The 288,358-nt window shown below is 41.8% G+C and overlaps 3 protein-coding genes across 4 annotated transcripts; 2 read left to right on the top strand and 1 right to left on the bottom strand.

The window, feature by feature from the left end:
- Positions 1-53,992: 53,992 nt before the first annotated feature.
- rnpc3 (RNA-binding region (RNP1, RRM) containing 3) lies at positions 53,993-70,997 on the bottom strand. Of its 2 annotated transcripts, none has more exons than XM_075452496.1 (16): positions 70,954-70,997; positions 70,143-70,299; positions 70,001-70,048; positions 69,761-69,870; positions 69,546-69,635; positions 68,057-68,168; positions 67,365-67,433; positions 66,337-66,479; positions 66,029-66,154; positions 65,475-65,617; positions 62,936-63,118; positions 61,171-61,265; positions 60,983-61,041; positions 58,211-58,343; positions 56,146-56,223; positions 53,993-55,701 (listed from the first exon to the last, which is right to left on the bottom strand). In XM_075452496.1, the coding sequence occupies exons 2-15, from the start codon at positions 70,293-70,295 to the stop codon at positions 56,155-56,157; spliced, it is 1,533 nt and encodes a 510-aa protein (XP_075308611.1). In that variant the 5' UTR covers positions 70,296-70,299; positions 70,954-70,997; the 3' UTR covers positions 53,993-55,701; positions 56,146-56,154. The 2 variants fall into 2 exon arrangements, with proteins under 2 accessions (XP_075308611.1, XP_075308610.1); XM_075452495.1 differs by lacking the exon at positions 53,993-55,701 and adding an exon at positions 55,708-55,977.
- Positions 70,998-96,492: 25,495 nt separating this feature from the next.
- On the top strand, positions 96,493-168,573 carry col11a1a (collagen, type XI, alpha 1a). Its single transcript, XM_075452139.1, has 67 exons — positions 96,493-96,800; positions 101,131-101,295; positions 101,633-101,846; positions 104,986-105,148; positions 113,251-113,373; positions 115,978-116,067; positions 117,149-117,247; positions 118,814-119,098; positions 120,401-120,466; positions 120,668-120,709; positions 120,820-120,882; positions 122,369-122,443; positions 122,568-122,651; positions 123,463-123,519; positions 124,340-124,393; positions 124,509-124,562; positions 125,705-125,758; positions 125,904-125,957; positions 126,884-126,937; positions 127,349-127,393; positions 127,579-127,632; positions 127,727-127,771; positions 128,632-128,685; positions 129,458-129,502; positions 130,009-130,062; positions 131,640-131,684; positions 132,365-132,418; positions 132,528-132,572; positions 133,821-133,874; positions 133,994-134,101; positions 134,186-134,239; positions 135,070-135,123; positions 136,670-136,714; positions 136,868-136,921; positions 137,109-137,153; positions 139,286-139,339; positions 140,265-140,318; positions 143,353-143,406; positions 143,845-143,952; positions 145,793-145,882; positions 146,996-147,049; positions 148,760-148,867; positions 148,976-149,083; positions 149,487-149,540; positions 149,743-149,796; positions 150,049-150,156; positions 152,748-152,801; positions 152,881-152,934; positions 153,102-153,155; positions 154,024-154,077; positions 155,468-155,575; positions 155,957-156,010; positions 156,128-156,181; positions 156,969-157,022; positions 159,387-159,440; positions 160,384-160,491; positions 160,756-160,809; positions 161,082-161,135; positions 161,856-161,963; positions 162,674-162,727; positions 162,821-162,856; positions 162,963-163,016; positions 163,101-163,347; positions 164,105-164,217; positions 164,579-164,647; positions 166,307-166,540; positions 166,867-168,573. The coding sequence occupies exons 1-67, from the start codon at positions 96,686-96,688 to the stop codon at positions 167,011-167,013; spliced, it is 5,430 nt and encodes a 1,809-aa protein (XP_075308254.1). The 5' UTR covers positions 96,493-96,685; the 3' UTR covers positions 167,014-168,573.
- A 25,793-nt stretch (positions 168,574-194,366) lies between these two features.
- olfm3a (olfactomedin 3a) lies at positions 194,367-225,338 on the top strand. Its single transcript, XM_075452196.1, has 6 exons — positions 194,367-194,617; positions 218,629-218,772; positions 221,188-221,343; positions 222,127-222,346; positions 223,771-223,877; positions 224,117-225,338. The coding sequence occupies exons 1-6, from the start codon at positions 194,549-194,551 to the stop codon at positions 224,792-224,794; spliced, it is 1,374 nt and encodes a 457-aa protein (XP_075308311.1). The 5' UTR covers positions 194,367-194,548; the 3' UTR covers positions 224,795-225,338.
- Positions 225,339-288,358: the final 63,020 nt, after the last annotated feature.

Genomic DNA, 288,358 nt, shown 5'->3' with positions numbered 1-288,358 from the left:
TGGAAATCAGGGCAGGCAGGGCTTGCTGCAAACGAGTGGCTAGGACCTTGGCGAGAATCTTTTGGTCCACATTTAAAAGTGAGATGGGCCTATAGTGGCTACATTCAAGGGGGTCCTTGTCTTTTTTTAATAAAAGAGAAATGTTAGCTTCAGATAGGGTTGGAGGCAATCTGTCACTAGTAAAGGAATCATTGTAGACATTGACCAAATGTGGGGTTATTAGGTTCGAATTTGCTTTGTAAAATTCTACTACAAACCCGTCTGGGCCAGGGGACTTGCCATTTTGTAGCTGTCCAACTGCCTCCTGCACCTCTACCAATGAGATAGGAGTACCTAGTTTGTCAGCCAGATTACTGTTGACTTTGGGATATATAAGCAACTCTAGGGGGTTGTAGGTCTTCCAGATTTCAGGCGAGTACTCTGAAGTATACAGGTCAGAATAAAACTTTAAAAACGCGTCATTTACTAATTTGGGGTCTGCGACTACTGCTCCCGAAGGCAATTTTATCCTGGGGATCAGTCTCGAGAGAGCAGCAGTTCTAGCCTGATGAGCGAGAAGTTTGCCCGCCTTATCTCCCATTTCAAAATAGCGTTGCCTTGTTTTTAACAATTTAGTTTCAACCTTGGACGTTGACAAAAGGTCAAAGTCAGCTTGAAATTTAAGATTGTTGGTCATAAAGAGAGGGAGTGGGGGATACGGCATATTGTGTGTCAATTTTCAATAGTTGATCCGAGAGCCAGACCAACCTTTCTGTGTCCGGCTTTTTCTGCCGGGAGGCAAACGAGATCGCTTGTCCTCTCAGATATGCTTTACACGCCTCCCATAGAGTGCTTCTCGTGATGTCTGGGGTGTCATTTGTCTGAAAGAAGTTGGCTATTTCCACCTGGAAGAATTTTTGAAAACGTGGATTATTAAGTAAAAAGTGGGAAAGTTTCCATTGTATATGTGGAGGGCTGCGGTTAGGGAAAGTTATGACAACTGATGTAGGAGCGTGGTCTGAGATCACTATACTGTGATATTCACTTGAATTGACCCAATGCAATAGCCTATTATCGGCAAGAAAAAAGTCAATTCTTGAGTATGTACGATGAACGTGGGAGAAAAACGAAAAGGCTTTGGTGGATTGATGAAGAGATCTCCATGGATCATTTAGGCCAAGCTGGTTTATAAAAGACTTCAATGTAGTAGCAGAGTTGGACAGAGTGAAGGGTCTAGAGGAGGACCTATCTAGAGGGTCCTGAATAAGGTTGAAATCGCCACCTATAATCGGGAAATGACTGTCTATGTCAGGAAGGGAAGAGAAAAGATGGGTGATGAATTTGTCATCATCCCATACAGGGGCATAGGCACTCACTAAAATAACTGGGATGTCAAACAGCCTGCCTGATACAGCCACAAAACGGCCATTAGGGTCCTCAATACATTTTGTTGGTTCAAATGTTATATTTTTGCTAATAATAATTGCCGCCCCTCTCGCCCTCGCGGAAAGCTTAGAGTGGAATACATGACTCATCCAAGGTCTCTTAATACGTGAAACCTCAGAGGTCTTGAGGTGAGTTTCCTGAAGGAAATAAATATCCCCTCCGAGTTGTCTCAAGTGTGAAATCACTTTGTCCCTCTTAATTGTTCCATTGACTCCCCTAACATTCCACGATACAAACCTGCAACCCTGGTTTTGAGGTGTAATTGTGTTATACATTAATCACCCTTTGTTAAGTGAAGATGTACAGTGACGATGCCTTTTTTTATGGGGCGGGGGGGCAAGGAAAGAGGGAAAGAACAGAAAAAGAGACAAAAGAAGAAACGAAACACCAAAAAAAAAAAAAAAAAAAAAAAAAAACTATTAACATATTTAAAACCCCTATATAGCTTCCAGTTTTTTTTTTTATACTCACAAATCCCCATAACTTCACCACTCCCGCAGGACAAAAAGTAACCCTTAAGCACTTAAACCAATCTTGGTTACATGCTTAAGTGCCTCCCACATTGCAAGGTATAGAACCAAACTGCTCACATGTGAGCATCAACAAATGCAACAGTCATTATTGAAAATTCTCCCAGAGTATTTTTAGAAAAGGAGATAGTGCAAGCCTTCCCGCTATGCCATCCCTTTAGAGCAGTAGGGGGCGATATGCCCCAGGAACAGAAATCAAAGGCATAAATAGAGGCTGCATCTTCTTGTTCCATAAAAAGAATAAAATCAAAACATTCATCAGAACTCCAGACATCTTTGTATTAAACGTTTAACCAATATTACCCCTAATAAATAAAATTAAAAATAAAAGATAAAACGTAACACCAAGGGTTAACCAATGTAAACAGGGGCAGACTCTGTATATAGCATCAGTTCAACAAGCCCAGACTGAGTGTTATAAAAACTAAAAGAGTTCCAGTGTTCAAAAAGCATCGTACGATGCTGGTAGGAGTTCACATTCATTGTGTGATAAATGTTATTGTGTCAAGACATTCTTACCGGGTGGGCGAGTCATCCCGAAGCCCGTACCGGTAACGGTGTTAGCGTTAGCCGCTAGTGAATTAGCCCGAACGCTGACTGCAAAGTCGAAGCAGAGAAGCAACATCATGGGGCGGGTGCAGACCTCACGAAGGCAGTGGCTTCTTCAACTGAGGAGAAACGTTTCTTATTGCCATCTTTCTTGGTGATTTGAAGCTTTGCAGGATAAAGGAGAGCTGGTCGGAGGCCTAGGTTGTACAGTTTAGCCATGACATCGCGGTAAACCATGCGTTGCTCCAAGACGTCGGGGCAGTAATCCTCTTAGATGCGTACCGGTGAGTCACGGTACTTCAGGTCATTCCTCCATTTGCGGGCCTTGCGGATTATCAGCTCTTTGGTCTGGTGTCGGTGAAAACAGACGATCACAGGCCTGGGTCTGTCTCCCTGTCGCGGCTTAGCAGCTAGGGAGCGGTGGGCCCGGTCTAGCTCTGGTGGGGTTTGTAGCACTTGGTCCCCGAATATCTCCATCAGGACTTCAGAGAAAAGGGTCGTGGGTCGTGGACCCTCTATGGACTCTGGCAGGCCTACGATCCTGACGTTGTTACGCCGGTTTCGTCCCTCTAGATCGATGTTCTTAGTTTTGAGCTTAGCACAAGCCTCTGTTAAGGTGGAGCATGATGCTTCGAGGGCCTGGATACGTCCATCAGTTAAATTGGCGTTGGTCTCCAAACTCGCGATTCGTTCACCAAAGTCAGTCACTGTGGCCTGTACTGTGTCTAGTTTAGCTTCAAGAGAGGCAAACGCTGACCTGAGCTCAGCAGACAGCGCTGTCGATATGGACTGGCGGTGCTCCTCCAGCAAGCTAGTTAGGGCAGGCATGGTGATCTGGCCAGCCACGACGGACAGGTCGTCTCTTTTGGCGTCTTTTTCCTTATTCTGCTTGTTTTTGGAGGCCATGAATCATGTAGGAGATAATGCTCACTACTACTTGAGAGTCGTATCGGATTTGGGCTGTAAAAAGTTATTTTTTTTCAGGTCAGTGCGGGAGAGCGTGATGCGTGCGTCTACTCCATTCCTCTCTCCACCGGAAGTCCGGTAACCTGCTTTTGAGGGTCTAGGGAAATCTTCAGTTAAGTTACACTTTTATTTCTCAGTCCATCAGCCCTGTTGCTGAGTATTCATATCTCAGTGCTTGACATGCAGCTGTTGAGGTTTGATTTTTTTTTTGTGTGTGTTTGTTTTTAGGGAATTCCTCTGAGTAAAAATGTTGACAATACTACCAAAAACCAGGACCTTCTTTAGCCCTCTGTTAGGACTTGGTTTTAATTTGGAAATAAGAACTTACTATAGTGATTCTCTCAGCTTTCCAAATATCACCTGTCAGTCGCTGCATATATATCCTTTTCCTCGAATATACAGTGAAAATGATAGATGCAGCATATTTCCGGCATTTATAAAAGTTTAATTCAATTTGTGCTCCTAAGCTGTTTGTAATTGGGTTGGATTTACAATGACAGCAGCTGATTACATAGTTAGTGGGGAAGATTTGTGTGAGACCTTCAAGCTCAGGGGGAATTAGACATTTTAAGGGGGCATATGGGAAAAAACATTTGTGTGCTTGAGATAAAAATGTATGGATGTCGGAAGTTACAACCCACTTAAAGGGGTTTTGGGCCCTCTATAACTGAAAATGGGAAATTTATTGAGTAGTTCAAATTTGCAGCCTCTATCCACTGTACCTCAGACTAACTTCAACTTCAGATGGTGATGCTACAGTCACTGTACCTCAGTAGCCTACCATCTGTCCATGGGCCAACTGCAGACAAGGGAAATGTAACTGTTTGAGAACAGAAGTATGACTCAAGTATTTTTGGGGTGCGGTCACAGCACTCAGCCTATGTACTGTATGCACCTTCACACCCTAATAACATGCTCCAAGGAGTATTAATGTTAGGGTTTCTTCAATGGCAGGACTCTAATTAGAGACTGACCCAATTGACTTGTGATTAATGTTTATTGACAAAAATAGATGTGTTGGTGCCGGTCCAAGGTCTGCAGAGAGGAAGAGAACAAATCTCCAGGTTTGCATCCAAGTTGAAAATCAAAAATGTTTACTGATCACGTTGGGTCTCCCTTGTAACTGTGAGTTAATAATCCCTCAGAGAAGTTGTCATTGCAGAGTGGCTTGAAAAAAGGTAAGTGATGAGTGATTTGAAGAAGAAAAACTGACAAATGCTCCTCATCCAGGCTCTGGGTTGTTTGACTTCAGTCTTGAAGAGAAAAGACCTCAGGGAAAGCAGATCCAAAGTTGACTGAGTCAACAACCGCTTCCTGATGCAAAAACAACAACAACAACAACAACAACAACAACAACAACAACAACAACAACAAAACCATGTGAGCAGACAAACTGGCACCAACAGACCCCGGCTTAAGAGCAGGAGACAATCAGACCGTCACAGGTGAGTTGCATCAATAATCAGCCTCTCCAGGAGGAAAACCAGGAGAAAACCAAGAGAAAACCAACAAATACTAACAATTAAGTACAAAAGATCTCAAAAGAAGAGCGAGAGGAGCGTGTTGAGCCCAAAAGAGCTGGGGTCCGTTTCACAAAGCAGGTTCAACATACTGTGAGTCTATTCCTGACCTCTGAGTTGATCTACTCTGAGATAGAAAACCCTGAGTTTTCGGTTCCAGAAACGCTGATTTCAGTGAGTTTAATCAACTCTGAGTAGGTTCACCTTGAGTTTTGCGTGTGCACCACAACTTTAAAAAGCCAGCATCAATGGAGCCCCGATTCGACGAGTCACCATGGCAACGGGGAAGAGGAGGGGCTACGTTTTTCACCAACCTCGAATTGGAAATCTTAATGCGCTCATACGGCGAGTTTCAACACGTTTTTAGAAATAAGTGCAACACCGCTGCAGCTGCAAAAGTGTAAGTTTAAATGTAGTCCTTTGCAATCACAATAATATTACAGGGGAAACTGCTTGAATGGTAGCCCATTCATTTATTTCATTTGGGTGCAATCCCGCAGGGGAGAAGCGCAGTTGGCAGCAGTTTAAGATGAAATATAAAAACATTTTATCCCCAACATAATGCTGTTTTCACACACATAAACTATGTCTTCTCATCTATATCATGTTCTGTTAAATAATTAAGCCTATTTAAACTAACACAGACTTCTACTGAGCTAACAGAAAGAAGGCAGATGCCCGTAAAACGGGTGGTGCCCAGCACCACCACCTCTAACGGAAAGCCAGTGGCTGAGGGAATCCCTGGAGGGAGTCCACCAAGACACAATGTGCCTTTATAAAATATAATAGGCCTATATATATCTTTTTTAAGCCTAAAATATTTATTTGTCTTTTATGTCTTATTTTTCTTTTGTCCCAACACATTCTGATGGTCCCGCTCAAAAAGATAATTGTCTGTAAATGCAAAAATCTATGCGCGGTCTGATAACCATCTCCGGCGACGAATATTTATTTCTCTGCGCAATGATGCTGCACCTTCATCCACGGGATCGTTGTCAAAAGGACATGCCATGTTCGTGAAAAAAGTCATCTCCTACTGTACCTAATGCACTTCTAGAAGTAGAAGAACTCGCTCTGCTGACTGAATGAATGAGGAAATCAAATGTTGTGTGTGGCTGAAAGAGGGTAGCCTGGGTGCCAGCCGAACTTAGCCCCGCCCATTAAAGTTTTGGTCGGGAAGTTCGGTCTGGCTCTGCTCAGTTGGGAAATCATTATGCCCGACCAAGAATCAGTCGACCCAATCAGATTGCCAGGGCGGGCTTTATACGATGATGGACAGATGATCAACAGGGACATTATCGACTACGTCACTAAAGAGCGCTTGGTTTGAATTCGTTTGAAACAAACATGGCTGCCGCTGGAGAGCTAGGGTGTGTAGATTCTGCCATCGAGTCTGTTCTACAGGATCTCCACATTGCATTAATTTTGAAAGACGAACAGAGGAACGCGATAAAGGCTTTTATCGATAGAAAATATGTTTTTGCCGTCCTTCCTACAACAAGTGTGTGTTGCTTAATCTACGTCACATACTACGTTGCTCTGATTGGTTGTAGGTCTATCCAATTGAGCGAAGAGGCATTTTTTCTCCTGGTTCGGTTGAAACACGCCCCATACTCAAAACTCTATTGAGCGGTATCAGACTCACATTCTGACTAGAATCGTGAGTATGACGTAGTCAGGCTAGAAGGAGGGCGGAGACAGAGAGAAACTCAAGGTTTCTTGAATAAAACCTGGTCCCGACCAGGTTAGGTTCAGAGAGAGGTTAAGTTACCTCTCTTTGTGAAACAGGCTAGAGTTACCCCTCTTTCTCGGGGTTGAGTTACCTCCCTTTGTGAAACGGAAAACTCAGGGTTTCACTCATTTCATGGTTAATCAACTCAGAGTTTTCACTAAACATGCTTCGTGAAACGGACCTCTGCTGTACTCTCTCTGTGTGTGTTATTTAGACCAAAGCATAGCGACATTTCATTATTACCTGAGTAAATGATGTCGGCTTGTGAAAACAAGGATATTATGGCATCTTTAAAAAAGAAACGACACGGTGAATTGACATGCACAACGTAGTCTAGAAGCTCAGAATGGAGCAGGTTACTGGCAGTGACACCTAATGTGTAAATTATGAAAGTAATGTAATCCAGAAGCATACCTGAAAGGTTTCATGAAATTAGAAGACAAATTTACCAAATCGCATCTTAGTGAAGGTTACGTTTGTCTTGAGTGGACACAACACCACAGCTGCCTTCAACTCATATAGTTTAAGGCACTCGGTTTCTTTCCTTATATATATAGACTGTGTCTGTGCAGCACGCACTTATCATTTTGGGGCCCCAGGAAAACACAGTCATGGGACCCTCTATTGCCCTTTGGTTTTTAACCATTTTTCGACCCTTATTTTTCCAACGTTCACTAAACCAGAATCGTACAAACCGCCTGAGCAGTCATGTAATGTAACGTTAAACTCTGCCAGGTGGTTCACAGTTATAATGTTTCAAATCTCCCTATGATTCCAAATGGACCCAAATGAAGTGAGAGTGAGTGTGTATGGTTGCTTGTCTCTGTGTTGGCCCTGTGATGGACTGTTGATCTGTCTGTGTACCCTCCCCCTACTCTGATGGCAGCTGGGATGGGCTCCATCTCTGAACCTGAATGGTGTGAAGTGGGAATGGAAAATGAAAAAATTATTGAGCGTAAATCTCTTTACAGCTGTGTTTAGTTATTGAGCCCATCCCCACTTAGCCGAGTTCTCTTTCTCTGATTCCAAACAGGTGGCAGGAAAGACACGCACTTCTTTGTTTTCCCCCACTGTAGATGAGCCGGAATCATGATTCTGATTTTTTCTTTTCATTCTTCATTTGCATGCTGATAAATCTGCACTCCGTGTAATTTTCGGGCTAATTTCAGTGTCCTTGACTTGAACATGTCCAATAACATTTCTCTGCATACTGTATGTTTTTCCACAACCTCAATTCCAAAAAAGTCGGCTCAGTGAGTGAAATTAGATATGACCTGAATGCAATGATTTGCAAATCAAATAAATCGACATTTTCTTCTGAACAGAACATAAGAGTGGGTTCCCGACATCTTCAGGCCCGCAGGCAGCACTGCATTAAAAACAGACATGATTCTGTCATGGAAATCCCTGCATGTGCTCAGGAATGCTTCCATAAATCATTGCATGTGATCACAGTTTGATGTGCCATCCACAAATGCAGGTTAAACCTCCAGCATGCAAAGAAAAAGCTACATGTGAACATGATTCAGAAACACAGCCATGTTCTCTTGACCAAAGCTATTCTAAAATGGACTGAGGCAAAGTGGAAAATTGCTCTGTTGTCAGACGAATAAAAATAAAATTGTCAGACAAATAAGAAATTGAACTAATTTGCTCCGAATGCTACATCCTCTGGACTAAAGAGCAGAGGAACCATCCAGCATGTTATCAGGGCTCAGTTCAAAAGGCTGTATAGAGGTTTTAAAGCAACATTTGCTCCCATCCAGATGATGTCTTTTTCAGGGAAGGTCTTGTGTATTTCAGAAAGGCAATGCTAAACTGCATCTATTACAACAGCATGGCTTCATCGTGGAGGAGTCAAGGCTCTAAACCAGCCTGCCTGCAGTTCACACCATCTATGGACTGAAAACATTCGGAGCATGAAACATAACAAAGAAGACCAAGGACTGTTTAGCAGCTAGGGTCCTATATCAGACCAGAATGGGACAATTCCTGTCACAAAGGTTCAGCGGGGATGCTACGCAGTGGTAAACATGGCTCCCCTGTCCCAACTTTTTTAGATAAGTTGCTGCCAATAAATCCAAGATGAACAGATACTTTTCATTGAACTTGTAACTAAATGTCCTATTTTCAACATTCAATATTTTTCTGTGTTGCACATGAAATACTGGTTTATGAGATTTGCCAATCATTGCGATCTGTTATTTCCATTTTACTCAGTGTCCCAACCTTTGTGGAATTGTGGTTATACAGAAAGCAAAAAATGAAAAGTAGGTTCAATGGGTGTTTTATAGGGGCCCTTGATAGCTTGGGGCCCAAGGTAATTGATGACCTTTGCCTACTGGTAAAGTCTACCTCTGCATGTTCCAGCACATCTTAAGCACTCTTAAAACTCATCCTCAAGGCCATCCAGTTTATATCTGAGATTTTTTGTGTAGCCGCTGAATATTACTGAATATCTTTTTTCTCCAAAAACATCATTAGTTACCATTGCTGAGGGAAACAGCTGCTTTGTTATTTGAAATTTCTTTAGATCCCACCACAAGATTATCTGAAAAATGCATCGTCAGTCAGCATGACCGGGCTTAGTTTGAGAAAACTGCATGGACCCATCGGATCAAAGTGAGCCGCTCCAATATTTTCATTCATTGTCTGACGTGCTCAGTATATGAATCAGGAATCATGACAGCAGTTCAGTGGGTAAAGAACATGAATTAATAATTTGAGAAATGATAGAATCAAAATATAAGGCAGCCTCACTCTCCTAATGTCAGTTCATTTGCTCTGAGCCTACCTGCCTACCTGGGGCAATACATAAAATGTAAACAAAAACATAAAAGAACGCATTGATTTCCAAATAACTTAAACCCTATATTCAATGGATAATAATACAATGACAATACATTGAGGAAGTTAGTTTTTGGGGGGGTTCAAATTTTTTGCATTGCATGTCTACAGTGTCTATATTCCTGAGGTCCTATTTTACATTTCTTCTTTTGACATAAGCATGAACGGCAGCTGGCAGAGTTGGAGGGCTGGGAAAACAAATAGGTCGGAAGGAGTCATGACAGATGGTATTGAAATGCGTTCACCTGCCAAAACTCCAATTCAACTCCCGCAAGAAACTAAACCCGTCCTGTTGTTTTACCACTGATATCACTGTTTCACCCTGTGGTGAGTCATGTTGCTGGATTTTTTCCATCTTTCCTTTGCTGTTGAGTTAGCGGTCCTAAATGAAATACCTGGATTTGGCCAGGACATAAAATACCTGGTTAGGGCTTGGGGACAATACATGGCTTGGAATCAAATAGAATCCTGTTCACAAGGAAAGAAGGCAAGTACACACTGAAAACATACTCATTCTGCAAGTCTGGGAAAGAATTGTGATTATTTCTCATTTACCCTTTTCCCAAAGCCACCACATGAACCAACAAATACACTGGAAATGTCACTTCCCGAATTGGTTATTTTTGTAAAGATTTTGTTGATTTAGAATCATAAATCCGGTAGTTGTATTACGTGCTATTTTCTTGCCCTGGCTGTTGCTGACTTTGTGTGTGCAGGAAAACACGAGATGAGATCCATTTCTGCTCGTATACTGACTTCTCTTACACAAATCTCTTTGTTCAGTGAAACATTTTAGCTACCCATGAAATACGGCATGTGTTAAGGAGGCTGTGGCAGCATATTCAAATCAACATAATGAGAGCTTTTCTTTGACTTCCTGCATCGATGGAAAGTTGTTACAAACTTTAAGACATTACAATAGCTTTTAATCTACACTCCATTAGAGGTGCAGCTCCCCTGAAACAAGCCCTATTTTTTGACTGAAAAAAACAGAGTCTAATGACTTGCAATACTGATAGAAAAAAAGGGAAAAGCACACAAAGCAATTGATCTGTTGCTCCTTATCAAATACCTTCCTAAACACCAATTATAAATATCACTGTAAAAAGAAAACGCATAACAACCCCCTTTTGGTCTCTTAAAACACATTCCAAGAATTGACTTCCTGTCTGTCCTCGTTGCTGTACAAGTGTTGTGTAGTAGGTTGAATTCTCTTTCACAACATTCCACCACAACTTTAGTGAACTCTAAAGTAATAGATGTCCAGAAAAAGAATGAGAAATGGGATTTTTTTCTCCATATTTCCTTGGCTTTTACTTGTAATTATCAAAAAGGAAACGTGCAAAGAAAGACACAACAGCAAGCACAGTCAGCTAATTTTGCAAAGGAATTAAATTAAGGAAATGTGAAGATGATCACCTGTCTTTTATCCACAGTCATTTTTTCATGGCCTGTCTCATCAGGGCTCAAGTGCCACTGCTAATGCTTAGGTCACAGTGACACGGACAAGCTCTGGATCATGTTGGCAACTTCAGAAACGGGTATGTACTGTTTTTTTTACCTCCTGGGTAGTTGATGAACAGCTTCACAGAGAAAAATGTGGCAGCCAAACGAAAAGTCAAGAATCTGAGAGCTAGGTTTAAAGAAGACAAGGACATTGACAAAGTGGTAGCAGCTGGATCACCTGCCGATTTTAGGGGATAACCCTGTCGTCAGCTCTTTGAGCTGCTGCTGAGCAGCTTTGATTTCAAAAGCAAGATGGATAAATTAGCTTGCTGCTGCTAAATTATTTTTCTTATTTACCTTACGGGTCACTGTTCCCACCACACACCTCAGACTCCACATCCATACACTCCTCTATACCAAAGTATCTGTGACAGCTCTACAAAAGGTCTTGATTAAAAGAAATCTTATATTCCCTCAACATCGTTATGATCTTCTTTCACCAACGTCCACCACGTAAATTTACAAATGAAAACATTAGCACTACATGCTGTGGCCTCCATGTTTACCCCCATGCTGCAATAAGCTCAACATGACATCTTTATTATTGTTCTTCTGCACATGCAGGTCAGTTTAAGGCCGGGATTTGTTCACACAGGAGTCGCATAAAATACCCCATTTAAAAGATAATGCTAATAGCCCAACCAAAGCATGACCTTAGACAGGCTATTCATCCATTCATCCATTGTCTTCCGCTTATTTGCGGTTGGGTTGCGGAGGCAGAAGGTCCAGGAGGGAAACCCAGACATCTTTCTCATCTCTCTTCTGAGCTCCCCTCCCGATGGTTGAGTACCTCACCCTATCTCTAATGCTGAGCCAAGCAACTCATCTCCTGACTATAGGTGAGGGTTGGAATGAATAGATCGGCTAATGGAAAGTTAATGTAAATTTGAAAAACGGCTAAAACTGGAAAATGTTCTAGAGCAAACCATCTCAGGTTTTCCTGTCCTCAGTAGGTTGATCAAGTTGGCCAATAAACGTGTCAATGACTCAGGGCCCTCTGTGTCAGTCATGTCAGTGGTTGGATTTGATTGGCAAGCAACAATTAAATCAGTCATGAATCAGCTGTACCATTGTGACATTTCTAAAAACAAGACAGGGATAGGTATTCAGGATTCATGTGTGTGTCATGGAGTCATATACTGCAAAGTGATGTAGATATTCTCCGTTTCTTCCCTGGTGAATGCTTATCAGTTCTGTACTTGAGAAATTTAAATGCTGCTGATAGGTGGTGAAAATCAAGTTATCTAAATGTAACTTGCCTCTAGCATTCAAGACTGTCAAGACTGTTCTCCCATGCAGGCCAAAAATGACCTTTAAATCTACTGGTCATGAGAGCAACTGAATGTGAACTGTACAAATGGCATCCATGAAAACAAAAGTGGTGTGAAAAAAATGAGTGTATTATTAACTATGATTGTATGTTGATAAAGATTCTCAGTGATCATAGTCACGGTAATCATAAGAGCTTAAAGGGATAGTTAAATTTTTTTAAACCTGGACCTGCAGCGGCGCGTAGATGAAGTCATCCGATGCGTGTGTAGAGAGCCCCCATAATCCCCCGATAGCCCCGGATAACAACAACACGGCAGCTATGAGCTAACGGTGCAATAGTACGCGTTCATTCATTTATTCGTCTTAAAGTATTGGTGAAATAAAGACAGATAATGCCTTATTTAGAGGCTGTATTGTCAATGCCCTGTTCTCTTCCGTTATATGGATATAAGCAGATCTAGATAAACGTATTTTATGCCAGAAAAGGTTTTTTTTTTTTAAAAGATCTTCCCCTTTAAATATGGGCAACTAGACTTCTTGGATCTTGTCCATTATTAAAGCTCATATGATTACTATGACCTGTTTTCTAACCCTAACAAAGTGGATTTGATTTCTAACTCCAACCAAGTAATGTCACTGCTTTAACTCAACCAGGAAGCAATGAGTATATTAGTTAAAAACAACTAAGAAAAAGCGTTTTAGTGGTTTTTTTTTCTTTCATGTGTGTCTCCCTGGAAGACACCAAGACATCCCTGCTGTATTAGTTTATATCTCATGTATAAACTAATACATGAGACTGGAAATGATCAGCTCAGTGTTAGGGAGAGGTGTTATAAAAAGAGGGAAAGCAAAGATAATAAATAATTTTTCCTTGCTTTCACCATCTCTTTTTATTATTTTCTTAATAAGTTTCGAATAATGTTTGCATTTCATTCTGTCGTACTTCTGACATAAGGCATCAGACAGTCGCTGTGATGCAAATATTTGTTTAGCGCATGTTCTTGACATTTGCTGAACTGAAAGCACTGTAGAAAATCCACGATGAAAATGGAATTCGTTTTTATTGTTTGTCACATTTCATATCATATTTTTCCTAAAAGTGCATTGGAAACCTTGTTCTTTATATGTAGTTTGTTAAATTTAATTTAACTCATCTAATTTCATAGTTATTGGTCCAGGAAGGGTAAGGAAGGCCCCTCAAGACCTCCTTTTATGCCATGCACATATTCCATTTTCAATAACTGGGACATTACCAGAAATATTCCATTACAAATCGGAATTGTGTCATTCGAGAGAGGTCTGGGGCACGTCTCTGACTTCACAGTAATGACAAACAAAGAGAAAAATTTCAAATGTTTAATTTTTAAAAATCGATAGAGCTGTTGAAGGCGTAATGCCTTTGCCAGAATCAAACACAACTGGGCATGTAAATTAGCTGGTCCAGAATGATTAACCTCATACTAATATGTCATTTCTTCCAATTAAGTTTTAAGAACAGCAATATTCCGAAGGCTCAGAAGGATTAATATAAATTGCACAGGCATCCAGCTTAATGAAAGATAATACCACTGTCTTATTTTCACAGAGACCCAGGTGTTTTTTATTCCTTGAGTCCAAGTCCTTCACTTAGCTGAATATATCCTCCAGGAGGTGATTAGTTGTTCAATGAAGGACTTTGCCTTCCTTGGAGAAAGTAAAGGCCACAGCGCAGCTGATCCACACAGAACAGGAAACGGACTCATCAAAGTCTTCCCAGTCCTTTGAAGACACCTCGTTACACCCATCCCAATCCCTCGCTGAAGACCAGATGAAAGAAACCCAACAATCATCTACCTTAGTACACACATTATGTTATCGAAGTATCGTCGAAGTATCACATCGAAGTATAACAATTAATGTCGAGCGGAAAATGTACAGCGTGTAGTTTATGAGTAGAATAATCAGAACCTGTTTCATGCATCTCTGCATGGTGCTGGTTGGTTTGACGTAAAGCTGCAAATTCTTTCCGGGATTACTTGATAGAAAATGTGAGAGTATCAGCTTGGAGGCACCCCCCTTGTGTTGAGGTGTTGATTACCTTAGCACACGTCTTGCGTTAGTATGTAATTTATTATTGTGTGGCCTGAAGGTATTAACAAGACTGTCTAATATTTCCATCTCTAGTGCTTCAACCTCTTGCAGCTATAATCACTTCAGGCATGACTTGCCTTCTACATCCACCCACATGTTAAAGTGACTCCTAAATCACAGTTTGACTTTGCCTCAGTCAGAGCTAGGTCTGGCTATAGTGCAGTGGTTATTTCCATCTACTTACATGACACCCCCTCAAACACTCTCAGACACTGAATGAGTTGGGCTGGTGAATATATATTTTTTTCCATCTTCAATTCTTCCTCTCATACAAGTCCAGAAGTAAAAAACTGCACCGGAATCAGGAATCATCCGTGATCCAGGAAGAGTGATAAAAAGGAGGCTATATTTAGATGATAAATTACTATCCCAGGGAAAAACAGCCTTTTGAATATTTCATGGGCCAGAGCTTCATTTCTCTGATGGAGAAAAAGAAGAATTCCTCTCCCTCTTCAAGAAAAGTTCCAATATAGACGAGTTAATTACTTTATCATCCTTTTTTGTGTGCCCCCTATGGGTCCATTAATTGAGTATAGACAGTCTGTACATGCATGCTCCAAGTCTGAGACCCATGCATACAATTCCTTTAACAGCGTTACTTGTTGAGTATCTGTACATGTCCCACAAGTACTTTTTTTTTTGTTTAGCAGATTGAAATGATTGTCAATTTCAGACAAAACATTCAAAGTAAACAGGTGTTTATAAATCTGCCGTCTCTTGCCTCAGTGGCTAATTTCCATATTATGATGCATTAACATTTTCACTGAATATTCAGGGGTTTCCACGAGCACCCACTTACTTGGTCGCACTTGTTAGTCATTCAAATTGGAATGTAAAAAATGCAGAACAGTTGTTGGTCCACAAGACAGAGCAGTGTCCTACACACAGGCAGCATATGGTATTAGGAATACTACTCATTCATGTGGTTGATTGATTGGAGCAACATTCAGTCACCCTGCTGTCAGTCAAACTTTAAAAAAAAAAGACGCTACCAGACTCAGTACATTTGTACAGATAAATATTCATGATTTTTCATGCTTTTCTACACAGTTGTACTTGTTTTGTCTTTGTTTCGTACTCCACTGCCTGCTGTGTTTCATGTGAATGTCAGTTTGACTCGTTTAAACTGCAATCTGCGTCTAAGACTTCGGGGTTAATGTTTCTCTAAATTTATCCCCAAAAACTGTTTTTTTTTGGATACAAGATTGGAGAAAAGGCTGCTTGAATGTCACCCCTCGTGTAACACACGCCTGATCGGCCTAGCATGGTGGCCTGCAGTGCATGAGCCATGATATGACGCAGCCCATTAAAAAAAAGCCCGTTATTTCAGCTCCTTTGATAACCCAGCAACATTAGTGCAGCATTACGCAAGGAGTCTTTTCTGCTTAATTTATGTGTTGTGTTGGTAGAAGACACTTTGCAGCTCACCTGGTGGGCAACAGCTGGAGGTAGTGTTTGATTAAAAACAGCTCCCTTCTTTCACACCGCACTCCCGGCCCTTTGTGTATCTCCCCCGCCCACACCCTATGCATGTGGTGGGCATATGGCCACAGACTAGATTTTATAATACAGCTTGATGTAACCTGGTAAAGCCCATTCCAGGAAAATGACAGAGACTCACACTTGTTCTAAATTCCCTGTGTACAAATAAGGCAATAATAGAATAAAAATCTGTCACTTTACAAATTATATCAAGACCCACAAACGGCTGCATTTCCTGCCAGCCGGTGATAACGTCGCTCAAGAGGCATTTATTGTTGTCCATTCAAAAGAGCATAAAAGCGTAAGAGCCTGCAGACTTCAGACTTAACTGAAAAAGAAGAAAACTCTTAAATGGGAATTGTTGTTGGAACTAAATATAGCTCCAATCAACTAAGATCCAAGAGTCCAACATATTTAAACACCAATCAAAATATATGATATGGAATGTCCATAGAGTAGCTTTTGAATAAAGACTTTTGGAAATGCAGAAGTTAAGTGGTTTCACAAAATTTGAAAACATAAAAGTTATGGATTCCTGAAATGCTAAAGGTTGCAATAAGGGAGACAGCTTTCACCAATCAGTGGATATCCTTAAAATAAAATAAAATTAAAAAAGGTCAGCTCTCGAAAGCATAGAGCATTTTCTTTTTCTTTTTTTTACCAACATATCAAAGGGGAAATGTCTAGAAATTTTGTGTAATTAACAACACTCACTTTATCCAATCATCCAATGGATCGACAGAAGCTTGATTGTCCAGTATGAACCAAATTTTATGAGTCAGTTCACCTGTTGAGAAGACTTTTTTTCACAAACAGTACCAGTCAAAAGTTTGGACATGCCTTCTGATTTAAAAGAAACGGTATAAAATACTAAAGCTGACATGCTTTGCACGTACATGAACACTCCCTTATTAATCCCAGAGGTAATTTACATCGATAGATAGATAGTCCAGGGTGTACCCCACTTTTCGCCTAATGACAGCGGGGATAGGCTCCGGCCCCCCTGTGACTCTGAATTGGATCAAGCAGGTATAGAAAATGGATGGATGGATCGAAAATGAACTGACAAAAAAAAGTGAATTGTATATGAAGCCCTTTCTCGCACTGCTGCATCAGAAAAGTAACTTTTGAAACAATGGCAAAATCAAAATTACTTTTAGGGTTCAGGGAAATTTGTTGAAAATAATTAATCAAGTTTAGGGGGGGGGGGGGGGGGGAATCTGCCTCTCGTTAACTGAAACAAGCCTGCTTCAAGCATCAAAGTCTTGGCTGTCTGCTCTGTGGCTGTGAATGAAAGCTGGTGGTGACAAATACTGATTTTAAAAGAAAAATAACATGTAAGTTCTTAAACTGACACAATGAGGCACCACACTGGCATTATTTCCCATTTCTATTCAAAAGCAAGCCTTTGAAATGTCTCAGTGCATTTGTGTTGTGTTCCGCTGTTTTGCCCCCTAGTCATGGCAGTGGCTCCACTTCTTCCTCTGCCTTTGGGTTCCACTTTACCTTATCAATTGCCAGCCGAAAGAAACCCAGAACATTTGGAAGGAAAAGCACTGTCGCCTTGAATGGTTAACATGGGAATTGCCGCAAGAGCTGAAAAGACAAATGTTATGTCCATCACATTGATTAAACTCCTCTCTGCTGGTGTCCTTGGCCAAGTAAGTTTGTGAGAGCGGCTGTGATGCAGTAGTCACACGGACAGTTAGCGGATTAATTAGAGTTGTACCAAGTGGCCAGTCTTATGAAGTCAATCAACTTCCTGCTACATCAAATAACCATTTTCTCTGTGTCTAATATGACCAGTGTTTCTATCCATAAAACATCTAAGTGTATATTTACATACTGCAATGTGTGCAAGTTTCCTTCTGATGGAAAGCTCGTGTTTGAAGCAGCGTCCTGGAACTACAGTGGACCCGTGCACAAGGCCTGTGGTGATACTCAGCCAGCATTTGTTAATTAATCAAACTCGTATTCTGCAAAAGGGTTCAAAGAAAAGAATTCTACTGCAGGATTAGTCTTTACGGAGTGCTTCACTTCTGTGCAAGTTTTCCAGAGCCACAGCTTAGCACGACCATAGTCTCCATCGTAAGTGCCCTCAGGTTACATTCATATTGAATTAATTCACATCAAAGAGATTCCACTTGACAGGGCTTTCAAATGAAATGCTATTAATTCCCTGATGAACTGTTTACTTCACAGGGACATTGTTACCTAGATCAAACATGATAAAGATCCTACTTGTTACACATGAAAATGTTAAAATGTGGTAAAAATGTCTTTCCTGTTATTTAAAATAAATCTTATCAGAGCATTAAGCGCCAAGTATGTCATAGATGTCAGGCACATTGTACTATACGAACCCGTCTTAATTCCTGATTGCAAAACAGCAAGGATTTTTAGAAAACCCTGAGCTAATAGGCTCTCTCAAAAGGCTAATGCTATTTATTACATGACTACAAGCAACGAATGCAGATGGATGCTTTTCGCTTCACGAGCATCCATGTTGTTCGCAGTTGATGGATCACTTAGCTGTCTAATCGGTACTTTGAAAATTTGTCAGAGATGATTATACTGCGAGTCACATAGACAGTCAGTGTCGGTTGTTGCAGGCATTCAGTGAGATTGATTCATTTTTAGGGAGGATTGGGCTCCACCAGTCACATAATCTTGATAGATGTGACAGGTTTGGGAAAGCTGAAGAAAGGAGCCCAGACAGATTAAAATGGATGATTATTTTCTTTTTACTGTTGTCGTTCTTGCAGATCAACAATTTGGGGCACTTGCATACATACATTTTGTGAAAACTTACTTTGGATTAGCAACAAACTGTTTTGTCTCCTTTAGCTATCCTTTCCCCCTTTGTCATTAAGCTGCCAATCAGAGTTAGGGAGGGGCTTGAGATCCAATCAATCAAGCTGATTGGGAGTGTCAGGAAGTAGCTGCTTTAAGCAGTCAGAGGTTGCGCCTGTTGCAAACTTCATTTCACCAACACAGCATGTTTAGCCAGCATAATAATTAGGTCAGAGTCCTTGTTCTGTTCATCTTCCCGCTTAAGCTTCAGACTGGGTGTACCTTAAACTGCAAATGGCACAGATAAATTCCAACAGAGACACAATAAGCTGATTATTTTCACTTAAGTTCATGCTAAAGTCATTTTGTACCTGACAACAACAACATTTTGTACATCGCATGTTGTCAAAGAAGATCTACGCATACCAAAATGTTTCATCTGATAGAGTTGAATGTGATTTTCTATTCCTTATTGCAAAAGTTCTGTCGACATGCCAACAAACAAAGCTGTTTAAATTCTGGTAAGCATTGTTGCATGTCCCTACAAAGAACTACAGCCAGTGCAGGCAAAAGCGAGTGTCGTAGTGTAATCTTCGAGAAACCATTATTTCTTAACACAGATAAAGCTGATATTTAGCAAGATGGCTCCAATTTGAAATGGTAGCTTTACATAAGGCTTTATAAATATACTCCTCAACCCAATGAGCACAATTTACAGAGGATATGGGTTGCAACACTGAGTACACAAAAGGCTTGGATAAGGTTTTACAAGTGAGGCTGTAAACCATTGTTGCAATGCACTGCAAGTGTGCACTGTGGATTAAGCCCAATAAAAAAATACTTTGCTTTTGATATTATTAATTTCAAATTAAATGTTCAAAATAGGGCTGGGCAACGATTAAAATTTTTAATCTAATTAATCACATGATTTCCCTGATAAATTGCACTTGTACGCAAAATCCAAAAATGAATTCAAAAGTAGTGTATAGCTTTTAGTATTTAGTTTTATTTTAAATGTGCTGCCATATGAATGAAAGTGCCATAACATTTGTTGTGCAAACACACTTTTAACATCAGCATCTTTATGTAGTTTTTATGTAGAAGCCTCGCTCCACTGTCTGTTTCCTTGAATGACTTGCTGCTATCAGTTGTGTGTTTTGCCTTTTAGTGATATTTTAGACTGGAACTACTACGGTGATAAGACAATTCAACTTGGCAGTGTTTACAGATGACTTTGGTTCTGTCGACTCCGCCGTCTGGAAGAACTTTAAAATGAAAATGGCCGAGTAAAAGTTCCGTACCCTTCTCCATGTTTGGTGGATCCGCCGATTACTTTCTTTTCCGGTTCTGCAGTAGACAGCAACAGACTTTTACAAAATAAAAGCCTGTGAGCAACAGACTTTTACAATAATAAAATAAATAATAAAACAGGGGTGGTCTGTGGCGCAGTGGGTTGAGCAGGCGCCCCATGTACAAGAGGCTATAGTCCTTGCTGCAGCTGGCCCCGTTAAAGCGTTAAAGCGCAATAAAATATTTATCGGTGTTAAATAATTAACGAGTTAACGCGATAATAATGGGTTAACTTTAAGAAACATAACATTAAGAGACACAAAATTCGTTGGGGTCAAAATATTTCCTGAATCCACTACAAGTCAGGATGCATCTTTCGGTTTCTCAGCGGTGCAAAGGAATTACTGATTGCATTACAAATCTACAGTTTAAAAATTTAGAAATAAGGTTGAGTTCCTATCTTATCCAGGTAAAAGTCCTGATAGTTTCAAAACCGAGAGAGACCGCTTTTTGCGCTGATTACCACAGTACAGCTTCAGTTGAGAATATGACCTGAGCCCTGAAGCCAGCTCTCCATCACTACTCCCTCCCATCTCAGCCAAAACAGTGCTGTCTGTCTCCCTGGGCTGTCAATAGAGCCTGATGGGCCTTTTAGACACTTATCAATATTTAACCAGCCTCCCCCATTGACTCAGCAATTACTGCCTAATTGATCTTAGATTGATTATCATTAGCACCATAATGGTAGTGCCGGTCAGAGGCAAGAGCTGATAAAAATCCTCATTGTAAAATCACATAACCTTTTATGCAACCACAGTGTGAAGTGAAGGGTGTGTGGAATGAAATGTGACTGTACCAAGTCAGAATGCTTGGAGAAGGTGAAGGTTGTAGCTCAGCTTGTTGAGCACACTTCCCTCTCCTCTTTTACAACACTGAACACAGTGCTACCAGTTAGCTCTGCAAGTGTAAGATAGTTCAGGCATATTTTTTTTTTCCTGCATTCTGCACTAAGCGGGGCTGTGTAAAGTACATCTGTCTGACTGCAGTAAAAAGCAGTCAGACTGCTCTAAGATGGAGAATGGGGGGGGGGGGGGGGGGATCTGACAGGGGAGCTGAGCTAACAGCTACTCAGAAGTGGACACTGTTGAACACATTTTAGTCTTTTCAAACAACTCAAACCTCAAAGCTTTAATAGCAGTACAAGCAAACACTTCGAATCAGCTTCGAATCAGGCAATTGTTCATTTTGTCACTCATTTCTTATTCGAAGAACGTTACTGTTACAGAATGTTACTATGCTGCCCAATGCATCCTGCTGTTAATCAGCTGAGTCCTTCAGGAGTTGTTGGTAGACATCACAACAACATTACCCTTCAGTATCTTCACATAGAAAATTTGTGGCAAACGTTTGTGGTTTTAGTTCAAATGTTTAAAATGAGCAGTTTTTGAAGAATTCAAATGCATTAATATTATTTGCTTCCCATCACCTCAGTCTTGTGAACACATCGTGTGCTAAATTACCCACCTACCATCTCGTATTAATGCTACATATTTATGCCGGTAAGGTATGAGTTGACCTTCGATGGGGCAGTCATACAGAATTAAATAATTCAATGCTTGAACAAGCCCAATCCCTACACAGGTATCCTTAACTATCCTACACCTCGCGAAACACAAGGACAACAGTAACATTCCTATGTATTAATAAATGAAGGTGAGGATGAATTATGTGCTTGATATTCAGGTTGGGATACCTTTTCCCAAATCTGTCAGTGATAGTGATCCCATGGTGTGGGGTGATCCCAACAGAACACAGAACCTGAAGGGACTGGGCTATATCTATGGAAAAAAAAAAACATTGTCTAAGCTGTATAATTTTACGTGTGAGGGCTGTGGAAAAGCTCTGTCCTTTTAGGCCAAAAGACTGTGTAGTGGCTGCCAGTAACAGGACTGAACCACAATCCAACGTCTGACTAATCAAAGCTTTCGACTCTGTGGCTGGGAGCGTGTCTTGTGTATGATGGAACAGCAAAAGGAAGGTAGGAGGAGGCTTTCCAGGAAGTGGAGCCTTCAAAGTCCTTCAGCTCTGGCCAAAGATTTAGATGGATCACTGACTCCCTCTGAAATCTTTGCGGACGTCACGACTGCTTACAGAAATCATTTCAGGCTTTCACTTCCCCACGTCTTTAGGCACAACGATTGTAGAAACCAAAGCTTGACACCTAATAAATCTTATTCATTTATTTTTTTCATTTTTGCTTTCATTGTGCCAAAAAAGATAAAGAGTTAGGCTTGTGTGAATCTGGCTGTTCTCTAGAACTGGATGATATGCCATTACTACAAGCCTTGCGAATCAGTTGAACACGTCGGAATGCGCACACTGGTGGAGTTTAGTTCTTTGATACGCGCACATGATAAAGTATTTTCTTCACCTGCCGAGCCTCGAGAGCTCTAAGAGGTTTGGAACAAAGTAAGTGCTGTTCATTTACCTCTTTGAACATGATAGCTTCACTGAAGTGTGGCTGCAAGGACCAGTGCAGGTCATTAGCCTGCTGAAATCCCTCCAGCTTAATTTATTTCTGAAGTGATTATGACTGCATGATAAGCCAATTAGGAACTACGCTTAACATTCTAGAGAGACTGTTTGTAAGACATTAACTTTCACTGATTAAATACAGGATCCTTGACGAACACTCAGTCTTGTTTTTGACGGCAGAACTTGCCAGAAGCTGCGTGGAAGTTCAAACGCTGCATTTTCGGTGTGTTAATTGAAGGAGGAGCAGTGATCTGCACGCATCCTCTGTTGCTGTGAAAAGATCTTTCTCTTCCAAGGGACTGATGGTTGTATGCAATCAGGCAAAAGCAAAGCCAAAACAAAAGTCCTCCACGGCAGCATCAATAAGGAAAGATTTTGCATCTTGTTATTTCTTCTCAGTCTTGTAACCTTTTCTGCGTTACTTATTTGCTCTCACTGATTTGATTTTGTCCATTTCGCCGTCCTCCATTTTTTTATCCTTCCATCCCCCAGCTGTCCTTCACTTATCCATCCTTTTAAAAGTCATCTTAGGTTAGCCGGAATGTCACATCGCTCAAGTTTGCCCTCTGGGCCAGCTCCTGTTATTTTAAGGGGTCGTGTACATTTATCCAAGCAATGAGTAAAGAAGCACCCGGAGGCTGGGGTTCTGAGGAGGGCCGTGAGTGAAAGGATGTAAAAAATGCACTTGGAGCGATGCGTGCTTCAAAAAAGGAGACATTCTTTTAAAGGGGAAAGTTCGAGGATAGTTCACCACCTGTCATTAGCTGGATTACGGCTTGGTTCAATGCACCTTGGGCATTTGCATCCACCCAAGAGACCATAGTGACTTAAGATCTTCAATGAGGAGACGAGAATGCTTCCAGTACCAGCAGGTAGGCAGTAAAAGCATGGCAAAACCTGGGATCAGCAGTTCAAGGTGAACTCTTCAAATCATATTAATTTAAGCCTACAAAATGCTGTCTTAAAGTATGAAAACATGTTAATGAACTCCAGAGGTATTAACACAAACACACACACACACACACACACACACACACACACACACACACACACACACACACACACACACAGAAAAAAAGCAAGTGAAAGAAAGTGTAGCTTTTTTTAACCATTAGCTGCTGTCTGGAATGCTTGCAGCGGGAGCAGTGCTCATTAAGCAGTGATATAAAGCACAATCTCATAATGACTAAAGATCTGTTGTTTGGTAAGCACTAACAACACGATTGATTCGTAAGCAGAGAAAGAGAGGAGGCCAACAGGAGAAGGAGAAAATTCTAATGAGAGCATGTGAGAGGGGGGAAAGGAGGGAGGATGCGAGAGGCATTTAGTTGGCAGACAGTTTCCTGATTCAGCCGGGCCTGGAGAGCAGGGGTAGCTGTCTTCTTCCATGTACCTCATCTATCACTGCCTATTTCTGGGAGACTCACCCGTTTCCCCCCACCTCACACACAGATGGAAGGGAGTGAGAATTCAATCTTTCCTTGCCTCGCAGTCATCTGCAGAAATGCATTCGTTCACCCTTCGCGGCAGGGCCCCAAAACCTGCCAATAATCGTCCACCGGGGCAGGAGAGAATGACTGCAGGTAACCCAGCTTTCCTCATGCGATCTTTTTCCAATCTGTGAAGTCACACAGGTAGATTAGGGGCAAGTGGAAACGGGCTTTAAGAAGTCGAGGTGGTCTTTGACAGCGGGGATCTTGTGGCACCTGTGGAAAATATACATTTCGTAAAGCATTCAGAAACTCTGAGCCGTATTTATCACATGGGGGAATTACTTTTTTTATTTGATCAAAATAGTAAAAGATACAACTTAGTTCGACTCTTAACATGATTCAATGCCAAATGAAAAGATGAGAACATTCTTCGGTTAAAAAAAAAAATAGAATCAAGAGCAAATAAAATGATAATAACAATCAAAATCATTTGAAGTAATTAAGTGAGTATTTACAGGAGGTGCTGCTATCTACCAGTCTATCTGTGAAATGGCAAGATTGTAAGCAATAACAGTTTCTTTTTTCCATGTTGATACGGAACCATGTAAGTATTCCTTTGGATTTATGCTGCTTGTGTGTGTGTGAGTGTGTGTGTGTGTGTGTGTGTGTGTGTGTGTGTTTGTGTGTGTGTGTGTTAGCTGCTGTTCCATAGAGTACAGTGCATTTCTAACGGGCTCTGTCACAGCTCAGGAATGCAGTATATGGATTCTGAGAGTGTTAATGGGGAATTTTCACAACTGTCATGCTTCAATCTCATGGTGTTAAAAACAGTTTGTTCTGCAAAACAAAATGAAAAAAAACATGGAACATTTTTAAAGAGAAACAATTATGTTCAAGATATATTTCTCAGAATTGATACCCATGTCTCCAGTGCCTTTTTAAGCTGCCATGTCCACGTACATACATACATGTCATTAGTTATTCATCCGGGAATTATATTCGAATTTTGCAGTCTGGCTTTCCGTTTCAAAACAACAGGCTCATCATCACTCTGACAGACCTAAACTCCTTCCCTGCAGAGAATCTCCCAATATTAAGATGACCTTTTCACCAGAACTGTGCCAGTGAGGTCAGAACAAGGAGACCATGATCACAGGCGGGATGCAAACCTTTCAAACAAAACTATCTTCCTCTGCTGAATGCCAACACAAGTTTGCCGACGTCCAGGCTCTTCTTTTTACTCTCCGTCTCTCCTCGCTCTTTCTTAGTCATTTGCATAATCCCTATGACACTCTGATTAATAACTCCGGTGTGATTTGCATATCTGTGCCTGAAACTGAGGACAGATATTCTCATAGTAAATACAGTCCAGCAAGAAAACAAATTTCCCATATGCGGTGGGTTGGGCAGATAGATTTACAGAGAAATGTGGACTATTCTTACAGTAAATTGGCTACTAACAGCTACATACATACACTTTCTAAAGCTCCTTCTCCAATCCTTTTCTACAGCTCTTGCACCTGCCAAACATGGAGGGGCTGGGGAAAAAGGAGACCTGGCTACTCCGGCAGCTCCTGGTACCAAGAAGGCAGGCTCTGATTAAACAGTGAAGGTGGACTGGCCCTCCGAAGCCCGTATTTGCTTCAACAGTGCCCCCAAGTGGGAGCACAAGTTAGTTTATTGAGATTTCTATCTGACTTCCAGTCAGATCTTTGCACTCTGCAGATAACATCAACAAGTTAAATGTCTGTTGACATTGTAGTTATTGAACCACGACGGCAGAGAGCAATGTTAATTCAGTGTTTTTTGTTGTTTTTTTTACGATTATTGCATTTTCAATCTAAAAAGGCTTCTGTGTTATTGATTAGGTCGCTGGAAATGGGCAAAAACAAACATTTCAAGATCATAAATATGTTGCAGGTACATTTTTAAAAAATCAAGTCCTCTTGACTTGTGACATTTTGGAAAGTAGTGCAACTCATTTATGTCTTTTCCACAATTATTCATGCCTGCACTCTTTCTATAGGAAGATGCTAAGCAGATGAGGCCATTCAGTTTCAGTTTTAGCTTCAGAACTTACAAACAGGAGAAACTTCTGAGGTAAATTTCATGACCCAAAGAGTGAATCTGCCGTGACCACGTCAGCCACGTGCATTCGTGGTTGCACACACACACACACACACACACACACAAACCCTCGCTGTCCCTGGGAGACCAAAGACTGGAAATGACAAGCCTGCAATGAGGTAATGACATTTCCTCCTGCGTAATGTGGCCAAAGGCATCTCTGTCTCTCGGACGACAAGGAAGGAGATATCTGGCCAGCTCCGGTGACAAGCCCCGCTCTAATCGACAGGTACAGCTTTCACTGCAGCTCAGGACCCAACCACAGAGTAGCAGCTAAATAATTGAACAGGTGCAATATGTTGAGGCAGTGTGGGGGTTAGAGGGTTCAACCAAAATGTCTGCAGTGTCCTCTGCTTGGGGTAAAAGTCATCAAAAGCTGGTTTGGGGAAAAATGTCAAAGTACTTGCCTGATATTTTGTGCTCCAGAAACATGCTTCTCTCCACCTGAATCCCCCAAAGGCATCGGCTGTCAGCGGCTGCTCGTCTTTTCTTTTTCGCTCCATCACATTCTCTTTTTTTAATCCACAGTTTGGATGAGCTGATGATTTACTGTTGTGCTTTCTCTTTTCTTTGCTTATCGGTTTCTCATCAGGTTGCCATGACGACAAATTGGGATGTCATGCTGGCATTTCACCCTCATGTTTCCTGAGCCTCGTGTGAACAACAACTTCATGGTCATACCGATTCCCGATTTCACAGTAAAGGCTGTCAGTGGTGGGGAGTGACGGAGCATAGGTGCGTGTGTGTATGTGTGTGTGTGTGGCAGGTTGACTGACCTTGGGAGACTGTCCCTGTGCAGAGAATAAATAGGGGGAGGGATGGACTCAGCCCAAGCAGGGTAGCAGTCTCTCAGCCACACATGGCGAGTGCCACAACAGCAGTCAGCTGAAACCGACGAGGCTTCTTTGTGAAGGCAAGGCGCTGCCCTCTGACACAAACAACAACACTGCAGTGTACGGCTGCAGGTACGTGTTTGGACGGGATCTTAGTCAAAAGGTTAAAAAAAGAGGGACCCAGGAAACTTGAGAAAGAAGCACGGAGACTGAAGAAGATAATGAGAATGTTTTAAAAGAAAATATGATTATAATAAAAGCGCAGTAAAAGAGCCTTCGGAGCTGCCGAATTTCACAACTTTGCATCAAATTAACAGCTCTGGGGGGATTTACACCTCGAAGTCTTAAAATGATGAACAACCCCAGATGATATATTAGACTGTCATTACCAAGTTAACAAAATCTGAGCGAAATTGCAGAAACAGTGAGTGAAAAACTAAGTACATCCTCACTGCTTACATAGAAATTAAGAGGGTAAGTAGCAGCCAGATGCTGCTAATCAAATACATTTGATTCATTGATCGTCTGAAATTGTGAGCACCTCTATGAAAGCAGACATTTTGTCAGTTTGCAGGTCTGGAGCATTCAGGTGTGTTCACAAAATGCCAAAGGAAAAGAGATCAGCAGTGATCTTAGAGAAGCAGTTGTACCTGCCCGTCAATCTGGGAAGGGTACAAAAGCCATTTCCAAACTATTAGGAGTCCATTATTCTACAGTTAGAAAGTTTATTCACAAATCGAAGACAATCAATCAAGAAAGTTGGAAATCTTCCCAGGAGTGGACATCTCAGCCCAAAGTCAGAAACTGCAAAAATACAAAATCCCAGGCCTCAGTCAGCATGTTAAATGTTAAAGACCAATGATGGTTAAGGTGAAATAAGTGAAAGTTTAGTCTGTTTGCTTCCCAGAAAGCTGTCTGAAGCTGTCTATGTACACTCGAATTCGCACAGGAACGTGAGGAGTGAGGTCGCGTGGGGGGGCCTCATAGGTGAAGTCTCCAGTTGGACTCTACTTGACCCTACAGACCTCAGTTAGCGAGTTCATGACAACAGAAGTAGAAAAGGACTTAACAACTATGACTTTCTTTGAAGGGTTGCCAGGAGACAGCCTCGTCTCTCTATAAGAACATGGCAGCACAGTTCAGCTTTGGAAAGTCACATCTGACTCCTTTGGAACCAGCTTACCGTCTGACCCGTATGATGATTGAAAAGGGCTTAACCTTTCCCTCACTGTTACCACAGGAGATCAGAGCTTTATCTGCCATTAAAATGTTAGCTATGCTTTAAATGCTTGTGCTCAGTGCACCTATAGACCACAGTGTCAGATTTGCAGTTAGCTGGCCTATGAGTAGTTTGAGAGTTTGAAAATGTTTTCTTGTTAAACTGAAAAAAAATTAAAATGGAAGCTGCAGATGGGTGTGAATGAAATTATGAGGAGATAGCGCTGACAAATGCACTGATTTCTTTTATCTGCTTCCATGCGCATAGTATACATGTCCTTTTGATTATGCCATGGAGTGTGATGTTTAACTTGTCTTAAAGACTAACGCTTAGTTAGAGGAATGAAAAGTTTTTTGGGAGTAGTTCGGGCTGATATTCCTACATTTTCCACAGGATTCCTTTAAAAAAAAACAACTAAATATGTGTCAAAGTCTTCAATGTCTTTCTTCAAAGCTATAAGTCTGACTGTGCCAATCAATCAAATTGGCTGTTATGGCAGAATAATGTGTGTTTTCGCTCAAGAATGCCCATCAGAGGAGGCATTGTAGATGAAACCTCCTCTGGACCCACAAAGGTGTCACAGTGAGCAGGGGTTGTCAGAGGCTTGTCACCGCTGGGTGGTTTGAAAGCATGGAAAATACCCACTCTGGGGGCAGGAAGAGCACGAGTCCTGAGAGGAGGGGGACTTTGTTGCCGTTGGTGTGTGTGTGAGGGCTTTAGCTCACTTTAGCCTGTTGCATCAACTCTTGTCAATCCTCCAGACAATAGTTCTCCATCCTGGCAGTCGAGCCCTTTCACCTTCTCGGCTGATGGCTATATTTTTCAGCCTGACATGCACCCTCACAGGGGCATCAAAATCTTCTAATTGAATGCTGACAGTTTGGGTTCTTTCACACAGCGCACAGCGATATGGAGACCGATGATGTCTCTGAATGCATTATCATTGGGGGGATTCTATAAAAAAGCCATTATGGCAGACTGGGATTTTAATCGCACTGTCACTTACTTGTGACAGGAAATCACCCTCGACACCTGTGACAGCTACGCCTTAAAGGCAGGATCCACCTCAGAGGATATTTAGCATGGGGCCCCCCTCCTTCATTTCTGAGACTTTGTGGAACTCTTTTATCCACAAAATAACGATGGCTGTTCACATTTACATGTTTCTGAACCTGTAAAAGCTATAATCCACAAACAGGAGGAAAGCAAAAATCCATAAGCAATCTATCTAAAGTAGATAGTTTTATCTTAACTGAAGTCTGTGTGGATATAATTGTTCCTTCTGTTTGTTGTAACTTTTTGCTGTAGCAGCTAAATCGCATATATCCACTTAGCAATTCCAGGATTCCTTTTATTATGATGATATGATAGAATACAGCAGCACCTGGCAGTAGATCCCTTTCTAAAACACTTCAAAATAACAAATCATAGCAGAACTCACTACAATTTGATAAAGGCATGCATCAGTGACTTTAGTGCATCGTAGCACTAGCAGCAAGCTGAGTGGGTATTACCAGAGCTGTAACAGCGGTTTTGTATGTCAAAACTATTTTGTACGTAAGTTAAAGTGATTACAGGAAATTTAGAGAACAATTAGACAACAAAAAAGTTCATTAACGGGAAGAATAAAGATGACAAGTCACCATAAGTGGCATGGTTCAGACCTGACACTTTAATGTAACTAATTATAGTGATGTAATATTGGTGCAATAGCGTCCTTACCGGAAAACAAAGTCACTGTAATCTGAGCTTTGTTGTTCTTTGCTGTGGCAGCCGGATTGACATGTTGGTGCATTTTTCGGCAAAGTTTCTGCTCGCCGTTCTCAAACTTGCGAACGGTGGCCCTCGCCAACCTTTTAAATTGTAACATCTGGTGCGTTTGTAAAAAAGGGGGGAGCAGGCAAGGAAAGTGTGCAAGTCACTCGCAGCAGGAAATACGCACAACCCACAAGAAGCAAAAATGATTGTAAATCTTACAAAAATTTTTAAAAAACACCTACAAGTAAAACCTCCGAGCTGAAACTGTGTAGTTACATTCGTGAATACATAATGTTCTTCCTGTACAACAACTTTTAGCGTTTGCCCTGTAGTCTGGTGGCGTTAATTGTTCAGTGATTTAGGTATAAATGATTTTGTTGCCGTGTTGTCATCGCATGACATCATGAGCATAATTGTAGCTCCAGTCACTACCTACAGTAGCAGTCGCAGTGTTTGGCTGAAGGCAAAACCTTACATTTTTGCCCCACAAAAATCTCCCGTAGAAATAGAGAGCAGTACAGGCATTATGTCATGAATGTCACATCTAAATACACAGTACGGTTTTCACAGTGCACTGTTGTATTTGACACTATTCGTCACCAAAATCACACCTTTTTCTTCTTTTTTTTTTTTGTTGCTGCTAAGTAAGTAAAAGGTGTCTGTTTAACCATTACTTAGAGTGTGGGGCTCCTCCCTGTCGCAGCCCTACTTTGTCATATACAATCTGTGTTTTGATATAATTTTTGCCTTCTGTGGCTTTTACAGAAGGCAAAGTGATTTACATGAGAAGTTTTACATCATCTCAGCCTCTCAAAACTTGCTACCATGACAGAGAGTAAGGTGCTGCCTTTTTTTGAGTCTATACAAAATGTTAAAAACCACTCAGAGCCTTGTCACACTGTGCGTAAATTCGACTCATTACCAAGAAGCTAATCACAAAATCTGATGTCTAACAGCTTGTTTACAGCACTGCAAATAACTGCATTTCATCTTCATTTCATCACTCAAAATCTTGTAAAAATTGCAGAAAATATTGCGTTTAAGAGATTATCGTAGAGGTACAATAGATTAGCTCTGCATTCATTATGATATAAGTAATGGGATAAGTATGCTGTACCAGACAGCATCTAGGAAAGAATCATCCTCATGGATTAAAGCTTGTGCTATTTTAGTGTGCTTCTCTTTGTTGTCACATTTGATAAGAGACCACTAGAATAGATTATTCTTTTCAAGGGTCCTGAGGGGTTGGCCTGGCTCCAGTTAGAATTCATTTAGTCAGATAGCCTCTGTGGATTGTTCCTGTTTTCAGAGGCTTGCATTTCTGACAGGCCATTACTGTACATCATATTGGGACCCACTGCAGAGAGCACCACATAGCGAGCTCCTACGTGCATCCACAACTCCCTACACACACATTATCAAAAACACGCCAAACCGGTAAATAAATAAATAAAAATGCCCGCTGGTCTGATGTACCAGTAGTTCAATAGTGGAGTTGACTGATCTCGTGCCCTGGCTCTCCATGATCATTACCGCTGCTTTCCAGACGTGGGGCCAAGGAGAGCACTCACAGTACAAGCTGCAGGCCATGAGCGGAATGCTTGATGGATAAACCCGACTCATGCATTTAACTAATAGGAATCCAGTGTCTGTATCAAAGGAAGAAGAGGTCGAGCGAGCTGGGGTTGACATCTGCGTGCATATATTCTCATTCACTCACCGTCAGCACGAGTCAGGCTAACCGGATGACCAGTGATGTACCGCTAACTACTATTTCCTCTGCATCAGAAATAGCCTGAGTTTTGGGAAGGATTGTTGGAACATGTTGGAACATGACCTGACTGAAACCCAGAGGACTTAAGTATGACCTTTGAATGTGACAAAAACTTGCAGTTATATTGCATCTCTCCCCTTAAAATACTAAATAAAGAGCAGGTGAACTGATACAAGCCCATATCACAGAGCCTTAGCATTGGTCTGACCACCATACACGTTTCCACAGGGTGACGGACCATCCCAGATGCCTCCGAGCCCAAAGAAGGCACCAGCACATCAGGGCAATGTCAACAGAAGGCTTCTTTTTTTGCAGAGTAAAGTTTTAAGTGCTATTTGTGAACGAAACTCTGTTTTATAGTGCTTGATTAAGCTTCCCTACACTCATCCCTAACCCATGTGGCTATATCAGCACCCGACCAATGACAGTTCTCGATGCAGTGCCATCAGAGGAATCGAAGATCACAGGTGTTCAACTTGGAATCGTGGCCTTCCCCTTTAAGTCCCATTCCCCTTGAGTCATGAATAATATGATGTATTTAGAGAGAGAAATGTCTACAAATATCTTCCTCTGAGCAACATTGTCTTCAGACGGTTTAATGAGTACCTCATTCCATTGACAAATGAAATGAAATTGATGAGAAAAAACATGAAACTTTTTGGTTCCATACTATCTTCACAGGTACAAAATGAACAAAATCCACAATATTACTGAGTTTAACACACAGGGTGTCAGGTTTGGGTGGGGTGGTAGGACACGGATGCGGACTCAGAGATGTAAAAAGCAAAACTGGGTTTATTATTAACTTAAGACAAAACAAAAGGCGCGGCTGAGCCGGATAACGTGACTAAACTGTGGAATAAATACATGAACAGGACTATGACTGAGAAAAAAACAAAGAACTCGACTTGACATAATATACTTAACTTGGCGTGGCATGAATGATATTGACGGTTAGGATCTGGTAAACACAATGTGGAAACCTGGAAACTAAATAGGGAACTGGGAGTGATAGGTCACTGAGTGCAACTGGTGACAATAACAAACAGGTGATGTGAGTGACAACTAATGAGCTAACAGAAACTGTGGGGAAGACAATGGGAAACTAAATACAAGACATGGCTAAAACATGAACTCAAAAACCAAAACATAAACAACCTAAAACATGATAAAACATAAAACTAAAAACATGGGGAAAATCCCATGGGCGTGACACAGGGGGCTTAAGAGTTTCATGACATCGTGCATCTGAGACTGGCAAATGGGGGCAGGTTTCCTTTCCGCATTGCAAAATAAATCGCAATTACCCTCGGATAGGCAGGCGGGATTGGCTCGCAATTCAGCTAAACATGACTCCACTTGACCTCTCATAAACTCAAATGATTAAGGCTCTGACAAAACCCAGCTGTCCGACAGTCAACTGCCTCCGACTTAACTGAAGAGTCCGCTTTATCTCCCGCAATCGAAATCGGATCAAGAACAACAGCAAACGGTTCATTGTGTCCCTGAAGTCACCTTCAACCGGTCCCACTCGCAAATTACCTAGGTTTATTGACTCAAGCTCCTAAATAATGAAACAGCGAGGAACTCAGATTTATGTCAAAGGGAGTGCATACTTATGAGGCCTTTCAAATCTACCATTAAAGAGTGACCTGACTCCCATTAATGAGCATTAGATGAGAATTTCCAGATCCACACACACAGCTAATTAGTGAGTGTTGGCTGCCTGCCTGTCAAAACCGTGACAACAGAGCAGATTTACAAAGAGCTGTCATGGTAGTGAGGAAGTATGCAGATGGGATCAAAAAAAAAAAAATAGTGAGACATTGTTGATGATTAGGTTTCTGTGTGAGATCCTTCTCTTTCACTGAAATGCAAAGAATTAAGCAGAGAGAATTTACAAGGTCTTGCTGCGAACTGTGTTACTGAACCAAGGCACCTGTTGAATGCTGAAATGAGTATCCGTAGACTCTCTCTGCAAGGTCACCATTCTGAACCTTCTTGGTAATTATTCTTGATACAAGGATTAATATCTAATTCAACGACTGGGCCTCGGGTGACTCTTTTGCTATTAATTTTGCTACAGAGAGGAAACCTTCAAGGATTATTTCAATTCAGTGATTACTTAGAGCCTAGCAGCTGATTGCAGACTGTACTGGTAGGTTTACTCCCCACATTGATTTCCTTGCCAATATTGAGGGTAGTACTCCCAAAGACGTATCACCCTAGTCTCGCCGCTATTCTCTCTGCAAAGCTTATTCGAGATGGAAGCTGACGGAGACTTCTCCTTCACCACACGACACTGAGAGGAGCACAAGGTTAAAGGAAAACAAAAAGGCTCGAAAGAGGCTGAAAACATGACGTCTCCAACTCAATTCTGCTATTAAATGCATTAAAACCTTTACAAACTGACTGGAAACATACGTAAATGTGATACAAAGCAGCTGCCAAAAGACAAAGAAAAGACAACGGTTTGTCACAACCATGTTTTCGTATAACTTGCTGATTTAAGTGGTTTGAATGCTTCAGACAGTGGACCCTATTACACAATGTTACTATCCATAGCAATGAATAGTTATTAATGGTGCTTTTTGTCTTCTTTGAGGCAAGGATCCTTTTGTTGTATCATTTTCTGCCATTTCTAAATAACACAAAAGGGAAAAGGCTCGACTTATGTGGTGGTATGAATCCACGTTGGGCTCCAAGTGTCAAAGGTAGGAAAAAACAATCCAGACTGTTTAAACAGTGAAAGGTGCAATAATCAGCTTCGGCACGAGTGACTTGCATACAGTATTTGGGATGCAGACACATCAATGGTATCACACAAAACTTCTAAGGAGACATCAAGGCACATCATGACATCGTCTTTTCCCCAGAAGTCTGTGTGTTGTTTCAGCAGGACAATGCAAGACCTCATTTTGCACGATTTTACAAGAGAAACAGAGTGGGTTTGTCGAACCCCGGATCTGTCTCGTAAAATGTAGGGCCAGCATGAGGAGGAGGATCAGAGGTTGACAACCGAGAACTGTTGAGCAGCTGAAATCTTGGTTTCACCAAGAATGGCCACAGATTCCGCTGGTAAGACTCCCAACAATTAGTATCGTCCGTTCTAAAACTATCAGACGGTGGAATTAAAAGAAAGAATGATGTGTCATGTCTGTGGGTTTTTGCCACGTTTTTAGTTTCTGTTTAAGTTCTTAGTTTTTCATGTCTTAGTTTTGTTAAGTTTTAGGTTCAGGTCTTGTTATTAGTTTTTGCCATGATATGCCACCTCAGTCTTTCCACGGATACAGGTCGTTTAGGCCGCAGTCGTTTAGGCCCCCCTGCAGTTGTTTAGGCCAGGCTACCTGAGCAGCTGAAATCTTTATTACTGTACATTCGTTATTATAAGATATAAGTCAGCTCTACTGGTCTGTCTGGGTAGCCTACATATCTATGGTAAATTATTTAATAACCAACATGTGGAAACGTTTTTTTAATTTAATAAATGGTGATTTATGAATTCATAAAATTGTGGAAATAATCATCCGCATTGCCACATTCATTGGACAATAATGCTGTAATTATTTAGAAGCCCGTTAGATTCGCGCGGCTTGTGAGAATTAAAATAGTGATTTATAAGATAAGCATCGAATTGTCATCGTAATCATCCGCATTGCCACATTCATTAGACAATAATGCTGTAATTATTTAGAAGCCCGTTAGATTCTACTGGTCTGTCTGCGGATGCTTATCTTATAGCCTAAATCACTATTTTAATTCTCACAAACCGCCAAACGGGCTTCTAAATGATTAGGCTACAGCATTATTGTCCAACGAATGTGTGCATGTGGTTTATTTTCACACAACGTTTGTTGGCAGTTTTGCATCTCCTCTTCCAATTTCCAAGCAACTCGCAGTTCTCTTAAGCGTCTTTCGTGCGCTTGTGTGTGTTTTAATGTTTATATCCTATGAATAACTGCAAAATAAACATGGCCAATATTTAGTGAACATGTGTTCATATATAGTCTAGCCATCCAAGCCATCGAAACCACTCTCACCTGACTAGAGGTAGGTGTTGGTATGCCGGGCGATTAGTGCTGGCGTAGACCAATTAAATGTGCCAGCCGTGAACGAGGCGAGGGTATGGAATGTTAACCCATCAAAGCCACTTGCAGCTCTGAATGCAGAGCGATTACTATCCGCGCAGATCAATGACACACATGCCAACCAGCCATCTGTACATTTTCGCGCGCTCTAAAAATAGATAAACCAGGGAAGCAATTGTACACGCCCCAGCTACTGCGGAAATTATGTGATCGGGATTCCAAAAATATTCTCACAAACCACGAATCAAACTGGCTTCTGAATAACAAATTATTAGGTATTAATAATTATTGTCCAACAAATGTGGTGTTTCAGATCAGTCACCCTTTCGATGACAATGCATGCTTATCTTATAAATCACTATTTTAATTCTCACAAACCGCGCGAATCTAACGGGCTTCTAAATAATTACAGCATTATTGTCCAATGAATGTGGCAATGCGGATGATTTTTTCCACAATTTTTTGAATTTATAAATCACCATTTATTAAATAATACAAAACGTTTCCACACGTTGGTTATTAAATAATTTACCATAGATATGTAGGCTACACAGACAGACCAGTAGAGCTGACTTATATCTTATAATAACGAATGTACAAAGTACATAAAGTAATAAAGATTTCAGCTGCTCAGGTAGCCTGGCCTAAACGACTGCAGGGGGGCCTAAACGACTGCGGCCTAAACGCTAATGGCCTAAACGACCTGCTCCCCTTTCTACTGCCCTGCCATCAGCTTCACTTCCCTCACCTGTGTTTTCCCCACCAGCTGCACTCACTCACCAATCACCATCCTCAGTATTTAGTTTCCAGGTTTCCCCATGCACTTTGCCAGATCCTCAGTTTGCTTTTACCTCTGAAGTCCGCATCCGTGTCTTTCTACGCCTCGCACCCACCCATCGTGACATGATGGATGCTCTGAACGCAGCGGTCAACGTGCTTCTGTCCGAGATTTTTTTCTTTTTCAAATTGTTGATTACATCAAATTCTAGATTCGCAACGGAGTCAGTTGGTGACGACCCAGTTCCTGGATACTGTCTCTGTTATTCACCAGTATTTACTCAAATCCATTTGTCTTTCTATCAGTGACGTTTTCTCTTCGCCACTACTTGCAACAAAGCCAAAGGAATGACTATTCTGACCCCAATCCCAACAGTTGCAGAGGTGCATTTTTCATGAAATGATCCATCTTGTTTCTTCTGTATTCTTTTCCACAGTTTTATTACTCAGTGTGGCCAAAGAGTTATTTTTGACCATCACTCTACAGGAGAGTTTTAATTTACATTTGTTAACCTATTTCTGACACTGACTTTTGTGGCGAGGACAAATGAAAGGTTGTCTTATGATTACTTTGACAATGAAGACAGAAATGTGCAGGTGCTGATGCACAGCCGAACATTGCACTGCCACTCTGCTGAATGAGGGTTTTTCGAATGAAACTGTACTTTTAAATTGGCTTCCGAACAAGCCTACGGGCAGTTTTCTCAAAAATGTCTTGGTCTTGTAGAAACTCAACTTTATGTACGCTGGTCATGTTACAAGCATTTCACAGTTACATAACAAAGTAAGGAAATGGTTTGGTTCGAGGAGCCAGTGGTTGCTGTCGGTGGGAATCACAGCTAAGAACAGTGTTCATGTCCATGTTGCTGTGTGAGCTCGATGTGTGGTTGAGTAACTGCCAAAGAAACCGCATAAGCCACTAATAAGCAGTGGGCTGTGCATGTCAGCTTATTTTGATGGGGTTTTTTCTCCCCACAATAAAATAAGAAACACGGTGTATGTTTGTACTCATTCAACTTTTCATGAGAGCAAATCCAAGCATGAACTTAAATCCTAGAAACGAGCCAAGAACAACACACACAAATACACACACCATTTGCCGTGTCAGGTCCCTGTTGGGCGCTGGCTAATGATATCAGCCCATGGTAGATGGATTACCAGGCGGTGCCTCACTTCGGAGGCGAAGGCCAGCTTAGCCGTATTAAAAACGCAGCAGTGTCGCCACCGCACTGCTTGGCATGCTGCTCAGCCCCTGTGCGTTAGTCACATAGAGTCACCCGGGGAATACTTCCTACCTCTACTGATCACAGGCCTGCACCTCCTGGCCCTGAGAAATCAGCAGCCAGGATTTATAGATTTACCTTAGATTGGCTGTCCCGCATTTGTACCGCCATAAATACTTTTACAGCTTTGCTAATGCCACTGTTGGGAATAAACAAGGTTACGGCGGACAAGATGAGGCCGAGATTTAGTTGGCATCTCGGACAGCACGGGGCAGAGTGGTGAAAAAGGAGTCGTAATGCCAAAAAAAAGTAGAAAGGGTCTTGCACTGGGGATGAGCACTTTGTAGCACTGCAGGGCGTATTTCTACATTTTAAAACGGGCTTTGCAATTTTATGCAGGAGCTGATATAGATCTTGGGCTCTCACCATATATACGGCATAAGTTGGGAAGAGAGAACATTCAAAATGTTGAACTGTTATGAGCTCAAGTGTGAGAGCAAGATGAATTTTTCTGTCACTCTGCGTGTGCCCAAATAATTCCACCGATAAAGCCTGCAACATTAACAAGTTAAATATGCAATTAGGATGAATAAATAAACACCTTGGCTTAAATAAAACTGATGACCTTGGGCATACTTCTTATCAAAGACATTACAGATGAATTATTCAAGCGCATTACTTCACTTCAGTTTCAAATGCGACTCATTCAGACAACTTCATGAAACTTGCAAGATTTAAAAGCTTGAAATATGCATGGTCAAGCCATCACTCTCCTCATAATGAATACGCATACATTAGAATTGACACATTTGCGCTAGGTAAGACTTGTAAGGCTGTTGAAACATGTAGAGTATGGAGTTGACTAAGCAGTGCGAGTCATCCCACTATTTGCACATTCGAAGTCAGCAGAAGGCACATGGTTAGGTTGGTCCCGGCAGGAAGGAAACTCAATGAGGGGCATCAATTGTTTATAATGGGTTCAGAGAGAGGTCAACAAGCGGAGGAAGTGTTTGTCTGAGAGAGGGCTCGTATATGTTGCCACGGCCTAATTTGTCCCAAAGACAGCTTGTTCTGCATTTTTTACTTCACATCACGTTGCCAAATACGCTTGCAAAACTGAAAAGATAAGCATGAATGCATGACTCAACATGCCACCTTAACAGCTGTGATACAGATGAAATTACAATCATTTCAATGTTCAGTCAGCGGGTTTCTGTTCTGACTTTAATGTATAGAAGCTTAGCTGTAGGTATTGAAGATAAACGAAGGCAGGTAAACTTAGGAGGGTCTAAGGTGAAGAGAGTAGCAATTCAGTTTGTTCAAGAGGTGGAGAAAGTTAATAAGTTACTAAAAAGGCAAAGCAGCTTGGAGGATGCTTGTGATTGGGAGATGCAGGTAGATTTAGGAAATAAGCTTGTTGTTCCCCAGGAGATAGCCTCTACAAATCTAAGGCCTGATATTGTCTTGTGATCTAGGAGTAGAATGAGAGTCTATTTCATAGAGCTGACTGTTCCTTGGGAGGAATTAGTAGCAGAAGCATATGAAAGGAAAACGCTTAGATATGTTGGGGGCAGAAGCAGAGCAGCGAGGATGGAAAGTTAGGATATGTCCAGTGGAAGTAGGATGTAGAGGATTTGTTGCAAAGTCTGTTGTCTCATTGTTGAGGGAGCTGGGTGTAAATGGACAGAGTGTGAGGAAAATAGTGATGGAAGTGTCAGAGGAGTTAGTAAAGTCCAGTCAGTGGATTTGGATTAGAAGAAGCAATAGCAGCTGGGGGCCCAGCAGGGGGAGCACTTAGGGTAAACAGACTCTTGGAAGAAGCAAAGAAGAAATTCAGGATATTTAAGTGGAGGGTGTGGTCCATGTGAGCCTTTTGAAACCAGGCCGCCATTTTAGGTGACTTGGCCTGTATGGCTTTGTTTTTGCTGTCATTTTTAGTGATTGTAGGACTGTTTAGGTGAGTTTGTCTGCTGAATCTGCTAGTGTGTCTTGTCATGCCTCCACCTCTGGCACCCTCTATACTTTCATTAACCCCTACCCGAACCAGGGTTTGAATCCCATTCGTACTTATCTTTACCTCTTCTATTTCTACCCCCTACCCAAACCAGGGTTTGTATCCCCACCCCGCTGTGACTGGTGTGCAGTTGGTGAGAGGCTGGGGTAGCTTGTGGTTGTGGGGAAAAAAGAAAAAAGATGGTTGTTGTGGGGTGAGGAGCAGTGTTGGCTGGCACTAGGGGAGTGACTCTGGGACGCCAGTGATCATTGTCTAGCCTCCTGGAGGTGTCGTGGGCCCAACTAGATGAAACACTGATGAAAGGAGGTTACAAATTCTATAACGGGTAGCACATTAATGACATGAGATGAGTACAGTCCTGCTCCTCAGTGGTTTAAATGGGCTTGACTGATAACAACGTGGGAGAAAAGCAGCCAATTTTTCATTTGCGTCATCTGACGAAATTCCTATAAAAACCATTAAAGGCAACATCTGTCCAGTGATCTGGGCTACATTTACATGTACGATGATCTCTGATCCACACACTCTTAATGCACAAGGACAACCATGTGCATGGGCAACTAAACTCAAAGGATCTGCTGCCTTTGAAGCAGAATAAAAGAGGAAGGGAGAGCTGGAGTTGGGGAGAGATGTCGCTCTTTTGTCCAAAGGTAAAAATTATTATTTTTTTTTTTTTTAAATCGCTGAATAAGCTAAATTAGCATGAGACTGTGTGAACACTGATATTTAGACCTTGATGGACAAGTTGGACTCAGAGTTGGGTTCAGCTTTGGGATGCACTGATTTTGAAATATTTAGCCGATATTTATGTAAAAATAGGTTGTGAGTAGAATTGCGTGCGAGGTGTAAAAACCGTGTCAATAAGGGTGACGGTGCAAAAAGAATGTATTTTAGTTCTAACCGTGATCGTTTTCTATCCCTATCCAAGTAGTTTTGATTTGTAATCCTAACAAAGGGGTGTTGCTTCCTAAAGCCAACCAGGAAGGGACAAGGTTTCACACTGTTTTTATGTAACCAGCAAAATCGCGTCCATGAAGGCGACTGCCACATTGAAGAATTTATTTTAGCCCTTAAAATTGTTGTTTTCTTAATCCAAACCAAGTATTATTGTCTAACCCAATCGGTAAGTGACAAAAGTGTTTTGGTAAAGTGTAGTCATAAATTGGTCTTGATGTTGCGTCACACAAAGGCAAAGTTCAAAGTGCTTCCGGAGGATTTGTAGCATCTTAAACAAAAGACTTGAGAATGCCATGTGCTCAGACGTGGATATTCTTGAATGAGTCGCATTTCTCCCTGCATCTATAACATCTATCACTCGGTGGACTTGACAAATCTAAAACAAGGTAGCAAGGGGATGTAATTTACACCCGACAGAAGTTTAGGGTTATTTGTGCTAAACTCCTTCCAACTTTAAAATCAAACGATGCAGAATAATTTTTTTGCCACAGTTCCTTAGACGTAAATGCAAAGGAGGCTGTGGCCCATAAGAGACCCAGGCCAACCTCAGATAATGTAGGTTCAGTTTCAATGTAATCCAGCTGCACATTTCCTAGCACTAACACTCAGTGAATACATGCATCAGTTCATATTATGTGTGGTTGATGTTGATGGTAAAACATTGAAAATAAAAATAAAAAAATGCATCAATTTGGTAGCCTGGCTGACGCGTCCACAATCTCGATGAGATGGTGGTCTGGGAACTAGGTGTGCATTTTCTCGTATTTGAGGCGTGGTTTACGAATGCCTAGAGCCGTTTATTGGGCGCTATGAATGTCTATCAAATGACGTCAGGTATTTCCCATGCTGCTTTGCGCGCGATTCATAGCCAATTGTATCACTTATACCAGATGACGACAGAAATTCGACGAGGAAGAAGAAAAAAATGGAAAATAAAAGTAAACTTGTGCTCTAAGCTACTTAAATTGACAACAAAGTAGGCCTATATGCTATATTCTACATGAATTTTTATGTTGTAGAGTTGTGAATTTATTTTAATAATGGAGAAATTGAGCAGCCTTGCTTTGTTGTCTACAGTAGTAGCTCAACCCTCATCTTACTTTGAAGCTCCCAGCTCCCAGAAGTGACGTTGACGTAGCTTTAGCAGCAGAAAAGCTATCAGGCTTGTGTTGATGATAATAATAAACTCCTGGACTATGTACAAACTTCCAAATGCATTGTTTTGTGAGTACAGACCATATTTGTACTACTGTAGAAGTTTGGTTTCATGACATGTGATTTTAGTGTGGTAATTTTGGAGATACTGCCAGGGTCCGTTAGCGCTTGTACTAAGCTATTCGGGATAACTCAGTAACTCAGCTGATGTTCAGCCAATATCGGAAAAACTTCGGGTGGGCTACTTGGCTGGATGTCACGGTTCAAATGACCCCAGGGTGAATCTACTCCGAAACACTTTCTAAGGCTGCATTGAACGGTAACGTTGTGTCCGCTGTCATGTTGAATTAACACTCTACAAGCTTCGGTGTAGCGCATAGACGTCGTCATCATCTTGCTGCCGCCCCCCCCCCGTTCTGTGATTGGTTCCCAAACTCTGGCAAAAATAAGGGCGGTGGTTTCCAGGCTGACTTTGCAGTGAGAATGAAATCGAGCGCAAAGCAGCATGGGAATTCCCAGGCTATCAATTTGGCTACTTGGTTGCAAACATCAAGTAGCTGAAATCATATTTGATAGTAAATGTGAAGATTTCAGAGTTAATCTGTTTAAAAACTAAGAAAGGTTTGTTGAAATATGGATTCGTACATTTTTTTTAAAGACTTGCTAAACGTAACATCAGAATCCTACATAAAGCTGAAACTTTCAGGACTCTCTAGTTTGAGCAGATTCCTGACATGACAGCACAAAACAACTGAATGTTAAAGTTTTAAGGACATGTAATTTAAGACCATTGTTTTTGCACGTATATAGGGAAAAAATGCCTGCTATGAGCAGGCCTATAGTCAATTAGCACAACTCAAAAAATTGTTTGTGTTGGAGCACTTCCTGGATTCATCCTGAAATCCATTTGAGGTGTTCTTTGAATGGGGTGGTATGAACTTGAATGTCAAAACTCCAAGGCGCTCTCTTTTTAAAAATGATTCACAAATGCCTTTAGTTTCACGGCACAGTCATATTACACGTCCATAGACTTCCAAAAAACCGAATCAAACAGATTGATTGGAGTGCAAAGTCATTTTCTAGTGGAATCCCACCAATAGGAATTGTCAAATTCAAACAAATGCATTCATGAAAGAGGAGATGTTGGCATTTGGCCCATTGACATTAGTTTAAAAGAAAAAATAACATCTAATTACAAGAAATATATAAATTCATAAACAAACCAAAAGGAAAACAACAATCAACCAAACCACAGTGGTAACTGTTTCCTAAAGACAGTAAAATCTAACTCCTCATTCAGGCATGGATATGTTCTGGCCTGTAAATTTCAAAATCCAAAAAGCCTCTCTTTGGTCCAATTTCCTTTGCCGATCACCTTTTTGAATGGAAAGGGCGATATGATCAATTCCAAAGGTTTGTAATATAGATGGATCCCTATTATGGTGATCCAAGAAGTGCTTCAAACACAGCCTTTTATGTAAAAGTTCAGTTTCCTGGTATGTATTCGGACTAAAGCTTGGATCCTCGATGAGACAAACCAGCGCCTCGTAAACTCAAAGCAACACCTCTAACAGGCTTGTGGAAACTCTGCAGTGTTGTGGGAATGGGCTCACTGCCACACTTATGGAAGCATTCAAATTCAGGTGGAATAAGCTGCACTGCTGGAAAAAAACTCTGACAGCACCACAAGAATCCCAATGGAACTAAGTGGCACAGATATTTTTTAGTTGGTGGTAGCTTATTGCCCGAGGCAAGTCGATATGATCCTGACTTCTACCAGTATTTTTTTTTTTTTTTTTAAGAGTTTTAGCAAGATTTTTGGGGAAATATGCCACTCTGTTCTCGTAAGGATCGTGCTCTGGCCTTGAGAGTTTCCTGCTGCTTCAAATGTTCGTGTGTGATCACACTTTCTTTCCTTGTGTCTTCCAGGGGCAAGTTATGGTTGTACTGTAATAATTATTAGTTTTCTTTAGGTAATGTGCTAATTGCAGAGTTGTTATCAGTCGAGTAATGAGGGTTTTGCGATTCCTAAGGAAGAGGTTCTGTCCGTAGGCCATTGAGTCATCACGTCGTTCGACGTGAATGTGACATTCCTGATAAAGAAAGTTTCTTGCTTATGCATTGTTTCTGTATCTTTTGATTTGTAGTTTCCCTGTCCACAGCGTGTTAAATTGTATTTCTTTCTCTTCCCTAACAAACGCCATTTTGAGGTGGAAGAATAGTGCAACTGTTATTTCTGTGTTAAATTATATTTCTTCTCTGTCCAGCTGAAAGTTTGTATTTCCTCCTTTTTCTCAACTTGTAATATAAGTGTGACAAACGCCATTTTGAGTTGGGGTGTGGTTCAATTGTTATGTCTGGTTCAATTGTTATGCTTGGGAGGAGCTAATAACAGTCTAGGAAGTAGAGGTAATCGTGTGTTCATATTTGATTTGTTAGAAATTCACGTGGTGCGTTGGAGGCAGGCTTAGAGGTGGGTTCATATTTTATTGGTTAGAAGTTACTGTCGTAGCCGTGTTTCACTGGAGTTAGATTTAGAGGTGTGTTCAGATTTCATTGGTCAAAAAATATTTTTATTTCATTGGTCAGAATTGACGTAGCTGTGACGTACATTGGATCATCTGGATTGGTGGAGGACATTGTGTGTGGATTGGATCGGAAGCATCCGGAGGTGAGCAAAAGTTGGGGCAACGCCTTTAGCCTGAGTCACTTCATACAGAGTAAGCATTAACTGAGCTTTTGATTAGTAATAAATTAACATTGGGTAGTATTAGCAATACAGCAAGTATTGATTAACAATAATTAGTATTGATTAGCAATCACTAGCGTTGAATAGCATAATTAGCATTCAATTAGCATTGGTCAACAAGGAAGCTAGTATTGATTAGCAATAAGTAGCATTGATTAGCAATAGTTAGCATTGGTTAGCATTAGTAGCATTTGTTAGCATTTCATTAGCCATAATTAGCATTGATCAGAAATACAATTAGCATTGATTAGCAATAGTTAGCATTGGTTAGCATTAGTAGCATTTGTTAGCATTTCATTAGCCATAATTAGCATTGATCAGAAAGACAATTAGCATTGATTAGCAATAGCAATAAGGCAAATATTGGTTTAAATCTTAATTAGCAATAGGTTAGCATTTATTAGCAACAGCTAGGAAGCTAACATCAATTGGCATTGGTTGGCAAACATTAACATTAGCAATAATAGTAACCGAACTCCAAACCGGAAGTCAAAAAGCTAAATTAGCCTAACATTGAATTAACATTGGTTTAAAAAAAAAAAAAAAAAAAAAAAAAAAAAACAACCTAGAGCATAAGCTTTTAAAGCTAACGTAGGCTAACCTTAACATTAGCATTGACAACATCCAATCCAATAATTAGCTGCATCTAAGCTAAATTTAGCCGAGCATTAAATTAGCATTGATCAGAGTTAAATAATTAGTTTTATTTAAATTGACTTTCAAAAAAAAAAAAAAAAAAAAAAAAAAAAGGGGTGAATACGAATAATAAATAAGGGAAATTTAGAAAATAGATAAGTAAATAAAAAGAAAAAGTCAAAAGACAATAGAAGGGAACTAACAAGTTGAAACAATGGATGTAACACCAACAATAATCATCAGCGCCAAACATCCTGAACATTCCAAAGATATTAAAAAGATATCTCTAAAATGGGAAAAACGAACAAAAATTAACGTCTCACCCTGGCCAAAAGGTGGCACTTTCAATGTAACTACCTGTAAGATTATGGAACAAAGGATTAAAGCTTACAAACCAAAGGACAAAAGCAAAAAGAGACAGGAAAAAAGAGAGCTTGAATTAAAAGTTTTACATTTCTTTGAAAATGCAGAGCTATATCCAACACTGCCAGGAGCAGCAAACATACAAGGAGATTCTGAAATAAAAGATCACAAAATATCTCATGAACGTCCAGAACCACAAATAGCTACATCAAGCAGTCATGGAGCTCCTGAGCTAGACGCCGTCTGTAATTCAGATCAGGCAAGGGGACAGCTCCCACAATACCAAAAATCACCCGAACTGGCATCTCCAGTTCAAAAGGAATCTTCTGAAGGACATAAGAGTCCAACAGCGTCAGCACCGAGTTTGATAGAAATGACGCAGGGACAGTATGTGCCGTGGCAGACGCTCGACCTAGGGGGGCTGGTTGCTCGATTGCCGGACATTCACAGAGGTGCAAGTAGATGGATAAGAGCGTTTGAACAAGAGACTGTGCATAAACTGTTGTCTGTTGGACACATTAAGGCAGTGTGGGCACTGTGTTTTGGAACTTCTACCATGGAGGGCATTTTGAGACACAGTGAGGATGACTGGATGTTAAGCCACCGAGCTGATGGAACTGACTTTAATGCATATCGAGCTGCACTCTGGAGAGCGTTACGAGCTGAGTTTCCTGCGGGAGTGGACCTCGAAGCATTAAAGGGGGAGCCACTGTCAGGAACAGAGAGTCCGGCTGTGTACATTGCACAACAATTGAAGAAATGGAGACAAGAGTCTGAGGGAGAAATCGAGAAGAGCCCAGCTTGGGTGACATTGTTCAGAGTTTCCATCAAAGAGGCTCTGCCTGCCCCAGTTCAGGGGAGGCTGGAGGATGTGGTGGGGTTGAATTCAGTGTCACATGGACAATTCCGAGACCACGTGGTGCATGCAGTAAACAAATACAGAAAAGAACTGAAACGGAAGGAGCAGGAGAAGGATATGCAAAGGGAACTTGCACGGTTGCAGTTAGAAGAACTGCAAGCGAAGCAAGAGGTACGAAATGAGGCCATGACAGCGGGGGCCGCTGAACAGCCATCACAGGGGCAAGTCCATCGTCGACCCTGTCAAAGGTCAAGAAGAGGTGCACCTGGAGGACGAAGGTCCTCGGGGGCATGTTGGGCCTGTGGCGAGAGGGGACACTTTGTTTACAGCTGTCCGAGAGCACCGAGAAACCCGAGTGTTCGGCAGGACCGTGGCCAGTCCCTGGGGGGCGGAGCAAGTGGCCCGGCAGGTCCAAGGCGTTCCTCTGGCAGAGGAATCCCAGTATTGGTTTACATTGACAAATAGAGGTAAGAAGTACACTTACACCGGACGTACTCAAAAGGGTTTAAAAACCGCCCTCAGGTGTGTCACTATTACGAAACAAAACAAAGTTTTTAAGTTAAATGTATCACGACTACTAAGTTTCTAAAACTTGAATTTAAATAGGTCACTGTTACTAGGACAGAACAAAACAAAGTTTCTGAATTTAAAATTTAAATGTGCCACTATTACGAAGTTCTAAAATTTGAACGGAACAAAGTTTCTAATTTAAATTTTAGCATTGATAGTCTGAATTAGAGTATCTATTTAGCCCATAGGGAATTACTGATATCTCTCCATCCCACTTGGAGGGAGTAAGAAAAGCGCCATGTCCAAAATAAATAAATAAATAACTAATGAACAAATAAGTAAAATTAAAATACAACAAGTATGATCTTCTTTTGGGAAGATGATGCAATAAAATGCGCTTCCTCTGGAAGGAATCATGAAAGATCCAAAGATCAAAGGTTGAAAGCACAACTGGAGAGGACAACCGAGGCTAAGTTAGCCTTTGAAAATTTGAAACGAAATTAGCAAAAGTCATCCAACGGCCAACACTAGTCTATGAGAAGCCATTTTTCTTATATGTCTCCAATAAAAACCATAAGATTTCAGAACTAATAAATCAGAGTAGGTATGTTGGGACTCGGACAGGATGTTTGCAGGTTGTGCATCTTTTGACACGTCCAGATGTGATTACAGAAGTGTACTACATCGGGATCAGCGGATGTCATTCCACGTGAGTTGAAGGAGAACCACATGAGCGTGTGTCAGAAGCTGTGAGATACATTAAACTGAGACCTGACTTAGAAACAACTCCACTTGTGCAGGCTGACGTCACTTATGTTGTGTATGGATCATGTTGTGAGATCATTTGGGTGATCATGAGGTTTTGCAGTTGTGAAACAGGAAGGTGGAAACTTTGTGACGGTGAAAGCTGAGAAGTGTGAACGGCCATGTTCGGCACAGTTGGCTGAACTGAAGGCACTAACGGAAGCATGTTGACTGGTGAAAGGTAAGGTTACGAATGTATACACAGATTCTGCATATGCTCATGATATTTTCTCTTCGTTTGGAGCAGTTGTGAAGCAGAGAGGGTTCAGGAGGTCAGACGGAAGTCCAGCGCGACAGGAGGTCCAAATGAAGGAGCGGATTGCGGTCATGAAAATTGAAAATTGGCAGTGATACAATGTCAAATAATCATAGAGGTCACAAAATGGTTGATAAAGGTAATATCGCGGCTGATGAAGCAGCGAAAGTAGCATCAAAGTGCCAGCTTGCTGTTTTGGCACCAATGGTGTCACTGGAGCCAGAGGTCGCGCCATAACAAGGATATTGGTCATACATATTGGATAAATAGTCGTAAATTTTTTTTTTGGTAAGAGAATTGATTCATCTGTTTGTCATTCCATCAGAGATTAGCTCAAATAATGGTTAAGTGTTTGGTTATAAAAGTGCAAGAGGCATTCTGCAGCAGCTGCGAATCAAGCAGCGCTGTGGGGCCGTTTATCATCCACAAAGTCAAGGGATGCATGAGAGGATCAATGGAACCTGGAAAGTGAAATTGAATTGAATCTGTGCTTCAACTAAACTAACTAGATGCTTTGCCGCTTGCACTAATGAGCTTTCGTATGCAGACTCATAGAGTCATGCACTAACACCGCATAAAACGCTAACGGGTCGACCCATGCCAGCACCTCAGTTCCCACTTGAGCAGGTGCAAACAGAGTGGACAGCTTACATGAAGCAACTAACTGCAGTCCACAGAACAATCTATCTACAGGAGGAGTTCAGAGACTTGAGTCTCAAACAGCTGGTTGAGAGGCCAGTGGTGCCGGGCGACCAGGTGCACATCGAAGTGTTCCGGAGGAAGTGGCTTGAGCCAAGACGGAAAGGACCGTACACAATGGTGCGAGCAACATCAACAGCAGTTCAAGTGGAAGGTAGCAACACATGGTACCATTTGAATCACTGCACCAAGGTTCGGACTAAAGACACAGACGGAGTCGGGTCCGAGGGAAAGGATGAACAAAAGGAAGAGGTTAAGATTTCTGACACTGTGAGCATCCAGGTGTGGGTGTTGGCCGACAGCATGGGCTCAGGAGAACGAAGCCTGGAGATGTTGGACGGGATCCCGCGGACAGGAGAGGCTGGAAGGGTCCCGTGATGAAGCCACCCCGCAGGGAAGTAGCCAGCCTGGGTCAGATGAGTATGATGCAACAATACACACCCACTCAGACCATGCCACGCCACAAACTTTGCCAGCAATACACACTAGAGCTAGTCGTGAAAAGGCAGATGTTAAGCTTGAAGTTAAGTACGTGGGAATAAAGGTTGGTGGAAGGATGAGTAAGTATGAGTAAGTAGGGGTAAGTGTGAGGAAGTGTGGATCATGGGTCCGGTGGAGGAGACGACCAAATCACCGCCTCTGGACGCCACGACAAAGGGGCAATCTGGTAAGATCATGTCAGATTGGGTCAGAAGGAGTTGTTCACTATGGTGGTAAGAACAAAAAGATTTCACGGGAAAATCTAGGGGGACTTGATACCATTAGCACCACAGGACAGAATAATCATGTTAATCCAAGAACAGATGGAGTGTACATGCACAGGTGGAGTCGGGAAAACGGTGTAACTGTGGAAGATGGGTTAAGGCAGCACAGGATATGTGGTATAGTTGGGCATGGTACACTACGAGGGAACTGACAGCGACGGAGGGTCTCATATGTGCAGACGCTCCAGGAGCATTGCCTGTTGTTGTTCCAGAGCCACACACCTTCAGGGACTGTGCAGTGGTCCAGCAACGGGAATGCAGAGAAGGTAGGTTCACATCGGAAGAGGATAAACGGTTATTGTTTCCTATGTGTGGTATTAAGTGCAGATTGATGTTCGGGCCAAATAAATTACATAGTTATTTTCAAAATAAGGGAGGGCCACAAATTTGAGTCTTCTTGTGCGGAATTTAATCTGAGTACATCACAGGAGGGGCCTCCCACTGATTATAGAGTAGATTACAATGGTGAGTTTGAATGCTTTTGGAACTCGCGTAGGTAGTACTAATGTTAAATGAAAACAAGATTTATTGGGATTTATTTATTTGGATCAAAATGTGAAAATATAGAAATGATCATTTTAACTCTATATCTTTTTGGGGATCAGACACACCCAGTAGCTGAGAGTTACTGGATGTGTGGAGATCATGTTTTGTTAAATGTGCTACCCAACAGGGAGATAGGTTTTTGGGCACTGGTGAGGAGGAACACATCAGTTGTGGTAGTGTATGACAAGGTAAACGAGATGCTAGGATTGGATGTGGAAGAAGGGAGAGTTAAAAGATCGAGTGATGGCTACATCAGGGATAAGCACGTTTACTTGGATGCAATAGGGCAGCCGAGAGGGATTCCTTTGAGCTCAAAGCACGCAGGGAGATTGCAGCTGGATTTGAGGCTGGTTTGCAGGGAATCGTATTTAACAAAATGGGGAGTGGACTAATTACATATAATACAACCAACAGGGAATTCTTAGCTACACGAGTGAAGGGTTTGCAGGCTTTGGAGAACAACTACATGAGACGAATATGATGGCTTGGTAGAACAGACAAGTTTTAGAAGGTATATTAGAAGGGAAAATGGTGTGTGCCAGATGGTTGGGGAAAATGTTGTACATTTATAACCGGGAACACTGCAGCTGATAGAACGTTCACAACGGCCGTGAAGGAGTTCAGAGAACGGAGAGAGGAGCTGACGTGTGATGCTGGTGGAGGTGAACGGTGGTGGACTGGTCTGTTTGGGATTTTGGGAGAAGGGGGAGCGATGACAGTTAAGGCGGGAATAGCAATATTGTTGATAGTGAGAATGGTTCCCCTATTGGTGTGTTGCATTATACCCATTCTGAGAAGGTGTTTGCTGCAAGTGATGTTCAAACAAACAGCGGAAGGAATCTGGAGGCAGATGACCATGCGAGACCAGGCCTGAGGACCAACGCATGGGGAGAGCGGGTCAACGAATGAAGGTTATCAACGGACGGTTCACAAGTTTCTTTCCTCGAGGGTGGAACCAAGTTTAGTCTGACAGGGAGAAGAGATGCTGAAGATCTCTTTGATTGGGAGTGACGTACTGGCGACCTCTCCTCCCAGAGTTAGCTTAGCAGTTCCAGACCCAGCCGGACGGATGGTCGGCCAGAAGCAGACGACACCAGAACACAGGAGATGGGACGGGACTGGAGGAGCTGCATTACATTGCATTTTATTACTATTGTTGTGTGATAATCCATAATTTTATGTATTGTACTTGATACAAAACGGTGATTAACTGATTTGAAGGTGGTGTATTCAGTCTATGTGTATTATCAATCAAAACTGATCACTGATATGTCCATTGCCAATTGTGTCAGTCAACTGTTCGGAGTGCGACCTTGGTAAAGTGGTCGGTCGCCAGTGGGGGGGGCCGTAGGTGAATTTTCCCAAGATAAGAACATGAGTTACGAAAGTAACAGCCGGTGGGTTTTTCGCACCTATGCACTGCGAACAGTGGACAAGTGTGATGGCAATGTAAAACTTGTAGTGTTGTTGAAATCAATATCGTGTAATTTAAGTTAATCATTGAATATGATTCGAGTAGACACATATATATATTCCTTTTCATGTATTCAAAATGGTCCCGTTGATTGATATTGTAGAATTATTAGAATAATTTAGTGTTTATTATGGTAATTAATTCTTAATTAACTATGTGGGATGATTTTCTTTTATTTTAGATTATTTCTTTATTAAATCACTGATAAGTGATTTCAGGGGGGACTATGTGGGAGAAGGATGTCATGACATGTTCATGACTTCTGGCCTAGTTACATCCTGGGCCTTGTTGACTGGTTCAGAATATTGTTGATAGTTAGAAGGAGCGTGTTTATGATAAACTGCGAAAGCTAGGCGCCTCCGGAGAGGGCCACGTACACTTGTTATGATAAAACGGTATAAAAGGGTGTCACTAGATGAGCTCGTCGGACATTTTGTACATTCTGTATGCACGTTTAGCTGTGACGGTTTGTTCAATAAACTCCCCAATGGACGGCTGACCAACGCGGGATTCGACTCTAATTTCTCCACAACAGGAACATGCGGTGCAAAGCCAGGGTTGAAAGTGGATTCATTCAAGGTTTAGGTGCTTGTATAGGCGTCCGACCCGAAGACCTGCAAAACCTCATGTCAAAAAGCAGGCCACATGTATCCAGCGGTCCGAAGGCCCAGGGGTGGAGCAGTGATTTTAAATGTGGCGGTGTTACAGGGGGGGCACATGAGCGCCACATCAAGCCCATAGACACGACGCTGAAGTTGGCATCCGATTCGCCAGCCGATTCACGAATTAAGGCCTGTTTATGGTCGGAAACCAGGTCGTCTGCGTGTGTCGCAGTTAACGCAGATATGCCCCCCCCCCTTCCGCAGACACTCTGGTGCACCTCCCCAAAATTGTAACTGACCGCAGACAGTGCCGCAGATATCGTCGCAGGGAGGAGAGAAAGGAGGCCTCTGATTGGTCAACTCTACATCCGCTCTACACTATGCGTATTTCCGGTTGTTTGCTAACCGGCTAATGGTGACGCTAACCGTGCTAACCGTGACGATTCTTTCGCATCTCCGCCAGCTCCAATAGTAGCAATATTTCTTCTATTTCTAGATCGATCAGCTGCATCTCAATCAAAGTGCATATTCGTCCAGTCGCCATTGTTGTTGAATGACCTCCGTTACCGGAAGAGAAACACGCCACCCACCACAACCACAAGTTTTGCATTTGTGAAAATGCAGAACAGGGCCATTTTACTGCATTTTTTGCATTTTGATCACACCGAACTAGATCCTGTATGGAAACTACAATAGTTACACTGCTCAAATCTGGATAGAATTATTCTGAAGAGGGTACATAGTCTTTAAAACACATTTTATGATTTGTTAAGACTTTACTTGGTCATTGAAAATTCAAAAAGGTGAAATCATCTTGCTGTAAAAGTGGGGGTGTCGAAACATCCCCATCCCCTACGGGTGCGATGGGCCTAAGGCCTAAGTCCATCAAGCAAACAGACTGCACACCTGGCTGAGCCCAAAACATCAAACATATTATCGTGATATTACTCCTGGATAGTTGCAGTATTAACCTGAAATGAAGCCTGTGAGGAGCAAAGGCAGAACATACATCTTTATCTGTGTCCACTTACAAAAGGTTATCTTTCATACTGCTCAAATGTTACCTGATAAATGTCCTGGTAAGTCTTAATATTTCCACTGCGGGTGGCACATTTGTCATCGTTGAGATGGCGGACAGAGTGGGGCACAGATGGGAACCCCTCCCCCGTGCTGGCGTTGACGTACGAGCTGCAGGTCGGACCAGACGAGCACGTGTGATTGATAGCGCCTTGTGCCTGGGTCTTAACCACAGAGAGGCAGAACTCACAGGCGGGGCTGGGACCTAATGATCTACAACGGACGATGCAGGCCAAGTTACACAAAAGCGTGCATTACAGATATTTGTCTGTAAAAAAAAAAAAAGCTAAAAGCCTGTTTTGGAAGAGAGTACACAGTGGCACGCTCTTGGCTCTTGAATAGCAGTTAAAGGAAAGCAGTCGGAACTGTTGAATTCTGGTGTTTTTCCTCTCTGGAGGACACTGAAATCAACTGTAAACATTAAAGTGCCATTGCTGAATCTGTGGCGGAGTACTATGTGGCACCTAACAACAAACAGGTTCATGGTGGGAAGCTGCCGGTCAAGGTTTTCTCCAACAACACACAGTTCATTTCTAATTGCTGGAAACAGCAGGATGACATGAAGGTTGTTCAAAGCCGTTTTCTTTTGCTTTATCTATGCCAAACAACAAGAAGAAAGATGCAGTCAAGGTGACCGAAAGAGAATACAACAGAAAATAAAGTCTGGGACACAAAATATATTACCCATCGCTGGTGTACAGACAGAACAGTGCAAAGGTCTTGAGCCAGCCTTCATTTATTCATGCATAATGTGCAAACATAAATAGGAATACAGTGTATAAGGTAAACAGAAAGAAAAGATTTGGTCTTATCAACTTTGTTTCAATCTTTCTTGTAATTTCTTAAAGTAGTTCTCCAGGCTTCTCCAAGGACATCCCAAAGCTCTTCTTTGGATGTCGGCTGCCTTTTGTGCCTTTCTCTGTAAGGATGATCCCACACTGCCTGAATATTGTTCAGCTCCGCGGGGAAGATTCAGCTCTCCATCGGGTCTACTGCAAATCATTTTCGCTCCACTTCTTTTGTTATCCGATATACCTCCGTCTTTTCAGCTCGTTTCCCTACCTTAATAATGGCTTCTTGACAGCCACCCTTCCATGGAGACCATGTCTGATGAGGCTTCAGTGAACAGTAGTTGGATCAACTGAAGGTCTGGATGCATCTCTCAGACCTTCGCAGATTTTTTTTTTCTATTTCTTAAGAACATCACATTAAGATACTGTTCATCTGCTTAGATATTTAGACCGAACACTTCTTCTTTTGTCCTCCCAATCTTTTTTTATTTTTAATGGACACACTGCAAAACTGTGCCAACAGTTTTTGGTAATCACCATTTTGGTGCAAAGCACCACCTAATGCCCGTTTTGTAGATGTAACAAAGTGCCTAAAGATACCATTTAAAATTGGCTCTTTGCTAAATTTTCTGTTTTGTGTAGGCACAACACTGGTTCATACCTTGAGTTAATAGGGTTTTTTTTGGTTCATACCTGAGTGGAAAAAGCAGCCAATGTCCAAAGAAAAACTTTGAGGTCCAACTCCTTGGAAGCAAAAAAAATATAAAGGATCGAGAGGATCATGGATCCGGATTGTATCCATCGCTTACATTTAGGCTGCAGCCTCATGTTCCTGCGGTCCAGCTCAATAAAAACAAAACCTTCAGAGTTTCGTGCAGAGCAGCAAACTTAACGCCTCGAGTCCACAGATTTTAGAAAGACTTCACACCACCGGCTCCATGTGTTACTTTGTGTGGGCGCACTGAGAACAGGCTCCCTTTTTTCTTTCTCTTTTCAGCTATTGCTAAAATGTCAACAGACACATCGTATTGTTAGCACCGTAAAGACCCGATGCCATGTGAAATCATAGGGGTGCTCAAAAAAAAACAAAAACTAACACATAGACAGTCTCTCATCACATGAAACAAATGTTTTTGGTTTTTTTCTCTTAAAACACCAGACACACCGAAAAGTTTCCCTCCTAATTTTCACACGCTGTACGTTTCCAGTATTGCCTTAAACCACAAACAAGACAAAACCCTTATTTCCAAAGGTTTACTCGATAAGCACATGGATGTAGCCAGCAAGGGGATTGCAAAGGTAAAGCATACAAAGTCCCAGCCATTTTCCACAGCCTGCAGTCTGTTGTGTTTGTTTGCCGTCTTCTCAGCACCGTCTTTTTTTTGCTGTTGTTTTGACAGCCGACCATCTGCTGCAGAGCCAACCTAAATCTCACACCCCTTCCCCAGCCTGTATTTACCCTGCTCACAATACTTTAAGTTTGAGATAATCGGTCTGCCATACGTTGGCTGAGCTGTACTCACAACCCGAGCAAAAATGACGACGACGGATACTTTTAACGAAAAATATTTTTTTTTATTCGACACAATATTAACAGAAGGCGGGGGAGGGGGAGACTGCCTCCGATGACCACCACCTGAAATTCAGTCGAAAGAGGGAAGAAGTCAGTGTGAGGAGAAGTCAAAAGGAAGCCAAAATGGCACGAGAGACAGGAGAACACCGAAAGAAATAAGCAAGAAGCTACACAAACGCGGCTCCGACAAGAGGGGCCGAAGAGTTTCCAGCCGTGTGTGTGCACAACAGTCAGTACAATGCGCATCTATCTGCTTTAAGGCTTTCTTTTCTTCCCAAAGGATATGTCAGAGCAAGGATACAAATGGTTCTGCTGGGCCACAATATCAAGTCTTGGCATCTTGAATAGATAAAGTGCAAACACAGTGGTGAAAAGAAAACACCATTACAATGACAATAGGGTTTGGTGCTGCACAGACAGATAAAGCACGGCATAATGAAGAGTTCAGCGGCCAGTTCAATGGCCTTCCTTCTGAAGGAGCTCCAACGTTTTATTGGTCCGACTCACCTGTTGAGTTTACCGGTGCTTTGGTCGTTTCTTGGGGTCTGTGTTCTCTTGCTTTGGTCTCGCAGATCGAGCGAATTGCTGTGAAATTTCAGTTAAGGTCTGTGTCTGCATGAATCACCCTAATCTGGACTCCTGATTAAATTTCTAAAACCATTATTTAAAAATGGAACACAACATGACCGAAAGGCTCATTTGACTTTTAAGCTGAGTGGGGTCCAGCTGCAGAGACACAATCACAGCTTGGATATTCATACAGGACACGCATCTATTTCGTGCCCAAACCTGCACAAAGCAGCTTCAAACCACAGTACCGCCTCCATTCTTTGGAGATCCTCGGCCTTGTCTGAATTTCCTCAAAGAAAAAAAGTTTGCGAGGCCGTTTCACTGCTGCCAATAACTGACCTTACACCTCATCCTGACAGAACGCGCGGGAGCGATTGATAAAAAGTGATTACAATGTGTACTTTTCAATCAGCCTGTCCTGACATGCAATGTCGCTCCATCCAGCGATCACGCCGACCCCTTATAAAATCGCCCGCGCTGTCTCTGTTTGGGCGACATTTCGCAGCGGCGTCCCGCCCCTAAACACTTCTTATTGTTTGAAATGAACATGCTGCTTCCTGTTGACAAGCTAGTTAGCAAGAGGTCAGCATCACTCAGGGAATAATGGACGAGGAGAAACTGATTTTTACTGTGGAACAGCACCCAATGGTTTACACCCGTACCACAAAGATCTGAACCGAAGGAAACCAGAGAACTCGGTGTTCCAAGTGAGTACTTTCTGAACCAATAGAAGCACTCCCGACAAAATCGTCACGCTGCATATCGAACACGCATATGCGAACTCAGGCCTCGCTGAATCTTTGTCCCGGTGTTATGCCGAAAGAAAAATGCATCCCCTGCTTTAAAGAGACTCTGGAATGGAATGCCATCACTACATTATCATTTGTTTACCTGATTGAATTAACAGATGCGAATGTAGCCAGTGACACATAACGTATGCTTATTTCTTTTTACTGTTAAACACTGAAGGAGACACTTTGGAAAATGTGTCATGTAGACATGCACACAGCCTAATCGTAGTAATATGTCCTACTGGACATTTTTCATGGCATCTGGTGACGCACACTCAATTCAATTCGGTTTATTAATATAGCGCCAAATCACAACAAATGTCATCTCAAGGCACTTCAATGATCTCACTCTTGCTCTACAACGCATGCTCAAGGCTCCCAACCTGCCAGATCCCCTTCGTGTGAGCGACGTCACTTGTTTTTTGGTTTGTTTTCGTAGACTGGGCTGCTGGATTCTGTCACAGATCTGGCAAAACCAGCTGTGTTGAGTCGAGTACGGAACGGGAAGACTGGATTTTGGAGGGGTGCAAACGTTGCAGTTATGTAGGATATGTCGTCCTGATATGTAGCCCTATATGCGACTCATGCATACGTTATAAAATCAAACCACTTCTTCTGGCCTTTTCCCGATTTAACTCCAAAGTTCATAGGGTAGGAACACGGTTCCCTCTTTGAGCTCAACGACGGCTGTGCCGTCTCCAAGCTGCACATTAAAACACCATCAAAAGTCAACGGGCCCTGTTATGTTAGACAAGTTCAAAAGTTGGCGCACAATTATCTGTGTGGAGGAGGACGAGGAGCAGGTGGTGGTGCAGAGCTGCCAGAAATTAGTCCCCATCCACCTGAAGACACCGAAGGCTGAAGCCAACGACACATCTGTGAGGGGGAGGTCTGAAGCAGAATATACATTATGTTTAATCTGCCCAGCAAAACCCTGCCTTGCAGACACACACCCCGACCCGTCACTTGTGTGATATTTTCTTTTACACTTTCATTTAAGCTTCTCAAAAAAAGCCTGAACATAAAATAGCGTTACTGTGTCTAAACCCTATAAAGTGTTATACCCTTATATAGCACTTTGTGCTACATTTTGATGTATGAAAAGTGCTTTATAAATAAAGTTTGATTTGATTTGATATAAACACAGCCTGGATTTACACTCTTGCCCTTGTTTGTTCCTGCAAGAGTGGGTGGGGAAAAAAAAAGGATACGACAACGAGGGGTTTGTCATAAAGAACGAAGCCGTTGGTATCCCGCAGGGCTTTCTCTGCACTCTGCTCATTGGGTAGTCCCACGAAGGCCTGTCCTTTCATCCGCCCCTCCTTCATCAACATAATGTCAAACCTGAGGAGCAAAGCAAAGCAGGGGCACATCATTACGAGCTGGTGGCCTGGCCCAGTCAACAATACACAGTGCCTACTCAGTGCTACAAGAGGAAGACGTTATCTGCCTCTGTAAGGACATAAGACAGACTGAACGAACGAGACGCAACAACCTGCAGGTTTGAATCCCAAGCAACTGATTTTACTGGGCAGCAATTTAAGCCAAAGACAAGCAAAGAGGCTCGGGGGGCTTCTAGTTGATTTATCATTCACAGCACAGGACAGGACAGGCAGGTGACGGACGTGTGGCTTTCCTCTCTGAACGGAAAGCGCTGGCAGCGAGCTGCGGAGCGGTTCATAGAGGAAAGAAGAGAAGAAAAATAAGGGGGCTCCCGCTCGTGTAAATCGATGCTCCGCATCGATGTTAAATGTCCGGCTGATGCGATCTAATAAACACACTCATCTGTCTTTGCTGTGATCGTTTCTGTAGATTATTATCATACATACTGGATAAAACTCAGGTCTTTTGTATGGAAGCCCGAGCTTTCAGAGTCCCTTATATCACGACATGATTATCAATTAAAAATAGCTTTCGCCTCTAGGATTACCATCATGTACCCAAAAACTTTACTCACAGCAAGATGTATGGGCTAAATGGATGGTTCCACATCTAATTAGCACCCAACTAAACTAAAGAGATTACACGTTCAAATATTATGGTAGAAATAGCGACATACGCTAATAAATGTCACAAAAATGAAAACTTTACATGAACAAAGAACATTTAAAGATTTAAATAAGGGAGATGTAAAAGTGTCTCAGCCGTCCATGAGCCGAATTCTGCCCACAGTGTTGGATGCGATTAATTATTTAGCACCGACTTACATTCGATTCCCTTATGGGGGTCCACGCCAGGCAGACATTAAGCGAGGGTTTTATGGTATCGCGCAGTTCCCCAACGTCGTAGGAGCAATAGACTGCACTCACGTCGCACTAAAAGCACCATCACAGCACGAATACAACTTCGTGAATAGGAAGGGGAAGCACTCCATTAATGTACAGCTTATATACGACAGTGATATGCTGCTTCTCAATGTCGTTGCCCGATGGCCAGGGGGGACGCACGATTCCTTTATTTTGCAGAACAGCTCTGTGGGAACTTCGTTTACAAGAAGGAGCTGTTGAAGATGGATGGCTTATTGGTGAGTGTTGCGCAGCATGTTTGCAACATTGGTTATATGTATGGTCAGTGTTCGAAATACGGGGGGGACTCGGGGGATCCGAGACCCCCTGAAACTGACACGAGACCCCCCGAAAACATGATTTGGGAAATGTTGGGGGTCTCTAAAATATTGGCAATTAGTGATTTCCCCTAATGAGTTATGATTGCAGACGCGATGCGTGTGTGGAGGTGTGGAGCCTGTGTGCGTAATTGGCATAAAGCTGTGCTGTCCGCCGCGTATGATTCTGTATTGCTTCTCATGTGTTTTCGAGATCCGCGCTCTGAGTCAAGCGCAAGCAAGCAAGCAAGTTCCGGTGGCTTTTAAAGGGAATATTGGTGCCATATATGGTTAATTGGGGGCGTTCTATGATGCAAATTAGTCTGCTCGTGCCCGTTTGATGAATGCCGATTTTTTTTGTACTTGGGCACATTCTAAATTTCACTCATACGACAGGATTTAGAAGGGATACGACGCACTAATGATAAATGAGGGTCCTGGACCTGGAAGTCATTGAGTCCACCGTGAATACTCTGTATACCAGAGTATTCAGGAGTGAAATGTGAGGCCATCTGTCTGACAGCTAAAGCTTGGCTGAAACTGGCTCATCAGCAGGACAATGATCCCAAACACAGCCGCAAATCTACAACAGAATGTCTGAAAAAACAGTCCAAAGCTGATTGAAGGGCTGCGGCAGAACCTCAAGACAATTGCCCATGAATGAATGCCCACAAACCTCAATAAACTGAAGTAGAGCTGGACAGAAGAGTGGTTCAAACCATAACATCATGCAGAATGCACCAAGTTATTGCTGCTAAAGGTGGTTCTAAAGCAAGTGAATTACGGGGCGCTCTTAGTTTTTCACACACTGATCTGCCCTATGGTGTCATTTCTGTTAAATGAATAATGACCCAGTGTATTATGTCACGTGCTGTTCATCTGAAGTTGTATTTGCGCAATGCTAAGACCAGGTAAGGACCTGTGAAACCTAAACAAAAGAGGGTATGCGTTGTCTGTCACATGACTGCTGCTGTTCAGTAAAGTCCACATTTGTGTTTGGAGTAAAACGAAAAGCCTTCGGAATATTTGTCGGATCATGAAAGGACACTTCAGGTGTGTTGATATACGGGCTAGAATGTCTGTGAATATTTTCTTTAAGGCAACTCTGGAGCAGCCCGATAAAAAGCCGGAATATAGCTTGAAGGTTAGCGAAGACTAAACTGACCACCTGCTTATGTTTCTGTTCCTCAGTTTCACGGACAAGGTGGAACGTTCCTCTGAAGTGCCGCTGATACTCAAGCATGAAAATATCCCTCATGATCTCAACATCAGGTCGGATTCTTCTCAATAACACAAAGCGCAGTCAGCATGAATCGCTCAGTGGGAAGAAGACGGGGCACACAAGTGGTGTTCAGAAGAAATAAGTCTTCCATTTACGTACATGTTTCTCTCGGCTTCTGACGAAGGGTCAATGTATCTCCCATAGATGTACTTCAGGTCCTGGAAGACACATTTTAAAATTCAACATCGACATTTCTTCACGCAAAATACTGAGACGCGTTTAGTCTGAGGCAACAAATCCTGCTGATCAGATAAACTCTGGGAGCCGAATAAATAGAAATGACCCACCTTCTCCTCCACCTGCTTTGCGATGTTCTTCACGTACAGTCTGCAGGTCGGCTCGCCCGCTTCGTATTTTTTAAATATGGACATTCTTTTTATCTCTGTTTTTAGACAAAAAAAAAAAAAAAAGGGCAGACAGAAGAAAAAAATGGATACAAGGTGAATCACAAAAACGACTACAAAGGATCACACAGTTTCAAAGCCATTGAAACTCGATACCCCCGATCGATGTTTTATTCGATGCAGAATGGAGGAAAAAACGAGGCTAAGAGACGCGCCAATAAAAAAATGGCTGCATGTCTGATTCCAGCTCCCACCGTGCTGTGCGCTTTAGAGCTAATCGGAAAGGGCCGTGTCTCAGCTGGTTTGGTTTGTTGTTTCTGGCCGCAGGATGATCCAATATTCACACGTAGCTCCTAAATGCTCCTCTGTGCTCTCCTTCCAGTGGCTGCTGTCACGCTGAGTCGGGCAATCGGTGCTTTTATCCAGACTTTTGCTTGCTAATAACCGCATTATAGCAGTAGCAGCTGCTGCCTTTCAGGGGCCTAAACTAAAATGCCACGAAGGGACGGCGTCACACTATAACCTGCAGGATGCGTTGGGGCCACAGCTTCCGATGAGCACGGGCCTGACTTAATTTAGCTTGTGGTTTTTGAATGGTCCGCAGACATCAGCCCCACTGAGAGCGAGCTTTTATGGTTGGCAAATGTAGACACGACCCCGGCGCCCTCATAAGAAATTAGCATTCGCAGCTGGGTGTTGTGTTCCTACCAACGCTGTGCCGAGCTGGAACCGATAAATACTGGCAACTACCGCAGAGTAATTCCACAACGGGACCAAATGCAGATTAGAAACTTTCAAACTGCACTCAAAGGCTAAATGTTAGTGGGAGTCTGTGTTTGTTTAGACCAGTGAAAAAGGGCTATTGGCTTTTTGGGCTTTTTTTTTGTAGTCTTTCTCACTTACGTAAACAGGTATGACCAGCATTTAGAAGTACACCATGTTTACGTAACCCAAAGTGATGAGATGAGAACAGGAGCCATTTAGAAAACATCAAAAAGAAAACAGATTGGATAGTATTGGATAGTATTGATTCATTCATTTCCTTTCATTTTATGGTTTCAGTTTGTTTTAAGTGTTTGTTTTTCACCTCTGATGTAGCCTGAAATTTTAGAACCCTTAGTTTGCGGTGCAAGGCCTCCAGTATTCCCTCACTTTAACTCTACAACACACAGGAGATATAAACGCGATAGCATTTCCTCAGTTCTTTAGTCCGTTGTGTTGACATGTTGTTTGTCAAATTCTTCAGTCTGTGCTCTTGGAGGCAGTTTGGGGCTGAGATTGGGTGTCGGGAAGCATCGTTTTTTTTTTTTTATATATAATTAAAAATAATATATATTAAAAAAGAAATTACAAAAAAAAAAAAAAAAAAAAAAAAAAAAAAAATCACTTTTTCTTATTGTTCCTACCATCTTTGCTTCTAAACCCTCTGACTGACGAAATGAAAATAAGTTTGTAGAGGAGTAGAAGAGCCCTCTGAAGCCCTTCCCTGTTGTTTATGTGTGGGTGCGAGGCTTCAGTGGATGCCGGCCCCCCTCTTGGCTCAGGCGCGAAAGAACAGTGAGCCAAAAAGAAGCTAAATTGCACTGTAAATCAGATCAGATCTTCAGTCTAGTATTGTGATTTAGTCGGTGAAAAAGTCCACTGAATCCACTAGTTTGAATCATCTAGTTTGTTTTGCCACTGAGCCGCCCTTTTAGGTAGTACTTACCATCTCTTGACAGCCGTCCTTTCTCCAACTCCTTCCTCGAGATGACATCCGATGTGAGATCCAGCTCGTCGTCGCTGTGCTCGTCTTGCTGCTGGGACGCCTGTGCGCTGGGGTAAAGCTTCCCAAAACCTTCAGCGGGCGCCACCTCCTGACTGCTGCTGGGGGCGGCATCTCTCTCAGCCACTTGGATCGGGAATTGGAGGATGTCAAAAAAAAAAAAAAAAAAAAAAGGGTTTGTCAGACTTGTACTAATTTTAGTCCAATACATCTCATTTACTTAATCTATCCCTCGGGACAGGACAGATCCTTCCGGTCACATTTTGATGTGCAAAACTTGTCGCCGTGGTAATGGAACTCTCTTTCGTGGTTAAATATGAATAATGCAGAAAGTGAAAACCGGTGGTTCAAACTGAAAGAAGTCTCAAGAGGGAACAATCACCACATTCAGTTGGTATCAAACAAAGGCCCGAGATCAAAATCCACTCCTGTTTTTCAAACATGGCAGCAGGGACTCTTTTGAGGACTGCATGAATGAACACACACACACACACACACGTTGCAGATGAAATTCCTGAGAGCAGTGAGCCTGTACAAATCCAAGAGGCAAAAGAAAGCTCGTCATCCACATAAGGTGCATGTGCGCGGGCGCTGGAGCAAGGAGCGTTCGGGAGCTTTTCCGATACACGCGGCAGAAATCTAGATCACTGCTTTCAAAATTATAGTCCTCCTTATCTGCGCCCCACCTCCCGTTTTCATTCAAATAGCTTGTTTATCGGATCGCACTCCCACCCCTTCCCCAAAACAAGACTAATCCAGAAAGCCACCTGTCATAGTTTATCTCTCCTCTGCCTCTTTTGTGTTCGACTTTGAGATCTATTTTACTTCTCAGGGACTTGGCAGGGAGTGCAGTGGCAGCCAGAGAGAGGGGAGATAAGGCGAACGGGGAACCGCACAGCTGACAAGAAACACACACTGTGCCCTCGATGACATTTGCTCATACAGATAATGGCTTAAAACCGTTCTCGGGCAAGTTTCCGCTGTGATATACCGGTGTGCAACACTCGGCTCTGACTTCACCCCAACTAAGGGCTCTAACTCAAGTCAACAGGAGCAACAAACCACCTTCTGCCTCAATGTGATAAACAGACAAGATGTATAGAATTTTTCTTGCAGTAAAGGGAGTGCAAGCGCCAGTCAGACCAATACATCCCATGTTTTTTGCAAACTACAGCATTATATCTGGGAAGTTTGAATGCTCGAAAACGATTGGTTAATCGGTAACGATACTCATTATTGTGGTGCTAAGACTTTGGTTTGTGTGTGATCGTGTGCTCGTATGTGCATCATACGAAAAAAAAAAAAAAAAAAAAAAAAAACTGGTACTGGTAATATACGCCACCAACAATAAGCCATTTCTAATTAACACTGAAGAGCAATCTCTGGTTTTATCGGCCTCTGGGCCAAATGAACGAGAGAAGCTCGTCTGAGCTGCAGCTGGAGCTTCCGCTCTCTCCGTGATGACGTCAATATTTGCAGCAGCTTCCATTCAACGGCGGTTTGATTGACACAGTGTGCGTCAGCGTGGCGGGATTCTTTCACACCGTTGTAACCACGGGAACGGCGTCCTCGGGTAAAAGAAAAACGCGATGTGCAGCGGCCTTAGGAATGTGGAAATGCCATAGTTCATCCTCTTTTGCTAAAACCGGAATGAATTGTGGTTGCGACACATGCCGTGTTTTGGTGGCGACTTTGTAAAGGTGATTGCGTCACGTCTGGGTTCGTTCCCTGCGGAATCTTGCATGTCTGCGACTCTTTCAGACACATTCACAGGCACGCATCAACGACTGAACCCCGCAGCTTTAACATGTCAATGAAGCCAGTGCCCCAAACGTATCCCATTTGCTAAAAATGATTTCTCCTAAAAGTAGGACCAAACACACTTACCCATTCAAAGAATTCATTCGTCATGCTAGGTTAAAGAGTTGATCAATGAGGTCATTAAAGAGAGTATTTATCATGATTGGAAGACTCAAATCCGTTACATTCCCCCTTTTGCTGCTTCTTTAGTATTATTACCCTTCAGCAACAACTCCCCTCCATTTGTCTCTCAATTATCACAATAATTTCAACAAAAATAATCAATGGGGGCAGTCTGTGGCGTAGTGGGTTGAGCTAGCGCCCCATGTACAAGAGACCATAGTCCTCGCTGCAGCTGGCCCCGGTTCGAATCCCGCATCGGACGGCCCTTTGCTGCGTGTTGTACCCCCTCTCTCTGCCCCCTGCTTCCTGTCTCTCTACACTGTCCTATCTAATAAAGGCATAAAAAGCCCCAAAAAATTATAAATAATAATCAATGAACAAATCTTATATCAGGCTGAATGCCAAAGGCTCACAGCTTCAAAGCTTTTCCTTCTTCTTATACAGAGCAAAACATTTGAATATGTCACTAAATCAGTGAAGAAAATAATCAAAATGTGTTTTTTTTTTTTTTTACTAAATTGGTCAAATTCAATGGACAAAAACATGGCTGAGCCCTTACCTTCGCCTTCATCGTCAGGCTGACCGGGCCCGCTTCCTTCCGTGGCGGCTGCCGCCTCAGGAACCGAAATGTGGAATTCAATTTTCCTTGAACCAGCGGGGTTCGGCTGCTCAAACACGTCGGAGGGCTGCAGCGCCGGAGCACTGCAGAGAGCAGAGACGAACACCACTCCCCTTTCACAACAGCCGCCAAAAATGAGCCCACAATAAACCGGGCTCCTGCGAGGATGGTGCGGGATGCTTTTTTTTTCTTTTTTTAAATTCTGGTCAACATGAGATATTTCCCAGTCCGCACACATGCTGCCAGGAGATGCTCTGTATTACAGCTTAGAAACAAAGTTTGTGGACTGTCGTTAGGGAGTGTGTGTGTGTGTGTGTGTGTGTGTGTGTGTGTGTGTGTGTGTGTGTGTATGAAACAAGAGGGTTTCCAAGCCTCTTTATGAGAAAGACTTATTGTCTTCACATTGTTGTCATCTGTTTTTACCTACAAAGGAACCCGGTCTCCGGATGAATTATGAGTGGGGACTGTGACATGCACGAGTGCTTTCCGTGTACCTCTGAGCGTCGGGTTTGGGAGCATAGAGCAAATCCTTGATCTTGGGCTTCTTTCTTTTCGAAGATGTTTTTGGTCTCAGGGGTCTCTTGCATGCTTGGTTGACCAAGCCCATCAGACGAGCAATCCTGAAATAAAGCGAAGGGGAAAGAAGAAAAAAAAAAGTCTAACTCGGGGACAAAAACAACCCTTTCCCCGTCTAAAAGCATTTTTAATCAGACGACTGCTGCGTCGGAAAAACATTGCAAAGGTCACATTGTCTCAGGAAAATGTTACTGTCTCATAATGTGTGACGTTATCTTTTCCTCACCTCTCTTTGTCTTCGTCATCTCCACTTTCATACTCTGACTCTGCCTCACTAGACAGTTCCATCTCCTCTTCGGGTAAAGGTGGGTAGTCGGGCGGGAAGGGAGGGGGCATGGGCATGTGGGGAGCAGGATGAATATGCTCATACTGCGGGAAACAACAGCACATGCACAGGCCTGTAAATGTTAGCCCGATCACTTTACAGGGGAATGTGTGCGAAAACAAAAGGAAATAAAGTATTTAAGGTAAAATTCTAACAAGCTTGAACGTCAGTATTTGGTCTGAGCACCTTTTATTCTTCAACACAGCCTGAACTCTCTGGTAGACAAGCTTTCTTGTAATTTAAGGAGTCTTCAGGAATAGTTCTCCAGGCTTCTTGAAGGACATCCCAAAGCTCTTCTTTGGATGTCGGCTGCCTTTTGTCCCGTTCTCTGTCAAGATGATCCATCCCTCCCATCCCTACAGTTCTATTTGGTTTCCTTCCTTAAGAATTGTTTCTTGACAGCCACCCTTCCACAGAGACCATGTCTGATGAGGCTTCAGTGAACAGTAGATGGACAAAGTGAAGAACCAGATGCATCTCTCAGGTCCCGTGTCAGGTCTTTGCTGGACAACATTTTCAGTTCCTATTTATCTACTGTAGATATCTTTTTTTCACGTCTGCCCACTACTTCTCCAGATTATTTTTTTAAGAAACGTACTGAGACATGCCCAATTTTTGGCCGACACATTGGGTTCAGGTACAAGAACTGGACTGAAAATGAGTGTAAAAGCAGCCAGTATCCAAAGAAAAACTCTGAAAGCCAGCCTGGGGAACTATGGCTTAAGACCACTTTTAAAAGAGAAACTAGAGGTAACGTTGGCTCTTTGGAAACAAAATAAAAGAAACGAGGGGATGGCTCAAGGCTTTTACCATGGTTTAAAAGAAATTATTCTTTTTAGCTCAAGTTATATGCGATTTTGTGATGGCTTCCACAATCTATACACCAGCCAGGACATTGTTGGATTTGACAATCATGTGCAGAGGCTTACCATGGGTGGTCTGGCTGTAACGGGGCCAAAAGGACACGGCAAGTTCATCTTGTTCATCAGATGCAGTACCTGAATCATTGGAGATACAAGCACGAGAGCTGACAGCTGTAGAAGATTCCTACCGCAAGCTGGAAGAGAGCCGGTTATATAAACACGCCGCTGCTCAGGCAGGCAGGCTGTAACGCAGGCTCCATATGTAAAACAGAGTGCCAGGCCTTTTGCATACAAATACAAGGATCAAGGTGAGACTGAGGCTGAAAGGGAGGTTCCCTATGGTGCGGCTGAGAGTGAGGCCAGCTTCTCTGTAACACACTAGCACCACCAAGATGTCAGCACTGGAAGGAGCAGCACTGAAAACCCAGTCTGCACAGCTCCCAGGGAAATGTTAAAGCCATAACTCATGCCTCCCACTTATGGTTTATTATTAATACTTGCTCCCCAAATTGAAATTTAAAAGGCAAATGTTTGCGGTTTGATCTTTAAGAGCTTGGACGAAGTTCAGGAACCTCAGGGACACTTATTCTAGATCTATGTTTTTATTTCATAAATGTGGATGCTCAGTAGCCACAAATTCCTGGCCATAAAAAGCAAATAAGGAGAGCATAAATAGACCAATGCAGACAAAAGGATCCTCCATATCTGCATATCGAGGTACTGGATAAAAGGATGTAGGAGAAACAGTGTTTACTCACTTGAACGTAAAACTTTGGCATGCTGATGAGGGCATGCGTTATGTTTGCCAGAATGCCGCTGGAAGGTGGTGGGTATAAATATTTCAAGGTGGGATTTGACTGAAATTTCAACCTAAAGAATTTGGAGAGAGAATGAAAACGGTTAAAAGCAAACTGTGGAGCTGCAACTCCCTGCCTGGGTCCCAAAAACGTCTGAACCGACTACAGACGTGTGCCAACCAAACTGACTGACATTTTTAAACGAGTAACTTCAACACGAACGTGGGAAAAAAAATGACCCCAAAATAACCATTTATCATTATTCTCATTCCTTAAACAACCAGGTCGGATGACGCATCCTGATGTTGTGGAAGAGATGTTACTCTGCTTCAGAAGGGCCAACTTTTTGTTTTTCACCAAGCTAACAAAACAACGGAGGAGACGATTAAAACTACTAACAAACAACGGGAGAAAACCATTTATTAGTGAGGCTAACTGAAGGAAAACAAGAGTTCATAATTTGCCATTGGGCATAAAGATCGTACTCTAGCAAAGGGAACAGGTCAAGTGGTCTGAGGAGTCCAGATTTACCCTGTCCCAGACTAATAAAGTGCAGCTCCCATTGTGCCTTGTGCCTAACATCCTCAGGTCAAGGGTCCGGTCAAAGAGTATATTTTGCTTGGGAATCTTCCTAAATACATGAAAGGCTGAATAATACTCCAGAAACAGCTCAATAAACAAGTAACAGAGCTTTTCTGATAATGTCAGTACAGCGATTAAAACACCAAAGACGTAAACAATAAAGCAAGCAAGGCTGATCACAGAATCAGGATTATCATTTGCGAAAGGGAAGACAGTCGTGTGTGTGCTGAGAGGAGAGGACAGGCAGGTGGAGATAAAGTCGCAAAAAGCTTCCCAGCCGGTTCAAAAGTTCAAATCCCAGAGACTAACACAGACAAATGAATCAACAGCTCAAACAAGAGTTCCTCTTCGGCATCCCAAAATATTTACAAATCCTGCCTTTTCACCTCTTCCTTTCAAATCTAACACAATATACGATCCAACCATCAATATGTTTTCTCTTCTCACTCAAAGTCTTTCTTGAGCCATTCAGATTGCGTTAGGAAGCGGAGCCGCAGCAGTGCAGACTGTCACCACGAGAGCGAGGGGTATCAAAGACCACCTGGACCCAACAACTGGAAAGACAGACAGCCTGTCAGGCACGCAGAGGCAGCCTGGCTATCTAATTGGGCTCTCAGATTCTCATCCAGCTTTACTGTCGGCGAGCCTCCAGACAGCTTCTGCGTCGCAAACTGACAACACTTCGACAACAGTCGAAGAAAAAGAGTCAAACATGCATGTTGAACCATCTAAGTATAGCTTTGTCGAGTCATTACTTTGGCATAATGTCACACGGTCTCTCCTTATGACACAAAACAGAGCGAGAACAAAAGGCACAAGTAACACTGGAAAGTAGACTTGATAAATAATGGAACGTGTTCATTCTTACCCAAGGTTAGGTGCAACACTGGTGTCTATGAGGGGGATATTTGGCTGTTTGCTCCCCTGCTTTTTCTGCTCTTCTTTGACATGTTTATCACTGCGGAAAGGTGAAGAAAACTTTACACCACCAGGCGAGCCGTACAAGTATGTTTGCAATATGCAAGCAAACAGTTTGTAGTATGTAAGCAAACAGTGTTGTATCTACTGACTCGTGTAACTCACCTGTCTGACACCGGTTGGTCCTTTAAAACTGTGATGTTATCTTGGCCTTTCGCAAACTCCACAACAAGTGTCTGATCCAGAACCTCCAACTGATGGAGTCTGCTGAGAGCCTACAAGAGATGTGATAAGCAGTGACCATCATCATCATCCGGAGACAAGCTGGATTAAAATACGGTGGCAATATAAGCAGATAAAATAGCAAATCTGATTCAGATTACTACATGAAAACAAAGCACTCACCTTTGTTGCCAACTTCTCACTTTTAAAGGTCGCAAAGGCTGCATGTTTCTGTGGAGATGGGCAGATTTGTTCAGACTGGACAACAGCTCAAGGGAGTTTCACGATTTAAAAGGTCACAGAACATCACTGAAGGGGAACCTACCATGCGGCCCCGGTTCGAGAAGACCCTGACTGACTCAGCTCCAAAATACTTTAAAAGGTCCTCCTTCTCCTCATGGCTGAGCTCAGCTGGTAAGTGGCGGACAAGCAGCGTTTTAGTGCAGTTAGTTTGGACCACGTCTTCATTCTTGTCCATTTTCCTATGTATCAGCCGTCAGAGAGAGGGAACACACAGTAATAAGCCAGAAAAGCTCACCTCCTATAAAAAGTGCCGCGTATTTTTTGTTACACTTTCCTAAAAATAGTCATATTGTAGGCCGACATTTATTCTTACTGATCCTTGCACAATTAAGCTCCAATAATCCTTTCAGTAATAACACATGAAGACACGTCTGTGTAGGTTTTACATCGTATTTTAGACTGGCTCTTTCGAGCATATCTGACCTCCTCCGTAACGTCAAACAGGGGGTGTAGAAGAGTTAGCGACAAAGAGACTTAACACACAGCATTTAATTAAAAACAAGATTAGCCGAATTGGAAAATCAAACCTGACCATTTTTTAAGCATCTTTAGGCATCTTCTAAATTGCGTACTCGATTGTCGATAAGAAAAGTTAAGTTAAAATGCCATTTCTTTTAATGACGGCACCGCTCGACAACGGGCTAGCTCATCGCTAACGCCAATGCTAATGTGAAGTAAACTCGTGCTGACCAGTGCAACTCGTTTAATTTTAATATCTGGTGACTAGGCAGGGCTAAAAAATAAAATGAAGTAACTAAATGCAGCAAAGCACAAGGCGTTCATAGCTTCCCGTGAAAAATCATCCAAACCCCTGAACACATTTCATATCATACCCGCCTCTGAGAGCAGCTTGTAAACAAACTTGCTTCTGGAAGACTCTTCTTCATTGGTGAGGTTTTACGACAGCTTCTTTCCTAACAGATGCACTACTGCCATCTACTGGAAGTAGCTACAGCTAAAAATAGTGACATTTCATCTAATAGACGAGTTATTTCATATCTCCTATAGTCATTTTAAGTGTTTGTGGTTTTCATCAGTTCCTGTAACCATGTACCATCTTTCTGCCGAATGTTGCTCTGGAGAAGTGTTGATAACCCTGTTTTAAGGTGGCATGTCTAACAAAGAATAAACACCCTGTTTTATACTATGTGATATACGAAAGTACTCAACCATATTATGTTGTCCCATTGGACAGCTGTTGTCACTTAACTTCTGCTGCTAAAGGAGCAGAAGTTAAGAAAGGATAGTTTAAAGCTCATATCCATTCAATGAAGGTTACAAGTATGCGATCAGAGGCGTCATGCATGTCATGCATTTAGTCCTGCTTATCACTCTTATTAAAAAAAAGGTCTATGTCTACATGTTCCTTTTTTCCATCTTCTCATTCCAAACATTGCATATAAGAGCTACAGCTCACATGAATGTCACCTCAGCACATACCCACCTCTTTGATCGGTTAGGTTAAACCAAAAATCTCTTCACAACTGTTTACGTTGTAAACACAGCGGCGTTCTCGGAGCCTGGACCTGGTTTTAGTTAGTATTTTCATATATTATACTGATTATGTTATTGACTGTAACCATATTTATAAAGATAACTGATAAACTTTTACATGAAAATGCTGATTACTTTGCTAGACATACACAGTAGTTCACTAAAACTCACTGTTGTTTTTCTTTTCTTTTTTGGTCCTTATGGTTTGGCACTACTTTATTTTGTCCAGACTTCGACCGCCTCCCGCCAGAGCACTCAGGTCTGTGAACCCATTACTCTTGGACGGCCCTAGATCCCGGCTCAAAGGTAGAGGTGACAGAGCCTTTTCCTTCTCACTGTCTTTCTGTCCTGGTTGAAAAGGATATAACACTGCACTTTGGTCAACTGTGGTTGTTTTCAATACACTATAATAATATACTTTGACTTGACTTTAATGGACATGTGCAAACTTGAGGCTATTCGGAATTAACGGCTAAATGTATTTCAGATAATGGATTTTTGCTCCTCTCTAGGGGCCTCAGTGATGAATTGCAACACCAAAACGTATTAAACTTTAAGTCATACAAGTGGAAATAAAAGAGATTAAATTAAATTAAATTCTACTATTGCTGTTTAGTATAGTTATTGTGGTTATTTTTAGTCATGCCTGTGATGATAATAAAATTCAATGTTCTTGTACCGTAGTCAAACAATATAAATCTCCGCCTGCCGTGTAATGTGATGAACAGTGAACAGCACCAGTAGCTGTTTTTCACCAGCAGATGTCAGCCAAACCACACGAAATAACAACTGCTACCCTGCATGTTCTAGCTTCCACTTTCAGCCCCAGTATATTCTTCAACAGTCACAAGTGAACCAAAGCAAAGAGTATGAAGGTTTTTCTATTTCAACTAAAGCCAGCCCATATTAGGTTGGCTTTTGCCAAGTTTTTGTTGATCTACTTAATATAGATATTTCTCAGAAATTCAATAGAATATGCCACCTCTAGCATATTCTGCAGTGATTTTGTTTTGTTACTGATACTACTGGGCCCATATGAGAGACTGACAACCAGTTAGGGAGGGCCTGTTCTTCTCCTGTCCAGCTTGGCCTTCATCGTCCCATCCCCACCCAGGAGAAAATCTCCCCTACACTTCTCAAGATGCCTCCAAATTCCTGGCCAAATGAAGTCTTTTCTTTGACAAGCAAGGCAAGGGCATTCCTCTTCAGGGGGACACAATACCCCCTTTCACCGTGGCCTGGCTCTGAGATTTCACAGGTGATGGGAGGAACGGTAGACACTCGATCCTCCCTCCTCCCACTGACACAACACATCAGACTGAGGGACGGGAAAAGGGAGAGATGCTGATTGGGAATGTGGTGGCTGCTAAGAGAGAGGGAAAACTGAGCTGAGGGTGACGGAGGAGGGGTTTAGTTTCTCTCGAGTGGGCTGAATGCAGTTACAGCAGCTGATAGTTTCCGCCAATAAAGTCAACAAATATGTGTCTTGACAAACATGGTTGTGACACTAGGGGAGGCAGACACGCATTGCCCATCTCATTGTGAGTGAAAAGCTGGCTCCAGCCCACATGGTAAAAAAAAAAAGAGAGATGGCACGATGAAAGGCAAAAAAAGAGTGAAACGAAAGGGTTTTAGCATGTGAAATACACAGATGAAGGATTGTTACTCTTTTTATATAGGCAAGCTTAGGTAATAATTGTATTAAAAAAAACGCTTCTGTCAGCAGGTCATCATAAAGTACAAAGCAGTCGCCGTGATGAATATTAATGTTTGTAGTTTAGCTGCTGCGAGTGTCCTGGGACAGTTACATCAGATGGCTACAAATTTAAGTGTTCTCAGTTGGAGTTAGTCAATGGCCTTTAGAGAAATTCAGCAGCCCTTGATAAATCTGTTAGGAAAACAAAACGATTTATTTAACAGACACGCAGGGATTCACACATACTTTATGGATGCCATTTTACTCGTTGCCTTGGTTGCATGTAAATACAGCATGTTTTGACAAAACTTTGTCAGCTCCTGGTTGGCTTTAGGTAATAACATAACTTATAGTTATAAATCAAAACTACTTAGTCAGGGTTAGAAATCGATCATGATTCGGACTAAAAAATTGCAATAAGGGACCGACCACGCTCACACTAAACTGTAGTCTGGTTCTGCTGCCCTGAGACTACAGATGTTCAGTGAATATTCAACAAAAGTGTTTTAAATACTTTGTTTGCTGCAAACTTGCCATATTGTTACAGTTGAGTTATATTTTATAAATACCACATTTATCTTTCATGCGGGATGGGAGGGAGATAATAAAGGAAGCACCGAAGCATCTGCAAAAGAAGCATCTTAGTGCGATGAGATATGATACAGAATGTTACTTCGACATTTAGCTGAAGAGTTATGCAAAGTACTTAGTGTGTTTTTTGAGGAATATTTTCTTAACAGGAGTAACTTTGGTGTCTTTTCCTGAGTCCTTAAAGTAATACTATGTAACATTTCTACCTTAAAATAACAGCTTGAAAGAAATTGTGCGATTGGAACTGAAACTACCCAAGATGCAACGTAACTTGACTTGATTTTATTTTGTGAAAATAACCGGAAGTCCGTTGTCACTGCGACTAGCTTTAGTAGCGCTGAATTCGTGGGAACAAAATTGTAAATAGCCGGTATTTTGTCAGATTTTCAACACGTTGGGGATCTAAACGACTACTTTCTTGCCTGAAAATGTTTCAAATGTTGCTAAAGTTTACAGAGTTTAGAGCTTAAGCGAAATCAGCTTCAGGCCGGCTGATTTCAGCTCGGGTAGGAGCGAAATGCATTGTGGGTAAACGCTCTGCATACTGTCTGATCGATGAGTATGCCATATGCAAGTATGTAGTATGCAGTTTCGAACACAGCCCATGTCTCCTGAACCCCATTATGTTTCCAATGAGGCCTTTTTTTTTTTTTTGACAGTTCATCTTTACCCTGGTCAGGTTTCAACAACCGGATTCAGACCTGTGTTTTTGGGTTCGGTAGGCCTACTTTCCTGCCTGATGTGAGCCAGTTTAATTAATTTAGCCAACTAGGTATTTAAGTATTTTGAACAAATTACTCATGTTGCTCCATTTAACCCAGTGGAATGAAAAGGTGAAAATCGAGTTCAAACACCAAGACTTGATGGAGGCAGCTGCATGCGGGTTCTAAATAGATATCGATCTTGTCAAAACTCTCATTATTTCTGCTAATTCCATGCATTGAAATAGCTTTTTGTACATGCAGTGGGTCTTCCTCTCACTGAAAACATTGCCTGAAATGCTTCGTTGACAGTCAAAGCTTTTCTTCCCATACTTATCTACATCACCTTTACTTGAACACTTGAGATAAATGCCTGCCTTGTGGTTACTTTTTCACCCCTCAAACAAAAGAACAAGCAGCTGTCTTACATGCAGCCATCTTTCACCCATCAGGGCCGACTGAGCCTTTCAGGAATGAAGTCTTTAAGGTGCTGCAGTAATGTGATGCGAAAATGAAATGTGTCAGAATTTCACGTGAAAAAAAACATCAAGTTGCTCTCTGAGGAAGCCAACGTCAGGGACTGAACTGCTAATCCGTTGGAAGGATGAGAACCCTACATCCTGAAGTCCTGTGCTGCCGACTTGATGTATATGTGATACTCACTTTAGAGAGATGGTTGCCAAAAGCAGTGTGAATCCTGTGTTATGCTGAGACATCGGGTGGGTGTTCTGTGCTCGAAAGAATCATTTATCACTTTGACACATTGTGTCACATCACAAGAAAAAAAAAAAAAAAAAAAAAAATCACCAAATGCAGCTTAAAGTATTCGTGATATACTCTTAAAAGCCATAAGCGTATAAATGATAAGCAAAATTGCAAAATAAATGACTGCTTCATCGAAAAACAGTCTTCTACAGGACTGTTTCTGACAGAGCGTCTGCTTGTGTTGTCTTCCTTCTGTAGAGACACCTTAGTTCTACGAAATGCTGTCGATCCTTAGGCCAAAAGAGGGGATATGAGTTGAATTGATTCTACTTCTCTATTGACGGTTATCTATGAAAACATTTTCCAACCTAGATTAGTTTTTAAGAAAGAAAGAAAGAAAGGGGAAAAAAAGAGAAAGAAAGAGAATGTCTTTAAAAAAAAGTTTGAGCTGACAGGGAATAATCAATTCAATTAAACTTTTGATCATATATTACAGATCTCAAGATAGTGTTTGCCCTAAGACCAAGTGTTTTTTTTGGGAACAAAATTATCCACACTGAATAATACTGAGGCTAAATTATCTCCCCAGGTTCTGCAGCTTCATAAGGGTCCTACAGTCCACATCGACTCCCCGTGGCCTCTGTGTTGCCCTAACTGAACACAGAGAGAGGACTAAAACACCTTCAACGGTAAACTCAGGTCATGTCCAGCCTTCTAAGCTGTAAATGGCCTCTTTCATGGCTGGGGCAGTAAAAGGGGACGTGGGGCCCTCTGTGGTAGGATAGTGTGGATTTTCATTAGTCTTCATGGAAACTGCATTGAATTTTCTATGGCGTCCGTATATCATGCCTCATTGTGCTGATAGAAATATGTCAAGGATAAGGCGAGCTTTATTTGAGCTTTTAGAATATCCTCTGACGTTACAAAAAAAACTTAGGACAGTTATAGTAGACGTTATAGACAATAATAATGAGCCTTGCATGCACTTCAAGTAATAATTTAGCATTTTTGGGATGTATTATAAGATGTGGGTTAACAAGTTCTCTTATCGAAACCGCCACATATTTTGTTGGTCATACCATTGAATAAAACTCTTAAGAGCCGCCTATAAAGAATTGCCCCCTAACAGGAGACAGGAAGGAAATTCAATTGAACACATTTTCAATTTCTTCCTCTAAGAAGTCACAAAATGCTCAGAGTTTGGCAGGAGGAGGAGTTGGATGGCACCTTAAGAACCGCGGCTTCCGTCATTTGCATGAAACAGCTGCATGAAATTCATGTTCCAGACCAACATATGACACTAGTTTTTTCCCCTTATACACAGTTAACACAGCAGACATGTTTGTTTCTTCCAATTTAGAAACAGTTAGATTAGAAATCAATCATGGTTTGAACTGAAAAACATTCTTTTTCCAATGCGAATGTTACCTCTGTGGACGTCATTTACACAAGTCACATGCAGTGACTCCCATGAGCACTAGAGGTCACGTATTCTTTGAATGCGAACACAGGTCATGTCGAACCCATAAGCATTTGGGAGAAGTAGAGTCTACAAAGATCCATACCCGTCTTGAACATGTAGGTTAAGGACCTGGAGCATCACTGTCATACTAAAGCTCAAGATGTAACCTGTGAATTCATGAGATTTCTAATGTGCTGATGTTATTACTCTTGGTCAAGCTGTTTTCTTATGCTTCCAGATCCTTTGTTATACTAAGCTTACCAGCTACTGGCTCCAATTTCATGTTCATTGTGCAGATACAAAAAAAGTATATCAAAATATTCTGAATCTCTCCCAGTAAAGAAATCCTTTAACGATGTCTGCAGTAAGCTGGACCGGTTCCTCTTCCTGTTCGTTTAAAACTGTGAATGTGAGTCCGTGAGTGTGTGTGTTTGACAAAGGCCATCTCTCGGATTGGTGTGGAATGTTTGCACAAAGTGACTTGGGATGTGAGTCTGTACTGTCTTCTCTCAGAGAGCAGTGATCCATCAGTGTGGCCATTCATGATTACTCAGAGTTGCTCTGAGTTTGTCTCAGTTTAATCTTCTCAATGTGTTTGGAGAAGTGTGTCCTTGCATGAACAAAGTAGATCTCTGAGGAACAGAGAGAAAAAAATAGTTGTTCATAACTGCTGAAAATGGCGATGGAGCCATTTTTCTGAAGAATTTGGATCCACACTAATCCAAAATAAGACAGACTGTGTTGAAATTGAGGATATTCGAGACTGTTGTTACCCTCCTCTGGATTGTTAGACCAAAGGATCACTGAAAGAGCAAGGTGTATTATCATCTTAGAAGTCAGAAAGGAACCCAGAGTATCTTCAAAACCAGTAAAGGGACACACACACACACACATGAAAAAAATGGGCTGATGAAACAAGAGATGAGTTTTAAAAGAGAAGCATTTTGTTTAGATAAAGGAAGACACTGCAGACCAACTAGAACCTTATTTCATCTATGAAACACGGTGGTGGGTGTATCATGGTTTGGGCCGGTCTTAAATCCTGAACTGTAGAAAAATGACATCAAAAGAAAAATGTCAGGGCATTCACCTAGAAGAAAGTGGGTAATGCAGGCAAAAAAGTGACCGTAACCACCAAAGTTGCTGTACCAAAGAACGGCTAAAGGAAAATAGACAAAGAATGTAATATTGGGTTGATGTCCTTTACCATCATTCATTGTAGATTTCTGTCTTATTTTTCCTACGGGATTTTTAAACATGAATTTTGGGGAGACCCTTCTCTGAAATTTGACCCCACAGGTTGTTTGCTCATAGGGACCAAAACAACCTATGATTGCATTTGAAAAACGTGACCTCTGGTGGCCGTGAGAGCCACTGCGTGTGAATTGTATAAATCTTTTTTCCAACTTGCCAACTTTGCCATCAGTTTTTATATCTAACTTTAACCAAGTAATGTAATCGCCTAAACCCATCGAGGAAGTGCCAGTAGGTTTTTCATGTAATCAACTCCAAGGTTGTCATTTGTGAGTCTTGAACGGGGAAATGACTGAAAGAACTGCACATAGTACATATAGTACATAGTAGTGTAATGTCCTCATGTCGCGTTTAACTACTTCCACTCATAGGGGCATTGGTGTAGAGGACACCAGTACAGTTGTTATTTAAGGTCATGGACAAATGACAAATGACCTATATGGTCATCTCAGTTGGAGGACTTATTTAAAGGTCACATTAGATAAGAAATATAACAAATCCTAAAGGGTAACAATTTCCACTGATGATATGGTGGAAAAAAATGGTTTTGTCTCAATAATGCTTGTTTTATATTGTCGTATTCTCAAAGAACAGAACAATTAAACGTAGTTAAACTGGACAAATAAATTAAGATGCGCCTTCCAAAGTATTATTGAAGTATAATCAAAAAGTGACGAATAAGCAATGTTCCTACAAGCAACTAAAAGCTGATTAATACTTCTGCGTCAAGCCTTTACGGGTGTCCTACCATTAGGAACACCATTAATTATTGCTGTTGTAAAAAGTTAATGTTCTGAGACAGTGTTAAATGAGATTTACTGCCGCCTTGTGTTGCAGCAGTGTAACTGTGGACTGACATTGGGACACAGCAAAGAAGTATAAATGGTCATGACGGTGGTAGCCAGTTTGGGCACAACCTCACTGCGCAAATGAATTATCTTTGAGGAAGCGACTACAGACATGGCAGGTTCTTAAACTGTGTTTAATTGATGTCAGAACGCATTATGAAGTAATCCTTCATGCAGATGCATTGTATGAAGCCATGTGAAAATTCAAGACACACATGGCATCCAGATGTGCAATACAGTATGTAACAAATTATGATTTTGTGATGCAGTCGTTATTCCTGGTTTCTGCTTTTGGAAGGAAGTGTATTGGCCATGTTGTGAAATCCGTCCTTCACAATTGCATAGTAACTTTTTATTGTTGCATGAAATAACTCAGAGACGTTTGTTTGATTGAAAGGATGTTAAAAGGATATTTTGCCCTTGACCCTAACCACTGCTTGGGAAAGGGAGATGCGGCATGGCTGCTTAAAGCGCCATACTCTGGTTTGCACAGGTTGATAATAATGGCACGGAGCAGATCTCATGGCTCTGGCCTAACCTCTAATTCAGAGACAGAAATAACATGACCTGCACAAGTCTTTGTTTAATCAGCATTTTACAAGAAGCATTTGATTACTGGTGATGTAGAGGAAATGGCTGAGCTCCACCTCTTAAGTGTACATGATAAGTAGGTTAAGAATCAACCCAAACATGTGCTATATATTCACAACAATATAAGTGTGTTAAACAGTATCCGAAACAGACCTAACATTAGACCGCCCAAAATAATGCAAGCGACCTTATGTTTACCTTTGGTGCCAGAGGTAACAAGTTTAAGTCTCTGGCTGAGACAAATCACCAGCATTTAAATCACTGTGGTATTCTGCTTTTACGTGTTACTCAACATAAAAAATTCCTACATTTTAGAATCTGTGTAAAGAAATATTAAATGCCACGTTACTTTAACTCAAACGAGTGCACATTTCTAACTCTTTTCGATCATAAAAAGATAGCTCTGTTAATGCAAGCTGTACTTCCAATGGACAAACTTTTTAAAAAAAAGTTTCTGTACCTGGCTATCAAGGAGGGGGGCTTGGTGGAGAAAGGTAAGAGGTGTGCTGGAATCAGACACTGTGTCACCTATTCTGGATTGAGGCTGTTGAGTGAGGGTGAAGGGAGGTCAGAAGTCCAGGATTGAGGCAGAATGTGAGGAATGTTGCCTCCAGACCTGAGCACCTAAGAAACAACAGCCATCGAGAGATTCCGTTTGCAAAGATTTGTAGAGTATTGGCTAAGGGTCACTGTTACATAATTAGATATGTTAGCTGATATAAGGAAGTTTGCTTTGCATAGAAGAAGTTTTGCGGTCTATGTCTTTGCACTCCATGCAAATTAAACGCAAACGAGCTATGCAATGTGACATGATTTACATATTCAAACCCTTACTGGGTTATTCAAACACAAATTATATGGGTAACATTTGCCATGGCACATCATGATGGGGTTTGCGGGATCCACAATGGGTTCTGGAACTAAGTTGAGTAGTTCTAGATTAAGGCTAATCACTACTTGCCATTGGGATTCATTCACTTGTTTCCTCAAATAAGAAAACATGTGAAAAACAAGAAGTACTGCAATAAAAAAAACCATACAGACGCCATTATGAGCACAAGATGTACATGCCAGAAGATTCAGAGAATCCTATGTCTTCAGATTGTTGGAATCTTTTTATACAATGTACTGTAGATGATGAAATATTTACAGTCTTTGCAGTTCTATGTTGAGGAACATTATTCTGAAATAGTTTTTTTTTTTTTTTTGCAGATTGCAAAACCTCTGCCAATCTTCACTGCTGACAGACTCTGCATCCTGCAGGTGCTCTCTTTTATGCCCAATTGTGTTTCCAACTTGTTGCCAGTCAACCCAATTAGTTTCCTCAAGTGGTTTAGTTTTAGTACCACTTACTTTTTGCCAACTTTTCTGAGATGCATTGCTGCCAAATTCAAGTTGAACTCTTATTTTTCATTAAACGAGGAAAAATGTCTCACTTTCAACATTTGTTAAGTTTTCTATGTTCTCTTGTGAGTTAAACTTTAGTTTATAAGATTTACAAACCATTGCATTCTCTTTTTATCTACATTTCACACAGCATGCTCCCACTGCTCCCCTCTGTGTTTTCAGGAGACAAGACATTTAACCCTGCTCAACCTACTTCATACTCAACTTATTCAGATCCTAAAAAAAGACTTGGAGGCTATCGATGAAGTTTTTTGAATATGCATCCTTTGTAACTCTGCTCTTGTTTTACGTATAGATGTAGGTAAACTGAACTGGCTTTAGATCATAATGAGACAGGTTAGTTTTACCCGACCAATGATGTGTTCTGAGTCCAGTTCTATTAGAAGTTATCTCTTGTTGACATTGAAGCATTTTCTACTCACTGAGTCCTTCCTTAAAGTAATACTATGTAACATTTCTACCTTAAAATAACAGTTTGAAAAAAATTGTGCGGCTAGAATGAGTTTTAATATTACGATTGGCCTGTCTCCTATGCCCTTCGGGGGTCTGAATTGAAAAAACTGCGCTATGTAACTTTGCTGGACCGGCCCGGGAGCTGAGCGGAAGTACTTCGACTTGCTTTCTGGCACACCTACCGCAAAAACAAATAGACCCCTCTCACGCTCCCAGGTATAAGGCTAAGCTAGCGCAACATTGTCAGTACGATCATCATGGCAGAGGCACCGAAGAAACAGAAGAAGACGTTGACTGATGAAGCAAGGAAGAGAAAGAGATTTACGACAGTGTCTTAACCGTACATTACCTCCAAGCCTGTAGGGGGAGCTCCATAATGGGCTTTTTGAGAAGTTACATAGTAGTGCTTTAAGGTAGAATTGTCTGCTTTCTATCTATTATGTTTCATGTGATTGTAAATTTAATGAAATTATTATTGTGGGACAACTCAAAACCATCTTTATTAAACACAACAGAGAGAGCTTGAGAAAAGTCAACTTTGAAATAATGAATCAACTTTAAAAAGATGAACATTTGTCTGGATTAACCAGCTTTTTCATTTTTGTACTGACATTGTTGGCTGGTACATGCTGTGTGACGGATGATGTCCAGTGTATTCCTGTCTGTCTGTCTGTCTGTCTGTCTGTCTGTCAGTCAGGCCAATCCTTGAAAATGCAACAGTATCCAAGTTTTAAAATCAGAAAACAAGGGTTGCACTTTCCTCACAGAGCTCAAAATGTATAAAGCTCAAAGATCCCATGTTCATCATTCTGCTAAAGACTCTGTATTCTGCTATGTGATTTTGTCTCCTCACATTTTCCCATGCATTCAGCCAGACTGCACTCTCCGAACTGTCAATTATCTCTGTGAAGCCAGGACAACTCCCTGAGCTTGACTGGACCACATGGTGAAAGATGGCACACAGCTGGATTACAGCAGGCATCCTTCTCTTTTTCGCTCCAAGAAATTACACTCTGGGAGACATTTTAGCTCCTTTGGAGGTAATTTTATTCAGAGAGGGCCTAATAGCAGCAAGCAGCTGTATGTGTGTAACTGTTTTGGTTTTTCTTTAGCGATGATGCCACATCAAGATGAAGCCTGTGCTTGGTATATGTGTGATTTCTTTCTGTGTAAGACAAAGATGTGGCATGTTTGATCTTAAGAGCATTTTGACATTACCACAAATGCTCCTCCATAAAGTGTTTCAGGGATCTCAGCACCTAAAACCATCCAAAACTAGCCTTTGTCCATCCTTAAAATCCTTGTATCTCTAAGATAAACCGGTTGCTTTCAGGTTAATCATTGATCTAAGAAGGAAAGAGGAGTATAACTTAACATTGCTCTGATATTTAGGCAGGCCATACAATATACCAAGAGAGATTGCTGTGGCATTGTTACCGAAAGACTGCACATACGGAGACCATTTACAACTCTAATAGATTCCAGACACAGTCTCGCAGATTTCCCTGAGACTACTGCTGGCATTAATGCATAAACTGAGTGATGCTATCATCTTTTCTCTTCATGTGGTGATTTCTTGCTTTGAGCTTTTCAACTTTTAAGCTGCAAATAGTCTAATTCATGAGCCATTTTCATTTACCTTTTTCTGAAGCCACATGTGGACTGGAGGCATCCACAATCAAAATGTGATTTCAAAAGTGTCATGAAAGAGGTTTGCTGTGTTGTTAAAGTCAGATTCAAACCCAGTCCTGTCATTCTAATGTGAAGAATGTGCTCAGTAAGAGCCTAACATTAAGACACCTTTCCATGTCTCAGTGGCTGGTCTCTGCAGCTTTTTTTGCCCAGCTGCAGTTTGTTAAAGCTGCAGTCTGCAGGATTTGTTGTTGTCATACGTAAAGTCCTAATTTTTGGCATTTTAAGAGTTTACATGATCTATCAGAACGCTTGAAGTTGAAAACGGTGACCTCCGTAGTCGCAAAATGCAAGAAATGCTTATATTTTAACCGAAAAATAAAAAGTTATTCAACTTCCTGTCCCGCCCCATCAAAACACATGAGAACTCGTGCACGTAGACGTGCACGCCAGATGCGCTTACACGACTCCTCATTCATCAACTCACCTGTCATTTGCGATCATGGAAGACACAGTAAGTAGACTAGCCCGTAATGAAGTTCAATAGTCTAGATAAATAAGCGTGGGGACGAGCCTACCTTGTATCGCGCGTGCACAATCGGTGATTGACAGGCAGCAGAGCCCAGCTCGTAAACCTGATTGGTTACCTTTTACCGGTCCGGTCTGCAATTTTGTAAACAAACCTGCTGGCTTTGGAGGGACCTAGCGGGACATATAGGGGACCTAGAGAACTCATTTTTTTTTGTATTGGGGTATTTAATGTACTACTTTCAGAATCCCCGGACAGTTCCAGGCATTATGCTTGAAAAAGAGTTGCAGACTGCAGCTTTAATAATAGACAAACACAGTCCAGTGATTTCAAAATCATTTTCACTGAATATTTTATTGAAAATAGAACAAAGAACACCACTGTTGAGATCTTGAGCTTCACTGTTTCTTGGAAAAGAACATAGGTTGGATTTTTTTCTATTTAAATCTAACAACACATTGGACAAAAGAATGAAACAATATTGTACTGTGTATACTGTATACGTGCATTTAGTGTGTGTGCATATAAACTGTTCAATGCCCATAGTTTTCAGACGTACTCCTGGGTCCACACAATGATTTCCACCACAGAAATGTTTGCCTATTATGATGTACAGCTCCAGGTCCTGAAGATCATCCAAGTCTCTTAAATTCTGAGTCATGTCTGTTGCCCACTAACCCACTGTAATTAGTTGGGACATGTTTCTTTTTTAGTTTTATTTATTTAGTTTCTATCATTGCACAGCTTTTTCAGACTGCAGTTGCCCCCATTTAGACTGTTTTCAAAGGGCAATTATAATACAGTCTCAACTTGGTTTCTGTTGTCTCTATTATATTTTCAATCAAATTATAGGTTTAAATGATTTGCTAACTATTGCTAACTGCATTGTATTCTTATGTAGAACAGCATCAGTCAGCCAGTGGTTGGCGGTAACCTACTGTAATATACCAATAATGATGTGAACTGAATATTGACACAGGTGTTCTATTTTTTTTTTAAAGTAAAGGGAAATATATGCTTTCATTTTACCCCTCACTCTGCTGCATACTGAGTAAGTACTTAGTAAGCTACAGTATTTATTACTCTACTTAACTTTGACTAGCTAAACATTCATCTACATCTGTAACAAGGTCTGTGCAAACTTGCCAATGTAACATAAGCTAACTGCTAACGACTACTAGCCACGAGCAAAGCTAACTGTCAGAGTGTGCCATAACAGCCAACTGGGCCATCTGTGGTGACATACTGGTTTTTCCAATTAGACAAGTACAAAAATTAACTAAGAAAGCGAACATTTGAGTGGTAATATTCCGTCAGTTTGCCATTGTGCTAACGTTATGTTCCTGTGCTAAAAGGAAAAAGCTTTGTGGGGTTCTAATATCTGACATCTGACTAAATAAATAACACATTTCGACTTGCAGGTAAGTGCTAACAGACCTGTTAGCTAGCATGTACAGTGGAACTTTTTTCAAAGTTCATTTTTGACCTGTTGAATACTGTAAAATGTCTAACCAACATTATCAATGCATCTACTATGGATGGGTGAAGGCCTTGGTGTTATTAGCTTGAATCTGGGCTTGTGGTATATCTAAAGGCAAGTCGGCAGTAATTAAAATGATTTATCACACCTGTCATGCTTTTTCTCCGCTTATGTGAACACACAGGGTCTGTACCAGAACCGTGCCTCGGGGGACTATGCTGGGTGACTTGCAGGAGCCTGACAGGGTAAAGGAAGGCACAAACGGCACAGAACAGACAGCTCTGACTCGAGGCTGAGAGCTACATCACTTCTCTTGATGTATGTTTTGACCTCTTCCACAAACTGCCTTTGTGGTCAAAGGTTAAACAGAGCAGCTGCAGCCGACAAGATACAAGTTACTTTTTTTTTTTTTTAAACAAAAGCATCTTAATTCCAGTACTTTTAGTCTTTAGGTGAACTGTTTTACTCACCTTATTTTCAAAGGCATGGTTTCTTTTGTTATGATGTTATTTTCCAGAAAACTGACTGCCAGAAGATGCTATTCTTCACACAAAACTCGCATCTATTGCTTTTATAGACAATGTGGTTGTTTACAAAAGTATGCGCCACCAACAAATTCAGAGTATACTGAGCATATGCCCTCTTGTATTTATCCACACTTGCAACTGGAGCCTATCATTATAAATGCTTGGTTTGCTATAAATAAGGTTGTGTAAATCAGGTCTTTGGGCTTTTTTTTAAGTTGGAAGTGAGTCTTAAAAAAGGTCTTGGGAACAGGTGTTGAGTGTGATGCGTATGTTGTGAATGAATCAACACCAGTGGACAACCAGTGCAGCGTACTGGAGGGGTCATGTGAGTGCACAGGAGCGCAGACCTTAATAAAATACTCATATGCTACCTTACAATCATGAGCTTTAAGGCAGTCAAAGGCAGACTTGGATCAAACGTGCATCCAAACTCGACCACATCAAATGCACCCGGGCGCCCTGTCATTTTGCAACATGAATGGTGAAATACAGTTTACCTCTTACAATGCATCCTTCAGCCAGGCTCCCTGCCTGATGGACTTCCGTTTACAGGCCACAGTATTTCAGTGTGGGTGCACACTTCATCAGGTTACAGGACAGTTATCGACAACACATTTACAGGGTGGGAGGCCAGAGAGATATGCAAAGGAGATCTACGAATGAGGCTGACTCCAACTGCCCATTGAGTTGACCGGAGAATATTTTGGCTTAATATTTTAACCTAAGACATTTGATGAAGTGACTTAGGCTTGGATAATAGAAATAATTAACTGTATGACAACAGTATGCAGTATGCTGTATTCAACCACATTGGCTTGCAAATTACTCTTCAATTAAATCCAAGATAAAAATGACATATAACATTGTAATTTACACACTTTCTGGACATTTCCATGCATTATTTATCGTCACTGCACAGCTTTATGCTGTTCGTCCTCAAATGTGAGAGCATTGAGTTCCATTATTCTACAGTGCTGGTGTGAATGCTTCAGCTCGATCATGATCAGTGACTCCCTCACTCTCCTGTTAAGAGATTTGTCGCATGCACACACACACACACACACACACACACACACACACACAGTTAAATAACTAGTTGAGGCCCACCCACCCACTTCTCAGTTCTCCCTTTATCTATCAGTTCAGCCAGGCAGATTCTTTGCTGTCTTCAACAGCCCAGCTAATTTTGCTCTGACCTTTAATTGAACGTTTCCTCCGACTCCAGGTCACACGAGTGTCACAAATGGTGCCTTGACCTAGACTCAACCAACAGTTAAAAAAATAATAATAATAATAATAATAATGCAATAACTGCTTTTATAGAGGGAAACAATCGGCCCGGCCGGGTAAGTTGCAAGTCCATTTCTCTGGCAGATAGCGTGGTAGTGTTCTCTCGCCATTCCACTCCAACAGCCTCCTCGGGAGGCAGGTCTAGTCCGAGGTTTGTAGTTCAGGTTTTGGCTTAAAAAGGTGGAAGTCTCTAAATTACTCTCTGGAACACCAGGCAAAACAGGTTTTAAGTAGTGTTAAAAAAAAAAAAAGAGTCTCATCTTGTAGTTCACTGGTACTCCCTCAGTCATCACTTCAGAACTGGTGTCTTCCATCTCACATCAGCAACATTAGACTCATTAAAGGATAACTGCGGTATTTTCAACATTAAGCCTCTTTTATGAGTCGTCTGCTATGTTTTAGAACCCCCCTCACCGCTTTTTTGATGTTTACTGCTCAACCTGCTTCATAATGGCAAGTCATATGCATGTCCAAAGGGAGACACAGACACAGCTTTTCATGGTGCGTTTTGAGACTTTAGAAAACGACAGTGACATTACCATACAGCAACACCTCCAATTATCTGTGAAACCATTCTAAAACATTAAGAAAACATGATTACTCTCTCTTAGCCCTAATGAACTTTCACCCAGCCACCTGTAAAAGGTTGAGGTGCAGTGTACGCTTTCAGAGAATATCCACCTTTGTCTTTTAAATAGCGTTAGTCTCACATACCAAGTTTGTGCAATTTTCCAAGCTCGTCTTTTTTTTTGTCCTGGGGGCTGCCTGAAGAGCGGCTCTAACCAGGTGGTGTGAATGCACATCTCCGCCTTCAACTCCTCTTGGTTTAAAGCCGAGCTGCTGTTGTTCTATTGGGATGGCAATGACATTTTATAAACTTCCAAATTGCTGATAATTGCCTGAAGTTTATGAGCAGAAAGAGGAGTTCTTTCACACCGGTCCGAAGAAGCAAAGAGTAACAAAGCAATAGTTTTAGGATGATTCTTTTTCTGTCTTTAAATACAAAAAAATACAAATTTGCCACTCTGTGCCTCATATTAGCGTATAATTTCTAAGTCATCTCACATGGGAAGATCCCAGCAGCCTTGAAATTATACTTTTATCAATGGAGAGCATCACTTTAAATGCCTCTCAGATACAGTGTGCTCAGACGGAGGGACATTCCTGTCTTTCTCAGATATATAAATGGCTTGTTGCATGCCTGGCTTCACCATTGCTGCCTTCTATCTCATATGCTCTGTTGAATCAAGCTGCTTCCTATTATGGACACCTGTACTCCAGACCAGGCTGACTTCAGTACATGACAGATTTTTCTGCTCTGCCACAGAAAAAACCGTTTGGGGTGGTTTTTCTGAGTCCAGTTTTTATTTGAACATGTAAATTCAGAGCACAAACTGTGCCCTACACATGGATTTAGTTGTTTAGCTGTCAAAAAGGTGCCTTTTTTGTTTGCAAATACACATGCGAGAAAAGAATTTGGTGTCATGTCATATCAGATGTGCTTTGATCAAGTAAGATAGGCAACACAGTGAGCCAACATATCATCAGATGTTAATTTCGGTGCGCTATATGTTGGATTGCAGTGAAAATACATGTGATAATGATAATGTGGCAATATTTGAAAAAAAAAAAGGCATTTAGGCTCAACTCAAACCAAACTTACCAACTGATACACGATTATGGAGCATATTCAAACTTATGAAATACGGCAACGGCCAAAAATAATGTTTGTGAAGTGAGGAAACGCTTTCGTGCCTGCGTTAGGAGGACCGGAGTGGGCTCGGAGAAAGAGGCCTTTATGCTCCCCTCTGCGCGGTGTGCAAACAGGGACAGACAGTGGCTGGAGGTTGGCTCAAGTTTGCTTGTGAAAAGCGCTTGTGTTCAAATACCATGTCGGGCTAAAGCTCATAGCGAGCAAGAGACCTATTCTCTGTTTCAAATTTCTATAAAAGCAGCATGCGTCTTTATTTAGTTTCTGATTGTGTGTTCTCTTTTTGGGGCATAAAGCTCCCAAATTCTTGTGAACTGCGTCTTGGACCATGTTGCACGTGTTGCGCTGGGGTTTTGGTAAACAGCTATCCACAACAGTCTGTCGGCGGGTTGTGTGGTATGCTGTAGAATCCTGACTACATTTGTGTCTGGAGACAGTGATCACACATTAAGTACGACAGCAACGCGACATGCTTTTTCTTCTCTCGTCCTTTAATGGATAGCATCTGAGTTTAAAGAAAGAACGAACTGAATAACAGTATAAAGTGAGATAATAACAACAAGAAGGGGGGAATAAACAGATCAAGGAAGTTATCTTGACACTAAATAGTAGCCCATCTTCAGGGGGGTTAATATTTGTTTATTCTTCTAACATACTGGCTAAAAACCCAGGTGACATAAAGCCTTCAGTGGGCTCTGATGCATTTCAACTGCAGGTCTCATGTTTGGACACAAACAGGTAAAATAGACGGCACTTACAAATGTTAAACGCTTTCTTTGTTTTATTTGCTTGATGGTCTGAAATCTGACTTGGCCGTGAATTCAACTCTCAGCAACATTGAGGCACTAAGTCCCCTTTTAATCTGTTTGAGATTTTGCATTTCTCAGTAAAAGCGGCTTTCCCAAAGTTTTCATTGATAAAGACTGCAGTTTGAATAATCAACTGACGAATCCCATCTGAGAAATGCATGAGCTAATATTAGCACATTGTCGGTTTAACGGTATCGCGCGATCTCGCCGAGACCAGAAACTGAAGCATTTCAGGAAATCTCGCAGCTGCAAGGTGTTCTCCAAGCACATAAAAACCTTAGCCTGGCTGACGCGTCCACAATCTCTCGAATGCCTATCAAATGGCGTCTGGTTCTTCCCATGCTGCTTTGCGCAAGATTCATAGCTAATTGTATCACTTATACCAGATGACGACAGAAATTCGACTAGGAAGAAGAAGAAAAAAAAAGTAAAATAAAAGTAAACTTGCGCTCTAAGCTACTGAAAACACTTTCTAAGGCTGCGTCGAACGGTAACGTTGTGTCCGCTGCCATGTTGGATTAACACCCTACAAGCTTCGGTGTAGCGCATAGACGTCGTCATCGTCTTGCTGCCCCCCCCCCCTCCCCCGTTCTGTGATTGGTTCCCAAACTCTGGCAAAAATAAGGGCGGTGGTTTCCAGGCTGACTTTGCAGTGAGAATGAAATCGCGCGCAAAGTCAGCTATAAAACCGGCTATAAAAACCTATAGACAACATTCAAAGATAGAAGAAGAAGAAAGTTTTTCTTCACCTACTATCTAACTGTTCGATTTTTTGAAGTTCATGATTATTAATGATAACAAAGGCTTCCAACAGAGAGAGTTTAACAGCTGATTGCTAAAAAAAAAAGAAACCTGCACTGTAGTTACAAGGTGGGGTTAATTATAGCTTAGCTAAATTGGTATGCCATTCATACCCACACCTATTCGACGCAGAAGTTTGGAGTTGTCAGAGTAGCAAAAACACAGTGTTATTATTGTTGGCAGCTTTCCACTTAGGGGAGGTCCTGCTTCTGTGCATTCTGGTCACAGTTAGTTTAGCAGGGGATGCTTTATGAAACTTACAGAGAGAAGTCAAAACATTTGCCTTGAAAACCACAGCAACTGCCAAAAAAAACGTGTAGGTAAAGCGGTTTTGAATGGGATTAATGTATGTAAGTACACCCTTATTTAATGACAAAGATGTTACTTGGTGTTATACAGTCACCTGGAAAATAAAGCACACCTGTTTCAGTTCTTGGGTTTTATGTATCGGGACAAAATTTAGAAAATAAAAATGGTCCCCACTTGGTCTTAAAATTGGGTAAATACAACCTGAGATGATCAACAACGCAAGTCTCACACTGTCATTATTTGTCAACCAAAATGGAGTGTCTAAAAAACAGAAAAAAAAATGCACCTTCTGATTTAAAAACCTTTGGCAGCACTAACGTATTTTGTTCCACTTTTCTTTAAGGGGTTGTTTCAGTTCTTTGGGGCTTGTGGGCATCAGTCAATACACAGATCTCTTTGGGCACAACATCTTCATTGGGTTGAAGTTGGGATTTTCACAATTCCGATGCAACACCAAGATTTACCTTTTCAGCCAATCTGTTGTAAATGTGGCATCAATAAACATGTTTATTATATTTATATGACACTAGAAAAAAAAAGTACTTATTTTGGTAGTCTGACCAAAATTGTACATATCCAAAAGCTCTGAAAGATAGACTAACACCCAGATAACGAGGCCGGGGCTCAAAATCCTCTGTGTATGCTAAACTAGATTTAATTGTGCTTTGGTGCTCTCAGGAAAGGGGTTGGCAGGACACGGATGCAGACTTCAAAGGTGTAAAAGCAAACTAGGTTTATTTTCAGGGTTAACAAAAGGCACGGCTGAGCCGGATGACAAAACTAAGCTGTGGAAAATAAAACATGGCTAAGGCAAGGCAAGGCAAAACAAAGAACATGGCTTGGTAAAATCGTGAAATTACTTCGCTTTGGTCAGACGTGGCGTGGCATGAAGGGTGAAAAACAGAGAAAGGATTTCACAAACTGAATGGGGAAAACTGGAAACTAAATACTGAACAGGGTGATCGGTAAATGAGTGCAGCTGGGGACAATGGACAGGTGAAGTAAATTAAACTAATGACCAGAACATGGGGACTGAGGAAAAAGCAATGGAAAAACTAAAACATGGCAAAACTTAACTAAACATGGACTTAAAAACTAAGAGATGACTAACACATGATAAAACAAAACTAAAAACATGGGGAAAACCCCATGAACGTGACAGATGCTTTGCATATGGACCGAAGTTCCAACTTTTTGTATTTATTGTAAAAATGGTCAAGCGTAAGTGTATATTGATTCAACCGAATTCCCAATAAAGCTGAGGTCAATCACATATTTTTCTGTATCTTTTGTCAGATGCGTCACAAAGCTGTTATTGAAAATCAGTCCATTCAAGTAATTCAAAGACAATTTTTTTGTAGTGAATCTGGTCACTCTTACTTCTTCTCGTATGGCGCTGTACTAGAGGCCTGTTGCACTAGAGGCCTGTTGCACTAGAGGCCTGTTGCACTAGAGGCCTGTTGCACTAGAGGCCTGTTGTACTAGAGGCCTGTTGCACTAGAGGCCTGTTGCACTAGAGGCCTGTTGCACTAGAGGCCTGTTGTACTAGAGGCCTGTTGTACTAGAGGCCTGTTGCACTAGAGGTCTGTTGTACTAGAGGCCTGTTGCACTAGAGGCCTGTTGCACTAGAGGCCTGTTGCACTAGTTCTGGTCATATTGGGTCTTTCTTTATATCTTGTTGAGATTTTATGTTGGTTTTGAAGCTGTGTTGCTGATTTCTCTTGGTAGTTCCTGCAATTCTTAAGACTTGTAGAGTCGTTTGCATGTTCAAGCACCTGATTGGGCTTTCCAAAGTCCAAAAAAAGCCCAGCGTTATACCACTCACCCAGCGAGTTGAAGAAGAGACATCCCGGATGCAGGGCAGGAGCAAAATGGAGAGCAAGGAGGAGGTTTAAACCATTTTTCCCTTGGTCACCTTTGGGAATGTGAAATGAGTGGCACATGAATAGGATAGAGCTTAAACCACTGAGGACACAGCAAGATTATTGGAAATACAGTATCATATGATTCAATAGGCCGTGGCTGCAAGAACATATTCCAAACTCCAAAGCTTCTCTTACCAGCTTTCAGACTACAGGGATACAGATGGCATACAGAACAGCCAGAGTAAAGGAGGAGGGATTGCAGTGCTTATTAGCGGCAGATGGTGTAGTCCTGGACATGTTGCTCAGAGGGAGTGTCTCTGCACCCTGCACCAACTGTTGGCTGTGAGTTTTCTCCTTGCGTTTCTACTCAGAAGGTTCAGCTATATTACTTATCAATGCCACATGTGGCACCATTGGCTCAGTTGTTTCCAGATAACAAACACAACAACCCAATGCATTCATGGCGAGATTCCAACTGTCTTTCTCCCTACATTTCAGCTCTCTGACAGTTTTTCAACTGGCTTTCATTCATTTATTCCTCAGTAGCCTTCATTAAAATACAATACTTTAAATTCATTTTAGGGATTAATAAGGTATAATTCAATCAATTTCATACATGTAAAATGGTCTCCTACAGTGAAAGATAAAAGCGGCAGAAAAGTTTGTCACAGGCCACAGCGTTGATGCAGCTAAAAACTTTATTCCTCTGTCATGCATGTATGCTATGGCAAGGCCATCGGCCCAGTTAACCGGGTGAAACTCAACTGTGCGTACACCTGTACTGCTTCTCGTGTTTCATGACCCAAGCTTTAATAGTCAGACATATGACTGCAAGATGCCCAAACCATCAGCCCTCCGTCACCGTGCTTGACCCCTGACATGAGGTGTTTGTGCAGATGTGCTGTGTTTGGTTTGCACCGAACATGGTGCTGAGCATTATGACCAACGTCCACTTTGGTCTTGTACTCTTGGTCTTGGCGTATTTTTTTCCCCCAGAAGTCTTGGAGTTTGTTCACATGAACTTTTCATGTGAACAAACTAGCATTTCTCTCGGCTGCCTTTCCAAACAAGTCATACTTGTTCAGTCATTGTCAACCCGTGCTGGTGTGAACTTAAGTATTAATATATTAACTGAGGCCTGCAGATTCTGAGATGTAGCTCTTGGGTTTTTATGCAATTTCTCTGAGCGTTGCCCAGTTTGAATTTGGGGTGAACTGGCTGGAAACTTCCACACCTGAGAACATTGGCAGCTGTCTTGGATGTTTTCCACTTGCTTTATAAATATGGTTTAGCCTGCTGATCCATTAAATGCATGTGATTAGCAGTACCGGGCTGTATTTAATTTTTTTACACACTGCATCTGCATTTCAGCTCAGTTTGTGTTGAATACTGACACAATGCAATGTGACAAGTGTTGTTCATCTAAAGTTGATCATCCCGTTGTTTTCTTTTTTAATTATATCCCCATGTGGAACACCTTAGTATTAGAAAAGTGTGTATTTTTTCCATTTTCAAATCACCAATTCAATTCAATTCATTTTTATTTATATTGCGCCAAATACAACAAATGTCATCTCAAGGCACTTAGATATTAACTCCAATTCAAGCCAATTGGAATTCAATTCATTGTAATCATAATTATTCATAAAATAATCCAATTCGTTCATATAGAGCCAATTCAAAAACAATTTCCTAGATAAGGAAACCAACAGATTGCACTGAAAACTTTTTCTTTTTCGGTCCATTCTCCCGGCCTGAGCGTGCCTGAGGCGACTGTGGAAAGGAACGACTCCCTTTTAACAGGAAGAAACCTCTGGCAGAACCAGACTCAGGAAGGGTGGCCATCCGCCTCGACCAGCTGGGGTTTGAGAAGACAGAAAAGGGGGGGGGGGGGGGGGGGTTGCGGCGGCACTGTAACGCCATTCAAAGGATATCTGTTGGAACAGGGAAACACGAGTTAATGACCACAATAATGTCACATATACATAAAGAGAGTAAAGTGAGGAAAGGTGTGACAGATGAGGCCCCCCAGCAGTCTAGGCCTACAGCAGCTTAACTATGGGATGTTTCAGGATCACCTTAGCCATCTCTAACTATAAGCTTTATCAAAAAGGAAAGTTTTAAGCCTGGTCTTAAAAGTGGAAAGGGTGTCTGCTTCCCGGACATTTACTGGCAGCTGATTCCACTAGAGAGGGGCCTGATAACTGAAGGCTCTGCCTCCCATTCTACTTTTAGAAACTCTGGGAACCTCAAGTAAACCTGCAGTTTGGGAACGAAGTGCTCTGTTAGGAAAATATCTTACAATGAGATCTTGAAGATATGATGGAGCTCGGTCATTAAGAGCTTTATATGTAAGGAGAAGAATCTTAAATTCTATTCTGAATTTAACAGGGAGCCAATGAAGAGAAGCTAAAACTGGAGAAATATGATCTCTCCTGTTAGTTCTCATCAGAACTCTGGCTGCAGCATTTTGGATCAACTGAAGGCTTTTCAGAGAATATGTGGAACAGCCCAATAATAAAGAATTACAGTAGTCCAATCTTGAAGTAACAAATGCATGGACTAGTTTTTCTGCATCACTCTGAGACAAGATGTTCCTGATTTTAACAATATTACGAAGATGAAAGAAGGCAGTCCTAGAAACCTGTTTTATATGCGAGTCAAATGATAAATTCTGTTCAAAAATAACTCCAAGGTTCCTCACTGTAGAACTAGAAGCCAAGGAAATACCATCTAGAGTAACTATATAGCTAGACAATTTCTCCCTGAAACGCTCAGGTCCAAAGATAACGACTTCAGTTTTGTCTGAATTTAGAAGCAGACAGTTCTGAGTCATCCAGGTCTTTATGTCTTTAAGACACGATTGTAGTCTGACCAACCTATTGGGTTCATCTGGTTTTATAGATAAGAGAGTAAAAGCACAGAACCTGTCTGCAACATTACACCTTACAGAACATGTGCAAACGACAAAACACGCCAACTCATTGTAAATCTTATTTAGCTGTTAGTGTGAAGGCAGTTTTGTTTTTAAATCAGTTGCAAATGCACTTCAATTGTTGTCCAAATTTTCTCCATCCAACAGGAAATCAAACTAGACCCTGAGGCTAGCATCTGCTGCTGTCAGCCTTGCATCCAACGCATCAAAGATTAAAAACAAAAGAAAGACCTTTCACTCATTTTTCTTTGCACTTCTTGGATCCTTCACAAGAGCGTTTGGTGCAGGCTTTGAAAATGACTGCCCCTGCCTTATGAACCATGCGAGGATGAGATGTAGCATGAAACCTTCTCTGCCCAGACATCAATTCCTCCCAGATAAAATAGCTCCACTTTTTGTCACTGGGCAAGTGGAGCAGCATCTGATACTAGTTGGCTGGAAGTGAGTCTGGCTGGCCGTAAAAGGATGATCTGGCTGACAGACAGAGCCTGTTTCGCATCCATGCTTCCAGAGCAGTGAGCCAAGAGATGTGGGGATTGTGTTAAAAAAAAAAAGCTAAGGAACCCTGGGATTCTTAGACTGCCATTCTCTTACTAGTTCATCACAAAGGAAAGATATTGTTTAACTGGAAAAAACAACAACAATCAAAATTAGAGCATGAATTAAAATGTCTGGATTTGGACATCATATTACATGGGTGTCTGGGTTATAATGTAGCCCATAAATTTCAAACAATAAGATCCTACACAGTGTGTATAATACTGACAGTCTTTTGTAAAAACTAAGATATTCACTCGCTTAGTGGAACATTAAGCATGTTGGGATCAAATTTAATGTCGGTGGAATAAGGGTCAGGTCTAATTAAATGTATGACTTACATTTAGCTTATAATTCAGAAAACGCCATGATCCCCGAAATAGATCACTGACTGTTGATGATCGTTAAATATAGTGGATTTTATTCATGGAGGTCTATATGCCACCCTTGCTGGCACAGTTCTTCCATTTGATCATTGCAGAGTCATTATTATTAACTTGGTTCATTTCCCTCCCTCCTCCTTGGTTCAACAGACGCACGCGGAATAGACTATTGGGGGCATTGAAGAGCCGATGGGTGGACCTGTAGGAGAATTTCCAGCCCCGCGATTTGCTGATCGGGGGCTGGTTCCCTGTCATTCCCCTGCAACCGCGGCTCTGGTTCGTGGAGCTTGTCCAGCCCTCCTGCCCGGGGACGCACGGAGTGTAGCGACTGTACTGTGTGCGCTTTGGTTAAAGCCCGAATACCTTCACTGTGAAGGCTGGGCGCTGGGAAGGAGGATCGGGGCCTCGTTGTAGCTGAGAGAAGAGGCTTAAACTCCTCACCTATGGCTCTTTTGTAGGACGGTTTCTATCCTCACTTGGGATTGTGGAAGGGACGTCATTAAAAAATCACCTGAAGTCGCCCAGAGGTTTTATTCACTTGTGGGGCGCCCGACCATGGAGATGCAAAGGTGGTCCACAAGGTGGAAAACGAAAGGATGGTGTATGGATTCCACTGTAACCGCATTCATCACTTTAACCCTGGTTCTGCAGGCTGCTAATGTGAGAGCAGGTAAGATGAAAAAGGGACAAAAAGTTTCTAAGCAGCTTTGTGTGGCGGAGAAGGGACGCAGCGCCGCTCGGATGGTGAAAATCAGAAACTGATGGGGAAGTAGCAGGCTTACCTGGACCCGGCAGCGTTACGTTCGCATCTCAGTCCAATCGGTTTTCCTCGCGCCGCAATCAAAGAAGTTGCATTTTTACACCTTTGACTGAGCTGGTGTTTTATGGAAGTCACCAGACAGACGTAAAGGCAAAGCCAAAGTTTACTCCGCGCGCTCCCCACGTTGTAAAGTTTAACGCTCCTCTTAAAAGTTTTTCTTTTTTAAAAACAGTGCACGCGCTCCCCGCTTATAGTTTGATTTGTCGACATTTTGTTGTCTAAATCGCTTTATTCATTACAGCACAATTTACCGCAGGCTACTTTTACGCATGGATAGATGGTGTCTGCCCCGAAGATGAAACACCTTGCCTAATTAAATTGATCCTAAACCGCTGGTATGCGCTCCTACAGATCAGGGGAAAGAGCAGCATTCCCTGTTTTTTAAGATTGACTACGGCTCAATGAAGCCTCTTTGTTAGAGCTGTGGTCCGCTAGGTGGATGTGAACACGGTTAGCAGGGTGGACTTCCGCTGCCAGATGACACTGGACATTTGTCGGACCCCGGACTCTGCTGACATCTTATACACAACTGTTGAATTGCATTAAAACCATCGATTCCACTCACATTAACATGGAATATCATGTTTCTGGTCAGGCTGAGGGCACGTTGAGTTATGGAAACCATAAGCATTTAATTGTCAGTGTTTTCAGGCATTTATGGTTTATTCTCACAACTCTTAATGACTGTGATCCTATCATCTGAGGAGGAGAAGGGACTCAGCTGGGCAGATGATTCATTTGAAGGTTATAAGGCACCCAAAAACGTTTGCATATACACAGCACAGGTTTAGTGTGACAATAAATGTCTAGTTTTAAGTAGAGTTTGATACAGCAGATATCAGCCCTGTCAGAACAGAGTGCAAAGCCCCTGAGTCAGGGGGCCAAAAGTGGTCAGGCAGGTTCACCCTATCTCCACACTGCCCTGGTCCACACCAAAGCCCAATAGCTGGCTTGTGCAACCACCCCCAACTTCTAACTTTGCACTTAGATGTTTGGTCGGCTGCGGGACAAGGCTGAGTTGTGTGATTTGTGGGAATGCTTCCCCTCTAAGTACTGAGCAGTTATTTGATGATGGCCCTTGTTGCACTTCCCTATGATTTCAGAGCCTTCAAAGAACAGGCCTGCATATAGGCCCTGCCCGCAGCCCTTAATGGCCACATGTCACAGATTCAAGATTGGCTTAGGCCCCACACACTTGCCTATAGACCTCTGTCTAAGGATTTGCCGTTGCATACAGGCTGATAAAGAGATTTAGGATATTCTCTGTCTTCACAATGAGACGTATGTAACCATTTTCAAGTTTCCGCAGGGTTTCAAATCATTTGAGTTGGTCACATGACTCTCACATGCTTTTTTTTTACCCTGATAGTGAAATTAAAATAAGAAATCGCAAACATATGGAGTTAATGAAGATTGTTTGCAGTTTCAAATATGTTGCAATAAATCAGTTCCTTTGAAAGTCCGTTTTTATTGATTCACGTTTTTTTTTTATGATGGTGAGCCTGTTGCTTTCATCATTGCCTCCAAATATCACACCTCGCTGCTTGGGAGGATAGTTGATTGAAGTTGCATTTCAGCTTGAAAATCTCACTTTTCCTATATTCACCAGCTCGAGCCTCCTTATGTAAATCTGAAGTATTCTCCTGCAGGCTTTATGTCCTTATGGTACTTGCTGAGTTTCTTCTGAGCTCTTTGCAGGAGTCAGAGCTGCTCCTGCAGGGTGCCCTCTCCATCTAGCAGTGTACAGACACGTTTTCTCAGCCCCCGGGGCGCAGGCTCAGATGTGCATTCCAACAGACAAAGCTAGCATTTTCAGACCCCTCAGCCTAATATGCTTAACTGGGAAATTTAGCTCTATGGTAGACTTTTGTCTCAATAGGCTGTGATGCATTTAAAGGGACTGCCTTGTCATTACAGTCGGTCCACCTTTCCTCAACTTAACACCGACTCAAACTGCAACTCGGATTTTGAAAAGGAGGAAAGTCATCCTCTAGAAACAAGACCAGTTTGGAATTGGAAAAAAAAGAAGAGGTTTAAACACTGTATAACGGTCCATGTGGTGGGATTTTTGCATGAAAGCACACAGTGAAATGAGTTAATGTGAGGAAAAGCTAAGTCGGAGAGAGTAGTGGGAAGGAATGCTTTGAAAAACTGGGTAGGTCTCAGTGAAGTTTCCTTGGTATGACACCAGCATAAAGCCGTCTTGTTTTAGCCGGCAGCGTGGTGGAAGTTAAAGGAAGCAGAGAGGGGGAGTGGGGGAGAGGGGGGAGAGGGGGGGGGGGGGGGGTATATGGAGAGAAAGAAAGAGAGAGAGAGAGACGCACACTCACTGAAGATGTTATTAGAGTCTCAGGGAGCTTCAGGTGAAAAGGTGCCTCCTCTATGCACCTGCCCATTTTACATTTCTGTACAGGCACAAGTGGAATAAATGATGTCACTGTGTTTGAGTCTTCGTTATGATACATAATGGATAAGCTCAAACAGACTTTCTGGCCTCAGCCCCCAAAAAATGTTGTTATCTCTCAGAACATAAAGTTTACAATGGGATACACCTGTGAACACGACGGAGACAACATCGAATCAGTCTGTGTTGGAGGCTAATGGGTCCTGTTGCTCCTCCCATCAATGCATACCACCACAGCTTGGACAGTAACGTCTGTAAGGAATGATCCGATAATGGAAATCCACGCTTCCATGTCCTCTGAGTTCTGGTGATGGCTACGTGGCCTGTTTGCTCAGCCCTGAGGGCAAACACACCATCCCATCAGATGCGGGGCGCACACCCACCTCAATGGATTGTCCTGTGTTGACGTTTTCTCAGCACCTCTGCGTGAGGGTCGCAGCCTGGCCAAACTGCCACATCTGGAATGCATGAGTCCTGGAGTTTGGACTGAAAGCTGCTCTGCAGGAACTCACAATGAAGTCCTCAGTTTGCTCTCCAAAATAAGTAGACGCGTCATCCTCACACGCTTACAGAAACAGTGGTGTTTTGCTTATTTCGTGGCATTGTCACAGAGCGTCAGCTGATTTTACTCTCAGCTTCACATATCCCCCCCCCCATCTTAGTGTAAATTTGTTTACCCTCCTCTGTGTTGTCTGTTGGAATGCGGACGAGTTGAACTGTGGTGACTTGACAAATGATGTTTTTTTTATTCCTGCAGATCTTGATCATGCAGTACAGAGGAGCATGGCTGCTTTTAAGAGATCTGACTCTGACTGGTGGTCGTAAATTTGCTCGCTGACTTTTGCCGACATCTCCTTTCTTTTACAGTGTGTAGATTTTTGGGAATACAGTTGGCAAATGCGCTGAAGCAGCTCAGAGAATCAAACTGTTTAGACATCCGAGCAAATGTCCTTGCATCAGGATTTCAGAGGACTGGAAGAGTTATCTGATGTCTTCACCGACTAGAGCGATGGTTTGTGGAGTCATCGCCAAACGGTTGCCGATGCTTACGGGTGCATTGGGATTGTTTTGAATAGGGCTTTATTCACACTGCCCATATATTCATTGAGCTCTTTTAATAAAATCCGGTCTATAAATAGTAGAATAACATTTGCATTATCAACTCTGGACTGAAGTGTTGGGACAACGCACGCTGGAATGATTTTTTTTTTCTTCTTTGTGTGTTTGGCTTGGCAGTAATAGCAGAAGGTCAATACTTTAGTTTCTCCAAAAGCTAACATTCTACACTGAGAGGGTGTTCTGACAAAGAGGCATAATTATAATGCTTTCCCAAGCGGAGCTGTGGGCACCAACACAGGCTCCTTTATGTAAAGGGAATCGGTTTGAAGAGCCTTATCGTGGTAAACCTATCCAGGTGTGATTGAACTCGAACTTTGCTGGCGCTCTGCTGATTATTGTGTTCGCAGAGACATTTCCTGTCAGATGAGTCCGTAGAATGGAGCCAGTGCAGCATTTCCAAGTTGACCAGCACAATCCACAGGATTTCTCTGTTGGCACAGTATTTTTTTTTTTAAATAACAGCTAAAATAAAGACACAAACTTTTATCTAAAATGTGAAAATCAGCCACACAACCAACTCCAAATAAACCCACGCAGCCAAGTTTGAAATCAGTGTTTTCCCTTCGACGTGGCATCTAAGTGGTCTGCCAAAGAAATGCTTCCAACTAAAAAACCGTACAAGGGTCTGACTGTTGTTTCATTTTGCTCTTTGAACAGCGGAACCAGTGGATGTCCTAAAAGTATTAGCGTTTCAAACTTACCCCGAAGGAGTGACGAAAACATCAGGATTTTGTACAAACCGAAGAGCATCATCACCAGACTCAGCTTACAGAGTTGGCCAGCAGATCCAGATCAGTGCCCCCACCACACAGTTAATCCCTGGTAAGATCAAACCTCTCAGTTTCTTCCATTCTGTTCGAAATGGTGGTTATTGGTGTTCATTTGCTTGCAGTTGCAATGATTGCAGCCGATGGTTGCAAATAAACAAGGTTGAGCAAAGGTTTTGTTTATTACAAGCTGAATTATTGTGGTATACATGATAAAACAGGGGGATAATACAAGTATTTACATCGTAAAAAATGTTTGGTCTTGAAGCACTGAAGTGTGTAAATAGTGAACCTAAGTCTTTTGAGATGAATATTTAGGTTAACTGTCATCAATCACCAAATCTCCAAACAATTTCCCCATCTGTTCTATCGCTCCTCTTTCGGTCCTGCAGGTGGTGTTTTTCCTGAGGACTTCTCCATCCTGACCACAGTGCGCCCCAAATCTGGCCTCCAGTCCTTCTTGCTGTCCATTTACAATGAGCAGGGAGTCCAGCAGCTGGGCGTGGAGGTGGGACGCTCACCTGTCTTCTTGTACGAGGATCAGACTGGCATGCCGACTCCCGAGGACTACCCCCTCTTCCGTACTCTCAACCTGGCTGACGGAAAGTACGTCAAATCCCGAACGTGTTCCCGTGTAGTTGCATTCTGACCCACACACTTAGACTGACAGTCGAAGCTTGTTCACGGAGAATTTGAATAACATGAAAACCATAGTCATTGAGAGTCTGGGTTTTAAATTCAAGACCATGCAAAGGTAACGTTTGTGTTGTACCGTGAAAAGGTAAAGGGGTCCTCTTATATCGTGACATACAGATGCATTCGATATCCATGAAAATATTCGATGGATTCTTCTTTGTATTGGGTGAACTCACCATGACTGTGCGTTCTTATTAGCAGAGGAGTGGGAACCAAAGACACTTAACATTTTCTTCCTAAATTTCCTCTGACTTGTTCTTTTCCGCAAAAGCAAGAAAACAATCCAGATCTTCCCCTGGTTGCACCACAGGTGCTCATCACCGGATTACCCATCCCCTCAGGGGTCTGTGGGCACAGAGACAGGTCAGAGACAGGGAGACACTGGATTATTTGGTGCACAGCACGGCTGTTATGGGCAACCTGACCTCATCTATGAACTCACTGCCTCTGTTATTTTAAGGGGGGGGGCAGGGGATAGAGGCAACTGTAAATTTCCTTTTTGTGCCCCTTGGATTACCTCACCCAACCAGAAACAGTGCTCCTAACCTTTCAGCATAAACCTGATTATCCGCTCCCAGGTTCAGACATCCCAGAATTCTCATTCAGAGGTTTGGTGTATCTGAAATGAGCCCATCTAGATTTTACAGATAATTCTGTTTGAAGGGGATTTTTCTAACTTGCAAAACATGATGTTTCTGTTTGGGTTTTTTTTTGTTTGTCTTTAAGACAGAACCTGGTCCCAATATTTTATGTTGCAAAAATGAGCTTGAGAGGAGATGTAGTTTGTACACTGTGTCATGACGGAGGGATCCTTGGTGAATCCTGTAAAAGTTTCATGTCAACAATAGCTGTGCTTTATGAGTGTTTGCCAGCAAAGAGAAAGACTGGCAGTCAGCTTTGTGTGGAGTTCAGTACACATTTAGTTTTGTGCGCATTCTGTCTTCGGAACAATGCTCTAAGTTGGGGATTTTTAGCACTTCTCGGTCTGCTCGCAGTCCAAGTCTAAATCCTCTGTGACTCAGGCTGCACACTGGCTGTAATCCCTGTGGATGTATTCACTGCTGCTGAGAGGGTGACGCTGTGAGGAAAGAGAGACACAGCGATATCGACGAGGTGGAAAAGAACTTTATCCTCCTTGTAGCTGAGATGAAGAGGAGCTGTTTGCCATTGGGAAAGTTGGCAGTTCGTTTCCCCGACTTTCCTCCTGGATTGCATGCCCTTGGGCAAGACACCCCATGCTGCCTCAGATGTGTCCATGTGTGTATGAATGTGTGTTATGGAGGAGAAAATAACACTGTGTGTGAATGTGGCTTGAAGTGTAAAAGCCTTTTGAGTGGTCAGCTCAACCAGAGAAGTGATATTTAAGCATGGTCCACGTTATGTTGTGACTTTGGAAATGGGAACATGAGGTTTGGCAGATTTCTAGCGAGCCGTTACACTTCATACCATCGGTTTGATCTCATTCAAGCTTTGTACACTTGCTCCTCAGAACACAGAGTTGACATTTGCTGTTACATATTGGAAGTTGTATTCTCCATTCTTAAGAAATGGTTTAAAGCCACTTAAGTCAGCATTTGCCTGCTTACCATATACGGGGACAACTGATCCTTTGTGCTGAAGTTTTAAGACCATGGACTGCCACAAGTTTATTTTGATTAAAGCTCCATTTCCTGCCCTGGAATCGGTTTGTGCGATCTAGTTCTGTTCAGAGACATTTGAATACATTTTCCTCTCTTCACGACCCGATTTGGATCATTAATATAAAATCACAAGCATCCTATGTGTGATAACGTGTCTCGTATCCCCACCTTTAGCTACAATATTGCCAGGTCTCATCTTCCACCTCAGAACAATGTTTGATTGTGTGTCTCCTGCTCTTGGAAGGCAGGCCTTCCTGGATCTTGACACACACTTTCCACAATGTTCATCACGTCTGTCATGCCGAGTAACCCAGAAGGGGGATTAAGTTTGGAGTTTAATGAGTGTAATCCTGTGTTAAACAGGGCCAAAGTGTGGGGGCAAGAATGTGGTCCACTGTTGCTTGGTATGCAATAGCTCTTAAGTGCAGTAGCAAATGGACGAGAGGCGAGGGAGGTGTCAGACTCACGTGTGACCCCGATTAACCCTTTGCATCGAAAGCATACATCGATCAAAATGTGACATGCATACCTAAAATGTGTGAACCTCGTTTTACTTGATGATATATTTTCTGAGGAAAGTTACAAAGAATGAATAGACATCCCTATCTGAGAGCGTTTGTGTTGCGGTGTCTGCAGCTTGTCGTTTCCTGTAACAGTCCTGAACATCAGCTCGGAGGAGTTTCAGCCCGCTCCTGCGCACAGGGCAGCTTCACTTCTACCACGCTGTCGGGTTTGCTCACATGAACTGTTTGTTTCGGGTCCCTCCGCGCCATTTCTACAGGATTAGGAAAGGGCTTTGACTTGACCGTTCCGAAACGTTACCTTTATTCTTCTGTAACCATTCTCCGATAGAACCACACAAGTTGCGTTGCTGCATGACTGCCTTTTCTGTTTATTTTTTGCCAACAGTCTTTAGGCTTTAGTCCGCATGATCTGTAGCAAACAGCAGTCAAGCTGCAATGATGTTTTTGGAGAGAATTGGCTCTCTTCGTGCTTTGCTGATGTCAAACTCATGAACTTTAACTTTAGAAAAATGTTGGAGTGGTCTTTAGTCGCTTCGAAATTAGACGGGGTTATTTGTAATTTGTTGGCTTTTGCACACCTTGCTGTTCGACTGTTCTTTGCTGGCCGGTTGCTCCTGAGGAGAGTCCAAAAGGGTCTTCAGTTTCCTCCTTTTGCACGCAATCTGTCTCACTGTGAATTGTTAAAGTCCAAAAATCTCTATTTTCTAAAACACCAACAACTGTTTTCTTATGTCCTTTGAAATCTCCTTTGTTCACACCCAAGTGGCAGCACCTTAAAATATTTGATCTGTCCCGCAGTAACAGCAGTAATTGAGAACGATGGATAAAACTAACCTGCACGACCTCGCCTTATTAGTCATCTCTGCTTCTCATGACTTTGACCAGGTGGCACCGTGTGGCCATCAGCGTGGAGAAGAAGACGGTCACCATCATTGTCGACTGTAAGAAGAAGATCACCAAGCCTCTCCGCAGAAGCGACCGCGCCTCCATCAGCGCCAGTGGCATCACTGTGTTCGGCACCAGGCTTCTGGATGAGGAGGTTTTCCAGGTAAAGTTTTCAATGCGGTCGTCGTGCAAATGTCATTAGCGATGTTGCTTCACCTTCATGTTGCTGTCACGGCTAATTTGCATCTTGCCATATTGATCATGATTATGTAGCAACCATCTATGACAAGAAAGAGTTTGTAAGTTGTAGTTAAGTTGTAGATTTGGTATGTCATGTTTTTTTATCGTTACTATTTGCCATTCATTTAATTGAACATATTTTCTCTTTTCTATTCATGAGTTGTTGGTTTTTTACATGTGTCTACATATGCTTGTTGAACGTGGCTTAGGTTTAAAACATAGCAACAGTTTCCACAGGGGTCTGACATTTTTGGAAAAAATGGGTTCTACATGTATGGACTCAACGTTTGAGAGTTGGGGAATGTTAGCATTTGCTCATTAGTGTTACGTGTTACGTCTGCCTTGCTTTGAGACCAAGTTCATCCGGAGTTTAACGCAGGGAACAGGTCAGGCAGATACAAATAGCGATGGACAATTGCTGGATTGTCATCCTATTCTTGGTCCTCTCTGGTGGGAAAAGTTCCCAGAGAGGCTGCGTTGGAGCTGTGTTTGCTTGCGAGTATTGGTTTGCTGATGTGCAGCGGGGACGACAAGTCATCTGATGGCTTGTTTGAACGTGTGGGGCTTCTGTTGTAGTCTTAAAGCCATATTTTTTTCACTTGTCACTGCCACATGGACACAGGATGCCATACCTTAGAGCATTTTGTGAGTGTGCAGAAGGGTTTTTATTGTCTTTTTTGGTGTTGTTACTAGAGATATGATGTTGAGGAAGGTAAAGAGATAAGTACCATTATCAAAATTTGGACCGTTAGATGAAAGGAATATCAGTTTGATTCAAATAAAGATGTCGGTATTGTAGAGGCACCTCTTTTTAAAGATGCTGCCACTATGTTGTTCATGTAACTAACAATCACATGCATGCACAAGGATAATTGGTGTTGAATTAATTTGATTTTAAATCCTAACTGGATGTTCCCTCTGTAAGTATGAACAAGAAAATACTTTGTGTTGTTTATTAAGCTGAGCTTCAAAAAAAAAAAAAGTTATTATATCAGCATATATTACAAATACTGCTGATAGCTGGTTGTAGATGAACTGGTTATTGTGTGATACACTTTTTTTTAATGAGTAAAATCGAACACACAGATTTGCTCTCACTGATTCACATCAGACAGTGTGTCTAGTCAGAGGTATGTCAGTGGAAGGGCTGAAAATAGGAGCCATAAGTCAGCTAACAGGCTCTTCTCTGTGTAGTTATTTTTCGAACAGGTCTCCTGTCTGTTCTCTGTTTGCTCTCCTCAGAGCTCCACGGTGCCCAGTGCATGCTGGGATATGCATGTACAGGACGGGGACAGGGAAAACCTCGGTCTCGTGCATTCAAGCCAGAGGTTACAATGAGGGATGATGTCAGACTTCATTTTTGTTCTTTTAATTAGGATTTATTTTACATCCCTTTAAAACAATAGAATTCAAACATAGCATGAAATCTTAACATTTTGATAGAAAAGTACTGAAAATGAAAAACTATAAGAAATATGTGGCACAAGCTATACTTACCGAGGAGCTGTGATGGAGCTGCTATGAAAGTAGTTGAAAGGTTCAAAGTTGAGTTTTTATACCTCGATCAATTTAGTATTGTGTTCAGGGTTTGATATTCAACATTTATAGAACAGGAATACTGCGTTCTTCTTCATTCAACCTCGGATATTTGTTTTCACAACCTGTCCTGCCTTTTTCATGAATGTCTATTCATGCCATACCTGCTTCAGGTTGGAGGCGACCACCAAAGGGATTCGACCGAGATGAATGGAAGTCTTTCATTCCTCCATCAGGCCTTCCTTATTTCCTCATCGGCTCCCCTCCCTGCATACTCTCCCCTGCTCACCTCCTCCCTCTGCCCTCTCCTCCCCACCTTGTGGCCTCCCTACTGTGCCAAACATATAAGACTGTCTATTCATGCCGAGCAGACATTAGCTTTCATAATCCAGCTCACACGCATAGACATACCCGCAGCTATTCCCCGTCTTCCAGGGTAGAAAACAGTCATCGGGGCTAAATGAGTAAATGCAGAGGGGCTCGGCACCGTAGTGCCTATGCCACAAGTATCTTGGTAAAAATAAATAAAAGGCATATTGGCTTGTGGTGGATAATGCAGTGATAATGTCCAATGTGACATTCATTGTATACGCGGCTGTGGTTAAACTAAAGATGTGTTGCTCCGGGCAAATGTGGTTAAAGGATTAATGCTCGGGTGAAGAGAGGGGCGGAGCTGTCAACTGATCACCACTTGGTGGTGAGTTGGCTCCGCTGGTGGGGGAGGAAGCCGGTCAGACCTGGCAGGCCCAAACGTATTGTGAGGGTCTGTTGGGAACGGCTGGCGGAATCCCCTGTAAGGAGAAGTTTCAACTCCCACCTCCGGCAGAGCTTCAACCATGTCCCGAGGGAGGTGGGGGACATTGAGCCCGAATGGGCCATGTTCCGTGCCTCCATTGTTGAGGCGGCCGACCGGAGCTGTGGCCGTAAGGTGGTCGGTGCCTGTTGTGGTGCCTGTCGTGGCGGCAATCCCCGAACCCACTGGTGGACACCAGTGGTGAGGGAAGCCGTCAAGCTGAAGAAGGAGTCCTATCGGGCCTTTTTGGCCAGTGGGACTCTGGAAGCAGCTGATGGGTACCGACAGGCCAAGCGGAACGCAGCCTCGGCGGTTGCTGAGGCAAAAACTCGGGCTTGGGAGGAGTTCGGGGAGGCCATGGAGAACGACTTCCGGACGGCCTCGAGGAGATTCTGGTCCGCCATCCGGCGGCTCAGGGGGGGGAAGCGGTGCACCGTCAACACCGTGTATGGGAGGGCGGGGCTCTGCTGACTTCTACTAGGGACTTCGTGAGTCGGTGGGGGGAATACTTCGAGGGCCTCCTCAATCCTACCGACACGCCTTCCGATGAGGAAGCAGAGTTGGGGAGCTCGGACGTGGGACCTCCCATCTCTGGGGCTGAGGTCGCCGAGGTGGTCAAAAAACTCCTCGGTGGCAAGGCCCCGGGGGTGGATGAGGTCCGTCCTGAGTTCCTCAAGGCTCTGGATGTTGTGGGGCTGTCTTGGTTGACATGCCTCTGCAGCATCGCGTGGACATCGGGGGCAGTGCCTCTGGACTGGCAGATTGGGGTGGTGGTCCCCCTCTTTAAAAAGGGGGACCAGAGGGTGTGTTCCAACTATAGGGGGATCACACTCCTCAGCCTCCCTGGTAAGGTCTATTCGGGGGTACTGGAGAGGAGGATCCGACGGATAGTCGAATCTCGGATTCAGGAGGTGCAGTGTGGTTTTCGTCCTGGCCGTGGAACAGTGGACCAGCTCTATACCCTCCGCAGGATCCTGGAGGGTGCATGGGAGTTCGCCCAACCGGTCTACATGTGTTTTGTGGACTTGGAGAAGGCGTTCGACCGTGTCCCTCGGGGACTCTTGTGGGGGGTGCTCCGGGAGTATGGAGTGCCGGACTCCTTGATATAGGCTGTTCGGTCCCTGTATGACCGGTGTCAGAGTTTGGTCCGCATTGCCGGCAGTAAGTCGGACATGTTTCCTGTGAGGGTTGGACTCCGTCAGGGCTGCCCTTTGTCACCGATTCTGTTCATAATTTTTATGGACAGAATTTCTAGGCGCAGCCAGGGCGTTGAGGGGGTCCGGTTTGGCGACCTCAGAATCGGGTCTCTGCTTTTTGCGGACGATTTGGTTCTGTTGGCGTCCTCAGGCCGTGACCTTCAGCTCTCACTGGAGCGGTTCGCAGCCTAGTGTGAAGCGGCTGGGATGAGAATCAGCACCTCCAAATCCGAGACCATGGTCCTCGGCCGGAAAAGGGTGGAATGCCCTCTCCGGGTCGGGAATGAGATCCTTCCCCAAGTGGAGGAGTTCAAGTATCTCGGGGTCTTGTTCACGAGTGAGGGACGAATGGAGCAGGAGATTGACAGACGGATCGGTGCGGCGTCTGCAGTGATGCGGGCTCTGCACCGGCCCGTCGTGGTGAAGAAGGAGCTGAGCCAGAAGGCGAAGCTCTCGATTTACCGGTCAATCTATGTTCCTATCCTCACCTATGGTCACGAGCTGTGGGTAGTGACCGAAAGAACGAGATCGCGAATACAAGCGGCCGAAATGAGTTTCCTCCGCAGGGTGTCTGGGCTCTCCCTTAGAGATAGGGTGAGAAGCTCGGTCATCCGGGAGGGGCTCGGAGTAGAACCGCTGCTCCTCCACATCGAGAGGAGTCAGATGAGGTGGCTCGGGCATCTAGTGAGAATGCCTCCTGGACGCCTCCCCGGTGAGGTGTTCCGGGCCCGTCCCACTGGGAGGAGGCCCCGGGGAAGACCCAGGACACGTTGGAGAGACTATGTCTCTCGGCTGGCCTGGGAACGCCTCGGGGTCCCCCCAGAAGAGCTGGAGAAAGTGGCCGGGGACAGGGACGTCTGGGTCTCTTTGCTCAAGCTGCTGCCCCCGCGACCCGATCCCCGGACCAGCGGAAGATGATGGATGGATGGATGGATGGATGGATTAATGCTGATTACCACAGCGTTTAGATTCAGTCAGCGATACCGTGTAGTCGCTGTGTAATTCTAGGATACGGAAGGATTTTAGTAGGGCAAAACCAATTCCAAAACAATCACAAAAAAGGCTGTTGCAGCCAAACTAAGTGCCGCTGTGTACTGATGGTTCAAACATGCACTTAGCTTTACGCAGCTGTGCTGAGGAAATCTTTTCCTTTGCAATGCTGTAGCCTTTGACCTCTGCTGCTCTTATTCAGTGCCTTGTGGTCATGAAGAGGTCAATGTGGACTGTGCATTTTGAAAAAGACGTTGTGTGACACTGTTGAATAGATGACTGAAGGGGAAACTATAAGGCTGTGGTAACAGGTGAGGAAGGGAGGAGACATTCAGTGCAGAATTGAATAATTAATGTTATTACAAATTGAGTTGAGTTGAGTCAAAGTTGTCAGCCAGCTTTTCAGTCCAAAACTAATTTATCTTTTAAACAACATACAACCATTCCAGATACTGTATATCCTCCACTGTTAAGTCCATAATGGACATGTAAACAACCGCATTTGTTCTTTTTTACATGCTAATGACATGTTTAGGACAGCTTGAGGTGAATTGAGCCAATGATGCAAAGCAAAGCAGTGAATGCGGCAGGTATGGAGGGGTCGTCATATTTCTGTGAGGATTCTTAAGTGTCAGCTGTTGACCTTGACCCTGCCTCTGTCTTTGCTCATTGACCTCTGACACAGGAGTCATTAAGCCAGAACCCATGGGCCTGCTTCTGCACTGCACCGTCCTCGGCTGTAGCCGGGAGGGGCATATTTTAAAGCTGTGGCTTCACTTCCAAGTTGCCAGGGGCTTCTTTTTTCTTTTTTTTTTTTTTCTTAGCAGCTCACAATGGAAGACAGTGGTGTAACTCAGCCCAGGTGTCTCCCAGCACAAAACAGCTTTTACTATCCCAGCTGCTCCCTCTAAATACCTGTCTGTCTCTGGGTGCCTCTTGGTGTTCCTTTCTTTTTGTTCTCCATCTTGCCTCGTGTTGGCTCTGCAAACCGGGCCTGTTTAGGTGTTGCAGTTTGACTTTGTCTTGGAAAGGCAGATTAACAGTTAATTAAGGGAACACACTTGTGTGCTATTTACACCAGAAAGTGCCATGATCGACCTATCAGCCCTCCTTCCTTAGAAATGTGTCTGTATTGTTATGCGTTCTGGACGCCTATCATATTGGTTTTCACTGACCACTATCAGTGACTTTGTTTGTCATATTAGTCATGCTGTCTGTGAAACGGTGAGAAGTTTCATAATTGTGCTGATCTGGTCTCAGGGATTGAACTCTGTCTCCAAAGCATATTTGTGTTCAGACGGGTGGCTCTCAGACATGGACTAATTAGAGCTGACTCAAGGCAGGGTTCAAGCATTCACTGTTGGTCTTATGGTGACACATGAGGTAATACATGTCAACTTGACTCAAGGCAAGGCTTGATCTTGCTTTTTCTCTTGAGCCCCCCCAAACAGACACACACTTCTCTCTGCAGACTTGGTAGATAGCTGTCCCATGGACATCAGACAGTTTATGCTGTGAATTGATACCACAGATATGGACTTTGGGTTGTACAGTTGCGTGAGAAAGAAAGTACATCCTCTTCCTTTCAAATTGGATACGTACAGCCTCAGATGAGCGACAACGCATGTGATATTGTGTCATTATTTACGAACAAAACAAAGCCAAATTGCTAAAACTGTGTGTGCAAAACCTAAGCACACCCCATGATTAAGTAAAAAGGAAAGAGGATTTGCCTTCTTCCTCATGACTGTATGTAATTGCTGTATGTAATCATACAGCAAGTGACATGCAACTGTAAATGGTTTAAAATCACCTGTCTGCTTCTGCTTCCATGGTGTGGTGTGCAAGTTAATATGCTAAAGTTAATTTTGTTGACATGCATTTCAACAGTAAACATCCTGTCAAGCCATATTTTAGTTTATTCATATTTTATGCATCATCACACAGAATTTTGGGAGTGTTGAAACAGTCTGAGGGCACCTTGGAGATGTTGGCCTCATGCGATGCCCAACATGATGGTGTAATAACTTATAAGCAGAGATGTTGTGACAGGCCATATAATAATGTTCATATTAGGTATAATAGATGAGATCGGTTATTTGGAAATCAGAGCAAGCAGGCAGTTGTTGTTTGAAATGTATTCAAGCTCTAAGTGAAAGTTGTCTTTAAAGTGCTGCTCCATCCACCCAGACACATTCAGGGAGGACTCTGAGCTGTCAAATAAGAAGCTGATGGACGCTTAGTTAAAGAAAGTCTCGAGAGAAAAAAACAGCCTATTCTCCCCATGGGACGTGCCTCAGCACAGAAAGGTTTATGTTTACAGTAAGGGAAAGGTCAAGGTTCCATAGATCTGTTCATTTTTCTTTTTTTTTCCACAAAGATGATAACCCCCCCCCCCCCCCCCCCCTCACCATCCCACACACACACACACACACACACACACACACACACGAACACACTCATTTTACTCGCAAGTTCTAGCTTGCCTAAATTTCTCTTGTGGTTCATGCCAATCCTCTGTTCCGCCCATCAATGTATAGTGTCCCTGCTGACAGTGTATCAGGATTTTACCTTTGGGCTCAGGCATGTCTGTGTGCTCTTCTGCCAAACGCCCCCACCCCCCCAACCAGGGACCTGCCCCCTCACTCCACCTCTTCAGAACCACCATCAGCTGTCTTTGCAGTGCGTATAAAGACTCAAATACCAGTGTGCAGGAACTCAGCTCAGGCAATTACACACTCCAAAGGAAAGAAACATCCACATGCTTTCATTACCATGTTTGCTGTGTGTGCTTTGGTTCAAGGATGGATAACAAAGGAACACATTGCTGGAATGGTGTCAAGCACTGTGGAGTCCTGTTCCTGGAAATAAATATAACATTGTAGTTTGTAGGGGGGGGGGGGGTTCGGTGACTTTTCCAGATGTAATAGATTATTCTACATCATCTGAATATTTTACATCCGAACCAGAAATTGCACACGCAGAGGAGTGAACCTCACCTGAAATGATCAATACATCATGCCGACATGTTTTACAGTCATCGCATCTGTTGGCTTTCACTGTTGAGGTTACTGTACATTGTAACACTCAAACCTTTGCCAGGTACCGCTTTACGATGCATGTTCATTTGTGTTCCTGCGGTTGAACCCAGCAGAAGTGAAAACACTAATTTCCCCTAGCTCGTTTGATAATACGGCTGGCCGTCTGCCAGACTACAAAGTGTCGGATCTCCGAGATCACATCTGTAATTTACGAGTTTCATTTGTGCTACTTTACCCACTGTGTGTGAGTAGGTGAACAAGATGAGGCATGACCCTCCTGTGTTGTTGGCTGATAATAATCTGCTTTCATCACGTCTTGGCAACCATGGGAGTATTCAGTACCAGTACCAATTAAAAGTCTAAATATTGATTTATCTTAAAGTTGCATACTTCGAGGACGACATGTGAGGGAGATGTGTGTCTAAATGACTGTAAACTTGACACATTGCTTTGTGTTTGTTTCCTGCAGGGTGACATCCAGCAGCTCCTGATTGTTGCTGATCCCAAAGCAGCATACGACTACTGTGAACACTACAGCCCAGACTGTGACACGCCTCACAGGGATTCTCTACAGGCGCAGGAGCCAGAGGAGGTCAGCCAACCTGGGAGGGTGGGGGAGGTTCCACAAAGCAACAGTCGAGGCCCCCCGCCCTCCCGAACAACTTAAATTCTGTTTTAGATCGAATGTGTTCAGAGCGTGATTTTTACCCTCGCATTGCTTAATGCTCCCACTTATTGGACATTCAAAGATGCACGTGGCAGGTTTGATTCCCTCAATGGCTTCATTTAGTTTCAGTTTGGAATGTGATTTATTAAATCTCACTCTAGATATTATTAAGAAAATGCCGCGATAGTTGCTTTTGTATCTGTAGCTGCATAAGCAACTATTGGTTTTAAAACAGAGTAATTCACAGCGCACGTGTTCCCAGATACTTCACAGGCTTGAAAACAAAGAAGAACGGCTGTTAGGATTCCACCTGAATGGCAGACCTAACAGAGCGCTAAGTGCTAAGCATTTTTGGGACTGAGTAAAATGACCCATATTGACTTATTATTTGTGCACGTCACTACACAAAATCAGTGGCTGTGTTCGAAACCGCATACTACATACTACATACTTGCAAACTGCATACTTCCATTCTGCATAAGGCATACTGATCGATCAGACAGTATGCATTTACCCAAATGAACTGTCAAAAAAACTTTAAAAAAGGCCTCATTGGAAACATAATGGGGTTCAGGAGACATGGGCTGTGTTCGAAACCGCATACTACATACTACATACTTGCAGTATGCAGAGCGTTTACCCACAATGCATTTCGCTCCTACCCGAGCTGAAATCAGCCGGCCTGAAGCTGATTTTGTTTAAGCTCTAAACTCTGTAAACTTTAGCAACATGTGAAACATTTTCAGGCGAGAAAGTAGTCGTTTAGATCCCCAACGTGTTGAAAATCTGACAAAATACCGGCTATTTACAATTTTGTTCTGACGAATTCAGCGCTACTAAAGCTAGCCAGGGTGTGCAACGTACTTCCGGTTATTTTCACAAAATAAAATACCCGTTGCCTTTTATCATAGGGAAAGCCATTATGATACAATTGGTGCTTTTGTTTTGAAAACAGGAAGTGAACCTACCCTCGTTGTAGCTAGCTTGAAACTGCCGTTTTGACAGGAAATGACGATCAGCGACGTCACGTTACGTTGCATCTTGGGTAGTTTGAGTACGAGTAGTAACCTCATGATGCATACCCAACATTTCGGCGAATCTAGTATGCATCCAGGAACTTCTCGCTTACTCAAACTCGCATACTAACTCAAAAAGTTAGTATGAGTAGTGGGAGTAGTAGGAGAAGTATGCGGTTTTGAACACAGCCAGTATTTAAAGTGGCGCACATTTAGCCACACCCCAATCACTGAGGACACAGCAGGTGTTTTTCATCAGCTGTCAAAGATAAAATACCTGCAGTGACGCCGCTGATTGGTGCAGTGTTTGGCGGATATGTGTCGACTTTGTCTTACTTCCAAAGTTATATCGAGAGCAGCTGGTAGTGTCAGCTAACCTTTCATTCTGCCCTCTTCCTGTGTTCTTTTATGTAACAATGCAGTGTATAAAAGCTTATTAACCCTGAGCCATTACTTACAATTCTTATGAATGCGAGCAGAAGTTAAGGACAGACGATCCATTTGAACTCCTTCTGTATTTAAACGAGTCTGCATCAGAGTTAAGTTAGACTCTTTCAACTTGCCAACAAAAGAAGTCATTTCTGACACAAAGTAGCAGATAAACTGTCACCCTGCTGTATTTGCTTTACTTATTTACTTGTTATACCTAATTTGTCAAATGCCTCAAGCATTTTGAACCATTTAAGCGCGTTTTTTTTTTTAATCGGATGTCTTGTCCTTGTGAAAGCTGAAGAGACTTCTGTCTTCTGATTTCCTCGATCACCACAGATCTTAATGCCTCTGAAATACAGAGGTATTTGCAGCTGAACTTGAACTGTGCAATTTACATGCTTTCAGTGAGAAAGTTCCATGACGATACATCCCTTGAATGCAGCTGGTTATTTGGTGTTTGAGCCGCCCGTGTTGTTTTCCCTTTTTATGAGCTTTTTTAAACAGCCCATCTGCTCATGTGTTTGGCAGTTTAAGACCCACAAAGCAGGTTTCAAAATTGTTTACTCATTTCCTTCACCGCAGTACCACCATTTCCTAATGAATCAACCTTTTTGATTTAGAAACCTTTGAGTCAACGATGACTAAGTTTAGTAGATCAAAATTGTAAAATGTGAGTTAGTTATACATTTCACATTGTGGCGTTATATGATAGTACTGTGTAAACTGTAGCATTTAAAATGTCGCTATTGTATCTGTCCAAGTACTATTGCACTCATAACTTTCTAAACGTTTTTAATACTTCTGCACCGATTAATGTGTCAGTGTTCCATCACAAGGAATACAGATAGAAGCTTCTTATTACATCGACATCTTATTTATTATTTCCAGCATTGTTTGCTGGAAAGGAATAATAGAAAATGATTTGGCCTAAACGGTTTGAACTCGAAGCATCCTGAAGATGATATGTACTGTATGTATCATCTTCCTGTTGACATGACACGCTGTGTCTTCGATGCTTCTGCTAACACTAAAGCCTCCGACTCTCTCTCTCTCCTCTGCTCTCCTCTCTCAACCTCTGCAGTACAATACTGATTTAGATTACTCTCAGTACTATGATTACTCTGAGGGAGCGACAGACATCATTCCAACCGATGATTATTCTGAACCACAGGTAAATGGAAAAAAGGGGGAAAAAAGTCTGTCTTTTGTTCTGTTATGAGTCTTCTCGTCGGTCGTCCATCCCTCCCCTCTGTGCGTTGTGTGTGTTGTCTCAGTGTTGTGTTTTCATACACTCTCAGTGACTCAGTGTCATGATCTCTATTCTTTTTTTTTTTTTTTTTTACAAATTGTTACATTGTTAATCGAGACGTTAAGTTAAGTAAAAAGCAAAAGTTTGAACTACACCACCCCACAGGCAGCAGTCTCAGTCTGCTTGTACTCATGATGTTCACCTGATGGTACGTTCACTGGAGGCTGAAATCTGAGTGTGCATGTCAACACACACAGTGCGTCAAATCCATCTTGTGTCTATTCGCTGCGTCCTCTGGTAATGCCATCTGCTTTAAGTGTGTTTCTGTGTGTTTGTTTGCAAATGCCAAACTGATATGTATATGTGTTCTCAAAACCCTCCTGTGTATCCCACGACCCAATCCTCGACTGCTGCACAGAGCACTTACTGCCCAACTGTCTCACGCTCGGAGGTGCAAGTGGAGCACACGGCGTCTGACAGTTGTGCTGGAAAAAAAACAAACAAAAAAAAACTCTGTACACCAGTCAAGGTCAAATAACTGTTTGTCTTGGTGTTCTTTGTCGCCGTCACCTTTTCCAGAGAAAGAAACGTAGCATCACCATGAAAAAGAAGAGGAGCAGAATATCCCTAAGTAAAACTAAGGCCAAGCCCTTAAAGTTCTTGGCTGCCAAAAAATCACCCGCCAAAATGTATGCCTCTAAGAAGAAGCGACAGATGCCTGGCTACCAGGCCACAGCGCCGGCACGACCCAGGGGCAATTTTAGGGTAAACATTCATCATCGAAAAAAAAAAAAAAAAAAAAAAAAATCAAATCCCATCAAGATCTTCCTGCCCGGAATTTTCGAAGGGAAAATCTGTGATGGCAGACTTAGAGCCCCCTAACCTCTTCTGTCTAGAAGTAGTAGAGTCTGTAGCCAGCTTGAGAGGAACCCTTGTAAATAACCTCCGTTTGGAGCCTTTGTGTTAACCCTGATTCTTCTTTCCTTTTTCCAACATGACTCAGCTAAACAATGTAGAGGGAGATTACAATACAGACAATGACTACGGAACTATAGATGGTACTCAAACTCAGTCCCCCTTTGCCACGATTGGAGCCAACGAGGTAATTTTCTATTTCATTCTTCTCTACTTTTGTAAGCCACTGTTGGGTGCTTTTTGGGAAATGTGAGCCGGGAAGATTTTACCCAAGGAACTACCTGGTATGAGATGACACAGCCATTCAAATGAATTGGTGTGTCTTTTGACCTACTTTAATTCTGGTATATGGCAGAACTGATGGACATGGGAAATCTTTAGAAATGCCTTGTAGCCCCAATGCTCTCGGTCCACTGCATACACCGTGTGGTTCTACGGAGGCCTTTTGTGCCTTTTGTGCTTAGAAAATGATGCAACAGACTTTGTGGAAGTCCTTTGCTGCTATAGACCGTCTCACATTAGGCCCACTGAGACACTCTCTAACTCGCTCTTGGAGCACTGGTTGCTTTGATCATTTATCCGAATTGCTGACAGTTATTTGATGAGATGAAGTTGAGACTCTTGATCAGAAATGACAAATGAAAGTCTTTGATTGTCCACATTTTTTAATGTACAGTCTGGACAGTTAGTGCAGTAGAAGGTTTTTGCTCAGTGTCGGGACATCACTTCCCCCCACTTGTCTAACTTAAAACTCACATAAAGACTTGAGAGTTGGCATGACATGTACTCTTATACAGGATTAAAAGAAGTTAGTGGAAACAGAACCAGTCTCACCCGCAGCCATTGACAAGTTATAGTAGAGCAGATCATCTCTAAAACAGTACATGCCCCATTGTCCATCACATTAAAGCTTGGTTTTTGAGCTCTAGTTCTGCTAATTACCTTGAAAAGATCTATGATCAGCGAGGCTGAAATCTCCTAACAGCCAACCGTGATCATGCTTTTCTTTACTTACCGCAATTACTGACAAATTAGATGTGATTATACAGGATTATATTTCAAATTGACATTTTGGCAGTATGACGTTCTGCCAGTAACAACTGTGTAATTGCATCGACTTTGCCGCGCTCAGAAGGTAAATCCACAGTTATAGAGTTGTGGAGAGTGCATGCAGTTGTAGTACCCGTGCCAGCAACATACAGCGGGCAAACTCATTGGCTATCAAAACATATTCATCAAATTGATTTGTTGACCATAAAATTGATGATGTTATTTGTCTAGACGCACAGGTACTACAAGGTAATGATTGATTGACATTGATGAGCCTGTCTTTCCTCTCTGTATCAGTCACTTATGGCAGCATGATGAGAAAGAAAAGAAGGCTGATGTAGCATCATGTCTGTTCTGACACGTATGACTACCAAACCTTTGACTGTCAGTTGATTATGCTTTCATTCAGCAATGTTGGTAACACTTTAATTATTCCATTTAGTCCGTTTGCTGCTCTGGCCAATACATTGTGCTTTCATCAAGAACACTGTGTTTGTAACAAATCAACTCTGGAGGATTTTCTTCTTCTTTCCTCCTCGATAACGATGAATGAAATAAATAAGGTGTTACCATTCTGCTTATCGTGCTGAATACATTTGTAGTTTGCTTTGGTAACATCTCACAGTAAATGATTTGCTTCAGATGCTTAACTAACATTCCTATTTCCTTGGTTGCCCCTTCTTCGACTGGGTAACATCTGGAGGCGGCGGAGGAGGATTTTGTCGGTGAATTCGCCACCGAGGCCGCCCCCGTTGCTCCAGAACCCTCCGTTGTTCCTGAAACGGTTGATAACTTGGACACTGTTGCAGAGGCATATGACTTTAAGGAGTATGACCTGAAGGAGTATGACTTGGGCGAGGTCGGCGACAGGTTGTATGATTATGGTACATATGATGAGTATGGAGTGGCCCCGTCCAAGCCCCCAACAGCCCACGATGACGAGGTTGGGCCCGGGGTTGCTGCTGAAACCGACGTTTCTGAGAGTACTGTAAGTATTGCACCCTGGCCTGGTGACGGAGGGGGGTGTGCATGGACAGTACGGGTTAGGGCCTCACTCTTTCTCTCAGTGCATGTCTTTCTAGTGGCTTGGCATGGGAAATATGTCATTGACAGGTTGAGTGTGGAGCTGGTAAATGGTGCATCCACTCCTACTTTTCTCTGGTTTGAGATTAGAAAAAGACTTGAGAGCTGCAACAGGGACAGTGCATGCTTCAATGTTTGATTATTCTTTTTCACATCATGACGTGCAACTTTTCAGTCACTCTTCATTTTTTTTCACACGCCTTCTATCCGTGGCCCAACCTACACCTCGCCCATAAATACCCGGCCCACCTAAAGCGCTCCTCCCCACCCACTCCCCTCTCAGCAGTTGAAAAGGATCCCTCCCTCTCCTCTTCTGCTATTTTAACAAGCAGCTTGTCTGTGACATGCACCTTCCTTTGTGCACTGCAGTTATCCAATAAATCATAGAGAGCTGTCTTCACAGTGCACACATGCACACAAACCCGCACACACGCATGCAGTCGTAAAGATGTTAGGGATTTAATCCCTTCCTTTTCCACCTTTAGTGTTGCCCTCACTGATCAGTACTCACAGTTTAATAATTGTGCTACTTTCAGAGTCATGTATCTCTGTTTTATGTTGAGCTATTTTAGGCCCGGGTACCTCTAAATTTACCTACTGTCAGACCGTCACCATTCTCTGCCTGTGCGTTTGGGAACTGTCAGCATGCGAGGTCTTAATTAAACCGATGGGCCTCTTTACTCCCACTCTGCAAAACCGCCAACCAGCACACGGACCAAAAAAAAAGCCCCTCCAAGTCCTTCCCTTCTGACCCCACCCTCACCACCTTCGCAAAGCAGAAGTCTTTTGCCACTACTGATGCAACCGCAGCCGTGTCCAGATGCTGGTCAGGAGTGTTGCACAAAGAATAGGAACCAACATTTTATTTGGCCACCGTTAATTAGCCACACTGCTCAATGGCAATATAATGACAGCATTGCTCCATTTCAAGCAAGTAGAGTAGAGGTTCGTTCTTGCTCTGTAGGACTAACATTTTGCCTGTTCTGTTCCATAATGTGATCTGACTTTGTGTTGTCCATGATTCACCGCCTGTCTATGAAACAAACACGATAGTTACAGTATTGCCATGCTGATCTCTTGACTGAAATTGGATCAAGCATTCACAGAAATAGCTTTTCACTACCTCCTCAATCGTGATCGCTCAATAGGTTTGGAGTGGAACTGCTGGTTAAAGAATGTCACCTCTTCTCTTGCTTTTTAACTTCAGGTCGCCGGTGTCGAAGCAGCCTTCGGCCAGAAGGGTGAAAAGGGCGAGCCGGCCGTGATTGAACCTGTAAGGGTCCACGAAGCGTTGAAGTTATTATCACTGCAGCAGTGCATTCTTACTCTTTCTTTGACTTTTATGAGACCGCACTGAAACGTTTAACTGCGATTTCATTACTGAGCTTACAAAGCACAGTTTGCGTGAGATTGTTTGCAGTACTGCTGCTGCATAGAACAGTGTAGTGTGAAACAATGTGTTTGTATTTTCAAGGGCATGCTGATTGAAGGACCACCAGGACCACCCGGCCCATCCGTGAGTATGAAGTTAAAAAAAATAAAATAAATCAGTGTTTCCCGTTTTATTATTCAAAATTTAATGCGCATGGGATTTTGATGGTCGCTAAATTGGTTTTGTATTTTTAGGGTCTTCCAGGACCTTCAGGCCTACAGGGACCCCCGGGCACTGCTGGAGATTCTGGTGACAGAGTGAGTTGACATTTAGACAAAATAAAGGCAGTCGTTTTCACACACTTGAAACAAAAGAGGATGTGGTTTCTATGATTTACACTCCTGAATAGACATTAGGGAGGAGGAGTTGAGAAAGTTTGTCTGGAGTGTTTTGTAACAGGATATCGGATACTGTAGCAGTCAAAGTATCTATACAAAAAATAACTGCACCAGCCCAATGGTCAGCTTTGATGTTAAGCCATGAAATCTTCACACTTAAACCATAAAAAAAACTGGAAGATGAATAGCATTTGATCAATAATTTTGAATTTATTCAATAATTCAGTTAATCGTAACAATGTTTAACATTGTTAATGCAATTCTACATTTCTGTAAGTTGAGCTCTTGCTAATTCCTGTCATATATTATTATGAACACATTTTATAAATGGAAGAGATGCTTATTTTCCATTTCATTTGTAAAATAACCTGTAAAATATGTGGTATGTTTTTTTTTTTTTTACCTTTGAACTTTTGTCATTCAGGCTATGGATGTGCATCCTAATCTGAAAATGTAAAAGTGGAAAAAAAAAAAGGAAAAAAATGTTATTCATGTTTGCTTTTACCGCTTGGTTGTTAAGCACATATTTTGGGACACATCCTAACATTACTGTCAATATGAATTAGGGCTATAAACACCATTAAGCTCCACAACAATCCTTCGGCTTGACGTGGTCCTTTGAACTTGTACCCCAAGGTTGAGGCTGATCACAGTCTCTGAGAAGTAGTCTCAACAGTGAAGTTTAACACTAGACATTGTTCTTTATTATGGCGTAACTCATAGCATTGGACACGCATACAGTGCAGCTATGATGGTCCAAACTTTTTGGTTTAGTCAAACCAAAGCTCCATTTGAACAAAAGCTCCTTTGAACTGTTTTTGATGGAACTTACACATAAACATACACACACACAGACGTCCCTCTAGATGATTCTGGCCCGCAGAAAGAGATTCCTTGTTTGAGGACAGCAAATCTGCTGGACAGGGAGGGGCTTATATTTACAAGACTAATAAACAGTCCACCTCAAGCGCTGGTCGAGTGTGTTTGGGTTTGTTTGCCTGTGTGTGTTTTTGTGTTTTTGTCTCACCTTCCATATTTCTGTCGCTGCTAACAGCTCGAGAGACAGCTTCGTTTTTATCCCGAACCAAAAGCATCTGGTCGGATTATGGATACTTATGGTTTTATAGTGTGTCCATTTGTCTGCAGTTCGCTCCACATTCTTAAAGTGTTTAAAAAGTAATTACACATATTCAGATCACACATTATATATTTTTTGGGAGATGAGTCACAGAGGAAACGAGCAGTTTTTTTTATAATAAAGATTTAGATACGATAATATATACTTTACATTCATGCCATTAGTTAACAGATTTGTATGTTTTGTTTTTTTTAATGTTCACTGAGGAGCCACTTGCACTCAATGTCTTGGGTTAGGATGATTTTAACAGTTTGCTGGTGTCTTCAGGGTCCTCCTGGTCGCGCTGGTCTACCTGGTGCTGATGGGTTACCAGGGCCTCCTGGTACCATGCTGATGCTGCCTGTAAGTTGTCACACGGCTAAACCGTCTTTGAATAGCAAAATTCTGCAGCCAGGATCATTCCTATGGCAACATAACGTTATGTGTAGATGATAAACCAAACTAACTATCTGTGTGTGTCAAACAGTTCCGTTTCGGTGGGGACGGCGAGAAGGGTCCTGTGGTGTCGGCCCAGGAAGCTCAAGCACAGGCCATCCTTTCCCAGGCCAGAGTAAGTAGACAGGACGCTGTGGGGGGGGGGGAGCCTGCGGACAGACCCCAGCCTCTCTCTTTCTCTGTACACTCAGCTGTAGGGGGAAAGAGGGAGGCACGCTTTGTCAGGGAGAGGAGGGAGGGTTCGTGTTTTGTTTTGCTTGGCTTTGCGAGGCTAAAAGGAAACATGCCGAGTAGGCTGAAGAGCATCGAGATAGAGAAGCCACTTTGAACAGATGCAAACATATGAGAGACTGCTAAAAATACTTTCGAGGCTTTATCTGCGGACGGGCTACACCAACAGGTGTAGAAGAAGTGGCAGCAAGAGGAAATTAGACAAAGTTGTTTATTTCCCATCCTAAATGACACATTTAGTCAACAAAAATGAAATTTGGATAACGATTTGGATTTCATCCACAGAGAATTTGAGCAGAGAGAACAATATGTGCGTAATGTTTAGAGTTGAACAGAACACGTCCGATCTGCATACAGAGACTGTAATGAAGGTTGACAGCAGTTTACCTGAAAAAGAGCAAGGGTCAATATGTCTAAGATCAAACACCGACCAGTCCAAAAAGGCTAAGGTTTCTCCCACAGGATGATGATGAAAAAACCTATTCTTAAATCTTCAAATGCTCCTAAAACTAAGACAAATAGCAAAGAACAGGCAATGCCAACACGTTGCTGCATATGAAACTGAAACCTAAACAGTGGGTTAACACACTTGCTGCATACTGTGAGTTTACAGATGCTCAGCACCTGTTCTTGAAGTAATATTCTTCTCTGAATGGAGTCCGATCTTCACCTTTTTCTGTGTTTCTGCCCTTCAGCTGGCAATGAGGGGACCCCCTGGGCCGATGGGTTTGACTGGCAGATCCGGGCCATTGGTGAGTCTATTTGGTTTACCCATAATAGCCCTTTGTAATAATGACTAATCACATGACATTCAGGCAAAGCTTTCTGTTGCGTGCTTTTCACCAGCACTGCAGAAACGGCACATTTTTAAGAATTCAGTGTTTGAAATCATTTGCAAACATTTACTTTTGTATTTAGTGTTGGTGTTTAAGGTATCATTTCATCTTCAGTTGCTTGTGTTGTTAATATCTTTCAAAGAAAAAGCAGATTCAAACATTAGAAAGTGTGGACACACTACCTGTCTGTTGGGTGTTGTTGCCCAGCCAAACCCCTCCTTTCTTTCCTTGGGCTTGCTGATACATGATCCAGTATTTATCTCCAGGAAAGACCCCGCGAAAGACACAGAGAAACACCCTGTTAAATGTGTTCTTCTCCAACCGAGTACCAAATATAATGATGAGATATTACAGGAATAAGCAAAGAACAGTGGGGGAAATAAGACATTTTTGGCTTTTAGTTGCTGCAGATGCATCCGATTTTTTTTTCATTCTTGACAAGTAACATGTTGAAAACTCTGCTTTTCACACAGTGTATGTCAGGAACACGTGTTTTTTGCACAGATGAACGTCAGTATTTCTGCCCACTGCACATAATCTGTTTTAGTGGCAGAGTGGTGGAACTTGTGGACGAATTTAGCTTCAGATGAATGTGTTCTCCACATGTTAAGCTCAATATCGCCATCTGCTGTTTACTTCCCGTTCATTTGTTCCGAAGCAAACTGTGAGTGTGACAGTTCCAAAAAGTGTATCCACTGAATATGTAGAATGTTTGTTTGTTTTTTTCTATCTTTAGGGTCCACCTGGAACCGGTGGACTGAAAGGTGAAGGTGGTGACCCTGGTCCTCAGGTGAGTAAGGACCGAGGATCCAAATGATGGATTAGTGTTTCTGACCTGCCACTGAAGGCCGCATCCAAGGTTGTAAGTCTTATTGGGCTCTAAATGGTCCTCTCGTGTCTTACAGGGTCCTCGTGGCATCCAAGGGCCTCCAGGACAGACTGGCAAAGCTGGCAAAAGGGTGCATGAACTCACTCACCTCTAACACTCACACAGCACTTTGAAAGTGTGTTTGTTGTTGTTGGGTTTTTTTTTTGGGGGGGGGGGGTTGTTGTACTTGTGGACACTCCTAAAACACTGAGAGGATTATATTCACTGCAACAAGCAACTGCTTGATATGTGCTTAAAGGCCTGCGCTGCCTCCAATCCTCGGATCAATGGCTGGGCAGTTAATCTGCCTGAAAATGCCAAAAACGGGAAACCCGGTTACGGATGTGGGACGCATTTAGTTTCCCAGTGAAGTCACCCTAACGAGGCCGAACACGTTGACCTAACTGGGTCCAAATAAACAAAAAACCCACCACTGGGGCAAATTAGTAGCACAAGCTTGATTAACTGTAAGGATGTAAACCACCCATCTGCTGCTGCATGATCTGCTCTGTCACTTCAAGTTCAAGAGAAGCTGGCAGGAGGACATCTTAGATCCCACGGACACATAACATTAGATCTGTTGTTAGTTTCCCTCAGTGCTGTTAACTGGGGCTGACAGGCCTTGTTGATGATGTTTAGTAATTATACAAATGTAATCATTGAGCACGCACACCTGCACTGGAAAAAAATCAAAGTTTTACCAAGTATATTTGTCTCATTTCTAGTCAAAATATCTCATTACACTTAATATAAGACACAACTGCCTAACAAGTACTATTTCAGCCAGATATAGGGACTTGTTTGAAGACAATACATCTGGAATATCTTGTTAAGTGAAAAAGTCTTGAAAACAAATGTTTTTTTAAGTTGGATTTCATATGAAACAAGCTTTTTTGACATTTGAAGAGGTTTTTAATCTAATTTCAAGATCACTTTCATCTCAAAAGTCCCAAATATCACATCTTATTTCAAGAAATCTTGACAAGCCGATTTTCACTAGTTCCATTGGCAGATTTTTTTAGCTTATTTCAAGCAAAAGCGTCTCATATTTGTAGTTTTTCTTACTTATTTTTGGAGGGGCATTTTTTCCAGTGTGCTGGCTCCGTTTGGCCACACTTTTGTCCACCTCAGATGGGACATTTAAAACTTAAGCATCCCGAACTCTTCTGAATGAGTGTTCTGTACAGTTTGTATTTCTGTGAGTATTTTGCTGAATCTTTGTGACGTTTTAAGGGTCGTGCCGGTGCCGATGGCGGCCGTGGGATGCCCGGAGAGCCAGGTACCAAGGTACAAATGATACAACTTCTTTTTTTTTTTTAAAGTGTCACCTATCGCAACTAATTAATAGTGCAAGTACAAATGTGTGTAGTCCATAATTACCATTTGGTAATGTTGCGCGGTCTGACGGCGTGGGCTCTGCGCTTCTTCACAGGGCGATCGAGGCTTTGATGGACTTCCTGGGCTGCCCGGGGAAAAGGGACACAGGGTAAGCACAGAAGGGTGGATGCTGTTTGTCAGAATCAAGACAAATGTTAGAAAATAAGAAATTTGGTGGAGCAGCTGGCTGTCCGGTCTATCAGTAAGAGTTTAAATGAAACAGACTTTAAAGGAAACTTGGCGAACTTGAATATCGTTTAACTCAGAAACGACTCCTCTTGATTGTTTTGAGCTCATGAGATAAATGCTGTTTCCATGTGTGATAAGTCACAAAACTGGCATGAACACAAAATCCCCGAGTTACTGGGGATTTGTCCTCTCGTATTACTAGGATTAACAAAAAAAAAAAAGCTGGGTAAAGTTTCTTGATGCTATTAATATTGTATTTGGTAGCAGTCACTGGTACAGTTTTGAGTTTCAGTGTCTGCTTCAGATCCTTATGAGAAAGCTCTTTAAACGTGAGCGCGTTGAGTGACTGACTGCTGTGCCACGAGAGAAGTAATTAAATAAGAGGTTGCACTTTCTTCCGTGTCCTCCACCAAAGGACTTACATCAATCAGAATACACGGAAAGATGAAATTTTGAGGTTATACTGAGACCAAGTTATTGGTTTGTGTAGAACGTCGGTCTAACGTTTTCTTTCTGGTTATTTCAAATCTGTGTTATGGGTTTCATTGTCTCTTATATCAGTTTAATGCAACGGTTTTATAGGCACATTCTACTGAAAAAGCTTCATTTTAAAATGCTTTCAAATCAGAAATAAGAATAGATTCCCCAAAAATGTATGAGCAAAGGTGAAATGTTGCAGGATCGTCCCAGTATGAACTTTAGTTTAAGTGTCTTAAAAACACACAGAGGAGTTTTGCATAAAACTGTAACTCATTAGTTCATAACACACTGTTCCGATCAGCATAAAGAAGACAAAAGCTGTCTGTCTGGCTCTCCTCTTTCATCTCTTTCATCCCTCTTTCTCAGGGTGATCCAGGGCCAATGGGACCGACAGGTTCCCCAGGAGAGGACGGACAGAGAGTAAGTGCTTCCTCTTTCATCTCGGCACTCTTAAAACTTTCAATAAAACTGCACTTAGCTGAGGTGCATCACCGACCGGCATCCTCGTCCGGATCAGCTATGTTCCACCAGCTCTGCCCTCAGGCAGCGGCTGCTGGGAGGAGACCATGAACTGGGAAGGAGGACAATTTGGGTTGAACCTTTCCTCCCCCTGAAACTAACCACCCTAACCTCCCCTGCTCCAACCACCTCAAGGCATCAGCCTTTGTTTCAGATTAGGTTCGGACTCATACACGCCTTTAAGAAAGTGGTGATAGTTGAAATGTAATGCTGGTCTTTATGTCAGAGCTTTGTTTGTGTAAAGTTAAACCTTAAACACTGATCCTTAGATAAAAGCTTTCATTGGTCTGACTGTCTTTTTCTTTCCTTTAGGGTGAAGATGGAGAGATTGGGCCCAGAGGATTGGCCGGAGAGAGTGTAAGGCTTATCTCCTGTTGCTATGGTTTTGTCATGCGATGACGAAGCTTTTGGTTTTTTAAAAAGATCTCCTTTCAGATCTGTAGCCAACCTAGAATAGATATCCACCGCTCGTAAGTACAGCGAGCACAGAGAGAATCCAGTTGTATTTAAACTCTTTTCTCTCTCTTTCTCGTTCATCACAGGGTCCGAGAGGTTTGCTGGGACCTCGTGGTCCTCCAGGACCCCCCGGATCCCCCGTGCGTACCATGACCTTTGCTGTCCCCTTCTGTGATATCACCGTCTGTAACTGAAATGGCACATTATGAGTCTTGTCTGATCTGTCCTCCTCAGGGTGTTGCTGGAGTTGATGGACCTCCAGGTCCCAAAGGAAATATGGTACATACGCAACTTCCTGTCAGTAAACAGACTAGAATGTGCCTCCGTCAGCCTTGAAGGGAGCAAAGCTTCATGCTGCTGGCAGTACTGGACAAATGTTTTTTTTTTTTATTGAAGTTGTACTGTTTGTGTAAAGCAGTTAAAGATCTCTTTTGTAAGCACAACGGTGAGGTTAAAGGTAATTTCTGTGCCTCAGAGCAGCTCCAGTACGCGAAAGGTTGTTGGCAAGTATTAAGTGCTGTTACGTCTGCCAAACATATAGCGTTAGACTAAGAATAGAAATGTAATGAGATAAATGTAATGAATGAAATGCTGGTGTAAACACGCAGAGACTCAAAATCATCCAGCAACAGTGTCTTAGAGCTACTATCGACTATTTTTTTGTTGTAATCAATAGACTTTACATAAATAGGATCCTGACATGTTTTGATCCTCACAGTCAGAGAGCTTCTGGCTTCTGATTGGCTGTTATGTTCAGTCGTTAAAAAAAAGTATTTTTGGACTTGCTCCCTAAACAGTTCACAGTCCAAATCCACCGCAGGTTATGTTCTTTAGTGTGTGAGTTAGGGAAGCTTTTCATTGTACTTGTGTGGCCCACATTAAACACATTGTGACTGATTTAGAGCCAATTATTCACCTCGGTGGAGATGAGATAATAAGGCCTGTGTCTGCTATATGTCCCCTTTTTTTTTTGTTACACGTTTTATGAAGGACCATGGCCTACAGTGATTCAAATGTGTGCATAGCATATCTCTAACAAATGACAGTTTAAGCCCTCCTGGTGCTGGAGCCACCAGCAGAAACAGTCATTCTGGGACTACAGACCAACATCTAGTTTAGACTGTCCTCGTCTTTTCCAGGGACCACAAGGAGAGCCAGGCCCACCTGGTCAGCAGGGAATCCCTGGAACGCAGGTGAGCAAATAAGTCACGCACCGCCTCTCTACACGTGACAAAGGCAAAGTGCAGCGTAGAGGCATGTGCCGTGATGAGTAAATATAACAGGGAGGCCAAGGAAACTCTTGATTTATTCTGCCCTTCTCTCTGTCAGTTCACAACAAAGCCCGTGGGCAAACCAAAGTCGATTTATTTTGGATTCACTTGACTTGACAGCTTTGAAGCCAGATATTCATTCGATCAATTAAAACACACGACAGAGCATATTCATTCTCATTGAATGATAACAACGTGAGTTTTTTTTTTAGGTTGTACCAAAGTTTAGATGAATTTCATAATTCTGAGATTCATTATTGGCCATTTATCTTGTCTCCTCACCCCTCCTCCTCTGCTCCATCCCCATCCCCCGGAGACATAAAGCTTACATAAGCACACATATATTTCTTGGCCTTATCCTAAGTCAGAAAATGCTTTGGTGAGGGCGTCAGTGCCTCAGAATGCCCTGTGACACGCACACGTGTGCAGACACACACACATATCAGGTATCCACTCAGAAACGCATGCATAGGAACACATGAGCAAATATTTAAGTGTATTAGTTTCCACAAGCACGCTAAATGCTAATATGCTCACTGACAACAAACACACACAAGCTCAACATTCCTGCACCAGCTCAGCTATTTACAGCTCTACCGAACTTCAGCTACCCAGCTTGGGTTTGAGTATCTGAGCATGGTTGTTGTTGCTATAGCGACACATACTCATTTCTACTTTTTTTTTTTTTTTATAGGGTCTTCCTGGTCCTCAAGGGCCCATTGGACCACCTGGAGAAAAAGTATGTTTTTGTTTCTTTTTATTATTTTTCTTTAAATACTGACATTGGTAGTAAAGAACCAGACAAATAACAGAAGATATAAAGTCTGCCTCAGGATCTCCCTCCAATAACCATATGTCATAGAAAAACATAATCAACAGCCTAGATTTTGTGATTCTTATTGCAGTAAATCTTATCTAACATGGCGAATTGCCTGATGTAGAGTAAAGCAGCAGTAGTAGTAGTTTTTCTGTTTTTTAACTGATAATTAAGCAAATTCAATTGACTGCATGTGACCCAAATCATTGTCCTGCCTGTTCTGTAGGATATTATGTTGTTTTATTCTCTTATTTTGATCGTGTTTTCACTTTGTGTTGAGTTCCCTGATCTTTTAAAAGGCCAGGAATGATCAGGAAAATGAATCCCCATCTTTGTGTTGGATTTTTGGAAGCGGAAAAAGAGAATCCAGAAACTGTTTTCATCGTCTGACCAATGGCCTTGTGTTTCTGTTCCTTTGCTTCATGCAGGGACCTCAGGGCAGGTCGGGGTTGGCTGGATTACCTGGAGCTGATGGGCCTCCTGTGCGTGCTCTTATCACCTATATGTACATACAGTATATCAATATGACACACAAGCACATACTCAAAGAGGGAAACGAGAAAGACACAGAAAGCGCCACTTCACCCCGATAGGCTCCTCCCAAACTAAGGGCGCTGTTGTTCCTAAAACTCTCCAAAAACCTTTTATAACACAAGCATTCAAAGTTTATGTGGAATGGGAAAACAGGAAAAAAACAAACACTGGAACCATATTTCATTTTACTGAAAAAAGAGCAAAGACAAAATATCTACTGATAAAATGTCTCTTTTTTTTCTTTTTTTTTTGCTCTTTCCAAAACATTGAGACAGGTGAAAAGTTACCATCATGCTGTGTTGCACAGCTCCTTCTTCTTTTGTTTCATTATTACACACCTGGACTCTTACTTTGAAGTCGTGCTGTCTAAATTCATACAAAATGGGATTTGGCATCTTCTCGCTGAAATTTGCAGGGCTCAAATAAAAAAAAAAGAGCATGTTTATCAGTAAGCAGTTGCAACAGTTTTGTATCAACTGCGAGTGTTTTTCATCTGTATTTAACACATTGTTACAAATCAGATGGAAATCATGCTGCTCTCGTGTATTCGGAGTGTAGTTAGGGAAAAGTTGGCTGCAGAAATGGGCGTATTTTGACCACAAACCCGTTACCATAAAGGGCTCACTTGCAACTTCCCCTTGAACAGGATGCACTTTTCCCTGCATTCAGATTACATTGTTTGCTGTAAAGCCAGAACTCTGTAGGCCATTGCTTTAAACTTAAACTTGAACTGCCCGTTAAATGGCGAGGAATAAATGGAGAACCGCTTATCTAATTTACCTGAAATGTGTTGAAGAAATCGATAGCCTCCACATAGCTTCTATAGCTAATGTGACTGATGTGCGTGCTGCATCCGGGGAAGAAATGTGCAGGCCGACTTCGTTTTAAAGCGTGACTCACACTCCAACATACTTGTGAAATGTGGCAGACCCGTACCTCAGAAATCTTTTAAGGCAATTCTCATCAACGGGAGTATAATAAGGGGGCCTGTGGAATTTGTTATCCAGACCTGTTGCTGTTGACGTCCAAACCTCCCTCCCTGCGCTCAGTAGAAGAGTAGAAGAGACGCCCTCAGGCCTCAGAGCCTGCTGATTTACAGCTCTCTGCCTCAGTATCACGCCTCAGATTGGAAGCGCCAGGTGTTCCCAGCTTTAGACTTTATTATAAGGGTGCCATGCAGTCTATAATGGACCCATCTACCCACCCTATATCACTCTGGCATCACCTGCGTTCACCACTCTGGCTGCTTTTATTTTTCGTGACACCGTTAGCAGTGGTGTTGATATTAATATTTTTTGTTTTGTTCTTCAAGCACACAATTTTGAATAGTGTGCACACTGAATTTCAACCTACATTGTAGGTGTGACTCCAACAACACTATTCAGACAGACTTTCTCGTAAAGTTGCAGCAGCAGCAGAGAATTGCCGCAAGTGGTAACCGAATAACATTTGTTCTCGCTGTGTTATGCAGTGTTGCATCGATCCCTTCAAACTACTGTGTGACATCTCTTTTTTTTTTTTGCAGGGTCATCCCGGTAAAGAGGGTCCACCTGGAGAGAAAGGAGCCCAAGTAGGTGTTTTTTTTTTTTAAGCGGCCGAGTCATTTAGCCGTTAAGTCGGGATTTTTAAGATTCTCCCTGTCGAATGCTCCATAATCAATCTGTGTGACGTCAGCCTTAAGAGACATCAGAAAAAACATTGTGCTTTAACAAATTACGTTACAGTTGTGTTTTATTATTATTAGTTACCTTCAATGATATATTCCTACTGCTCAGAAGCATTTAGTTGTGTCTGCCAACCAACTGGCTCACACAGAGTAAAACTATACGAAGATGTACGATAACACAGACCGGGGTGTTAATGCTTTTGTTAGAGCTGTCTAGGTATTTTCTCATTTTACAGTTAATTTATTCATTGGTGATTACTTTGTGATCCAGGGACAGATGAGGTCACATTTTGGGCTTCAAATGTGAACAAAACACAGAGAACTGACAGACTCTGATATTATGGCTTATACTTTGATGGAATATCTGTCATTATTAAGAAATAGTGTTGTTATCTTTCTATAATGTGTTTTTCAATCTTTATTTAAAAATATGTTTTTTTTCTGAGCTTACAAACTTACTCACCATGGGCCAGTCTCAGATTGAAGTGTGATGGAAAGCTTCACTGCCTTGAAACAAAGTTACAACATCATCAGATTTGAAGAGTAAATGTCATCTCCATTTAAAAGCTGATTCTTTGCCCCAGGGTCCACTGGGTCCCCAAGGTCCTATCGGTTATCCTGGCCCTCGGGGTGTGAAGGTACCATTTTTTTGTGTTTTTGGCTGACCAGCCACCAAATACATCCCATGTTGTCATGTGAATCACCACTGGTTTGAATTCTAATTCGCATCTGGTTCCTGTCCAACAGGGGGCTGATGGTGTCCGTGGTCTCAAGGGATCAAAGGGAGAGAAGGTACGCGTTTGTAAATGCACCTTGTTTTTTGTTGCTCACGCTGCAGCCAGCATGCCACCCAGAAAAAAAAAAAAAAAAAAAAAAAAGAGTTGAATATCACACAATGCACGTTTTTATGACAAAAAGTACTTTTCACCCTCAATCAGAGTTACTGTTTGGGAAGTTCACTCAACCCGTGAAACTTCCTGATCGCGTCGGCATGATGGATGGTCCAAACTTTGCTTTTCAGTGACGGACAGAAAGGGAAATATTTCAAATATCAGGGCGACTTTTTACATGTATTCATGTCACAGATATTCTGTATGAAACTGCAGCTGTCCACCTGTCTGCTTTGTTTTGACTCTCGAGCTGTAGTGGACATTCACCGCGAGCTCGATGCTGTGCAGAGGTCAGTCGATAGATAGCCGTCCTCGGGAGAGGCAGAAACTTTCTTGGAGTGAACCTCGGTCACTCAGTGTTGGATGTAAAGCTGTCATCCTCTAGGCTTCTGGTTTGACAGAACACTGTAATCAGTCTCAAGTACTGTTGAAATAACCATGTGTCACCATGTAGAATTTAAACTAAGTGTGTCTTAAGTATGCATGATTTGTATCCAAGAGCTCCATGAAACTGTTATCTGGCTAACGGTTGTTGCTCTCACCGCAGTGACGGCTATCGGTGTTATTTTTTTTTTACTGAATTATTTACAGCAAGAGATTTGAAAAGTGCAAACCTTGAGGAGAATGCTTTTGTTTATGAATGAAGGACGTGTTTCACTTCAGGTGTGTGTTTCGGTGTTGCATTAAACATGAGTTGGCCCTGAATTCACAGACATATGACAGACCGGAAAGGAAAAGTGTCAAAGAGTAGGCCACAGGTTTGAGGAGTATCCTTCAGTAGCCACTTGTTAATGTCACTCAGGAAAGTCCCTGTATGGAAGCAGTGCATTTCCCTCAGAACCATCTCAGTATTTTGTATAGATTAATCCATGTGCCAACAGATCCTTGGGAAATGATTTGGAGTGTATATAAACACAGCACAGGATTTCAGCATGTTATTACACCACCTGACCAGCAGAGAGCAGCATCAATCTTGAGATCCGCAGAGTGAAACAAAGTGGACTGAATTTATAACAAATGCTCGATGACAACATCCTTTTCAGCTCAGCAGAGAATTCTTTCTTTGATGTTGGATAAGCCACTGTTTTCAATTATATTGTGTTGAAATAAACAAGAAATTGCACTCTCTAACCCTTCTGTCTCCCTTTAGGGTGAGGATGGTTTCCCAGGTTTCAAGGGGGACATGGGAATCAAAGGCGACCGGGTGAGGAGCCTGAATTAAATCACAATCTGCTACACTTATTGATGTCTAGCGCTTCACTCAATCTTCACTGTTTCCACGGCGATACGTGGAATAATTCGGTGTATATTTATGGAACGCAGGGTGAGCTTGGCCTGCTCGGGCCACGTGGAGAGGACGGTCCTGAGGGGCCCAAAGGCAGAGCTGGACCCAACGGAGAGCTCGGGCCCCTCGGCCCAGCTGGAGAGAAGGTATTGGGGCTCTTTGGCTCGACGTTGCACTGGTTTAGCCTAATCTGTGATTCAGCTCTCATTTATGGTATTTGTGTCTTTCAGGGTAAACTGGGCGTTCCAGGATTACCAGGTTATCCTGGACGACAAGGACCCAAGGTACGTCTGTGTCAGTCTCATGACGTTTGTTCAAGCCACGTTTTACTTTTATTCTCAAGATGACGGCTTGAGAAAACATTAGAATCTTTGATAATGTGTTTAAAAGGCGACTTAGATACATTTTAGCACCAAAGAACCCAAGAGCAAGGGTTCGGTCTCCTGAATTACCTGAACAGCCCAGTCTGACAGAGCAGGATTTTTCAGAGTTAAAAATAACGGAACATTCGTGATGTGTTGAAACCTCAAACTTATTTTGAGTTGATGTCCTTAATGCTGCGTGTGGTGAGGTTCTACGGAATAGGTAAGATGCTTCTTAATCTCCCCTTCCAGATTATGAATAAAGAAGGAATCGTCTCATCTCACCCTATCTTGTACTTACATTTGTCTTCTTCTAAGTGTTTTGCTGTAAAATCCTCCTCTGGGCCTACATGCAGCAGTTCTCTACAAGATCATTTGAATTATTATTCACTGAGAAATGTCCGCCCTCTTTCAAGCTTCATGATCTGCATATAGGAACTACATTTACTCCAACCTGTCATGTTGTTAAATAGAGTTATTTCGAAACTGCCAGAGGAGACTTTGTTTTCAGGAAAAAAAACCTATGAACAGATCAGACAGGAACAAAGCGTCGTGATTGTTATCGGTTTTATATTTGAAGCTCACTGAATTTTAAATCCGAGCCGCAGTGCTAGCTCTGAAGCTATGCAGAGATGACATTTATCATCGCTGCAGATAAATACAACATGAACTTTTATTATTCACCGACTCCACTCACCATCTGTGCCGTTGCTCTCATTCCCCTCAATGATATCTCCCTCTGCTATTGACAGGGCTCAAGCGGATTCCCGGGATTCCCTGGAGCCAATGGAGAGAAAGGAGCAAGGGTAAGAGAACACACATTTCGGACAGTTGTTTGTGAAAATCCCCATTCCATCGTGTGCCTCCGCGAAAGAGAATTGATTCATATTATAAAGGCATCTGTCAGGTGATATGGACAAAAACCGCAGGGAAAGGAGTGCTGGGGAGAGAAGAAAAATCATATGGAAGCAGTGCTGAGGGTTGAAAAAGACGTTGCTGTCCCACAGTTTTTCTCATTCTGAAATATGGTTCAAGGTACAGGTTTTACTTTGATTATTCAAAGATGTACCGAACACTTAAATACATATTTCTGAGCTGTAAACTGAATTATACGACTGCTCGATGATTAAACAGCGCTGGTGTCAATATTTACATCTTGGACAAATTTATGGGAATAAGCATTCGGTTGGTTTAAAACTGCTCAACAGGACCTTTACTGTTTCAAACCCCACAAAGCCTCAGCCATTTAGGACTTCTCTTTGTAACTACATTCATCTAAAACTTTCCTCGAGAAGGGCCTCCCACATCCCCAGAGTATGTGAGATGTGTTAAATGCTCATTTATAGATACGTGCTGATCAGACCTAATCATTCACAGGAATTTAGGCACAGTTTTGCAGTCTACTTTGTATTATACTTGCATAAAGGTTGGAACTTTCCGTTTGACAGCAACATAAGTCTTTTCTCCCCTAATGATAGAATAAAGCTCAGAGACCGTCTCGGCTCTTGCCTCGGGTCTGAGGGCTCCAGCACTGGCCATTAATGCAGCTGGAGCCACCGGCATGAACTGATACATCTCTGGACCACTGAGGTCCTCCACCACATTAATGTACTCTGTGGGAGATTCTGTGGAGGGGGATGCCCCTCACATCCAAAGAGTCCTTTATGGCAGGTGGAACTGAGCCTCTGTCCTCTCCTTCCTGCAGCCACTTACTTGTTGTCATTCAAAAAAAGAGCAAAAGGTAGAAGTAAACACACAATGCCAACAAAGTTGTTACAGCTTAAAGCTTACGGTAGACCTGTGCAACTACAATGTATTTTGTTGCTATGCAACACACTATAAGATAATTATTGTTGAATGTATACATAATGAAATGAAGGATACTGTTACTGATGTATGGAAGCTGTGAGCAGCCTTGCATTTAGTTAATTTGTTGCCGTTATCTAAAGGAACACGAGTCGATTGCTCTGGTATCTCGACATGGCAAAGCTTGTTTTTACATCATCACATAGTTGATTTATCTTAGTTTTCTTGTCCGAATCCTGTTTCTGAGGACGATCTATGATATGTGCAACGCAAGCGTAAATCTGTTGCTCAGAGTTCAGTAGACGATCCGCTGAACCACCTCCACTAGGCTTTAGCCTGTAGCTCCTTCAGGCGAGCCCTCTGTTTGCTACCTCAGGTGACGGAGAAACAGACTTGACCAACAAAACCCATTAGGTAACCAATTACCTTGTGATCTCAAGAAAACGGCAAAGAAAATTGTTCTCCTTTTCTGCAGAACGCGTGTCAAAGTGCAGCAAAATGGATAATGCGCGTGGCTAAAATGTTTTGCTTTTGCTCATCTAACAGGGCATCGCAGGAAAGCCTGGTCCAAGAGGGCAAAGAGGTCCGACGGTAGGTCCCAATCCCTCTTTAGTATCTCTGATTAAAAGACCGATTACATGAAGTCAAATCATTTTAATAACTCATCCAACCAAATCGCCGACATTACACAACGCCAGTGTTGTCAGGGTCTGACCTTCATTAATTGGACTTTTCATTCCTCAGGGTCCTCGTGGAGCTCGAGGGGCCAGAGGTCCAACGGGAAAACTTGGACCCAAGGTAAAAACACTGAGAATTTAGCCTTTTTAGAAGATGTGCTATTTATAAGAGTAACATGAACATGAGATCTCTGAGTGAGACCACCTACTTCTATCATCCAGACCCACGAAGACCCAAATATGGTCTTCGCAGTGTCAAAAACGTGGCTAAATGTTAACTGATGGTGATTTGTTGTCGTATGTTGCAGGGCACAGCAGGGAGTGACGGTCCTCCAGGCCCGCCTGGTGAGAGAGTAAGTCCATAACACAGCAAATGAATGTTTGTGAGTAGAAGTTACGGTCAACTCTGTGGCACTGATGTGAACCGATTTTAGGTGTTTGATCTAGAATCAGAACAGACGCTCAGATATCGTCAGACTAGACAAACCAGTTACGACTCAGAGCATAAAAAAAGACAGGAAAATGTATGCTTGACTTGGAGTACATCCAAAGTATGTGTTTTCTTTTTCTAACTGGGATCTGGGATGGGTAAAACATCTATTGGAAACAACTAAGAAAACACTGATAGATTTGTAACACAGACACATTCTTTGCTCCGTGAAGATTTCGTTGATCTGAAAGCAATGGGTTTTCTACAACTGAAGCAACATTTTATAATGTTGTGGCAACTGCCACGTGGAACAGTTCCTGTTCCTGTCAGCCAGGGTTTTGCTTTGCTGTCATGTTCCTGTCCCTGCAAAGAGCAGTCAGAGAAAAAAAAAAAAAAAGGTCCAAATCTGGATTTCTAGCCCCTGGTGGCAGCTCAGCTTTAACGTCACATTTCTTTAGTTGCTGCACAGTAAAAAGAATTCCTGCAGCTGCACCTTATTTCAGAGCTTTTTTCAGAATGAGATTTTTCACTTGTGTTTAGCTTTAACTGTTGAGTGCAACTACAGTGAGTGCACCATGTGCATTAGCGTTTGCTGTATATATATATATATATATATATATATATATATAGTAAAAAAACATGATGCATTCAAGTTACTGAGAAAATTCACATGAATGCAGCAGCATCACTGTGCTTCATAAAAGCACTTTTCCACACAAACTATTCAGCCATATGCAAGACTCTCCTGTCCTTCTGTCAGAGGTCAGGTTGAGTTACATCCCGATGTGCACTTATGCTCACTAAACGAGTAGTGATCCGTTGTCGTTCAATTTCAATGTTGCCACATGTGCAGAAACTGCCCTTAAACAATAGTATTTGCATTTTTTTTTAACTGACTATCAGGAGTTCAGTTGAAAAGAACGTGTAACTCTTGTTTTCATTTACATAGTGTGGTGGCTGAAATGATTGGCCACAGGCCTTTAAGATCACCAACAGAGTTCAGTTTTCTAGAGCACTTAATGGAATTTCGAAAACAGATGTTGTCACGTAGCGATAAGATAAACTTAGGTGAATTAAAGATGAGTTTAAATGTTGACTCATGTCGGCTTTTAAGTTCATATTAGAAACTCCAATTCCAGAGAAGCTGGGAAGTTTTTGGAAATTCAACAAGAAATCCAATTTGGGACTTAAGGATAGAGGCATGTTTAATTCAATTCGGTTTGATTTATATCGCGCCAAATCACACCAAATGTCATCTCAAGGCACTCCAATGATGGTACAGTCCAATTCAAGCCAATTAGGGGTCCAATTCATTGTAATCACTATCTAATCAAATCCAATTAATTCAATTCAAAATGAGTCCAATTCATACATACAGAACCAATTCAAAAACAATTTCCTTCCTAAGGAAACCAACAGATTGCACCGAAACTTCTCTTGGGTCCAATCCCCTCTGTCCTGAGCATGTTTGCCGTTGTGTTACGTCACCTTTCCTTTTATTAACACTTTTATTTGTCTGGTTACTGTCTGGTTCTATTTGTTGTAGTTTTGCAAGAGGAATCTGTGACTCTTCTTGCTGAATACCAGATCTAGCAAGCCAAGCTTATTTTGCTAGATGATCAACATCATTTGTGTCTTAGTGTAAGGTTACCAGCATATGATTCTGGGTCATTTAATGGGAGGCGCTCAGGAACTACGCAAAAGTTGCATTTGAATCTCTTTTTACTAATATCGTCTCTGCAAGGATTTCAGGAAGTAGAAAGAACTGGCTTTATTTTACCAAGCGGTTTGTTCTCTTTATAAACTCTTAAGATGTGTGAAGCCATAGTTGTAAATGATCACTGATTGTCAGCTGGATTCGAATGTTTTCACCCTTGTATCCTCCACATTTCTCCTTGACTGGTAACTTCTTATAAATCCTGCCACTCTGGAAGGAGTCGGTCAAACGAGGATCGATCCCAGACAAAAAGCTTGTTTTTACGTTAACGTAGTAGGATACAAAATCATTTCATTCTGTTTGCATCTTAGATCAGTAAGACTATTTGTTGATTGCAGGGACCTCAAGGACCACAGGGACCAGTGGGCTTCTCTGGACCCAAAGGCCCCCCTGTAAGTATGTCTTCTTCCTGGGGACACCACTGGCACTTGACAGTAAAAGCATCCACACCAAAGATGACGTGATTTACACTGGAAAAAATGCCCCTCCAAAAAGTTAAAAAACAGCAAATACAAGACGTTTTTGCTTGAAATAAGCAAAATAAATCTGCCAAGGGAACTAGTGAAAATCGGCTTGTAAAGATTTCTTGAAATAAGATGTGATATTTAGGACTTTTGAGATAAAAGTGATCTTGAAATTAGCTTAAAAACCTCTTCAAATGTCAAAAAAAGCTTGTTTCATATGACATATGACTCAAAACAATTTGTTTTCAAGACTTTTTCATTTAACAAGATATTCAAGATGTATTGTCTTCAAACAAGTCCCTATATCTGGCTGAAATAGTACTTGTTAGGCAGTTGTGTCTTATATTAAGTGTAATGAGATATTTTGACTAGAAAAGAGACAAATATACTTGGTAAGACTTGGATTTTTTCCAGTGTACAGCTACTACTCAAGATTCTATGTCTAAATCAGACCATTTTCCTACCGTTTGAATAGCAAATTATCGTAGTTTTATTGTAAGTCAAAATGAATTCATTCAATTTTGGTCATTCTTGGAGTGTTATGACAGTAATAATCTCCATAGTTCTGTGCAGAAATGTTTGGATGCAGAACCTTTTCTTCCACTCCTCAGTCTAGGCTGGAGACAAGTGGTAATTTCCACATATTGATTCCAGTTAAATTCATAGTTGCCTCTCAGCCCTCGGCCAGTGATGTTGTTACTTTCACCAAAAAGTGCAACCTGTCATTTCTTCATTGGTGTTCCGGGAGTCTTAACTAGGATTTTTCCTCTCTGAATATCAGAAATACGCCGTATATTGTGCCAGCAAAGATGATAACATCTCATAAGTATAAATGGTCATTTCTCCCTAACAGGGACCACCTGGAAAGGATGGGCTGCCCGGACACCCTGGCCAGCGTGGAGAGACTGTGAGTTTTGATCATTCAGTCCTTTATTTAAGCTGTTGGACAGAATCAGAGAGTCTATTCTTGCTTTAACCCCACAAAAAGTGTGTGTAAATGCTTGGTAGTCTGTAAACAAACAACCTTTTTTGTTGCCAACTTTCAAACTAGCACTCAAATGCCTCCAATCAGTAAGCCGCTCTTTGATTCAATCCCCCCACTCGCCCCCGCTCTGCATATTATCTCTACTGCTTTTGTACGGAAGGGGATAACAATCAGCAAAAAAACATTTCAGATGGATGCCAAAGGGGTGGACTTTTGTTGTAAAACAGAAGTCTACAAAACAGATGAGTCTACAGAGTGTTTTTCTCATCTGCAGTCACTCACACACGAACACCCTGCATTCTGTTCGTGTCAATCCAAACGGCTCAGACTCCTCTCTGATGAAGTCAGTCACTGGTTAGCTGGGCTCTGATGGAGCCTCAATGTTGCTGTTATTTTTTGGCAGATATCAGATAAAAGGATGCTTTCCTTTTTAACACATCAGTTGCACTGATGGCAAGTAATGCAAAATAGTTTTGGTCTAAAATCCTAACGGATACCGATGGACCAGTTGAATGAGAACTTGACTTAGAAGTTGTAAATGTTATTCATGTACCACATCGGATATAAAATGAACATATAAATCACACAGTAAAGCAAATAAAGGGAAATTAATATATAAAGTAAATGGAATTAATTTAGAGACCTGTATAACAATACAATAAGTAGTAAAACAGGCTAAATGGATCAAAAAAACTGAGCTAAGCAATGCTTATCTATAAATATTGATTGTAGTTTAGATGTAAAGAAGCGCATCAACAATAGATCAGCTTCGATGCACAATGAAGGTGCATCATTCCGGGCTTAAAGGGCATGTGTGAAAAAAGCCTTTAGACTGTGCGGATTCTCAAGGCTTTCCTGATGGAAGGAAAGTGCCAGCTCTGTAACAACAGAGACAGAGGAATAACTACACTAGCCGACGGCAGAAACTCATGCAGGTTTGAGGGGTTTTTTTCCCCCAAAAACACATCGTCTCAATGAGAAATGGCTGTACTAAATCTGCACCGATGCATTCCCATGGGATATAAGATTTACCTCACATTGCATAAAAAACTGTTTGAATTTGATCACATCTCGCTGCAATCCCCTGCTCTCATCTTCGATCCTTCTGCACTTAGTATGCATCGGTGAAACTTGGCTTGACAAGCCTCAGAGGGCAATAAATTCTACTAAAAACTTGACAGATGATCCTCTATCATTAAAGCTTTAAAGCTCTGTCGGCCTCTTTTCCTATAGATAATATAGTACGCCACACATGAGCGCTTCCCTGACTTTGCTGTGTTTCAAGCGACACCGATTGTCTTAGCCAAGGTGTTTATGGCTGCAGATTTATGCGCTAGTGAACAGGCACAAGTACCCAATCCAAGAATGGATCGCAGCAGTAAAGGTGCGTTTTGGTGGCCAAAACCAGCGACAACTTGAATTGGAGGAAGTGCAAATCGAATGTTGAGCCAGTGTCTCTGAGTCAGGGCCGTTGCTGCCTGAGGGCTTCCATTGAATAATACATCACCATAAATCACAAAGTGTGGTGATCAATAAGCCGTGAGACGTAAGTCAGCCAGCACTGGCTCTTTAAGAGCGTTGGAGCTGAAGCTTCGCTTGGTTGTGGGGATGATAGGTTCCAAATCAAATTAGTCTGAGTTTCAAACCGCCTGTGAAAACCGGTTATGGATTTGAATTAAGGGATCCAGTGGAATGGAATTGGACAGGTCAAAGTCAAAATGCAAAGTCATTGTACACACAGCGCAGCTTCTACAGTTAAACATGTTTGTTCCAGTCCATCCATCCACTCTCGGGGATTCCTGGCTTAACTGATCTTCACTGTGTTCGTTTCATGTCATCTTGTTTAAAGACACGAAGCATTTATCAGGTGGAAGGACATGTCTCCAGCAGATTAGGAGATCAGCGAATACATTACAGCCATTTTCTCATCTTTACAGTTTTGATGCATTTACTCAATTAAATATCGAGCTGACTTCTCAGCATTGTGGTGGATCAATATTTTAGGAGAACAATGCAGAGCCCTTGAAGAAGACACAAATCGATGAAAATCGGATTCTTCCTCCGATTCGTTCCGCATCAGTGGCGTCGAAGCTTGGAACTTAAAGCTGCACGCATTAGACGTAGGGCAGTTACATTATTATAGCGCTGCATTTGAAGGTGGCTAATGCGACGACCACCAGATGCCACTCATTCATCGGACCTACAGCAATGCGAAGCCTCGGTATTCCAATGTTCCAGTTGAGCCTTGCTTACCTCAAAGCGGAAATGTAGGCCGTTATGTTAAAGTAATCAAACTGTTCAAACGTTGGGGAAAAAAAGAAAAGGAAAAATAGTTTGTTCCTTTATTTAATTCATTACTCAACAAGAAGTTAATTCAGAAAATTTGTTACGAGAGTCTTTGTTACTACTCCACATGCCCTGTGGCAAACTAACTAAAAAACAGTAAGGTGGCCCTTGGATTTGCAGTGATTTTAATTCATTTAGATTCAGTCATAATTAGTTTGCTTTGGATTACCCATTGTTCAGATCCTAAATGTCCGTGCATCTCCACCACAGAGCAGGCCTCACCAAGAGATGCTGTTTTCATAAAAAAAAGGGAAAAAAAAAAAAAGAATTTGCTCATTTGCTTTACGTGCTTTTGCTCCCAGCATATGTTGTGTACATTTATACATAGTCTACGAGGTATGTTTGTACTTGATTATTTGAGATGAAGTAAATGAATTACTTTTGAGTAAGAAACTGCAGGTGGATTATATATTGACATTTGGTTCCAGCCAGAGTCATTTTTAAGCTTCATCACATATTCATAAAGATCCCAGTTCAGAGTTAAAAACCAAATCCCAGTATTTCTTCAGGTGGGCCGCAATAAAACTGTTTATTTTTATCGTTGTTGTGAATTGCAGTTGTTGATCTGATCTTATCTGATCTGATCTTATCTGATCTGATCTTTCTTCAGGGTTTCCAAGGAAAAACGGGTCCACCGGGTCCAGGAGGTGTTGTTGGGCCCCAGGTAAGAGAAAGTGAAAAAGTTTTTAAAAAGCACTGCCCAGTTTTACATTGAACGATTTTGAAAAAAAACAAACAAAAAAAAAACAGCTCATTTTAAGATCTGTACAGCAGAAAACAGCCTAAGTATTAAGGCTAAGACTAAGGATCACTCACGCTTTGTGGAAAAACATGCAACAAATGGAATAAATTACTCTATCGAGTTTACAGCGATATCACTTTAATGAGAAAGATGACTATTTATATAGGTGATTTATATATAAATGTGTAAAAAGCATATATGTATAAAATAATGTGTGCTGATATAATGTAATAAAAGCTTTTTTTGATTTGAATGTCAGCTGAGGTCTACAGAGACGAGCTTTTAGTCGTTGCATCAGTTCCCTCCATGGTGTTCTTGAATTGCAGATAATGATAATCCAAATGTGTGATAACGTCTTAGGGACCCACTGGAGAAACTGGTCCCGTTGGCGAGAGAGGACACCCTGGACCTCCCGGCCCACCCGGAGAGCAGGGTCTTCCAGGTGCTGCTGGCAAGGAGGGAGCCAAGGTATGAGTTTAGTATACTGTGCTGAAGTGGACCTAACCTAACCAAAGAAGTGGGCTCAGTGTTTCCTCCTCTAGTTATTGAAATTTGAACTTTCTCTGACAAGAGGATACCAACATGCAAATTCAACCTTTATCGCTGCAATTTAGTGTAATGATTAGATTGTACAGTTTATGCCTACTTTGTTCATAAAGAGTTACTGTGTGTTATTTTAGGGCATACAAAGTCCAATAGACTCGTGGAATGATACAATTACACCCTCAGAAAGCAGCAATCTATAACAATGAATTCACCCAGAAACACACCTCGTCAATTATGACACCAGTCTCGGTCCTTCTTGTGCTACACAAGACTCTGCAGCAGCTGAGATTTAGTGTCTGGTTTCATTCTCTCCCTGACCTTCCCCTTCCTGGTAATTGAGTCCCCATTAGGGACAGACAGCACCCATCTGTACAGTAGAAGGATGGCCGGCTCCAAACCAGCCCCTGATTCCCAGGATCATTCAGTAACCCCCCGCGCCTCATTCTCTGCAAACCCCTGTGTCTTCTCCTTTCATTCTCTCCCCTTCTTCCCAAAGCCGACGTGTCATCAAGCCCACACAACCCTAATTTCCTCCCCGTCTGCTCAGACCTGTATTCAGTCTGCCAGGAAACGGAGCCCAAATCCTCTTTATACCTCTCTGGCCCACTTTTTTTGTGCTTTCTTGTTTGCAGATAAAAATCAGCCTGCCAACACAAAAGACAGAATAACAAAGCCTGAAGTAACTTCTCCTGAAGTCAAATGTCCTTGTTATAAGAACAAAATAAACCAGGAGGTAAATTACGTTGCCCTGCCATTACAGCTGGTGTTCCTTCTGTGCGGATGAAATACAAAAGAAGCTTTTAAAGCTGGTTGAGTGTTGGAGTTGAGAGTTAGAGGAGGCTTTAGAGTGTGTACCGTGCATTTTTTAACTCTAACGCTTTCCTTTGACAAAAGCAATGGCTGCTCATTCTGCTCAGTGTCCTGATAATAACTGAAAACACTAATGGCTCATTAGGACGGTTTGGAGCTCTAAATCAGCAACACTTCCATTCCTATTGGTTCATATGTTAGCTTTTAGGAATATAGAGCTGCACATTTGTTTTTGTTTTTAATTCTATTACATACATGCCAAAACATAGAACCAGAACAGTGTAGTCCAGCTCTGGTACTCAGGTTGATACCGCAACAAACACCAGGCCAAAATATCCATTTTTCCCCATGACAAGGAGTAATACTTGAAGTTGTGTATGTAGATCACTCCATTTTGGATGAAAGTATGAATTGTAGAATTTACTTTCAAGTTTGCTGCTGCAAAGACGGCGTCCGTTTCACTCTGAAGCCAGTCCGTCACTGCGGACACGGAGCGGTGAGAGAAGCTTCACTGAAAAGATGATTTATTCAAATAGTTTTTCGGTGTGAAACAGTTCCGTCTGCGTTTAATGACGACACTCATGGAACAGCAATTCAGGCTTCAATCGCTGTGAATGCTAAGCACTGATTCATCAGTAAAAGCTGTCTCATATAAACAAATTTAGTTTATCTTTTATGTCAGTTATTTTTGTTACAACCCTACTATGAGGTGTAGGATTTTTTTCTCCTTTGCCCAGACGTCCACGCCTGGCTGGATCAATGCGCCACACACTGCTTTAGTTCTCGTCTTCGTTTTGGCCCGATGTCAAAAAAATACTGTGTTTCTCAGCTATAACCGAACAGCATTTTAATGCTGTATGCCAGCAAATCAATTGTGGAGCCATTTTTCTTTTAATTGATTCAACATTGGAACCCACAATGCAATAAACACGTTTGCTGTGTGTGTTTACAGGGAGATCCCGGACCACAGGGATCCTCCGGTAAAGACGGTCCCCCCGGCCTCCGTGGTTTCCCCGGAGAGAGAGGTTTACCCGGTGCCACGGTAAGAACTGGACTCCACCCTGCAGCTCTTCCTCGTCGTTTCACGTTACACCGGCGTGTTGGTAGAAAGCGATTGGACATTTGCTGCGTAACAAATGAACCGGCATCTATCCAGAGCCGTTCACCTCATTAGAGACAGCAGCCTTAGAATTCACTCGTAGCGATCAATCCGCCGCAGAGGAAATCCAAAGTGACATCTTACAAATGAACAGGCGTGCTTCTGCATTGCTCCACCGCCACTGACTCCGCAGCTTTAACTGCCACAATGGATAACGGGCCTCTATTATACAATTTGGGATTATTAGTTAAGGATTCATTTGTAAAGTTGTTCCCCTGTTTAACTCAAGGACCAGTTTGTTTGTTTTTTCATTTTTCAGCACAAGCATTTTCAGGAGACAGTAGAGGAATTTGTTTTTTTGTTTGCATTATTTACTAAATAAATTATTAAGCGAGAACTGTAGGCAATTAGACTGGGGTTGCTGGGAATGGGAATACTGTAGGGAGACAAAGTGCCGTGCTTCCTCCATCGTCAAGGTCAGTGAGACGCTGCAGCACAGCAGCACGCCTGATTGTTTTCTGCCATTGTAATTTACCCCGGCACACAGCCACAGCCTGCAGAAACTCATTACCAGTGCTGCCCGGCGTTCTTTTGTGGCCCACGAGAGAGCTGCACACACACGTTGGTCACGAATAAACATACGAGGAAGCCCGTATGAATACAAGATAAACACACATATGTTGCATGAATGTGAGCTTGAATAAAAAATGATCGAACGCATCCTGATGTGGGGAAAATGAATCCCACCACCCCCCAGCTTCCCCATCCAAAGGAGCAGATTTGCCTTTATATAAATTTAGTCTGTTTGGATTGAGTTGAAAATGTCTATCGGATTTCTTTTGACGAGTGCTTGGAGGCTAAACGCACAATAAAAGCACATTTTCAAAAGGCTCTGGCTTTAGTGACGGGCCGGTAAACCGAGGCAGACATCTGGGACTTGATTGGCACAGAATAATGGTGGTGCTAAAACTCAGGGTTATAGATCGTACATGCTGGCTGCTGCAAAGGTCCAAAGAGTTCAACAGTCCTCATGTCTTTTTCCTCTCTTCACCTCAGGGACCAGCGGGACTGAAGGGAGGAGAGGGACCCCAGGGTCCACCTGGTCCAGTTGTGAGTACTGTTTTTTTTTTTTTTTTTACTCTGTGTTATCCATTAGTGTGGCATCGGTGTCTGTTTGTGTCATTGAGACAGAAATAGTTTACTTTTCTTTAAAGTTTCAGGCTACAGCTCTCAAACTTATGCGAGTGTGTTTTGTTTATTTTCATCAACATTTTATCCTCCAGTCAGACAGTGCTGTCATGAGTCTGTGCAAACTCTTTCTGCGGCCCTGCTCAAGAACTTCACAGCTGCAGCTGAAAAGAATAAGAACTGCTGAAATGGAGTCTCGGCGATTTTTAATGACAGACATGAGAGAAAATCCAACATGTTCAATTGATTTAATTGCACAGAGTCAACCAAATACATTCAAACTTATAGCGCCGTCGTGGCTGTGTCGTGCATGGTTTATCTGTGATTTTCCCACCAAAAAAGCAGCAGCATATTTTATCTCCTCATGCTGCACACAGGAGTTTACAATCTGATCATCCACTGGAGTAGCTGGGGATCAGGATTATTTGCTCCATTGCCTCCTGGCACACAAACAGAGTCTGAAACAAATAAATAAGCACGCACACGCGCATCAAAACCACACAGCCTGGAAGCATCCATATGTTGAGTCACATTATCACACGTCCCTGCTCGGTCCCAGACGTTGCATCCTGGCACTGAATGCCCGTGCTGTTCTTCCGTTCCTCTCAGACTGTCACAGAGGGCTGTCTCCTTTTGCCTTTGATGTTTTCACTTTGCGCCCACGTCCAAAGCAAAGTCTTTCCGCGAAACCTTTTCAGGTCCAACATGTTGTGTCTAGTGCACGTCTGTTTTATGAGGCGGTTACCTGGGTGACGCTTAACCCTCCTCCAACACTTGGCACACACCGTTGTATTTTTTTTTTTGCGTGATCTGTTATTAATTGCGGTAAAGGCTCTCATGTATTTTGCACTTGTTGGGAATAATGCAGGAACACCGTGGCCCCACCACACTCATTACAGCCCAGGTACATAAACACATTCATTACTTCTCATCCAGGACAGCTAAATGAACAGTTTTCATTATTACTTGCTCAAATCTTAGAAACCTCGGAGAAACAAAGGTTGGATGCTGATGTGTTTGACATTGTGCTTTTTTTTTAAAAATTTTTACACATTCTCTCTTCACATTTCCAGTTTCCAATTCTTTTTAAGAACAGCAGAGTAATTCAAATTGCAACGATACATCACAGCCTTCACAGAAGTGATTCACTACGCCACAATTCTAGTTTATTGGCAGTTTTCTGGTCGGGCCGTATCTTTTGGGGAAAACTAAGTTAAATAAAGGGGTGGACTGAGTGTCATTCACCACCATGTTTTCATGGATTCAGGTCAACACCAAGTTCTGTTTCTACTGTACGTGTACTGATACGCGTCGGCAGCCCGTTTCCCTCAGAAATGTTTCAGGCCTCAGAGTTTACGGACGCACCGTTGCCTCCCAGACAGCGGCTAATGCCGACTGCATTTTAAAAGGAGCAGCAGTGCTTCATTAGTACTTAAAAGCCACCTGTTAGCGAGTGTTGCTTCTGCTGTTTTGTCACTTTTCCTTTTAAAAGGGTTTGTATGTGTAGCGCTGTATGTGTGATCTTGTTGTTCAGGACGCTACAGCATTGAGACAGAGCCCCATTTATCTTTTCATCGTTTTGTTTTGTCTTTTTTTTTACTTAGTATGTTTCTCTCTTTCTGATGCTTAAAGGGTTCTCCTGGTGAGAGGGGTTCTGCTGGTCAAGCTGGTCCAGTTGGCCAGTCTGGTAGACCCGGTCCCCAAGGTCCCCCAGGACCTGCTGGAGAGAAAGGCGCACCTGTGAGTAGCTTTTCTAACTGGAAGTTTTTTAGTTTTTTTTTTTTTTATACATTCCTTTGACCTCAGATTTTTAAAGCACAGTCAAAACACATTTCTAAATTCTTCTAGGGTGAGAAAGGACCTCAAGGTCCAGCTGGTCGTGACGGTGTCCAGGGTCCTGTTGGTCTTCCCGGGCCTGCTGGAGCTCAGGGCCCACCCGGTGAGGACGGTGACAAGGTCAGTCGGCCACACTTAGCAGAAATCTTTCTGACGCTGCGCTGCCAGTTGCAACTGCTTCTCCATTTGTGACTGAACTGATCTTCATCTCTGTGTTCACGCTGAGGCCATGCGCGTTAAAAGTACGCATCCCTTTCCTTACAAGTGTTCTCTCCAGGTTTGTTTTCGAATGTGCAGCAAAACACAACGAGAGGAGATGCAAAAAGTGAAACACCGTTTTTAGCTGCCGTCATCAGCCGCCGCTGGGTTACCATTAGGCAGCCGGTCGAGCTGCACACCCATACAGATGTGTGACAAGATTCTAGCTGCAGATAATGAACGTGTTTCTGCAGCTGAGACATGGTGTGGACATTTAGAGAAGAAGCGAAGTCAATCAGTAACTGTGTGTGCTTCTCTTTCCCAGGGAGAGGTTGGAGAGCCTGGTCAGAAAGGAAGTAAGGGAGACAAGGGAGAGCAGGTGAGTTCTGAAAAGCAAATGGAGTCATTCCATTTCTAATGGATTCCAGCAGACATGCACACATGTATATAACACTTTGTAATAAAAAGGAGCCGTGTTTCATCTAATTCCATTGCATGTGATACACAAAGTGTTTTGATATTTCTATAGCTGTCATGAAATGTGCATTTTGATGGTAACTTTTTTTAATTCGTTTGTTCAGGGTCCTCCTGGACCAGCTGGTCTCCAAGGTCCCGTAGGTGCCCCAGGTCCTGCTGTAAGTACAACTATCCTGAACATAGTTTCAGCGGCTTCTCAAATGAGATAGGAAAGACACACGCGTCACCAGAAGTCCCAATATTTTTTTAAAGTTTTTAAAGGCATACATTTTCTGTGTGCCAGTGGACTTTGCTGGTGTTTTATAAAGAATTAAACACATTTATAAAGATAAAAGGTTTAGTATTTTGACCAGTGAAAATGTTAAGCTTTAACAGAAGGTCACAGCTACAGAGTGCATGTTGTTTCTCAGGGAGCTGATGGAGAGCCTGGTCCGAGAGGTCAGCAGGGTATGTTTGGACAGAAGGGAGATGAAGGATCCAGAGGTTTCCCTGGACCCCCCGGTCCCATTGGTCTACAGGTTCGTACCATAACCTATGATTACAGATTGGAAGAGCCGTTGGAAAACTTGTCTCTTATACTATTTAACGTACATTTTGTGCACATTATAGTTACGGCGATCATTGCGTTGAAAATGATTTAGATTTGCTCAGATTGTCATGAAAGGTCACAATGATGCAACTCTGCATCGGCCCCAAAAGAACAGGGGAGAAGCCAAGCATCCCCTCTTGCTTCTTATTGAATTACTCACCAACCACGCAGGAATAGTCTCATTTAGGCAATTTAGTCCCTCATTGAGCCTTCACTGAGATCTGAAGGCTTTGTTTACCACATTGGACAAGTTCTGCCTTCAGGGTTTGTTTAATACATCTTGTTTCTGATGCAGTTTCTTTCACTTTCTGGAGTGAATTTCAATTATTTCAAAAAATGAGATAATGGGCATCTCATTTTCTGGTTTGGAAAGAACTCAGGCAACTTGGCATGATATTTCAGCATATGGCCGGCATCTAAACAGGCACCCAAGATATTTTCTACTTCAAACATGCTGGAGAGGCTCACATTGGCCCGATTAAATATTCCATATTTGTGACCAAATACATCACATTGCCAGTTAATTCAGGAATCCCTGAAAATCCCTGATTTTCCTCTGTTCTTCCATTACACCTTGACAGCGTCACTTCTCATTTCGTCAGCTGGTCTTTTTCCTTTGGTCACATTGGAGGGGGAGAACCAGCTGAGGAGTAACATGAAATAGCACACTGTCGAGTTCTGAATCGGGGGAATTACTGCATGGGAAGTCATTAGCACTGGTCAGTTAATACCGGCTTCGGTAATCAACCACAGCACAGGGTAACATGTTGGAAAGCAGAGGAGAGGATTTGCATCCCACGGATTCAATATGCCCTTGAGTTAGGAAGTAGGAAAACACAGGTTTTTATTATGAGGGGTCCAATCAACAGAACAGATTGGGCATTCACTCAGTTTCTAACAGCAGGAGCATTTTAATGACAGCAGGCAACAATAAAGAATCAAAAGCGGTTGTCTCGCCTCTGTGTAGCTAAACTTTCATCTTACACCACGCTCCATTGGAAAGGACGGTATGGAACAGTGACCTGTTGATGATTATACCCCTCACCTTTGTTCTCAGGCGACATCCATCTTTTATTACCACCCGCGCTGTCTCTGCACAGCCGTCTAAGCAATCGATGCTACATTTTTATTTTTAATGTACAACATTTTGGGCTATAACTAAATGGGACTCACCTGAAGACATAGTGAAGTGTTGCCTGAAAGGCAGATCAGATTTGCACAAATACGTTGAGATAGAGCAAACTGCAGTCCAGCAAGTCTTAATGATGTTTTGTTGCAGCATGACAAAGATTTAACGGGGGACCCTTCCCTCAGTTGTAGTCCATTCATTTGAGATTATTTGCTTTGTAGTAATCAACTTCTTTAGCCCAACACTTCAGAAGTTCACCACAGATTGGGGTCATTGTCTTGATGAAATTACACAAACTACTGCCCATCCCATTCCATGGAGCTACTCTATCTCTGCGGGATTGTATTCAATGGACTTTTAATTGGGAGTAATTCACTTCCCATTGTGATTCCATCAATAGCAAGGACTGATCTGCTCCAATAGTCTCTTCCTCATCAAGTGCATTTACCAGGCTGCATAATTAGTAGCACTACTAATGATTTTAAGATAAGAGGAAACCTTTACACAGATGATATCTCTCAGCAATGGAGGAGCTGACATGCAGCCTGTACCCCGTGATATTACTTTGAAAACAAGGGGACTGAAACCCGCATACTGTGTAATAACATTCACAAAGATTATGTAGAGAAATAAAGTCTTCGATGCTTTTTCACGCAACCCTCCACCTTACACTGATGTCAAAAACGGCCTCCAAATCACGTAGCAGACACAGAAATCACGCCACAGATATTTAATCATGCCAGTTACTGGTAGAAATGTCAGGGATCAAACACACCTGACCAGGCTGCTCATTTAACATGCATAAGTGAGCTGAATTCGTGCGTGCCTGCATGTTGGAGTCATGACGCACACGTCGCCGACAGCAAAAAGGGAAGCGAAACAGGCGACGAGTATTTTCTTACATGGGTAGGAAGCTGTAGCATGAAATCACTGCACCACCATCTGTGAGTTTATCTGGAGGGTTCGACCCCTCCTGTCCGATATCTCAGACAGTTTGCGTTCTACAAAGTCTCATCCAAGTCACGCTTTTTAATTCACTAGACTTATTCCTGACCTTGCTCTGCATATTCTTGTTGAATATTTCATCCAACAGATAATAGGACTACACAGCGGCAGTTAAAACTTGGATTCAGATTTTTTTTTTTATACGGATTCATTTATGCACATTCTGGCTCACAGATATGTTCAATATTTAGTGTATCGCCACAATGTATTCCAGCAGTCAAATCAAATCTTAAATTAAATGTCAAGCAGCACCGGCTGGTGTGAATACTGCACAAACAAATTAAAATCATTAGGAGAGTTGTTGCTTATTCATGCAACAGCACCTTGTTGTTATAATATGATTACTTTCTTTCCACTCGGTGTTTATTCATGTGATTTGTCCACAGGGGCTTCCTGGACCTCCAGGTGAAAAGGGGGAGAATGGTGATGTTGGGCCCATGGTAAGAGGCATAGCTGCTCTTTGTAAATACTTTGAATTGAAATAAACTGCAGTGATATAACGCCAACTCTTCTCTGCAGGGTCCTCCTGGTCCCCCGGGTCCCAGAGGTCCTCAGGGTCCCAGTGGAGCTGATGTATGTATGGCTTATGAGTGCAGTGAAAAACATGCGCTGCCTTTTAAAATGATCCGCTGTGACAGATGTTTAAAGCCATCATTAACTGCGTTGCTTGTTTTACGCCTGAAGGCCAGTGTATTATGTTAAGTCCTCACCTCACCCCCTCTCTTAATGTCTGGCTGCAGGGTCCGCAAGGTCCTCCGGGTGGTGTGGGTCCCGTGGGATCTGTGGGCGAGAAGGTAAGAGTCGCACCACTGCTCACAGGAGTGTTCTGTCTGCTCAGTGTGTTTAAAAAAAAAAAGATAAACGTAGGACTTAAATGTTGCCGGCTCACATCTTCCAGACCATCCAGCTGCACACATTTACACTGGAAAAAATGCCCCTCCAAAAATAAGTAAGAAAAACAACAAATACAAGACGTTTTTGCTTGAAATTAGCAAAAAAAATCTGCCAATGGAACTAGTGAAAATCGGCTTGTCAAGATGTCTTGAAATAAGATGTGATATTTAGGACTTTTGAGATAAAAGTGATCTTGAAATTAGCTTAAAAACCTCTTCAAATGTCAAAAAAGCTTGTTTCATATGATATGGGACTCAAAACAATTTGTTTTCAAGACTTTTTCATTTAACAAGATATTCCAGATGTATTGTCTTCAAACAAGTCCCTATATCTGGCTGAAATAGTACTTGTTAGGCAGTTGTGTCTGATATTAAGTGTAATGAGATATTTTGACTAGAAATGAGACAAATATACTTGGTAAGACTTTGATTTTTTTTCCCAGTGTAATATCACCTGCAGACTGTTCTGAGGTAGAACTCTGACACTATCAACGTCTGTTGAACAGTACCGTTCATTTGACTGCCAGTTGGCAGATGGCTGCACCATTAGGTCATTAATGCTGTATTGACTTAAATATGAAACACGAGGAGCTGCATTTCAAATGGAGTAACTTTTAAACTTGCTAGTAATCAATTGCAATCATTGACATCACATGTGGAAAATATTGAACAGCTTTGGGTGTTGTTGTTGGGTCTGTGATTTGGGAAACTCTCCATGTGTCAGTTTGTTGACTTATTTGTCCAGACACTGACATTTATCTAACCCCAGGGCGAGCAAGGAGAGGCCGGAAACCCAGGACCGCCCGGAGAGTCTGGAACTGGGGTAAGGAAGCTCGGTTTTTGTTGTGCGTCAAGATTAATACGTGTAGCAACAGTTCTCTCCATCTGTTCACGAATGTATGTCCCTGCCACAGGGTGCAGGTGTTTTTCCACTACAGTGTGAGTGTTTCAAGGGTCCACTGGAAAATATTGTGAAAAATAACATCTCATATTTGCTGTAAATATCACTGTCGCTGATCGTCTTTATGTTCATTACAGAGGTGGTCGACAGTAACACAATACATATCAACAACATTAATGGATAGCCTCAGGGAAAATAAAGAGAAAACACAGTGTAATGAGAGAGTTTTTTTGGGTTAGAGTGGCACAGTGTGTTCATCACGGTGAAAGTAATTGCTCCTCACATTTAGGCTGGTATATCATCCCAGCATGGCTCCTCTGCTTTGCACCACATGTCCACACAGCCTGCCAAATTGAGTCTGTTCCCAGACTCTTAAGACGTAATTACCAAGAGGACATGCCTGGTGCTTCTGTCCTAGAGAACAACGTTTGCATGGAACAAATTTGCATCAAAACACCAGACACTTATTTGGCCGAGTACAGCTTCAAGTGTGATTTACCCCTTTGTGGAACACCACTTTGTTATTGGACTTCAGAGTATATGTAAGTTTTTTATTTGTTTTTGTTTTACTGAACGTCCGAGCTGGTTGCGTGATGTTAATTTATTAGATCCACATAATGCCCCGTGTTGTTGCCAAATAGAAACGGTTGGCTAGTTGCTTTTCTTTTCTTTTACCAAAGCCCCATCACTGATGGCTCTATTAGCTCTGCTGCCTCATCCATCATTATGGAGGCAGAGATGGCCTATTTCCTGTGCGATCTGCAGGGAAGAATGATTACAAGGGTTCAAGATAGCCGCTGCTAGTTCCCCGTTTGTTTGCTATTGGCACTGACATTTACAAAGTCAGTATGGGAGGTCACACACACAGTCATAAGTATCAGTGTTTTTTGCCTCAATGTGTTTCTACATTTCAGTGACCTCCCTCCACTAAAAGGCTGCAATCAAAATCTTAATCCTTTGGATCACTGTGTCTACTCATACATATATTAACTCTGACATTCAACGCACAACATACACCAACATAGATACATACAATTATGTATGATGCGATTTATGATGACATGATATCGACAGCTGTTAAATATCACGCTACAGAAAATCAAACTTTTCCATTCGATTCCACATGACTTGTGTTGACCATCCAGTGTCAGTATCCTGTGTTACACGCACTGAGGTCATCCTCAGATCCAGTAGCTCTCAGTAGCATCTGACTGCGGGTCCGGTTTTATTCCTCGGTTCAGTGTAAGCACTTTTAAAAATGCTGCCTTTTGTAATGACTCGATGAATGCCTCCCCATCCTCCATCACTATAGGGACCAAAAGGTGAGAGAGGAGAGAAGGGTGAAGCTGGCCCACCTGGAGCTGCTGGACCTGCTGGCGCCAAAGGACCCCCTGGAGATGACGGTCCAAAGGGCAACCCTGTAAGTGTGACTAAAATCGGTAAAGGATTGTTTTTTTCTGCTCAGTCAGATACTGATTTGAAGCAAATGTCTCATACAGCCTCGGGGCTGGCAATTTTATCCTAGAACATACTGCAGAGGTAAAAAGCCTTTCTTATTGAGGGAGATTACATTTTATGCCTGTATGATAATGGGATGCAGGGAGGACTTCTCTCGTGGATTTGCAGCATCATCATTAAGTCCATCAAAGTACCTTAACAGATTACCAGGTACACAGGATTGAATTACTGTCTAAATGACCAACTATGTCACCAATACCTGTATCCAGGGAAATTATGTCTCAGTAACAGTGCCTCAGGTTTTATTTTTTACACTGATGGATCTCATTTCTCTCTCTTAAAGGGTCCTGTTGGATTCCCTGGAGACCCTGGGCCCCCTGGAGAGCCAGGTGTTGCTGTAAGTATGAAATGAGATATAGGCCATGTTGGATACATACATTAAACGGCTATAATATATGATGGATCTTTTTACTGGACAAGTTATGTGACCCGCACATCACTCTTTTTCTCTCAGGGTACTGACGGCGAATCAGGAGAGAAGGGAGAGGATGGTGAATCTGGTCAACCCGTAAGTTGTTGACACTTTTCATTACTTGGACTGAACAAATGACTGCATAAGTATGTATGAGTACTTTGTATCATATTTGAGAGCCATTTTACAAGCAAGCACATGACCGCAGCAGTTAGCTACTTTTACACCAAGTATGAATTAGCCTTTTTTATATCTTAATGTAATGCTCCTTCACAAGTTTACCCTCCTATGAAAGGTGTAATTATGTTTAGTGAATAAGTCATTTTCGCTGCAGCATTTGAATTCATGAAATGGACTTCTTTCTCTTGGGTGTTGAGTAAATTGGCTTATCTACTTGTAAATTCAGTAAGTATGATTACAAACAAAAGCCAAATACTAATGTGGAAAGTACAACAAATCACAACTCTCAATGCATTATGTGAAAATGAGCCCTTATTATTGCCAAAGGAAATCTTAACTTACACTATAAAGTTTTTGTTTTATTAAGACCAGTTGGATGCTGAAAAGTCTTCAAAGATGCATTACAATGTGATAAACTAAACTGAGGTAAACGTCTGCATCCTTATATGTAACAGTGCAATAAGCTGCACTACTTTTCGGCTATGGGATATTTTACCAAAGCCAGCCATAAAGAATCAATGTGATTGATTTCAATGAACAAACAAGAAATCTGGGTTGAATCGCCTCAATATTCTGACCTGCTCTCTGTGTTCGACCCCGTCAAAGCAGACGCATTCTGTGATGTTTGCTATTCTGCCATTACAATTCAGAAGAAAATAGTCTCAAAGCATCCTGCATCACTTGTTTCTCTTCTTGTTTTCAGGGACCTCCAGGTCCATCAGGAGAGGCCGGCCCACCTGGCCCACCTGGCAAGAGAGTAAGTCTTTGGCCATTAAAGCCGCAGTATTTGTGTTTGTGACGCATGGATGTGCCTGCAGCAATGATCTGAGCTCGACCAGCCTGCTAGTCCCTTATCTGAAAGTCTGATCGATTTGATCTATCAAATCTAGGTTTAGTGGTGTCTTAAGTCTTTCTTTTTTTTTATAAATAGCTGAAGTTATTAAATATATGGGGGCAATGAGCCAGTATTACCTCACGTTGCCTCGCAGCAACTGTTCTCAACAACTGTTTTGGCAGTAAAGCTGCAGAGATACATTTTCATTAAAAGCAGATTGGAGCGTGTCGGCTTAAAGGTGGGCCGCGCACCACGCCTTCTGTGAAGGAAAGCCCACTGAGAAAAGAATGTCACGATGTGAATGTCGCGAGTTCGTTTCAAGAAATTGAAGAGGCTTACGAGAAAAAAGAAAGAAAAGTTTGTGGATTCCATTTCAGTTTTTTCTTGTGGCCTTGGGAAAGAAGTGAAAGACGTGTTCTGACACATTGATCCACGGCTGCCTTACTGACAGCAACGGCAAAACAAAAGCAGAACATGGACATGTTAAGAGGTTGTTAAGAGTGTTAAGAGCTTATCAGAAGACAAGTCCCAGCTATTAACGGGCCCAGCAAAAGAGATGAAATACAATAGAATCTTTGAACGTGTTCATTGTGATGCAATTATCATTTGACAGCGACGGTATCTCACAGATGGATCTTCGTATTTTGTTCCCAGTCAGATGTTAAAATGTCGACTTAGTTAGACTGAAATGACTTATTACACTTACCTCGCACAGCCTAATGTCCTCACCAGGACATTGCACACCCACCATCGTATCATTTGCAAAGCTCCGACCGCAAAAAAACACTTGTTCTCTACTTTAGGGAAACTCAGTTTCGGTCTTTTTTTTCCATTCCGAGGAGCGATGTCCCTGATGAGGCTGGGATGTCTGTGTGAGATACCAGAGCTCGTAAACTTTATTATTGAACGCACGTGTCACAGATGGGGAACAGGAAAATGAGCAGCCATTCTTCTAAATTTCAAAGAAAAGTAACAAATAGGAAAAAAAAAAAAAAAAAAACACATCAGGCACTTTTAAACCAAGGTTGACTGTTGTGCCAAAGTACACGGAGAAATGTATGTTCCGTGTATTTAGCATGGTATGCAGCACCTGCGGGGTCAGGGGATCATGGTTCGGAAAAGGGCTGCTTTTCAGAACACAAACCGGTCTTAAATCCCACAGGAAATAAAGCAGACCCAGGATGAACCCAATTAGCCTGGAGTATGAAATTCCACAGCACGAATTGGTTTGACATTTTGGCCCTTTATGTGTTTTTCTGTTGCATTTCGTCAGTATGAATTTGCTCTCTCTCTGCACTTGCCGTTGATTCATAATAAGCTGATTGGGCTTAGTCACATATTTTGTTTGATGGGATTCTATGATGACTGACTGCTGGACGTGTATTCCTCTGGAACACTTTTATTAACCCTGTCTAGCTTTAATTCTTTTTATTGGGGTGCAGGAGCCTACTTATTCTTTTTTTTTTTTTTTTTTTTTTTAACTCTTTAGTCTCAGTAACTGGCAGCCATCTTGTCCTATTAGAAACTGTAATAATCTGCTTCTCAAATTCACGACAGTGCAGATCTATCAAAACGCTGTTGTGGCAAGCTTTATAAGACGGACACGCCTGTACGCTGACTCGAGCTGCTGTGTATTGTGCCTCGGCAGAAGCCTGCCTCCTCACCACCAATAAGAGGTACATATCAGGGCAAGATGAAAGCTCCAAGACCTGAGGAGATCTCACATTATAGACTCTCAGTCAATAGCACTCAGGCTGCAGTCGGCCAGATGAGAGTGGAATTTGGATGCAGGGGGGTTTGAAAAGGGAGACTGAAGTCGGAGTTGAAAGAAATCCTTGTGGTTCTAAAGGAGTCTGATCAGACAGAAAAGATGACCTTGCAAAGGTTGTGTGTGTGTGTTCTGTGGGGATGTTTATGTGACTGCATGATTGTATGTTTTTCTGGGCAGTCGCTCAAATATATCTTGACATAACTGAAGTAGTTCACGTTTGACGTCATTGGATTACCTTCCCCCGTTTGAATAAAGCTCCCACCAGGTATTTATCAACCAAGACAACTGTTCAATATGAAATCTAATAACAGTGAACTAAAAATATCAGGATTCTGGGGAGACGACGAGGATCACTTCCTCTTATAGACACAAGCATCGTACATAAACACAGAACGCGTGTCATTCTTCAACGAATCAAAGACGTCTTCTCCTTTTTTTCCGGCCGCGATCGGTCACTTGTTTGTTTGTTGATGCTGTGTTGGAATGCTGAAACTCTGTCCTTTGATTCTCCTCAGGGACCCCCGGGCTCTGCCGGTGCAGAGGGCAGGCAAGGAGAGAAGGGCGCCAAGGTAACGAAATCAATTCATGCTTTGCACAGCAGAGCCATCTCAGCAAGTCCCTCAAGTTCCTGAAATAAAAGCGCAAAAAAACAACAACACAAAAGTTGTTTACTTTCCATCATGGATTACATGGAAATGCATGCAGGCAGCAGGTTTATGTCTGAGATTCGCCAGTTTAAATGTCAACACTACAGCATGTTTGTGTGGCCCTCGGGTATTCAGTGTTACTGTGCATCAGAGCTCACCAACATTTTGCTTTAATTCGGACCCCTGATCTAAGCTCTCTAAGCCAGCAGCGAAAAGGTTAATGTTTTCTTTGCTGCCGCATTAGACACCAGAGTATGGATGTGATTCTTTCCAATATGATTTAGAAGTTTCTCTAGAACGTGTTCAGTATTTGTGCTGTAAAAGTTACCGTCGACGCTCTGTGATGTCCCTGAAAAGGCATTTTGAAGCACCTGATTGGAAGCTCTGCAGCTGCGACACACATTCAGTGAAGTGGTCCCGGCAGCTCGGCAGTAAGCCTGTAATCTTTAAGTAACTCACAGCTCAGGCTCAGCTTATCTGATTTCTATGTGCTCCCTGTACTTTCTTTGTATATTGATGTGCGTCTGATTGCGGCTGGTTTTTAGGTAACAACACACAAACATATGAATATTTAGCTCCATCTATATTCCTCTGAACCTCATGTAAGGCGACAGGAACTCGTCCACATTTACTCCAAAGTTTCTTATTCTGTGTAACTGCTCTACAATAATATTTATATTCTAAGGAAGAACCAACTACATTTACCTGTGGTGTGTGGCTTCACTTTCTCTTCTTTCCTCTATTTTATCAAACGTAATCGTTAATATTCAGAGTCAACAGTCGGTGAAACTTCATGAGTTCACAGTGTTGCGTTGTGCAGCTCAAGCCATGCACTCCCACCACTTGTATGTATGTCCACATACAGGGTGAAGCAGGCGCCGAAGGTCCAGCTGGTAAAACAGGACCTGTTGGACCCCAGGGACCTCCAGGGAAGCCTGGTCCAGAGGGTCTGCGTGGAATCCCCGGGCCTGTTGTAAGTCTCATAGAGACATGCATGCTCAAACTAAGAAACACACAGTGTCCCCTTATAAAAGTACTGCAAAGGCATGATGATAGACTTCATGGAATAATCAATACTCCCATTTGGCTTATACTGTAGTTTCACTTGTTTATTCCAGCACACTTTTCTTCCCTGTTTGGGCTATTAATCACCGAGCTGTGAACAGAAAATCAATAGAAGACCAGAGAAAACTACAGCAGCCTGTATTACTCACTACAACTGAATGGCTTTTTACAGGGTGAGCAAGGACTGCCCGGCTCTCCAGGACAAGATGGTCCACCAGGTCCAATGGTTAGTATGCGTAATATCTTCTGTCTTCTGTCACTATGTGCATTTATTTATTTATCTATTTATGTCACGGGAGTTGTTGGAGGGAGTATTTTCTTCAGAAGCTACAGTCCCACAACTAAACATACAGAGAAAATATTCCTTCTCTCGTTTTTATCTTTATTTGCTGATGTCCTGTTTCACCTTTTTTGTCCTCTTGCTCTCTCTCACATTGCTCCGAATGTCCTTTGTACCTTCTGAAACTGTATTTTTTTTATTTAACTGTTGTTGTGCAGGGTCCTCCCGGTCTTCCTGGCCTGAAAGGTGACCCTGGGTCTAAAGGTGAAAAGGTAAGCGTAGCCCCGCCTCCAATCTTAAACTGGTTCCATTTCTGTGAGAAAAAAAACCTGTAAGCAGTGACAGGAACCGCTGGTCGGTGTTAATTCTCGTAGAACTTATTGAGGCGGCGTTGGAAAACGTTTTAGAATTACTGTGCATTACACGGACGTTTAGGAAAAGAAATCCATTTGTAAAGAAAAACGTCTTCACACGATTGCAGTGCAGTTGAGTGTGATGTATCACTCCAATCTGTCCAATCTCGGTCTGTTCTTCGCTGCCACTGGCAAATTTGCCCGGTGAAGTATAACTGTCAGGAATATTCAGACAGCGCGCATCACTCTATCTGGATGCCTCGCACACCCTGACGTGTTGGCATGAGAGAAAACAGTTTGAAAGAACACAGTGCAGGTGCTGGGTCTTTAACGCCGTCAAATCACTGGACCCGGTTAGCGCCTGTCGTGTTCAAAGTCATTATCTTAGTGTTGGGAATTGGCCTCCGTCACTTTTTCATTTGCAGAGAAGTTTCTTTCGTACATTTTGTAGGAAAGAAATTTCAATTAAATCCCCTGCGGGCTTGTTGGGTAATGAAATTTACGCCTTCCAGCCTTGTGCAACAAAGCAATGTCGCCCTTATCAGACATGTATAATTCTAAAGTTTGTGTGCGTGTGGGGCCGTTGCTGTTTCAGTTGACTGATCTGTGTGCGTCTGCATATTTGTTTTCATTCCGCAGGGTCACCCGGGTTTGCTTGGTCTGATTGGACCTCCTGGAGAGCAAGGAGAGAAAGGAGACCGAGGTTTACCTGGGCCCCAAGGTTCTCCTGGTGGCAAGGGTGACAATGTAAGTGATTGATGACTCTTTTCCCCCTGCTGGTCTACAGGCCATTTGGCCTTCACTTCTTACCATTTTCAGCCCATTTGCCCCTCCATCCAGCAAACCCTTTGTTGGATGTTAGCTTTTAACATTTTATGGGTTTTTTTTGTCAAGTTCTCAGATCTGTTAAGATTGTGGTCAGTTTCTTCTCTGATCATTTTCTGTGACCAACACAAGTTAGAGTTTTGCTCGAAGCCACAGAGTTAAAAATTTAACTTTTTTTTTTTTTTTTTGCATAATCCCTCCATTTAAAAATGAGGCAGTATTGAAACAAGGTAAAAGCTTGATTAAAAACTGATGGCAGCCTTCATCCGGTTTTTTAAATAAACATGACTGAACATGGTCCTCGGCCTTCGCTTGCTCAGTGATTTAAAGTGATGCGTTTGAAGGTGCTTTAGGCGAATGAAATCGCAATTTCAGAACACAAGGGCTTCGGAAAGCTTTCATTTATTTTGCCATTTCTGTTTCAGGGCTCAAAAAGCTCTGAATTGTTAGGTTTGATGATGAGCTTCGGGAAAAAGCAGCCCATAAGTGCTGCGTTTTCACTTTTCAGGGCTGAAAGCATTCATTCACTGATCCTGCTCCTGCATATTCTGTACTTTTCACTCACAATGACACTTTGGTCTCAGTTGCATCGGTCATGAATATCTGACATCTTCAATGTTTTCGGATCACAGGGTATCAGTGGAGCAGCCGGTCCTTTTGGTCCCCCGGGTCCCCCCGGTCTGCCTGTAAGTCCTCTGCTTATTTCAGCTTATATTTACATTATGCTCTCATAAAGTAATGACTTGTTCATTTGCTGTGCTGTGTTCTGTGTATTTCAGGGTCCTCAAGGTCCCAAAGGAGCCAAGGGTTCTTCTGTAAGTAAAAACCTATTTTAGAAGGTGGATTTCCACTGTGACAAAAAAAAAAGGTTTGACGTTAAATCCGACATTGGTCAAACTTTTCTACTCGTGTTTCTCTCAGGGTCCTGCAGGTACAAAGGGAGACACCGGTGCAATCGGTCCTCCCGGTCCTCCCGTGAGTATTTCAGACGCCTCCTGCATCTGTTGCCAAAGCATTGAGTCAAGATTGGGGGCCAATTTTCTTGTATTTGACCTGTAGGGCCCACCGGGGGAGGTTATCCAGCCACTCCCCATTCAGTCACCCAAGAAGACCAAGCGTTCCAGTGACATCCAGTCGGATGTAGCTGGCACCATCATGGATTACGGCGAGGGCATGGAGGACATCTTTGGCTCACTCAACAACCTCAAACAGGACATTGAACGTATGAAATACCCCATGGGCACACAAAACAACCCAGCCAGGACGTGCAAAGATCTCCAGCTCTGCCATCCGGAGTTCCCCGACGGTAAGCTGAAGCCCAGCAGGCGACACAAAAAAGAAAGACTAGAATGGCTTTTTACGCGTTGTAAAGATAAACTTCTGTTTGTTGTATGGTACTTCTGGTTTTGTACGGTATACAATAGGAAAGGTTAGGCACACTTTCCCTTTTATGAGTAGGTACATCTCATTTTTGGACTGTTACTGTCAAACTGGTTGTGTTGCCACAGAAAGAAGCTTAATTATTAGTCGAGATAGCAGGGTTTCACTTTATTCCCTTAATCCCTGCTGTTGGTCTGACAAACAGCTTCTCGAGAAAAGAAGACACTTTCAGACTTTTTTTTTGCTCAAAGTGAAGACAGCCGGAGCTATCGGTATTTGAAATTTTTTAGTTCCCTTGGTGTCTTTTAGGCTGCGTTCGCAAACTTATTGCAACTAAATTGAGGAAACGACCTCAGGGCCCCTCAGTCCTCTCAAGAAAGAATTTGTAGTTATCAGGGTGACAATTGCAACAAATGAGCAGCTTATAGACAAAGCTGTCTCTACTTTAACATTTGCTCCAGATTTATTGTCAGGAAAAGAGAAGTGCTTTGCTTCCGGCATAATGACTCCATTTTATCCAGCCATGTGTACGAAATGAAAATGAGCAGCAAATGACTTCAATCAGAACCTCAGCGACGTTGAGGGAATCGAGCGCACTTTAACTTGAAACTAGAGCTATACTCTGTCTATTCTCTGTGCACGTGGGTTGAACAGGAAATGTGAGTGTTCTTGGTTCTCCTCAGGCGAGTACTGGATCGATCCAAACCAAGGCTGCTCTGGGGATTCCTTCAGAGTCTACTGCAACTTCACAGCCGGGGGCGAAACCTGCATCTATCCAGATAAGAAGTCCAACGGAGTAAGAGCCTTTGCATTTATACCCATGAGTTGTAAAAGTGGGCCGTTTCTGCTCGTCGTATCTCATCAAGTATTCAGCCTTCAGCACCGCGGGACTTAACTTGAACAGATTTCATTATCAAATTTTGGGCAAACATCTCAACTATCACCAGAAGACAAACAGAATGATTTAACAAAGATATTCAGATAACTCTTTTTTTTTTTTTTCTCTCTCTCCGACATGATAAACTGATGCTGAAACTGAAGCTGGGCTTTTTACGCCACAAACTTTTGTTTCATGTTTGCTACATGATTCTCGACAAAACACAGCGCCCCATTGTAATGTCTACAGTTAACACACTCTGTTGTTTTGTTATCAACAGGTCAGGATATCCTCATGGCCCAAAGAAGTTCCAGGTTCATGGTTCAGTGAATTTAAGCGTGGTAAAATGGTAAGTCGTTTTTCTCTCTCCTCCCCCAATCAGTGTGTCATCTCTCCTGCTTTGCCTGCGAACCCTCTGGACAGGAACCCACTATGTTCCTGTTCAGAGATGGTGAAAAATGGCAGGAAGCTGCTTATAGACTGAGGAGGCAGCATCAGCCATAACAGTGTGAGGCAGTGACCCAAAGTTGCTCCTGTGTGTGCATGCGAAAGCGCAGTCTATGTACATTTGTTCAAGGGAAATATTTCTTTTCATCATAGACAACAGGGGCTTTAAGGCAGTTTACATTCAGTTACTAGTGTCTCATTTTGTAAAACATTGCTGTAAAAAAAATGTAAAAAAAGCGATCAAGTATTACATGAGCCCAGCAGTATCATTCAGATTTAGTGTTCACTCTGCAGTTAAAAATCTCTGTAAAGCATCACCTTTATTTTTTTAGTTTGAAACGAAAGAAGGATTTCCGTCCCGCTCCATCACACTGGTGTAAGCTGCAAGCGTTTCCACAGAGCAAACGATTCAAAAGACCAACTGTTACAGGATATTATGGGTTTAAAAGTGCGCTACGTGCCCGGGAAATGAACTGAGAGAGCTTACGATGCACATGCTCAGGCAAGGTTCACACAGAGTTCAAGTCTCAGACACAGTCGAGATTCAGTCGATTCGTTATTTCTCACAAGACACCCAAAACAAGTCATTAGACTAACATTTATGAATTCATGTATTTCATTAACATGCAAAACAGATTCCGATTAAAAAAAAAAAACAGCAGTAAGTTTAATGATTGCTTGTTTTTGTTTGATTCCAACTTGTATGTTTTTAACATACTGTCTTCTGGGAATCCTTTTCTGATACTATTTGCATTGACACAAAAGTACATCACATGTAAATACACAAGGAAGAGAAGGGCACCAGAACATAGATGGGAATATTCAGACAAATAAGGGCTGAAAGGAAAAAAAACAGACAGGAAAACAGAACATAACACATGTGAGCTGGCTGTTGGTTCTATAATCCCTTATTGTCTTTATCTATTGATCACAACACATTGTTTTGTCACCTTTGATTGCTTTTTTGTGATGTATAACCAGCCGGCCATGATATTAAAGCCCCATGAAGGCGTCGGGCACAAAAATGTCAACAGAATATCCTTGAAAGTCCTGAAAGTTCAAACTCCAACATGTACTAGGGGTGCTCAGTGAGGAAATGTAGCATGGGAGGGCGTATCAACCTCCTGAATGAAGCCACCGTCATTAGAATAGGAGTGTATATGGTATGCAAGAGTGTTTATGCAATGATTCAGAGCAGGTCACCCTCTGTCTTTGTTCCACATTTTTTTATTCATGAGCCCAAGTGGTATTTTTCCGCACATCCCATCAGTGAGCTTTGGGTTTCCATGACCCAGTGCATCACTGTGACTCAATGGGTGTCCATCTCAGGTTTACTTTGGTAGATACTAACCACTCCATATACTCACAACAAGAGCTGCCATTGTGGAAATAGTCTGAAACAGCCACCACAATTTGGTGTCTGTGATTGTCGCTCAGTTTGGCCATCCTTGCTGCTTCCGACCCAGAATGTTGTGTTGCATTGATGTGTAGATGTGTGATTTGTTCAGAGATGTCCTCTTTCAGAAACCTTCTAAATGCAAACTTTCTGTTTTCCCAACAGTTTTCCTATGTGGACGCAGATGGAAACTCAATAAACATGGTACAAATGACCTTCCTCAGACTACTGACAGCCTCAGCCAGGCAAAACTTCACCTACAGCTGCCACCAGTCTGTGGCGTGGCACGATGCCTCCAGCGACAGCTACGATAAGGCACTGCGCTTCTTGGGTGCCAATGACGAGGAGATGTCCTACGACAATAACCCTTACATGAAGGCCATCTCAGACGGATGCGCGGTAAGCACCGTCCACGGATACAGAAAGTCTACAGCAGTGGAGAACAGATGGAGTCACTTTATCACGAGTATTGCCCTGATGTGGTGTTATAAATCATGTGACAAGCTTACACACTTAAATGATAAACCTTTATTGTAAGTGTTCAGGTGTAATCGGTGGCAAATATAGCTTTCAAAGAACCCTTAAGTGCCCCATCCACTGCCACTTAACAGAACTGTTATTCAGGAGTAGAAAGCTATGATTTTAACTCGGCCGTGATTGTCAATGTGTTTATGTCTTTTCTTGTCTCATGTTTTGTTTCTGCGTCGACTTCTCTTTTCTTGCAGACAAGGAAAGGCTATGGAAAGACTGTGATGGAGATTAATACTCCCAAAATCGATCAGGTTCCGATCGTCGACGTCATGTTGAATGACTTTGGGGACCCTAACCAGAAGTTCGGGTTTGAAGTTGGACCCGTCTGCTTCCTTGGCTGAATGAAAATGAAAAAAAAAAAAAGTAAAACGAAGGACTTGAAGGGGACAGCAAAGAAAGTCAATATAAGACATTCTGGGTAACACCAAGCCCCATTTTTAGACCCCCCCCCCCCCCCCCCACACACCCTTTTCTATGCCACATGCAAGTTTTGAATAAGAGATGGTGTAGCAAACATGTCTTTCCATGTATGTACGTGTAACCCAGGAAAATACTTGTTGCCCTTGTAGGGCGTGAACCACATGACTTAACCACGTTATGGAGCAAAAGGTGAAGGACATTGGAAAGCGTGGCAGAGGAGGGTGAATTGGAGGTAACCATGAGAGGGGGTCAGGCGACATAAAGGGGAAACAGATCTCCTCTCTGGATTCTTCTGGTGCTGTGCGAAAAATGACTACAATGGTGCTTGATCAAAACACACAAAAGTATATCGAGGTGCTAAGAAAGGAGGTGTATTTTGATAATTATTAAAAGAAAAAGAAAAAAAACAACTGTAATTATTATTTTGTACAATGCTGTTATTTCTGAATCCACTTTCAAAACTTGCATGTGCATCACACTCTACTTTTGGCTCTATATTTTCAAAGTCGGTTCACATATATAAAATATAAGTTAAAGACATCATAAAAATCAAAGAAATTTATTAAAAAAATAAATAAATTGAATTCTGGTATTTTTTTTATTTTTTTTTCACCCCAGTCTGTTTACACATCATGAAGCAAATAAAAGTGAGCATTCAAACAGTTCTCTTCTGCTAAAGTTAGACTGTATGACCTTTGTATATATTGACAGTCCAAAGCTTGAGGTTTTTTGCCGTTTTACCCTTGTGACCATAGGTGGAACAACTGGAGGTATCGCACCAGTACGTACATGGCAACATCTCCCACTAATGTTGCGATCCTGTGCTTGTAGGAGGCAATTATGACATCTATTTCCATTTATTTAATTCTATTTGTTTTTTTTGTTTTTCTGTTACATTTTTTGACAGGCTTGCTTTTTTTTTTCTCCTTTGGTTGTATACCTCAAACTTTCTTGATAACCTTTAAGATGCAAGGATTCTATGCCCTGTATATACCTTGGTTAAGCAATTAAGTTTATATATTTTGGGTGGGGATTTTTTTAAAGAGAGAAATACGTTAACTGTTAGACATCCACTGTTCAAATCCTTCTGTGAATGCGATGACAAGCCCTTGCGGTGACCCATTTTTGTAACTAAAATGAGAAAATGTTTCAATGTGCTTTTTTTAAGTTCATTTAAATATTAAAAACTGGATTCGAAAACAACATCGAACTGAATGCCTCAATGGTGTGTAAGATGATTTTGGAGTAGATGGACCTTCTGTACATGTCGAATGCTTTAAATCAAGGGTATGTTACATCAACTGAGATTCTGGGCTGGTGCAATTCCATCTCTCTTGACACCAATAAAGAACAATCTCACAGTAATTTTCTTTCGATTCTGTGTATGGAAACCTGAATAAAATGTCTTCTTTCGTTTGCCACGCAGCGGGAGGGAAAAAAGAGCTGCCCACGTTTTGACTTAAATGTCCCCGTTTTCACTACTGTCTTGTCTTTGAGAAAGATTAGCTGTACATGAAGCGATATCTCATTATGTATCTGACTACAGTGTTCACTTCATTTTAAGTGCATAAAGAAAACTGCACAACGACTGACTCTGTGCTCACTCCTTCGAGATTAAGCAAAAAAAAAACTAAAGTTTCAAACACAAAGGTTTCAGTGAGGACGTTAAATCTTTGTCCAGTTTTGAAATTGGACAAAGACTCTTTTTTTTTTAAACGGGGCACAGAAAAAGGTGATTCATTGCATGCAGTGGATGTTGTGAGCAGGTCTATTTTGAAATAAAGCATGTAGTAACCAAGTAGTTATGAATGCCTAAGCTTTATCTGATGGCCTAAACCTAACCAAAGAATAAGCCAAATTGATGTAAGTGTCGAGTCAGACAAGAGACAAACTTCTCACAGTGCTCTTATCGACAGCTACTGTCGTGAACATGTCCATTAGAAAAAAAGGGACATTCCTGTCCAAGAATTACATGTCAATACGTTACATTTCATGACAGTTTCACAAAGTCGCGGTGAGCTGTAACAGTCCGGGAACTGCTTGGCTGTAATCAGTAGTTAGCTTAGCATGAAATCGGAAACAGATGATTATCCAGCCCAGCTTTGTCCTCGAGTAAGAAGTTCCACCTAACAGGACAACTAAATACTTTAGTGGATTTAAAGCTTATTATTTACAAATCAGAATAGAATATAAGCACGAAAACGTTGTTTTGACATTTTTCGCCGACGGTCATGAATGGATACTGTGGCGCTGGTAGAAATGTGTACCTCCAAGTTGTTTGTGAAGCTAAGCCGCTGAAGCTGTTGCTTCACGGCTCTTTACGTTAGGAATTCCATCGGATTTATCCTGGCAGTGCACACTGGGCTCAATTTCAGTGCAATTATGCAAGTTTCCAAATCAATGCAATCCTCTCCATGAAATTATGAGGGTAATAAAAAAAATAAAAAAAGCCCTGATTAGTATTCATCCCTCCTGTGCCTTCTTGAAACAAATGTTAGGAGCACCCTGTGCAGCTTCAAAGGACTGACCAGCCCCGAAACCTTTTTAATTTCTCCTTGAAAAGGTGCAGAAGAAATCCACATAATAAAAACTGACATGTCTATGTGGAGGGGCAAAAAGGAGTAGACTTTGTATTTTCTTTTGTGTTTCCTTCTTTGGAGAGCTGGGCTTTGTAGAGAGGCGACCAAAGGGAATGCTCACATGGAACTGCCCACACAAGAAAAAAAAAACAATCAAGAAATGCTCCCTGTGACTTCAGAGGAGAATTCAGCTCCACAACCCATACTTTCAACTCCCTTTTGAGTCCTTTAACGAATACCTTGTTTGTCTTTGAAGATCATGCGAGTCTATAATCTGTCTTTGTACACATTCAAGGCACACAGTTTATTTAAAATTAATTATAACAAGCTGGTACTGAATGACTGATGGATTACTATTTAGACTTCTAGTGTTGAAATGCCACAGCAACAGGCTTGACAACCACTTAAAAGTCAAATTAAGATGGCATGTGTCAAAAGCTCACCGGGACCTGACTTGAAACCCCAGCTTTTGTTTCACCCCTGACATAATCTAAAAGCCCCTTTTAATTCTTTGATGGCTTCCTTACAGAACTCAGCACTTCACCGTTGTATTCGCAGTTGATTTTCAGACTCGCGCTCTGATTTTAAATCGAGCTCCGCCACACACCATGTGGATAGAATATAGACGGACAAACATTTGATGCATAGATGCAAGTATGAAGAATGTGTGCATGTCCAAAACCGCATTTCGATTTTCTTTGGATCAATGGATAAGAAAAGATTACGCATGGATGATCAGGTAGTGACCACATTCACTGTAGATAGCGACATGTAAACAGTACCAATCATGTCAGACACTGTGGCATACGAATGGGGATTCTCACAACCTGTCATGCTGACATAATGGGAGAAAGCTATGGCAGATGTACATAAGAGGTCCGAATTCAGTTTGATTCCTCCTTAGAGGTTGTAAATGTATGCATCAAATGATTTTAGTCTGTGACCCAAGTTTCAAACATGCTATTTAAGAAATGTAGAGATCTTGTAATGTGCAGTTATGAGACCTTGAACTGTCCGCAGTCAGATTTCTTGGCAGAATGGCCTAAAGCTATATCCACAGGTTGTTTTTCTTTTTTTTCCATTATCACACACACACATTCACACACATCAGAGGCAACATGAGGATCAATGTCTTGCCTGAAAACACTTCGACGTGTGGTCCGGGGAGGCTGCGAATCAAAAAGCAGATCCGATTGGCAGATGACTTCTCTTCCTCATGAGCCGCAGCTGCCCCAACCATCACCTAATGACCATTACCTAATGACCATCACCTAATGACCATCACCCGTGGCCGTACACCATTTGCAATATAAATCACGTGCAGGACCAATTAATAAATGAGTGTTTTTTTAACTGCCAGTGGGGATTTACAGATGAGGCATGGCTGCTGCAGCTTACTTTTGGTGCTATTTTCAAGCTCTTTGTCTTGCAGGGTTGAATGCTTCCAGTTGTGACAGCAGTTTGCATTCTGCAGCCAAAAAACAAACATCTACAAAATTTGTTGCCACTGTGGCAGCGGTGAGACAACTGTTTGCTGAAGAATCACTTTACTGCCACATCCTTTGACGACAGACTTTTTTTTTTCTCTGCGATTGCCATTTCAGGATTCTCATGTCATGTACGCATGAGGTAATTTTGGCTGTTTGCAATCAGTGATGAGGACGAACTGAAAAGAGCCTGAATGTTAGCACCAAATACACACAGCCTGCAGGGCGAAATGCGGGATGTTGATGGCTTACTGAGCCACCCCATGGTTTAATTATACTAAATATAAACACTTTGTTTTCAAAGTTTGGCAAGAAGAATTTTCTTCAGGATGTCACAAATGAATGCAATTTAGTTTAAAGGGCTTTAGTTGAATGCATTTTTGCAGAAAAATTGTTTTGGTTTGGCCAAAGGTATCGACAGCTTCCCAGCGAGGAACCAGAGCCTGAACAAGGGCTGGAAAAAGCATTTTAGTTCTGGATATAAAAAGTATATCATGTTGTTGACATTTTTCTTTTAGCATTTTAACTTAACAAAAAGGACCAACCCTAAAATCACCCCATTTCCCCCGGCCATTTTTAAAAAAAAAATTTTATCTGGAAAACAACATACGAGATAAATAAACCCTCCCAAATGCCCCAACGTCTCTCCCTTCCAAATGTCAAATACTCCTGACATTTGGTCCAACTTTCTCTTCACATTTGCTGCAAATAAGCCTCACAGGACCATCTCCACTTATTGCCAGCTGCACTCTTTGTTTTCACTTTTCCTTTGTGAGTCACCAACCCAAAGCTGTATAGGAAGAGTGCAGCGAGAGCGCTCTGTCAGCACAAACATGGAAATGGGGAGGTAATCGTTTTAAAACATGATTCTGGCTGTCAGCCCCATGCAGTCCTCAGAGACGGACCTGGAAAAACCAAAACAATACACCACATAACTGGCAAGCACACAAGAACAATCTTGTTTTCTGACTCCAACCTGTTAACATCCCATACCTAAACAACTCTGTGCATGGATGTCATCTGCTCCAAGCTAACTCAGCGTACCAGTTGGATAGCAACCACTGGACTGACGTCAGTGATCTGCTGCTGTATGAAGGCACAAAGCTGATATGACTTTCACGGCAACTGCCAGGTTCCAGTTTATCACATGTCCTCTGTGGGACTGTTCAGACTCAGATGGGGCCTGTCGTTTGGAGTCGCGTTTGAGCTCAACTCTGATCAAGGAAAGTTTCTGTTTGCGGTTATTCAAATGCATTTCCTAAAAAGCTAATTTAATAAATCGGGTCAAAAAAGTTTCAAACAGGTTTAAAAAGTGCTCCTAAGAATGATTAAGGTACAGAAAATTTTTGAAAACTGCTTTGTCATCATAACATGGGGAGCTCAGCGACAAAATAGGGGATAAACGCTTGTAAAACAGTGTTGTTTGGACTTTCTAGGGATAAAGTTGATTTTTCATGATCCGTCCTATTTCCAGATGTAATAATTCTAGTCATATTAACAATTTACTTTCTTGTAAAACAGCCTGATATTTTGCTTATACACGCATGAATTTGTACTTCATAAGAAAATGAACGGGAGTCCCCTTCATAAAAAAAAACAAAAACACCCCCATGGGTCACTTACTCATGCAATCACAACTTATGATTCCATACAAAGAATAAGCTGTCACGTGTAGGAGGAGGCAAGGAAGGAGGACCCAGGTGCACCCACAGACCGAGAGCCAGGAGGCAAAAATTAAAAGAAACTTTTTGTTTTTTAACAAAGGCGCGGCAAAGCCGGAAAAATGTATCAAACTAAAACAGGGAAAACAAAATCCAAATCAAAAAGTACACATTTAATAGACTGGACTGGACTGAACAGAAACTAGGAACTAGAAACTAGAAACTAGAAACTAGGAACTAGGAACTAGGAACTAGGAACTAGGAACTACACAAGAGATTGAAATGGTGAGGATCTGGCAAAGCGTGAATGAAACCAGGAGTTTAAATACAGAGGAGGGTGATTGGTGAGTGAAGACAGCTGAGGGAAAAACACAGGTGAAGGGAGTGGAGCTGATGACCGGACTGAAGAGAGACTGAGGAAACAAGTGAGGAAGTGAACAGAACTGAGACGAGACGGGGAAATAAAACCCATACAACAAGAAACAGAATAGAAATACACGACATGGAAAAACAAAAACCAAGCTCAAAAAATACCAAAAAGACATAGATCATGACATGTACCTTTAACTCTACTCATAATGATACCAACTGCATGCTGTTTTGATATAATGAAATGTCAGAAAGTCAGGAAGTTAAGGTTACACAGTACAGACTGTATTTTAGCCATAACCTTAAAGCTATAATGTGTAATATTTCACGGACAATGAATGTCTCCATGTCGCTCCGCCATTTTAAAACTACGGGATTTGTAGAAGGACATGTCATCAGCTTCGCATTTTCCGTTTCCAATGTGTAAACGGAAAATGCGAAGCTGATGACATGTCCTTCTACAAATCCCGTAGTTTAAAAATGGCGGAGAAACATGGCGACATCCATTGGGGTGTAACACTCTTATGTACATTCGCATGCTGAATATAAAGAATATAAGAACACTGCACTTTTGTGATGGAGGTAATTAATAACGATTGAGGTAATACTTGTGAATGATAAGACTCAAATTTGTTAATAGACAACGTGAAATATTACACATTATGGCTTTAATAAAGTAGTTTTGATTTCTAACCTTAGCAATTGATTTTCTTGCTTAGAACCCAGTGAACACTTTGGAGGAAGTGTTTTTAAATCGAAGCTCCGGCCAATGAAGGTTCCAATCATGGGAAATTTCATCTCTTTTACCTCTCTCCTCTACAGGGAACTAGTGATTTTCTGACTGCTACTGATTTATCAAGCAAAAGCTAACAGGAGTTTGCAAACTTTCAGATTGATCCAGCTTCTAAGATAGACAGCAGCCTCCCTGTTCAGCCTTCTTAGGACGGCGAGTAGAGAACCAGCCACCTCTCTTAGCCCTCCAGGGTCGAGGAAGGATTCTGTAGACATCCTTCTTCATCATTGTCCCTGCCTCACAGGTGTCCAGTGCCATAAAGGTTATAGTTATAGCATTACTCCAAGTCCAGAGGTTATTGAGGGTGCTTGACAGTTATCTACTGGGTCCAAGGAAACTAAGTTCTTCGGTTTGTGGTGCAATCCATAAAAAGAGGACTTTTCCTGACACCACCCCCAGCTGCATGGTCGGCTGGCCCAACCGTCCTCCAGCCTGTCTCTCTCTGCTCAAGTCACAACCTGCTGACATCCCAGGCTGCTCCAGCTCCACTCCACATCTGAATGAACCCATAAGAAAATGGAGCAGGGAATTGTCAGAAAAATATCCATAAAGCAAGTGTGTGTGTGTCTTACATTTCCTGCGTCACACTCTCCTCTGCTTGCAGTATTTATTGCATTCCGGCCTTTCACCATATTGCAGATAGGCCCAATTTCAGCGGCGTACCTTTTACAGCGTATCCTCCCTCTTACTCCTGTGCACTCCACCAAGGCTCCATTATGGAGTATTTGTAGAAGTTTAAAATATTCTCTCGAGAATGATCTGATGTCTTCTCCATGTATGAAAAGGCGACTGGGGGCTGAATACTGCAGACGGGAACTCACGATTGCACCAGTGAAAACTGCGTGTGCGTTTTTGTGTGTAGTTTCACGGAAAATGGAGTAATGAGTGTGGGAATAGCAGGAGCTGAAATGTTCTTTGTGCATTCTTCTTGTCCACAGAGAAGAAGGGAGGGATTTTTTTTCATTTTGAAAAAAAGAGAAATAAGAATGCTTGTTCACTGAGAGTAGGGCATATTGGCGGAGTAGATGGCAGCGGTGCTGATGGAACTAAGCTTTTGTCCACACAAACACACACATTAACAGCAGGTTCAAGTAGGCGGGAGAGGTGCCTGAACCTGAAACTGGATGGTGAAAACAGAATCTTGCCCAAACCAGTCGAGACAAGAGTTTAAACAAATTTTGCACCAAAAGAAAGCCTTCTGTATCATTCTTGGCTCCTTTTCAATGAATGAAATGTTTTTAATTTAGTTGAGGTATTAAAATATTGTCCCTGCTTCATACTTGCCCACACAGAATACCGATGGGTAGACTGATATAGAAGCAAAAAGTTTGGTTATTTTTCTTGTGATCTGACAAATGTTGATGGAATCCAACTGTCTTTCAGTCTTTTGTTGATCTCCAAGAATACATTTCTAATGAACAAGAACATTTTAGAGTGTGGAGCCATCAAAGTAACAGTTTGATGTTTTGGGAACTACACTTATTTCTTGGCAAGAAATGGATGAGACGACTGACAGCGTAACAACCAGAAAGAATGAGTGTATTTTAGCGTGAAAATAACAGCCAGCTTTGTAACAAAACAGGATCGTGTGTGGACAGCAGCTATTTCTGACTCAAACTGAATGTCATTTTTACACATTTTAAGCTTTTCATTTGTCTTTTAATTCTGGTAAAATGATCAGCCAAATGGTGTGGGTTAGGATAAAAGTACAGGGCAGGGTGTCACCCCTTCATGATACATCCCAATGACACGCAGAAAACAAAAAACAGAACTATGCTATAGGCGGAAATATCCACAGCTTGAAATGAGAGCCAATGCAGAGGTGTACTATTTGCAATAGTAATTTAGCTGATAACTATGTTAACCCTTTCTCACTAAAACTGAAGCGTGATCAGGAACATGCCACATTGGTAGTGAATGCAAAGGGTACCCCAACGTACCACTTTAGAAAGCGAAGGGTTTCCCAAGCTGGTGACGTAACAGTTGCAGTACACGTCGCCACAGCAACATGGAAGCAGTATATTTTATTTTACAGTGTGTTCCGAGACCTGACAAACAGCAGTGTCACGGTTGGACTTGAACACAAGTTGCAGAATTTAGTTGGGAGAATTTGGGTCTCCCACCCCCCTTCCTCCCTTCCAAAATCCCTGGAGTGGGGGGAGTGGTAGCAATCTTCCCATCTATCATTAGCTAAGAAAGAAGAAACGTGCATGTTTTCCAAAGTGTTGAACTACAGCTTTAAGAAGAAAGCCGCAGGCAGACCTGTTATTACATTCAAATTATGATAGCCCTGATTGTTAATCAGTGGCATCATGTATTCCAACTGTATATATCATCAGATACTTGTATTGATCTCAAGAACTGCAGTGGTAATCATGAGACGGATAGTGATAAAGGCATTTCTAAATCTAATATGGCAGTTAGAGGACTCCAGATATCATTCACTTTTTGGAAAATTCCTTGGAGAAAACCCCTTGGCTGATGTTATTGATTCAGTGGACAAAATGACCCCACTGGGACTGGTGTATTTGGTCTTCTTGTTCGCTATATAATGTCCTCAAGTGGACTTCAAGGTCACAATTAAAAAAAGGGAGATAAGAAAGCGGGCGAAGTGATCAGAGAGGTGCACCAAGTGATTGTGAATAAGCCCTAAGGCACATGCCAAGCCTCCACTTGTTAGAAAACCGGAGAGATCATCAGCAGCAGATCCATGGGGGCCCATAACGAAGCTCACCCCATCCAGTGCTTCAAAGACACGCTCATTTGAATAAGTTCAGATGAGCCTTGTTCTGTACTCTCTCATCTTGTGCTCTTGGCAACATAGCCCGTGCATGGTCAGGAATCTCGAACAGGACAACAGGCTCTCAGACTTTCCTATCAATAAGATTTAGTGCACCTCTTGGGAAGCAGGTAAAGGGACGAAGTGTGAAGACTGTTTTTAATCAGCCAAGGACATGAGAAGAGAGAGAGGAGAACACGTGGCAGAAAAGATCTTGGCAGCGCCTGTTCAAACATAAAACACATAGACTTTTCAAAGGCTACTACTTGAAAGGGTAAGAATACGTCTTAGGAAAGAGGAAGAGGATGGAGAAACTTTACAGGGGGAGGAAAGTTCTCCATGTTTATGTTTAATTGATGAAGTTGAAAGAAGGATGAAGTGAGGGAACCTAATAAAGCACTTCATGCTGCAACAACAAATCTCTGAATAATTCATTGAGGTCCCAGCAGTTAAACTCACATCTGAATTGTATTAGCGTGTTAGAGGCAAATATATATTGAGCGAGGCCTATTGTCAGTTTCACATGTTTGTGTGTGAGTGGCTGCACGATTGACGACATGAATAATTAACTCTCTAAAAGTGCTGTAGTTAATTGATTAGTCAATCACTATACCACTCTGTATGTGTGTGCCTGGTGGGGGTTGTATTAAGATCATAGTGGTAATACTAAGGAAAATAAGGCTTATTTAATTCATTTGTGTGTCGTATTGTGTGAAGTAGTGGAGGTTTAGGCGAGTTTGTTCACTTTTAGTCCCCTCAGACTGAAACTCTGTATCTTGCCCATCTTGCTTTTTGGCCCCGGCTGGTATCAAGGCCCCTCATCGTCTTGTTTTCCACTCGTAATGTCTGAGACCATGGTAGCCATGGCAGGAACTTTGACAGTTTAAATAACTGATCCCCAATCTCTCTTTTGCTTTCCATTTTATAGCTGTGGCTCAGAGAAGACAGTGTTTCTGGAGCACTTCTAACAAACGGCTTCCACTTTGCAAGACAGAGCTTTTACCTGCAATTGTGGATGAAACGTTTCATGTTCACAGAGGTTTATCTCAGAAAGGGTTCCTGAGCCCAGGCAGTGATTTCCATGACAGAAACATACCTGTTTTACTGAAGCCCTGAAAACAGGTTCTCAAAATCATTTAAGAAATATTCTGTAGATGTTGAAAAATTCACCATTTTTCATGTTAATAACTATAATTCTGAAATTTCTCCACAAATTGTAAACTCTGCGGAAACTCTCTAATTTCCCTAGATAGATGCAACATCCCTCCATCTTTTTTCTTTTCTTTATTTTTCCTTTTCCAGCCTTTTGTAGTCCCTATCAGCTTTTTGATATACGTCACTGCCATCAAATTCAAGACTCATATAATTCATTCTTTTTTATATATATATACCCACAGCATCCTCTTCAGGGCCACGGTGAGGCTGGAGTCTATCCCAGCTGTGGCAAGAGGCGGGGTACACCTTGGACAGGTCACCAGTCTATGACGTTGCCAATGCAGAGACTAACTATCATGTATGCTCACATGCACTCGTAGGGTCAATTTGCTGAAAAGTTCATGCTGGTTCTGATAGAAAGGTGTCAGAACTATTTACGTGCAGCCGTGGCTCAGTGGTTAGAGTTGGTCGTCCAACTGCCCACTGCTCCAGGTTGGCATCTGTCTCTATGAGTGTGTCACACTGTGCATGTGTGTGTTCAACAAGTGCCAACCTGGATGGGTTAAAAGCAGAGGACAAATTTGTGTGTATGCATGACAAATAAATCTGATCTTAATCTTACTCTGCATCTCAATTGAACCTCGGGTTCATCAGCAATACGTTTTCCGAAAAGGTCGAATGAGATGCTCTCACGCTGTCTGGCCAACACCGACAACTGGAGTCCAAGGCAACATCTTTTAAATGGTTTTATCACTATATTTTTTATCTTGATGTCTGAAAGAGCTCTACAGATTCTTCATACTGTCGGATGTCAATGGAAATGTGTATCTCTGGAAACTGTTGCTGTGGATAAAATTACATCTTGGTCTCGGTGCCTTTGCAAAGAGTAAATCAAGTTTGGATTGTTCTACAGAAATGTCCCATTTCAACTTCAACAACAATAGTACAGCTCAGATGGGAGCTTAAAACAATAGAAGTCCTTGGAGCAAAACCTTACCTTTTCTTTCATTTTTCTAATTCTAAAGAAAATCCAATGAGATTGGAGCATCATTCATCCAATGTCTCTTCCGAGAAGGATTTTCCTCGATTTTCACAGGTAAAAATGTTCCGCATAAACCTGTCTCAGATTGATTTGATAGTTGGAGCACACCTCTTCCCCAGACTCATTCACATTACAAGCAGTCACACAAAACAGTCTAGCTGAAAGACATCTTTATCTGCAAATAAGCTATACTACTGAAGAGCAGTCATGCATTTCAGAATCACCTCCTTATTATTTTTTTTCCAATACTGTTGTACATAATTAGAATTTCCGGTTCTGAAAAAATAAAATAGCGTTAACAATGCTGAGCAGGTGACCAAGTCCAAGTCTGAATTGTAAAACCATTCAGCACTAAAGCTCTAAAAGCTAGCCCACATTCATTTCACTTGTTAAAAATCTAAGTGTAAATCCACAGATTTGTGAAAAGAGTTGCAACATCAAGTTTTTTGACATTTGTTGTGGAATTATATTTGACAAGCCCATATATTTTAAGCTCAGTCCCGTATTTGAGCTGGAAAGTGATGATGTCACTCATCAGTGGTCTAATCCATTGATCTGAAAAAGCCCTCCGAGGCAGAGAATGTGCATTGTTCCAAGCTGCCTGATTGATGTAAATGTGAAGTCAACAGTCTGCTGCTGGGTTAGGTCCCTGTTGTTGTTCCACTGAAAGTTGGGAATACTGTCACAAAACAATTTTTCTTCCTCTGCCCAAGAGGCATAATTAAATGGTTGAATGTGATCTAATGTCTATTACCATCATTCAGCTCTTTCACATGACCAGAAATGTATCCAGGCCATGAAGCACAGTTCTCTGTGTTATGAGAAAAAAAACGAAAAAAAAAAAAACTCAGTGAATCAGGGGGATGTTAATGTTCTTGGATATAGACATTTTATCAAGTTCTCTGAGAAATTTCTCCACATTTTATATCCATGACAAAGTTCAAAACCTTCTCTGCACATTGTGAATTCCAGTTACCAGCCTCATCACTTCAGCTCATGTTAATTAAAGATGGTTGTAAAGAGAGGCAGAGCTTTCTGTTTCTGATTACAATTGTATTGATGCACATAGAATTCCAGCAATGACGACTGCAGACAGGCGTAAAGGACATTTCTCCTGTTGTATCTAAAAAAAAACAGGGCAGTTTCCCATTTAGACTTTAGATTAAAACACTCAGTGAACTTATAGCTTCGACTGCAGAGAGATGAATTAACTATTATTGAGCGTTTGACCAGCCGGGCTGACACTTTAATAACCTGCAGCAGAGGTAATTTTATCTTTTATCTTTGTGGATCGGTCAAAGATGGAGTCACAGCACATGTCTTCTGAGCATTTACAAGAACGAACTGACCCTTACCCTGTTCTCCCACACAAACACTCACACAGAGAGAGAAGGAAATGTATGTGCCTGAGACGGTGAGATGATGAAGAGCTGACAGGTACCACATATTGTGTTTTCAGGAATTAAGTTTGCCTCGAATGCCTTGGCAGCAAAGAGTAGGCTAGGATAAATATCAGTTATTATTAACTGTGCATGCCAATTTTATAGTATAATCCTAAGATTACCTGTAAGTCACTATTTTCACTAGAAACAACAATGTAGGCAAAATTAAAAATATTGTAGTGAATTTAGTGGATTCATCCATTTTAATAAACCATTTATAACAGCATTGTTGTTGACATCAGCACAACCCTGTTGTTTTTATGCCACATATACAATATCAAGAATGGTGTACTTGCAGCATTTGCTATTTGAATTGTGCGTGATATCATAGTTTAAAGTAGTTTGTTAGCTGGCAGGCTAACGTTAGCTGCTGGATGTTGAAAGCTTAATGTTGGGACCACTGTCAGGTGAACTGAAAAAGATTGACAGCAAGTGAACATTATGTCCTTAAAGTTCATTGGTTGGTATAAGAGAAAAAAATGGGATTTGAGCTATTTTGGTAAAAAAAAACTAAAACCTGTTAGCAAGATGGCTAACTCATGACATCTCCACAAAAGCAGCCCCTGTGTGATGTTCCCAGTTTGCAGCGGTCAGGTCCTTCCAAAAGCAGTCTAAGGAAGGAAAACTGCAGAATGCTGAGCGGGTAACAGAGGCGTTAATACAAGTGAGGAGTGAGGGTTGGCCTAATGTTGTCAAAACCATTAGAAAAACTACTGTAGGTCAGATTGCTGAAAAGTTCATGTTGGTTCTAACAGAAAGGTTTCAGAGTGCACAGAGTATGATAGTTTTTTTGGAGCTGAGTAGTCTTGGACCAGTCAGGAGCCCCAACCTGACCGGTGGCCAACGCTAAACAATGCCTACAATGGACACATAAGAACATCTGCGGATAGCTGGGTCCATGCCCATCAGTTATCTGGGGGTAATGATCATGATGCACAATGGGAAGGCAAGCAGTGGGGGTGGGGGGCCTGTGTAATGTCTCCTGGCACGGTTGTGATAGGGAAAAAAACCCTTTGTGTGGATATTACTTTGATTTGTACTACTTACTTAAACATTGTTGCCCGAACACCCTCAAGAAAAAGCCCTTTCCGAAAACGCCCTCTGGAATGAACCTGACAAACTAGTCTGATCCATGGAAGTACACAAAATTCTGTCAATAGATATACCCTTTTTGAACGGCAATGTTTTCTTTGACAGGCTTTCAAGAATCCCCTTGCAACAGGCCTCAACTTGTTGCATCCTACTTTTGACTCAAAGTGTTGTTCTAATGAGAATCCTTGCCATTAAGAAGAGGAAGAGTGTGCTCTTCATCACCTTTTATGGATTCAGATGTTGCTTGGAATACTCTCACGAAATGTGAGGCAAAAAGTAACCTCAAGCAAGCAGAAGTAAACTTCTGCTGAATTTCTATATGCACAGCCACTGTTGTGGTTCAGCATGAGCAAGCTGACATTTCCCCAAGACTTTTCAGCCATGCAAGAAGGTGATAGAATTGCTGGTCTGCACTCCTCTGCAGCTCAATAGATATCTCAAATGGGGAGGGGAAAAAAAAACTGTAATTGAGATGACAAGGTCTACATAAGACTCTTACTTGTTGTATGGACACTAAAGCACTGTTAATCATGCAGACATGTTGTTGGCCAATCAGAGGGAAAATCTGGGAAGTGAAGCCCTCTTGTCATCAAATGTGATCAGGGTGTTCTGAAACTGAACATGCCTAGTTTGCATGAATGATTGGAGAGTAGTTTGTAACGCCTCGACATGAGTCTACAAACCAGAGTTTTGTAAAGTATCGCAAAGACTTTTGTAATTGTCGGCAATGCCCCCTGTTCTTTTCACCCTGTGAAACTTGGTCTCAGACGTCTCTTTATTGTAGTTTTACCTTGCGGTAAGACAAAATGATAAGAAAGGACAAGAAAAAAAAAACTGAGACGTTGTGCCTGCCCCCAATAATCCACTTTTTTTATTGGGTTGAGGAATGGGTGGGGGGGTGTAGTTGTTTTGGAATGTGATTGGCCAAGCAGTCATGATTAGGTAACAGTGTGGCAAGTTTTCTCCACAGCAAATTACAAAACTAATGAAAGCGATGAACTGATAACATTTAAACATTTAAAGCCATAAACTACTATAAACATCTTCTTGATTTAGTTCTTTTTCTTTTGTAATCTAATTATGTGCACTATTGTAAGATAGAGATCCTTTTTTAGGAAAAGGATCTGACATCTTGCACAAATTCTACTGGATGACCCAAGATTTGCCACCAAACATCTACAGAAGTTGATTACTTTAGCTTAAAGTAGAAAAAACTCAAATGCGTTTTTTTTCTGAATCGGTTCTCACGTAATTGGCTCCTTTGAAATCCTTTGGCTTAATTTGCATAATGTTGAAAGAGCCACATGCAAAGGCAGCATGCATTACATTCCCCATCAGATTTACACTTTCGTAATAAATAAATATAACTAATAAACAAGGGCCAATTTTCTTATACAGGATCATAAAGAAATCTATATTTGGTACAAACAAGGGATGAGTCATACTCAAGAGGCTATTCAGCTCCCAGTTTTCAAAAGCCAATTATTTAAGCAGAAGTTAATTGGTGAACTGTACACTGTAATTAGCAGTGCACACTGGGATCATTGTGGTGCTGAAAGTTCTCTGGCTTCTGTTGGAGAAGTATCACAATGTAAACAATGCAATTAAACTCTCATGATAAATCAAATCAATGTCACGCCTGTGAGTTTTTGTCATGTTTTTAGTTCCTGTTTAGTTTTGCCATGTTTTAAGTTAATCCCATGTCTTAGTTTTCAAGTTCAGGTCTTGTCTTTAGTTTTTCCATGTTCCCATAGTTTCTGTTGCCCTGCCATCACCTTCACTCACAACACCTGTGTTTTTCCCCACAGCTGCACTCACTCACCAATCACTCCCTCAGTATTTAGTTTCCAGGTTTCCCATGAATCTATAGCCAGATCCTCACAGTCCCCGTCACCCAGGCTTCCTTGTTTGGCCATACCAAGTCAGGTTTGTCCTTTAGTTTAGTCATACTCATGTTTTTGTTTTTGCCAAGTTGTTTCATAGTTTAGTTTTTTTGTTCCGGCTCAGTTTTGTTTTTGGAATCTGCATCCGTGTCCTACATTCTCCACGCCACGACATCACACCCTACGTGACAATCAATAAGTCAAGATGACCAGTCAGACACTGAGTGTCAGTGAAGAATAGCTATGCTATAGGTATATTGCAGATTATACAAGGATTAGGCATAACATTATGACCACTGATAAGTCAAATGTGCAACGCTGCTCATCTTGTTACAGTGCAAAGTTCTGCTATGGAAACCTGGCATTTACATGAATCTTTCTTTGACTCTTCCCACCTATCTCAACATTTTTCAGACCAGTTGCCCTTCCCCTAATGATGTACCAGCACTCTCCCACAGTTGCAGTCTTCCTTAGAATTATGGCTGTCGACACTGCTCATGTAAGGAAGAACTCCCACATGACAAAGAACTCCACATCCCATAGGGCCCAAAGGATCTATTGCTAATCTCCCAATAACAGATTGTCCAACACCTCATCAGATGTTCTCTGTCCACACCCTGACTCTGGACATACGTTTTTCTTTCTTTTCATCTTCAAGAGATTTTTTCCTGAGTTTTCTTTCTGTGAAAAAAAAACATTTCTGTGCCAGCTTGGATGCTGTGCTGCTGGAAGGACTTCTGTTGGTAACTGGCAATTTTTCTTACGGGTTTTGATGTATGACCATGGCAACCGGAAGGTTGTTCACCTATTGAGGATACAGCAGAAATATCAAGAAGCCAATATTATTTTTTCCATTAAGACATGGCTGTAAGCACAACTCTAACACCTCTCTGCACAGCTTTAAGACTGTATGGGCAGACAGAAATGTAACAGGGAAGGAGGAGGGATTACAGAGCTTGCCAACAACAAATGGTGCAATCCTTGACATGTCTCTCCACCACAGACGTTCAACTGCTGGCTGTGAATTTCTGTCCATTGTGTGCTAGGTTGTTGCCAAGCTACTAAAACACCCCAACCCACTGATGGCAACCTCTGAAGATTACTACCACACCTTCCTCTATGCAGCATCTCAATTATCGACAGGTTTGTCAGCTGATCTATTTTTAAAAAATTTAACGATAATAATAGCATATCTTTAATGACATTTTCAGTTAATGAAGAATGTTGGAATTGAACTGAAGTGATATTCGTCAGATGGTCGCAATGTTACGGCTGATTGGTCTACATACCATAACGGGTACTGCACAGTGGGGACCAAAACTGCTCAGTGATCAGCCTTAAAAAGCCAGTGCCATAAGAATGATAATAGGAGTGCTCATTCACATTTCTAAAACACAGGAGAGTCAAGATAAAAGGTGTGAGGTGGTAAAACCTTTTCATTCCTGCTGTTTTATATAATTAGAGATGAAGAAAGTTTTTCTTTTCATTTCATGAAGCATCTGTTACTTGTTATTACTAAGTAAGCCTCAACATTATTTTTTTTTATTCACCTGACCGTATCTTACGCGACCCAACCACGATCGAAAGAAAGTTGGACAACTTTTGGTCGGATAGGGCTGGAATTAAGTTCACTAGCATGGCTCTCCGTGGTGTGACACCTCTGTCTACCCCTCATACCTCCTGTAATATTTATTATTATATTGCACAGCGTGTAAAAGTTACACAATGTATCTCATTTGTGACAGTTTGATGTAATGCAAAACATCAATAAGGTACAATTTACAAATGAATGCACAGTCTTAATGTAGGAGCAATACTTTCATGTGATACAAAATATAGATTTTAGGTTTTTGTTAAGCAGGTATAAACATGTAACAATTTTGTAGCCCAGAAAATATTGTGATTTTACCATTTTGAGCATTTCTTATGGAGCTACTATATGTTTTGTGGCAGGAAGCAACATAGCTACACATAATGTGACGAGACAGCGACGGTCATCAGCTTGAACAATGACAGGACGCCGGTTCAGTGACCTTTTTATCAACTGTGATATGTTTGTACAAATGAAATGTCCTGTATCATAAACAAACAGACGCCACATACCCAAGTCGATGCTTAGATGTGATCACACTGGCTGATATAGCGCAGAACCATCTCCCTGTGGTTTCCTTCATGATAACCTCAGCAACATATGTTTATTGACCAGTACTGGTGACGATCCTGGAGGTCACATATTTGGATAACAGGGATTTATGCTGGCACAGATGCAATCTTTGAAAACCAGGGCCGACCAGTCAGCACAAAGCATCACGATGTATTGGCATCATATAATTGCTGCATATCTCCACCCAGCCTCGACCTAAGCATTTTAATGACACCATCTTGCAGGAATATTTTTTTTTACTTCTCTTTAAGATGTGCACCACTGCTATGCTTTTAGTGAGTCCTCACACAATAAATATAAAAGCATGGAGTTGCCCATCAACCTATAAGCTCCGTTGGACCACACAAGACACCTAAAACACCACCAGAATTTTTTTTAATGTATAATTTGTAATGAGAAGTGGTAAAATGTTTAATCTCTACATAACAGTTGGAGTGGAAGTGCTTTTTAAATTCAACAGCTCTGCACAATGACAAAAGAACCCTCAGACCAAATGTGATGTTTTTTTCCTCCTTGCTATTTTGTCTTTATCAACAAAAATACCTTGATGTTGCTGAGCAACTAATGCCACAAAAGAGGAAGGGAGAAAATGAAAGAGGGATGAAATGGGGGGTGGGTAATGAAGGGACAGCACAGCAACTATTTTACATGAGCAAAGCACAAGAGCAGGAATGCAATTCTAGGATAAAAATGCGAAGGAGACAAGAAGGAATGGAAATAGCTACTGAAAATGGAAAAGTTGTAATGAAAAAAGCATAAATTCCTGCCAAACATGCCAAGCTCTGACATGAAAAACACATATGCTTTTGTTTTCTTAGAAGCTGTGGATGGCAAACTAATGCCTGTTCAATGCCTATCAGAACAAGTATGACAGAAAATAGAGCACATGAATAACTTTACAACCTCGGAACACACATGCAGAAACAGAATTTGTGCCTCTACTGAGGCAGAATTTAGCGTGAAATGTTACACAAAGACAATTAGATTGTTTCCCTTTTTGTGCGTAAGTCTATTGTTTTCATGCTTCATGTCACAGAGGGGCACTTGGATGACTCAAGTGTAAACCTCATGTCAAACCATCTCAAAGTCTAAGTGCTCCTCAGGTTGTTTCTCAGGTCGTCCTTCTGGGCTGCACAGGTGCGACTCTGATGTGGCCCTTCTGGACACACTTGTTGCACACGAGGACCCTTACTGATTCACCAAGTCTAGTCTTGCACTTATTCATTAGCAAAATAATCTGCCTACTTGTTTTTCTTTTGCGTTCTTTTGATTGATTTTAAAAATGCTTGGAGAAAACCCAGGAGGCCAATTGCTTACAACTAAACGTGCTTCTTCAAAGATTTTCCGCCGTTATAGCACCATGGATTTGAATCTATTTATGATTTATGTTCACATGATTTATGGTATTGAAGGTGGGCTGTATCTTCATAATGCTTGAATACAAATCGATTTTATCATGGCTCACTGTACTTTACACAAACAAAAAAAAAGAAAATCATACAAATGTCTTTGAGCAAGCAACACCCTTTTATTTCTTTTTAAATAGTTTTTTGGGTTCTGCAGCGCTTTCAGACAGTCTCCTGTGGGGAGAGCAGAGAGTAGACAAACAAGTCTACACAACATTAAAAAAAAAAAAGAAGCCAAAAGACCAACAGTCTGACTGACAACTTCAGGGCATAGTATTCTCCTCAGAATACTGCTTTGACTACTCGTTAAATTTTTGGCAAAATATAAAGCACTCTCATGTTATCCCCCCGTTCAGCTGTATATTAAAGTGTCATAAGACCAAAAAGACTAATAACCCAAGAATGCCAGGAAAAAAAAGGTAGAGTCTGTTTAAAAGTTCAAAAGAGGAGAGAGCAGATGGATGCTTTGAAGAAGCAAAAAATAAATAGGACTGTCCCTGTAAATGGAATCTCATAAAGTGTTGAATAATGCAAAAGCATTTCCTGTATATGGATATGTGTTAACAGCTTTACGTTTGACGGACGGCAGAGCCAATCTTCAGAGGGAATATAGAAATAATCTCACTGGTCTCCCGGCAGAAGCAGATCTGTTTAAATTTAATTACTCTAACTTAAACATCTGAAGTCGCTCTTTAAAAACCCACCCCACTGAGATTCTATTATGACAGTGTGAATAGGCACTGCACCCTTTCCAGGTTACTTTTCTATTTCAGTAATCTGCTTTATAGGTAGGATTTAATTCATTTCATCGTTTCACCCAGAGACAAGAGGTCACTCTCTTATTAACAGAGACACATGGATGCATTTCCTTATCAGAGTCAGTGTCTCCTCTTCAGGAAAAAAAAGGGATGTGTACGATGACTATAAATCAGAAAATTCAAAGAAGAATCTAATCTAGTTTTCCCCGAGTTACACAGTGTTCAACAAAATAATCATAAACACTTCAGGCTGCTGTTCCCATTACCACTTTGGATCTTTGTCAGTGCAACAAAACACAAGTTTGGTCTCCCACATATGTTCAGTACCCGTCAATATCTGAGTCAGTCATCAGGAGACGTGGCCAAATGGTGCACAACTGTGGAACATCACCATGGTAACCTAAAAAGGAGGCTCAGTGCGCCTGTAATATGACAGGGTGTATTTTAACTAAGACATCTCCCCTGCATGTGATCTTCCAGCTCTCACAGGTCCAGTACTGTGCAAAAATTTTCATTTCCAAAATAGACTGCATTGCAATCTTGTAATACTTTTAAAGTGATCTTGAACAACTTTTCATCAGGCTTTCTTGAGTTTTTCTTTGGACATTGGCAAAAATTTCCCTCATTTGTAGTCCATCCCTTGTACTTGTAAATTTGCATAGGAATGTGTTTTTGCGTGTTGAGTCACTGACCTATGAATGATTCAAGCTAAATAAGGGCTTGAACTAGTGTTGTTTCTACACATAACAATACAGACCATTTTAAATTTTATCTTTAAGCAATTTCCTTGTAGCAGCCTAACACAAAAAAACTCCCAATTCCTTTAGTTGCATCCACAAAAAAATGCCAACGATAACTCGAAAAGCTATTAGCATGACCATGATGTGCTTCGTGTCCTGAAAAATGGGAGGAAACTGGAGAAGTGGAGGACAGAAAAGATGGCAGACATAAAAAAAAAAACTTGTACAGCAGATAAAGAGTATCTGAAATGATTGTTTTTATAAAAACAGGGGAGAAAAAGATCCTGCAAATACTTTGCACAGGACCTGACAGATGCATCTGGCCATTCAGTTGATCTGAAGGCTCATCAGAAATGGTCTCAATGGAAGGAAGGCTCTTAAGAAGCCATTCTTAAGGAACTGGAAGAGGTAGAAAGGGCTGAGGTGTGCAAAATGGCACAAGAGCTGGGCTGAAAAATCAGTGACAATGGGTCTTATGGAGTAATGCATCCTCCACAGAGCCTCAACATTACTGAAATGTCCTTTGAGAAGCCTGGAGAACTCTTCCTGAAGACTGCCTAATGAAATGACAAAAGAGCTTGTCCAAGGCTCTGTTGAAGAATAATGGTGATCATACATAACATTAACTCAAATTTGCTGAGGTACCCTTTTTGAAAGATACATTATATCTGTTTCATAAACCTATATAGTATTGGCTCACGTTTAATTTGATGGCAGAAACACATCTAAAAAACCGTTGGGACAGGGCCACATTTACCACTGTGTAGCATCCCCTCTTCTTCAGAAAACAGTCTGTAAATAACTGGGAACTGAGGGCGCCAGTATGGGAGGATATTCTGCTCCAAAACTGTATATACTTTTCAGCACTAATGTGCCTTTTCACGTGTGAAAGTTTCCCCGTCCACAGACACTAAATCGCCTCCATACCATACCAAGTGTGTGTGGATAACAAGCCAGATGGTCCCTCTTCTCTTTGTTCTGGAGGATATGGAATTTATGATGATGTCATGATAAAAAGGATTCAAGATTTTCATTCATCTAACCTTCGAACAGATTTTCAGTCAGTGCCCTCAGTCCATTTTAAACAAGCTTTGGCCCAAAGAAGACAGCAGCCTTCCTGGATTCATTTCAACATGTGGTTTCTTCTTTGCACGATAGAGCCTTATCCTGCAGGGTGAACTGTGTTCACAGACAATGGTTTCTGGAAGTGAGCCCATGCAGTGATCTCTATGACAGAATTTTAATGCGGTGCCAACTGAGGGACAAAGATCACTGGCATGCAATATTGATATTGAACTGAGTCCCTTAAGCACAGAGAGGCCTCCATACTTTTAGAATGTTCTGATGATATTATTTCCTGTAGCTGATTGAATATTCAAAGTCTTTACAGTTTTACATTGACGAGTATAGTTGCGAAATAGCTTCCTGTTTTGTATGCGCAGTCTTTGTCTGAATTCTGAACCCCTGCCCATCTTTACGTCTGAGGGACTCTGGCTCTTTCAGGTGCTCTTTTCATCATGACACTGACCTGTTGCAAATGAATCAAATTAGATGCAATACGTTCCTCCAGCTGTTTCTTTTTAGGAAAGCTAACTTCTCTGGACTTTTGAGACACATTGCTGCCATCCAATTCAAGATTACATATTTTCCATGAAAAAGTAAAATATTCAGATTTTCAGTATGTATCGCAGCTTTTAAAGTGTTCCTTTTTTTGTTTGTTTCCTATGGAAAATTGACAAAATTGGAATTGGATTTGGAAGTTCTATCATTTTAAGAAAATGAATGTAAACGTGTTGTCTCTGGGTCAAAAACCCAACCTGGCTGTTCTGAACACCTCAATAATCTTATGTCAAAGTGACATCGTATTGTTAATAGATCCCAATGCCTCTTTTGTTGCTGACATTCTTCACTCATACACAATACACATATTTTCCATAACTTTGTGACCCCCTATGCCACTGAGATTGTCTCAGACTCCCTAAATCTTTCTCGCAATATAACATTGAAGCTTTGTATTTTTTTTGCATTTTTCTGTTTTTTTTCCTTTACTGAAAAAAAACACTCTCTGAGAGAGTTTAAAACAAAGAGGTGAGCCATGACCCATTCTTGCTTGAAAATACTAAGCATTTGGTGGAAGCTCCTTTAATACCCAATCTTGACACCCTTGCCTGTCACTAATGATCCTAATGGTTGAAGAATCTTCCAGGACAGTGTTACTTGTTTATTCCATAATCAATGTTCGTTGAAGTTATTAGGATTCAAGGATTCCCTTGTGGGACTGTTCATACCCAAAATTTATTGAACATTTTGATGCACTTAGCTCAAAACCACAGGAAATGAGAACCTCGTGAAGCAAGTTTACAAAACTATAAAAGAAATGACACACAAAGAAAAAAACAACACAATGCCACGTTCTTTTTTGACTACAAAGAAATATGCCTTTATGATATAAATGCATTGATTTGATGTTTTTGAAATTATTCATTTTTGCCTGTAAGTAAATCAAGCACTTCAAATAATAACTTGCTGAATAAACATAGAATGGAAATGGATCAATTATCCACACAATAAAATGGCTTTGCAATTGTTTATCAGAATAAATTTTTTTTCATTGAATTAACATAATAATATTATGGTTGATCAAACTTCTTTACCAGGGCCTCAACAACCAGGTAGGATTAATTCATTTCACATTTGCTGTTGAATGAATCAGTAAAGGTTTTACTCATGTCAGTCATGTCTATTCATTTAGATTTGCTTCCATTCATTCAACAAGGCTAACATAAGTAACACAGACAAAGTGTTTGTTCGTACTACAAGATTTAATTATGTTTAGAAGATTATGTTGATCCAATGCATATATATTATGTGAACACAATAGAATTACTTAACGCTGAGAGAAAGCGTCCATGTTTATTTTTAATGTTCATTCAAGAAGAAAAAGACAATGAGGGAAGAGCACCGGAAAGACCTGCTGAGATATACACAAACAAAGAAAAGAGAAAACATAAAAAGGAAGAGTAACTTTCAGACCGTCAGGAATGATTCAGATTGACAGCACAACACGAGAACCCCACACACACAGTGCCATGCTGCAGATTACTGGGTTATTAAGACCTCAGATGACTACAACTTTCAGCATCGTCATACGGCTACGTTTCCAGAGACTGCATCATCACAAAAGCCTACACCAGCGTCTGATCTCCAGCTGCTTTTCCTCTGATGAATAGTTTCATGAATATCTCATGCCTGAATATCTCACATAGATGTAACCACAGAGCTGTGGAGAAACCAAGTGTCAGCCTTGTATATAAAAGCCCTCAGCTCCCTGAATGAGAGTCATAAAGAAGCAGACTCACTTATCTATCTGGGATGGGGTTTTATTGTTGGTAGAATGCTTCTCATCTGCCTCACATCCTGACTTTAAAAAAAAACAACTTTTGTCTATTGTTTAGATGCAAAAAGCAGAGGGGGAGAAAAAAGTTACAATCTGTGGCCAGAGCAGGAGCTGAACCCAAATGCTGTACTAAGAGGAGGTGATGAAAACTGAGACTTTTATGGACAAAAGATGCTGCCAGGGAAGGAAAAGCTTGGAAAAACTAAGTTTTAAACGAACAAGAAACAAATTCAGGGGAAAACATATGAATAACTGACCGGGGGGACCTTTGACAAGTAGAAATTAACTAAGAAAACCAGGCTGTTTATATACTGAGGGACTAATAATGAATTAACAACAGGTGAGAGTAATCAGCAACAGAAACCAGGTGTGACGAAGGCGGCAGTAAAACCTACTCTGGCGAACAAAAGTTCAGGCTTTAAAAAGAAAAACAGCACGTTGTATAATCTGGACAAAGACTATGGAGACAGAGCAAAACCTGAATGAACTCTCATCAGAAGTCAAACAAAAACAAAGACGATACTAAAACCCAGGTAAACTCAAGTAAAGTTGTAGGTTTGACAGAAAATGATATCAGAAACCAAGAACCCAAAATCCAGCAAAGCATGACAAAAAAAAACAAAAAAAAACACTGGGAATGTGCGATGCAGCGTTCTTTCTGTTCCAGTAGGCCTACATTCAGTCTGCAGCACAATGCTCATCGCAAGGTTTATCATTCAGAGACATTTTTGAGCTAGTGAAGGACAGCTTCTCTAACATTTGGACAAACATCGAGCTGCATTAAATTTGAGGATTTTGCTATTTAGTATGTTTGTATTAGATTTGTTTAGCACATTGGGGGTCTCAGTAGCAACGAGGCTGTCTTTTGTGTGCAGCAACCCTGCATACTAACCTTCAGGATCTTGTTTTTATGCACATACAAAAAGACCAGCCTCTAAAATCATGTCTAAATCCTTTCTGCTAGTGATTTTGCCAAGTTCCAAAGTTAGAGCAAATATTCATATATTCATATCACACACTATGACCATTAATCCACTAAGTGAACATGCAGCTGAAGGTATTTAAAAGGGCTATAATTGGTTTACTTTATTGGATATGCCACTGAAGGGGGTTCGATTTTGCAAAATTTTATGTGAGCTGGAAATACAACTTTTCATCTCATACACTGTGCATCCACTTTAGTATGGAGTATGGAGTGGGCAGGAAGGTACCGGAGGTAGTCCATCTGGATCAGCAACCCACTTCACAGTATGTTTTTTTTTTTTAATGCATTTTGTTGTTTGGAAGTAAGATTCTATATTCTACGTTTCCAATGCCTTTTCTCAATTCTATCGCTCCCTTTCACCATCAAATTTGACCAGTTTGACCAACATTTTAGCTACCAGACAGCAACATGCAGATAACCAGAGCTTTCCTGACAAGATGGTACTCTTATCCCAACATACCATCCACTGTAATGTACAAATGTTGCTGCCCATCATGGAAAGGATTACAAGGCCATTTTCAAACAGTGTGGAGTCCATCATTCTACAGTCTGAAAGATGGTCACACATGGAAAACATTCAACACAGCTGTGGGTCAGATTATGCAAAGCTCAGAGAAAATACATGAAGCCCAAGAGCTACATTTCAGACTCCATGGGCCTCAGCCAGCATGTTAAATGTTAAAGTTCATGACAGTACAATTAGAAAAAGACCTCATAACCAATTATCCAGCACAGTGTTGGAGGGCTAATGCTAATGATTTGGGTTTCTTTTGCAGCCACAGGACCTGGACACCTCACAGTCATTGAGTTGGCCACAAACTCCTCTCTATAAGTCCAGATATGTAAAACTAAGTATGGATGTACTTTACTGTTCACTTGATGCTAGTAGAGTTGATTTTTGGGGGTCTGATTAAAAATCTTTTAAGTTTTGTGTCTCTTTTACAACATTCTGCCCAATCAAACGACACTGATATTCAGAGGTCCTAAACACTGCCATTCAGTAAAACACAAGGATATAGCAGAAGTGTAATTTCCTTGCCAAGTGGATTACTTGTCAGAAAAAATGGGATGGGGCAAGCATTTGTGCTCATCACCCCTGTGAGCAAACGGGTAAAAAAAATAAATAAAAAAAATACTCCTGCAGTTCTCTGCTTAATCCAAACTGCATCCATCAATTCTTTTTTTTTTTTTTTTTGGATATTTGCAAATGCAACGCTTGTGAAATCAGTGCACATGAGCGGAGCATTTTCTGTTTTTAATCTCACATCAGGTTTCGGTCAAGCATGGAAACACTTTTTAAAAGAAAATCTTTACGCTATTCCTCAGTTTTATGTGTATTATTGTTTGTTTCTTTTTGTCTGCAATGTGTCACACCACTGCAATTTCATGCCAGTTGGAGTGATGTATATCATAGATAGATAGATAGATAGATAGATCATGAACTCAGAGAGTGATGTCACATATTGGTGCGCCTCCCCTGCAGTCTCGAACTGAAATATTTGAATATTTCTCCTCCGCCCCAAACTTAGTTTTTTCCTCGGCGCTGCCTTCAGTCGGTGTACCGGGGAGCGGTGGGTGTGATGCCGCTGAACGCGTGCTTTCTGTGCCGCTGTCAGAGCGCTCTCCCTGCGGTTCCACAGACATAAAAGCAAACACGCTGAGGCAGAAGCTCAATGTTAAAGGACTGAACCTTGGAGAAAAGTGGCTGCCAGGAGCCCGACAGCATGCGGGTCCCTTTGAGCGTCTTGTACCCGGTCCTCTCCCTCACCATCTTCGGATTATATCCCTCTATGGTGAGTTTGCGTTTTCCTTTCATTTCCAGCTTGACACTTGTTTCCCAACGGAACGACGCTAACTGGAGTACACACTATTAACAGCTGTTGTACCAAGGCTGGATGATTTACAATCATTTCTATTGATAAATCCCCGCAATGATACGTGCAACTGTTCTTTTTGGTATTCCAAACTTCACTCAAAAGTCCCGTAATTTAATGGATAGATATTTTCAAGATATGAATTAAGAGCTTTGAGACAAGAACAAATTAGCTTTAAAACTCCACAGAAGGCACAATACTTCGGTGTAGGTTTGCTTCTTCCTATGATGATCAATAGAAACTTTGAACAACACATTTATGGGTATTATATTGTAGCTGCAACACTCCTCTAAAAATATGGACTGAAACCGCCTGTTGGGTTGTGCATGTAAAGAAATGTATTAGTGTGGGCTTTTAACGTCGACCTGAAACTCGTGGAAATTACTCTCCATGAATAGTCCTTAGTGTATAACTCATTCTGCTGAAACATAGTGGTTTCTTTGTAAAAATAAATGTAAATAAATAGATAAATAAATAAATAAAAATCACATTTAGCTCATTATCTTTGCCATTTGTGGATGTAAATGTTTTAGTATTTCACCAAAGGTCTGTTGTCTGCCTAATAGGTGATGATAATAAGCTCTAAAAATAAAGTCCACTTGCTCCATGCAGCGTTTTTTAGGTGGAACATGTCTCTGTGTCATGACCTCATCATCCGCTACAAAAAGGCAGTCAGTCTTTTGTCTGATTTTAATGATCTTCCTGTCCGAATTTTAGTTTATCTTTGTGCTTAACCTTGAGCAGTTCTGAGGGCAGTGGAGTTGCATGTGCAGTTCATACCAAAGATAGATAGAATAACAAGGAGTGAAGCTCATTGCTTGTGATTAATGTGCAAAGTAGTGTAGGTTCATGGAGCTCAGGGTCTTCTGGAGGTGACGATGAGGAGCTGTCCACTCTCAGGTGCTGAAAGGTCGCTACATATGCTCTCTGGTTTTGCAGATCCCCGCAGAAAAGGAGAAAATCTTCATTCATTATTTTTTAAGGTCTTTTCTGAACCTTCGCTGTGCTCTGTGTAATGATGCTGTGGAGGAAAGACTCAACAGAAAATGGTGCTTTATTCATAAGGAAAAGATCTTCAATTCCAGATACATTTGGGGAATTCATCCAGAATTCGTCAGAAAATAATGAGAACATGACACATTTGCTAATTAGCTCATTCTTTGTCATTTATCAAGGGGGATACACATTACAGTTTCTAAGCTGAGAGGACTCTGTGCTTTTCTTGTTAACAAATTATTTCAAAAGGCTGTCTTGGGTGGTGTTTGTACAGAGACACGATTTAAATGCATTCAGATTTGTTATTTTTGAGGTCTTGATAAATAAATTCACAAAGAAAACAGAACAGAAAGATTAACCAACAGTGAAAACACTCATCTCTGTGCACCCTTGGTGTTTGTATATACACGTATAAGATCCATTCTTATCTTTCATCTGCTTGTGATCATAATGCATCGCTGCATGGAGGAATACGAGATATTGCTTTATCAAGAGCTGCATGCAAATTTCTTGCAGGCCTTTCAGCCTCAAGGTTTTAGACTTATCTCAGAAGGCAAACCTTTTATGGTATTACACTAAGCAGAAAATTATTTAGCTGTCACTCAGCCTGTCAGACATTTTAGAGGAGGCTTTGTTCAGAGAAGGGGCAGTCATTACCTCTTGGCACCGAAAATTATGTCTTTGTGCAGCCCCTACACACTCCCACAGTCGACCCACAGGCTCGGTTTTGCAACTTAAAGATAACCTCTTACAACCATGTTCCTGGATTAGGATGTTAAAGCTAAGGCTAATGATATGGATTTTCCTTTATGCCTGTGTGGTATGATCTACTTTGGCAGCTATTACCTCTGCAGTGTACATAACAGATCCCTGAAGAGCCTTTTTGGGAAAATGAAATATTTGCATAGTGTGGTTTTCCCTTATGGTCTGTGCCAGCCGGGTAATTACACAGCGGCTGCTAACGGCACCGAGTTACTCTCAGCCTGATCAAAGTTATGACTGGAATTTGTGTTTTATCATTATACATAATATTCTGCACCTGGAAGACTTATTGATTGAAGGAGAAGGACAGTCTCCAGACCAGTGCCAAAACTCAAGTGCCTGGTTAAAATTCAGCAGACATACTTTTCCCTCAGAAGTCACAGAAAATCACAGCAATTTTGAGCAGAAATTCTGTTTTAGATTGGATTGCGACGCACACTGGCTTTATTTCAGTTATCTTTTGCATGTTCTAGCATGTGGAGACATTGACATCCACTGTGACTCTCCTTTTTGTGCATACTTATTCTCACAAAAAAATGTGCATACATGCTCATACATTGTAATGTGTTTTTGTTTTACTTGAACTGTAGACAGAATGACTAAAAAGTATTCAGACTACGAAAAGACTTGCAATCTGGTTGCTATGTATTTGTGCTATTTTGTTCCATGCTGTTTCCATGCAGACAACAAACTCCTGTCAGTTCCTCAGAGTAAATCGCAGACCTTAATTCTTCTTCATCCAGTCATGTGTAAAATCAGTTAATCTCATGAAAATGATTGGCTTTTTGACACGTTTTTTTACTTGTAAACATTTGATTTTCTTTTAACCACTGCCTATAGGTGAATGTTTTGGAAATAGATATATGTGTGATTATATGATGCACAATTCATAGTAAAATAATTGCAACATACACAGTCACCACTGCCACCACTGTGCCTCACAGTTGGGATAATGTTCCTTTCTTGGAAAAAAAAAAAAGTCTGTTCCAAAGATGTTTTCTATTAATGTGGCCGACCAATCTGTCCAGAACAAATTATTCCAAAAGACCTTATTTTAATTTCAATGTTAACTAACAAAAGTTTTGCTTTATACTCATAAATATTCATTTTGAACATGAAGATATTTCCATGGCACCTTACCCATGAGGGTCTAATTTGTGAAAAATCGGATCACTGTAGACGTATGTGCTCATATGACACCAAAAGCTACCCGAGTTGTCTGCAGATTCTGTGAAGAAGTCCTTTATGTTTTGAAGACTGACCATTTTTTGGGCTTTTAGGCTGAATGTGCTGGGTTGGTCAGCCCTGCACAGCCCTTGAAGTCTGTTTATTTATTTTCCCTCTAATTTATTTCAAATCATTTAGAAATCTTTTTGAAGCCATTGCATTCAATGCCTGTCTTCTCAAGGCCTTTTGAGGGTCTGCAACCAAAACATGCACCAGATATCAAGGGTTTAAATAAGTCTGCTTTCACGAGTTTGTCCATAAAGAAAGCTCTGATAAAAGCCACCCATAATGAATCTGATCTTTGTGTGGTGTAATAAATGTAGGGGTATACTAACCTCGTCCATTCCAGTGACTAATGACCCAGTACACTGTGTCAATATTAATTCAACAAAACCAAGCCAAAATGCTAAAGCAGTGTGTGAAAAACTAAGCACTTTCTTACTGCTTCCATAGGAAGAGGGTAAGTAGCAGCCAGATGCTGCTAATAAAATGCTCTTGATTATCTGATCTTTAGCAAAGGTGAGCACATCTATAAAAGTTGAAATGTTGTATTTAGGTGTGTATTAACACAATGCCATGGAGGAAAGACATCAGCAATGCATTTAGAGAATCAATTGTTGCTGCCCATCAACCTGAGAAGGATTAGAAGACCATTGTGCCCATCATTCTACAGTAAAAATTTTCTTCACAGGTGGAAAATATCCCAGTTACCCGATTGAAGGAGTATGGCTTATTTGGCAGGACTGCTTGGAGGAATTGCCTCTCTAAAATGAAAACGACAGCACAACTTACGTCTGCAAAGCTGCTTCTGAACGTACCACAAGACTTGTGGAACAATGTTCTTTGGACAAACGAGTCCAAAGTGGAGATGTTTGGGCCTAATGCACAGTACCATGTTTGGAGAAAACCAAACACAGCATATCAGCGCAAACACCTCAAATTAATTGTTAGGCACAGTGGTCGAATGGTGATGATTTGGGCTCGTTTTGCAGCCAAGGGACCTGGGTACCTTGCAGACACAAAGATCAACCATGAATTCATACTCAGATGTGAGGCCATCTATCTGACAGCTGAAGCTGAGCCAAAATTGGGTCACGCAATAATACAGAATGATTCCAAGCGCAGCAGAATATTTCACAAAAGAATGGCTGAAAAAGAGAAGAAATAAAGCGTTGCAATGGTCCAATCAAAGTAAAAAAAATGTGCTTCAAAAATGCTCAATGCATGTGAGGGACTGACAACATACATGAAAGGATTTGCAAGTTACTGAAGATTTTTGCACGCCAATGGTTCCTGCAAGCTCCTGAAATATGGGTTGTACTTATTTTTTGGTTGATAAACAATGACACTGTGTAATAGGTCACGAGTCCCGAGACTCTCACAACACTGTATAGGTTTAATTACTTAAACAATCAAAATAGCTGGCAACTCCATGTAACATGTGGTTGTGTTTATCACTTTTATATGAAGGCATTGCTTTAAAGAACTCAGAATTTAGTATTATTCAATTTTTTCTGTTGACACCCTGGTGGGTGAATAACAAATCATGTACATGGCTGTACTGAATACAACAGCAGCATGAACAATTTGAATCATTCTGTACAGTTTCTGCACCAGCACCAGTGGGATGGAGCTTTGTGTAGGCATTGTCCTCTTTGTTAGCCAGTGTGGGTAGGTGGAAGGCAAGCATACACCTAGCCTTGTGAACCTACACTCAAACACAAAGGCCAGTTTAAAAAGATGCAGCTTTCAACTTCAGCTCCAATTGAAAGGTTTCGGGTCACATAATCAAACTGATCAAGGCTGAAAAGGTTTAGGGATATCCTGGAGCTAATATAATTTATTTTGTGTTTGATGTCCTTTTTACACTTTCATTAGCATTAATGTATGATACAGTCAAGTAAATTTGTCAAGCACAGATACCGTATTAATGGATGATACATGCTATGGGTACACACATGCATATGCACACTATCATTTAACGATAAAAAAAATGAAAAGTTCCATTTTTCTCACAACAGTTTCCGCCAGGGGCTACATCAAATACACAGACTTTCAAACAAAGCAAAAACTGATACAGAAATATGGTAGTATTATCAAATGCTGCTGCTTTATATACAACGACTTGGGCCCTTGAAAGCAACTCTCCCTTGACTGTGCTCCCCTGAGTGAATGCAGCTCAGTTAATAAAAAGTCTGGGCATAATTACAAGAGTTGAGACATGATGTTGAAACTACCAGGGGCACAGTTACAGCTCTTTCACTGTTCCTCTTATGATTACTGTAATTACAGCCCAAGTGGTCTCCATATCAAATACATATCACTTAATGAGAGCAGAAAGGCTGGACTTGAGAGGAAAGAGTTTGTGCTCTCCATGAGTATATACTGTAATCAAGCATCCAGAGAAATTCCAATTTCTCACTAGCAAAGTTGAAGGTGCATTAGGTTTTTTTTAAGTAGCTATAAGCACCGACAGATTTATACAGATGCTAAAAACCTAGAGCATGTTTTAGTCTTTTTTAAGTCGGATTAAGGGGACAACTAATAAAATAAGCATGTGTTTATAAAAAGACACAAAATTGTTGGTTTAGTTATTGTTTGTTAAACCAAAGCTTCTCAGTTCCAGTTTCTAAGTATCACCATGTACAGTTTATTATTAAGCTGTAACAAGGAGATTGATTGAGTAAACAATAAATTAGAAATAGAGATTTAAGCTAGCTTTTTAGTGTTTACCGTCACTTTACTTTCTTATATTACAGGATGGAACTGGTTAGTCCCCAACAATAATAGTGTTAAATCAATTTTAAGATTATCAAGTGTTCAACTGAGAAAATTCAACAGAACATGCTACAGCGCTCATGATGTTAGTCGTCTATATTACGCTAGCTCCAAGCCAGCAGGAGAAGCATTGGTGGGATTTGCTGGATAGGCCAAACATCCATGTGTGAAAAGTAATGCACATCTTCCCCAAAACTACTCTTTGCACTGCTCTTAAGCCTTTGTATTTCAATGGTCAGAGATGGTTTTACTTTATTCCCATTCACACAACTTCTGCACATGGCGAAATCCAAAGCATAACAAGCCTGCATCCCTTGCTATCAATATAAATGGCTGTTCTGGATCTTGGTTTAGCAAACAGTCAATTGAGTTGGCTGTGCATCTGCTCTACAATAAAGATCAACACAAGGATATGGAGTGGGGAAAAGCCAGCTAGTGAGGTCTGAGGGGCAAAGGTTTTGCTTAGTTCATTTAAACAGCACTTAGCATGGCTGCCACTCCCGAGTCATTTCACTGAGTTAAAGACTTTACGACCAGAACCCGGGTCCCGAAAGGGGCTTCCTGAGTCCAGGTTGGCAGCAGCGAGCCATACATTTCCAGACATCAAAGGTCAGAAGTACGTAAGTAACTGGTCAGAAGAGGACAAAGAGCAGCCTGCCAGTTTAGAATAAGCAGAGTGGCTTCACAGAGTTTTTAAGTTGAGGACTGCACTCTACAGTCGAGGAGATGTAGGATTGCTAGGAGCTGGAGTCATGACACTCAAGCCTGGACCCTTTCTGTAATTAAGGAAGAAGCAAGAGAGGGTAAATAAATAGGAGCAGCTGGGGGCAGGAACAGTGACACCACTTTTGTTCAAACTTATATCAGATCAAACCTGTTGCTTTGGCGAATAACTTGTTTTAATGTGTTGGCAGCCTGTTGTGTGCAAAGTGGGGGACATCAATTTAAAATGTGGACTGGATTAGCACAATTGTTGCTAAAGAAGGCAGAGTAATGACGTTTTAACATTTATTCCCCCTCTATAAAATCAGGAGAGAAGTTACTGCTAACTGCTCAGCTGTTGGACCTAAAATATCCCTACAAATAAATGTCACTTACTTACTCTATCAAATAAGCAAGGTACTTTGCAAAAGAGAGTGGGTGCTTGAGTGGGGGTGGCTGAAAGTAAAATTCAAAACTAAGTTATCTGCAGAGAGATTTAGTGCTTTTAGAAGATGTAAGATAATTCTGTAAACAACTGCAGGAGACACAATAACATGTCAACCATCTCTGGCAGGACTCAACCTTTTCCGTTGAGTTGAGTCATGCTTCACCTTTTGATATGAATGCCTGATACAGCTAGACAAGCATGTTTCTATGTGAACATGCTTGCACTGTTTTGATTAATGTTCTAGTTGTCAAAAAAAGCCTATGCATATAGTGAGTAGCTGGCAGGACGTTAGCAAAGTATTTAATATTTAGCTAGCAGCCTGAACTTATGGAAAATATCTAAATGTTAATTATAAACACTAAGTTTTGGTGTTATTTTTTCAAAAACAAAAGCTCCTCCTTATTGTATCCCACTGATTCACTAATAACACTATGACAGTGCAAATATCAAAGATAAAGATATTACTAATTCGTTAATTAGAATTAGCCTCAGATAACCTGAAAAACAATTTACAAGCCTGTTTAGGATTTAACCAGTTTAGGAACATTCTCAGAAAGTTACTGAAAGGCATTTCTATGAATTAGGGAATCAATTAACTGAAATTGTTAGTAAGGAAAGGAAAGTAATTAAAGCAAATAAATTGCCATGTAACTTCAAAGAACCTCCTGAAATGCACTGCCCATATTAATGTGATGTTATCTAATAGTTAAAAGCAGCTCACACTCTTTTGCTTTTACAGTACATTAGTATGGAGGTGTAGTTAAGAGACTTTGCTGCAGTTTTAACATCACTACTAACACCGCCGAGGAGCATGATTAGAGGGAGAAATTTCAAAGGACACGTAAGAGCAAGAAATAATCAGGTGAACGACCTTTGCTTTAACGTTTCTGTGAAATGGGACCATGTCTTCGCTGCGGATTCTGTGGCATTGACATGGCAGCAGTGTCCTTTTCAAACATTTTACTTATCACGCAATACTAATGAGCACACTCGCACACTTTTCAGTTATCCAGACACACTGTCAAGACATATGCATGCTATTGACACAGGTTTATTGTGGCCATCAATTAAAGTAGGGTTCTTACTCTGGCAGAATGCCTCATGAGTATTACTTACACTACAAATTACAATTCCAACTATAGGGCAAAAGTAATGTGCAAATGTTATTGTTTGAAACTTTATCAAATAAATCGTCTTGGCTTGGTATTTCTTCGCTAAGCTTATTTACTTAAGAAGATTTGTGTTACGAACCCAGGTCTAGGGGATCAGGTTGGCAACATAAATGTGTCCAGAGGGAAAAGGTTTAAGTTTAAAAATAATTTATTACAATGACAAAAGTTCCAAAAACAAGACAGGGGGTACACTGTAACCACACAAACGACTAATTGGAAACACTAGAGTCGGCTAACTCAACATACTAAACCAAGCAAACAAGTGGAAGTACAAATTCAATCAAAGTTTCCATAAACCATCAAACAAACGACTGCAGCAAGCAAAGTGGCGGATCAGCTGTACAAATTGTGTTCCCAAGGCTGTCCCCCGTGGGGAAATGAGTTCAGGAGCCTTTTATAGCGTGCAGGTGGACATCATCCTTCACTAATTGGTTTGTCATCTCCCGCTGGTCCAATAGTGTTGCTCTGCAGTTCCCAGGCAGCCAACCACCGGAGAGTGCTCCCACACTTGAATCTGCATAGACATAAACAAATAGACATGCACATGCACAGCCTCTAGAGGCCAGGGGCCGTAACAATTTGGTTAATATAGATGGTTGTCTACTGATAAGGAATGAAAGAACAAAGATGTCCATCATTGCCTAGCTTTATTTAAGTGTTTTATTTAAGTTTGTGTACATATACTGTCCCAGCTGCTTTATATTCTATGTGTATGCACATACCATTTGGTTTTGGCCTGGAGCTGTCCACAATATTTCACCAATTACGTTTGATGACTATTTCATTGTCATCCTCCGTGGTGCTTATGACTGACATGTTGTCCTGGTTAGGCTGTCAGGCTGAGGACTCACTGAAGCACACCCTGGAGAAGGAGTGCAAGGATGTGAACAAGATACTGCTGCAGCTCATTCAGAGCCTGTCTGCGGCAGAATTTGCCAAGCTCCTGCAAAATGATCTATTCAATTTTCTCTTTGCTGGGGTCAGAAAAGGCAAGAAGGTGGCACGCCCCCAGGAAATTAATCTCCCCGCATGTCTTTCGCCACAGTCTCATCTGACAGAGGAAGGCCCTCTGCTTTGCTGTGTCTTTTTCCTCCCTCTATAGTGTTCAGCATCTCTTTGTCAGGATCTTTCTGGGACTTTTTTTGGCCACGGGAGTATTGCTGCCAGTGTTGCTGTTGCTCTTGTGCTTACAGGGTGTTACCATTTGTCATCGCTGTCTCCGATGTCTGCATCTCTCTGGTTACAGAGCTGGCTGCACATGCAAGTTCATCTTCCTCCTGCCATTAGAGCTAAAATGTTAACTCGTTTAAGCGGTATGATCATCAGTTACAGCACTGACATGCGTATTCCACTCCACTCGCCTCCCAATACCCTGGTGGCTTTTTGTTTGGACAGGCTGATAGATGACTGGTGAGATAGCATCTGTTTAGGTCTCTGACTTGTGGCAGGCAGGACGGCAGCATTATTGTGATGTGAGATTTAGCTTTGTTGGCATCTCTGCGGCCCAGATTTCTCTCTAACTATTATAGTGTGATGTTTTGACACAAAAAAAGAACATTGCTATGACACTGCTGAAATACACAGCAGAGTCTATGCAAGACATCGGTTTTGTGAAAAGACTCGATTGAGAGAGCGTACTATGAAGCGGACAGAATTGATGGTGACAAAGGTTAAAGCTTGTGACTGAGTTATTTCCAAGCTATTGCCATTCTTCTTTTATGACTCAGCATAGTGAGGATGGCGGTGCAACTTTAGACACTTAATCTACTCCCAACTCCATACTTTATGCCCGCGTGACAAAACTTTGATGACAGCTTATCAGTAATAGACTATTTGTGGCCCCCAGGCAGCTCATTGAGGGAATTGAGGGTTTACCTCTCACCATTAATTTAAGCCGTATTTATAACAGATTGGTTTCCACCATAGCCACTGACAAGCTTTTCTTTTTTTTTTTTGTCCCTCTCCCCATAATCTCACCTTTGGTAATCCTTTGAGGATTTCCACACATTGCCAGACTGATACTGCTGCAGCACAGCAAATCTGAAATGGCTAAAGAAATTACATCAAGAGTCCAAAGCTATAATCAGCAGGGTGGAGATTCTTTAGGTGCAGACAGCCAGCTATGGACTTGCTTGGAATCATGGCAGCAGCTAAAGCAGATCTGTTTAACTCTGAATAGAATCTTTCCTTTTCTGGGTCTGCATGCAGAGTGCAAAGAAGAAAAAGAAAAAGAGCAATATCGAATTTTACGGGCTGTGATTTGGGGTAAAAAATACTGGTTTAAAGGCAAGTGAACTAAGAAACAACACAACCTAATACCACTCCTCTTTCAACTGTGTTTTATACCTGCTTACAGCTGTAGGTAAGAGCAAAGGAAGTAATATGGATCTCATGACTATTCCAATGACGTTTATTGACTTAATCTTGTCCACATCACCTACATTATCATATCCATTCACTTCCACTCTCTCATTACCCCAATACATCTTTCCCTGAGTCAAACAAGAAGGTTCAGAAGGACACTTTTAATGGTAAGTGCGCAGTTTTCAAGGAGAATCACATGTTGATGGCGGAGTGACAAACAGAAAAGAGGTTCACGTAAGTGTATAACTGGCAGGACACCTGTGTGCCATGGAGAGCATGAATCATATCTTCCACATTCATTATCATTAATGTTCACACCTTGTAGGTGTACTGTTTGCATGTGTTCAGTGAGATTAGGACAGTCAGTGCAGCATGCTAGCTGAGATCAAACAGTTGTGTCGATTAGAATGGGACAGTGGTGTAGACTGCCATTTCTGATGGTACCCTCACAAACATGTTTTACCTGCAAGAGATGTTTAGAAATGTTTATGTTCAAGAATGAATCAGTAATAAAATTTGGCATCATTTTAGCACCAGCAAATGTTGTGATTAATGAACAGTCATTAGCGAAAACCCCAACTCCTCAAGATTCTTGCCTCAGTAAATTATAGTGTGTTTAATTCATTAGTAGAAAGAAAATTGTCATTTGAACTGTTGACCACTGCTTATCCAAACTAATTTAAACTCAACACTACACTTCCTTGGTTGCCCAGCAACACACAACACATGTTTGGATTATATTGCTTGAATGGTTGTTGAGGAAAGCCAAGAGGAGTTAGAGAGATGTACACACATTATTAGTGAAATTCTTTTGGGTCTTTGGAATTTCCCACTGATTTTCCAGGAGTCTTAGATTGAAAATATAACTGGCAAATTAAAAGATAGTTCAATACCACTTTACACATGTTTTCGACCTTATTGTGAAGCAATATTCTAAAATGCCTGTTTTCCAATATTTGGGTAGCCTGATAAACCAGCCTAAATGGATTGGATGTCTAATTTAGTCTGGCTCCGATGAATGGATACAACGGAACATTGTTGATGAGCACAACCCGTTGTCTTTCAAACCGTGTCTGTGCCTATAGGCCAACGCTCTGACCCTCTGCCCCGCCCGCGTTGATTCAAAACACATCTCTGCGTTGTGATTGGTTTAGTTGCCATCTGCCAGATTCAGGGCAGTATTTTCAAAATGAAAAGTGGTTCGAAGCCAGACCCAACCGCAGGCAAAACATTTTGCCGTCCAGCAGTTGGCGCTGGTTTTCCAGGCTAATATTTGGGTCTATGCTGTCACAAATATTTGATTCACACACACACACACACACACACAACAGTTCAAAGAACTCCCGTTTGCCTGGGCTTATGAGTACAAGACATAAGGTTTGCTCATTCACTGTTCCTTATGTACTGGATCGGGGGGGGGAAATCAGTTGGGGTTTTACCACTTTGTAATGTTTCCATTTCTTCTCAAAACACCATAGAGACATCATGCGATGAAATTTTCCCGGTGTTATTTTCTACCATTCTTCCTGAAATCATGTCTTAAGGAGTGCAACAATACGGGGGTCAACGCTGTCACATTTTTATGTAACAAAAGACTCAACACATTCTCTATTGGGGGCACGGCAGGGAGATCCGTTTATTACCCACACGCTTTTCTTCTGCAGCCATGCCTCTGTAATGTGTGCAGTGTGTTTTGATGAAACATGCATCGATGTCTCTCGAAAAGATGACATCTTGAAAGCAACATATGTTGCTTTAAAATCTCTATGAACTTCTCTGCAATTATTGTTGCTATCACAAAATTGTAAATGAGCTTTGCCAAGGGCACAAATACAACCTCATGCCATCACAGAGCCTGGCTTTCGGACTTGCTGCTGATGCCAGTCTGGATGGTCTTTTTCGGTCTTTGATCATAAGGTTTCTTTTTTTTGCACAACAAAGTTGCGAGTGCTGTTTGTGACTGGAACTGTATTGTATGGCTTGAGAAAGATTCCCCACAGTCGTTAGTTGCCCAGACACTGGTGAATGACATTTCTTGTTGCAGTGCCGTCTGAGGGATGAGTTGATGGGAAGAAACATCAAATGTTGCTGTTTCAAACTGTCTGAAAGTATTAAATGTTTTTTTGTTTGATCTTCTGTGCAGTCTCAACTTTTTCTCATTGATGGTTAAACCTCTATTCTTTTCCAAAGTTTTTGCTGCTGGCCTGATTGGGCGTCTGAATATATACTGCTGTAAATGTCATGCTGGACTTTGGTGAGGCTTACGAGGCTTGAGCGGTAATCCAGTCAGGTGGTATGATGAAAGCCAAACATTATCAAGAACTAGAGCTGACACTGGTTATTTTTGAATAACAGCTAGATAACCCTGTTGCATAACTTACAAAAACAGTTGATTTAAATGAATCCGACTTGTGTGAGGACTGTTATTTATGTCACAACTGTTGGATGCCTAAGACTGTTGGGAATCTAGCAGGCCATCATTTGTAAAACTGTTTAATCACCCTGTTACCTTGTCAGGTGGGCCTACTTTGTTGATTTATTTTATTTCTTTAGAGGTCAGAACACAGACGTATACTTGAGTTACTTGTTTTCAGATAACCCCAGTAAAAAAAAAAAAAATTTTAACGACAGAGGCTTAACAATAAGTGGAACATCCTCAATGTAAAAATCAGAAATATAACAAGAAACACTAAACAGAGAGAGAGACTTGTCTGAAAAACAGAGGGAAATCAGAATACCCGGTTAATGTGCAGAAACTAATTATTATTCTTTATTTAATTTCTTACTGTGACATGATTAACGTGATGCCCTGAAACATCATTCTATCTATTATTCTGTATTCAATTTTCAAATTGAATTCAATTCAAATTTACTCTGACTGATAAAATATGTACGTTTTTTGCGTTTGTTAAGTGAATTTCCTGTTTTATTACAGGCTCAATGCAGCATGTAACTTGCTAACATGCATTCACTCTAAGAGTGGGAGGTTGTGGAGAGCCTTGTGTCGTGAACAGTTACGCAAAACCCGACAGAATTAGCTAACCCTTCATGTTAATGGGCTGACAGCAAACTATAAATGAAGTGATGGAATGTTTGAAGAGAAAACTATTGTGACAGAAACGGTTGTGACTAAATAGTTCAATCTTTGTCCTCCTTTGTAAAAAAGATGCATTTCAGGGTATGTTTCCACTTTTGGCTGAAGACTTATTGCAGCTGGCAGAAAACACTTTCCGTTGGCAACCTCACTGTAAAAATATCGATGACTGGCGTATATCAGCCTTTCCAAAACCCACGGGTCAAACTCGGCCAACACAGACTGGGAGATCAAGAAGAACAACAGAGGGAGGATGAATGCAGGTTGGCTGCCAGTTGTGTTTTTGTGTGTGCAGGATGAAATGTGTGTGACCATTCATGCAATTCTGTGTGCTTTACGTCTGATGCCTTTGCAGAGAGCAAAACTCTGCAGGGCGGCGGGGGACAGCTTTGAGCTGCTGGATGCTGTTTTGTAGGGATGATTAATGACTAGACTTTGGCGTGCAGCTCTATGAAACTATCGTTGCCCTGGAGCCTGATCTTTTCCTATCTGACATACTGAGAGACAGAAAGTGTGAAAGAAAATTGTCATGCCTCATCAGCAACACGGCTTTGTAAGTAAAATGGAACCGCTAAGTTGGATACATCGTGTCCGACAGTTATATTGACATGAATATACTCTTCAACATCAGAGCTACCATGTATTGCTTGTCTGGGATTTTTGATCAAACACTGAACAATCAGTCTGTAAGAATCCATCAGATGGGTAGTGCAGCTCTTTGTTATGCTCATTCTCTTCTCAGCACATGTTCAGTGAACTCCTCAGCTCATCTTCTTACGTTTGCCGTCTTTGTGCTGCTCTGTACTTCTTTGTCAGCACTGTCCTATTTTCTTTGTTTATTTCAGTACTTGTTTGCCTACATAATCACCTCTCCTATTCATAACCCTGCTCCTCCCTTTCAAATTCAACCTTCTTCTTTTTCTTGAGGTTTATCACTGCAAATACCTAACCCTATCCACGTATGAATATTTGCAGTGTTTCCTAAAAGACTGCGAATCCTTTAGAATTCTTTTGCATGAATATGACCTGAACATCATCAAAGGTTTTAAATAGTATGTGTTACCATCGTTTTCTTTGACTGTTGAGCTTGGAAGAACAAACTACTCCTTTGAATAAATGAACTTTCATCCCTGAGTGTTGATGGAGTTGGTCAGGAATTTGACTTAGCTGTTCCAAAACAATGAGTTCACCCTTCTGCAGCATTTTTATTCTCTTAAATCAAGTCATTTAGATCCTTTCCCATCGTCAGTTTTATCATGTTTACCCTCTGTGCTCAGAGGGCTACATTGTATTCAGAACCCAACCAGTAACTACAACTGTACCACCGCCCAAGGGACAAGCCTGCAACTACAATAAGATGAAGAGATGACATTACACTGTATCCTGCAGGCTGTGTTGTACTGAAGTTTCTGGCAAACCCAGCTTTTTCATATAGTTCATTATTCTTGGCTTTTGGACCGCAGAAGTCAGCTTCACACAGAGATTGAAAGGGAGCTGCCAGCTGTCTTGCAGACAAACAAAATCAATCAATCTCAACTATTTTCATCTGTGACTTGTTGCTTTCTGTTTCAGAGCCTCCATGTGAGACGTTATGGTTGGTAAATGAATATATGTATGTAGAAAAAGTCAGTTGCTCCCACTCTCTCATCTCTGACCTCAGCACCTATATTTACAATTTGCATGTACATCCAGATGTTGTGTTCCCATTTATCTACTCATTAAATACTTTCGCATTGTAGTAAGAAGACAGATGTTAGTGGGGGTTATTGGTATTTTGACCAGTGTAATAAGGGACTTTAATTGGACACTCTTATGGAGGGTGTCTTGGGTTTCCTCCATCTGGTCCTCCGGTCTGACTGTAGCATATACAGCCTAATGAGCATTTAAAGGTATCTAGACCTCGGAAGTCCTAGTTGCCTGTGTCATGACACAATTTCACAAATGTATGCTGCGACAATCCTTTCTCATGGTAAAATGTCAAACATGAACGGAACAAAAATATGCCATAATACCAACAATTCCTCCCCTTCTTTCATGCTTGGTGTCACGCTCCGTTTGCTTGGCCGCACTGTACGTTCACTTATACAGCAATGCTAGCGAAGCACTGATAAAGACTTTACTCCAAGCTACATTGCTATTGGCTAGTTAGCAGAGGTGAGCTGTAGCAGCAGACACACTGCATGAAGTTGTAAAACCACTACAACAGCAGTCTTTCAACCTCTGTCATGCTGAGAAATTGCAGTGAGCGCATAAGTGAGTTGTTTGTTAGCAGCACAAGTGGCCATCTGCTCTCTGCTTCAGAGCAGTCAGCTTCTAGCTTGTGTTAACATTCTAATTTAGCATTAACATGAGCCTCTGGTAACTAGCTAAACTCCCCAACTCCCTCAGAATATCCCTCAAAATATCCCCATCTTTAAGCTGTGGGGTTTATCAACATAAGTAAGACAGTTGGCAGAGCCTAGCAAACCCCTTTTTTCTTAAATGGATTGCCTGGGAGTTTAGCTTTGTTTACAGTTCTTAGGAGACTTACTGAATATGATCTCATTAAACAGCAAAAAACTGCATGCACAACAAGGACAAACAGAAAATCTGCAACAGTTTTCCGACAGTTTTTCTCACCAACAGTGAGTAAATTAACTGTTGATTTATAACGTCCCTAAAGCTAATGTTAAGTTTTCATTGATGGGTAACTCAGATTTAGAGCGGTAGTTGAAGCCAGAGTTACTTGTGCTAAACAGAAGTTGTTTGCAAGGTTAATAGGCCGTAAGGTGAACCTCGAAAACTCCTTCAGAACACCAGGCTTGTTCCGCGCTCTCCGAACCAAACACGCTTCAGCTCATTAAAAGATTTGAGTTATGTTGAGGTTTAAAAAAAAGTTTCGCCGCTCAGAACACAGTACTTTTTTAGTTCGCAACGTTTAAAGGAATAACTAGTGCCTGGCAAGGCGTATGTACATATTCGGCAGGCGTAATAACAGTTTGGCTCGCGAGAGGTGCCACGGTTGAGACGTCATAAGAATGGTCGAATCGGATAGCTGGTATGTCAGCTGAGCTGGTAAACAGAAACAGCACCGCAGCAGCAGCGCGATCATCCAGCAGTACCGAAGAAGACGAAATTTCGACCGAAAGATTTGTTACATGCACATATCTTCTGTTAAGCATGAGGAAACACAGAATTTCACCTGCACAAGGTGGAATGGAAGGAATCAGAAGGAACAAATAAAGAAGCACTTGCTAAGTTCTTATACGATGCGTGGCCACATGCTGATCTTACAGCAGTGGGAAGAAACCTCAGCTTGTACATAGCACATCAACATGTCACCGTGACTGTACTGGAAGTTGTGCAGTCTGTTCGTGCTGTGGAAGACCTGCAGTGTGACCACGAAGAATGTGACACAAGGGTGTTTTTGCATGCACAACATGCTGCACAGGAACATAAGACTGTCATTATTAAGAGCCCTGACACTGATGTAGCAGTCATTGCTGTGAGTCTGCAGAAAGATTTGCCATGCAGCTTGTACTTTTTCACAGGGAAGGGCAACAGAACACGCATAATGGACATTACCAAGGTGTCATCAGCTCTCGGAGCCAGTGTGTGTTCAGCCTTGATTGGGATCCATACATTCACTGGGTGTGACACCACAAGGCAAAAAGAAGACATTTGCTGTGGCATGCGAGAAAGATGTCTACCTGAAGGCTTTCAGAAATCTGGGGACTGAATTTAACTTGGACCACTCTACATTTGCATTACTTTGCAAATATGTATGCCATTTGTACGATCAGCCAACCCGCAGAAAACATCAATGAGGCTAGGTACAAAGCTTTCTGTATGGCATCATCAGCCTTGCCAGAATTATCTATCCCCCCAACAAGTGATGCCCTCCACCAGCACAGCAAAAGGGCAAATTATCAGGCTAAAATAATAAGGTCATGTGTAAAGCAAAAGATTGGACTCATTTGAATCGGTGGTGGAGAGGAGGACACTGAACAAACTGTTATCCATCATGGATAACCCCACCCATCCTCTCCACCAGCTGCTGGTTGGACAGCAGAGCTCATTTTCCAACAGGCTCATCCAGCTCCACTGTCACAAGGACCGTTTCAGGAAATCCTTCCTACCAGCAGCCATCACCATATACAACACCTCCCCTGGCTGGAAGAGAACTTCAAGCTCAATAGGCTTGAAGTCTCTCCTAAAAAACAATAACAAAAAACAAAAAATACTGTAGATTTGTACATAGCAAATGTTTATTCACTATTTTTATTTATCTTATATTATTTTATTTTATATTTATTTTATTCTATTCTATTTGCTTGTTTTTTACTACTTTAATTGTTTTCATATACTGTATGCTGCTGCAACAAAACAATTTCCCAAATTGTGATTAATAAAGTATTAATAAAGTAGACTTGTGCAGGTGTTCCAGCTGTTCAAACACCACAAAGGAAACAGAGGATAAAGAAGATGACAGCTGCCCTGACACTGACAGTGAGGAATAGTGTATGTATGTGCGCGCGCGTTTTTTTTTTTTTTTTTTTACCTTTATTCTATTCCATTTGTATCATTCCTTTTATTATGGTTATGTATATAAGTTTATGCCGGTTGATGTGTATACCCTACTTGTTTTGATTTTGTTATGTGTTGTATAGTTATTAGTGAATAAATCAGTAAATGAATACCTGAATGGTAAATGGCTAAATTGGCTCAATTCAGAAATACATGAATGAGCATTATCGTTGATAATTATTATTTTATGTTCACTTTAAAATGATATTTTTCGAGATTCCTTTCTGTAGGTTAGTTTTGACAGCACCAGGCAGATTGTCATTTTCCCAGTTTGTTGTCGTAAATCGGCAACGTGATTGGTCCAGCGCGGTCACGTGGTGTCTTGTGACGTCAAAATCGTCATTCAGCCCTGCGGAAAATATCTTCAGAAAACGTCTCGGTTTAAAAAAAGTACAGGATTCTGTGACGCGAAACTTTTTTTATATGTGCAAAATAAGTTGGTCATTTTTAATCAGCTAACGGGCATGTAGTTCGGAGAGCACGGAGCGAGCCTAAACGAAAACGGGGTTCACCTTACGGCCTTGTGAGGGACCATGCTTAATAAGGACAAAGGTATTCAAAAATGAGGAACAATTTCAGTTTAATTGTTCCAAAAAATGAATAAATCCAAACAAGTCAAAATATGAATGACAATTAAATCATACAAAAACATATTTGGGCCCAACTAAAATGAGGTCAACTAATTTAACACTAACACAACCAAAAACTGACCTGCAAACAAAGAACAAAAGGCTGCTTAAATAGGGACGGAGTAACCCAAATCTGCCACATGAGGGAGCATAATAAAGGGGAAAAGTTACAAAATTACCTACAGCAAAATATAAAACAAATAAAGCAAAACTAACTTTAACTTAGCACAAATAATAAGTGAATGTTAAAGTGACAAAATTAAGAAACTAAGGCCAAAGTTAACAAATAAAGTTCCCCTCCCCAGTCTTTTAGAAATGGTGGCATATTCCAGGCCTCCTCCTCCAGCTGATCTCAATTTGCAGCACACGATGTGGTGGTGGTAAGAGCATCCACCACACACTCCCCCTCCTCTGAAGGCTCACTTGGTCCAGCGGGACAAGTAGTCAGCGGTAGCATTCCGCCTGCCGGGAATGTGATGCACCTCAAACTTGTAGGGCTGCATGGCCAGATACCAGCGGGTTATCCGACTATTGGTATCTTTCATCCTCTCCAGCCATGTTAAAGCCTTATGATCAGTCTCCAATACAAACTTCCTTCCCAAGAGGTAATAGCGAAGGGAATCCAAAGCCCACTTTATTGCCAGGCACTCCTTCTCTATGATGGAATAACGGGTCTCCCTGGGAAAAAGTTTACGGCTGATGAAGGCGATTGGATGACGATCACTTGAAGAACCCTGGAGCAGCACAGCGCCAAGACCTTTATCTGACGCATCAGTTTGCAAGACAAACTCCTGCTGGAAGTCAGGGCAATGAAGGACAGGATCTTTACTTAAGGCCTGCTGAATGTCTCTGAATGCTTCCTTAGCTGCTTCAGTCCACAGTAGTACACTGGGGCCTCGCATACTGGTCATGTCTGTAAGCAGAGAAGCTCTGGCAGAGTAATTAGGGATAAATTTATGGTACCAACCAGACATACCTAGGAAGGATTTAAGTTGTTTTCTTGTCTGGGGAAGTGGGCAAGATTGGACGGCCTCAATTTTTTTTATTTGTGGCTTCACCAATCCTCCACCAATGACAAAACCCAGGTACTCCGTTTCCCTCTTTGCTATGGCACACTTGGATGGATTCACCGTCAATCCTGCTCTCTGGAGACACTCAAATATCACTTTTAGATGTTGCAGGTGTTCATCCCAACAATTGCTGTAAACAATGATGTCATCCAGATATGCAGAGGCAAAATGTGAAAGGCCATTGAGTACCTTATCCATTAGGCGCTGGAAGGTGGCAGGAGCCCCGTGAAGTCCAAAAGGCATCACTCTGAAATGGTACAGGCCCCATGGTGTTCTGAAAGCCGTCAGCTCCTTGGCCCTGGGGAAAAGTGGCACCTGCCAATAGCCTTTGGAAAGGTCAATGGTGGTGAGATATTTTGCTTTGCCTAGCTTCTCAATAAGATCATCAATGCGTGGAGTTGGATAGGAATCAAATTTTGAGATTGAATTGAGGTAGCGAAAGTCAATGCAGAACCTTATTGTTCCATCTTTTTTAGGGACAAGAACAATCGGATTGCACCACTCGCTCTGTGATGCCTCAATAATCCCAAGAGAAAGCATCACTTCAATTTCCTTTTTAAGTGGTTCCAGAAGTCTTTCAGGTATGCGATAGCTCATTCGTTTTGGAGCAGCATCTTCTTTCAGGGTAATGTCATGCATCATCATATCAGTGTAACCTGGATTCTCCTGGAACACATTAAGTGGACAGACTGCCCTCACCTCTGACTGTTGTCTTTCTGACAGATGATCCAGATTAAGCTTGGAGGCTGAAGGAATAGGGAAATATTGCTCCTCTGGTTCCTCGTCCTCTGGTTCCTCGTCCTCTGTACACCGAATATAGAAGGTGGTTTTATCTTTGTCCCGGGACACCCACTCCTTAAGCAGGTTCACATGGAGAGTCCGAGAAGAGCGGCTTTTACCTGGAACAGAGATTTTATATGTCGTTGGCCCCAATTTCCCTAGTACCTCATATGGTCCTTGCCACTTGGCCAGCAGCTTGCTTTCCTCTGAAGGCAGCATCACAAGTACTTTTTGGCCCGGCTTGAACCCTCTCTCCCGGGCGGCAGAGTCATACCAGGTCTTCTGTTTACGTTGAGACATCTTCATGTGCTCCTGAGCCAGGATTGTCATCTTCTCCAGCTTCTCCCTCATCTGGAGCACATAAGACACAACATTTACAGGTTCTTTGGTAGTTTGTCTCCCCTCCCACAGTTCCTTCAGAACTGTCAGAGGTCCCCTCACTTCATGACCATACAATAACTCGAATGGAGAAAACCCGGTGGAGACCTGTGGAACTTCTCTGTATGCAAACAGAATATATGGTAGCCATTTGTCCCAATCGGAGCCCGTTTCACTCACAAATTTCCGTAGCATTTGTTTAAGTGTTTGATTAAACCTTTCAGTGAGGCCATCTGTTTGTGGATGATACGGTGTTGTTCTCAGTCCTTTAATCCCCAGCAACTGATACACATCTTTCAGCAGTTTTGACATGAAATTGGTGCCCTGGTCAGTTAGTATTTCCTCAGGAAATCCAACTCTAGAAAAAAATTGCACCAAACAGAATGCAACATTCTTTGCTTTGACAGCTTTCAGAGGAAAAACTTCTGGGTATTTAGTTGCATAGTCCACAATCACCAGCATAAACCGGTTACCGTTTTTACTTCTTTCTACTGGGCCCACTATGTCCATACCCAAGCGTTGAAATGGTATGCTCAGGATTGGAAGAGGTTGGAGAGGAGCTTTGTTGGGGAGTCTGGCTGATGTAATTTGACAGTCTGGACAGCTCCTGCAAAACTGTGCAACATCCTTGCGCATGCCAGGCCAAAAAAAACAACGCTTTATGCGGGCTAAGGTCTTATGCTTCCCCAGGTGGCCAGCCCAAGGAATCGAATGGCCCAACTTCAAAACAGTTTCTCTCACTGCTTTGGGGACCACCAGCTGTTTATTTGGCCCATTTTGTCGGCAAAGAATGTCATTATGAATGCAAAAATCATTTTTATTGACTTTGGCTTCCTTAAAGCACTTCACAAGATTTATATCCTGGTGCTGCAGCTCTAATATATTACCAGGGATTTTGAAATCCGGGAGTACCTCAGGTTGTGGTGTGTCAGGAGGAACTACCACCGTCCCTTGAAACTTCTCTCTTCTCCGCAGTCTTTTGGACTTCCTTTCTTTAGTTTTTCCTGTAGAAAACTCCACATTGTAAAATGGCAAAGTAGTAAGGTCAGAAACAATTTCTTCAGATTGCTTTGCTTGGGCCCAGGTGAGAGCAACATTACACTGAGGAGACTGTAGCAGGTCAATCAGCACGGGCAAGTCATTGCCAAAAATCACTGGAAAGGGTAAATTATCTACTACCCCAACATTAAGCAGGTAAGTTTGCCCCTTCACAGTGACATAAACATCTGCAGTCGGATACTTTCTCTGGTCACCATGGACACAGCAAATTGTAACGGTCTCACTGGTGCAAACAAACTGGGGTAAAACATACTGGCGCTGGACCAAAGTCTGTGTACTCCCTGTATCAATCAGGGCCTTTAGTGCCTGCCCGTTGAGCTCCACAGAAGTCTCCATTAATGGTTGCATTGCTCCAGCCTTTCGAGTCTCTTCCCTGGGCACAACGCACATCTGGGACAACTTAACAGCATTGTGAGGGCACATTGGTTTGGTGTGACCCTCCTGTCCACATAAATAACAAATTGGCTTTTTCCCTTGAAATTTTGAGCCAAATCTCTCTTTAAAGGGGAGCTTACCCACACCTGAAACCTGTTGGACGGGAGGTTGATTACGACCATCCTGACAGGTTTCAGGTGTGGGTAAGCTCACTTGTGAAACTCGTGGCTACTTTTAGGGCTCAACTGCAGAAAACCAGAAATTTCTTGAAACTGATATTTTTCCCCTCTGTTAAAAGAAAAAAACATGCCAGGCTAGGTCATGACAATAACATCTACATTAACGACATGTCCAAACACAAAAAGAGAACATTCTGAGCATGCCACGTAAGCTGATTCTGTGTGAAGGCTAAACTAAAACACGAATGTAATTCATTAGTGTGAACAGAGAATGGAGTAACTTGTTGTTTGACACGACATTACGATATAAGGGAAAACATCAGAGAAATTGATACGTGGGCGCAATATGTTGTTAAATTTTCCAGTGGATGCTCATTACACAAAGCAACAGTGCGTGAAGTAAGCTGATATGCCTAAAGCCTTTGTTTATCATGTACATACAGATACGCTGAGAACAGAGTTTTTTAAAAAATGGTAGTTTTTCTGACAAAACACGACATTGGGATATGGGAAGAAAAAGTTTGCTTTGCAGGGCCTTAGTGTCATCCTCATACACTTCAACAACAACAACTCATGACAAATAATACAGAGCCTCAAGACCTCTCTTTTGTGGGTAGGAAAAAAAAAACCTAAAAAAATAAATCGATTTTTGCTGCATAGGGAAACAGCAGCCCCTTCCATGTTTCAGCCCCAACACAGCTGACAAGCAGGAGCAGAAGTCATGTTGACACATATAAAACATTATTGCTGTATGTTGGGGTTTGGTCTTACTCACTTCTGCTACAATTACCTTTCTATTACACGCAGAAATATCCAGAAAAATCTCATTTTACCACGATGAAGATTGACTGCCCTTATTCGTACCAGACAGGATAGCGGTGAGCACATCTAGGAAATGATAAATGCAAACCCGAAATGATGAATAACCTCCAGCTGTGCAATAAGCGAAGGAACAATGTATAACTTGGATGATTTTTGTCTCAGGCACAAGATTGGACAACGCTTCCCTGCTACTTCTGTGCTTACTTCTTCCTTCTTTTATAATACTAAATATGGTAGTTTTCCACATTTAGAAATGTGACTGTTGTCTTAGAATGAGGGTAGTCACATGCCCATAAATGATGTTCATAAGGCTTAACTCTTCTGCTCTCTTTCCAACACTTCTTTATCAGTTAAGCTTCCCCCCAGTTTTCTAAAATGTGTTTACATGTACTTTGAAAGCAACCCAGGTGAATACACTGATGGGATCTGTCCAAGTGTTTTTTTCCACAGTGAATGAATGATTATGAAATCAAATCATATGTTCTAACCTCAGAGTGTGTGTTCTGTGTGTTTTTGTACATACTTGCAGACTATCGGTCCCAAGGAGGGATGGCAGGTGTACAGCTCAGCTCAGGATGCTGACGGGCGCTGTATTTGCACAGTGGTGGCACCAGAACAGAGCCTGTGCTCTCGAGATGCCAAGAGCCGACAGCTCCGCCAACTACTAGAGAAGGTAAGCACATGTAAAAGGAGATATTTACCATCCTAGTGGACCACGCATAAGCACGCATGCTCTTTGGTAAAGCCTATACGAGTTATATGTATTCATTTATTGTTTTTTCTTTATTTGTAATTTGTTATTAGAATGATACTCCTCCTAACACAAAAAGTTAGCATGTGCATTCAAAGTCGTTTTTACATACTCATACAAACAAACACTAAGTGTTTCCTTGCTGGAACAGCAGTCTCCAAATTGCACAATAAAATGTCAGGGTTTCATGACAACATTTATTTAAGGTTGGCTTTTAGCAGCACATTATTAGCTGTGTGCCACTGTTGTCAAGTGGGGGTCTTCCGTGGGCATTTGTTTCACTTCAGCTCAGCGTCAGAGTCTCTACGCTTTCTTTGTTCCTCTCTTTCATGTGTTATTTGTGTTTATGTGCGAGCATGAAGGCTCAGCTTAGTGTGTCTCGACTGGTCAACCCTGCCTCAGCGACTTCACCTCTCAGATGTTTGTGTACCTTCAGACTGGTCGGGATACCTTTGTTGACCCCTGTCCACCATGAAGGTGCAGAGAGTGGGCATGTAAGTGCTGAAAATGAACCATCAAACAGGGACCTGTTACCTGTCCAGGGTGTACCCCACCTTTTGTCTGATGGTAGCTTGTATAGGCTCCAGCTTGGCAAGAATGCACTATGTGAAGAAGGGAAACCAATAGAGGCAGCATGATGCTCAAGACAATGTTATGCTGGGAAACCTTGAAACTTTACATTCATGCGAACGTTAATTACCACAAGCTCCACCTTTGTTGCATACTGTGCACTATGTGCACTATGCACACTATGAGCACTGCCACACTGCCCACATTTTTCATTTTTCATTGAGTATCTGTAGGGACGGGCTGGAAAAACAAGTCCAATCCACAGATGCCAAACCCCTAGGTAAAGAAGACTTTACACAATGTAAGGCAGGTGTTTAGGTCGAAAACTATGAAAATTTTTTATTCTATTTGATTGAATTCAATTTAATTTATGCTTAATTGAAGGCTCATAAGCCTCGTTTGGACGGCATCGCTTAGCACTGCCTTTTTGTGACGTGTAATCATGCCCAACATACGTTCCCGGGATTGAGGCAATCATGTTACTTGGTTAGGGTAAAATACGACAGTCACCATCCGGGACACCAGTTTGCTGGTCGCCATGGTCACATGTAATCACAATGATCACAACAAAGCGTCACTCTCTGGTTTGTTTCAGAAAATAACTTTACTTGGTTAAGGTTACAAACCAGCATGGTTATAACTTTTCACAACACAACCTTATTATGTTGTGTATTATTCATCTTTCTCACAGCTGCTGGTAACATATTCCTTGAATGTGATTATTTGTTGTATCTGCATGCGTGAACAAAAGCCATATGGGCACGTTTTGAGAAGGAGGACAGTCTGTTCCATTACACATGTGCCATTTCAGTTCACTGGACCTGAGAGTAACAAAATGGGTGAACAAGTGAACCAGGTAGAAATGATAGAAAAAGGTTTGCTGGATACCTTTACTCTGTCTTCCTCCTGCCTGGGTTTGTTGTTTGTGAGCTTGTGTGTCTACTTTAGTATTCTTTGAGGTTTGTAATGTGGTTAGTGGTGTGAACACGGCCCTCTCCAACCGTTTTGCAAGTATTACTGCCAAATGTTTCAAGGTTAGTCCCATCACCACCCCCTGCATCCATCCCACCGCTGTCAGTTCACCCCCTCCCACAAACACAAAAAGACACACACATAAATACTTATTTCCAGCATAGCACCGAGAACCTGTCTAATCGACATTCTCTGGCACTTTGTTTTCTGTCACTACAGGATGTGTTGCAGGATACTGCACAGTCTTACTTATATATAAATAGTCTGTATTTTCTAGATTCTCTCAGACTTAAATTCACACACAAATTGGGGAGTGGAATATTGTGAGTAAATAGCTTTGCATGTGTGCAGCTGTGTGTTGCTGCTTACTGTGAGAATCAATTTTGGCAAAAAGATTCGGTTCCCAGGTGGCCTTAAAAATGATTTTAGACCAGAGAGAGGCTTTGAAAGATGAAAAGTCTTCAGGGTAATCGCAGAACACAATTTGTTCCTCGCGTGTCTTGATTAGTAGCTATCAACCCATAATGACGATTGACCTGGTTCTTGAATAGGACTGATAGATTTTTTTTTTCTTCTTTTTCGACAAATCAGATCTCATGTTTGTAAAAACAAATTAAACTTTTCTCATAATAGTGACCGAACAGAGGAATGTAGAAAATATTCACCAGATTTGCTGTTTACTGCTTGTAACTATGGCTGTGATGATTTAGGAACCAAACAGTGTTGTGGGTCTATCAAAGCCTCCCAAAGGAGCCCAGTTTGGGTGATTGCATATCTTGACTTCTTTCACTGTAGGTTCAAAACATGTCTCAGTCCATCGAGGTGCTGAACCTGCGTACTCAGAGGGATTTTCAGTATGTCATGAAGATGGAGAACCAGATGAAGGGCCTGAGGACCAAGTTCAGGCAGATCGAAGATGACAGAAAATCCATCATGGCAAAAAATTTCCAGGTATTGTAAAAGCACCTTTTAATCAAAACCTGGTTTAATTAAACGCTCATTTGATCTCTTTGATCAATTTCCCTTAATTGAGTTTATGCAACATTGATTTCATAAGTGCCATTTTAGACCATGACAAATTTCCCCTGTAGTCTAAGAGGTTTTCAAATATACGAGGCAATAAGTCCACGAAAACGTCTGTGTTTGCCGATATAAATGTGTTTAAAAAAAAAAAAAAAAGGCTCCAGAAATTGTATTGCTGCTTTAGCTACCCTGTATGTATTGCACTGGACAGCTGATGGGGGAGCATGAGTATCTCTCATGCTGAGAGTTGCTTTCGCATCAAATTAATTGGGAAAATAACTGCATGGAAAAACCACTCACATGGCAAAAAAAAAGAAAATCAGGAATAAGGCCATAGTTGTCCATAAACAAAATGCATACGTTGCATGAAAACTGCATAAGAACAAAACAGGAATTGGATCAATCTCATGTTCAATGATACTGGACCTATTTCTAGCTTTTGTCTTACTACTTTGTTGCAGTTCAAAAACTGCCTGTGCCTATTTAATACCGTGGAACACTATAGTAACAAGGGATTTAGAGAAATCATGCCGTCCATTGTTTCCATGGACACATATATTCAACATGGACTGAAGCAGAGTTTTACAACCTTCCCCGTCAAATTCTTTGTCAAACAATGTGTATTTCTGACTCTTCCCGACTTTAACATCCATCCGAATTCTTTCACCTCTCTGTTTGCCATCTCTGCCTCCGTCGCCGTCGCCCTTGCAGGAGCTTAAGGACAAGATGGATGAGCTGAAGCCGTTGATCCCTGTGCTGGAGCAGTACAAGATGGATGCTGCTCTGATTTCCCAGTTCAAGGAGGAGATCAGGAATCTATCCGTGGTGCTGACAGGTATCCAGGAGGAGCTCGGAGCCTACGACTACGATGAGCTTTATCAGCGAGTCCTGCGGCTGGACAGCAGGCTCCGCAACTGCATGGGCAAGCTAAGTGAGTACTGTTTATGTATGCTGGGCAGTAGTTTGTAAAGTGTTTTTTTTAAGACTTCTTGAAAAGCTCCAACATTGCACTAGTTCATAAATAATGTTAGCACGAGAAATATTTGCAAGAAGCCAGAAATGTTCACAGCCATACCATCTATTTTTCCTCATTTTCTACTGACAGGTAAAGCAGAGGAAAACAAGCTTAAGGGATACATAAATAAAAAGGCATTTGCGTAGCTCGACAGTCTTTGTAGTTTCAGTTGTGTATGAGTCACTATAAAGTTGGATGTTTATTCATTCCAAAGATCATTCCACTTACTTTCCTACATTTTCTTTGCTCCTCAACCTTTACGTCTTGCCCCGTTATTTCTTTTCTTTTAAAAACCAAGGTACAGTTGTGGTTGATTGAATTGTGTTTTCACCAGACGAGAAAGATGCAAATTTATTCAAGCTTGTGTGAGCTGTTCAGTACGTCAGACTGAAATTGACGTAATTTGAAATTAATCCAAATAAGATATAAATGGCTCAATTAAAAATTACTATGAAATTCATAAACAAATTTAGGGAAAGTGCAAAAAAATAATGTAGAAATAAATATAGGGATGAAAAATATATATGGAAACAATAACTTAATGATAAAGAGGCATATCAACACAAAGTTAAATGAACTCAGTTAAAAGATTGAAGGCGAAATAATCAATTTATTTCACATTCTACACATTCATTTTTGCATACATTTGTTTTATTGATCCATTTCTATCTTTTTTATAATTATTTCTGATTATGGCAGTTTCAGTCCTCGAGAGTTTGGTGAAAAAATGGCCTTCAGGAGCCAAATATTTTGAAATCTCTCATAGGCATTAACTGCGAGTAATATGCTTTTACTATGCATTTTAATGAGCATAAAAGGAGGCGGTTTGTGGCCTCACTATGTGCAACCATAGTACGACTTCTCCCTGGCAATTGTTACCTGAATCAGTCATGCTGGTCATGTTTGGAATTACACTCCAACTCTAACCCTAATGCTGGCTTTCAGGGAGTCTATTTTCTTGTATTAAGGGAGGGAAAAACCAAAGTTGGTTGAATGATACCCAACTATGCTATGAAGAATATCTGTTTTAGTTGAAATATGATGTAGGAGGTCTGTGTGTGGAAGGAGCTTTATGTGTTTTGAGTCTTTAGGTGCTTTAAGAAAAAAAAAAAAAGGACACACAAACCAGAAATGAGAAATGTGAGTTGCCTTTAGGTGCAAACAGAAGTCACGGCATTATGCTTTAAGTTAGATAAAACTGCCTCCCACCAGCGCTTTTTTTTTTAGTATGCGCAGGGGGGACACTCTGTGGTGGCACAGGCATGAAATTGGCTTGAGAAATCTGGTAAGAGACAGAAAGCACCCGAGCACATCTTATCGCTGCATTTCTTTATTAACAGCGTGTGGGAAATTAATGAAAATCACTGGACCTGTAACAATAAAGACATCTGGAACTCGCTTTGGGGCATGGATGACTGATCCTCTAGCAACAACCAGAAACAACAGGGTGAGTTTTGAAAGTGGAGTGTGTGGGAGGGGTTACTATCAAAGGCCTGCGCAGTGTTTATGGTAACTGTGTTGTGGTCTCTGAAAAAAGAAAGCTCTGCCACTTATTTGAATTTAGCAGTTACAATTTGACGAATTGATAGATCTGGATATCTGATTTTACGATATAGAGAATCATGTAATGAGAGACATGTTCATTAGATCTGATTGGAGCTATTTCCTTTATCCTCTCTGATGTAGGTTTGGTACATGGACAGCTACACCAACAGCAAAATTGTGCGCGAGTTCAAAACAATGGATGACTTTGTAGCAGGAGTGGTTTCTCGAACCTACAGCCTCCCATTTAAATGGGAGGGAACCAATCATATGGTCTACAATGGATCCCTTTACTACAACAAGTACCAGAGCAACATTATCGTCAAGTACAGCTTTGAGACGGGCAGCGTGCTGGCCCAGCGAGCGTTGGAATTCGCCGGCTTCCACAACATGTATCCGTACACTTGGGGGGGATACTCTGACATTGATGTCATGGCGGATGAACTGGGAATGTGGGCTGTGTACGCAACCAATCAGAATGCTGGAAATGTGGTAATCTCTCAGATGGACCCAGACACCCTGCAGGTGCTGAAAACTTGGAACACAGAGTACTCCAAAAGGAATGCAGGCGAGTCATTCATGATCTGCGGGACGCTGTATATGACTAACTCCCACCTGTCAGGAGCAAAGGTTTACTACGCTTACTCCACCAAGACTTCGACTTACGAATACATAGACATTCCTTTCCACAACCAGTACTTTCACATCTCCATGCTTGACTATAATGCCAGAGAGAGAGCGCTGTACGCCTGGAATAACGGACATCAGGTCATCTTTAATGTCACCCTGTTTCATGTCATAAAAACCGACGATGACTCCTAATCATGGCACTTTTCCAGCAACAAAAAAAAGCACCATTGATTGTGATACAAGAACCAACTTATTGTTGATGTTTTTTCTTGACAGCGGTATCTTTATTTGCCATTACTTGAACTTTCCCAATTTGTGGCTCTGTATACTTGAATAGAGCATGGACAACGACAGACAAAATGGTCAAATAATTTTTTACATTTCGCCATTGCTGCTGATCAGACTGGTACGCCTTACTTGCTATGTGTTGGGTTTGCCAGCCAAAGACTCTCGGACAGCTTTTGCATGAATGTCAACATTTTGTCAACTGTGATTTACTATAATATATCTGTGTTTTGTTGCAAATCTGTCACTTGCTTACAGTGTTTGGTTTAATCTATTTAAGAGTCTATTTAAAAGTATTTAAACTTTCAAAGCAACTTAAAGCATATTTGCCACATTGTAAATTAGAAAATGTAGTTGCCAGTCTTTTAAAGAGGGCCCTGTAAAATGTTGTTGTTCAAACGTCTCTGTAAAAAAACATTTGTATTTTTTTATAAAGAAACACATGGAAGATTGTCTTTGCATTTTCATTACCAATGCATCTCATTAAAAATGCTTTTGGCTGCTAAAACATATATCTTTTGTGACTTAAAATAAAAAAAAAAGACACCATCAAAGTGAAGCTGAGTCTTTCAGAAGCAAATACTGGAAAGGTTAAGCCCTCTGAATGACAGTGTGCCAACAGTACAGTGTGATTCACTGCAAATCACAAGCTAAAACTCAAACGTGCAAAGATTGGACAACTATAACCAAGATCCTGACACTTTGCCACCTTCGCTGGAGCTGAGCAAATTGAAGTTAAATCGAAGCTGATGGATGGCTTCTCTGCCCTAAGGTGGGATTGATCAAAATTTTTAATTCTTTTAAGAGATAATGGGCGTTGCTCTCCACAGAGGGATCAGTCTTGTTTTTCAGCACACGGTTAAGAAGCCAGGATCTGGGATGACATAGTGAGCTGGTGTGTTAATCCACTTGGCACATTCGTGTAGCATTATTGCTTTAAATCAACGGCTCTGGAGCAACAGTTTCTGCGATCAAGAAGATGTCTTTATCGGGGGAAAGCCTCATTTATATGTATTACGTCAACACGGCTCGGAAGGTAAAGAATTTGGTTGCTAAACTGGCCTGCAGTTCAAACCTCCCATCGACTGAAAATTAAGAAGAGCTTAAACTATCAAGCAGCTGGATATAAATCAAACAAGAATGGGAAAACAATTCATTTTCAGAACCACACCAATTAGACTGTTCACATTCCAAGTGTTCACATTATTGTTACGGAAAAGGTGATACAACACAGTGGGAAACATTTTTAAAAACGGGCATATACTTTGATGTTTTCTTTTTGGATTTTAAGTATAACATTTAGATTACATGCAACTCACATATTCTTCTTGTGACATGCCAGCATAACCTGTCAAATCCTTAATGTGATGATGTCATCGTAGTCTTTTTTCTTCTTTTTTTTTTTTTTTTTTAGCACCGATGTAGATGAAGTTGTGGAAAACAAAGAGACACGATTCACTTTTTAGCTGCTTCACCTACAGTCAAAGTGTTTCAGACAGCAGACATGCGTGTAGATGAATCACCATTTTTAATGTGTGCTATATAAAGGCACCAGCCACAGAAAGTGGTCTTCTGAGAAGAATGGGGCCCTTTAGGTCCGCAAGAAGCTGATGTTTTACCAGTGTGTGGAGGCTAGCGTGTGTTGTGGCATGTTGGGGAGGAAACAGCAGGAACAGGGACACAGCAAGATGGTCTGCTGAGGAAGGCTGACTCTACTGTAAGATTTACTTGTCATAGTCGCAGAAAGGAGGACTCTCCTTGCTGTCCACCCTGTGCAAAGCCCACCACTCTCTGCATAATGCAGTCATCAGGCACAAGATGTCCTCAGTGACAAATAGTTCTGCCTCCAAATCCTGTTTGATAGAAAGACTAAGACCCTTTTCGTCTGGTCATAAGACTAAAACTCCACTCCACAGCAACTCACAATACATGCATTTTCTATACCTGATTAAGCAATTCGGGGTCGGGGGGGGAAAGAGCCCATCCCAGCTGTTTTGAGCAAAAGGCGGGTATCACCCTGGACAGGTTGCCAGTCCATCACAGAGCCACATAGAGACAAACAAGACAACAGACATGCACTCTCACACTCACTTCTAAGGTCAATTTAGTGTCACCAGCTAACATGCATGTTTTTAGACGGTGGGATGGAGCTGGAATTCCCACAGAGAACCCACGTGCAAAGGTAAAACCGGCCCCAGCCATGAGTCGAACCAGGATGCCTTTTGCTGTGAGGAAGATTGCGAACCACCTCACCAACCATGCAACCTATCAACAACTTAAAAAAAAAAAAACAGTCACTCTTACACCACACTATCACAGTCCCATCACGTAAAGCTGCAGTTTGCACTAAAAGTCTTTTCCTTATGGATGATTCATTTTAACCTCTTCAGCTGCATCTCTTCTTCGAGAAGCCTGAACAAACTCATCTTCTGCATCTTGCACTTGGTGAACTCCCTTAGTTCGTTTTTTAGTGCTGTCAATATTGATTTATTTTTACTCTGTTTATAGCTGTCATTGTATTTTAGTTTATCTTATCTTCTTTTATTCTTGATTTTTTTTTCCCCTTCTTTATCAATTTCAATTGGACTACACTTTCTAATGCTGTTACACTGCTGCTGGATGCTTTAATTTCCCTGAGGATCAACAAAGTTTCCGCCTGTACGTCCATCACAAGATAATTCCTAATACATATCTTCTCCACTTGCAGAGGCAGGAAGCTTTTCAGGAGGTACCACAGTGGTATTTGTGCCATTTAGCCATATATCAATTTTCTGTACCCGCGTCAACCAATTCAGGGTAACTGGGGGGGGGGGTTCTGGAGCCTATCCCAGCTGCCTCTGCAATAAGTTCCAGGTCGCCAGTTCATCACTGGCGAACACAGAGACAATCAACCACACGCACAGAGTCTCACTGCTGGCCAATTTAGAAATATAATAACCTAAAATGCATGTTTTTTTTACAATGAGAGGAAGCCGGAGTACCCATGCATGGGGAGAACATGCAGACTCCAGACAAAAAGGCATCAGAAGGGATTCTAACCAGGAACCCCGTTGCTGTGAGTCGACAGTGTTAAATCAGGCTTTAACCACCACACCACTGTGCAGCCCGAAGAAACGTAGCTCTTGATGCTAAGTCACAAATGCCTCATAAAACCCCTGTTGCTAGATAGCACAGATATATAGTTGATTTTCTTTTTTTGGGGGGGGGGGCTTTTTATGCCTTTATTAGATAGGACAGTGGAGAGAGACAGGAAGCAGGGGGCAGAGAGAGGGGGAATAACATACAGCAAAGGGCTGTCCGATGCGGGACTTGAACCAGGGCCAGCTGCAGCGAGGACTATAGCCTCTGTACATGGGGCGGCTGCTCAACCCACTACGCCACGGACCACCCCGTGATTTTCTATAAAAAACTTGTAATCGATAGATTTTTATTTATTACACGAGCATGTGATTATGTTTTTAAGAGCCTTTCCATCTGTCTTCCCTCATTTATCGATTCCCCCGTCTTGGAATTAAGACTACAAGTGCCACTCAGCAAAAGCATATGCAACCCTTCACATCCCCAAGTCTTCCATCAACAAAAGAAGAAAGAAAAAAAATAACTCCCATCAGCGAGTCTTAATTGAATCAAAAATGGCTTGTGCAGAGAACCCAGTTAGCATTGATCTTCCCACTCTTCACTTTGTGAACACAGTGTGTGGTTGTTTGGATGGCTGGCTGCGTATTCATGGAGAAGCTTCAGATTAAAGTCTGTATGTTTGACAACATACACCTTTATCTGTTCTCAGCAGCCGGCAGACGACACACAACACAGACAGTGTTCCAGTAGCTCCCATATCAGGACAGGTCTACTGTGGCTTCAAACTACTGGACTAACCTGTGAATCGCTGTGGATGTTTTGGGATTCTTCCACCAAATATAAATCAAACCAACACGTCCCTCATCATCGAATAAATTTGTTCTGGAAAGGTTTGGTTTATATCAAAGAAATCATAACATTGGTTATAATGTATGCACTGGCGTGTATGCAGTGATGTGTGTACACGTGTAAAGCCTTGTTTCCTCATAAATTGCTGTAATCTTCGACAGGTATGCGAAACTCATTTTTCATTCTTTTCTCCTCCAGAATTTGCCTCGATTTTGTCTAAAAACTGTAAATTTTCAGGGAAGTTGGATAAACAAGTCGGTGAAAAGGCAAACAAACTGCCAGCTTGACGATGAAAATCATCACTATTTTTCCTCTTCAGCCAACATGGGAAGCTGTGCAACATACAGAGTGTGGAATAGCTTGAATTGTTAATGCAGTTCTGTCGCGGTGATTCCATACATATCTTCCATAGAACTGGACAGGAACATTATTCATTAAAGTATATTCAGTATTCCCATTGCTAAAGTTAAATGTTCATCTAAATGTGAGAATCCGGAGCTAACAGGAAACAAAAATAACACAAATGGGTTTGGGTTTTTGCTGGTTTAGACACAAAACAATCGGCCTGGTTGTGTTAATATTACAACATCGTCATCATGTTGGAGGCTTTTCATTGTTAAGGTTCGGGAACAATCCGTCATATAAAAAATTTAAAAAATAAAATAAAATTCTATCCAGGAAGCAAAAAGTGATCACCTATTTTAAATTGACTAACGCACCAAAATCACCCTCATCGGTAAACTTTTTGCTCTCTATTTACTTCACCATCAGCACCACTGCCTCAGACTTGTAATCACAACAGCAGCTAGACATAATTGAATGTAATACAACAACTGATTCCATCAATTTTCTTTAGAGGATGGCTCCCGTATTGTATCAGCCTTCTGTGATGGAAGTCTGTGTCCCTGCTTTGTTTTCAGGCCACGATTTATGTTGTGTGTACCACATACTGCGCCGTGTAGAATTATGTTAACATCTTTGTTTTTCACTTCATTTCCCATAGATTCCAGTTATCCGTGTTCATCACATGTTCTCTGTTTCTCTCTCACAGTTTCATAATCTGTACCATAACATTCATATACAATAACATTTTTTCTAGCATGGAAGATCAAGGGGCATTTTGATGATCCATTTCATTGATCCAGTTGTGGCTTTATGGGGCTGCTACACACTCTTCTGTTTCAGTTACATTAATGGAAGTTGCCATGAAAAAAATATTTTTGTTCACCGGCAGTATTGACTTGATGGTATCTGTCAATAATCTAACTGGGCTCCTCACTGATTTCACATTTGCTCCATGCTGGATTGGACCTCCCGAAAAAGCTTTTTTTTTTTTCTTTCTAATTGAAGGGCTCCACTAAGACACTTAAGTTTCTTCATTACTTTGCTTTTTGTGTCATCTGCCCTGATTTGATTACTCACAGCCCTTTGATGTATGCCAGTTCCATTGGAGGCTGAAAACTTAGGCCAAGCAATTGTAACAATGTAATTTCTTTCAAGTCATGGAAAAAAGGCAGGAAAACACCTTCCAGACCCAGTTTAGGTTTGTGTAACAAAATACAACATCAATCTTGGCTGACATGTCTGCAGAAAAATTTTTCTTTGATAAATTCTAATTGTATTGCAAAATCCCACCCTTCATCCCCCCCCCCCCCCCCCCCGAGGCCCTAATGTAATATACATTTTATGAGAGACATCAAACATCAAACACTTCAGTTAGATGAGAGTTTTGGTGCCATGGAGCGGTCGAAATCAAAAGCTCTAATTTTCTACCTTTTCAGAATTGCTTTCTCTTTTCCCCTTTCTCACCATCTCTCGCTCTATATCACACTCGCAGCTGTGTGTGTTTCATCGCCATGAAGAGGGCCGGAAAATTACCCACTGTGGGAGGGATGACCTCACAACATTGTTGGTCGCTCTGGTGGGTAATTATCATGTCACCCGTGTGCAAGTTGTGCCGCCTCACATTACATGCTTCGACATGCTCTGTGATGGAGCGAGAATATTAAGTGCCACCCAAAAGCGGGCCGAGAAGCTGAACGAAAAAAAATTTAATAAATGGACAAAATTGGGATTTTGCAATGCGACAGCACCCAGCCATTACAGGAGCAGTATGTTGGAATCAGTGTCGAGTTGCCAGACTGCAGATTGAGCAAGTTGAGCCTCTGTTGAAAGATGGTGGTTAAAGAGGCTTAGAACATGCACCCGAAACACTTATAGATATAAACAGCTGATTCTTAGAAAATAAACAACTGTAATTCTTGTTAGGTATACGGGTTGGCAGGACACGGATGCGGACTCCAGAGGTAATAAGAAAACCTGGCTTATTCAAAAACAAGGTTTAACAAAAGGCGCGACTGCGCCGGATACCAAAAACTACACTGTGAGAAAAAACAAAAGACTTGCCGTAACAACAAAAGGACATAGCTTGGCTTGAGTTGATTTGGCGCGGTGTGGCGTGGCGTGAAGGGGTCAAGACACCGGAGGGACTGGTCTGCCAACATGCAAACAAACTGCACCTCCACCTTTGCATTGTTAAAGAAACTTTTTGGATTATCACACTCTCTCACACTCATTTGTCAAAGTATGACACATCAGGCAACAACATTTGGAAATTCCAGAGGAACTATATGCTTATTAATTTTATTTTATTTTATCAATATGAGCAGGATCCAACAGCATATCGGTCTGATTGGGTGTAGGTGTGAGGAAACCAGCTCTAACTTGATAAGTCTTCCGAGGTGTCTGCACCGCAGCAATTTTTCAGTGTAACACAAAGGTGTGCTCGTCTAACATCGCATCCAGTTCTGAATAATACATGCATGATACCATTATCGAGGCTATGAGCCAGATGCATTAAACCAGGCAAATGAGCGCAGGGTTGCAAATCATAAACAATGCCAAAGGGAGCATCCACCGCTGCAGGGGAGGTTCTGTGTCTGCGCTGAAACACCGACAACCAACTACATTTCAGTGACTAAAGCAGCCTACAGAGAGTAGCCCTAATTAGCGTAAAGTCACATACAAGCTGACCAGTTGATAATCAGGAACGGGTCATTTACCAGCAACACGAGTGCAGTTTGTGTTATGTTGCTACACCATAAGCTACATAAGCACTGAATAACTGCTCAGTTAAAACATTTAAGATGTGTTATTTTGCTGAGATAAAAAAATTAAAGTCCCCCGACACCCTGAATAGGATAATAGGGGGCGGCCGTGGCTCAGTGGTTAGAGTGGGTCGTCCAATAACCGGAAGGTTGGCTGTTGGATTCCCACTCTCGCCGCTCAAAAAGATTTGTGGACTGACAGTTGGCGGGTGGCAGTCCACCTCCTTGCCACAGCCAAGTTGCCCATGAGCAAGGCACCGTACCGTACCCCCATGCTCCCCGGGCGCTTTGATTGGCTGCCCACCGCTCCAGTGTATGGATCTGTCTCCATGAGTGTGTGACCATGTGCATTTGCATGTGTGTGCTCAACAGGTGCCAACCTGGATGGGTCAAATGCGTAGGAGTAATTTCATGTGACTACATGACAATAGAAATCTTAACAACTGCACACTGGACTTTTGGTAACCTTTTATTCTTCTGCACTTGAGAAAAGTTCCATTTCAAACTTGTCTACACCTAGCATAGAAATGCTATATCGCATCCTTTAAAACAAAGCTAACATAAATTAATTGAATGGTCAAAAACATAAGGAGTTGCACAGAATTTTGGTTCAGCAGGTATTCCTTGACTTCTTTCTGTTAAACATTCCAGATCATCTCATATTTCCCTCACACAATCAATAAAAATGTGGCTCAGCAATTACTATGTTGTGTTAATGTCTTTTTGCGGCAGTCCAAATAAATGTACACAAACGAAAAATGTTTCACACAAACACTCTCCCCGTGCTGTGCAACATCTGTACCACCTCCATCACGTTGAGCCCAAAAGTTAAAACAGGCTTTTTCTAGCAGCAAATTATGGCTCAATCTACAATGAATTGCACAACACAAAGCGTTGCCAATCAAACTGTGGAAATCATTTTTCTATTCCGCTTTACAAATGCTGTGCCTTAAAAGGGGAAAATAAAGCCTATAGGCAACAAACAAAACAAAAAGCACTGTCTACGCTAACTAACTACTATGCCTTCATAGTAAATAACAGTATCATCTTAATGACAAAATAGGGACAAAATAGGTGGTGCAAGCCAATTTGTGAATCTGGGCCTTCATATTTTCAACATCCAGTGTGGTTCAGTGCTCAGTGTTATTTCTCTAACGTTTGACTGAATCATGATTCCATGATAACGCTTGCATTCCTTCCTTTCTTTGGTTAATTTTCGAGCATAAGTGCCAAATAGGTGGATACGATTTGAGGCTGTATTCACAATGACCTTAGCTGTGCAAAGGTTTTCATCAAGAGTCCCAGTCTGGTAAAATTTCCTTCCTTAAGCATTAATCAAAAACTCCCTAAAGATCCAATGCTTGGAGTCCTGTGGGACCAAAAGATTATGCCTCGAAGGGCATCATCAAAGATTATTTTGGCCTTGAAGATACAGCCACAAGGCTGCAGGCAATGATTCAGTTGTCTTTTATTTTACCATCTTTTCCACGGGTGACAAAACAAACAAGCTTGTTTTAAATCCACAATCGCCAAGTTTAGCTGACTGTCATTACAATGCTCACTCTTTTTCTTTATTTCTTTTTTAAAAAAGTGCATCCTTTGAAAAGCTACATCTATTTAAAAGGATGGTACATGATGTTCTAGGACCGTTACAATGCCGCTGAGGTAATAAAGCAACAAAGTGGGAGGTGTTTCTGCCTTTCATCATTTTCTTCTCCCAGCCACAAGGAAGGCAAAGATAAACCAAACCAAAACTAAAGTAATTGCAGCCTCCTATCTGTACCAAGGTTCCATTTTCATTTCATGTTGCAAAGCCTAGGTCCTGTGTGATTTCCATATAAAACACAAAGAAGCTATAGAGAAAGAAACTATTCTTTGTCTCACCTTGCACATACTGTGTACATCGTACAATGTTCTCTGCTGCCACTGAGAAAGGTTCACATTTGTTAAGAAGGCCCTGGGAGTTGCAATAATCTTTAGAAATTGTTTAAATGACACCTCTATTATGGACAAGAGCTGAATCACTGTCATACACCGATTTTGATCAAGCTCCGACAAATAAAGCCGTGTGCTGGTTTGTTCAAATAAACTCAGTTGTATAAATTTGTTGAGTTCTGTAGGCTTGTTTGAGGACGGAAAAAAGTAAAAACCCATAGAAGCAGACTCCACTTTGTTCAGTGACACAGGTTAACGAACACAGCTAAAAGAAGGTAAATGTTTACACTCCTGTCTTAATCTATCATGGTAAATTTAACCATTCTGAACGCCAGTTATAAGTCATGATTCAGATGTCCAAGTAAATGGTGAGTTAATGTTATAGATGCGTTGGGAGCAACTCGGACAGACATGACTTACTTTGAGAGCCTTTACCTCAGTCCATACCAATAAACCTTCACAATACCTTGGCATAGGTAATAAGCGTATTTGCCTTACTCTCTGGCACAACTGGTCTACAGAAAACAAGAGTTTTTGCTGACTTTTGTAAACATAATAGTTAGTTGTATGTAACTGAACATGAACAGCGGAAAAATTGAGTTTGTTCAGAATGGAAGGGATAGACAGTGAACAGGGACAGTTCCATTAGGTCTGTTGTCGAGCTGGCAGCTACAGTATTTGGTCTCCCAGGAGAGCCACATTTGGTTGTGGTTGTGGAGTGGAGAAGGTAGGACCTGGATGCAGATATTTCCAAAGCATACTTGATTTATATACAAGAAACAACAAAAAGCGCAACTGAGCTGGAATAGACGACTATTATATAAAGACGACTAAGGCTGTATGGTGTTAATAATAGGCTTCTGTTTTTATTTTTTCAAATGATCTTAGAAAGTGTGAAACAGTATGGTGTGCAAACGTGGTATGGTAATCTGACTGTTCAGTTAAAAACCAAGTTGGGGCGTCTGGTTAAAACTGCACTGAAGATTGTTGGTCACCAAGATCAGGGATATATGCAGTCCATCTATGAAAAGTCAGTGCTCAGGGAGCCAAGATTCTAGAGGACCCCACACACATTCTGCACAATGAATTCAGTCTGCTACCCTCAGGTAGACGTTTTAGGACATTCAACTGCAGACTCAACAAATATAAGAACTCCTTTATCCCGTCTGCCATAAGAATGCTCAATGATAGATAGACATGCGCTGCACAGTCTTATGTTCTATGTTTTTAATGTTTTTCTATGTTTATGTTGTATGCTGAGTGTGTGAGTGCTGTATGTTATGCAGTGATTGTTGGAAGCCCAAGACAAATTTCCCCCTGGGGACAATAAAGTACACTCTACTACTCTACTCTACTCTACTCTACTAATACAAAAACCATGAAAAACATGGACAAAACCTGACATGACCTGACATGGCATGAAAACTGTTACTTCAGTGACGGTGAGGATCCGGCAAAGTGCATGAGGAAACCTGGAAACCAAATACTGAGGGAGTGATTGGTGAGTGAGTGCAGCTGAGGTGGAATAACACAGGTGACGTGAGTGAAGCTGATGGCAGGGCAGGAGAAACTAATGAAAACATGGCAAAAATTAAAGACTAAGCAGGAACTTAAAACTTAACAACACTAATAGACTAATAGACAGAAACATAAAACATGACCAGAACTGTAAAACATGGCAATTTTATTCAAACAGTAGATTTAATATCTGCAAGTATTTAGTTTTACGTGGGGATTTATAGTGGTTTAAGTCAAAATCTAGTTACCACGTTATATTCCATCAAAAGTGATAGATGACATTGTGACAAAAATCAGTTCATTCTAAGGGGGGTTGGATGAAGAAATCCTGACTTCTTGCAGTGTGGGGCTTTTAATGCATGAGCTGTAAGGAACTTAATTAATGAGAAGTTAGTACAGGCTAGCTAGAGGAAAGGTTAGCACAAGCTAAATTGGTGTTCTCTCTTGTTTCCATGATGGGAGGCCCAACATTTTCCGTTTATGGCTGTGTTAGTACAAAATCAGATTCTGAAAGCCTTCACATCTTAAAAAAAAGGTGTGACATTAGTGTGTTCAGTTTATCTAATGAAATCTCAGTTACAATACTAGAAAGGACACAAGTCTCTGTCTTAATTCTTTAGAGGGCTGTTTTGTAGCTCCTCTCCTTTCCTCACCTAAAATAGTTGCTACGGTTTAGCTAGCGTTAGCATCACACCGTAATGGGACCCATGGAAGCTCTGAAGTGTGCACCAAGCAGGAAGGGTACTTTCAACTAAAACCCTCATTCGAGGTGTGTATATTTCCCTAAAAAGCCACGCTTCCAAGATAAACGAAAACTGGTTTATCTGGGGTTTCATTTTTATCCCAAAACTTTTTCAATGTTTCATTTTCAAACAGCCGGTGGTGGATATCTTCTCAGTAATTTAACCGCAATGGGTGAAACCACATGCTCGCCTTCATACGTAGCATACGTTTCAGACGTTGAAAAGGTATTTCCCGCATCTGACTTTACCTTGTTCCACCAAGAGCAAAGTATTTGGATGTTACTGAGCTGATTTACAATTCTTTGTAAAAAAGTAACCATCTTTTAGTGGTATAGCCTCATTGTCAGTGATGAGGTTCAGTTTTACTGTTCTCAGTTAATAAGTATCAGCTCTCTTATTATTCAGATCAGAGTAATTTCAGATATTTCACTGTCATTGCCTCACTTGCTTGATGTCTGTTCTTTGATGTGTCTCACTAGAGTACAGATTTGCAAATAACTGAATCAGTCACTGAAAGCGATGAGATAAAGCCATTATTCTTATGTTACCAATGTTGCTCTCTCAATTCACACACCACATTGTCACTGTATCATTTTTTTTTTTTAACTGTTTTAACCTCAAGTATAGTCGGCCTGATCATATGATGAATGGCTTTCAGATCAGGTGAGTGGCACAGCAAGATGTGCTGCAGGTGACTGAATTTACATCCGTCTTGCAGAGCCAAAGGAGAGAAAGTAATTAACAAAAACAAGCGTGGACACAAATCACGGTTAGCACATACTGCATCCACTCTAGCTCACCAGTGTGGAGATTCATCAAAGCTTCCTTATTTGCTTTTAATTAGAAGGATTTTCCTTCATGTTAAATGTGTAAAACCATGTGAAGCTAACTGGATTTCTTGGTATCAGAGACTCTCTGTTTCATGCGCTTATTTTTTCTATCCTGTCAAGGTATGATGGTGTTCGTCTAACACTGGAATGAAAGCAACTGGATTAGACTGAGTGAATCTTTTAATGACACAAAGTCAGCTGAATGTGTTAAAACAGGAGAGGTTTGCTGAATCTTTTAGGGCCCGGCTTGGAGACATTTGAAAGAAGACAGTGCTTAATGAGATGTAGCCAGGGACTCCATAGTTACTGTACTGTTTTCCCACGATTCAATCACATAAGATATGAAAGGCTGTCATTGCCAACATTGATTTATTCCCCCAGGTGTGCATTAGTTTCTGAGCCGTTATTTCGTCGTGGCAAGCTGCCAGAGATTAACTGCAGCACATCAATATGTTACGTATAAAGACATACGCATTGGCTTCCTTCTCACTTTGCTGTCTCAGCTGTGGCTCTGCTTTTTGTTCAGTTCATTTCTCTCGCCTTTAAGGAGGGGTAAGCCGCCAGTCGATGTCACTGTCACTTACTGCAGCTTCACTTTGTCACAGAGTTGAAACTTCATCTGTTCAGCAACGTCCAGAAGAACAGGAAACTTTAAGCAGTGGAAGAGATTTTGATTTTCTTTTTTTGTAGAACAGCAGGCACGCCAGTCCAATACCCATACACATATGCTTCTTCTGCAGCCAGGTCTTTGTAATGTATGCAGTGTGGTTTTGCATTGTCTCGTTGAAAAATATGTGTACATCCCTGGAAAAGATTTTGTCTTGAAGGAACCATAGGTTGCTTTAAAATTTTGATGAACTTTTCTGCATTAATGCTTCCATCACATGCAAATTGGCTTTCCCAAGGACACTGACACAACCTTATACCATCACAGAGCCTGGCCTGGTGGAGCCTCGCCCCACTTTTCAGTTTTTTATTTGTTAAAGTTTGACACATCCAATAAATTTCATTCCACTTCACGATTGTGTCCCACTTGTTGTTGATTCTTCACAAAAAATTCAAATTTTATATATTTATGTTTGAAGCCTGAAATGTGTCAAAAGGTTGAAAAGTTCAAGGGGGCAAATACAAGGGGAAATACTTTCGCAAGGCACTGTAACTCTGTAGCAAAGTGGCTCACAAAGGTTTTCCACAGTAGTCAGTTACCCATGCAGTTGTATCAGCAATGGATGAATAACAGTCCTTGATGCAGTGCCAGTGTGAGGGATCGGAGATCATGGGTGATCAGTTTAGGCTTATGCCCTCTCCCTTTAAAGCCCTGGACTTGTTCCAGATTCCCTGAGTGTTTAATGATATTATGCGCTGTAGAAGGAGAAAAAATAAGTTGTATCTCAATTTTTGTCCTTGAGGGACTTTGTTTTAACATGTTAATGGGATTTCTCACAAATTTGCTGACAAAGTGGCAGTGAAAATCCTTTGGTGTCACGGCTCAAGAGAGCCCAGGCAGGGTGGACTTTTAAGCAGAACATCAGAAAAGGTAAATCAGTAAAAGTTGTTTATTTAGTAAGAGGAAAGATGGTCAAACCAGGGGGGTCACGGAAGTGATCCAGGTGGGTGGTCTGAATCTCTGAAGTAAGTCCGAGTTTGTTCATATTTCTGAAGATTTCAGAGAGATTAGTGAGTTAGTTTCTCCTTACTTGTCAGGTTGGAAGTTCCCTTCTTGGGGGGGGGGGGGGCTGGTTGTGGTGAGGAGGAACTGAGCTGTCAGGGTGAGCAGGCATGTTAGTTGTGGAGGTGTGTTCTCCAAGATACATCTACATAGGGAATAGACATGAGGGAAACTGTCAGGATCGAACCGCTGATAAGAATCAGCATAGGGTTCCACGGAGGAAGAAATTACTCGTAGAACTGAATGGAAAATATTTTCCCCTCTCCTCAAGCTATACTAAGCTGCATATACAGTTCACTAGGTTTCACTAAAGCTACACATCATAACATCTTGCAAGATAAAACTTTCCAGAAAGACTTTATGGTGCCCTTCGTGCAGGTCGGCATATCTGGGTATGCCATCTCAGCACCTGAATTAGTGAGTGACGGCTCAAACACATTAAAATTCAAGCCGTCTTCATTTGAAATGGTGCTCTTTACCTGTCAGGAGGTTTCACAGCATGATTGACATTGAACAGAGTGCAAATAAAATGAAGCCCAGCGGGACAACTGTGGACAGGACTCGGGTTTCTGGACCACTTCCCAGAGATCATAGAAACAAAAGGAATTAGGGCTGAAATTAATACCAGAGTTGAAGAGAAAAAATAAATAAATGACTGGTTGCCTGAGAGGGAAATTGAAATAAACAAAAAAGCTCAATGTTTATTGCATTCATTGTGTAACTTGCTGTTATGATAGACAATGTTTATTTCATGTTAGAGCTGCGCTTATTTATGATTAATGAAAAACTGTACCACTCTGACATTAAGCATTCAAACAGTCTTCTGTGACATTTAGCCTCTTCTGTCAAATTTCATCCATGTGCCTCCAAGTACTTGGCATCATCTTTGTGATGCGTCTCCACCTTTATCGTAATCCAGTTTAAATACATGGGACAGTGGCCAGCAGTGTGAACAAAGCCGGCAAAGGTTAGGCTAAATCCAAAACTGTCATTGGAAAAAATCCAAAAAACGCGTGATGAAACCTACAGAAATGGGAGAGAGCAAGTAAAAGAAACAAAAGCAACACAAGGGAATACGAAGTGAAATGTGACTCAAAAAGTTAACAGTGAAAAGTTGGACTGTCTAGCAGAAGTACCGGCACAAAAGTAAGCAGGGAGGTTGAATAAAAAATAAGGGAGAAAGCACCAGGGAAAACCAAAAGTCTTGAAGTGAAAACAGTGACAAGAAAAAGAACCCATGCAATCATTTTCTTTACTCGATTCATCCCTGTTCGGGGTCATGAAGCCTGGAGCTATCCCTGCTCTCATGGGGGTGAGGAGCGGGGCATGTCCTGGACAGGTCACCCATCCATTACAGGGCCAACACGGAGACATATCAGACAACAACCACACATATGCCCAATTCACAATCACCTTTTAACTTCACATGCAAACCCCTCACAGAGAGGACCCAGCTGAAATTCAGACCTGGAACCTTTCTGCTATGAGGTGACCATGCCAAACACCCTGACAGCTATAAGAAACAAATTATTCTAAGATTTAAAAAAAGGAAGTGAGTGACAGAAATACAAAATCATGACATACTTGGTTCAACATAATGGGCATGACTTGGAAAGACACACTTGTCAATGTTCCCCAGTACAATTATGTGTGTTAATTATTGGAATATTCAAGCGCCTGAAAGACTAATCTTAAATCTTAGAGCCACAGTTTTTAAGAAGAATATACTAAACTATTAGATTTATATATTGCAAACTGAGATTTAGGAATAAAGAAGGAATAAAGAAAATATGTCAGCAATATGTAAATGAAACCCCAAGTTAACCTTACAAGTCAAAGGGGGGAAATGAGTTGCAAGTTGAGTTACAAAATAATATAAAAAAAACTCAGTCTCAGCTCAGTCTTCCAAAGAACTGCTCCAGGTTGTATTTGAAATTATTAAGAGGCATGAATTCTCTTGATGTTTGACAGCGAGGATAAAGAAAAAAAGAGCAGGCTGAAAACTAGAACAATAAGTGTCTGGAGAAGCAGCTGTGGAATTATGAATGTAGAGAGAATATTTACCAGGATGACAGAGTAGTTTGGCACGGCTAGCGAACTAGCCGTCTGAGAACACAGACTCTGATGCAGACACTAAACTCGAGGGATATAGAGGAGATAAGAATCTATTAGAGATAGTTTTATTATGAGTGTAAGTGGAGGGTCGAGAGCTGAATCCAGGCGGACATGGAACTCTTTGAGATGAGGGAGATGGTTAGGGTGACTATCCGGGTTGGTGAATTTGTCCAAGGTGGTTGTTCTGTCCTAACTTGTTTTCCTGAAGGGTTCCAGGTAGAAGGGGAGGATGCTGGCTGTGGTGTGAGGTCCTGAGTCTGTGGCAGGGCGAGCAGCCGGCTGATGAACGGAATCCAACCATGGACGATGATACTGGCACGAGGAAACTAGAGCACGGGGAACGGTCGAGGGAGGCGAACACTGGGAAACAAAGGTAAGAACACAGAAAAACTCGCAATGGTAAACGCACTGGAGTCGGCCTAATTACCACAGCTTCCAGGAAGCCTGCCCAGCCCAGCCCGCCTAAGACTCAAACCAAAACAGCAACACAGCCAAGCATGGTCGTGACATAGTTGGGTTCTCTTAGAACAAAGAAATCATCTTATGGTAGACAATATGGGGCTTTAAGATATACTGTAATCTAATGATATGAAGTCCTTTAATTACCAACTGTGTTGATATTTAGCGAGTTGGAGCTATAAAGTGCAACAAGCACAAAGAGCTGCAGTGTTGTCAAATGCCAATGATTAAGAGCTGCCTGCTTTATGTGTTCAAAAGTTCAGTACTGTGAAAACGTTTTGCCTTGGACATCAGCTGCTTTTCCACTTATTTTCAGTCCAGTCCTTATTCCACATCATTTTCAGAGGATTGCATTTATTTTGTTAAGTCACTCAACAATAACCTTAAAACTGTCAGTGGGATGGAGTGAACCAGTGTCGTCTACACATAACAGACCACTTAGCAGTTTTGAATTGTATCTTTAGGCACTTTGTTACTGGCAGTCTGTAATAAAGACACTTTTTTTCCCCCATTTCTTAAGCTAGTGTGAAAAATGCCAAAGATAACACAGTTTGACAGGCATTAAATAGCATTTTTGCACCAACAAGGTGGTTCCTAAAGAGCTATTAGGCAAAAAACCTGCTATGTCTGAGCAAGGTGTGCAGTGGGTTCTTGAAAAATGTAAGAAAACTGGCCAAGTGGAGAACAAAATAGGAACTGGTAGAACTAAACAAATATGTACAGCAGTTAAACAGTATTTAAAAGTATTATCCTCAAGAGATACAATAAATTCCAGCAAAGACCTGTTACAGGACTTGAGAGATGTGTCTGGTCTGTCAGCTGATCCATCAACTGTTCTCTGAAGCCTCATCAGAAATTGTCTTCTTGGAAGGTTGGCTGTCAAGAAGCCCTTCTTAAAGAAGGAAACAGGGAGAAAGAGCAGATAATTGCCAAATGAATCAAGAAGTGGACTGACGATCAGTGGCAACAGGTCTTATGGAGGGATGAATCCTCCCCAGAGCCCGGACCTCAACATTACTGAAGCAGAGTGGGGTCATGCTGACAGAGAATGGAACAAAAGGCTGCCGACATCCAAAGAAGAGCTTTGGGATGTCTTTCAAAAACCCTGGAGAACTATTCCTGAAGAATACTTAAAGAAAAAAAATTAGGGGTGGCTCAAGATTTTTGCACAGAGCTGCAAGTATGTGGTTTACAAGTTTAAAAGAAACAGACAGTATTTGTGAGAGAATTGCTTCAAAAATAAAGTGTCCTTATGTAGAATTTGCAGGGCTGACTCTGTCAGATCAGACCAAATCATCACAAATGGTTCTTCAAATGAATAGAATGCCCTCTCAAGCTTGTATTTTCTTTTTTTCTTCCCCCAACAAACATATAATTTAGTCATTGGATGACAAAGTATAGCAGTGTAGAAGAGCAGTGGATAAGTTCAGCAACCTTGTGGCTTGTCTTTATCACACTCATAATAACGGAGGAGAGAGTAATTCTGTTGATAATGAAACCTGACTCAATATATTCTCCACCGTACTTTTCATTCTGCGCACACTCTTCTCAGTGTGTCACGTTTCCGAGTGAATAAATCATTCCAGCTGTTATTTACATCCGGAGTGTCCAATGTTGTATCAGCCAAATTATCATCATAAATCCCACTCATTCTGGAGTCTCTCCTGTTTAAACAAGTGACGGACGCGCATGAGCTCAACCTCATCAAAACTTTGTGTCTGGAGATGCTTTCTCCTTCTCCTCCAGTTTGAACTGACAAACGGCAATAGAAGTGATTTGAGGCGTTACAAGAATTTAACGAGCCTCCAAGAAAAATCCCTGCTGAATAAATACACACGACTAAACAAGCTTACTAAAACACTATAAATGCAAATAATGCTCCATTTGCATGAAGAAAGTCATATCCAAACTCATTTCTGCCATAATGAAAAGGGAAGCCTGACATCGTTCTGTTTTAATTGACGGAGTAAACCAAAAGACATTGCTTGAAAACATTAAAGAAAATCCTGTTTCGTCTATTTTTTTTTTTTTCTTAAACCAGATGCAATCGGGACGGGTGTTTGTCAAATACTCATCTCCAGCTTATATGGATTTAGGCAGATGTTGAATGATGAATTTATTCCTGCATCTACATCTGATTGACAAAGAATTTACCAACAAAGCAGCCAAGTTCACAGTCAGCTATTGGAGCTGCCCTCTGTCCACATTCTAAGTCAAGAACAAATCAATTAACTTCAGACCCACACGCACTTACCCTGAGCTGATAGCTCCTTTGTAAAATTCACGACTCGTTTTCTTAAAACAGACATCAAGAACATCAGAAAGGCAATGGAGCTCTAACTAAATCAGAATAATGCTACTTAGACTGAAAAGACAATTTTATAACATGTTTAAAAAAAAGCAGGCTTCTTCTTAGTGCAGTGGTTGGGTTGACTAAGAACCATAGCGCCATAGAACAATACATTCTCCAAACCCTTAACAGCAATACAATTTTAATAATTTTTTTAATGAAAAAGTTGTGGCAATGGGGGTAAAAAAAAAAAATCATGTTTCCCATCCCTCAGAGGAAACGGCTCTAATGGCAGATATCATAACTAAAATGATGAAAGACCGGATTTATTTCTTGCTTGGACTGTTTCTTTCTCTTACTTTGGAATGCCTTTGTTGTCATCTAAAATCAGGGCTTCAAAACCATTAACATGTGCATTGGACCCCTCCCAGCTTTACTCTTTAAATAAGTTTGACCCCATACCAACGTTGCCCCTGCTGTCTCCATTGGCCTTTAAGTTTGCTGTAATTAAACAATTTCCCTCAAAAAACCACTCTTGAGTTTGGTATTTTTAGCTAATTATAGACCTCTAACCTTCTCTTTATATCTAAAATCTTGTATTAAAGCAAGTAACAGCCAATTTGCAAAGTAGGTTCTCAACTGGGACCTGTTCTGTTCACTTAATACACGCGTCATTTGGGGCGATACTATCAGCAAACATGACATACATTTCCACAGTTATGCTGATAATACTTAATTCCATTTATCTATGAAACCTTGAGCTACTAACGCTCATCTTAGACATCAAAGCTTGAATTACCAATCATTTTTACTTTTGAATTCAGGCAAAACTGAGGTAATTGTATTTAGCCCAAAAAACTCAGACTAATTTTCAAACCACACAGTTGATTTGGATTGTATTTCTTTGGCTTTCAAGTAAAAAAAAAAAAACAGTGAGGAGCCTGAGTGATTTTTGACCTGGACTTATTTTTTAACTCATATTAACCCACAGGGAGCATTATAAATGGAGATTACAAAATTTTGTAAATTTATCCAGCATCAATGAAGAAGTGCCAACTTTCAGTGAGGAAATTAAAATTAGTTCAATTAAAAAGATGCACAAACAAACTGCTGTTTAATATCTATGCAACAGTTCCTAGCCAGTAACAGCTGGAGGATATCATTGATATGTAAGAATAATCTTAGAAACTTGGGAATCCCCGAGCGACACTAATCTAATGCATAATAAGACAACGTTTCCCCAGCAGCTGTGTATGGGAGGCCTACTTTTTTCAGAGCCTTGCCTTGAGCTGAATGTTAACACCAGCCTGGAAGAGCAGTAGACAAAAACTCAACTGAGGCTAATAGGAATGCCACTAAATTTAAAGTCTTGTACAATAAATTAACACAAGTTAGGCAAAAAAAGAAAAACATTGTTGATGCTCAAGATCACCATTGATTACACCAGATTTCAGAACATCAACCACTTCCTTTAGTGGTTCTGGCATCGGACAAGCTGCACACAGTTTGTCTTGTCAAGTAAAGAGTAAGAAATTTCATTTGATAAGTGAAACGTTAGGACCATCATATTTCGTTAGGATTCACCTTCTATGAAACCAAGTACATTTACATGTATAAAGCTGCGGAAACGTTTCACTAAATACCTCAGACTGACATAATTTGACTAAATGAAAATATAACCAATCAGCCAGGCTACAGTTACAATACACAAAGTACACAGGCTGTAAAACAAGGGAGTCACGTAAAATGTCAGTCACTTTCTCACATCTTGAAAACCCTCATGAAAAGTTAACATACAACAAAAGACACAAATGTCTTCACTATATGTCCAACCTACGATTTGAACATATCTGCTACATTCATTCTTTGCTTCATTAGTTAACACTTACACACACTCACGCAGGTACTCTCACACACTGGTCTCCAAATTCACAGTCAATGGCGACAGAAATTTCGTGAGAGATGTCAAATACATCCAGCTGTTCTAAGAGCTTGAATAAGGGCAACTGGACTTATTCTTGGTTCTTGAACCCGGTTCTTGATGTTTCACCTCTCGTGCAAAAGGCTTCTTTAGTTCTAAACCAGTTGCTGGGGCGTATCGGCTTATAAATAGTAGGGTGGTCGTTCACATTTTGCAGGTCGTTAATGGTCGCATGTTTCACTCAGCCACCTTACGAATGTGTGGGTCCTTCAAATAATTCTCACCTGCAAGTTGTTTCCCTGTTTGAAAGAGCATGTTTTGGTCACAGGATCCATGAGGTGAATGGTTGTGAAACTACCAGGGTAGGGGAGACGATGCTCAATTATAAGTGCTGGGAAGGTGATACCTGAGAGCAGCTCCTCTGCCCAAAGATGTTTTTCCAGCTTAATACAGATGGCTTTCTTGACTCATACATCAAACCATCTGTCCTCTCTATCCAGAATGTGTACATCAGAGTCCTAAAAAGAGTCTCCCTTCACCTTGAGATGTAAGTGAACTGCCTTAAGTGAGTCCTTACCTGAAGAGCTGACACTCCTGTGTCGCGCCATGCACTTGTAAACCTGGTGTTTTGTTTCTTCGATATAAAGGTCTGTACACTCTTTACAGCACCGCATATACAACACCACTCAGTTTCTGCTTAGGTGTTTTGTCCTTTGTGTGAACCAGTCTCTGTCTGAGGGTGTTGTTGCAGTGGAATGCCGTCTTTGGAAAAGTTCCTTTTGTTTTTCCCTCAGCCTTAGTAGGTACACTCTCAGTCCAACAGTCCATGTTCTGATGACCATTTGACTGCCATTTTCTTGATAGCAACATCTATTATTTATGCCAGGATGCCTCAAGCATGGGTGTAAACCGTTGTGATGCTGTGGTGAGGTCACAATTTGAGCACAATCAGCCCTTTACTGTTTTATAAGCGACTGAATCTACTCAAGTACATAGCTTGAACTGTCAAAGTCGGAGAGGAGCCAAGTAGGAGTGTAGTGTTTGCAAACTTTCACAGAAAATTGTTGCTTTGGATGCTATTACACCTGAGAAAAGTGTTGAAAATATATATATTGTTGAAAATCTGAAACGTTCAACATCTCATGGTGACAAAGCAGATGTATCGGGGCTAAGCCGCAGGCAGCCCCATCACATTTTAACCCTCGATGCTAACTGAAAAGTGAGGGAGATCCCCACAAATGATTAGAATTCATTCTTGTGGGGACATGAATGTTTAGACCGTTTTTTTATCACATAGTTCTATCATTTTAATCTGAATGAAAGCGGTCTGCCTGCTGGAGAGCCTCAATGCTAGAATGACCAAAATTGCGTTACCATAAATTACCATATTATTTAAGAACAAACTCAAAGCTAAAAGCAGCTTAAAATAGAAGCTATGGAGCTTTCTGTAAGTTTGAACAGGGAAATATTCACACTTGAAATGGCCTATTAGACGGACACCTTTCACATTTTAAACTTCAATATGAATCAGCTGAGAGCTGTGCACAGTGATGCGAGTTGTCCAATAGGTTGATGGCTTTTCTCCTGTACTGAATGCCATTTGTGTGCATCTTTTTCAGATCGGAGCTATAAGATGTGAATATAAATCACCTAGGTATCAATAGAAAGGGACTAAAAACTTGTGCTCATCAATATTAGATGTGGACAGTGGTTTAATAGCATCCTGTGCTAATTCTGTGAGGAATTTAGGCGCTACTCCCACCCCAAGAATTTTTAAATACTTTGACTCCCGGCCAAAAAGTGTCAATCACTTGAAAAGTCTATTGACACCTCTGTTCTCCACCAGCTCTGTAGGCTGTCAGGAGTGTGTAAGAAAGCACTCCATCATCCTGGGTTCCTTTGTCTCCTACAGAGAGCACTAGTCCATTCTTTAAATTGCCTTTCGAACAAGTTGAACAAAGCACATTTTGGGCTATACGTATGTTTCACCCACTAACTTCACATTAGTCATCCAAAACACAATATAAGGTGTGACGAATCCTTCTGACGCAGAACTCAGTGCTAACCGTAAGCCACAGATGGGTGATGGCAGTTTATGTGGACATTCCCTGTTATCAAGATTCACATCCATCCATCCATTTTCTATACCGCTGAATCTGTCGGTCGGGTCGCGGGGGGACTGGAGCCTATCCCAGCGGTCAATGGGCGAGATGCAGGGTACACCCTGGACAGGCCGCCAGTATCAAGATTCACACATTTGTCCAATACACAGAACAGAAACACCTGCAAAATGCACGCTCAAAAGACAACATCACAGAGAGGAACAGTCACACTCTCAGAGACAATGAAGCTTCCGTTTATGACGGCACAAAAACATGATGTCATTGTCAGTGAAAGAAGATTTATTTCACAGTTAGATGTCAGGAGCTACTCAAAGACTAGGAGTTAGAGGCATTTTCCCAACGTCTGACCTCGTCAGATACCAATCTGATGGTCAAGTCCGATCCACAAAGACACCGCCACACAATCACAATCCACAGGAACCAACAGAATTAATTGTAATCATCATCTCAGATGTTCTTTGGCCACAACTGAGCTCTCTTTGTGGTACGAGGACTACCTACACAATATTAGACAGGTGGTCGTGAAATTACCATCTGATACTAACAGGGTGACTGAGCAAACAGCTGCTTATTGACATGTACATCAGCAAAGTAATATTTACATTCATTTACAGCTCTTAGACCTCCTATTGTCAGCGAGTGAATGTAAGATAATGATCTCTATCCATCGTGTTCTGCTTTGATCTTCATTTTCTCCCAAGGGAAATATCTGGCTCCTTAACTGGTAATTGCTCCACTATGTTCATCAACATGTTGCCACCTTTGTCTGCCTGCGATTTGTAGCTGAGCAGTAAGCACAAGGTTTGTATTGGGGGCTTTTTCATGAATGCATCTTTCTGCCTTTGCTAAAAAATAGTGAGGATGATCAAAGTGAACCGACACAGCAAAGGAAGTAGGTAGGTGGGCAACTCTGTCCTCATTATAATAAGGTGCAACTTAAACTCACAAATAGTCAAGCTTCAATGTTCGTACAAAGAGAGCCCATATCCCTCTTTGCTCTGATCTGGAGAATTAAAGAAGCCGTTTTGCAAGCACTTGTTTAATTTCCTGTTTCCTGTTTCATACCCTGGGTGTCAAAGAAGAAATTACTTCAGTAATGTGTCCCTTCGGTGCTGCATTCGCTGTACACCCTGCAGACCTCAGCCTGCTCCTCCCACATACAGAGATAAGTAAACTTTGTAAGTTCATTTATTCTGTTCCAGGTCCAAGCTATGACTGCCAGTTAGTGTATCGCAAAGCCTTCTTCCAAAACCACAAATGCAAGGTTTTCCTTGGCCTCTGGTGTAATAGCTTTGACCTCATTAAATGTTGTAACAAACAGGGTCTCCCCAGTCCGCCCCTGTTTACATGTATTTCTGGCAAAGGTGTACCCATTTTTATCCCCCTTTCATTGAAAACTGAATAAAGTAGCCTATCAATCAAACATGGAATGTGGACGTTTGTGTAATAATTCTGCTTGTGAAAATGCACAAAGCAAATCCTGCTGGTGTGACAAGCATTTGAAGAATGGAATCAGGTTAAACACACACCAATCATGCCGTTATCCTTTTCTCGAGATAGCAAGTTATTTATCTTGTTATCTCGAGAAAACGATAACGGCACCTCTCGTGCATCATTCGGTAACCATGGAGACGGCCTGGTCCCCTCAGCTGGTCACTGATGAAGTCGACCATATCAGCAGTATGACTTAGGTGTAAACGCCTATTGAGCTGCAGTCGAGCCAGCCGTCTCCTTAAATGACGCGGGCTGATATGAAAGTTATCTCTGCAAGACAAACAAATTGCAATTTCAGCTGTTAGACCTCGACAGAAGTAAAATCTGATGCGTTGATCTATGTCGGGTTCTCCAAAATCTGACATTTTCAGCTTGAGTCCGTTCTTGGAGAGGCTTTAAAGGAGAACTCCGGGGCATTTGAAGCGCATTTCCATTGCTAGAGGTTGTCAAATACTGATAGTAGGACACAGACAGGTGCAAATCTGCGCAGTAATATTGTTGTAATGTTTTAAATACTTGAACGCAGTTTTTCTAGAGAAGATAATTGTTTTGTATTTGGGAGTATCGTCCATTGACTCTTTTGGGCTTTCACATGCGCGCGCATACCGACAACCGGTGAGTTACATGCTGTTTATAAAGTTGTTTTGTAACGTCCCCATGCCAGTAATGTGAGAACCATGCATATGGTTTTGATGGTAAGGCTTGTGACTTTATTGTTGGATGGTTTATAAAGTGGTGTGACGTTTCTGCAGTGTGCAAGTTGTTGTTTTACGTGGAAAGGTTAGCGCTTGCCCCTAGCCACCACGTATTAACCTCGCATGACAGGCTGAGCGAACAGCGCAATCTCCACACAGGGAGCGCAGATTTGCACCTGTCTGTGTCCTACTATCAGTATTTGACAACCTCTAGCAATGGAAATGCGCTTCAAATGCCCCGGAGTTCTCCTTTAAGAACACTGAGAAACCAATCATGAGCATTCAAGAAAAGATAGTCTTCTTGTGATCTCGAAAACCATCGGTAAATTAACTCGTTATCTCAAGAAAATGATCATTGTTTTCATCAGAAAAAAGTTTATACGTACCACGTCCGCTCTGGGCTTCCGTATATTTCAACACATTTATCACAAGTATATTTTTTACAGCTACAACTGTGAAAACAAGGCAGGTTCAAGAATCAAAAACGAAAGAAAAGCTACACCAACAAGCTCTGCTGATTCACGGGTCCAGCGGAAAGTCCACAACTTAACACACAAATCTGCATATGTATGCAGTCGTCCACAATATCCATCTCTGTGGTGCACAATTCATCGCAGTAAGAGACAGAGCTAGGTAGCCCACTCCTGTGGTTTCAGAGGGCTAATTTGCATTCATGTGGGTTACAGCAGCAAGCTATGGTTTACCGAAGAGCTCAAGCAAAGGAGACACATTGAAGCAGCTCACGACGCAGAAAATGGGGAGGAATGCAGAGCAGCAAATAACAAGCTCAATGAGGAAATTAGAATACAAAGACATGTTACAGATGTTCTTCCATCTTATTCAAAACACAACTTTTCCCTTTGAGCTTTGCTTTAAGGGCTTCAGTTAACACTATTTTGTCTCCTAAATATCAGGGTTTGTGCTGCGAATTTAAAGAAAAACATTTGGATGATCAGTAGTAATAGGGATTGGGATAGCGCAAAGCTGAGGGGATGTCATAGGTGAGGTGCTACATCAGGTCCAGGTGTCACAGTCACAATGCTCTGCAGACTCACAAGATCTAAAATATTTGACAGGACACTTTAAAAGATTGCAGCTGTTTTCATCTCAGAGCCATGCTTATGCATGCTCATTTAGTTGTCGGCAGAGACATTAAAATTTCATTGCTATCGTGGGATTAACTGTCTGTCTGTCATCATCTGCCCTGCCAGCTTCAATAACTTAGACCCACAACAAAGGAGGAGGAAGTTGGTGAAACTAAAACTCTTCCAGCAGGAAAATCAAAACAGATTTTTCTTGAATATGCAAAGACATACTCTTCAGGCCTGATATAAGGGATGCTATTAACATTGACAATAACTCGTCTGTGATAACATAAAAGCCTCCTCTGTTGACCGTTGCCACACCTCAACGACCTTACTGGCTGTTTGACAACATGGGTGGATAGATGGGAGGAAAATGCTCATGGTTTTGCAGATCTCTGAAATATTCAGCTGATGCACAAGGTAAATATATATCTCCCTCTGCCATGGATTTATAGCCCCTTCTTGAACTTTTAGCTTTTATGAACTATTACACTCACATCCTCCACTCACATCTTATTACTATCTGTTTTATATTCGATCAATAGCCCACAGAGTAATGAGTAGGGGGGTGTGTGATACAGGCTAACAGGGTGAAGCGACTCACTTCTGGTTATTCTATCTCCCAAGGGCAACGGTGCAGATGGAGAAAGATATGAAGCACGAACTGAATTCTGAAGGATATATTGAATTATCAGCTGCAGTTGTGGGTCAAGCATCAGTCTAAACTACTAATGTTGAGAGACACGCTGCCACATTCGGACTATTCTGGGATGCAATACAAACAGCTGAGGGTGGAAATGCATCATGACTATTCACCAATGAGATGCTGATGTCCTTATGAGGACAGTGAAAGAATGTAAGACTCAGACTTCTTTAAAACTTTTGGTTCTTGTGTGATTTTGGCCCTCGAAGATCATCACCAACCGTATGAAACTTTTATTCCGATTTCACGGAGACCTTTGACAGTTTAGACAATTCTGACATCTGCCTCCTCACACCAACAGTGTCCATCTCTATTACCCCATGCTGACTGCTTTATGTGGAAAATGAGTTTACTCCATATTACATGGAGTTTCAATGACTTTTTCTACAAACAAAAGCTGCTTCACCTCTGTTCCCATGTGTCACCACATCACAATACAACTTGGATAATGGTGGAAGGCGAGAGGCATTTCTGATTGGAGGTTCAGACAGCATTACTCAGACACCGTACTACAGAGCTGGTCATGGTATTCAAAAGAATCGTTTGACCACCTCCTGTCAACATGAAAAATCCCTGTCAGCTTCAGTGCATCCACCATCGCATCCTCTTATCAGGATAACCGGATCATGGGGTTTCTGTCTGGCAGGGGACATTGGAGCGAGGAGGACCACAATGAACCCGGTCACCACTCTCAGAACCGCTATATATCATCCATCTGCGATTGTCAATGCATTCCAGGGCTTACATTTATGATGAAATGTTCCAATTTACTTTTTTGGTGAAGTTGTGTTTTTACTCAGCCCTCTTCGTCTACCTCCATTTCAGCCCCTGATTTTCTATATTCTCAAAAATTACTTCTCGGGTGTCCATGATGGAAAGTGCAAGTTCTCGCCTGTGTAGACCAAAAAAAAAAACTGAAAGAAAAATGTCTCAGAGTTGTAGCCATTTGTTCAAATTATAAAACAGCCCATGATATATAGAGAAGGATGCCGACTACGGGTGCACAATTCACTCAAAAACATTAAACAATCTCAGTTTCACGCAGTTGCGAAAAAATGTTAAAAGCTGATAAATGGTAGTGATGTGAAACTATAACTGATGGTGTAACACATTTACTCTCACATCAATGCTCATTTTCCCTGCAATTTATTATCTGTGGAGGGGGGGGCACCATCTGGAAAGAATGATTGCTCTACTGTGGGATGCATGTGAAAGGCAAAACGTTACTTTTTCTGAAACAAGAATGAAAAAACAAGCATGTGGCAATGTCGTTGTCCAAGGGGATCCTGTAGTGTTAGGAAAAGTAACGCAAAATAAAGTATTGAGATTAAGAAGCTCTTTAATATGTTTAAGACTAAAAGCTAGTTGGGGTTTCCTTTGACTGAGCCTTTCATGTCAAAGGAAAGTTCGGATTCTGTTCATCACAGGGTGTCAAGTTCCACCGCTAGGTTTCAAAAGAAGCCCAAAAAGGGACAAACCAAGTCTGTCTGTCAACAGACCGTAGAATAGCTGTGTTGATCCGCAGCAAAATAAAGCATAGCAGTGTCACATTAAGGCACTTACCAGTCAGTCTTTCATGTTGTCACTCGATGACATCACGGTAAATAACAATTCATGTTGATATGTGATGACATTAATGTTTGCTACGGGTCGTTTTAAGGCTTGACACCATCAACATGGCCAAAATGTCTAATAAGAGGAAGGGAGGGGAGGAATTGATTAAAACTGATTGCTTTTTCCTTTGAGAGACCTTTGAGGTAATGAGATGTGGGGTGTTCAGGTCTTCTTACTCCCCACATTTTTTGGTTAAATGTCACTCAGTTTTGCATACTTGGGTTTAAAATTTGATTCTATTACATATAATGTTATTCTTTTCTTTCTTTGCTGGCATTGCTGCACAGACTTGGGCACGACTGCCAACTATCCAACATTGATTCACACCTTCGCGGGACTGCATCACATCATCTGTATGTTTCTGACAAGATAACCAAATCGGGAAACCTCAAAGTGAAACAGCTCAAAGTCTAGGTGTCAAAACTGTCAAAAGATATTTTACCCAAAACAGTATATTTCAGTTACATTGTTCAACCACAAAGACAGGAGACTCGCTGCTTCGCCATTGCTGGTCAGAACCCATGTGGAGCCCAAACCTCATCACTGGCACCCCATGAATTTTAAAAAAAACTTGCACTCATGTATGCTAGGAACACTACTAACAAACTGATGCAATCAATAATTCAAGTTGTAATTTCCAATAAATTTTACGGAGTAATGTATAGGCCATCCAAATGTCTGGACCAAAGTTTTTTTGTTTTTGACTGGTCTGGCAAATGTCAGTGGATGTTTGCCCTACATTAGCAGATCATTGTGTAGCCCACCAACATGCCTCAGCCTCCTTAAAGTTATTAGAGTATTATTCAAACAACTTTCCCTCTTGCCAGTGTCACAAAGTTAAACGTCACTGATAACGACAGGAATCTAACGAAAAGAGAACGACCGTGTCCTCACCACTAGCCTTCTTTTTGCCTTGCCTTATGCTGTTGTCCTGTTTCAGCCCATACATACAACAAAAAGAGGAGGTTTACCATGAGAAAGAAGGAAAACTTGTGCTCTGAGGGAACTCGCCATAGCTTTCCTGGGAGTATGAAGAAATATATTGATCTGAAACCTGTAGAAAGTAAACATCCCAGAGAAGAGGCATAAACGGAAATATTAACACAAACCCCTTTTAGACATGCACTGCTTCCTAATAAACTGATAGGTTTGAATTCTAAAATTTCTGTCAGATTTCGTGATGACAACATTGCTTGGTTGGACATATATGCTATACATTCTATCCTCAACTAATGCCGCAACAACATGTCAATGCCATTGATTATGTTGATAAAGTGATTTTGTATGCATGTGTCGCCCTGTTTACATCCATCCCCAACAAATCTCCAACAGCGTGGGAGTTTTTTTTAAAGGCAGACATGAGAAAATGATGCTCTGCAAAGGGGTTCTCAGACCATCGAAGCAAGGGGACAACAGTTTATTTGTTGCAGACAGTTATGTGTGATTGTTGGTTGGTGTAAGTGCCCGTCAGATGTAATTTCACAATTATAACTACTGTTCGGTCACATTTACAGACTGGGGGCAGTTTGTTTATGCTGTTGATAAAGTGTAGATAAAAGGCCATTGATGAATTTAAGCAGGTCTTGTTTTTTTTTTTTTATGAGTTAGTCAGTTATGAGTCAGTTTTAATCGGAGAGGGATTGTGAGGACATGTAGGCTCTCATCTCCGTCCTTCGCCATTCTCCTCTCCAACCTTCCTCCAGACCATCTTTGTAAAACTGGCCCCCATGTCAGAAAGAAATCAAAGGTATTCTGCTCTAACCTTACCCTGTGCTACACAAACCCGATCTCATTAATTTCACAATGATAAAGGCTCAAAAACTGTACAATTATTAGCGTTTCCTCACCCTGCTCCATACACAAATGCAGTCTTAGGTTTGATGTATCAGCTCTTTGATGTTCTCATCATCTGTATGTTCGCATCCATTTTCCATGCGTTGCTTGAATTAACTTGGCCACAGAAGGATGTAAGAGGAGATGGTGGAAGGTGTCGATCCTTGGATGTTTGTGAACCCGTGTTCCCTTTGTTCAAGAAATCATAGGTTTAAAACCTACCCTACATAATTGTTTCAACACTCAATGTACTTTTCTACTTTCCTCCTACTCAAGATTCTTCGCTTATCTCCTGTTACACCATTTCAGTTCAGACTATACTGTTGTCTTTGAGGATAAAGTAGGCAGTGATGAATTAGGCCTATTATCAATGTGTCAACTTACTGCGAGATCTGTGTGGCTCTTTCATGTTCCGATGATTTTCCTAATGAATTGTAAATTGTAATAACATCACATTCTAATCGCAAAAAAAAAATAATAATAATTCAGCTGTGAAGCATGATAATTCAACCAAAGATATCTGTGACTTTAGCGAGCAGTAAAATCAAAATCCTATTACAAGCCATCATCATATTACAGTCCCATTCAAATTTGTTTAGACGCACACACACGGATTTCCTCAGGTGGATTTCAAATGTTTTGGTAACGACAGTTATCATTAAATGTGTTAAAAACAATAAGCTGTTTTAGTGTCAGTCGTGTTGCTCGTTTGTGAAGCATTAGCTAAACTCTGCCCCAATAGCTTGGCCCTCATCATGCCTGAAAATTATATTCATTTAACTCCATCCAAGGTTTTAATACTGCTCTGAACATCTCTTCGGAATATCGGCAAAATGATCATTGCTGTTCTTTTTGCACGCAGTCTACTTACTGCACTGCTCCTCAGCTGTGTGGGGATTATCTGTTTAAAACACACAGGACACAGCTGTTTGGCACTCAGTATATCTAATTGCAACAAAGTCCTCAGACATTCTTTTTGAAATGCAGTTAGTTTTGTCAGCATTTTCATCTTTAGCTGAAAAAAATTCAAATCATTAGAGAGGTCCAGATCTATGCGAGGGACCTCATGGCCGGTTACAGGCAATATCATTAATGTGGCCTGTTGACAGATGTGGGTTGGTGGCTGAACTTGTAAATATTAGATTTCTCTCCGATAACAGGCAGAAAGTTTCTGAAAGGCGGCAAATATTGAGAAGTCAGAAATGCAGGAAATTAAACATTCATGACTCAGGTGAACATGAGACATTTGAAATGGCTGTAAACACGATCATTTGTCAAATCACTATGAAATTAGTATTCATGAAACATATCTTACACTTCACTTCACAAATGGGCACAGCCTTTGTATACAGTATGCAGGATGAAGTTCCATCAACTACTTTGCAAAGTCTAAATTGTGGTTATAATGTGGCATCATCGCTGATATAACCACCCCTTCTGCTCTTACCTCAGCAAATAACACCAATAACTCCTTTACCTTAATTTGACAGATTTGGCAGGTCCACTGTTGCTGTTCTTGACATGAAAGTCAGAGATGTGAAAACTTGTGGAATATATCTTTTTTCAAGTGTGTTTTGGAACATTCCAATGTCTTTTCTTTTTTTCCCCCCTCTTCAATCTGACAAAATATATTTTCCACTTAAGCATATTTTATTTACCATCCATGACGTAACATGACAGTTCTTTGGCTTTAAAGGGCATTCTCTCCACAAGACAGGCTTTTCCTGTTTTGTTTTTTTTTATCAAGGTGTTGTGTACGTGTCCTCCAGCTAAACCTGGTTTTATTTGCCTGTGAACTCTGTGTGCGTGGTGTACTTTTGACTGATGTGGAAATATGACAGGGTTTTATCATGTCTGTCACGTGTGGTGTAGAAGGGGAGGACACGGATGCGGACTTACGAAGAAAAGGGTGATTTATTAACAAAAAAACAAAGTACAAAACAAAAGGCGCGGCAAAGCCGGATTCAAAATACTTGACTTAAATAAATACTTGGAAAAACAAAACAAAACACTTAACATGGCATAGATAATAAATACTTAACTTTGATGGAAACGTGGCGTGGAAACATGACGTGGAAACTAACAGCAACAGTAACAGTAACACTGACATCAACAAAGATCCGGCAAAACTGAAAGGTGAGGCAGGAAACTAAATAGGGAGTGAGGGTGATTGGGGAGTGAGTGCAGCTGAGGGAAAAAACACAGGTGAAGTGAGTGAACTAATGACCTGAGTGAGGGGGAAAAACAATGACAAAACTGAAAAGCAAAGCCTGGACATGATACGAACATCAAAACTTAACCTAAAATAAAACTCAAGTCCATGGCATGACAGAGCCCCCCCCTCAAGGGGCGGATCCCAGACGCCCCTAAAAAGTCTGAGGGTGGGAGGGAGGGGCTCGAAGCCGGTCATACGGGGAACCATAACCGGGCGTGGTACCGGCTTCGGGCAGCAGGAGGCAGTGGTCTGGCGGACGCCCAGACCGCAGACGGCGTAGCCGGAACAGGCGGTGGTCTGGCGGACGCCCAGACCGCAGACGGCGTAGCCGGAACAGGCGGTGGTCTGGCGGACGCCCAGACCGCAGACGGCGTAGCCGGAACAGGCGGTGGTCTGGCGGACGCCCAGACCGCAGACGGCGTAGCCGGAACAGGCGGTGGTCTGGCGGACGCCCAGACCGCAGACGGCGTAGCCGGAACAGGCGGTGGTCTGGCGGACGCCCAGACCGCAGACGGCGTAGCAGGAGACGGCGGTGGTCTGGCGGACGCCCAGACTTCCGTCGGCGTGGCAGCAGGCGGTGATCCGGCGGACGCCCGGACCCCCCGTGGCGTGGCAGCAGGAAGCGGTGGTCTGGCGGGCGGCCAGACATCCCGTGGCGTGGCAGCAGGAAGCGGTGGTCTGGCGGGCGGCCAGACATCCCGTGGCGTGGCAGCAGGAAGCGGTGGTCTGGCGGGCGGCCAGACATCCCGTGGCGTGGCAGCAGGAAGCGGTGGTCTGGCGGGCGGCCAGACATCCCGTGGCGTGGCAGCAGGAAGCGGTGGTCTGGCGGGCGGCCAGACATCCCGTGGCGTGGCAGCAGGAAGCGGTGGTCTGGCGGGCGGCCAGACATCCCGTGGCGTGGCAGCAGGAAGCGGTGGTCTGGCGGGCGGCCAGACATCCCGTGGCGTGGCAGCAGGAAGCGGTGGTCTGGCGGGCGGCCAGACATCCCGTGGCGTGGCAGCAGGAGGCGGTGGTCTGGCGGGCGGCCAGACATCCCGTGGCGTGGCAGCAGGAAGCGGTGGTCTGGCGGGCGGCCAGACATCCCGTGGCGTGGCAGCAGGAGGTGGTGGTCTGGCGGGCGGCCAGACATCCCGTGGCGTGGCAGCAGGAGGTGGTGGTCTGGCGGGCGGCCAGACATCCCGTGGCGTGGCAGCAGGAGGTGGTGGTCTGGCGGGCGGCCAGACATCCCGTGGCGTGGCAGCAGGAGGCGAAGACCGTCCCCCGGTCGGACGGACCTCCGACGGGGGGGGAGCCCCCCCTTTAAGGGATGGATCCCAGACATCCCCAAAGTCTGGGGGTGGGAGGGAGGGGCTCGAACTAGTGAGTCCATGTCGGGCTCTGCCGCCTTATGGTTAGGCCCTGTGGCCTCTTGGTCAGGCCCTGTGGCCTCTTGGTCAGGCCCTGTGGCCTCTTGGTCAGGCCCTAAAGCCTCGTGGTCAGGCCCTAAAGCCTCGTGGTCAGGCCCTAAAGCCTCGTGGTCAGGCCCTGTGGCCTCTTGGTCGTGGTCAGGCCCTGTGGCCTCTTGGTCGTGGTCAGGCCCTGTGGCCTCTTGGTCGTGGTCAGGCCCTGTGGCCTCTTGGTCGTGGTCAGGCCCTGTGGCCTCTTGGTCAGGCTCTAAAGCCTCGTGGTCAGGCTCTAAAGCCTCGTGGTCAGGCTCTAAAGCCTCGTGGTCAGGCCCTGTGGCCTCTTGGTCAGGCCTTATGGCCTCTTGGTCATGGTCAGGCCCTAAGGCCTCTTGGTCGTGGTCAGGCTCTAAAGCCTCGTGGTCAGGCTCTAAAGCCTCATGGTCAGGCCCTAAGGCCTCTTGGTCGTGGTCAGGCTCTAAAGCCTCGTGGTCAGGCCCTGTGGCCTCTTGGTCGTGGTCAGGCTCTAAAGCCTCTGGGACGGCTGGGGCCGGGGCCAGCTCTGGGACGGCTGGGGCCGGGGCCAGCTCTGGGACGGCTGGGGCCGGGGCCAGCTCTGGGACGGCTGGGGCCGGGGCCAGCTCTGGGACGGCTGGGGCCGGGGCCAGCTCTGGGACGGCTGGGGCCGGGGCCAGCTCTGGGACGGCTGGGGCCGGGGCCAGCTCTGGGACGGCTGGGGCCGGGGCCAGCTCTGGGACGGCTGGGGCCGGGGCCAGCTCTGGGACCGCTGGGGCCGGGGCCAGCTCTGGGACCGCTGGGGCCGGGGCCAGCTCTGGGACCGCTGGGGCTGGGGCCTGGGATGCTGGAGTGGTGAGGGAGGGTGTGTACAGCGCAGCTACCTTCTGTGGCTCCATGCCAAAGATATCCAGCATAGCAGCGCGCTGTACACCCCTCACCTCTGCCCAGATGTGCGTCACTCCTGACATGTGCCTGAGAACCTGCTTTCGTACAAAAAAGTCAATTAGTTCATTGGCAGAGTTCAGTTTCTCCCAGGAGGTGCAGCTCGATGAGAGGCAACAGAAGTCCCCAGCCAGCTCCCAGAAGGTTGTGTAGTCCGCCGCGTCCATTTCAGGCCGGATCTTTCTGTCACGTGTGGTGTAGAAGGGGAGGACACGGATGCGGACTTACGAAGAAAAGGGTGATTTATTAACAAAAAAACAAAGTACAAAACAAAAGGCGCGGCAAAGCCGGATTCAAAATACTTGACTTAAATAAATACTTGGAAAAACAAAACAAAACACTTAACATGGCATAGATAATAAATACTTAACTTTGATGGAAACGTGGCGTGGAAACATGACGTGGAAACTAACAGCAACAGTAACAGTAACACTGACATCAACAAAGATCCGGCAAAACTGAAAGGTGAGGCAGGAAACTAAATAGGGAGTGAGGGTGATTGGGGAGTGAGTGCAGCTGAGGGAAAAAACACAGGTGAAGTGAGTGAACTAATGACCTGAGTGAGGGGGAAAAACAATGACAAAACTGAAAAGCAAAGCCTGGACATGATACGAACATCAAAACTTAACCTAAAATAAAACTCAAGTCCATGGCATGACAATGTCATTGGACATTGTGATGCAGGTTTGATGAAATTACTGTTTTGACCTCCACAAAGTTCATATGTTTATGACTCTTCAAGTATGGCAACAAGTGGTTCAAATATAGCAATGTATTTATGCGATTTACCCGCAAGCAAAGTTATACACCAAAGAGGAACTTACTGTTGTAGATGTTATGTGTTCCTGACAGAATATGTCACTTTTAAGATAAGATTAATTTCCCAATGATGTGATTTATTTACCTGTGTTAAGGCTGAGTTATACTTCTTTTAACTGCCCTTGCGCTTGCGTCTTGCGTTTGCGTTAATGGCTCGAGACGTTTATGCTTCATTTAGCTTTGCCGGCGCTTGCGTGTGCTGCGTGGCGATTCACCGCCAGGACAGTAGGTGGAGTAGCGCTTTTTTCAATGACAAGCCTACTATGATGAAAGGAAATTCACAGCCAACTCTCTCTTTGGATTCATGCTTCTTCTTCTTGCAAATAGCCGGTATTTTGTCAGATTTTCAACACTTTGGGGGTCTAAACGATTACTTTCTCGCCTGAAAATGTTTCAAATGTTGCTAAAGTTATAAATTTACAGAGTTTATAGCTTAAGGGAAATCAGCTTTTCAGGCCGGCTGATTTCGGCTCGGACAGGAGTGAAGTGCACTGTGTGTAAACGTTCTGCATACTGTCTGATCGATGAGTATGCCGTTTTCAAGTAGTAGGCGGTTTCGAACACAGCCAGTGGCTTGTGCTTGCGTCTTGCGTAAAGTTTAGAAAATTGAGGTGACACACGCAAGCACGCAAGGGGGTCTTGCAACCGCGCAAGGGCTTGCGTTGCGTCTTGCGTCTTGCGTCTTGCGTCTTGCGTCTTGCGTTACCGACTATAAACCAGGCTTTACTCTGAAGTTTTTAGAGATCCACTGCTCAGCAGGGAGGGCTGTGCTGACATTGAAATGCACCACTACTTCCCAAGTCTTGACTGAAAATCAGAGTTGATGAGGTCTGGCAAAGTGTCAGCCCTCTTAAAGACCTGGTCTTATTGGCTATAACCCTGCTGATCGCAAAAAAATTCTACAATCGATCCTTTGTGAAGTGCACTTTATGCACAGGAATTCATTTCTAAAGTTATTTCACCTCTGCTATTTGTCTTTTTCTGCTACAGTTCTCACAAAATATATCAAACAGGCTTTTGGAGAGACAGACAGACAGTTCCAATGCCTGAAACTGAAAGCAATTGAGTCTTGAATCATCATACATCAAGATTACAATAAGTTGGCTTTACTCAGCTTTTTATTCTGAACTTGTTACGCAACAAAGGCACTGCTCACATGACTGGTCACTTGAATAATTATTTCTCTCTGCGTCTAGAGAATAAACATGGTTAAAATTCTCTGACGTGAAAGAATAAAATCCAACCAATTCTGCTAAAAAGAAGGCCTGAAAACTTCTTTCATTTTCCTTCTCTATATGGTCCAGGTTGTCAGTGTTTTTGGGACCTTTTGTCCTCCTTCCTCATTTTTTTAAACAGCAGAGCTCAGTGACAGATCTGTATGTGAAAGCAGAGGCACCATTCCAGGGACCTTTTTAAAAAAAAAAAAAAAACATACTGTTCATTGTCAATAAATTGTTACTGTTGTACAAAAACCATGTTTAAGTAGTTATTTTTCAAATACCGTTTTAATACAATGTTATCTTTAAGTAAGTAAGTAAGTAAGTTTTATTTGTACAGCGCCTTTCACAGACCAGGGTCACAAACGCTTTACAGTTACAACAGAAACACACAGTTAGGAAGTACATACATGTATAAGTTTAAAAGGCCAAGGCAACTCAGTGACAATCATAGCAGCCCTAAGACAATTAAGCAAAAACCTGAACAAATAAATAGGTCTTAAGTTGCCTTTTGAAGGCGTTAACAGACTCCATCGAACGCAGAGAGAGCGGAAGATCGTTCCAAAGCCTGGGAGCAACAGCCTGGAAGGATCGGTCTCCTCTGGTCCGGAAACGAGTGTGTGGCACCACCAGTAGATTCTGATCCACAGACCTCAGATCCCGAGCTGGGGTGTAAGGCTGGATCAGATCACTGATGTAAGGTGGAGCCTGACCATGCAATGCTCTGAAAGTTAAAACCAAAGTTTTAAAATTGATCCTAGAGGAAACTGGCAGCCAATGAAGAGCTTTAATTTAGGGGTTAAGTGAGTCCTCCTATTTGAGCGGGTCAGAATTCTCGCTGCAGAGTTTTGCTCTAACTGCAGGCGAGACAGCTCCTTCTTGTTTAGACATGAAAACAAACTATTACAATATGTCTAAACACGAAGACACAAATGCATGAATGATCAGCTCCAAATCATTTTGTGACACCATTTTCCTGAGTTTGGAGATTTTCCTTGAAAAAAGCAATTTTTGGTCAGCTGTTTGCAGTGTTGCACTAATGACATGTCTTTGTCAAACACAACACCCAGGTTTCTTAGGCTCGGTTTAACAGACTGGCCCAAGTCACCCAAGTACTGGTTAATCCCTGGAATGGAGTCATCAGGGGCAATCACCAGTGTTTCTGTTTTGTTTAGCTGCAAGGTGTTGTCATTTAGCCATTGTTTTATCTCCACCAAACAATGAACTAAGGAATTTAGCCTCTGGGGCTCAGTTGGCTTGAAAGAGCAGTAAAGCTGGATATCATCAGCAAATATGTGGTACGAAACATCAGAAAATCTCTGGATGATTTTTCCCAAAGGGATTAAATACAGCAAAAATAATACAAGACCCAAGACAGAACCTTGAGGGATTCCACACAACAGATATGCTGACTCAGACCTTATTTGGTTAGCTGTGACACTAAAACTACGCCCAGAAAGGTATGATGAGAACCAGTGTAGATCTGAACCTGACAGACCTACTTCATCCCTCAGTCTTCTCAGCAGGATTTGGTGGTCAACGGTGTCAAAGGCTGAGGATAGATCTAAGAGAACTAGAACAGTGCATTTTCCCGTAAGTAAAGTCTGGACTTGAAGTTCTGTAGGGGTACCGCAAGACACACGATTGTGCTCTCAATGTGATCGGTGCGGTGTATATGTATGATAGAGAAAGATAGGTGCGTGCATAATGAGCAACAATGTTGAATATTTGTACAACCTTTTGTTCACATATTCTAAACAACCATATAAGATGTTTTCTCCCAGTAATCATTAACATTTAACAACTTGGAATAAAAACCATCCTGAAGTGTCTCCTTTATAATGCATCAAAGTCCTTTTCAGGAGGATGGGGCGAAGGTTTTGAAAGTGGGATTGTGTGCAGCATTTTCAGTCTTTCAAATCTTTCAATATTTTTAGTAATTACCATGACACCACTTCACATGCATCACTTCCTGATTGGGTTTACAAAAATAACACTTAGTAAGAGTTACAAAAACATCTTGATTAGAACTAAAATACATTCTTTTTATTACTAAAGTGTTACCTTCATGGATACCATTTTGCTGGTTTGGCTTGGTTGCACGCAAACAAAACACTTGATGAAACTGTCACCCTCTGTAGGGTTTAGGCAATAATTAGAAATCAATCATGGTTAGGGCGAAAACACATTCTTTTTACAATTTTTACAATGCCTTTTAACCTCAGCCCAGCTGAGGTTAAAAGGCAATGCACAAATGTGGATCATTTACCAAGTGTGTCCAAAGCTGTGGTGAAATTTGCATGAGCTTTATGGACATTGTGATGGGAATTATTAATCAAATGTGTGGAGAATTAATTACCAGATCCTTATAGTTTAAGGTCAGACAATTTCTTTTTAAGCCGCAGCTCTATGTTCCTGCCCCTTCTCTTTCACTGCAGCAGCAACACACTCACAACCTAAGTGTTTGACTTTCTCTCTCGGTGCATGGCAATTCCTGACTAAAGCCTCATTTGTGCTGGCATTATAAGAGGGTGAATTGCAGGCAAATGTTCCTTAGTTGCAAATGAAATTAGTCACAAATGGAGCCTGCTTGAGCAGGGTTTATTATGCTCAGCATCTTTTAATGAATCAAACATAACACCACAGAGAATGACCTTCTGACTAAGTTCACAAGTGTAAAAACATTTTCATAAATGAGGCCGTATGTCATTTATCCAGGAATAATGAGTAAACACTGCATGGCCTCTGCGTCTATGAACTTCTCAGTCGCTGTTCCCCAATCTTCAATCTCCTTGCTGTCCATTACTCTTCTGTTTTGCTCATTTGACAAGCATGCCGTCGAATGCAAGGAATGCACAGGAAAGAACATTACTGTGATTTTTTTTGTTTGGTAGTGAAAGTAAAAGTCTCACTGCAGTGTTGGACACTGTGTACAAACGGCAAAGAAGGGACTGGCTAAAAACAGGGAACAGGGTTAAAACAGTTAATCGAGCCAACATGAACATTATCTCAAAGTGCCACTCGCTTCCTTCAATGGGAATCCTCCCCTCCCAGATCATTACAGAGCACGATAAGGACGAAAGGCTTCTCTCAATAAGAAAATCTATAGGCTTGGGATTTAAATGACTCAGAGATTCTTGGGCTGCAGTGACATTTTTAAGGGTCAACCATAAAAGACAAGAAACTTTTGAGACGGAGGGAAATCATTACTCTCCTGGTTTATGCTTGCTTATCATGCTCCAACAGCCCTCCAGCTTAGAAAGACAGGTTGAGAGGAATATTCTTGTGTTTTTATGCACATCCGGTGTCGAGTCTGCAACTCAGATTTCATCTCGTCATTCCCCTTGCCGATGCAGGTATACACTCAAACCAAAGCTAAGATGCTGCCAGAAGACGGAAATAAATCTGATATCAGAGGAACAGCTGGCTGCAGGAAAATCACACCACAAACATGGTGGCAAAGGTTAACTGCTATTAGCAAATCAGTTTGGTGGGGAAGAGACAGCCACTGTATATCGCAGGGTATCTGCAGATTTGATATGTATATGTGGGAGTCTTGAAAGGTACTAAATCACACAGTCATGATCCTCAAAGACCCCACATCCTTCTTCGAGGCCAGTAAATACTTCAATACTGTTCCAAGGCAATCCACAGTGTTTGCTGAGAAGTTGGAGAGCAATAAAAGGCTTTTTCCATCACTAGTTTGTGAGGCAGGCATTGCTTTGCCTTAAGGCTATACGCTTTGTCTTTGCCTTCTGTTTTCCACATCTGACGGTCCTCGGGGGTTGGTGTGCATGAGAAAGTAAGGAACTGATTGAACTTATAGCACATAGCATTTTACACTCTCTCTAAAAGACACTCACACACGGCAGCTGAGTGAGAACAGCAGGTGTACTGTTTGGGATATAATATTAAAAACAGGAAACTTCTGTCATTATGGATTCAGTCTGCTGCACACTCTGAGCAGAATGTCTGTTTGGCTGTGGCAGTATATACCAGCCGTTTCTCACTTCACCCTTCTAATTAGCTGCCCATCGTAGTGCGAGGATTGATGCTTAGAAACACCAGGGAGGAGTGTTCCTTTGTAGGTCCCATGTTGGCTGCTACTCTGCTGAGTGGCTCAGTTTGAAAATTCATGTGGAGTGATAGTTCAACCATAGGTTCCCCTCACTCCTGGATAACAATCACTTTTGGGACACACACAGATCATTGAGCCTCAGGCTAGGTCATTCTATATACATAAAGCTTTAATCTAACCTTTGCTGAGAGAACAATAGACTCCAGTTCACCTTTGCTGTCAAACTCTATTTCTGGAATAATGTTGGTTCTTTTTTTTAAAGCATCAAAGCACAGAAACTTTTTCAAATTGAAGGATTTCTTATTTGAAACTTGACAAGCGAACTGAATATCTCCTGGGTTGTCGTTCATCTGAACGAGGATTTACAAGGCAGATTTGAATCCATTTCATCGAGGATCTTTGCACATGCTCAAGTAGTCGAGGGGAATTGAAAATTACCCAGCTGATGTAAAGGGTTTCAAATAAAGAAATGTTCAATGTGTTACCATGCATTTTCCTTTCTTTCATTTTAGTTTCAAACATTAAACTAGCTGCTCAAACACCATATGTCGACAGCAGCTCAGAGGTTGGAAGCAAGCCAGTTGTGTGTTTCTTCACATGCAACCAACCAGTAAGCTACAGAAATGTGCTGTGACTACCAAGGCTAACATTAGAATCGCCTCTGATGTTATTCTGAGTTCTTCAACAATATATTTTAGTGATGATTTGTTCTCCACCGACTCCTTAAAGAAATATCTTCCTCTCTCCATGCCAAATGTTCCAATTATCCCTGGCTGCAGCCCTACAGAATGAGGTGTTAAATCATTCAAATTCCACTGACTGATGTAAAGGGTTAAACATTCATTTTTAGCAGGTTGGATTTGGGTTGAATGAAAGATTTTTCAGCATGAAAAGGACGTACATTGACAAGCAACATTTATTTGTGGTCTTTTGGGTTTCAGTCATGTTTGTTGTGTTGTTTGCATTCAAAGATTTTGTGTTGCCACAGTCTAGATCCTTGTTACAAGATCAGCAGTGGTGGAATGTAACTTAGATAGGAACCATTTATTCAGATAATAGCCGCTTTCGGACAGACCGTTCTAAGAACGCAGTTATCAGAACTGTCCTACTCGAATTTCGTTCTGATAACTGTCCTTCTGTTTCAGTCTGCACATGAGTCGGGACTGATGCGCCGCGCGCAGCCGTCTGCGTCAGTGACGTGTTAGCCGTTAGCCGTTTAGCGCCACATTCAACAACAAAACAAAACAAAACCCGTAAAAGTAAGGAGAGTAGAAAAAACACCACCAAGAAGCTAATATGGAGAGCGGGGAGGCCACCATGTTCATGGTCTGCATGATGGTGATATTAATCATGGACGATCACATCGGGCGTCTCATATCGAGGCTGGAAAAGCACACAGAGAGAGTCAGGAGACGATACTTTTTCATTTCATGAAGGAAGAAAGGAGAGCAGAGCGCTGCAGACAAATGAGACCAGTGTAAGTTTAACTTATTAAACACCTGCCGGTTCTGTCTGTGTCTTCTGAGGAAACATTTCAGCCGTGATAGCATGACATGGGGCGTAGCTACCGACCACCACACACCTCCCTCAGATCGTTCTATAGAACCATGAGAAGACCCGACCTCGGAGAAGGAGCTAAATAGTTATAGGAACTAAGGGAGATAGCCCCGAGTTCCTGTATGTCCGAACACGGGAGAAAACGGCCCCGTGGATTAAAAGGTTATTAGAACTGCCAAAGGTTCCTACAGTCCGAAAGCGGCTAATGTAAAACAAATGAGTCTATCATGAACATCTAAGAGGCTGGACTTCTGCTAATTAGATAGATATGAAAATGAGAATACTAATCTATGTAATACAAAACTAACCAATGTTTCATTATTGCATTGTTTATCGTGCATTGATAAAGAGAAACAAGAAAAATAAATATCGTAGTGAGGTTATATTAGCAAATGGCCTACCTGGTACATGTGTGACACTCAGTGGTTATAGCTAGCATGAAATTAGCCTCGACTTTCTTAAAAACCCAACTTTATCACATTGGTCTTAAAAGGAATGCGTGCTGGTTAGATATCGTCGTCGGTGGTGCAGAACTTCGCCATCCCCCTTGAAATCAAAATTTAGCTGCAGCAAGACAGTTCAGGAGTGCAGCTGTTCTCGTCCTGCTGCTCTTAATGACCTCCGTGACAACATAAACCATTACTGACACCCATGACATGTGGTACCATAGGTCTTAGTTAGGAACCTCAGGAATGCCCCTGGTCAATGGGAATTTTTTTCAATGAGGGACACATTTTTTCTTGAAAGTATTTATTTTTGTTGTTTTTTTAAAGTTATTTTCATGGAAGAGTTTATTTTATATCTAAGTTTTGTATTTTTCAGTTAGCCTAATTTAGAGTTTAGAATTAGAGTATCAGTGTTGCAGCAAATAAATGAATCTAAATGAATTCCATTGTATTCAGAGTGATCAGTGCTTACCTACCTGTCAACTGTCAAGTTTTTCTTTTTTCAAAAATATGGGAATGATAGTCAAAAATACCAGAAAAATGCATAGTTTTATTTAAAATAGCATCACAAATTTTCGCCGGCCTACTGCCCGGCTGCTTGGGGTCCCAGTAAAAATTATTTTCATGGGGCCCGAAATCCCTAGCGGAGCCCCTGGGTACACCTCAGCCTTTTCTCCCTGTTTCCCTTTCTTAAGAATGGCTTCTTGACAGCCACCCTTCCATTTCTTATGCGGTTATAGTAAAGGGTAGTTGGAACAACTCAAGGCCCAGATCCCATGGCCCGAGTTTTCAGTTTACAGCTCTTTGGGAATCACCTTGATGCTACAAAAACAATATTTCGTCCCAGTCAAACTGTGTTATATTTGGCATTTTTCATAGAGGCAACAAAGAAATTGTTACAAATGATGTGTCTTAATGACAGGCTGCTGTCAACAAAGTCAATTTAAAATGGATTATTTGCTAAATTGTGTGGACTTGTTTTTGTAGACTTTGTTCTTCGGTTTTATGGGGTTTTGTTTCTTCTATGTGTTGTTATCACAGGTCTAAATCAGGTTTTATTCTGTTAGTATTCTCGTCTTTATTTGTCTGTTAGGTACTCTCATGGTTGGTCTTTGTTGTTATTGCTTTTGTCTGTTTAGTCTTGCCTCTGTTCAGTTTAGTTTCTAGTTCTCGTTCATGTTTCCTCAGTCTTCATGTTCTGGCCATTTGCTCCGCTCACCCACCTGTGTGAATTGTCTCAGCTGCTGTTCATTCACCGATCACTCTCATCCCTGTTCATGCTCCCTGGTTATTTCAGTCATTGTCAGATCTTTGCTGTCGTTTCACCCTTGGTTCGTCTCTGTTGTTTAATGTTCATTCATGTCCTTAGTCACAGTCAGGTTGTTATTTCTTAGGGTTTTGTTTTCTCACAGTTAAGTTCATGCTTTTCCAGCTTGGCCGCACCTTTTATTATATATTTTTTAAATAAATCAAGTTCTATTCCTCCTCAACTTCCTGCCCGTCCATGTCTACATTTTGGATCCACTCACCACCACTCATCCACCCTGACAATTATATTTTGTATGTCTTGAATGATTCATATGTTGCAGTGTTAAGTGCTTTAAGAAATAAAAAAAAGACCACTTTAAAAGTCGACGGAGAATTCCTGCTTCTTGGAAGCAAATATAATAAGGGGTGTCTTAAGAATTTTTCATGGTTCTGTAAATAATACAACATGTCTTTATTTCCACTTTAAGAATGTCTCATTGATGAATTGAGAAAATTCCTCAGTGATAAATCACGATGACGAATTGTCCCAGTATATGCTATTGAGGCACATTGATAAGTTTCTAACACTTTGACAGTTGTCAAATGCAAAAACCGAGGATGATAAACTCTCATCCCAAGGAGGTATCAATGTCCTCTCATCTATGCGATAAAAAAGAAAAAGGCAGAGGTGTGTCTTTACTGTGCTAGCATCTTCCTGAATAAACCATGGAAGCGTTTAAATGTGTGGGCAGTTTTTCTGTCGCGCTAAGGGACAGCAGCATTAAATCAATCCTCCCAGGCATGGAACAGCCTCAGGCCATTATTTGTTGAGCTCTTACTGTCAGACCCTGAGGGGTAACAGTGCTGACATCAGCACTCAAGTAATTTGAATCAGATTCCACGACAAGCCTTAAAAATCAGCGTATATGACTACATAACTGTAGTTCAGCGACAATGTGGAGGTGAGGGCTAACAATTAGCATGCTAATCAGTCCTGTCTAACAGAGCATCACTTTTTAAATACTTGCATTGGCATCCTGTTTGCTCAGCAGAATTTAAGCAGCTCTTCTGACGGTCAGCACCCCGAGCCACAGTGCAGTAAGCACACTCAAGCAAGGTTTATGGATTTTTCAAAGATATAATACAGCTTTGATTGCATGTTGCTGTTTTTTGGAGATGTGATGAAATCAAGAGTAATGTAATGGAGTCTTGAGCATGTCCACAAAGTGCGGTGGATTTTTTTTTTTGATCAGTCAAAAGTATCTTTTAAGTTAATGAGTGCACCAGGGAAACAATTATAATGCAGCAATAAAGATCAAATAGGAAACGGATGAAAAACAGCATCATATTAACACCCTGGAACAGACCGACAAGAGTTGAGGATAATTCTGCTTAAGAAAAAAATATGCCTTTACTGTAACACTGCGTCACCCAGTGAATGCAGCTCAAAAGCTCAGTCTTAGAAGAGTGCTCAGCCAATAATGGTTACTTGCAACCCAATTCAACATGATATTTCCGTGAAACTTGCAGAAAGTACTTCAATACAAAGGCAAGTGAAGTCATAATGGTCAGAATTCAAATTAATTTGATGTCTTCCAGGTTCCCTTTAGTTAAGAGCACTGTCAAATGGGAGATAAAGAAACCTGCCAAACAGAGCTAATCCATTTCTGTGAAGTTGTATGTTATGTGGCATGGAGTAACATCTGAGCAGCAAAATGCAACACTGTCATACAATCAAGCCAGCGAAACAAGCATTGGGCAAACATTTCTGTTATAAATCATCCCAATGTAAACTTCATTTGGACTTCAAGATGTTAAAAGTGGCAAAGTTTAAGATTTGTTTCAGAGCCTTCCTTTTGTTCATTAACTATGAGTAGGTCACATGATTTGAGCTTCGAGCCCCACGCTGTTCTCTTCACATTTTAAAGTTCTTCACATTTCTCAGCCTTACATTTGTCTGTAATACTACCAGCAGTTTGTATGAGAAAATCTGTTTTCCAATTAAAAATTAAAATAGATTAATTAAAAATAACAAATGCAGCCAAGTTGTTTTATTTACATGAGGCTGAGTTTTGTGCGCGTGTTATTGAAATCTGTTGAAATTAATGACCACCTGCTAGTTAAGAAACCAATTTAGAGGCTTGGACTATGCTTTGGAAAATAGTTGACAGCAACATAAAACATATGCAATTTGTAGTTAATGGGCCAAAACATGCAGAACCACTGGTGCAGTACTTTAAATCCACCGGGCTGACCCACTGTTACTGTAAACAGCACATTATAAAGATTTGTCCACATTTCAATTAGATCCTTGCTCAGCAGTTTTTATTGACTCATGAGATGGTGCACATTTATAAATAACAGACCCTGCGTGTGTGTGTGGCCAGACACATTTATTGTAACAAAGAAAAGAAAAATGTTGATTCAGTAATAAGTTCAAGCTCATTATATTTGTTGATTTTTCCTGCCTCACAACAGTGCAGAGCAATGTATATTTTCAAATGCCATCATGGGGACGTGATTGAAAGGAGGACTAACATACAATGGATAAAGATTTTTTTTTCTGTGCTTGAGAACATACACTATATTGCCAAAGGTACTCACTCACCCATCCAAATAATTAAATTCAGGTGTTCCAATCGCTTCCATGGCCACAGGTGTATAAATTCAAGCACCTCTGCATGCAGACTGCTTCTTCAAACATCTGTGAAAGAATGAGTCGGTCTCAGGAGCTCAGTGAATTCCAGCGTGATACCGTGATAGGATGCCACCTGAGCAACTAGTCCAGTCGTGAAATTTCCTCGCTACTAAATATTCCACATTCAACTCTCAGAGGTATTATAACAAAGTGGCAGCAACTCAGCCACGAAGTTGTAGGCCTCGTAAAATGACAGAGTATGGTCACCGGATGCCGAGGTGCATACTACACAGAGGTTGCCAACTTTCTGCAGAGCCAATCGCTACAGACCTCCAAACTTCATGTGGCCTTCAGATTAGCTCAAGAACATATAAAGCTTCATAGAATGGGTTTCCATGGCCGAGCAGCTGCATCCAAGCCATACATCACCAAGTGCAATGCTAAGTGTCGGATGCAGTGGTGTAAAGCACGCCGCCACTGGACTCTAGAGGAGTGGAGACGCGTTCTCTGGAGTGAAGAATCGCGCTTATCCATCTGACAATCTGATGGACGAGTCTGGCGGTTGCCAGGGAAACGGTACTCGTCTGACTGTATTGTGCCAAGTGTAAAGTTTGGTGGAGGGGGATTATGGTGTGGGGTGGTTTTTCAGGAGCTGGGCTTGGCCCCTTAGTTCCAGTGAAAGGAACTCAGTACATTACATTACATTACATGACATTACGGTCATTTTGCAGACGCTTTTATCCAAAGCGACTTACAATAAGTGTGTTCCACATCGGTAGGCAAAAGAACTTCAGGTCACAAGAAATCATAAGTGCATTTCCTTCCAAAACCAAACAGCTAAGAGCATAACTAGTGCTAAAGTGCAGTAAGTTAGGTACCTAGACAAATGGGAAGACAATTTAGGAAACAAATAAGTGCGTAAGGAGCTGGGACGAAACAGGTGATGTTCTAAGAGGGCGGATCAGGGTAGTGTTTCCTGAAGAGGTGGGTTTTCAGCCTGCGGCGAAAGATGGGCATGACTCAGCTGTCCTGACATCAGTCGGGAAATCATTCCACCATCGGGGTGCCAGAACAGAGAAAAGCCGTGACCGTGTCGATCGTGCGCAGGGACCGCTGAGTGACGGGGCAGCCAGCTGCCTGGAGGCCGCAGAGCGAAGTGGTCGGGCGGGGGTGTAGGGCTTGACCATAGCCTGGAGGTATGAAGGAGCTGTTCCTTCCACTGCCCTGTAGGCTAGCACCAGAGTCTTAAACTGGATGCGAGCAGCTACAGGGAGCCAGTGTAGAGAGCGGAGAAGGGGAGTGGTGTGTGAGAACTTGGGGAGGTTGAACACCAGACGAGCAGCAGCTTTCTGAACAAGCTCCAGAGGTCTGATGGCAGAAGCCGGGGAGCCAGCAAGGAGCGAGTTGCAGTAGTCCAGGCAGAAGATGACAAGAGCCTGATGAGCACCTGTGCTGCCTTTTCGGTGAGGAAGGGGCGAATCCTCCGGATGTTGTAGAGGAGGAATCGGCAGGAACGGGTCACTGATGCGATGTTTGGCGAGAGTACAGTGGCAAGACTAACAGAAACAGTTTGGGGATGGCCCCGTCGTGTTCCGACATGACTGTGCACCAGTGCACAAAGCAAGGTCCAGAAAGACATGGATGAGCGAGTTTGGTGTGGAAGAACTTGACTGGCACTGCATGAAAAGAGGGATTTGCGGATGTATGTGGCCCCTTACATGTCCGCATACGTTGAGCCCCTGCATTTGCGGTGGTAAAAGTGAAAACTTGGCCCAAATTGTCGCAAATTGACCTGGCAACTGCTCCCCCATGCCCCCCTCCCCTCCCCTACTTAGGAGAGCCTTTAATATGTAAATGCCAGTGATCAGGTCAGGAGGTGCCACAGTCATTTTCAAGTGGGGTGGGGTGAGGTGAGGTGGGGGGTGGGCAGGCCTGTTTCTACACGTTCACTATCACCTCCAACTCCAGCCAAGTTTGTTGCTGTGTTGTCTTGAAAAAGAAGAGGTGCACGCTGTCTGCTGGTGACAGGTGATGCATATCTGGGTTTTTTTTCTCCCAAACACCTCTTTTGTAACCGCTTTTTGTGGGCAAAATTCAAGGATTCAAGGTTTCAAAGGTTTATTGTCATGTGTGCAGTTAGAAACGTGTTTCCCTGAACAATGAAATTATTTTCTTTGTTGCCCGCACTGGATGTCCAAATGTATAATAATAAAGATAAGATAAAGATAAAATAAGCATGCAACAGCAATATTCTAAAAGGTTTCTTAAATAAAATAGAAATAAAAATATAGAAATCTGGCCTGTATACATAATGTGCAGTAGTGCGCTCAGTGTTTTATTGTGTATGGCTTAATTCGGTGTCACAATGGTCACAATATCGCCGAGGTCTTTTCTTTCTCCTTGCAGAGTCCATTTTTGTGTCAACACAGTGCAAATTGCCAGCTGTGGTCAGACAACATTAAATAGCAAAAGGACGGGAGGTTGTCTCGCGAGTATTCCGTGTAATGACGTATACGCATATGATTGGTGGAGCTTAACGGCTCGCATAAGCTCTCGTTCAATCACGTATGAGAAACATTGTGTCGTGCAGTGTAAACAAAAAGTTTAAGGAGCAGATCTGGCGGCAGAAAGGCAGACAGAAATCGCTGAAAACTGCCCTGGTATGCGGAATACAATGGGCTGGAAGACGACTAGCTTTCAACTCCCCAGCAACTCTCTGCGGGTCTACAGGTTTGTGTGTTTTTTTCTACTTGCACATGACCATTTGATTGTTTAATTTTAGTCTTGTTGACACTGTACAGCACTTGGGACAGTTCTCGCTGATTTTAAATGTGCTGTGTATTAAACTTACTTACTCACTTGCTTACAGGCAGATAAAATGAAAGTCCTGTTGAATGCTATGACCGGGATGTCTCGTATGGTGGCCAGCACTGTGGATACGGTCGTGGAGAGGGTTCTGGAGGGAATCGACCAGAGATTCGCTAGGTTGGAGGCAAGATGGCCGTCGAGAACGGACTGGAGTTACATTCCAGAGAAGTTGAAGAGCGCACCCCCAAGAGAAGGCGGATACAGAATCCGAAAATCGCGGTAAGAGTAGGTTATTGACTGTGGCTTTAGGCTAAACTCAACTTAATTGTGTCCATCACGTGAAAACCAGTGTGAGTTGCTTTATTTTAAAAAAATGAATTTCGTGTTTTCAATTTATAGGAAGCAGTTCGCCGCCTGCATAACTCACCGTGGCATTATAATCCAGGTCAAGGGTAAGAATAAGTGAATGTTCTCCCAATATCTAGTTGAGTTGGACCCGATGTTACGTTAATGCAGTTTTTTTTTATTAACCATAGGCCTGTTGTTTTTACAGGCTACTGTCACCTCACAATATGGATGTAACGAGTCGCTGGAAGGAGGCGGTGGCAAACAGTCCGAACTTCAGAGAGGTAGACGGGGACACTATCGAGGGTGAGCGGCGCTGACTTTTACCACGGCTGGCACTGATACTTTTAAGCACTGGTCATTTTATTCATTCCTCTTGTTGTTTTTTTTTAGCTGCGTGACGGACCTGTGTGCTGTGCTACAGGCGCGTCTTGAAGCCAACCCGAAATACTCACAGTCTCACCACAGAAGAGTAAAAGAGAGTAAGAACATATACGCTGTCAATATGACTTTTGTTACTTTATAGACAAGTTGTCAATATGCTGTGCATGGATTATTTATTGGTTATTCCAACAGCTCCCAGAAGCCAGCTTCTGATCCAGGATGAGGACGTCTGACAACTCCGCAGACTCTGCAGGGACCGGAGTAATGCGGAGATTCCAAACGGCGGCGTTTAGGCTTATTTTGTATATTGTAGGCTACAGCAGTGTGTGTATATAGTTTTCAATTCTTTATTATCAACATGGTTCTTATTACAATGTAAGCTATGTACATTGTGTGGTGTGGCAATAAAAGTGCTTTAAAAAAAAAAAAGTTTCCTTTTTCATTCTCAATAGATTCACGTCATTCATGCCTGCATTAGCCTAGTCATAGTGCAGCTTATAAGAATGACGTGAATATATGAAGTACACAAACATCCCAGGAATATTAGTAATCATAATCACAATTATTAATCATAATTGCTGAATGATATGCCCATATAAAGTATGCATATATTAACCTTATTGGCCAATGGGCGGACAGCTTTGCAGGAGCTTTTTTATGTAATCACGTGCCTTTTTTGTCCAATACCAGCGAGGCCAGTGAGAGGTCCAGGCACTCTCACAGCGGGGTGCTAATCGCTGGGCCATTAGCACCCCGCTGTGAGAGCCCGCCGCGAGTTGGGTTCGTTTCCGACGATTTTGTCGCTCAACAAACTTAAAGTTTGTCTGCCTGCAAGCGCCCAGGTGCGTCCGAAAATTAGGCAAATTCGCGGAAGTTCACTGCCGTCCACAGTGACACAAATCCCTCTTTTCGTGCAGTGTGGCCTGCACAGAGTCCTGACCTCAACCCCATAGAACACCTTTGGGATGACTTAGAGCGGAGACTGCGAGCCAGGCCTTCTTGTTCAACATCAGTGTCTGTCCTCACAACTGCTCCTCTGGAAGAATGGTCAAAAATTCCCATAAACACACTCCTAAACCTTGTGGAAAGCTTGCCCAGAAGAGTTGAAGCTGTTATTACAGCAAAGGGTGGGCCGACGTCATGTTACATCACAGTACCGGCTCTAAGTAGAATTATCCAGCCTCCCCATCTCTAAATCCTCCCATAACTTAATGGTAACATTAAACTAGTTTGGGTTTGGTTAAAAGAAAGCTGTGATTGTGATTAGCAAACACTGAATGTAGATTTTCCAATTTCAAAAAATGTGTTAAAAATGCCTCGGCGAAGAAGCCTTAGACAGGAGGCAGTGCCCTTCCCATCTAACGCTCGGCAAGAAAGTATATAAGTGTATTATTAAAAATGTCGTGATTTATGTGAGTCTAAGTAAACCGTGTGAGTCTGGAAGGTGCTGGGCACAGAGAAAGTGCTGCAACACACAGCATCCTTAAAATGAAAAAAGAAAACACTTGTCCAAGATTTTAAATTAGATGTGTAAGTGTCAACTGGTGGATCAAGGCTTTTTATCATGTTTTTATATGTATTTTAGAGTGTTGTTTTAAAGCATGCGGCATATGACTTTTAAGATTATTTTGTGTTGCATGATGTGTGATGAACACTTTGCATGCCTTTATTCTGTTGGACTTTTATAAATCGACTGAAAGCATTTGATCTGCCACACCCTCACCCTGTCTCACTGGCTTGTGCAGAGGAGCACCAGTAATTGGGAAATGGATATCAGGTGCGCTCACAGATTCAGACGGCATATAAGGTGGGAGGTTGGACACAGTAAAGGAGGAAAAACAAAGGAAGAGGAGAACAGAGGAAGAAGGGAAGGGACGGCCTGTAGGCCCGGTAAAGGGGGAACCGGGGGTAACTGGCACAGGGGAACCAACAAGGAAAGAGAGGAAGGAAGGACAGCAGCAACGGCAACGGGAGCCAACACTGAGAAAGGACGATTGCAGCAGGACTGAAGGAATAACGAGGGAGAAACAAGAACGGGAGGATAAAGGTTCGCGATCGCTGGTGCCGGGAAGAAGAAGACAGGAGCCTGACGTCAGCTACGCAGCTACGGGACAGGAGTCTTCTAGGACGGCGGCGAGGTTCGCGATCGCTGGTGCCGGGAAGAAGAAGACAGGAGCCTGACGTCAGCTACGCAGCTACGGGATAGGAGTCTTCTAGGACGGCGGCGAGGTTCGCGATCGCTGGTGCTGGGATGAAGAAGACAGGAGCCTGACGTCAGCTACGCAGCTACGGGACAGGAGTCTTCTAGGACGGCGGCGAGGTGGATCGGACCAGAAATCACCACAACGCCTGTGTGAAATTGGCTAAAGGAAAGTACCTACTCCCTCTTAAGTGTTAAATACGTTTGTCCTCTCTTTTCCGTTGCTGGATATTGAGTACTCCTTGTTGTCCCATCTGAGGTGCAGTGGCGGGCCGTGACTACGCAGAGCAAGAGTATCAGCTGAGTACACAGAAAGAAGAGAACTCCACGGACCCGCCCACTTGGTATTGACGGCGCAACTCTGGACCTTGAAGGCCATTCAAAGACTCTGACCCTTGGACTGCTACATTTCTATCCATTTTAGTCTCGTACCTCTTTCTTTTATTCCCTTTTATTTGTCATATGTTAATGGTTTTAACAGATGGCTTTTTATTGTTTCTAGTTGAGACATTTTATTGTTTTTTTTTAGCTTTTGCCTTTTATTCATTTTTAGTCTATTGCCGGTTAGTCTGATCCCCGAATAAAGGTTATTGTGAATCCAAACTTTTTAGTGCCTTTTAATTTCTCAACAGTGTAATCATTTGCTGGTGTCACTGTCCAATATTTTAATATTGGAACCCCCCCCCCCCACGTGTGACATTTTTGGCGTTGTCGGCAGGATACCAGCTACACTGTTGAGAAATGGAGGCAGGCCATAGTAGTAGTGCAGCCTTTTTAACAGTTTGTAATGCCATGGTTCATGGGGCAGCTTGGATTTTTAAATTTGGAGCTCAAGCAAGTATGTAGAACTGAGAGCTCAGGTAGAGACCATGTTAAGGGCAGCGGGACTGGCCCCAAAACAACAAGCAGACTTAAGTGCCAGGAAATACTAGAACTTGACTTACTCCACATTGTGTCCATGGAATATGCTTAAAGGATTGCAGAGAGACCCAACCATCAGAGAGCCCAAAAAGAACCACCAGCACAGCACCCAGCTCCAACCTGGTGGCTTCCTGGGTCCTGTTCCCTAAATACCCCCTACAGACTTGCAAGGCCCAACCTGTGCTGAACCGCCGGACCCTCCAGTGAGTAAGAATACCTCATGATGTGCCTGAGCTTAGGCTCTCAGTGTATCAATCATGGTAGGCCCCCAGATGGATATTGTCCGGAGAAGCAGGTCGGGACGACCAGCATAAAAGAGGGGAGGAATGTCAACTGGTGGATCAAGGCTTTTTATCATGTTTTTATATGTATTTTAGAGTGTTGTTTTAAAGCATGCGGCATATGACTTTTAAGATTATTTTGTGTTGCATGATGTGTGATGAACACTTTGCATGCCTTTATTCTGTTGGACTTTTATAAATCGACTGAAAGCATTTGATCTGCCACACCCTCACCCTGTCTCACTGGCTTGTGCAGAGGAGCACCAGTAATTGGGAAATGGATATCAGGTGCGCTCACGGATTCAGACGGCATATAAGGTGGGAGGTTGGACACAGTAAAGGAGGAAAAACAAAGGAAGAGGAGAACAGAGGAAGAAGGGAAGGGACGGCCTGTAGGCCCGGTAAAGGGGGAACCGGGGGTAACTGGCACAGGGGAACCAACAAGGAAAGAGAGGAAGGAAGGACAGCAGCAACGGCAACGGGAGCCAACACTGAGAAAGGACGATTGCAGCAGGACTGAAGGAATAACGAGGGAGAAACAAGAACGGGAGGATAAAGGTTCGCGATCGCTGGTGCCGGGAAGAAGAAGACAGGAGCCTGACGTCAGCTACGCAGCTACGGGACAGGAGTCTTCTAGGACGGCGGCGAGGTTCGCGATCGCTGGTGCCGGGAAGAAGAAGACAGGAGCCTGACGTCAGCTACGCAGCTACGGGACAGGAGTCTTCTAGGACGGCGGCGAGGTTCGCGATCGCTGGTGCTGGGATGAAGAAGACAGGAGCCTGACGTCAGCTACGCAGCTACGGGACAGGAGTCTTCTAGGACGGCGGCGAGGTGGATCGGACCAGAAATCACCACAACGCCTGTGTGAAATTGGCTAAAGGAAAGTTCCTACTCCCTCTTAAGTGTTAAATACGTTTGTCCTCTCTTTTCCGTTGCTGGATATTGAGTACTCCTTGTTGTCCCATCTGAGGTGCAGTGGCGGGCCGTGACTACGCAGAGCAAGAGTATCAGCTGAGTACACAGAAAGAAGAGAACTCCACGGACCCGCCCACTTGGTATTGACGGCGCAACTCTGGACCTTGAAGGCCATTCAAAGACTCTGACCCTTGGACTGCTACATTTCTATCCATTTTAGTCTCGTACCTCTTTCTTTTATTCCCTTTTATTTGTCATATGTTAATGGTTTTAACAGATGGCTTTTTATTGTTTCTAGTTGAGACATTTTATTGTTTTTTTTTTAGCTTTTGCCTTTTATTCGTTTTTAGTCTATTGCCGGTTAGTCTGATCCCCGAATAAAGGTTATTGTGAATCCAAACTTTTTAGTGCCTTTTAATTTCTCAACAGTGTAATCATTTGCTGGTGTCACTGTCCAATATTTTAATATTGGAACCCCCCCCCCACGTGTGACATAAGTGTAAAAGAAAAAGAGAACTTGCCACTCTGTACCCAAGTGCTCTGATGAAGAGGGAGGTGTTACCTTGGATACTGTTGGGAAGCATGCTAAACTTTCTGCTCATTTTGGGAGGAGAATGATTTGTGTTGAAGAAGTTGGCCTTGAAGTAGCCTTTGATTGAATCAAAGATTTTCTTTGGTGTGGTAAAACTCTACATTAAAGAGTCTTGTTACGTACCGCACCAGACATGTCATGGCTGAATAAAGAAAAACCATAGAGGGGTCTCAGAGGGGAGTATCTGCTCAGACAGCCTCTGTAATTTTCCCTAAACGTTTCAGCAGGGGCACAAGCAGGTGGCAGGGTCTTGACAAATGATCACCAATTGATGGAGCAACATTTTCAGATTTTCACCTGCTTCTTTGTTTTTCCTCATTCGTGCCATTTTTCCTCCAACTCTCTTTTAGTTGTTATTTCTCCCGCTCGGCCCACTCGATCGTTATCTGAAATTTCTCTTTTTCTTCGACTACTTTGTCCTTGTCCCGTGCCTTTTCCCTACATTGCCCCCCCCCTAATAGAATTGAAGTTGTCCATTAAGGTGCTCTTGTTTTTCCTGTTTCTTATCTGATGTCTGCCTCTCTGCCTTCACTTCTTCTTCACTGTTTAGAAATCTGATTCCGTGGATGGCTCTCCGTTTTCTCTCGGCTCGTCTTTCTCATTGCTTGACGTAATCCGTGGCATTCATGGCCCGCTTTTCTGTGTGGCTCTGAACATTCTGCGCCGGCGGCTTCCACTGTCCCGTGTCTGTCTCAGCCGTTCCACTTTCCTGCTCCTCTGCTTCTGACCTTTACCACACACTGCTGGTTATTACCCAGAAGGTCATTTCTATTTCCTCGTTTTGACTTGAAGGTCTTTTCTCGCAGTTTAACACTTAGATTTTTTTCTCTCTCAGGTGGCTCTCAGTTAACGAGGCAGACAGGAGTGAAACATCTCATTGTCGGGTAACATGAAAAATAAAGCCTTTCCAGGTCAAGGTCTTGGATTAGATTTTGTTCCGGGTGATGTGAACCATTTTTGCTTGATGTTTGTTGATGTTATTTATCTGGTTTAAGCGTCTATTTTTCACTTAAATCGTTGAAACTATGCGATATGTGGTTCTGCTCAATCCTAGATGGTGACTGTTGACATGTACTGCACAGCCACACATCTTTGCCCTCTAAAAGAATTTCCTGCTGTTAGAACCGACAGTCGTCAAGCTGCGCCTGCTGTTGAGCAACCCTTCGTTTACATGGCAGGGATCCCCTCTGCAGACATGTTAAAAACAGACCATTTCCTGATCTTACCGAAACACTTGTAGTAAAACATGTTATAATCAGTTACTCACAGGCCTTACCCTTGGGGTATTCTCATTGCCATCGCTGGTATTTTTTAAGGAAGAAAAAAGGGGGCAAGAGATATGTGTGTGTATATATATATATATATATATATGTATGTATATATATATGTGTATGTATTTTTTCCTTTTCTTTTTTGCAACTGTACTATGTACACACATTTGATAGAGAAATAATGATGTAAATGGCGGCGGCCTTATTATTTATTAAGAACTGAATGGGGGTGGGAATCTATAAGCTTGTCTTCATCCCACTCCTTTGCAATCTTATTTGAATTTGCACAAAAAAAAAATTGTAATGTACTCAGCCGCTTGTTCTGTATATTATTTTTGCTTGGAATATACTAAAGTAAACTAAACTTGTCTTCTCTTAAAGCCTGGCTGTTTAATAATTTTGTGTGAGAAGCAGTAGAAATATGATTTCGTATGTAAAAGTAATGATTTTACATATTTAAAACTTCTCAGTTTCTGCAGCTCTCTAGACGAGCGTCTTTTCAGCTTGTGTTATATGTTTCATATTTTCTGCTTATGCGGCTATTATTGTGTTCACAAGAACGCAATAATTAATAGCGGGATAAATGTATCAGACTTTGCCAAAGGCTGTTACAAAAAGCGAAGTTTTAAGAAGGGATTTGGAGGCAACTCGAAATTTAGTCTGCCTGAATTCAGTGCAGAAGGAGTTTAATCGGACTGATACTCTAATGGAAAAGCTCCCTTTGTCATAAACTGTGACCTGGGAGTAGTTTATGAGGTGCCACCAGGGACATAAATCTGAATTAACTTCCATGTACACATATGAAATTAAACTCTTCTCTTCCACATACTATACTCAAAACCTTGCACAAACACTAGTGAAAAGCTCTCACAAACTAGTGAAAACATTTAGCTCTTATATACAGTAACCTACTCAAAACCTTCAACCCATTAAGGTTGAGACTGTCGCTCTGCTCTAATAAAATCCTCATTTTATTGACTAAATCACCCACCAAGTAACTTCAACTTAACGTTTGTGAGGTGAATTCCGTTAAACTTACACGTCCAATGATTTTTCTCAGAGAGAGAAGTGACAGAATTTCGTGATGGTTGTTTTGTTTTTGTTGTTTTTTTAAACACAGACCACAGCGCCCTGTACACTCTGACAAAAACAGTGGTCCCTTTAAAAGAGCTGTAACTGTCGCTTGACTGAACCTGCGCACTGTAGCCATGCTGACTGATTTAGATCCTCCTAAATGTCATTAATTTTAAACTCGACCTTCTCGAGTCACAGATTGTGTCAAAAGTCTCCCTCATTCAAGTCAAGTATTTTATTGCAATCGATACAACCAGTCACATAGAGGGTACCGAGGATGAAGTTCACATCTAAGCTCCCCCACACATGGAAACCTCAAAAGTTGCCTAGCAAAAATCATACCAAGTGTGTTTTGCTCAAAAGCTTCTTCAAAAATTTTCGAAAGTTCACAATAGAAAGTGTTTCAATCTCTGGACTGGACTAAAGAAAGGGCAAATGCAGTGGGTGACTTACAGTAGATCACACTTGGTAAACTAACAGACAAAAGGGACTGCTCCTTGAGATTTTTTTAGACTCCCATACACATTGTTGGACTTAATTTCCCCCACCTCCACGCGTGTCGCTCGTTTCTATTTGCATTTTACTTTTAAATTGTGAACTCTTGTCTTGTTTGCTACATTTTTGTTGATAAAATGGACAATATATCTTTTTTTTCTAGTGTAGAAGTCCATTTGTGTTTGGGCCCAGCTATAACAAAAGGTGCAGGACAACGTTACAAAGCTGATGTCGAGAAGCTGCCATACAAAAGTGAGCGGGGTGAGAGAAGCAGCAGCAGCATTATTGATGAAATCCTGCGAGCTTCACCGGGCAGGCCTTATATCAACACCCTCACAGGTGCAGCCAGTTAGAATAATTAAGACAATGAGATTCATGCATCACCAAATGACTCTTCCACTGTCACTGCAAGGCCAGCGGGGATGGAACGCAAACATAAATCTGCTTACACCTCATAAACGCATGAATCATACACAAAATATGTATGAAATAAATAATGCTTTGTCACACAAAATACTTAAACAAAGAAGAGTTTAGTTATTAACTTTTTTGGTTTTCAAAAGTGAGCCATTTAGCTCACATTTCCAGCATAGAGCAGGCTTTTCATCCTGAAAGTTGGCAATGTTAGAAAGTTGGCGCAGTCACCGAGTCAATCATCAAGTCAAGTTGTTGATCGAGAGCTCCATCAAACCGCCACAGAAAAATGTTGCCCACCTTGTATTTGAGCACAATAAAAGCCTTATTCATGGGAACTGTGAGGATACATTTAAAAAAGTAAAGACATTGGGGCTGTAGCTACTGTTTGACAGGAACTGTTTCGTCACTTCAGAGAGCCTCATGGGGAAAAGAAGACAATCTTCTTAGGGTCCCAACCCCACTCTTCTTCATGTTGTCTGTTATACACTCTTCAATTAGTAACAGGATTTGTGGCCGGAACCAAATTACCATAAGAACCGTCAGCTAATGTCAGCGGCAAGCCACCTCTGAAGAGTTTACAGCCTTTAGACCAGAGATCAGTGTTATTCCTTGAAAAAGGTTTTCTTGCCAGCACAGTGAGATCCCAACAAAACACTGTATTAAAAATTCCATGTTTCTCTATTCTTTTGCATCTTCTTCTGATATTTCTTAAAATAATTATTAATTTCATAAAGGAAGCACTATCAGAAGTATATAAAAGAATTGACATATTTGGGGGCTGCACAGTGGTGAGGGAGTTAGCACCATACAGCAAGAGGGTTCCTGGTTCACAGCTGGGGCCTCTCTGTGTGGAGTTTGCATGTTCTCCCCGTGCATGCATGGATTCTCTCCAGGTGCTCTCCGGCTTCCTCCCACCGTCCAGAAACGTGCATGTTAGGTTATTTATTGTCTCAACATTGACCAGAGGATGGAGCGTGAGCGGACATGGTTGTTTGTCTCTGTGTAGCCCTGTGATGGACTGGGAACCTGCCTCTCACCCAGTGGCAGCTGGGATAGGCTCCAGCCCTACAGATTTACATTCCAGGTTATGACAGAAAAAAAACTAATCTGTCTGTCCTTACTATGAGATGAATACAGCCTCAGATTAATAAATTTTACGCTGTCATTATTTGTTTTGTGTGTGAAAAACTAACCACGAGCCATGATTCAACAGCTTGTTGAACCATCTTTAGAACAACTTGAAAAAATAGTTTTCTAGATTATGCTTTAAGATTCTCACGATATTATGGCGGATTTTTGTTACGCTCTTCTTTCTTTCTTTTTCTGCAGTTCATTGAGGTTTGCAGCATTCCTCAATGCAAAGCTTTCATAAGGTCCACGGCATTTTAGTCCGGTTGAGGTCTGGTCCCAAGCAGTCTATTGCAACACCTTGATCATTTTCTTTTTCAGCCATTAGGTTTGCAGATTTGCTGATTTGCTTGGGATCATTGTCCTGTTGCCTAGCTTTAGCTGTCACACAGATGGTCTTGCATTTGTAATGCTTTGGTATACAGAGGAGTTCATGGTCCAGGTCCGGTGGCTGCAAAACAAGCCCAAATCCTCCCCCTCCCCCCACCTTGCTTGACAGTTCGTATTAGGTGTTTGTGCTGATATACTGCGTTTGGTTTTCACCAAAAAAATGGCGCTGCGCTTAAGCACTTATGACCGAACATCTTACCTTTGGTCTCATTTTTCCAAAGGACATTGTTCTAGAAGTCTTTTGGTTTACTTTGTTCGGACGCAACCTTGCAAACTTAAGCTGTGCTGCCATGTTATTTTTTAGAGAGTAGAGACTTTCTTCTGGTAACCCTTTCAAACCAGACATACTTGTTCAGTAATTTTTTTAGTTTCCCCGTCATGAACTCTAACATTTAGCATGCTAACTGAGGCCTGTGGAGTCTGAGATGCAACTCTTGGAGCAGCAGTAAGCATGTACGTATTTTTCAAACACAGCTTCTGCATCATGGCCTAATTTTTGTGAAAAATGTAATGTGACTGTGAAAGAGGGTGTATGCTCTTTTTCACATGACTGCAAATCTTTCAGGACTCACCAAATCAACAAACGCGTCAAATCTATTCTAGAATACAAAAATATTACTTTGAACACCTGAACCCAGCAAGATTTTTTTTCTCGATTGATGCATATTTCAAGTCAGTTGTGAGTCACAGAGAATCTAGAATCAAAGACTATGATATCAAGTTCAAAAGCTACATCACAAAGCAACGCCTAATGGCCGAGGGTTGTTGCCACATCACAATCTTCAAAGATCTCAAGCCAAAAAAAAGAGCAAAACGGACCTTAGACTTTGTTAGAATTAATTTTTAGAATAGTTGTCAGTGCGAGTGACTGCTTCACCATCTGTCCCGACAATGCAGATGATATTATGTGAGTAAACCTAATGAAAACAATGATGTGTGAAGTTGCAGTGACGCTTCATAATGTGCTGACGGATTACCTGGGATCTCTGCCACAACAAATGTAATATCTCTTCCCTGTGCCTCTGATAAGGTAGCAGAAAGCAGCACTGATGACCTCTTTTATGAGACAAAGAGCCTTGCATCTGTAGTTAATGTGGCGAAACATTTACTTCATCTTTGTTGTGATGCAGACTTCATTATTGTTAAGGGCAGACTTTATTGTTGCTGGCTCGATTGTTTACCCATGAGAAGCTTATGGATAAGGGCCAAATGAGGATTATATGGATATAAATCAAATTGTTGCTTTTCACTTTGTAAAGGTGAGAGTGTAAATGAATGAGGAAAAACTACATGTTAGTCTTTTTTAAGATGCAATACTTGTATTTTTTTGCACTTTTAAGCTACTACGGAATTGATTTAATAAGTTATGGTACTTCCGTCTTACAAATTCGCGATGTATTTCTTCCATTCCTAATGGATAGATTTATGTACTGAAGAAAGACTTACCTGCTATGCTGGAGCCATTTTCCATGCAGATGGATCCGATTGTAGTCACTTCACAGAATTCTCATTATTTCGTTTCAGCAACCCATTAGTTTTCTCAAAGTTGGAATGAAAGGTTGTTTTTCCCGTGGAAGGCACATTAGGGCACCGAACCCATTGTAGTATCCTTTCACTTCATTTGATTCTTTGTAGCTGAAATGTGAAAGAGAAATTCTTAACACTGAACAAAATAAGTAAAAATAAAAACTCCCCCTTTGCCAGGGAAATGTATACATATACATACATACATACATACATATGTGTGTATATATATACACACATATGTATATGCAAATAAATGAATAGATACAAAGTGAAAGGAAAGCAAAAGCAAACTTTCTTTCAATTAGGACAAAATCAGGAAAAAATAAATAAATAAATCAACTGGTCCTCACCAGGCCTCAAATTAAGTAAATACACCCTCATATTAACAACAATGCGATGTTACACTGTTTCATGATTTATTTAACAAACCGTAAGTCATTAAATTACATCTACAGCTGAGTCGAACTCAGGTCACAGTCCGACTTTGCCATTTCATTCGAAAATCATCCTGTTCCAGTATAAATGCATGGGAGGGTAATCAAGTTTTTAAATGAAGTGTGTCAGGTGCTGCAACGGTGTGGAATGTGTGAGAAAAAGTAAATGGAAGTTTAGCTCAGTTCACTGCGCACAGACATTGTCTTTAAGTTACTTCAGTGGTGATTTATCAGTTGACTGATTTTATTAGAGCAGAGGGACAGTCTGGAGATACTATAGCCTCTGTACATGGGGCGTCTGCTGTAACCACTACGCCACAGACTGCCCCCACTGTGCTGGTTTTACAAAAGATGCAAAAACGTTGGAACTCTGTACCATGTGCGGAGCATCTAAACCCATTTGAGTCTAGTTGAGCATATACATGCAGGAGAGATTTAATCCCCAATCAAATTATCTGAGTGTGTTAGCTTTGTTTGATGACCTATGCTTTTGATCAGACAAACTAACTAAAAACAATTTTCATAATATCATGTAAATAAGCCTATTGGGTCAACCATGGATTCCTCTTTATACCACTGCACAGAGTCTGGAGTATTCAAGAGTCAAATGAGAGACCATCTGCCCTAACATCTAAAGCTTGGATAACAATGGGGAATAAAACTGGACAATAACCCCAAGCACAACAGCAAATCTACAACAGAATGGCTGAAAACTAAAGGAATCAAGCTGTTGCAGGAGTCCATACCTCAACCTGGACCTTAAGAGCGCTGTGCATAAACAAATGACGACAGCCCTCAATGAACTGCAGCAATGTTGAAAAGAACAATTCCTCCACACCTACTACACCCTGATATCATACAGAAAACAATGATCTGTTGCAGCTAAAAGTGTTTTTTCTATTGATTCTTGCGAGTAAATCGTGGATTTTTTATTTATTTATTATTTTTTTTTTCTTATAGCAATAGATTTCATTTTAAGACCTGGACGTCTGAAAAGTTGGAGGTGTCTGGGGAATGGGAGTTTATGGTATCTCAGCTTAGACCGTTGTCCCCTCCATGGTAAACAATAAAAAATGGATGGATGCATAGATAAGACCTGATAAGGGACAAAAGATTGCTCAAACAAAAACATGGCATTGAAAGTGGGTGTACTTTTTTATGCGATTATAAATGTTATCATTTTATTTTTATCTAGATGTTCCAAGAAGAAAATAAATATCAGAATTGAATCATTCCAGAATTCTTAAGGATATCAAATTATTTGCTAATTATCTTATAGCTGAATTTACACATTTCACAGACATATTTATCTATTCAAGTATTTATTTTTCTATTGAATATTGAATAAAAAGGCTCCCTCCATTTAAACCAAAGTAGTGATGTCATTGTACATTTGTTTTCAACTTAAGCAGAACTTCAGTCCCTCATGACCAATTTTCACTTCGCTCTGCATCTACAAATCAGGAACAACAAGAGGTTTGCTGAATTGTTTCCCTAATGATCCAGACACTTCAACACAAACAAGAATCTGTAAAAGATTACCAAAAAAATGACAGACAGAGTTTTAAGAACTAGAGGGAACTCAGGTTTAACCAAGAAGTGATGCTGCAGAATGCTCACACTACCTGCTGCTGGGACACCATCTCCCCCTACTGGACAAACATCATT

Source organism: Odontesthes bonariensis, chromosome 20 (genome assembly GCF_027942865.1).
Source record: "Odontesthes bonariensis isolate fOdoBon6 chromosome 20, fOdoBon6.hap1, whole genome shotgun sequence".
NCBI classification, from domain to species: Eukaryota; Metazoa; Chordata; class Actinopteri; order Atheriniformes; family Atherinopsidae; genus Odontesthes; species Odontesthes bonariensis.
This window is presented reverse-complemented; position numbering and strand designations above follow the sequence as displayed.

What these genes read in the sequence shown, in the direction of transcription:
- col11a1a (XM_075452139.1), top strand. Translation starts at nt 96,686, where the DNA reads ATGGAGATGCAAAGGTGGTCCACAAGGTGGAAAACGAAAGGATGGTGT. An exon ending in AGGGAATCCCTGGAACGCAG is followed by an intron (nt 128,686 to 129,457) that starts GTGAGCAAATAA and finishes TTTTTTTTATAG; the next exon opens with GGTCTTCCTGGTCCTCAAGG. An exon ending in AAGGAGCCAAGGGTTCTTCT is followed by an intron (nt 162,857 to 162,962) that starts GTAAGTAAAAAC and finishes TGTTTCTCTCAG; the next exon opens with GGTCCTGCAGGTACAAAGGG.
- olfm3a (XM_075452196.1), top strand. Translation starts at nt 194,549, where the DNA reads ATGCGGGTCCCTTTGAGCGTCTTGTACCCGGTCCTCTCCCTCACCATC. An exon ending in TCATGGCAAAAAATTTCCAG is followed by an intron (nt 221,344 to 222,126) that starts GTATTGTAAAAG and finishes TCGCCCTTGCAG; the next exon opens with GAGCTTAAGGACAAGATGGA. An exon ending in CAACTGCATGGGCAAGCTAA is followed by an intron (nt 222,347 to 223,770) that starts GTGAGTACTGTT and finishes CTTTATTAACAG; the next exon opens with CGTGTGGGAAATTAATGAAA.
- rnpc3 (XM_075452496.1), bottom strand. Translation starts at nt 70,295, where the DNA reads ATGGACAAGAATGAAGACGTGGTCCAAACTAACTGCACTAAAACGCTG. An exon ending in GATGACGAAGACAAAGAGAG is followed by an intron (nt 66,155 to 66,336) that starts GTGAGGAAAAGA and finishes GCTTTATTTCAG; the next exon opens with GATTGCTCGTCTGATGGGCT. An exon ending in GCCTGACGATGAAGGCGAAG is followed by an intron (nt 63,119 to 65,474) that starts GTAAGGGCTCAG and finishes TCCCGATCCAAG; the next exon opens with TGGCTGAGAGAGATGCCGCC.